Source organism: Manis javanica, chromosome 1 (assembly GCF_040802235.1).
Source record: "Manis javanica isolate MJ-LG chromosome 1, MJ_LKY, whole genome shotgun sequence".
Taxonomy (NCBI): domain Eukaryota; kingdom Metazoa; phylum Chordata; class Mammalia; order Pholidota; family Manidae; genus Manis; species Manis javanica.
In genome coordinates this window covers 116,026,740-116,309,566 of record NC_133156.1, presented here as the reverse complement: position 1 = coordinate 116,309,566, position 282,827 = coordinate 116,026,740, and the positions used below count along the sequence as shown (strand labels likewise).

Here is a 282,827-nt window from a genome sequence, read left to right as displayed (position 1 = left end):
TAGTCTTTCTGGGTGTTAAAATACATAAGTCTACTGTAAATCTAAAATAGTTTCGGTAGATACTAGGTACTGATGCATAAATCCAGGAGAGAGAATGCTTGTGTGAATTTAGTAGAGTTAGCATTTCACATCAGAGAAAACTAAGGGTTAACCATGTGGAAAAAGATAAATTCCTGATGTATTAAATATCCAAAGTAAAGAACTAAAATATAAAAGTATCCAAAGGAAATAAGGAAGATTTTTTTCTGGTAAGTTTTGGAGTTGGGAAGAACTTTCTAAGCATAGAACAAGAAACCAAAAAAGGAAAGAATGAAAAATTTGTCTATATAAAAAAGTGAAATTCACCATGGTAAAATAAAACTCAATAAAACACAAATGGCAAAAAATCATGTGTGGGCGGGAGGAGATTTGTAAGACAACAGCCTCAGACAAGGGTATTATAGAAAGAGATTTTCTATATCAATAAGGATGACTCAAAGGAAACATGGACTATAGTTATGAACAGGTGGTTCATAGAAACAAAAAAGCTTATGAACATTTTTAAATGCTCAACATGATTAAAATTACCGAAACACAAATAAAAGCAAAATAAAGCATGATGTGTTTGTCTGCTACCAGACTTTGTAGCAAAGATCAGCGTTTCATATTATGTGGCATTAGCAAGTATTTACTCACATGCAGTTAGCAGGAGTACAAATCAGTGCCAAGTCTTAGGATGTTAATTTGCTATTACCCATCAATATAAAATGAAGATATCCTTTGACTTAAGAGTTTCGCTCCTGGAATTTTTACTACAGGTGCCAATACATGTATGCAAAGATATAACAATCTCATTGTAGCACTGTTTTTAACAGCAAATTATTAAAAACCTGCATATCTATGGACAGGGTACTAGAAAGAAAATTATGGCACACTTACAATGGACTACAAGGCAACAGTAAAAAATAAATAATAATGGTTTTTAATATAAATTATTTGTTCTCTTTCTAAATAAAACCTATGACCATACCAAAAAATAAAAAAAATAAAAATAATAATAATAATAATGTGTTGTAAGGAAAGATCTCCGGTCTGTAAATAAAAAAACAAAACAAGGTGTAAAGCAATGGAAAAATACATAGTCCTGCATTCTTTCCTCTCTGTTTACTTTGCTGTACTTGATACCCAACCCATCACACATTTAATTAATTACAGAGTGCAAATCATGAAACTATAGCACTGAAAGAGTCCAAGCCTGGCTCTCCTAAAAGCACACACACACACACACACACACACACACACAGACACACACACTACCCTTGGTTCTTGTTCCAAGGAACGTATTTGTATATCCTTATGTCTGCATCCTTGTGTGTGTTGTGTGTATGAAATACATACACGTAATACAAGATGCATGTACGTGCTTACATGTGTTAGGAGATTTCTGGAGTGATGAAGCACAAATTCTTATTAGTGATTGACTTTGAGGATAATGGTCCAGGGTAGTAGAAAAATCTCCTTTTCATTGTATATACGTTTGTATGGTTTAAACTTTTACTAAGTATATTAGTTTTCTATTGCTGTATAACAAGCACAAACTAACTTACAATATCTACTTACTTATTAGTTCACAATTTCCATGGGTCAGGAGCCAAGTGTGCCTTAAGGGGCTTCTCTGCTCAGGATCTCTAAGGCCGGAATCAAAGTGTCAGCCAGGGCTGCAGTTTCCTCTGAGTTGCCAAGCTTGTGTAATAGTTGGCATTCATTTCCTCCAGTTGTTGAACTCATGGTGGCTGCTTCTTCAAGGGCAGCAGGAGAATGTCTGATGTCTACCTCCTTTTAAAAAGCTCACCTTACTAGGTCAAGTCCACCCAGGATAAGCCCCCCCTTTGATTCATAAAGTCAATTTTAGGGACTTTAATTTCATCTGCAAAATTCTTTCATCTCTGCCATGTTCTATTGGTTAGAAGCAAATCATGGATTCCACCTGCACCCAAGGAATGGGGATTATACAATGGCATGGAAACCAGGAAGCAGGAGTCACCAGGGTCTTAGAATTCTGCCTCCCACAACAATATAACCAACTATAAAACCATCATCACCACCATGTTAATATTTAATATTTATGTAGAGCTTATTTCATAGTAGGCACTGTTTCAAACAATGCATTTATTATGTCACTTAACGGTCAGAACAATCTCATGAGGTAGGAACTCTTATTACCTCCATTTTACAGATATGGAAATAGAGGCACGAATTTAAATAATTTGCTCAAGGTCATAGAGCTTGTAAGTGTTGGAGCCAGTCCTGGAACCCAGACAGTCTATGTTCAGAGTTCTATATCCCTTAATTACACTATGTATTCATTTTTCAAACAGTGGTTAAAAATTTTTTTTTATGTGTTCCAGTAACTGAGGCTATATAACACATATGCCAGCACTTGTGGCTTAAACAACCACAGCATTTATTTTGCTCATGTATCTGCACTTTATGCAGGGGATGGCTCACATCTAAATCAGCATCACCTGTAGTGGTTTGAAGGTTCGGAGAGGGAATCATGTGGAAAGGCTCCCTCACTCCCAGGCCGGGCAGTTGATGCAAGCTCTCAGCTGGGGACCCAGTTGCTCTTTACATGGGCCTCTCCATGTGACTAGTCTGTCTACCTCATAGAATGGTGTCTGGGTTCCTAGGCCAAATAGCCAGTGAGTGAGAGAGTGAGCCAGGTGGAAGCTACCTTGCTTTTTATGACCTGTCTTGGAGGCTCATTGCTACTGCATTTGATTAGTCAGGTTGAAGGAGAAGGGAAATCGATTTCATCTCTCAATGGAGAGTGGCAAGATTCTGGAGGAGCATGAGGACCTGAAATACTGCTGTCAATCTGCCACAAAAAGCTGATTCTTTCATTCCTTTATCTCAGAGCTAGGCTGTACCCAAACCACCCCAATAATTTAGCTCTTCTTTTCCTTAGAAGCATCAAAAAAAAGATCTTATAATGTTAAATAATGTCTATCTTTCTTTTTCCTGTTTTTGCACTCCCAGATCACCTTTCCCCTTACGTTTCCCTTGGTGTGGAGAACAAATGAAATTTTAAGCTCCCACAAGATCTTGCTGCTGGCTTTGAACCTGAATAATCATGTTTTCCTTTTTCTTGACTGACACTTCAGGAAAGAATCCTGAGGACTTATTAGGACTTGTTAGCCCTTATCTTCTAAGGAAACAGGGAAAGGTGAAATAAATAAATGAAAACATTTAGTTATTCAACAAAGATGTTTGAGTTCCCACTTTGCACTGAACACAGCCCTCGGGAGAGTAAAAGATGGAGACAATGTCTCTGCCCTCAAGGAACCCATGCTGGTCGGGGGAAAGAGAAAGAAAACAGAGGACTTCAATATTAATTCCTGTGGGGTGTCCCACCCTTTTCTGTGCCTCAGAGTGAGTCCTTGGTTACTCCCTGAAGTGGGGGAAATCAAGACAACCACCCTTACAGGTCTTCAGCTGGGTCTTTGTTTATCTGGGATTGATGCGTCCTAGCAGCCAAGTCCTCAAAAATAAGCCTGCCATTGCATTAAAAGTAGTAATGTTAAGTTCCCAAACTGTGTCTTGAGGCACCCTTGGGTGCTGAAATGAACTCTGAGGGGTGTTGAGGGATATTCTAAATTATTGAGGGAAACACAGGGACACCATACAACCACTACTACTAAGTCATTTGGATCCAACTAACAGAAACTATTTAGTATTTCTTTTGGCCTAGCAGTATGACGAAAAAATTACTAAAACATTAAGAACACCACCTGTAAACCAAGAAAGTTTGAGAACCTCTAGAATACTTCATCTATCAATGTTCCTGATACCTCTGAGATGAGACCGTGGGTGTAATCAGAGTAGGGTAAGGGACTCTAGAAAAAGACCCCTACCAAAACTCCATATTAAACAATTAAACAAAGACAGAGTCACATTAATTCTCTAAAGTAAAATATCCAACTAAGAATATAAGCATTCTTCAGTGAAGATTAGTTAAAACTAAAAAGCCAGGAGTCACTTAGCCTGGAATGCTTGAATATCTCCCAGATAGGAAAATACCTTAGCATAGCTCATGTCTTGTTTGTGTCAATTAAATGAGGCTATTGTAAAATTTACTTTAACCTGTTAAAAAGCCCAGTTTATCTTTAACTTTACCCAGATGCTGCTTTTCCTCCTACAGCCCCTAATCAAGTGATATATAACCTGGGCAATTAATACAACAGGCAGGCCCAGCCATAAGCAACATAGTGAAGGGCAGGAAGGATTCCATCTTAAAGATAAGAAGTTAAGAAGTAAAATTCTTAATTTACTATTTAACAAACAGACAATAACTCAGCTCACCCTGAAAGACAAGCAGCCTTGATTGATATGCTCCCAAACCAAGAAACTCCTATGCTGAAAGAATCAAAGCAGTAAATTTCTTATGCTAACTCTGCAAAATAGTCTGGAAAACTGATAAGAAACTTAGTGTCTCTTCAAAGATAAACATTTAGAGACCATCTGGTGGATCTGCATCCCTGTAGCTCTTTGTCTCTCAACCACCTGTAAATCCCCTAGACAACACACGCGCGGCTGCAGGCTCTCTTGTCCCCTCCTGGCTCACATCAGGAGCTCTGTCTGTCCTCTCACTGTATCTCTCAATAAAAGTCTTCTTGGCTCTCCTACCTTGACTGTTTGCTAAGTTCATTCTTCAACTCTGCAAACAAGAACCCTCGCATCACTTCCTTATATTCTTCTACAAAGTGAACACGCATTGAGCCATTTTTCTCCAGGGTAAGGTCTTATTGCCTGGGCCTCCCACAGGGACTTTTCCCTGGGTCTTCAGAGGGCATCCTCGGGTGGGCATCTGTCTTGCCAGTGGATTTCAGCCCTGGAAAGTTCACTATGGATTCCAAGAGATTGAAGAATGACAATGGAACATACTTGGGGTGAAAGAGTTTATACCCAACTTTATTCCCACGGTGGCAGGTCAATCACTAGAATACCGTCCACTCAGAGCGAGTCTGCATGCAGCAAGCCGGTCTCTGCCTCGGGGCCTCTCTGCCCCCACAGCCATCTCGGTCCCTGTCCTCGGTGCTGCCACCACTCCAGCCTCTGCTCTCCTGCAGCTGTGCAGCAGGCCAGAGCACTGGGCAGAGCTTATATAGAGCCAATAACATATTGTCCACACATGTGCAGTTAGCCAGCTGACCAGGGCCAGGTGAGAATCCTGGCCATAGGAACCTGCACTGTCTCCACAGCATCATTTGCAGTCTTCCCCCTTTTGGCCTCCTTTCTCTCAGCCATCTCGCCGTAGTGCTGTTTCAGTGATCCTCCACCCCAGGCTCTGGCAGCTACCCGGTGGGGATAATCTAGTCTCAGTCCTTACCAGTGCCTTCTGGTGACTTGCAGATTTTTTGCATTCCTGTCTTTTCCTCCTCTGCCCAGTTATTGCTGCTCCACAAAAGGTTAGAGTAGGGGAGAAACTGTGAAGGGCTATGGTTGGTTGAGTACCCCAAGATTAATTTCCATTTGAGCTCTAGTGAGATGAGAGAGTTCTAACCCTTTCATTAATCCTGGGGCTACTGTTCTAAAATGGCAAACCTTGATTGAGCATTCTGCATTAACTGATAATAAATGGCAAATCCCAATGGCATTTTAACTTCAAGGCTTCTCCCTTGGCCTTTGTGGGAGACAAAGGACAGACAGGAAAAATAGTTAGCCTTTTCCACCACATACATTGTCACCACAAAGCAGAAGGCTGCAGAAAACTGTACTGGAGTCCTAGCTTTGGATGCATACTTTGGATGCTGGACTGAGAGGTTTAAAATGATTTATGGGTCCACCCCACAGTTAAGGTGAGTCTTGAAGGGAGAGTAAGAGCCACCCAGACACAGAAACAGGGAAGGAAAGCCTCCCAGCTGGAAGGAAGAGCATGTGCACCAAGGTGCGCCTGAGCAGCTCCACTCAAGACACTGCAGCTATAGTCCAGTGCTCCGTGGAGAGGCCAGATTGACCCAAAAAGGCTACAGTAAAGGGGAGAGGGGCCACATCCCAGGTTTCTTAGGTGATTCCGCTTCGATACTAGGTCTAGTGTTTGATTTTTAGATTGTAAATAGTCCAAATTCCAAAGTAAGTGGCACTGAGTACATGGGCATTTTACTGCTGCTGTGCCTCTGACCTTCAGAGTTCTTGTGCTTAAATTAAAATGCAGGCACTCTCATATTCAGCTCCTAATTATAGACTCCAGGAAGAAATGCAAACCTGAACATGCCAACTTCAGACTTAAACTTTTCAATGCTTCCACACTGCCCTCCAGATAAATTCCCAAATCTTTAACAGGGAGACAAGGTGTTCCAGGCCCCTGTCAAGGTTGTAGTCAGCTGTGTAACTCCTGGGGGAAAATATGTTCCCAGCTCAAGGCAAATAACTTTTGAAGCCAAAATCAGCCAAAGGGAGATAAAGTAGGAGAAACCCATTTATTGCTTACAAGCAGCCGTCTACTTCTGCTCTCCCATGTCTCTTGCCGACCTAGCTACAAAAGGACCCCACCACACCTCTCCTGTCCCAGTGTGCACTCCCTCCCCACCCACCTTGTAATCACCTACTGATATAGAGATGGACTAAGGCCAGGCGAGAGATTCTGGAAAATAATGAAATTTTACCCACAAGCTGTCACGAGCTGTCACCCAGGACTTTTGTAAATGCAATTCCTCTGCCTTTGGGGATTGTCCCACTCTCTTCCCATTGTTTGTCACCCTCCCTGGAACCCTCATGCTTTTCTTTTAGTTTTTAGGAGACTCCCCTTTCTTCTCCACTGGGACTTCAGAGGTCTTGTGTTGCTTTTACTGCAGTACTTCCCATGCTGTCGGACATGTCCTGGCTCGTGTGTCTCACCTAGACGAGGGGTTCTTTTAAGATGGAGACTGTGTCTTTTTCACCATTAGAACATTAGTTCTTAATACATAGCCTGCTACACAGTAGGAACCCATTAAACATATGTTCAGTGACTGACTGAACCAATGGTACATGAGGGCAAGTATTTGTGTTCATTTTCACCCAAAGGAACTACAAGTGTTTAACTGGCCAAGACTTTTATGAATTTAAGCTTATTAAAAAAATTAAAAATAGAGAAAGTATTTGGAGAAAATAGAGGAGAAATACAGCATGTTAACAGCAAGGGACAAAAGAAGGGCATTATTATCCCATGAATAAACTTAATTCTGTCAAGGTAAGTTGGACATTATAAACCTCAGGGGTTTTTTGAAATAGTAAAAATACTGCAGAGGAGTGAGAAGAAAGTATGCAGGAGAGACAGGAGCCAGCGTGCTTGGCCTGCTTAGGGGCTCTTGGATGTGTGTGTAGAGAAAGTGAAGGCTCCTGTGGCCAGGATTCTCACCTGGCCAGTCAGCTAGCTCACTGCACACGTGTGGGCAATACATTGTTATTGACTCTATACAAAGAGCTCTGCCCAGTGCTCTGGGCGACATGATGGCACAGCTGCAAGGCTGCAGGATAGCAGAGGCTGGAGTGGTGGCAGCACTGAGGACAGAGACTGAGACAGCAGCGCAGGTAGAGAGGCCCAGAGACAGAGACCAGCTTGCTGCATGCAGACTTGGTCTGAGTGGATGGGATTCTAGTGACTGACCTGCCACCATGGGAATAAAGTTGAGTATAAACTCTTTCATCCCAAGAACATTCCATTGTCATTCTTTGTTCCCATTGAATCCACAGTGAACTTGTCCAGTGCTGAAACCCATTGGCAAGACAATTGGAAACAGTGGGCAGGATTCATTGTTGACCAAGGGAAAGAACAGGCTGCCTTTAAGGGGAGCTGCTTCAACGGGCTGCCCGTGGATGGGAGACATTCGAGTGTCCCCCAGTGGATATGTGGTCTGATGTGGCTTGCCTCCTAGAGGTCTGGGCCCCACCCCAAGACTGGGAAGGGGTGGAGACAACACCTGAGGCAGTAAAGTTGGCCTTCAGTGAAATAAGGAGTTCCTTAGAGAAACAGAGTACCCATGAGGCAGCGGGAACAGTGGGAAGTGTTTTTCTCACAGTATTGAGGAAAGCCATAGGGATAAAGACACCCTCCTTCAGGAAGCACAAGGAGAGGCAGCACAAGAATGTGAGCTGTGAGGTGCCATTCAGGTGGTAAAAATGTTGGTGACTGAAATGGCATCACTACAAGGTGCTGTGGAAATGGTAAAGGATGTCATGGTAGACCAAGAGAAAGCAGCCTGAGGAGAAGCAGCAGCGTGAGAGTGCAGACTACCAGGTGCTGGGGGGCAGGTGAAAACTGTAGTGGAGCCATCAGCCCCAGAAATGGATGAGGAACCGAGATCTGACAAGCAGGTTGTGGGGGAGGCCCTGCCGGTGCCAGAGACATCAGCCCCTCCTCAGCTGAAACCCCACCTGGTTGAAAGCTGGTGGAAAGCCTGAGGGACTTGGCAACTGCGGGTTCTTCCAGGAGAGATGCAGCCCCCTCCCCAGGTCGTGGAGCACTCCATGCTCTGCTTCTATCCTCAGGCTCAAGCAATGAAAGCACAGAAGGAAATATGGTCTGCTACTCGAAGAATTTAAAGGGCCCTATGAAGGTCATGAGGACCCAGATATAGGTTGATTTGATAAAGGCAGGTGCAGACAGAAATTGGATGGAAAGTCAAATAGAATCTTACTGGAGCTGTGGCAACAATTGAAATTGTAGCAGTGGTTCTGGCAGTTGAGGACGAAGCAAAAGCCAGAGACAAAGCAACAAGATAAGCAAGACTTTCTGCTGGAAACGCTGAAGAAGGTGGGTATTGTAAGGCCCACCCATGGTCCTTTCGGATAACTCACTTGAGTAGAACTGATTTGAACACAGCCAGGATGACCATTTGGTGACAATGGATCTCCTCAGGCTTGAGGGTTATTATAATTTGTCATAATTTTTGTTATTTATATATTGTATTAAATTATTATGGAATTTGGTTACAATGTTCCACCTTCCTCGAACAGGGATCATTACAGAAGACTGAGGAGTCAAGAATCCTGGAGGGGTGGAGTGTGGATAAAGTGAAGGTTCCTGTGGCCAGGATTCTCACCTGGCCCTGGTTGGCTAGCTCACCACACGTGTGGACAACATGTTATCGACTCTCTATGAAGAGCTCCGCCTAGTGCTCTGGGTGACACAGTGGCACAGCTGCAAGGCTGCACGACTGCAGGAAAGCAGAGGCTGGAGTGTGGTGGCAGCGCTGAAGACAGAGACTGTGACAGCTGCAGGGGTAGGGAGGCCCAAAGGCAGAGACTGGCTTGCTGCATGCAGACTCTCTCTGAGTGGACAGGATTCTAGTGACTGACCTGCCACTGTGGGAATAAAGTTGGGTATAAACTCTTCCACCCCAAGAACGTTCCATTGTCATTCTTTGGTCTCATTGAATCCACAGTGAACTTGCCCAGGGCTGAAACCCATTGGCAAGACTGTGTCCTCTGTTACTTTTGCTGCTGTAACAAAATACTGTAAATTCAGTGGTTTAAAACAAGACAATTGTATTATCATACAGTTGTATGTTAGAAACCCAACCCAGGTCTCCCTGGGGTAAAACTAAATTCTCCAGAATTTGAGGAGCCCCATTACTGGGAAAGGATTACAGGAGTTACAACAGGAAGGGAGTCTTGGCAAGCATCTGGCCTATTCCTCATTGGCTCAAAAAGGATGAATGACCTGTTCAAAGACACCAGGGCTAGATTCTGGCCCAATGCACAGAATTCAAGAGAGCAGTCTCAGGTATGTGAGGGGTGGCTAGCCAGCTCATATTAAAAAACAGATCTCCTCCAACAAAACAATAATTAAAAATATCTAAGGGTAAGCATTATAATGGCCCCCAAAGAGCTCTACATCCTAATCCCTGCAAGCTGTGAATGTTACCTTTGCAAACGCGATTAAGAACCTTGAGATGAGTTAATCCTGGATTATCCAGGTGGGCCCAATGTAATCACGGGGTCCTTAAATCAGAGAACCTTCCCTAGCTGCAGTGAATACTGAAAGAGGATCAGAAAGATGCAACATGCAACTGACCTGCCATTGTTAGCTTTGCAGATGGAGTGAGGGGGCCACTAGCCCAGGAGTGCAGGCAGCACCCAGAAGCTGACAGCAGCAGTGAACCAGCTTCTCTCCCAGAGCCTCCAGATGGATCACATCTCTGCTGAGGCCATGGTTCAACCCAAAGGGAGACCTGGGTTGCATTTCTGACATACAGAACTCTAAGATAATACAACTGTCTTGTTTTAACCCACTGAATTTATGGTATTTTGTTATAGCAGCAAAAGGAGAGTAACAGAGGCACACACACATCCAATAGCCCCTAGCAGGCCAAGCAGACAGGTTCCTCTCCTCCATACTTTCTTCTCAGTCTTCTGCAGTATTTTTCCTATTTCAAAGACCCCCTGAAGTGTATTTTAATCCCATCTTACTTGGATGGTGTCTTGCCAATGGATTTCAGCCCCGGGCAAGTTCACTATGGATTCAGTGTGACCAAAGAAGCGGCAGTAAAATGTTCTTGGGGTGAAAGAGTTATACACAACTTTATTTCCAGGTGGCAGGTCGATCACTAAATCCTGTCCACTCAGAGCAAGTCTGCATGCAGCAAGCCAGTCTCTGCCTCTGGGCCTCTCTACCCACACAGCCATCCTCTGGGCCTCTGTCCTTGGCACTGCCACAAGTCCAGCCTCTGCTCTGCTCCCCTGCAGCCTTGCAGCTGTGCCATCGTGTTACTCAGAGCACTGGGCAGGGCTCTTTATATAGAGTCAGATACAATGTATTGCTCACACATGTGTAGTGAGCTAGCCAACCAGGGCCAAGTGAGAATCCTGGCCACAGGAACCTTCATTTTATCCACAGATGGACATGTTGAGATGGAAGCAGGGGGCTTGCAGAGTGATTTGCTCTGTGTCTCACACCCTAGAAATGGCATAATGAGCTCTTTCTAGAAGGACTGGCCTGGGGCCCACACCACCCTTTGTGAGGTCAGATTGACCAACAGCAGCCCTGTGCCAATTCCATTTAGAATCTAGAGCAACATCAGTGTCTGACGGCCAAGGAACTAGGCCTAACACTGAGAGACTATTGTTCCACTCTGGGAAAAGAGCAGTGGAGGTCCAGGAAGAGGGAAGGGTTGTATTTACCCACAGTTCTCCAAGAAGAGCAGGGCCTCTGCAGCATACAATGAGGTCCTTACAGCAGGGTCTCTTATGAATACTTTGAAAAGCTCCAACCACTCCCTGTGATTGCATAAAATACCTAAGAGTAGTGAGATGTGACCACTGTCATTTAGCTATGTTACACTTGCACGCAGCATGTTATGCAATAATTAACTCACCATTTATATTTTATTTAGCATCACTTAGATATTTAGGCCAGTTTTCTCTCTGCCTTCCACTGTATGTGCATGGTATCAATATAGCTGACCTGAGAAACTGGGTGGTGCTCAAATGAAAATTGAATGAGAAAGGATGTGTGCATTTAAATGGTGCTTTCTTTGAAAGGTCACACAGATGTCTGAGGAGAACCAGTGTTAGAGCTCTAATCTGACATTCCCCTCCTGCTCATGTAATTATGGGGTGGATGGGATTGGAATGCTTCCCAGACCTTGAAACAACATTAATTAATGCTGCTGGGTATGTAAGCCATTATATGCCTTACAAGGTCAGTCAAAGGGTAAGGTGCTTTAGAAACCCTTTAATTATTATAATTATTCTTGGGAAAAAAAGAAATGCCTTGGATTTATGCAAAGTACAAGTAACTGTGGGGATTGGTCATAAACCGGAGTTGCTCAGATCAGCAGAATGCCATGAGCCTCCTGGCTTGGGGCTGGACCTCACAGGGGCAGACATTCTGAGGTTTAGCTTCTCTGGTACAATATATGGGAAAAAATTGTTCAGTAGTGAGCAAAGTGTTATTAAGTACCCAGTTGAAGTTAGACAGTATGAACTATAGTAGGCCAAGTTAGCAGGGTTCTATAACTACTTTATAGACATGTGGCTTAAAGTAGAACTGGGAAAGCAGACTATAAGTATTGTTCTGGATTGGCTATTTGGATAGTACACCAGAAATCAGGGCATTAGGGGTTGAAATAAACACTAACAGCACTGCATAGGTAGGGCAAGGATAGAGTTAAATATACTAGCAGAGGGCTGATGGACCTGATGACAAAGGAAGATTAGGAAAAATTAAAGATACTGATAAGGCAAAGAGGTGGCTCAGTGAAGAGAAGGGAGGGGAGGAAAGGGAAGTTAAAGAAACAGGGTGGGCCTAGAGCAGTGGTTCTTAACAGTGTGGCTCCTGAACAGCAGTAATAACAATTGGGTACTTGCTGGACCTATCGAGTCATAACTCTGGGACTTACGCAGTCCCTGTTTTAACAAACCTCACAGGCAATTCTGACATATGCTGGAATTTGAGAAGCACTGGTCTAGAAAAAGGAAACGAAGTCTGAGACCTCAGAGATAAGCAGTACCACTTAAAGAGGAGAAACAGAGGCCTGCTGTACAGGTAGGTGATGTGACGAGGAGGCCTGAGGGTCAGTGGTGTGGAAGAGGAGAACAGGAAAGTCCAGACTTCTGGCAGATGACTGAGGGTAACATCAAGGGTTGGAATAAAAGGACAAAGGGATGTAGGTGTTCACACCATCAAAGAAGGTGAAAGCCAGTCTTAGCAGTGTGTGAGGCTGCGTGGGGTGGCAAGTGAGTAATATTATGAGTCAAACGAAGGAAACAGTACTATGATGGGTATAAGGTTTAACTGTGACAGTGGTGAACAAGGACAAGAATAGTCCCTATTCTTCTCCTCTTCAGTTGGGAAAATGGGAAAAACAAAGTGATTATTTGACCAGCCAAAAGAAAAAGAAACCAAGAAGTATCTGCCTAATTTGGGGTGGCAGGGAGACCTGCCAGGAGTCTTCTGGAAACCATCTCTGAATGCATGTATTAAATTTATTATGTATAAGGCAAAGAAGATAAAAGTGTGAACAGGATATTCTTTGCATTAAAAATGAAATGAACATCTCCAGAACATGGAGGGAGGGGGCTGCCTAGGAGAAGAAAGGTCTAAGTTAGAGAAAGAAGCATAAATGGAGTTTTAACCCAAACACAACAGGGGTTCTTAGCCCACCACTAAAAAAAACCAGACTTGGGGATGAAATAGGCCAGTGGTGGAAGTTCTCCTGAGTAGTCAGCATAACTAACACGACCTGCAGAAAACAGTACATGAGGAGATCAAATCAGTGGAACAGCCAAGACAGAAACACTAAGTGAATGAAGGACACCTAGGGGATGGAGAAAACACACACATGCTAACAAGACCCAATCCAACTTTCAATATGTTGTAACGACAGACTTTTTCACTACAAAAAGGAACAAAATGGTGGCATGGGAAGCTGGTTGCTATATTTCTAGAAGTTATAACAACAGTTTTCAGAGGCCATTTAGAGGACAAGGAACATTTCTGATGGTAGAGGTAGGACCAAAGAAACCCACACTTGAAAGTCAGTAATTGTTTAAGCAAGGTGTCATGGTCAAAGTGAATTCCTGTTTGAACCAAGTTAGGACAACCCCAAAATGCCAACATGACATTCTTAAATAAATAAGGCCCTATATTTTAGTGAAACAGCAGTTTTATAATTTAATCAGAAAAATTATATAAGATATATGCTTTATTTCCATGGATTTCTGAAATCATTTGCTTTTTAAAAATCTTTACCTTAATTAAATTTACCCCCTTTACAATATTTACTGTTAAACCAACCAACCTGATACAATAATTGCTCTTGAAAGATAACAACAGATTAAGATATAATAGATTTTAAAATATAATAGATTACAGCCAATTTGTTAACAAAAAAAAGAAAAATTAAAGAGCTTGAACCTTTGTAACAATTTACAGAATTCTTTAACTTAATAAGTGAGAAAAATCTGCTTTGGATAAGGCATTGCTTCATCATTTCTCAGAGAATAAGGCACACAATCAGTAGCATTACAGATCACAAACACGTAAGAAAATCTGAAGACAGCAAATGGTAGGTATGTTATACAAAAATGCAGGTGCCTTTGGGACACTGACTTTTATATCAATGTAACATTAAATTGTGCAAATGTAAAATTTACTGCAACTAAATTTTCTTTTGCTAATAAAGGTTAATAATTTTTAACAGAGGGTAAACCTAAAGGAACAAAGGAAAAAGCAAATTTCCTAAAACTTCATTTTGAAAAAATATGTTTTATTTCTTAACATCAGGCAGATGTTAAGAAACAGTGACCTAGATCTAATGTTCATTATCATCTTTTTAAAATATTTTAATGGCTTCTCACATGGCACTGGGCAGGATTTGCCAGTATTCACAACTCACTAAACACTTGGCAAATTAAACTTCAGTCAAGATCAACATTTACAAACAAAGAAATGTTAGTGTTCACTACACATCTTATTCATGATCTCATTTATTTTGGCGGTTTCACTGTTTCTGTATCTCAGAAAAATGTGGATCCAAATATAATGCTAACTTACTATAAATTAGTCACCCAAAAATTTGAACTGTTTTTCATCAGGAAATGAACTAAGTTAATGGTATATTACCAGAAAACTTAATTGGATATTAATCTAATAAAGCTATTAGTAAAGTCAGATAAACAATGAAAATATATCATGAAATAAACAGAACTATAATATTGCACTTCGAGTGCTATAGAAAAGTCGAATTACAACAAAGTTTTTAAAAACTTGTACATGCTTCCTGAGCAAGAGGATTCAGAATTATAATTAGTGTACATACCTAATTAATACATTTTTAAAAATTCACTTTAATGTTGGCTACTTAATTGTCTGAACCATTTGCTTCTTTATGATTGTCATATGGCTACCTCAGACATCAATACGAATTCCATGTTTTGAAGACATCATTTGTCTGGTCCCTGTTAAATACATAATGAATGAACAGATGTGAGGTAAAGATGATGTGATTATTACATAAAGCCAGAATGGCAAAGGAGAAGTTTTTCCAAATGGGCATATCCACAAACCGTGACGAATTCCATCTCGGATATGGTGTGAGCTCCAGGATATAAATAACATCCAGGGAAGAAAGCACCAGGAATCTTTGAGCTTGAAGAGGTGCATAGTAAACCTCAGGGTCAGAACCACAACAGGTATCACAGTAGAACAGTGAAGGAAAGGTCTTCGGGGAAGAGTCAAAGCGGACTGTGGGGGGAAAGCAATAGCTAGTATCGTTCCTTTCCTGGCAAACAAAATTCTATAGATGCTTCTTAGTATTCTACAGTATTTTCCAGGATTCTGCTGGAAACCCATCTCTGAATGCATGTATTAAATCTATTATGTATAAGGCAAAGAAGATAAAAGTGTGAACAGGATATTCTTTGTATTAAAAATGAAATCGATATATCCAGAACATGGTGATTGTATTTTTTAAAGTTTCTTATTATCTGCTTACAAAAGTCACAATACAAATGTAATTTATATCCTAAATGTATGGTTTGTGTAAATCTGGAGTTTTAAAGAACTGGCTGGGGCCTCTAAGAGTGCTGAAAAAATCTCACAACTGAATAAAATTAATAAAGGCATAAAAGGTGAATATTTTTGTTGTAACCATTTTATAGGACATTGAGTACTTTCAGAACTTATTAACAACATTTACGAAAATTATCTCATTTTAAATAAGTATTCTAAAGTTGAGTTAAATAAGCTTCAGTAAAATTTCTAAACCATTGCAAAATATGTAACCAACATCTAAATAAATGAAAATTTCAGGCTTAATCCCTACTTGATCCATGAGTAAGGTTTTGCTCTCACTATAAAGACTAATTTGCAAGAAGATAATTTCTAATAAAAAGAAAGCTGAGGATAGTGTGAAGATTGCCTAAAGCCAACTCTCCCCACAAATCCTCAAAAACATTACAGAGCAAGGAAAATAAAACTATACCAAACCCCACTTTGCATAGATAAAAGTCAGAATGCCCAACTTCCTAAGTATTAAAATAAACATCAAATCAGTGAGCCTTATCTCGTACTCCCATCCAAAGCCAGGAAAAAGTAAGGGAAATCTAAGATTGATCTAAAATTAACTCTAGGAAGAGAAAGTTTAACCTAAGTGTGAAATGCTGAAAAGGGTCCTGGTCCATCAAAGCAATGACCAAAGAGAAAGGAATTAGTGTGCATGTCTCAAGGTTGTGAAAGGCATTGTTTCTGGGGAAGAAGATGGCAAAAAGGAAGGGAGAAAGGTACCTTTTGGAGACTAGACAGTAAAGAGCAAAAGAAGTAGGAAAGAAAAAAATTTAGTTATCTATAGTAAAAAATAAGGATACAACCTTCCCACCACAAAAAAAAAAGGCATCCATTAAAGAGACTCTACCTTGCCACACTGTCAAGTCACATCACCCTTACATGGGGAATCTTATAAACCGATTCCTTAAACCTATGTTCTTTAACTCCCCTACTGACTGAACACCAAAGAGTTTTTCTACATTTCTCTTCCCTCTTCCTTCTCCGCCACATTTTAGCTGTTTTATTTCTACTCTGTCAGAACACAAAACATTTCTGTATTACTATACCCCTTGTTTCTACCTTCGCTTTTAAGTTCTATACCCACACAATAATCCATGCTCTCAATATCACAGTGGCATCAGGGAGTCTACGGGAATCATTACTTGAAAGAAAGCAATACCCTGAAGCTGAGAGATGATTAGCAGTTTTGTGCTGGATATCTTTGCAGGGATATTTAACTCTTCACATTTTTATTTGTGAAGTTTGTTTACATTCATAGAACTAAAGAAGAAATAAGGAATTTCTGTTGGTTGGCTGATTCCTAAATCATCAGTGCATTATTTTTCATTCACAGAAAAATAGTGAATAATGAAGGTAGAAAAGGGCATTATAAAATTACAGACTAGATTGCTTAAAAGTAGAAGTAAAAATCGATACTTGAAAATAACTATCACAAATACTCAGTCTTGACATTTATTACTGATGATCACATACAATCTTATGGTGAATGTGAACAAATGTTAATACTTCATTCAAAAAAGAAGAATCAATACCAGCACTATGGTATACTTTATGTGCACTATCTCATTTGCTCCCAATAACAATCCTGAGTTAGGGATTATTTTACTGAGGAGGAAACTCGGACTTAGGGAGGCTAAGTAGCTCCCCATGTTGTGTGGTTACTAAGTGGCAGAGCTGAGATTTGATACTGGGTCTGTCTGACTCTGTGGCTCATATTCTTAACACTACTGTTTCTAAATGAATCAAAGAATAACTACAGTATAGGGCCTAAATGTTTTAAAAAATTACAACAGGAGAGTTAAGTTCTAGGTGAATGCATTCGTGACCCACACTTTCTATGTTTCAGAGCTTATCCCAGCCTCTACTAACATTTATTATTAACTATTTGCCAGGGTATGCCACTTAACATGCTCATTTAGTCCTCACAAGAACCTTATGGGGTATCGTTAAGAGTCCACATTTAACAGAAATTAAGCCTTAAAAAAGTTTAAAAGTGCTTTGCTAACACCACATACTAGGGTTCAAACCCAGGTCTTCTGATTTCAACTAATATCAATGTTATGCTGCTTCCACTTACAGCAAAAAAGTTAAAATTTGTCTTTAGCCAGGAACTACTGATTCCTTACTGATTAAGTTTCTAAATAAGTGAAACAACCTCTGAAAAATACTTGGTACAGTCCTTGACACATAATTGGAAAAAGAACTGATCATTTCTCCTTTCAACAAATACTACTGAACACACTACTACGTGAGCCAGGCAGTGTTCTAGGCCAGTGGTGATGCTAAGGCCTTGCTCTATGAGTTTGTATTACGTTCCTGAAATGTTTCAGACCAGAAACATGTAAAAAGTAGGCAAACCTTCTGACCCTTAGAAAATATTAACTGAATTGCCATTTTAGGATCAGCTCATTTGATAGGTAGCTGTATAGCTAAATCCCTAAAGCCTCAGTGAAATTCCTCCATTTCTCCACCAGGGACTATGTCCTAATCAGCCCATTGCAATGCATACTTTTGGCCTCAAGAGGGTCTCAGGGAATGAGGCCCATTAAGGACACATTCCCCAGGACTGGGAATCACCTTAAAGCTATTCAACTGTTAGGAGCTACATATTAAAAGGTAAAAAGTTAAGAATGAGGGGACAAATTTAAGTGTGGTCCTGAGGAAGGAACACTGATACAAAAAGAACTAGGAAAGCCCAAGGATGACCTCCTGTTGCTTTAAACCAGTTGTCTACCCTTTCCTTCAAGGCTTGGCTAAATACATCCTCGGTAAAGCCAATACAGAACTTCACAGGTACAATTAGTGAGACCTTGGCATTCTGTGATGCCAAATAACTTGATTAGCAACATGTCTGTGTGTACATTCAAGGAAGTACTCAATGCTCAAAAAAGTGGGATGAATGGGCTTTCTTATTTTAAAATAAGGCTAATCTTCTCAAACTAAAAGGATGCTGAAGATCAATATAACAGTGCTGAAGAAATTAAAGACCAGCAAAATTAAACATATATGCTTCTTACCTTTAAAGACAGGGATCCAGCTAGAAAAAAGTGGTCTACATCAATAACAGAGGCTAAAAATCCAGCTAAGATGATTTCTCCAAAGTCAGTCTTCTTTTTGATTCCAATGACTATTGCCCATGACCACATGCCGATTGCGCAATGTACAGCATTATCTGAGAGGGCTCGAAGCCAGTCATTTTGCTGAATTATGGAAAACTGAAGAATTCTGTCAGCTACTAGGGCAAATAGCCCCAGACCAAGGCTGGCAATAAGAGAGTCAGTGCTACAAGACTGGAGTAGAGCATGGGTCTTCTCAGTCTCAGATGCCATCACAGGCCATATGTCAGTGTATACTAAAAGCCATCAGAAAACAGCTTATTCTTGTTTATATTCCCAGTTACCCTAAAATAGAAAGAAGAGGAAAATATTAATGGAGATTATAAGCTGCCATATAATATTTAAACAAGACAATATCGGCAATAATTTCACAAATATAAAACAATTGTGAAAACTGGTATTTATTTTTAAGCTGTTGTCAATAATTTCATCTTATTTTTATTATTCCTGGCTTTACTGATATAACTGATATATAACACTGTGTAAATTTACAGTATATAATGTGATGACTTGGCATACATATATATTATGAAATTATTACTGCAATAAGGTTAGTTAAAACATTCATCACTTCACACAGTTACCTTTTTGTGTGTGTGGTAAGAACATTTAAGATCTTAGCAACTTACAAGTATTAAAAATGGTATATCTTACATGTTATATATAACATGCTATGTGGCCCAAAGAGAATAGATTAGCTTTGTAGGAATAACAGTTTAGATGGTAGTACATAGCAAGGGAAAGCCAAATATATATAATATATATATATATATTATATATTATACAATTGCAGATATTAAATATATTTTGTAATATAAACATTAAGAAAGTCCACTGACTGTAAGATATTACTTTGAGGTTATCAAATAGTTTAGTGGGCATCCATTGTGTCTGTGTACCTAGCAACTACTTTCTATACTTCTTTAACATCCTTTTCCTTTGGGAAAACTCATCACAATACCCAAACTTTGGAGCTAATCAATTAGAATTCTCTGTATCCCTTACTAGTAGTTATTAGTAATTACTAGTTAGTAATCATTTTCCAGTAGTGATTAGATTAGCAGTGATTAATCTAATGATGGTGACCTGGGCTTTAGCAATCAGACTCGTATCTAGAATTTTCCTAAGTGGAGCTGGTGGAGAAAGTTCCTTTTCTTCTTGCATACTAGAGGCTCCACTACATGGAACAGCTTAGGAGAAAGAATCATAAGGACATCAAGTCCTCTGATCCAATCTCTAATATTCTCAGGGCTGTGCTCATTTCTCCAGCTCATCCTTGTTCTATGAGCTACCCCAGCATTTTTCTAATAAATCCTTTTTTGCTTTCTCTTGTCTCCACCCAAAGAGCTTTTACTGATATAAAAAGGCAATCATAATTCTCTGTTGAGCACTTACCTGGCACAGAATATAAAATTCATTTACCCAACTAAAGGTATCAATAATGTGTGATACCTAAAGTTTTTGTTATGTGTTATTTCAAATCTGAGGCTAAAGAATAACTAAATGATTTATTGAGAATGACTCAACTTCCATTCTGTAATAAAAAGTATACATGGCTCATTATGTATATTCTAAAATTTACAGGGAAATGCAAGAGACCTAGATAGAACACACCTAGAAAAGTACTTTGAAAAAGAGGAAGTAAATTGAAGGACTTAAAGCATCTGATTTCAAGTCTTATTACAAAGCTACAGTAATCAAGACAGTGTGGTATCAGTACAAAGAAAGACAAAGAGCTCAATGGAACAAAATACAGTGGGTTCAGAAATACATCCACACACACAGTCAGATGATTTTTGACAATCATGCAAAAGCAAGTCAATAGAAAAAAGATATTCTTTTCAACAAATCATACTGAACAATTGGATATCCATGTGCAAAAATAATGAACATCAACCCACACCTTACTCCATACATAAAAACTCAAAATGGATGACAGACCTAAAAGTAAAACATAAAACAAAAATTTCTGGAGGAGAACATTTTGGTATCCTTGGATTATGCAAAAAAGTTCTCACATGCAACATCAAAAGCTGTTTTAGGAATCAATAAACTGAACTTCATCAAAATTAAGAACTCCTGCTTTTTGAAAGACAATGTTAAGAGAATGAAGACAAGCCACAGACTAGCAGAAAATGCTTGTACATGTCATATTTGATAAAGGACATGTATCCAGAACAAAGAATTTGCAAAACAGAATTAACAGAAAAACAATAAAGCAATATAAAAATGGGCACAAGACTTGAAAAAGGACTTTACAAAGATGATATACAGATGGTCAATTACCACATGAAATTACCCAATATTATTATTAGGGAATGCAAGTTAAAACCACAATGAGATACCAAACATATCTATTAGAATGATTAAAATTAAAGACTAACCATCCCAAGTGTTGACAAGATGTGGATCAACCAGAATGTTATATGCTGCTGGTGGGAATGTAAAACTGTACACTCACCTTAGTTTCTCAAAGTCAAACATATTCCTACCATATGTCTTAGTCACTACATTATTCCACTCCTAGGTATTTACCCAAGAGAAATTACAGCATACATCTGCACAATGATTTGTACATGAATATAACAGCAGCTTTATCTACATTTGCTCTAAACAGACAACCCAACTGGATAAACAAAATGTGGAATAAACAGAAATGAAAAAGCGATCCATACAAAAACATGGGTGAACCTCAACATAATACTAGGAAGTCAAATCATAAAAAAAGGTACACAGTCAAAACCCACAGAACTGTACAAATGTAAACTATAGACTTCAGTTAATAATAATGTATTAAAATTGGTTCATTAATTGTAATAAATGTAGCACACTAATGCAAAATATTAGTAATAGGAAGAAAAGTGTGCAGGAGAGGGAAATATGGGAATACCATACTATCTGCCAATTTTTCTGTAAACTCAGAGTGGCTATTAAAAAGTCTATTGACTCAGAAAAAGTAAATAAATGAAGCAATTACAGGAAACTGTTACAACTGTTAAATTTATGTAATGACTATACAATCTTGAAATTTCCAATATATTTGAAATTTCCATTTAGAAGTATGTTTTCAAAAAGAGTACACAGTATGATTCCCTATATGTAAAATTCCAGGAAATGCAAAGACAGTGATGGAAGCAGATATGGTTGCCTGGGGACAGAAGGGACAGGAAGAATTAAAAAGGAATGTAAGGAAATGTTGAGGGGACAGATATATTCATTATCTTGATGATGGCAATAGTTTCATGGTTCATAATTTCATACATACATCAAAATATATCAAATTGTACATTTTAAATATGTACAGTTTATTATATGTCAATTATACTCCAACAAAGATTTTAAAAAGCTAGCAAATACATTTTACTGTCAATAACAACAGCAGGCTTCCATGTAAAAGGAGTGTCTGAAAAAGCCTAATTCCTAAATTAAAAAATCAACAGAAGAAATGCATAGTAAATGAGGCTTCAAAAAAACACAATTGGTGAATAAGAACACTTTCCAAGACTTTCCCAAAGCTTGGATGGAAAAAAAGAACAAAAAGTTGTGCACTGAAAGGAAAAAATAAATTGAATATAATTTCCCAAGAATTTCCAAGTCAAAAAAGAAATGGTTTTTGCAAAAGAGAATGTGATTAAACCAACACCAAATGTCAAATATTGTGGGGCAACCTTTACAGAACTAAAAGATCATGATGGTAGAATTTGAAACATAACTAAATTATGATACCTGTATGACAATCGTGCATTTTAAGAGTTGTGCCTTAGATATTATAATACCTAATTATGATTTCTGGGAAAAAAGAATTAAGGATCAGAACTTATAACTCGAGGGGGTGGGGAGAGGAATAAAGAAAACTTAATCAACATAGCAAAACAGAAGAGGAAAAAAAGGAAAGAAGAAAACTTTACCCCCACCTACCTCCAAAAAGCAACAGGGACCAAACATATAAAACACAAATACTACAATAAACATATATGTACTTCATTTCTCTGTAAAGAGATAGACTGGGGCAAAAGTATATATCCCACCAAGTTATTGTTCATAAGAAAACATCTCAAAGGCTCAGCAATACAGAAATGAGAAGAGATGAGAAAACTTTAGAAAATACAAACAAAATAAAGTACCAGGGGTAATACTAACATCAAACAGAATTTACAACAAAAGATTTAGTGGGACCAAAAGGGGTAAAATATTCAAGTCACAGTAAAGTTATGTAAGAAGCTGCTGACACATCCAGCAGCAAAGCAGTAAAAGTTAAGTTAAATCAAGTAGCCAAAAAAGAAAAGTTATAATCTGAATAATATACTTATAAATTTGATTTCACATACAGTTCAAAAACTGTGTCTTATAACATACAATACACACTTTCCAAATGTGCATGGAACATCTGTAAAAGTTAACATTTACTCATCCACAAGAAAAACTTCAATACAATCTAAAAAGTAGAAATGTTCAGGCCAAAGGGGATTAAGGGGTATTACGGTTAGTGTACATAATACGGGTGGGGCACGGGGAAGGAAGTATAGCATAGAGAAGACAAGAAGTGACTCTATAGCATCTTACAACGCTGATGGACAGTGACTGTAATGGGTATGTGCTGGGGACTTGATAATAGTGGGGAATGTAGTAACCATAATGTTGCTCATGTGAAACCTGAGCAGAAGATTGTGTATCAATGATACCTTAATAAAGAAAAAAAATGTTCAGGCCAAATTCTGACCAGAAGGCAGTATGATTCATAACTTGGAAACCTGTTAAAAAGAAAAATGTAGTGGCCTAACTAGCTTAAAGAAACTAAACTTAAATGGTGGTGCAAATAATACCTTTAGAGCCAAAAGACTTGCCTATCTTTCAAGTGTTTATGTTCTGTAAACATTCAGGAAAGAAAACAAAAGCTCAGAGAGCACGGACTTTGTCTGCTTTGTTCACCACTGTACCTTTAGCACATGGTAGGGGCTCAGTTAAGTATTTGTTGAATGAATTAATGCATAGTCATCATACACTGTATCTGTTATCCACCAGGTACTACATATTAAATGAATAAAGATAAAATGTAACATCCATCCCTGGGAATCTGCATTTTAAGCAAGATTGACTACCAGGTAATTCTTATGTTCACTAAACATTGACAAACATCAGTTTAACAGAAACCAAAATGATGAAAACCAAGAAACATTACCTAGGAAGTCAGAAACAATACGGTTTTTGTAATTCTGTTCTGGCAGTTTAGTCAATGTAATGAGACAAGGAAGGTAAGGAGAGACAGAAAATGTATCATTACCTTAACCAGGAAGAAAAAGGTAATTATACTAGTTTGCAAGTGAAATAAGTGTGTATCAAAAGAGAGAGAATCAATTGAAAATATTTAGAATTTAAGTTGAAAAAGGTGGCTTCTTCAAGATAAACACTAATCTTTAATATATCAGCAATAATCATAAGAAAAAAGTTAGAGTATGATCATTCACAACAACAAAAATTCAACAGCAAGGAATAAAATTCAACAGCAAGGAATAAACTAAATAGGAAATGTGTATGAAGAAGCTATAAAACTCTACTAAAACTGTATTAGAGGATGCAAAAGATCAATCAGTTCTTTAGAGCTCTGGTGGCTTTGTACTATCTTAGCTGAGCTAAATCAGAAGTACCTTTTCCAGAACTCAATAGTTCTGGGTAGTGTTGGTTACAGGAGACATTGTACATGAGGCCTGGAAGGGAGACGTGGAGCAGCAGCTATAGTTTTTGCTCTCTGAAGGTCAGTGCCCACAGAGCTCACCTGTGTTGCTGCTGTTAGCCCACTTTGCTGACATGGGGAAGCAGCTGGGCCTACTGCTCCTTCAGCTCCCACCAGATCTTCCTGCAGCTTCTACAATTCCTGGGCCTGAATGCGTAACCCCAAGGTCGAGTGCAAGCCTCTCCTGTAGGTCATCCACAGCATCAAAAGTGGAGTTGAGGCCAACGCAGGTTCCGTTCTGTCCTAGCTCTCTCTCATACACATCCAGCTTCCCTGCCCAACTGTCAAGCCGACTTGCAGCAGCTGAAGGTTCAACAAGCTTCAGAGGCAGCAGCCTGCCCAGCCTGCTCTCCCAACCTCACAATTTTAATCCCTGTAATAAACGTCTTATTCTTTAGCATGTAAAGTAGTTTGGCTTCTTTGATGGAACTTAACTGGTACAAAGTCAGACCATTTTGAGTAAGAAAAAACTGATGGTGCTATTTTCCTTAATCTATTAATTTAATGTAATTCTAATCAAAATCATAAAGGTTTTTAGGAACTTTATAAAATGTTTCTAAATTTCATTTGAAAGAGTAGATGCCAGTAGGTTCCATTCTGTCCTATAGTAACTCAATTATTAACTCAAAATAAAAGCCAAACAAATTTATTGAAAAGATACTGGGAAACCAGACTTGCCAGGTTTCAAGAATCAGGCTTCAAAACTATGCTTCAAGCACCCAGTGAAAATGATCCCAGACAACTGGTCTGAAGACCTTCCTGCCACTAAGCCCAGTTTATAGTGCCCAGTCCATCACCAGGTATCACCACTGGCAGTGCGGCCAGTGCTGCTGTCTCTGCTGTCATACAGGATTCTTGGCAGTATTTCTTTGTTCTCAATACAAAATTTGGAGTGCGAAGGGTACATGTCTGATGGGCTGGGCCTAGATCGCACTCCCACACTGTACTGCAAGGGAAAAGATAGTATTTGGCCTTTTCAGCATATAATGTAGCAGGTGGGCTTTTTCATCCTTCTAGATGCAACAGAAGAGAAACCTCTTAAATACATACTATACTGAACAGGAAATGACCAGAACAAGAAATGACTAGTAATCAGTCTGGTGGAAAAGGCATTAATTGCTAGGTACTACTGCAGAGTCAATAATCAGATAAAACCTGAGATGGAAATCATCTGCTTTCTGTCTGTGCAACGCCATTTTATACAGTTAACCAGTTAACTTGTTAAAAAAAACTTTAGATTTTAAATCGTCACATAGACTAGGGTTTTGCAATATATAGAAAACATTTCTCTGGTTAAATTAAGAAAGGGAATCAGTTTCATTGACTAGCTGCCTGGAAAATTTCCATGGTTAAATAGCTTTTGTAATTAGTTTGGTGATCAAATTTGGGTTGTTTAAATGAATTTATAAACAGACTTCTTCATAATCCAGCTAGCTAGACTTTTACAGAAGAGCTCAAAATTATTTTTTAAACATTGGTAGGCATGACTACATAAAAATGTAAAACTTTGGCATGATAGAGATAAAGACAAATGGTGGAAATTTAGAACATTTATGGTGGAGAAAGATGAGAAGCCTTACTTTATTAAAGAATCTTAAAATTAGTAAGAAGAAATAAGTATCCCAATAATAAAGCAGGCAATGTCTATGAAAAGGCATTTTGGAAAAGGAAGAAATGCAAATGGTCAAAAATTATTAAAAGATTTCAACTTTATTAGTAATCAATTGAATTTAAATTAAAACAATGAGACTTCAATGTAAGATTGACAAAAGATTGCTAAAGCTTTGTTAGTAGTGGTGGGGAAATGATAATTCTTATGGCATATTAGTAGAAGTATAAATTGGTGTAATTTTTCTAGTGGACAGTTTGACAATATGTATAAAATCATTTAAAAAAATGAGCAAACTTTTGACTTGGCATTTCCAATTCTAGGTATTTATTCTAAAAAAGTAGTTAGATAAATACAAAGAGTTACACGTGGATGTGCAGTATGGCATTCTTCATAATAAGGAACAATTAGAAACTACATGTCCAAAATATGGGACTAGTGAATTACATTCCACACAATTATGCGGCCATTAAAGAAATACTTATTCCCATGTTTATTGACATGGAAAGATGTCCGATACTAAACTTTTAAAAGCAGCTTGTAAAATATGTGAAATATTTCAATTTTCTTAAAAATATGTACATACTCATTAAAAAATCTGGACAGCTGTTCATTTGGCTTGTCTCTCACTGGAGGACTTACATGTGATCATTACTTTTTTTTCCTTTCTTTGATTTCATAAAAATTTTCAGTGTCTTACTGTTATGCCCACAAAACCAAAGAAGGTATTTTCAAAGTTAACTCCGAAGTAATTAAACAACTCAGACTATGATGCTAGCTTTTTAAAAGTGTAATTTTAAAAAAGTAGAAATATTTGACATTATAAATATGTATTAATAAAAGTACTAGCATAAAACACACAATAAAATTTTATACAATTCTCATAAGTCACATTTATAGTGCAATATAAAATAATCTGTTCATATGTATATACTATTGGACCCATGAAAAGTCTGTACAGAAGATTTCTGTATCTCCATGTGAAATAAACTTGTTCTCTAAAACACTAAGATGTGGTCATAGTCTACAAATTCTTCCAGGATGAGGAAACAATGATTTCAAGGTACTTTCAAGCAAGAGACAAAAAATGTAGTATATGTAAAAAAACCTCCAAGGTCATGAGTCCTTTCTGTAAATCTCAGGATTTATACTTCACAAATCAAGAATCATTTATCTCTACTTTAAAAAATAAACATTTGACACTTGACTGGAAAAGGAAGTCAGTTTTTAAAGGTTCAAGGCATATCATTTTAAACTTCCTAACATCTCTGAACCAAAGATAAATGCCAGTATCCACTTGGCTGGATGGGAAGTGGGACCCAGAAAGCTTGAATTAATAACCAAGCCAGAGAGATGTGGTCGCTGCAGAAACCATGCTCTGCTTTGTTAAGCTGTGGGTGTATGTTAGCCTAACGGGGAAGAAGACCAGTCGGGTGGATGAGTGTGAGGAAAACGTAGGCTGGGTACACACTACACAGAGCCTGACAGAAAAGCTCTGTTGCCACTGAGACTATGCTTATGTATGCAGTTAATTACAAATTTACTTTCAAATCTTATCTGAGAAAGCAAAATTAAAAGATCATCATCCACTTAATTGCAAATTGCATGATGTCTGTTTAAAGCCGCAGCATTGCATCCATCTTCTTTTACTCATGAAATCAATTTTTATCATCAAAAAGGATATCTAAATGTTACTAACCTTATGTTTTACCTAAGTTCCGATTCTAAAAGGACTGGGCAGCTAATGAAGAGTCATGAGCAAAATGAAACATCAAAAGATCACTTCAAGCATTTAAATTACTATCCAATTTTACAGTGACCTGAAAAAGAAAACCTACTGTTTACATAAGTGTATTGTTGTTTATGAATAGGAACACAACCACATAAGGGGGCAGCACAATGCATTTTATGAATGGAAAGTATAAAATAGCTTGCTTAATTAGACGGGAGCAAAAAGCTCATGTGAATGAATTTGCAAGCAGATCCCTTAGCCCCAACAAGCCTTCAGATGCCTGCAGCCCTGCCAGCAATAGGACTGCAACTTCATGACACCCTGGGTCAGAATCACCCAACTAACCTAACCCTCTTCTAAATACCAGCTCGCAGACACAGTGACATAACAATTGTTCAGTTTTAAGCCTATAAATTCTGGGGTAGTATGTTATGCAGTAGTGGATAAAACAGTATGAAGACAGTACTGGTTCTATTTTTAAGAAAGGTAAAATTATGGTCCTTGAAACCCAGAATTCTGACATTTAATCTACTCTGTTGGTGCAGATACTTACCATCGCTGGCTTAGATTCAGAGTATGAGGAAGAGAGGCTTGGTAAGTATACTTCCTCTCATTTATTGTCTCTGACAAGGACATCCAAGTGTACCCATTTTTCTTACCTTTTTCTACCTTTTTCCACTTCCTGGCTCCTCCCCCAACAAACATAATAGCCTCTGGAACTCCCTAACCTTTATTCTACATACTCATTTTTGTTGGGCAGATTCCTTAAGAGTAGAAATTACACTTTTTTTAAACCTGTCATGCATAAAATCTCAACTGCTCATGATGCTTAGTATTTCATTATACTAATGCAAGGGGTAAACAGATAAGCAATCTTCAGCCTATGAACTAAAGATATTATTTAGGATGAGTTCTCTGCCACAATAGCCAGTTACCCAGGTCATATAGTTCTCTCTATGTCTCGAAGGAGCCACTTTCTACAATGGCCAAGCTCTACGGCACCCCATCCCCATTAGTGTACAACACCTTCAACTATGGAGTCTTCCAAGCATACATTTAAGTAGTCTTTTGCTTAACTCGACAAACACAGTTAGCCAGTTACTTTAATTATATATTAATGCGCATTATTAGTAATCTTTTAGACATTTCTGCCAAAACAAGAGCTAACAAATTCCCAATGCAAATATCATCTTCTGCTTCACCCCACCTTCCACTTCTCACAAATATTTACCAAATCCAGTTAACTGCCTTTAATATACTTTACAAGTTTTCTTCACTGAACTGTAGTTGCTGCCAAAGTTAATACATTTAATTTTTTAACGCTACAATACTTAAAGCAGGTGCCAAATCAAATGCAGCTGATTTCAAAGGAAACACAAATTCTGTTCACTTGCATGTTAACTTTCTACAGCCTCGTATGAAATGTTTAGTTCCTACGACCACAGCAAATAAAACATACAAATCAGAATTCCACCTGTTTCAACTTCTAGCAAAAACCCAAAGTCGTTCTTTCCTAAGGCTGGTATGATAAATAATTTTTAATATAGATTAAGAAAATAAAGAAGGAAGATTTGGATAGACAGGAACTAAACATTTTACATGCAGGGAAAGGATCATGGCCCACTTACAGCATTCACACCAACAGGGAGGCGGGGCAGGTAAAAGCTCTCAGCCCGAAAGGAGGGCAATGGGCAACTTCAGCAAGACCCCAGGCAGCCGGGCCAGGGAAACGCCGATGGCGCAGAGCCTAGGCGAGGGCTGGGTGCCTACGGGATCTAGAAAGCGCGACGAAGGCTGAGGAAGGCGCCGGGGCTTCGCGCTGACCCCCGGACCGTCCCACAGCGCCAGCCCGAGGGTCAAGCACACCCGCCTTGCTCTGAGGTCCCACGCGTCTGCCACCCATGCACGCCCTCCCCATCTTGAACCTGGAACTTCCAGATTTCGGACACTGGCGGACCCTGCCTCCTGCCCCCCACCTCAGGACGCAGTTTCGCGGCGTCCATTCTGTCCCCCTCCCGCCCGGTTCATCGCAGCAGCTCCGCAGAAACAACGACCAACTATCAAGGCCGGGGGCCGCAGTGCGAATGGCGGACCCGCCCCCACTCCTTCCGCCCAACGGCCAGCACCACAGAGAGGCCAGACGCTGGCCAGAGCGGCTCCAGCCCGCAAGGCCGGCCGAGAGGACGCCGGGATAGTGGATCCTGGCCCAGTTCTGAGCCGACCGGAAGCGGCGGTTGAGTGCTCTTCGGTGGAGCGGGTGGGTACGGAGAGTTCTCTCCGTTACCCCCAAAAAAGGCCTTTGAGATGACTTCGCTAGTTTCTGTCATACCTTAGGATTTGTTCTCGACGTAGGCGGTGCGGTGCCGTGGCTGTAACCACGGAAATACCCAGAACGCATCCAAGCTGCCGCCCGGAAGTTGGGGACGTGAAAGCGGCCACGGAATATCGGACCCACAGACGGCAGGGCTGGGAGCCACAGGCTGGCGTGGTTCCCGAGGTGTGGAGATAGTTCAGACTTTTACTGGATCCCTCAGGGTGGGCGTCAGTTTTTCTGCGATCTTTTAGACCCAAGACCTCCAAAGCGCTTCACCGCCCTCGAGGATTTCTTCATAAATTATTTTTGCTACCATGCGGGCAGACGTTCTGGAGGGGGTCTACTTTTTTTGAACAGCGGAGCAGGGCTAGAACAGTCACGACTTCTAAATGCTCAGGAGAAAAAGCAACTGCATAAAAGGGTAGCTTGCTCCTAATTGAGTGGATTCACAGATGTAGCTTGTTTACTGGCACTATGGCCAGGTCCCACCCTATCTCCTTGCCTCTTGAGTAGTGGTTCTTAGCACCTAGGAAAAAGTCTAGCTTGACGTTTGGCTCCAGAAAGCACTGGCCCAAGAAAAAACAGGCCCAAAGAGGGACATTTCTCCTTTTTACCTCCAGTTTCTCAAAGCAGGTGTCAGATGGAAAGTGGTGGGGTGGTATTATTTATTTTAAAGAGGACTATTAAATAGAAAATTGGGATCTCCAATCTCAAGCAAACTCCTGGGTTTTTCACAAAACCTTAAAGTATGGCTTCGTTTCTCAGTGACATACTCAGTTTCTCCACTACTGCATACATTTTAACCAGTACAGTTTAAAAGCTAATATCTGTCACCAAATATATTAACCACAATATTGGGTGCTTTTAGTCATGTAAAGGACAATTTTTTTCTGTCTGTATGTAGTAACAACCCTTACGGCAGCATGGTACACGTCTTTGCCTAGGCTTTCTAAAGCTATTGAGGAACATAGTTGGCTTTCTGCAACCAAAACAACACAGTTGTTCCTTTCTCTGTAGTCAGTGTACTGCCCTAAGGTGGTGATTCATTTATAAAACACATACTAAGTGCTCTCAACTAAGCTTGGTAACAAGGCTGTGCAATGACTTTATGGAGCTCCAGTTCTAGCGCAGGGTTACAGACAGCAAAATAACAAGTTGGATAAGTGTAATATGTGCTATAAAGGAAATAAATAGGGTGTTACAACAGCAAGTAATTGGGGGAGGCCCCTCTGAAAAAGTGGTATTTGCGAAGAGACCTGAAGGTGGCAAGGAGCCCAGTGTGAGAAGAGCTGGGAGAGAACGCTTTGACCTTCAAACCACTGACGTTATCATTGCTAATCTAATATGTTCTGCTTTATTCGCCCTTTTTCTCCTTGTTTCCTCTGTTGCTCCTTGCCTTTGATGTGAAGAAGCTGGTCTTTTTTTCCCCTAGAAATCAAAGTTATAACATTTCTGGCTATACTGGAGTAATCCTAAAGTCTTTTTAAAGTGTGATTTAGTTCTTTCCCAATAGACAAGGTTGTAATAAATAGCAGTTTTGGTGAGCTCTTTTCTGTTTCACACACTTTGTAGCATAAATCTTTTCAAATGTTCAAAAGTAGTGAAAATATCTGGTTCTTAAGACAGTTAAGATAAAATTTAGTCTTTGCTGAAGTGCTTGATTCTTAGCTTGAAGCAACACTGCCTAGATTAAATTTTTTTAAAGGTCTAATTCTTATAGGTATGTCAGTCCCTCCCTGCCTCTGACCAGCAGATAAGGGAGGAGACGCGATGAGTTATTGAAGATCTGAAAGAACCAGCCAGGGGACTCAAGGCATAACAGCGCAGGAGTAATGCCGAAAAGGCACTCATATTCATTGAGCAAATGAACCCAAACATCCAAAGAATTTTGAGTAGGGGGTTCAACATACAATCATTATCTGACCTTGAGTCTAGCCCTAGGACATGATGCTCAAGGACACTGAAACCCTGTGAGGGTGGTCACGAGTTGTAGGAACTGTTTTGTCTTCACTCATTTTGTTACTGATCAAGCATCAGCAGTTGTAGGAGAAACAATCAGGTCATATGTATTTGTACATTTGATTTCTATATTACTTGATTTATGTATTACTCCCACGTTTCCCCCTTTTAAGTAGTAGATAATAATATAGCAAGCAGATAGTTTCTAACAGAAGGCTTTTAACATAGTTTACTTCTCTAAATCCTGCAGTATGAAATAAAAGTCTTCTTAAATTTACATGATGTGAAATAAAGACAGAAAATAGATTTAGTGCAAATAGAAGGTAATTGCAGGTGATCAGGTCTATGCCTATAGATGGAGTTTTGACCTGAGCTGGGCAAGGGCAACAGGGAATGCCTCACACAAAAGGGGTACGAGGTCCTAAGCCTCGCCTCAGTTGGCCCCCTTCTCCTCGCCTGTTGGCCCCCTGTGACTGTGCCTGTCTCAGGTTGTTCCTCCCATGAGGAATCTTACCCGTCTCTGGCTAACCAGCCATCCTCCGGGACCATACAGGGAGATAACATGCAGCGAAGAGGCATTTGAAGTAGGTCAGTGCTTTTTCTCATACTCTTATGTCCAGCCATAATCATGAAAATCACAAAATACGCTGATTCACTGCACGGACTTTCATGGGGGGTAATGAAGACAGTGAACAATCACTTCTTATACATTACTTCTTAAAAGTCGTATTGGCTTCAATAAGCTAGCGGTCAAGTTACGTACCCACATTACCAGAACAGGAAGACAAATATATAATAGAAGTAAACCTACAAGTATTGGCCATATCCAATTAAATCAAGAGAATTTATAATCCCTCAGAAAATTCCAATAAGGAGAGATCATCTTAAAACTTTAAATGATTTTCAAAAGCTTCTAGGAGATATTAATTGGATCTGCCCATTATTACGTATTCCTACTTATAAATTACAACATCTTTTCAACACCTTAAAAGGACCCCCAGATCTTAATAGTCCTAGAGACTTAACCTCAAAAGCTGAGGAAGAACTCAAGTGGATAGAACAACATATTCACAAGCTCAATTATCAAAAATTGACTTACAGAAACCCTTATTGTTATTAATTTACTTTATCCCCATTCTCCCACAGGATTGCTCTGTCAATGTGACAGTTGGTTAGAATGGATATTTTTGCAGTATCAGACTAAACCCTTGTTGCAACCTTACATTGACAAAGTAGCTTCTATCATCCTTAAAGGACAACAGAGACTAAGATGATTGGCTAAGATCCCCACTCCATTATTCTTCCATCATCCAAACAAAATATTATGCAAGTATTTCAAGAAAATACTCATTGGCAAATTGCACTTTCTGATTGTTTAGGAAATATTGACTGTCATTACCCTAAGAATAAATTATTTTCCTTTTTTCTGCACCATCAATGGATCCTTCCTCAAAAAAACTCCTCCACTGTCTGAAACTAAATCTGATACCCAGGAATGAGAACTCTTGGATGATGTGGTAAAATCAAGTAAACATTCCTCATCTCCACATTCTTCTGACTTCATCATCTTCCTCTTCAGAAAGTGATGGTGAGAGTCCTGCCCGTCTCTCTCTCATCGTAAGAAATCCTCAGCCTCTGTCACTGCTGCATCTGCTTTCATGCCAGGAATATGCAAAGCCCAGAGAGAGGGTGATATAGACGCTTACTTGACACCCTTAGTGGCACCAGTTAACTCCTTTGGGCCAGGTGAGGATGCTGATTTTCCACAAGGTGGAGTCAGAGCACTTTATACACCTATTCCTTATAAAACATTATAAGACTTTAAACAAGCCATCTCTACTTATGGCACTAATTCGCCATATGTTGTGGGTCTCTTGAGGGGGTTGGCAGAACAAGAAAGGATGATTCCTCATGATTGGGATTTATTGGCTCATACCTGTTTGGACTCTTCTGAATTTTTACAATTCAAAACATGGTGGTATGAGGAAGCAAAAGCACAAGCCTTGAGGAATCAGCATGCCGATCTTCCAATTCTTATAACTGCTGAACAGCTGGCTGGACAAGGAGATTGGCTGCAGTTAGAAAGGCAAGCTAGGTTTGAGGACACAGCAGTAACAGATATGTCTGTGTTGCCTGAAAGCTTGGGAAAAAATACAAGTGGCTGGAAAGCCTGCTTACCATTCAGTAAACTTAAACAGGGACTCAATGAACCATATGTTCATTTTGTTGCGAGGCTGCAGGATAACAAGACGTACAGTAGCACATCCAGATTTAAGGGAAATGTTGTTGCAAATGCTAGCTTATGATAATGCAAACACGAAGTGCCAAAGAGTTCTTAGACCTTTAAAATCTGCAGGAGCTAGAATGGAAGATTATATCAAGGCTTGTGCCAATGTAGGTTCCTCTACACACCAAGCTAATTTACTAGCAACTGCTATGAAGGGAAAATCAAGGGGAAATTCAAAAAATTTGAAATGTTTTGGTTGTGGCAAACAAGGGCATATGAAAAAAGATTGCAGATCACAGAAGAGGACAGAAAAGCCAAATTTTAAAAATAAACTGCCATCTGTTTGCCCAAAATGTCAAAAAGGGAGACATCGGTCTAAGGTCTAATGAATGTTGTTCAAATGAGTCGGCCTTTAAACCTTCGACTGGGCCAGCCTCTGAGGCCCTAGAAAATAATACAGAGGCATCTTCTCCAGTTAAAAGAACATGGCATGACATAAGAAGAAAACAAATCCTACCATTTGCAACAACACGGATGGAGCTAGAGGGTATTACGCTCAATGAAATAAGCCAGGTGGAGAAAGACAAGTACCAAATGATTTCACTCATATGTGGAGTATAAGAACAAAGCAAAAACTGAAGGAACAAAACAGCAGCAGAATCACAGAACCCAAAAATGGACTAACAGTTACCAAAGGGAAAGGGACTGGGGAGGCTGGGTGGGAAGGGAGGGATAAGGGGGGGAGGGAATAAAGGGGCCATTAAGATTAGCATGTATAATGTGGGGGGGGCATAGAGAGGGATGTGCAACACAGAGAAGACAAGTAGTGATTCTACAGCATCTTACTATGCTGATGGACAGTGACTGTAATGGGGTTTGTGGGGGGGACTTGGTGAAAGGGGGAGTCTAGTAAACATAATGTTCCTCATGTAATTGTAGATCAATGGTACCAAAAAAAAAAAAAGAACATGGCATGATTTACAAGCAGCAACTAAAGGAAGTGCTGCTGTAGATCTTGCCTCTTCTCAACCTGTATATTTATACCCATCACAAGGAGTCCAATTACTTAGTACAGGAATTTTTGGCCCTTTACCAACTAATTTTGTAGGATTGCTTTTAGGCTGCAGTAGTTGGGCATTAAAAGGATTAATAGTAAGACCTGGAGTTATTGATCATGATTATATGGGTGAAATTAAAATAATGGTATCATCTGATAAAGAACTATATGTACCTCAAGGACACTGAAACCATGTGAGGGCGGTCATGAGTTGTAGGAACTGTTTTGTCTTCACTCATTTTGTTATTGACCAAGCATCAGGAGTTGTAGGATAAACAATCAGGTCATATGTATTTGTACATTTGATTTCTATATTACTTGATTTATGTATTAATCCCATTAATCCCACATAGGTATACTGAGAAATACTTGCTTGAGAGACTAAATAGCAAATGACCAAATGCACACAATTCTGCATATTAAAAGAAAAACCTTGAAAATAATGCAAGATAAAACGTCAACAGCTATAATCAGTTCTCATAAGTCTGAAATAAGAAATTGTTCAAAATAGTTCTCAATTAGTAAACTATATTATAAATGTTTTAATATTTATGTTAGTAAAACACCTCTACAGTTAAATGTCATTTCTCATATAATCATTGTACAGAAGTAATATATAGTTTCTTGGCTTACTAGTAATTTTATACCAATCACTTGAAACACCATCCTTAAGGTTTAATAATATACTGTAATACTTCCATTTTTCACTTTTTAGAGTTTGACAGAAGACAGTCAATATCCTGAAGAATTTCAGAGGTTTTTTTCAAAGCCACTGATACTCTCTTTTCATTAACTTCTTCCAACAAGATTTTTGAAGATTTTGGTTTATGATGATCAGAAGACTCTTTGTTTTTCTTGCTAGAAATCTGGTTTAGGATACCACTGTTCTCCAATAACACTAAGTTGATTAATTAAGGAACATTCCTCCACATTTTTCATTTTATGAATACTTTTAAATTCAGAAAGTTTAATACAGCTTTCATATTAAAATATGTCTCCACTGGAAGGAAGATCTCTTAGATTCATAATAGAATTGGGATTAAAGACCTTATCAAGTCCACTCCTTGTGATGAAGAAATCAGTTACATTGTAAAAGGAGGAAAGGAATGGGAGTATGTATATGTGTGTCTGGATGGAGGTTTGGTGAAAGAGGAAATCTCAGTAATATTTAAGTGAAGAAGTGATGTGGGAATAAAAGGGAACAAAAGTAGGGGTGACTGGAATATAAATAATATGTGTAATGTATTTCTTAATTTCAAAAAGATCTTAATGGAAAAAAATTTTCCCCGGTTGCAAAGCTACCTTGTTATTTGAACAGGATTACAGAAAAATCACAAGTAGATGAATGGGGTGGGAATGTACAGAACTAAAGGTTTCATAAGAAAAGTAAGAGTCCAGTCCAAGGTGGCAACATAGGAGGCTCCTGAGCTCACCTATAGAGCTCATACTGAATCCACAGGTACACATGAAACAATTCCCTCTGAAAGAAATCCAGGAACTATCTGAGTAACTCCTATACAACAGGAAATACCCACAATTAAATGGATAGAAGAGGCCAACATACACTACTGCCATAAACCCCACCCCTAGCTCAGCAACATACAATCAGAAGAGACTTTACAACTCCCAGCTTCTCCCTGAGGAGCAAAGGGTTTGAACCCAACATCTAACACTCCAACTTTTAAGGCTTCCACCTGCAAAATGGGCCCCCAAAACACCGAGCTCTGAAAGCCAACATTGCATCCAGGAGACCCAAAAGACTACAGTAAACAAAGAAACAGTTCCTAGTGGATTCACAAAGACTGCCTATGGCTACCCAACCAGGACTCAGAGCACAGGGAGCAGACAGAAGCACCCACCTCCCAGTCTTTCCCTGAAAGAGGCCTATTTGTATACTTTAGAAGCTACTGCCTGACGGTAAGGATTCTAATTTAGCACAGGAGTGTGATTCTCCTGGGAGACTAGGGAGGCTGGCAGGTGACATCTTGACATACTCCCTCTGATCTGCTCCAAGTTGCAGCTGTCTCCCTGGAAGGAGCCTGTGTACATAAAAAGACAATAGAAAAGATGATCAAAATGAACAGCTGGCTTTTAAAAAAGAAACAAAATAAACAAATCTTCAGGTAGACATAGCAAAAAACAAGGGAGAGGACTCAAAATCAGAAATGAAAGAGGGGATAATACAACTGATACCACACAATACAAATGATCATAAGCTACAACACTATGAACAATTATATGCCAGCAAATTGGACAATCTGTAAGAAATTACTGGAACATACAACCTACCAAGACTGAATCAAGAGGAAACAGAAAATGTGAACAGACTGATTACCAGTGAGATTTAATAAGCAAGCAAATACCTCCCAATCAATAAGATTTCAGGACCTGATGGTTTCACTGGTGAATTCTACCACACATTTAAAGAAGAATTAATACTTATCCTTTTCAAACTCTTCCAAAAAATGGGGGAGGAAGTTATCACTTCCAAACTTACTTTATGAGGCCTGCATTACCCTGACAACCAGAACTAGACAAGGACACTACAAGAAAATAAAACTGTAGGCCAATAACCCTGAAGAACACAGATGCAAAAATCCTCAACAAAGTATCAGCAAATGGAATTCAATGATACACTAATATGATCATACACCATGGTCAAGTGTAGTTTATTCCAAGGATGCAAAGGTGGTTCAACATCTGAATTAGTCAAACTGACACACGTTAATGAAATGAAGGATAAAAATCATATGATCATCTCGATACAGAAATATTCTCAACAAGTTGGATTATACAGGGAACATACCTCAACATAAAGGCCACATATGACTAGCCCAAAGCTAACATCGTACTGAAGAGTCAAAACTTAAGGCTTTTCTTCTAATATGAGGAACAAGACAAGAATGCTCACTCTTGACAGTTTTGTTCAACATAGTACTGGAAGTCCCAGCCAAAGCAATTAGGCAATAAAAAGAAAAGGTATCCAAATAAGAAAGGAAGAAGTAAAATGGTCTATATTTGCAGATAACATGATATATAGAAGACACCCAAAACACCAAAAAACTGTTAGAATAAACAAATTCGGTAAAGTTGCAAGATAGAAGATCAATACACAAAAATCAGCTGTGTTTCTGTACTCTAATAAAGCTATCAGAAAAATTGAGAAAATAATCCCATTTATAATTACATCAAAAAGAACACAAATACCTAGGAAAATTTAGGCAAGGAGGTGTAAAATCTCTACACTGAAAATTGTAAGACATTAATGAAAGACACTGAAGAAGTCACAAATAAATGGAAAGACATTCCATACTCATGGATTACAAAGATTAATAGTGTTAAGATGTCTATACCATCCAAAGCAATCTACAGATCCAATGCAATTTCTATCAAAATTCCATGATATTTTTCACAGAAATAGAACAATCCTAAAATATATATGGAATCCAAAGGCTCTTAGAGTCAAAATAATTTTGAGAAAGAACAAAGCTTGAGCTATCATACTTTCTGATCAAACTATGTTACAAACTATAGTACTCAAAACAGTATGGCATTGGCAGAAATAAACCCATGCATATGTGGTCAATTAATTTACATACAACAAAGGAGCCAAGAATATACAATGGGGAAAGGATAGTCTCTTTAATAAAGAGTGTTGGGAAGACTAGATAGCCACATGTTAAAAAAGAATGAAACTGGACCCCTACCTTGCACCATACACAAAAATCAACTCAAAATGGATTAAAAACTTGACTTTATGACCTGAAGTGATAAAAACTACTAGCATAAAACATAGGGAGGTAGGCTATTTGACACTGGTCTTGGAATGATTATTCGGATTTGTCACTGAAAGCAAAAATAAACAAGTGGTATACATTAAACTAAAAAGCTTCTGTACAACAAAGGTCACCATCAGCAAAATGAAATGGAAATCTATGGAATGGGCAAAAATATTTGCAAATCATATATCTGATAAGGGGTTATCCAAAATATATAAAGAACCTATATAAATCAGTAGTGAAAAAACAAACAACCTGATTAAAAAATGGGCAGAGGAACTGAAAGACATTATTCCAAAGACATACAAATGGCCAGCAGTACTCATATAAATGAGCCCATGAAAAAGTGCACAACATCACTAATCATTAGGAAAATGCACATCAAAACCACAAGGATGTATCACTTCCTACCCGTTAGAGTGGCTATCATCAAAAAGACAGATAACAAGTGTTAGTGAGTATGTGGACAAAAGATAACCCTTGTGTACTTTGGTGGAAATGTAAATTGGTACAGCCAGTATGGAAAACTTCACAGAGGTTCCTCAAAATATTAAAAATAGAACTACCATATGATCCAACAGTCCTAGTTCTAGGTATAAATCTAAAGGAAATGAAAACAGCCTATCAAAGAGGTACCTGCACTCACATGTTCACTGCAACATTATTCATAATAGCTAAGATATGTAAAACAACCTAAATGTCCATTAGTGGATAAATAGATTAAGAAGATGTGATATATATATATATATATACACATACATATATAAAATGAATACCATTCAACCCTAAGAAAAAAGGGAATCCTGCCATTTGCAACAACACAAGGATGGACCTTGAAGGTATTATGCTAAGTTAAATAAGCCAGCCAGATAAGACAAACACCACAAGGTGTCATTTATCTGTGAAATTTAAAAAAAAGTCTAACTCAGAGAAACAGTGCGTAAAGTGGTAGTTGCCAGGTACTGGGGGAAGGGGAAAACAGACAGGTCAGTAAGAGGGTACAAACATTCAACTACAAGATGCATAAGGTCTGAGGAACCAATTTATAGTATGGCAACTATTGTTTTGTATGGTTGAGGTTTGCTGGGAGCGTAGAACTCATGTTCTCACCAAAAAAAGAGGGTGATGATAGATATGTGAGGTGATGTATATGTTAGTTAACAAGACAGGGTAATCCTTACACAATGTATCTTATGATTTTGCTCATTAATTATACCTCAATAATGCTGAAATTTAAAAAAATTCTTTTTAATACTAAAAATTCTAATGAAAAAAAGAAAACAGGAAGTCAGAGATAGGTCTCAGTTGTAATTTAGAGTGAAAAAGTCTCTATAGGTACACAATGGAATACTATTCAGGCTTAAGAAAGAAACAAATCCTACCTTTTGCAACAACATGGATGGAGCTGGAGGGTATTATGCTCAGTGAAATAAGCCAGGCGGAGAAAGATAAGTACCAAATGATTTCCCTCATTTGTGGAGTATAACAATAAATCAAAACTGAAGGACCAAAACAGCAACAGACTCACAGACTCCAAGAAGGAACTAGCAGTTGCCAAAGGGAAGGGGTGGGAGAGGGTGGGTGGAAAGGGAGGGAGAAGTGGTTTGAGGGGTATTATGATTACTATGCATGATACGGGGGTGGGGGGGGCACAGGGAAGACAGTGTAGCACAGAGAAGACGAGTAGTGACTCTGTGGCATCTTACTACACTGACTTCAATGGGGCATGGGGGGGCTTGATAATATGGGTGACTGTAGTAACCACAATGTTTTTCATGTGAAACCTTCATAAGAGTGTGTATCAATGATACCTTAATTTAAAAAAAGTCGCTACAGGGGAACTTAATCCTAGTTCACTGTCCTTTGCCCAATTTAAACCCAATGAAAAGTACAAACATTAACATGACATACTTTCTATAGACAAGATACATCTTAAATTTTAATCTTAAATATTCAGTAACCCTCCACAATATATAAATATGGATTAATATATAGAACCATGAATTAAGCCTAGAGTGGAAAGGAAGCAATTATGTAGGACAATATATTGTTTAAAGGATACAATTAAACTTCTTTATCTTTTCAAGTTCAGAAGCCACAGACCTGTGTGCAAAAAAGAATTCATGCTTTTTTGTATTCACAATATTTCAAATAAGCATATTTGATTTTTTTCATAAATACAGATTTTTAGACAGAAGAACCTAGAAGTTAAGAATTCTCTTTATATTGGCTTTATATAACAACAAATCAGCTTGCCTCAACTGATAACTTATTGAGTGCTTGCTTTTAAAAAGTAAGGCAACTGTAGGCGGAGAAAGACAAGTGCCAAATGATTTCCCTCATTTATGGAGTATAACAACGAAGCAAAACTGAAGGAACAAAACAGCAGCAGATTCACAGACTCCAAGGGACTAGCAGTCCCCAAAGGGGAGGGGTGTGGAAGGGCAGGTCGGGAGGGAGGGAGATGGGGATTGAGGGGTATTATGTTTAGTACACATGGTGGGAGGAGTCACTGGGAAAAGTGTAGCACAGATAAGGCAAATAGTCAATCTGTGGCATCTTACTACACTGATGGACAGTGACTGCAATGGGGTACGGGTGGGGACTTGATAATATGGGGTAAATGTAGTAACCACATTGTTTTTTCATGTGAAATCTTCATAAGAGTGTATATCAGTAATTACCTTAATAAAAAATTTTTAAAAAAAAGGTAAGGCAACTAAATAAGTGTCCCCACCTCAAGGACTTTTGAATCAAGTATTGATATTGGATGGTAATGGGCATCCCTGCTACAACATTTGAGTACTAATGTGGTACACCCTCTATTTTCCTCCTTAAAGTTTACTCAAACTTTAAAAAACTACTAAAATCCAATCACTTATCTGATAGAACTTTCATTGAATTCCTATAACATTATGTTAATTAATCATACACTTAATTGTAATGTCTTTTTTTGAATTATTAATTTTATGATCTCATACCTAGATTGTCTCAGGAGAAAACAGTTTTCTTTTTCCTTTGTACTTTGCACATTTTGTAAGACCTCATTTACATGGAACTCAGGGAATGAATGGTTTTGGAATATATACACTTAATTTAGTTAATACATAATTTCTATACTAAGTTGGACAAAGGCCAAGTTTTTACACAGTTGAATTAGGTGTCACAAAATAACTATTTTCTATTACATTTCTGGAATAGATTATTTACTCATTTTATTGTTTTCTTATTAAAAGTATATTAAGCGTTTTCTTCTCCTTGACTCAGAGGGTTATTAACATGAACATTAGCTCTTACCATGTTCCACAGAAACTTGGGGCCACTGGTATGGGGTAAAGGGCTGAATATATGCAACTTCAGCAGAACTTTTTATGTGTGTGTTCTTTCTCATTTTCCTCATTATACTCAAATGAAACACAAGCAGTGATACACAACTAGAAAATAGTGTAAATGAACAGACTCTCTACAAAATTAATGAGGACTTTAATGTCTAAAACGTCTCTTTATTCAAGTCCCTAGAAAAGTCTCCACAGTTCAAAATAGGGTATGTGACTCGTCTGCTTTACTGGAATTTAGTACAATGGACCACATGCACCTTCTTGTCAGCTTGCACTCTTTGCTTGTATTCCAGCCTATGGATGGAGAATCAGAGATCTTTCATCATTTTAAGCATCTGTGGTAAAGACTTGGATATGACTTACTCTAAGCCTGATGATTCTTCATTATTGCAAAACACTTTTTTTTTTTTTTGACATGTTTTTTTTTGACATGTTTTTTGCAGGCGTTAGCAGCAATACAAACTACCTTTAATGCTCACTCATGATGAACCAACTTCTTATGAAATATCTTTTGTACTATATTTTGACCAGCATCCCTATTAAAAAGTTGAATCAGTAAGCTAATAATAGAAGGTAAGTTGAAAAAATAATACTGAACTACAATTTAGATAGGTGCTTATTGTGCCATCACTTCTCTTCCTTCAACTTACTCCTGACAAGAAAACAAATCACAATGCAGATGTCTAAGGCTTTGCAAGGGGAATGGAGCTATTATTTCAAGTGGCTGGATCTCCCCTCCCTACTCCTCCTCAATTTCTTTTTCTCTCTGCTGCTCCTCAATGCTTCCACCCACAGCTGCTTATCACCACTCTGCACTCCGATCTCTCCCTCATTTTTCAGTATATCTTGACAGTTATCCTCTTCAAAGCTTTCATATACTAGCATTTTACAAACTTTATCAGCTGAGCAATGATGAAGTGACCACTTTTATAGCCATGTACAATTTCCCCTTCTTCCCAACTATGTTTTTGCTAGCTACTTGGGCAACCTTTCTGCTCCAAACAGGCTGTAGCTGAAGAATAAGGGATCTGGGAAGCTGAATCATTAAGATACGTGAGATATTCCAATAACATCTACAGATTTGATTTGTATCTCATTTCTAGGTAACTTAGGAAAAGACAGTAAGAATCAGCTTAATGTTTATATCTTTACCATGCTATACTAAGACACCATACAACTGACTTTTAAGCTTCCTAAGTTGTTCCTGGTATCTTCTTTTCCAGTATATTCCAGTTATACTCTCAGTAACACTAACCTTCCAAATGACTTCTCTTGTATCATTTTTTCCACTTAGGAACTTGTAATTCCATCAAGTCTGAACTCCTCTGTTAATTACAAGATTTACTCCTATCAAAACTCAAACTACACCCTAATAGATAGTGTCTTCTTCATAAAAATTGTCTTCTGTCTCCACAGATGAAAATATCCTTTTTTTATCTCTGCCTTTGCTTCCTTCCTAAAATGTCTTAATTTCCATAAATATTTCTTAAAAGCCCAGTTTTAGTCCCTTGCACATTGACAGGCACACAAGAGGGACTAAAATGTTCACTTCATTTGTTGATTTGCCAATTAATTTTGGGAGGTAATTAATTTGATAGAAATTATTTCAAAATCAACTTTTTCTGCAAGTTATGTTAGTCAACATTTTATTTCCTTTAAAATTACTAAAATTAAAAAAGAGCCTCCTTTAAACTGTCCATAAACTTTTCAGGATGAAGTTATCATATTAAAAGTCACACACTTTGATATGAAGTTTTCAGATCTTCAAATGAAATATAATATGATGAAATCTATTAAGTTAGATATCAGATTAAAGATAAATTATTTTTAAGCTTAAGCTATCATGAACATTTTAGGAGTTAAATATACTTAACTAAGAAAAAGTTTTCTTGAGAGAAAGTCTTAGAATTTACCATTTGATCTCCTACACAGATTGAGTTTAAAAGAAAAATAAATACCAATTTTCTTCAAGAACAAAAGATGAAGGATGTGTGGGCGTCTCTCCCCAACAAGTATTGGTTAGTCTTCTACACCATGATATTACTGTTGTCACATATCTAAATTGAATACATTAAACAATATTTGAAAAATGAACTTTTATAATGTTTATAAAATATTCAAAAAATAGAAAAATTATTAAGACAATTTGGAAAAAAGGATAAAAAATCTACAGTGAGGCATTTGCTGGGTAATTTTCTTGATCTTTTTCATTAGAAACAGAAGAGCACGTCTTTCTCATTCATTAAGAATAAAATTATTTACTCACATTCATGATTAATAAAGATGAAACTTAAGAATCAGAACAAAGGTGATACTTGGATTTCATTCAAAGTTCAAACTCAAATGTCTAAATTTTTCTTATAGTTTTTCAAAGTAAAATGAGTTTCATCAAATTTTATCATGAAAATGTCTTTACACACAAGACTAAATGTATATCTACTCTCTAAAATTTAAACCAAAACACACCCATCAATACATATATACACATACATGTACATATATGTTGTGGGGTAAAAGGCAGAATTTCCAGTATCTCCCTCCTGGCCTTAGTCCAGTTATATATCAGCAGGTGTTTACTGCTGCAGCCTCCAGGGCAAACTCAATTCTCTCCTACCGTCTGTTCCTGGTATGTAATTGGTGTGGGTTTGCCAGTCACCAAAGACCTGCCCATGGAGTTCCTCCCAGAAGGGGTGGGCAGGAAGTAGAGAACGTGCCATGGCAGCAGAGCATCAGGAGATTGATGGTGCCAAGCCTGGCTAGAGGCTATAAGGAATAAAAGCCTTTCCCCCTACCTACCCTTTCCCTTGACTTATTTCGGTATCACACTTTTATAGGGTACTCACCCCAGACTGGGAGCACCCTTCCCCCTGGAGCTACATATATATAATGTAACTCACTGGATATACAAAACAAGGATCAAGTTCAATAAAATGGATGGACTGAAGTAACTAGCTGAAATAAACACTAAAGTTCGCTAAAAACACTATCCTTCTGTGGCAAATTATTCAACTTAGCAATGAATGGTTAGAGCATTTAGACCAAAACGTAATAAATCTCAACAGAAATAAAATTCAAGAGATAAAAAAGCAATTCTTAGGCGAACACTCTCAATTAAAATCACTGACATGTCAAGAACTCACAAGTAGAATGATTATAATAACAAATTAAATCAAAGAAAAAGCAAACTCATAAAAAGCTGACTTCAAGAATCTTCTCCACTTTAAGGATAATCATCAGCTAATGAATTTTTTCTATGTTATAGAAATAAGGTTACAAACCTTATTCAAACTGGTTAGGGAATTAGTTAATTGGTTCACACAGTTGACCACAGTCCTCTGCAAGCCAGTTTTATCATGTATGTATGTATACAGGTACATATACATTTATTTTGAAAAATCACTTGAATACAAATGAAAATAATTAAGGCTGATCAGGTCTATTTAGTTATGCCAGATCCAATATAACTGTAAACTTTGATAGCTGTTGAAATGACTTCATGCACATTATTCACATGTAAGCACTAAAAATATATACGGTAGACCCTTGAACAACATGGGTTTGAACCGCACAGGTCCACTTATATGTGGATTTTTAAAAATTGGTTGTAAGGCATCAGATTCCACAGGTGTTGTGGTTGATAGAAATGGAAAAGGAAATGTGTTATAAACGGTGGTTATTAGCACCATGCTCTAATCAACTGAGCTAATCTGCCATTATCTGACAAGCGAGAAACGCTGGGATCTGAGAGGAACACAGCTGAGGCCCAGACTGTGCAATTCAGAGGAAGGTAGGAAACCTTTGCCATCCAAGCAAAGTGCATCCCTCCAAGCACAGGCCTGATCTCCCAGCAGGTAGGTGTCAACTTGCTAATTCACCCTCTGCTTGCTCTTTTCTCTGTTGAATCCTACAACTTTCCCATTTCTTTTCTAGTTTTCTACTCTTTGTTGCACCCGAAGTTATTTGACCCATTTTATATACAGTAGGCTATTAGTAATTAAGCTCTGGGGGAGTCAAAAGTTATACCTGATTTTTGATTGTGTGGGGGAGTCAGATATATTTGCTCAAGAGTCAAATGTATTTAAATAGTATTTATATTCCCGTCATAAAAGTTATTCAGTAACATGAAAATAATTTTTAAAATTGTTTTTCAGTACCTTTCATATGGTCCAGCATGTTCAGTCTGAATTAACTGATCTTGCCCATCAGGAAAAGTTAACTTACACCAACCTAAGTTGAGACCTTGATTTACCTCAAGAAGCAAGGAGGAGGGGTAAGTTTTATCATTCTGAAACTGAAAAATCAAAAACAAAACCATCTTTTAATTTAATTACCAATTAAAAAAATAAGTAGATGAATCATCAAAACTTTATTTTTACTAATTTAAAAGTTATATTTTACATAGGATATACGTATTACTTTATCACCACTCATACAGACAATTATCAAAAGAACAATACTAGTCCCTATCTCTGTAATGAGTTACCTTTATAAAATGACTGTCACACCTTTCTGATTTTTGCTAGAAAATCCAATGAGATCAGTAAAGCCTCTTGACAGATTTTATACTTCAAAAAATTAAGATATATAGTACTTAATTTCCATAGATTTAAAAAAAATGGTTTCAGTTTGGAGTATACTCACCTGTAACTTTTCAATAAAGGAGCTGAAATTCCAATTTAGGGTCACAGTAATGCCATCCAAAAAGATAGCATGTACTTTGTTATCAGAGTATGCAAGAAATCTTCCCACGCTGGGTATGAGCGAGTCTCTCAAAAGCAAAGGCAGTATATTGCTATCATGTATCCTAGGTACCTAAAACCAAGTAAATAAAAATTGCAGGAAACAGAGTTGTCCATTAATAAGATTTAAAATATTAATGAACTCTGAGGCAACTTCATATACTCATTCAAAAGTCAAATACTGTAGAATCCTTATGCACATTTTAACTTTTCCAGAAGTGGATGCTTAAGAGAGTATTTCAAGCAGATTAAGTTCTATCATCTTTGGAAAGTCACCATTCTGCTTAGTTTTACATAGAATACAGACAAAAATTAGGAAGTACAATAACCTAGAGGTTTACAATCAAATTTATAAAGAAATCAAAGTCTGAGAATCACTCCAAGACAGTGTTGAAAAATTTACTGCAAGAGAGAACCAAGATGGTGGCGTGAGTAGAGCAGCGGAAATTTCCTCCCAAAACCAAATATATTTTTGAAAACACAACAAAGACAACTCTTCCTAAAAGAGAGACCAGAAGACACAGGACAACAGCCAGACTACATCCACACCTGAGAGAACCCAGTGCCTCATTAAGGGGGTAAGATACAAGCCGTGGCCCAGCAGGACCCGAGGCCCCTCACCCCAGCTCCCGGCGGGAGGAGAGGAGTCAGAGCGGGGAGGGAGAGGGAGCCCAGGACTGCTAAACACCCAGCCCTAGCCATCCGCCCCGGAGCGCAGACACAGTGCATGCATGGGGTCCTGGATACTAGGGAAACAGGACAGTAAGACCTGTGAGCGGGTCCCCACAGCCGGCGCCCTGGGGACAAAGAAAAGCAAGTGCTTTTTGGAAGTCTTAAAGGGACAGGGACCCCACAGCCGGACAGAAGCGTCCTGGGACACTTAGCCCAGCAGCTGCGAACCTCAGGGAGCTCTGGGTGCCCGAACCACCGCAGTGCAGCTCGGAGGCCCCTCACTGTGATAAACAGCCTCCCGCCTGTTCCCCCTCCAACGTGGCTCTGCCATATTGGAGAAGCAGCCTGAGGCAGGCCATGCCCACAGCAACTGCAGAGCTAAATAAACTCCATAGCAGCTGGGCAAGATCAGAAGCCCCATCTGCACGCAGCTGCCCAGCACAAGCCACTAGAGGCTGCTGTTCTCCCAGGAGAGGAAGGCCATAAACTGGCAAGAAGGGACTTTCTCTTACCCAACACACGCGCCAGCTCCCCACAAATATATCTATAACCATGAAAAGGCAGAAGAAACTAATACAGACCAAGATCACAGAGGTAAACCCTGAGAAGGAGACAGACCTAACCAGTCTTCCTGAAAAAGAATTAAAAATAAAGCTCATAACCATGTTGATGGAGATGCAGAGAAATATGCAAGAGCTAAGGGATGAAGTCCAGAGGGAGATTACAGATGTCTGGAGGGAGATTACAGAAATGAAACAATCTCTGGAAGGATTTATAAACAGAATGGATAAGATGCAAGAGGCCATTGATGGAATAGAAACCAGAGAACAAAAACGCATAGAAGCTGATGCAGTGAGCGATAAAAGGATCTCCAGGAATGAAACAATATTAAGAGAACTGTGTGACCAATCCAAAAGGAACAATATCTGCATTATAGGGGTACCAGAAGAAGAAGAGAGAGAGAAAGGGATAGAAAGTGTATTTGAAGAAATAATTGCTGAAAACTTCCCCAAACTGGGGGAGGAAATAATCGACCAGACCATGGAAGTGTACAGAACTCCCAACAGAAAGGATCCAAGGAGGACAACGCCAAGACACATAATAATTAAAATGGCAAAGATCAAGAACAAGGACAGAGTTTTAAAGGCAGCTAGGGAGAGGGAAAAGGTCACCTACAAAGGAAAACCCATCAGGCTATCATCAGACTTCTCAACAGAAACCTTACAGGCCAGAAGAGAATGGCATGATATATTTAATGCAATGAAACAGAAGGGCCTTGAACCAAGAATACTGTATCCAGCATGACTATCATTTAAATATGAAGGAGGGATTAAACAATTCCCAGACAAGCAAAAGTTGAGAGAATTTGCCTCCCACAAACCACCTCTACAGGGTATTTTAGAGGGACTGCTCTAGATGGGAGCACTTCTAAAACTCAATAGATGTCACCAGAGAAAATAAAATCACAGCAGAGAAAGCAGACCAACCAAATACTAACTAAAGGCAAAAAATAAAATCAACTACCCACAAAAGCAGTTAAAGGAAGCACAAAAGAGCACAGAATAAAACAACCAACATATAAAGAACGGAGGAGGAAGAATAAGAAGGGAGAAAAATAAAGAATGATCAGACAGTGTCTAAAATAGCTCAATAAGTGAGTTAAGTTAGGCAGTAAGATACTAAAGAAGCTAACCTTGAACCTTTGGCAACCATGAATCTAAAGCCTGCCATGGCAATACGTACATGTCTTTCAATAATCACCCTAAATGTAAATGGACTGAATGCACCAATCAAAAGACACAGAATAATAGAATGGATAAAAAAAGCAAGACCCATCTCTATGCTGCTTACAAGAGACTCACCTCAAACCCAAAGACTATAGGAACAAAGAATGACTGAAGGAACAAAACAGCAGCAGAATCATAGAACCTAAGAATGGACTAACAGTTACCAAAGGGAAAGGGACTGGGGAGAATGGGAGGGAAGGGAGGGATAAGGATGGGGAAAAAGAAAGGGGAACATTATGATTAGCATGTATAATGGGGGGGCATGGGGAGGGCTCTGCAACACAGGGAAGACAAGTAGTGATTCTATAGCATCTTACTACGCTGATGGACAGTACTGTAATGGGGTTTGTGGGGGGATTTGGTGAAGGGGGGAGTCTAGTAAACATAATATTCTTTATGTAATTGTAGATTAATGACAACAAAATAAATTAATTAATTAAAAAAAATTTACTGCAGTTATAGGAAATAGAGTAGAATACTGTAATATCAGGTTTTATAATAACTATGTTTTTACATATTGCAAATCCAATCAATTCCCCAGCTCTTCACCCTCCACTAAAAAAAAGAAAAACAAAATAAATATGTACAATGGAAATATAACATAAAAGCCTGAGTTTATAGGGTTTAAGTGGATATTTTTCTGAATAAACCAATTACTATCACAAATAATTTCTCACATGACTTAGATGAAAATAATTTGAACTTAGTGTTGTGTATACAAACAATAGAGCAATTAAAAAATATCTTGATTTTGAAATAATTTTAAGATACCATTTTCCAGCAGCATATCCAACAGTTATGGCTTAAAGAAAGCCTCATCTTGGCACAATGTTGCAGAATTCTGTTAACATGAAAAACAGTACTTAAAGATTTGCAAATAATGGCATTTTCCAGTTCTAGCAACCCATTCTCACTGCTATACATTTTAGGCAAGTACCTCATTTCCATTAAACTATGTCCAGAATTCTTTTCTTCCAGAAATTCTTAAGCCTCTAGAAGGAAACTTCTACTGTTTTTCCCTCTCTGCTAATCTTACACAGTTAAGGTCATTCCTCTGGTTTTTAGCAATGAAATGACTCTAAATGGAGAGAATTTTCAGGGCTCCTTTTTAAGAGGTGACAGATTGATAGTTCCTAAAAGGAAGAAACATGGGGATGTCAATCAACCACCCCCAGGAAACCAAATGACCAATTCTGCTCCTTCAAATCTACTTTGGCAGGTGCTTAGACATAAGTTTATAAAATAAATAACTTAATAATCCCCTTTCATTCTTCTGAGTGCCACAGATTTATTAATTAGGAGAATTTTTTAAGAACATATGAACCAAAGAACTAAACAGAGGAAAGTGAATTAAATCTCCGGGTTTAAAATTTAACACTAACATTAACTTGAAAATGAACTCAAGTAGCCCTAAAAACTTTATAACCACTAAGAGGTGGCAGTTTCTCTTTGTTCTCCCTATTTTCTGAGTCTCAGGGTCAGGGATAATGCAGAAAGCTGATTTTGCAGAGCCCAAGTCATCCTGTCCCAGAGTCCTGAGGAGGAATGCATAAGAGAAACAAAAAGCAATTGAATTGGTGCAAGCATGTCTGCTTAGATCCTTGCAAGTTGCTACTTTGCGTGTCTGTGAACACTACAGGATCTCGCTCCCAATTTCCTCTCTAAAAGCCCTAATTGCTTGTGCTCCAGGGGTACAGTGGCTCTTTAAGGCATTAACCTGCTACTCCTGCATCTGCTGGCAAATTAATAAACTATTCCTTTCCTTTCCTCAAAATCTTGTCATTGTGTTTTGTGATTTGACTTTGGGGACAAGAACCAGTTTTCAGTAACAAAACTATACTTCATCTACTGTACACTCTCAGAAATCACTATTAGTCTGAGGATAGTAAAGCAGTATAAAAATTTTCAATGTATCATCAAATCCTCAACTTGATTCCAAGGAACAATAATGATGCCCATGTACTCAGAGAAAAGGCCCTTTTTTCCAAGTAGCACTTGCTTGCCATATAGGGATGTTTCTCCATATTTAACTTTTGATTTCAATGTCAGAAGTACCCTTATAATGATAATAATTAACTTACTCTATAAATGATGAGATCAAAAAAGTTGGCACATTTTACCAAAGACATGCATTTCCACTACACCTACTAAATTATAAATCTTATTCTAGGAAATGTATCCAGGTTCTCAAACATGTAACACTTGATTCAGTTAAATGTGAAGAACTTACCTAGTTGCCTGTTCAAGTAGAGAACACACAGAAAATAGACTTCCTGGTCTATCTGGAGGAAGGTTATTTACTGAGTAAGTTTTCTCTTCTCTCTGAAAATAGGTTTAAAATGAAAAATCTCAGTAAAGAATTTTGGCCATTATTACTTGGCAATTTTTTTCTTGATATATGTATTTACATAGTGACAAGGCAAACAGTTATTTTAACTTAACCAAAAGCCCATAAAAGGTATGTTTTTAAAGATATTTTATGATGTTTTTCCTTTTTCCCATTTAAAAAAAATTTAGAATTCCTCTTATACATTCAAGTTAGATACTATATACTGTAACTTACTCTCCCAACTTAAATTTTAGCTATACTTAAATTAGCATGGTAGGAGGACATTATGCTCAGTGAAATAAGCCAGGTGGAGAAAGACAAATGCCAAATGATCTCCCTCATTAGTGGAGTATAACAATGAAGCAAAACTGAAGGAACAAAATGGCAGACTCAGAGACTCCAAGACTGAACTAGTGGTTACCAAAGGGGAGGGGTGTGGGAGGGTGGGTGGAGAGGGAGGGAGAAGGGGACTGAGGGGTATTATGTTTAGTACACATGGTGTGGGGGGTATCACGGGGAGAACAGTGTATCACAGAGAGAGCACATAGTGGATCTGTGGCATCTTGCTGCATTGATGGACACTGACTGCAATGGAGTATGGGTGGAGACTTGATAATCTGGGTGAATGTAGTAACCACATTGTATTTTCATGTGAAATATTCATAAGAGTGTATATCAATCATACCTTAATAAAAATTTAAAAAGAAATTAGCATGGTAACCAAACTAATTTTTCTACACATTACCAGGAAATTTAGTACATAAGTCCCCTTTCCCTTGAGACAAAAAAATTAAAAAGCCTATATAGAATCCTCCAACCTCCATCCCTCTTTTATATAGCTCTTCCTTTAGAATTACAGATCCTAGCTTAGCCAGGTCTTCCTTCAGAAGGCCTTTCTGGAGTCTCCAGAACTAGATCAGGTGCCCCTCTGTATGTGTCCCCAAAGCACTAAGTTCTTATCTCTAATGGAAGCACTTACATTGTGAGTCCTTTTCAATCTTTCCCATTTCAATGTTAAGGTACTCAAGAAATACTTTACTACATTTTTTGGGGGAAAAAAATTTAAAAAACATAAGACTTAAGTCCCTCCATACCCCTCCCTCCTCACAAATTCCCAGACTCTTCCTCCCCAAAAGTATCCACTTTGGTTCAGTTGTTGTATACTTAAATCTTTCCCTGTGCATTTACATGTGTATTATATACAGTAATATATTTGGATTTAGGGTTTGTTTTTTGTTCTTTACACAAAGATGTCATTGTACATGTTATTATACAACTTTCTTTTTTTCACTCAATAGTGTATTGGAGGTCCTTCAGTCTCTCCATCTCCATCTTTTGCATTCTTTTAAACTGCTGCTCAGCAGTCCCATAATCTGATCACTAGAGCTGTTTTTTGCTACTACAAATGTCACAACCCACATCCTAGACCATGCTTCTTTGTATCTATGTGCTGATGTGTTTCTAGTATCGATACCTAGAAGCAGACTTTTTGGCCAATTTTACTTGGTATTATCAAACTCTTTCCCCCACACCCTTGCTACCAGTAGATATTATCAACCTTTTAAGCATTTCACAATTTGATGAATGCAAAATGTTATGTCACTGTCACTGTAATTTCTATTTCTTTGATGCCAGCAGTAAAGTTGAACATGTTTTCAAATATTATGGGTCATTTATATTGCCTTTTCTATAGCTTGACCATTCTTATCCTTGTACTCATTTTTCTATTACTTTCTTTTTTTAGTCTTTGTATTACTGATTTATAGCATTGAACTTTTTTTTCCAGACCTTTGTGTTTTTTACTTGATCTGATAAAACTTAAATATTTAAAATTTAAGTATGAAAATTTCAAGCTTATCAAACTTTTATGGCTTCTGGTATTCTGTATTATACTTAAGGCCTCCCCTACCCCAAGATTATAAACATTGACTTTCTTTATTTTCTTTGAATAACTGTAAATTTTGATTTCTTACATTCAGCCCTTTAATCCATCTGGAATTTATGTTGGAGTATAAGTTAAAGTAAGGAGCAAACAATTTTATCCCAATAAGAGCCAATTGTTTCGACATCTTCTCACTCTAGACAGAATGTGTTGCACAGAGGTCTGACAGTGAAGCCCAAAGCAGTCCACCACAAAAAGCACAACTTGTTTCAAACTTTTGTGTTATATCCCAAAAGCTTATGTTCCCACTCCCTATATTTACCTCAGTGTAAAAATAATTGCCCCCTCCCCGACACCTGAGTAAAACTGAAGCTCCAGGAAGATGCACTATAAATACATACACCCACTCCAATTTGCCTGTGTTCTCTCTTACACCACACACACACACACACACACACACACACACACACACACACACACACACACACACGGGGTTGGGCTCGCTTTCATTTATTTGGTTGTTTGACTGACTGGTAGACTGTGAAACACACACACACACACACACACACACACACACACACACACACACACACACACACACACACACACACACACACACACACACACACACACACACACACACACACACACACACACACACACACACACACACACACACACACACACACACACACGAGGTTGGGCTCGCTTTCATTTATTTGCTTGTTTGTCCGACTGACTGGTAGACTGTGAACCCTCAAAGGAGGGCAGGAAACTCTTCATCTTTACCCAGTGCTTAACAGAGTGCCTGGCTAGCAGTTCAATTCATGTTTGTTAAATAAGTAAGTACCTTCCTACAAACAGACCCCAGGAGAGAATCTGCTCCAATATACATAAAAATATTTGTGAATGAAATTATATTTGGGATTTACATAAAAATAAATAGGGATCAATGATACCATAATTAAAAAATTAAATAAATAAATAAATAAATAAGGGAGTAGAGTGGGCAGTGGGAAGTATAGATGGAACAAGCTGGGTGATAGGTACATGAAGGTCTGTTACACCTGTCCTACTTACGTGTGTATTTGCAATTTTCTATAGTTAAGAAAAAAATTCACTCTATTTTTAACTCTTCTCCCTACCAACTCTGATAATCTTATCACTCAAATACTTTATTCTGTAACACAGAAAGAAAACATATTTATTACGTTCCATCCTGCAAAGCAGACATGTGATACTATGGTGATCCCTATAAAAGGGTGGTTGTCAAATGACAGATTGGAGACTAGCAAATTTAGACTAGTAACAAAGTATCCACATTACATTTTGGTCTAATACATTAAGTATATTATTTTATGTTTCACAAAGAACAGCGGTGTTCAACTTTATAGTTGCATATGAAGAATTAGAAGTTAGGAGATATTTTAAATATGTAAACAATTACATGGTGGGAGAAAAAAGAATGTGCTTTTAATCAAATGTTAATTCAGTGAAGTATATTCATTCAAAGTAATGTTGCTAGTTTCAGTGTTTCCTAGTCTATGACAGAAGAAATTTAACTTCTGATTCAAACACAAAATGCTGAGGCAGATGGATGACAGAATACAGGGTAAGAATACAATAAAAATAAAGTGGTTAATAATTACTGTGCCAATACCGGCAGTAAGGTTATACTGATTCTCCAGACTGGGGAATAGTAGCAAGCAACATTATATAAAAATCTAATTCCCTATATATTTATTTAGAAGTACTATATACCCAAAAGCTTCTTGAGCTGAGACCTGATTGTCAGCTTACCTCTTCTGACCCTTCTTGAATGGAGTAATATGTAAAATAGTTCCCCAAATACGCTCCTTCTGATTTGAAAACAGATCCATCTCCAGGATAAATCTCTATAGAGTTCACATTTTTATGGGCAAGTCTAAGGAAGAGAAATGATCATCAAAAATTTTTTTTTCTAATTGAGATAAAATATACCTGAAGGTAATCTTAAAAATAAAAAAAGCAAAGTTATATGGGGTTTTTTGCCTATGCAGCAAAACATAATTTTATACTCTGTATCCCAACCAGCTAAATTAATTTTTCTTCAAAAAATAAATAGCACACACAGAATCAGTTAATATATCTATTTTAATAACTGAGCTCAGCTTATGGAAGTCAGGCATCTATCTTCTTATCCTGGCATCCCCACTGCCAATCACAGTGGCTGGCACATGACAGTTACCAAAGAAATGCCAATTACATAGGAGTTAAATATGACAATTCCAGGACCTGAAAATAAGATTTTTCTTGAATTATGAAACTAGTAGAATCAATATCTGATGGATGAGATTAGCCATGTGTAAAAGAGTAATCCCTGAGAGAAGGTAGCTGATTGTACCTGAAGCACCATGTACAATCAAGGTACTGGTTGTGTAACATATAAAACCGCATGTGAAGTCAATTTTATTGAAACATATATGAGGAATGTATTGTCAGAAGGGGTGGGTTTTCATGCAGGAAAAGGAAAGCCCAAAGAACAAAAATTTTGCAGTACTCTTGCAACATTACAGAAGTAAGACTCTGAATCTAGGCAACATTAGTATTCCAGTCACTAGAGAGGTGTACTTGTGGTGGGATGGGGATCATTCAGTGGAATAGTGCAGACACAGAGAAGCTAGCCTGTGAATATTTGTGGCAAGAAGGAAGGCTGAAATCTCCTGGAGGCTCTCTCCTTTCTCCAATTCCATGCTTAGTGGACAACCTTCTGATGTGACTAATTCAGACAAGTAGTTGCCCTGATGCTTGGACGGGGTTTATCCTAAATACCTGCCATAGTATTTCATTCACTAGTCACATGAATCCCTCACTGGCTTTGGAGCTGTCACAAACATCCTGTGGATATGGTTAATGTGAATTAGTCACAAGACCATTCCATGCACTAATATAAAATGAAGGTTTAGGACTTGTAAAACTTAGGACCAAACACAGAACAATGGCTCCAGCAAACCCGTGTCCTCTCATGGGAGTCTGTCTGCAAGGCTAGTCCCATCCCTCCCGTGATATCACTAAACAGCTCTAACTCCAATGCGGGCACCTTACCTATATGTAATACCCTTGTACCAAACCACTTTCACTAGCTCACGATAGGAATATTCTTCATCAAACAGCCTCTGGGAAAGTGAATCACAAAAATCCCACCTGTGAAGGACAAAATACAAGCTATTAATTCTGGTTGCTCATCATAATTAACTTTAGAAGTCAACCAGAGAGTGCTACTGTAACAATAATGCATTTATTGCTTAACTTGTTGGATTAAAGAAAAGTAAAAATCAGTATGAAACTGCATCGGTAAAATTTAAAACTAATTATTTTCCATATTTTTCTTTTTCAGTATTTTCAATAATCTCATTACTGAATCTCAGCACAATCACATAAATTAACAGTTTTCCTAACCTTTAAAATTTAGGATTCAAACAACAAATATTTATTGAAATATCTATGGTGGGCAAGGCACTGTGCTATATATACTGGAAAATAAAACCCCAAAAAGCAGACATGGTCACTGCCCTCAGTGGAGATTCCTATCTAGTAGGATGTTAAATAATTAATATTGAGTATATGCAGCTCTATTTACAATAGCTAAGACATGGAAGCAACCTAAGTGTCCATCAGTAGATGAACAGATAAAGAAGATGTGGTACATATACATAATAGAATATTATTCAGCCATAAGAAGAAAACAATTCTACCATTTGCAACAATATGGATGGAGCTAGAGGGTATTATGCTCAGTGAAAAAAGCCAGGCAGAGAAAAACAAGTACCAAATGATTTCACTCATCTGTGGAGTAAAACAACAATGCAAAAACTGAAGGAACAAAAACAGCAGCAGACTCACAGAACCCAAGAATGGACTAGCGGTTACCGAAGGAAAACGGGTTGGGCGGGTGGGTGGGAAGGGAGGGAAAGGGGATTAAGGGGCATTATGATTAGCACACATAAAATAGGGTAGGCATGGGGAAGTACAGCACAGAGAAGACAAACTAGTGACTCTATAGCATCTTACTATGCTCATGGACAGTGACTGTAATGGGTATGTGGTGGGGACTTGATAATAGGGGGTAATGTAGTAACCACAATGTTGCTCATGTGAAACCTGAGTATAAGATTGTATCAATGATACCTTAATAAATAATTTTAAAAACCCAACCAAAATAAATAAATAAATAAATATTGATCATAAAGAAAAGAGAATTACTAGATGCTATGGGATTGTGTAAGAATCAAATCCCTCTAGGGACTTGGAGATAACCACCCTAAGGAAGAAAGGCTTATGTGCAAATCTGGAAATGAGCCTGTTTGCAAGCTGAGAAAGGAGTGTTTCCAGAAGAGGGAAGAACAAGTGCAGGGGCAAAAGAAAGCTTGAGAAGGCATTCTAGGAACTGCAAGATATCCAGTTTAGCAAGAGTTGAGAAAGCAAGATACAGGAAGGGACCAGAAAATGGAAGGCCTTTTGAGCCATATTTAAGGATAATGGACTTAACCTAAGGCTAGAGGCAAGTTAAAGAAAAACTGTTAAATTAGAAGCATAATCCTCTTTTGATGGATGATCATAATGCTTGAATTTCCAATTTTAACTAGATAATCATGACAAGCCTGAAAATCATTCCCATAGTTTGCCTGAAATAACCACAATGTACTCAGAGACTACCTGGAATCAAACCCTAATTCTACAAGTACTAGCTGTGCAACTTTGTTCAGGTTTTTTAACCTTTCTGTGTCTCAAGTTCCTCTACAAAATGGGACACTAATGGTACTTACCTCATGAGGTTGCTATGAGGATCAAATAGGTCAAATACAGCTGTACCTGGCACCTAGTTAAGTGCTTTGTATTAGCTATTATCATCATTACTGCACTACTTACATACAGTTTGTGCTACAAAGCTGTAACTATTAAGTCATTCATCTCTCACTGGAGGGAAAAGGTTTATACCCAGCCATCCAGAAGCCTCTCTGTGTTTACCCCTTTTGAAAATGGACATATTTAGAATTAGTTAACCAAAGACAGAGGTGGCCTCTGAGGTAAGGTATGGAGGAAAGAACCCATGATCATAAATTGTCAGATCCATGCTTCAGCGACCAACGTGATAGGCTCTGCAGAGCTGCAGCTGATGGTCCTCCATGCTGTCACAGAGCCCTGGGCCTTCACTTACCATACTTTAATAATCTTTTCAGCAAAATGGTCTTCATTAGACTCTAAGCTCCTGGAAAGCAGTGACTGTGTCCTAGTCATCAGTTATCTCTGCACTTAACAAAGTCTCTAGTGTATAGTCAGTCTTCATAAACAGTCAATGCATGGACACAGGGTAAGAAACATCAGCAACATATTTGCTAGAAAATTACTATCAGTTATTAGCAAACTTCTGAACCAACTGAATGAACATTCCTTATGCATTGTATCAGATGATTTAGAAGGAAAATTAGTCTTGTCAAATTTTTTGACTGGTTCAGACAAAAGCTTTATGACACGTCATTCTTGCATTACCTGTGCAGGTGTGGGACCGGACAGCTGAGCAACAGGGCCCTGGGAAGAACAGAGACCTCTTTTCCTCTTTCCTCTGACCCATGAGAAGTTAAAACTTCACTCTGGGTTATATCTGCATCAATTCCAGACATCCTGCTGATTTTATTACGAAAATGAAGTGCCAAGGACAAAGGGTATTTCCATTCCTCTGGACAGGAGGCCACAGACCAGCATTGCTGTACCCACGTGTATATACATGTGTGTTTTGTACCAGGAGGAGGCAGCCCCTCCCTGTCTTCAGTTACACAAATCTTTTCCTCTAAAGATTCTTTGGATTTCCCGATCTGAGAATAAAGTTCATTTTCTTTATTCTTCAGCCTTTGTCCTGATAAACTCCCATGAGTACAGGTCTTGCCTGCTGTCTCAACTGGTTTGCCGTTTTTGTCTTGACTATTCTTTTCTGACAATATGACGGATGAGTCTGGCTTCTGGCTTACTTTACACAAAAAATGTACTGAAAATTCGTGCTGAGATTTGGGCAGACAAAGATATGCATGACCATCTAAAGATGCTATCTTCACAGTGCCACTCTGCAGACATATCATGCCATCATCAGTATCACGACTGGGCCATCTCACTTCTGAGATGTCAGTGAAGATACGCTGAGTTGAGGGGAGAAAAAGAGATGGTTTGTATTTTTTGTTAACAGCCCAATTTTGCCATATATTTGATAGTTACGCATTATGTAAGAAAGCTCTTAAAGCTCTGTGTTTACTACCCAGAGAGAATGAAAAGTGGAGAGCCAGATGTCAGCTTAAATATGATTTTCCACAGAATTTTTGATATTGTTAAGATTCTCTCTTTTAGGAAAAAGAGATGTAAAACACACCCACACCCACACCCACACACAGACAAAAAAATGAGAGAAAAAGTAATCCTTATTATATTTAGTATTAGACAAATTTTTGTTTAAAATGTACAATGAATCAGAAATAGATTTTCAGCCTCTCCCAAAGTCCTACTCAGAGACAGAATATAAATAAGAGAAGCACTACAATGTACTATATTAAAAGCAATCATAACTTGGTGATATTGAACTATCATAAAAATAATTGACAGAACAACTCAGAGAATACAGAGTTGGACTCAACCATATCTTAAGATGTTAACTGTGATAACATAAGCTTTTCAAAGTAACGGTACTGGAATTACTGAATAACATTCAGGAAATGCTACTTCAAACAGTTATCAAATGGATTAAATAAAATAACATATATAAGGTACCTGGTCTATATAGCACCTGGCATATCACATACTAAAATAAATTCTAAGTGGCTTAATTAATAACATTTTTAGAGACTGAATTACTCAATAGTGAACTGATACTGACCAGTAGAGAACAGATTCATACCAGGTAACAGTGGGTGGAGCATGTTTTCAAGTAAGATAAAAACAAGGGGTGTTGCATAACAATCTCTTAATTAGTTAATCTTGCCAATATTAATTAATAATAGTAAACATTTCAACTTCCATTTATATAAAACCTTAAATTTACAAAAACTAGTGTCAGGAAGGCATATTTGCAGTGCTATTCATGCGTACAGATGTTACTATAGTATTCATTGATGGCAAAACTGGTTTGTAAGGATGGTTAAGGAAGTTCTATCTTCTAGAATTATATATCATTCCTAGACTATCTAATAATCCTACTGCAGCATCGGCAGCAAGCTATGCAATTTCAATGAATAAAGTTACTCAAAAGATATAGTGGAAAAATAGCCTTATAGACTAATTATAGCTTATAATTTTCCATGATTCCTTTGCCATGAAACAAACCATAATACAAAATTACTCAGTAGGCAGGCAAGCATCATGGTGGTAGCAGAAAGTGGTTAAAAGGCATAGACTGGGTTCAAATCCTGACTTTGCCACTTAAAAAATGTCCATGGACAAGTTAGGTAAACTCTCTGAGGTTTAGTTCCCTCACCTATAAAAAGAGGCTAATATCCAGCCAACATACCTGTTCTGACTAGTTGGACACCCATAATAATTAGCAGGTACACATGCCATACTGGTGTTATGAAATACTTTTAGTATCATTCCTAGTTATTGGCACATAGTAAATCCTCAATAAATGAAAGTTATTATTCCTAAAAGTTCAAAACAGAATATAAGCAAAAGAATAAAATTTGTATACCCATACGTAATTACACATTAACAAATAACCACACACAAGCAACTGAAAATTGCCACATAATTTTTTTGAGAGGGCATCTCTCATATTTATTGATCAAATGATTGTTAACAACAATGAAATTCTGTATAGGGGACTCAATGCACAATCATTCATCAACCCCAAGCCTAATTCTCAACAGTCTCCAATCTTCTGAAGCATAATGAACAAGTTCTTATATGGTGAACAAGTTCTTACATAGTGAATAATTTTCAGTGAACAGTGCCACATAATTTCTTAATTTTAACATTTATGAGAATCAAAAAGCCACCAATCTGAAAAATTCAGAGTATAACCCTTGGCTATGAGGAAAAAGGCAGGGAGATGTAACTGTATAACTTCTGTGTCTCAACCAATACACAAAATATAAAGTCTAGTGAAATATAGAAATATACATTCTACAGCATTTCCAAGTGTCATGAAGAAAAACATGAAACACTAAACTGTTTCTAATTACTTGTCCTTAAACATCACTTATGAAAAATGAGGTTTAAAATATTTACCTTTTTTCTTTCAGAAGGTATGAGGCTTTCAGATAAAAAAGGGCAAATAGCAGCAGAGTTTCGAAAATCGAGGGCTCGCTGCAGTTGCTTCTACAAAAAGAAATACACAATGTAACCTTAAAAAATGTAAAATAATTTGAAATCAATTTAGAGTGACCATAATCCAGAATAGTAATTATTTTCCATATTCTGTCTACCTCAACAATATTTTGGTATTAGAAAGAGTTGTTTTTCATCATCTTTACTTACTCGGTAAGTGCTAATAACAAAGTGTGTCCTTTGACGAATTCTTTCTGGCTGTTCTAAAGGATGTGCTGAAACAGGAGGAGCCTTTTCAAATAAAAATTCAGACCCACAGGGAGAAAGCTGTAGTCTGGAACCATCAACATAATGTACTTGCACTGAATCATCTTCATAAAGTACCATTTGCACTTCAGCCGCCATTACTTTGACTATGGATAAAATGTCCTTCCAAGGTGAAGACTAAAGGAAACAGGAAACAGAGTAGCACACACAGTTCCCTTAATGGACAAGTCTGTATTTTCTAAGAACACAAGGAAAACATTTTGTTATTGCATTTACTCTTGTTGCATGTAAAGTGATTACTTTAGTACAGGCATACCCTGGAGACGTCGCGGGTTAGGCTCCAGAACATCACAATAAAGCAAATATTGTGACAAAGTGAATACTAATACTACAATAAAGCAAGTCAAATGAATGTTTTGGTTTCCCAGTGCATATAAAAGTATGTTTACATTATACTGTAGTCTAGTAAGTGTGCAATTATGTCTAAAAAAAATACATACTGTAATTTAAAAATATTTCGTTGCTAAAAAATCCTAGCCATCATTTGAGTTTTCAGTGACTCATAATCACTGGTCACAGATCACCATAGGAAATATAAGAAAAGGTTTGAAACAGTGTGAGAATTACCAAAATGTGACATAGAGACATGAAGTGAGCAAATGCTGCTGGAAAAACAGTGCCAATAGATTGCTCCATGCAGGGTTGTCACAGACCTTTAATCTGTGAAGAATCCAGTTATCTGTTCCCTTTTAGGACATGATCTCCTTCTACTACTCAAGCAATCAAGTTTCACCTGACAGAAAAAAATAACTTTCCATAGATCCCACTTTTCCCAGTTTTACCCCTATTTCCTACCAATAGACTTTTCAAGTATAGTATCAACTTGTGGTCTCCTTTCTCTTCCATCAATCCTCAATTCATTGCATTCTAGCTTTCTCCTCCACCTCTCTACTGAAATTGTTTCACAATGGTCACCAGTATGTTCCTATACTCACTGAGTTCTGTCTTCACCCTACTACACTACTACTAGTCAGCCTTTGATGGCATTGTCTAATTTCCCCTGCACAAAACTCTTCCTCTGCCTTTTATTTTAAAACACAAGGGCTGCCATAGCTCCCCTCTACATCTATTTTTTGAATCATGTCTCTTCACTATTTTTTTAAATCAAGGCTTTTTCAAAACCTGATGTTAGTCCCCATTTCATCATCTCTCCTTACTATACACATTCATGTTGCTTTTATACCTGTCCTTGCTTTTTCTTTTATCTTACCCCCTTTCAAAGTCTGTAATCAGCTACATATGATTGACCTATAATCTTTTGTGGAATGTCAGGATATAAGTAAATATTAAACCATATGGCCTCTCTTGAGGACACTGACATAACTTTTAATTATTTCCTTTCTCTAGAGAACTTCCAAATCTATCCGACCTCTCTCCAGAGCTTCCAGTTGCCTGCTTCATGTCCCTGTCCCACCAGATAAATCAAACTCAACATGGCTAAGATGGAACTTAACCATGCCCTCCAAAAGCGGGCTTTTGTAATATCCTCTAATTTCATTTGCACTCTTGCTTTCCATGGTGTCCAGTCTACATATGGTAGTAGTAAGAGGGGCCTTTTAAAATAAAAATGATTTCTATCACTTACTGGTTCACAACCTACCGTTTGCACTTAGGATGATAAAATCCAAATTCCTAACCATGGCCTATAAAATGCAATCTTGGCTTCATCTACCTCTCCAAATGTTATCTCCTCTCACGTCCTTGTTCAGGCCACTTAAGATACACCTGCCTTTTTAAACAAGCTGTTTCCTGTCTCCATTGTTCTTTCTGCCTACCATGTCCTTTTCCTGGCCTATTTCATGGCTGGCTCTTTGTCACCAATAAGATCTTACCTCAAATATCATTTCCTAAAGGCACGACTTGATGATTTCGATTAAACTTGTTCCCAATCATCTCCTAATCACTTTTTATCCATTTCATCTTTTTCTGAATGGCATATCTCACTACCAAAGCTGATTTTATATATTGACTTGCTTTTTGTCTTTTCTCTACTAGGATATAAATTCAATCAGAAAAGAGACCTCTGTCTTATAACCGTGTCCCTGGCATGTAGGACGATACTTGGCAAATAATGAGTTCAACAAAGATTTTATTTAACGACTAAAAGGATAAGAGAATTAAAAAACCCTCGCTCCTCCTTAATTTGCAATTTGAATTAATGGCCTCTCAATCTTAGCAATATTTGACTTCCCACTGTTTCTCTCCACACCTCTGTAACAAGTCCTATTGGACTTTGTAAGTCTGTCTCCTAAACCTGACTCCTCTTTTTCTCATTCAGGCCATTAATTCTCCCCTCAATTCCTGCACTCTCTGGGGTCTATTTCCAGTTTCTTCCCTCTCCCGCCCATTTCCAGGGTTGCTGTTGTAGGTAACTTTCCACAACCCAGACCATACCAACCACTTTACGTCGCTTGTTTACACGTTAAATGGCAGTACTTAAACAATAAATGCATTTATATCCGGCATTTCATAAAAAGCTATAATCCGGCTCCAATCAAATTTTCAACCTCATCTCTACTGTCTTATCCCTGTTTTGTTTATTTTACCACCCAGTACATTACGTCACAGCATGCTGAACGATTAAAAAGCCACAATTCTGTTCTTAACATCAGTGGGAACATCATTTGTCAAAATGCACTTAGTTACAGAAAAAGCCTCATCAAAACAATGACCAACGTCTTGAACTCACAGTTCTGGGCTGAAAAGTCGTGGGAATGAGACCAACCAGTGGCCCTGTGCTAATTTAATTTGCCAAAATGTTCAAAGACGCAGCGTCTGCCCACAGCTGCTTCTCGAGGGATGGAGTATTTCTTCAATTTGACAAATTACCAATAAGTCATGTTTCTTGATGAAAAAAACAATCACAACCGCGGAGAAATAAGGCCACAGAAAGAGTGTTTTAGCCCAGACGTCCGTTAAATCAGAGCCGGGAAGCGCCAGCTAAGGAACGGCACACAACGCAGCAGTACCTAGGAGCGGTTCAAACCTTCCGCCTTCGGGAACTGGCTTTCCTCCCGGAAAAAGGAAGACCGGAAGTCCCGCCCCTCCTGCTCCCGCCGCTGCGACTGCTACGGCCCCAGCGCGCACCGCGGAAGGCGGGACCGGAAGTAGCGGAGGGAGAGATTCCTAGTCTATTCCTCTTCGAAGGTCCTTACTTTCGGTTCCTCCTGTGGAGCTGGGCGTACTTGGTTGTGATAAAGTCTGAAGAAGCCTAGCATTCTGATGAGTCAAACAATAACTAACCACACGGGTGGCTTTCAGGTGAGTGAGGCTTATGGAGGTATAATTATTTTACTTCAATAAAGATGTTAAAAAAAACTTGGCCAAAGATAGAAACCTCTCCCTAATTTGGTATGATAAGGAAAACATTCTGAGGTGTTCTAAAATTAAATGATATGAGGGCCGGAGAATGGGGGAAAGAGACAAGGGGAAGTAATCAAGTCATAGCCGAGGGCTGTAGTTAATGAGAAATTCCACCTACCCGGAGAAAGTCATTTTCTGCGTCATCTAGAACGTCCCCAGAACAACTGCATCCCTCCTGCTTGTGAACAGTCTTGACCATCACCACACCCAATCCGCGAGCCTTCTAAGGGCTAACTGTCTATCCCTGGCCTTTGCCCGCTAGGAGTTAGCCCATCTTCTTTATCTGTAGTCTTTCCTTGAGACCCCTTGTAAGTGTGCCCTATTTCTTGAGTCTGGCATGGCAGACAAGTTTCTGTAGCAGGACTTCCTGCTGGTGAAGCAGAAGCTTTGTCCCAGGGCACAGTCTCTTTCTTGCTAGCATCAGTAAAGGCTCAATAAGCCCTTTTATTTCAGAGATCTCTCAGTCTAGAGTTTTTGAATTGTCAGGTATCAGAAAAATAGATCTTTGAACTATGTATCTGCATCTTTTCTTTGAAATAACAATTAATTAGATGTGCCTGCTATATTTATTTATTGCCGTAAAGTATTTATGGAGAACCTACTATTTGCTAGACATGCTGGGGATAAAACGAAACTACACCCAGGGTCTAGGAGGGGGACTAGAGATTAACTGGAAAATTAAGGAGTAGATAATTTGATCACAGTTGGGGTAAGTGTTTGTAAAATAAAATACAGAGGTCTGTGATAGCATATAGTGGGGTGGGCCTAACCTAGGCTAAGAAAATATTTCCACTGAAATCCAAAGTGTAAGTAGGTGGGTAGGCAGGGTGAGGGCGTCCGGAAAAAGCAAAGCAGGATATTTGCAGTCAGAGCAATGTAACTACATGCAAGGAAACCCTCTACCAAAACTGTGTTAAATATTAAGCTCTAGGGTCATTCTTCAGTGAGATCAGTTAATATTCCCCAGATAAAGAAGAGTAGCACATGTTTTTATTATGCTAATTATTTGTAATTATATGTAAGGTTCACTTTAGCATGCTAAAAGGCTCAGACCTATGTGCTGTCTTTCCTCCTTCAGATCTGATAAGTGACCAAACTGGGCAATTAATTTGGCAGGTAAGCCCAGGCATAAACAACATAGTAAAAGGCAAGAAGGATTCCACCTTGAAGATAAGATGGCATTTTAATACTCAGGAAGTTAAGAAGTTAGAAATTCTTAACTTACACTCTTTAGCAAACAATACCTCAGCCCACCTTGGGGGCTGGGCAGACGGCCTTGTCTGATATGCTCCCAGACCAAGATGCTGGTATCTGGGAGAAATGATCAGAGCAGGAAGTTTCTTGTGTTAAGTTAATTCTAAATATTCAGGGACCACTTAATAAGTCCACATTCCTAAGCATTTTTCATGTTCCCCAAAATCCTCAACTGCCTATAAAACCTCTGGACAACTCACCATCCTGGGCTCTATTACAGCCAGGAGCTCTGTCCTTTCACTGTATCTCTAAATAAAAGCCTGTACCTTGCTCTCCTACCTTGAGTGTTTGTGAAGCTCATTCTTTGGCTTCATGAACAAGAACCCCGGCATCAGGAGGATGGTGGAGGGAGTGTTTCAAGCCAAAGTAAGAGCCTATGTTAAGGTCCTGAGGTCTAAAGGAAGCATCCTGACACTTAAAAGGACTGAAAGAAAGCCAGTTTGGTTTACGAATGATTAAAGAAGAGAGGGAGGCCTTTAAGGTAGAAGCCTAAATGGGTCAACAGTCACAGGGCAGGGGCCAGATTATCATGGATTTTTGAACTATGGACTTTATTTTAAAACCAGTGATAAATATTACAAGGGGTTTAAGCAAATGAGGCACCACCAGGGATGGGGAGAAATCTAACTCCTTAAATTCATATCCATTGTAAAAAGTCTGATGTGCAAATTGACCTTGGTCTTATGTAAAGTGTAATGAAGTCACCCTCAAACAACCATGTTTTCACTGATCTGTAACATGTTTGTATTACACAATGCTAACTTAGGTCCTCACTCCCACCTTTTTCCCCTCCTTCTGTCCAAAGTACCTTCTGTGTATAAATTCTGTCTTCTACAGAGGAGTTTTGTGATGCTATTTGTACTTTAGAAAGATTCCTAGAATTGCTGAGTGGAGAATGGATTGTAAGATGCCAGAGCAGATGTGGGGAGCCCAGTAGATGTCTTCTGAAGAAGATACAGGAGAGAGATGGCATTTCAGACTCAAAACTGACCAGTGAGGATGGAGAGCATAACTCCAAGAAATATTTAGGAGATCAACTCTATAGTCTTGGGGATGATTGCACAGTAGGAGTTAAAAATAGTTCCAGGGTTTCTGCTTGGGTCAAGTATATAGGTGGCAGTGCCATCAATGAGAGGGGGATGTAAGAAAAGCAAATTTAGGGAGTAGCATGACTTAAATTTTGTGAGTCCTCTTGGTGGAAATGACAAGTTAGCAAAGGTCCAGAATCAAGAGATTAGAAACAAATCTGGAGTCAGTAGTAATACCTGTTAACTGAAGCTTCAGGAGAGGATGACATAGTTGCAGGATATTGACATGAGAAAAGAATACTTAGGATTGAGCTTTGAAGAACACCAATGCTTACAGAATAGGTAAGGGAAGATAATGCCACAAGAACTTCTGAGGAACAGCACAAAGCTAGAAAGTAAGCTATTGTATTCTAGATGCCTTTCACTTTTGCTGTCACGTGACAGTGTTAGATACTGCCTAGCGAACAAGCTGTAAGAATGAATTGTCTACTGGATTTAGTGGCACAGATACCATTGATGACTTCAGTGAGGGCTGTTGTATCTAGTGTCAGCAGAAGCTACAGTGGGTTTGAAGAGCAAATAGGAGGTAAGAAACTGGAAAAAATGGGGCACTTGAGAAGTCTGACTAGGAAGCAGAGATAGGCTGTACTCAAGAAATGTGAGGGTCAGATTTCTTTTGATGAGAGGAATGGCATGTTCAGCTTATGCAAAGGGCCAGTGGAAAAAGAGAGAAAGAATACAGACAAAGTAATAATAGAGTTCATGGACAGTGAGAGGGCATGGGATTTGAGCACATGTGGAATAACTGGCCTTTGATAGGAGGAAGACTATTTCCTGCACAGGACGAGGAGGGATGAAGTGAACACAGATGCACTTGTGTACACATGATGCCAGGGTTCTTGTTTGCGGAGTCAAAGAATGAACTCAGCAAACAGTCAAGGTAGGAGAGCCAGGAAGAGGCTTTTTACTTAGAGATACAGTGAGAGAACAGAGCTTCTGGCTCACACCAGGAGGGGACAAGAGAGTCCGTCGTGGTGCATTGTCTAGGGGATTTATAGGCAGTTGAGAGACAAAGAGCTAGGGATGCAGATCCACCAAATGGTCTCTAAATGTTTGTTTTTAAAGAGACACTAAGTTTCTTATCAGTTTTCCCGACTATTTTGCAGAGTTAACATAAGAAATTTACTGCTTTGATTCTTTCTCAGAATAGCAGTTTCTTGGTTTGGTAACATATCAATCAAGACTGCTTGTCTTGTTTTCAAGGTGAGCTGAGTTATTGTCTATTAAATAGTAAGTTAATAATCTTACTTCTTAACTTCTTGGGTGTAAAAATGCAGTCTTATCTTTAAGATGGAATCCTTCCTGCCCTTCACTATGTTGCTTATGGCTGGGCCTGCCTGCTATATTAATTGCCCAGGTTATATATCACTTGATTAGGGGCTAGAGGAGGAAAAACAGCATCTGGGTAAAGTTAAAGATAAACTGGGCCTTTTAGCAGGCTAAAGTAAATTTTACAATAGCCTCATTTAATTGACGCAAACAAGACATGGGCTATGTTGAGGTGTTTTCTTATCTGGGAGATGTTCAAACATTCCAGGCTAAGTTACTCCTGGCTTTTTAGTTTTAACTAATCTTCACTGAAGAAGGCTTATATTCCTAGTCTGATATTTTACTTTAGAGAATTAGTGTGACTGTCTTTGCTTAATTGTTTAATATGGAGTTTTGGTAGGGGTCTTTTTCCAGAGGCCCTCACCCTACTCTGACTACACCCACAGTTCCTGTCTCACATATATCTGGTGGCTTTTTTTCTTGTGTGAAGTAACTCATCAGTAAGGGGATGAAGCAGCAGATAGCATGGAGAGGATTTGAAATAGTTAAACAAGGGAATGAAGAAACAGTAAGACTAGGCAGTGCTGATGGTCTAACTGAAGGTGGTGACTATGAATTTACTGTGGTACAAACCTACGAGAAACATGATCCCCAGTGGCCTGGATGACGCAGCAGTGTCAGATGCACCCAAGGTTGGTGTTTTGTCAGGCCCACACAATACAGCAGTAGCATAGATGGCCTTAAATTATTCACATCTGCTAAAGTCTAGTCAGCCAGAGGCCACCAGGCTCAAGCCTGCAATATGACTAAATCATATTTGTTGACTTGCGAGCTAGGGAGCATATTCCAGAGAAACCTTGGAAGGGTCTCTCTACAGGGGGAGGAAGGCTTTGGTAAGGTTGGGGTTCCTGCTGAAGGATTCCGAGGAAGTTCTAAGGAAGAGAGACCAGTTCTGAGTTGGAAACTGTTTCTGAATCAGGATTAGGAGGAACGGATTAAGTAGGGACTGGGTGCTGTCATGAGGCAAGGGTGGTTTAGCAACTGGGTTGCTAGTTACATGCATGGGTAGGGACAGCAAGGAATGTCCGGAGGTGTGTGGAGAAAGTGATGGTTCCTATGGCCAGGATTCTCACCTGGCCCAGGTCAGCTTGCTCACTACATATGAGTGGGCAGTATGTCGTTACTGACTCTATATAGAGAGTTAGTGGGCGGCTGCAGGGCCTCAGGGCTACAGAAGAGCAGACACTGGAATGGTGGCAGCACCAAGGACAGAGACTGAGATGGCTTTAGGGGCAGAGAGGCCCAGAGGCGTTGAGAGGGTTTGAAATAGTTAAACAAGGGAATGAAGAAACAACATTCATGCTGGCTTCATGCAGGGACCAGCTTGATGCATGAAGACTCACTCCGAGTGGACAGGATTCTAGTGATTGACCTGCCACTGTGGGAATAAAGTTGGGTATAAACGCTTTCACCCCAAGAACATTTCACTGTCATTTTTCTGTCTCATTGAGTCCATAGTGAACTTGTCTGGGACTGAAACCCATTGGCATGACAAGGTGTTACTGTTAACAAAGCATGGTCACATAAAGGGGTCATGATGGCATTTTATAGCTGCATGGCATTGGGAATAACAAGTTGTGGGGAAGTTGGGGTTCCTATGGCCAGAATCCTCACTGAACTTAAACCACTTGATGATGTAACTGGCCTGTTGCTAGGCTACTGCTTCCATACCTGTGGACAATAAGCTATTATTGCACTATATAGAGAGCTTGGCCCAGTGCTCTGGGTGGAGGCAGAGACTTTAGTGCTCAACATACCACCGGAGAACAATCTGAGTAATAAACCCTTTCACCCCAAGAATGTTCTACTGTCATTTCTTTGGTCACACTGAATCCATAGTGAACTTGCCCGGGGCTGAGACCCATTGGCAAGACACAAGTGTTTCCTGTTAAGTCTGCAGTTGACTTCATCTGTCTTCCTAGCTTGATTAATGGCAAGGTTGCTTTTTTTCTTTTCCAATTTAGCTGATGATTTTCAGTTCTTCAGTAATGGATAGGTTTTTACTCATACCAAGCAGTCCTCTCTTGCTGAATGTGTCTGTTTTTTAAAAAAAATAACTAAATTCCTCCATGCTTCCTATAGGTAAGATTTAATGAAATATCTGTTCTAAGACTTGCCCCTGCTTTCTGACAATCAATCTCTAGTGTAGACCTTGTAGAGAAAATGGAAGTTCCATGGCCAGGATTCACACCTGACCCAAGTGTCCTTGCCCACTGCGCACATGCAATGCTTGCAGGCGCAGGCTTGCACGCATGTAGACAATGAGTTATTACTGACTCTATAGAGCGCTGCCCACCCCACAGCAGAGAGACTTGTCCTGAGGGGGATAGGATTCTAGCGCTTGATCTGCCACCACGAGGATAAAGCTGGGTATAAACCCTTTTACCCCAAAGACGTTCCATTGTCATTTTTCAGTCTCACAGAATCCAGAGTGAACTTGCCCAGCGCTGAAACCCTCAGATAAAACAGACTCTCACCCAAATTATCCAACCAAAGCTCTAATCTTATTAACAAGCTCTAACACCCTTTTACTGACCCAGCCCACAGTCCCCATTGAACACATTCTGCCTTACTGCAACAAGTACTAAACGCAACATATTCAGGTGCAGGTGTGTTACCAGCAGTCTTTAGCTGGAAGGTCACTGACAACACAAAGAGGGTCTGAGTTGATGACACAACAGCCAGGTTCAGCCCAGTATTTGTATTTTGTTGTTAGAACATAAGACCATGACATTCACTACCACCTTTGTCTTCACTGTACTAATAATCCTTACAAAAGACTTACTGACCTATGTTTCTGTTGAAGATATAGCAATCCTAAAGGCCAATGACTGCAGCACAGGCCCAACTCTTCATGATGTAGTGTTTTGGTTTTGAAACACAACCACACATTCCTTGATGGCCTCCTATCTGATATGGCTTTAGGGACTCAGAACCAAAAGACTAGTGGAAGTAATGCTGCACGTAGCTTCAAACTACAGCATCTTCCAGGATCCTTCCCAACTCCCCCTCTCAAAATCCTGCTACCATGCCGTGAGAAGTCCAAGTGACATGTAGGTGGTTCTGACCGAGTGATGGCCTCAAGTCATCTCAGCCCAGCCATCAAGCCATCTGAGTGAAGAGGAGACTCCAGATAATTACAGCCCCCAGCTGTTAAGTCACCTCCTAGTCCTTGGTTTTCCCAACTGAAACTTCACAAGCTACATAATAGAGAAAAGCCTTCCCTACTGTACCCTGTCCAAATTCATGAACCACAGAATCCATGAGCACAATAAAATGCTTATTGTTTGAAGACACTAAGTTTGGCCGGTTAGTAGCACTAGCAACCAGAACACACACTGATCCTGTTGGTAGCTGTTTTGAGTTTAGCAGGAGCTGGTGGACAAAACTGGATTATTCACAGCAATTTCTAGACATATATTCACTTAGCATATACTTGGGCCCTGGTCTAATATAATGTCCCATCCCCAACCTCCCATTCCCCCATCCCTGAGGTTTATAGTAAGCGCAATCTTTAGAGCACTGCAGATTAACGTAATAGCTACATTATAGAATTCATTTTTTCAAAATAGCTATTACAGGTTCCAAAAATCCCAATTATATATATATACATATACGTATGCATATATGTATATGTGTGTATATCCCTTTTACAATAAGGAATCAAAGTTTTTAATGTTTTATATTTGCCAATTTTTCCAAGTAGCCTTGTTACTAAACTGAATTCTTATTTAACACACACTGAATTATCTCCTATCCTAGTGTACTTCCTCTCTTTATTTCAAACCTTAAATAATTTTATGATGTTCAACAGAATTTTTTAAAAATACCAGGATATCACTCCAAAAACTTAAGAGGAAACAAAACTATTTAAATTTTATTTCCAAAGTCTAATTTTAATCCAGACTGAACAAACAAGCAGGAAAGTGAGAAAGCTAACTATGAGCAGACACAGATGTACCAAATGACAGAGGGTTATTAACAGAACTATTTACATGCATATTCACAGGCAATCCTTCTGTACATAAGTTTTACTTTCAGTTAGTTGGAAAAATCTTTGACATTAGGTAAAAATATTTTTCAATAGGGCTGAGGTGGTACCACATTATAGTACAAGTATTAGAAAAGTGACCCTCAAGGTACATCAATTATAAAGCAGATGAAAAGAAGTGACAAAGATCTAGTAAAATTCTCTAGTAAAAAAGTCAGTGCAACTCATGCTACAAAATAAAGAGAGAAAGCCATTAAATAAAGCAAAATAATGTTCTAGGCTCTAGAGTATGAGTTAGGTGGAAAAAAAAATTCTAGAATTGCAGTAAATCCTCAGTGAAGAATTCTGGTTGTTTAAATGGGAGTTCTAAGTCTTTTTTTTTTTTTTTTAAGACATTTTAAAAGCCCTTGGTATCAAATAGCATCTGGATATGTAAATCAGTTGTTAATAAATTCTAAGACTTCAGTGCTAAAGATTTTCATGATTTGTGATTCATACTGGAAACCCAATTTATTGAGATATACTAAATGTGAAACTAAATATCTAAAAAAGGATGCTACATTTTTGCAATATGCATTTCTAGACTAAGAGTTTTTCCCTCAAGAAAATTAGGATTTAAAGGGTAACCTACCAACCAGCTAGTAAAATTTACTTTCAACATTTCATTTATTTCAAAATCGATTTTATTGCAGCCAAAACAGTGGAATTAACTGTACATAATAAACTATTATATATATATACACATTTTAAGTTATAGGGAATAAAGTTTATTTTGGCAGATAGTGTTAAACAAAATTAAAGTCATTAGTAACATAACTCAACATCCTTAATTTGGTATAAGTGTGACAAATTTTCTTGCTTTCCTGTGTTCTGCTAAATCACCATAACCTAAACTGCTAAAACCGCTATGCTGAAATTTAGCTTTACTGTTTTCGCTTACGCTCTGATTCCAAACAAAACTTTTCATAAGCTTCTTCTATCTCTGGGTCCATCTCATCATCAATATCATCCAAGTATCTGTGAAAGAAATAAAGATGACTCATTAATATTTTCAATTCAGAAATATCTTAAATTGCTAAGCCACACAAAAAAAGAATGTGACATAACTTTCCTAGACTGAATTATAAAAGAACACAAGCACTAACTGTTTAGAACTACATAAATGTCAGTCCTTGGACAACCAAATGCTTATTTTAATGAATTAAATTTTCTACTGGATTAAATCCCTTGTACATGAAATTCAAATAATGTTTACTTTTAGATAACACATGTTAAATTCTTAATCTCTTCTAAAAGTTAAATCAAAGGCTTGACATATAAACATAAGTGCTCAAGACGTATTCATTTCATAAATTTACATGAACAATTACACTATAATTAGAACATAATTTCAAATGTGCCATTCACCTCAAATGATACGTTGTATTTTATGCCTCTATCAAAAATGGTATTCCTGTAATGACAATTTAGTCACATTCCATCTATTTGTAATCACTGTTATAACAAGAAGCTACTTTTGAGATCATCTATTTCAGATTTTTTCCAACTACTAGGTGTTTGGATGTAGAACAATCCTTTCCATGCTTGCCATGGTTAAGGCAGGGGGGAAATTTAAAGTGTCCACTAAGGGCTTAATATACACATTCTTACTGCATCCCCATAGCCATCTTAAAAAGACAGGTACTAATATCATTTTCATTTAGAGATTAGGGGAAAAGACTCTGGGAGGTTAAATAAATAATGTAAATTTGGCTAAGTATGTGGCTGAGCCAGAATTTGAATCCAGATCTTTTTCCTTTTCTACACTTTCCTCTACAACAACACGCCCCTGTATGTGTTCCCATTTCCCAATAACCCTACCCATCTATATGTGTGACAAAACTATCTTGCCAATCCTACCAACTGCTGATAGGTCTTTTTGTCTTTGTTCCTCCCCCATTCCCAGTACAAGGCCATGTGTTGAAATGGCCACAAGTTCATTAGAGGAAAAGAATATAATGCTTACCAAGCTAAACTTTTTAGAGGATAACCTAAAATTCAGTGCCAAGAATCACCTGAATTTTCCGTGGCAAGCTCAGCAGGGCTGAACCTTCCCAACTCTGTGCTTGGGTCTTTGCATTCCTTTATTTTTTCCTATTAATCTAGTATATAAGAGTATGACAATATTACATTAGATGATCTCAAACTGATTTACACTTAAAATGTCACTAGAAAGGAGAAAGAATACAGGTGGTTTTTATTTTTAATCTACAACACACATGAGATGGGATGTAAAAAAATGTTTTAATCTTAACTTACCCTTTAACAGCTAAGATTCAGGCTTTTTACTATGTGCCAAAAAACTGTTACAAGTATTTATGTATTCTCATTTAGTTTAAAAAAAAAAAAAAAACTCAAGGAAGGTTACTACTATTCCTATTTTATAGATGGAAAAAACAGGCTCAGAACTTGCCCAAGGTCTTATGGTATTACAGTTATGTTTTAAAGTCTTCGGTATAACAGAATCTATTTTTATAGAAACTATGCTTGATTATGCTACATTTTAACTTTTTCTCCTCAATTATATATACATTTTCAGAATCACTTGTTTTCTAGTATGACTTTCTGAAAAATTTTGGAAAATAAATACTATGTATATACCACTACATCATCATTAAAATGCACAAGCTTTTATCATCTTTTTTCTAGTCTAAACTCCATCTGTAAACTGCACACAAAGAAATTTCACAAGGAAAGAAGCTAAAGAGAACTTACGGATCACCAGCCCCTGATAAATCTGTTCCATTTTCTTCATAATCTGGAAAAAAGTCTTCTCTTTCAAGTAACTCTTGATATTTCTCTTGGTAATCTATTAAAAAATACATATATATATGTGAAAAAACATATAAAATAGCCAATTCTCCCTAAAAAATTGTTTTTAATATTATGCTTTTAAGTAGATTTGATGTCTAACTAGCAGTAATTTTTTTTTTAAATCAAAGTTATACACAGGCATAGTCCAACTGTTTTACAAGCTCTGCTGTGAAAAATAATAGTTCCTATCCTCCCCTCCACATTTTCTCCCTTGTGGCAATCATTTTCACCTCTGATTATTCAGGTATTTAAATCTATGTCTCTAAATAATGTTCTAAACTTATATTGCTACCTGGTAATTTTGTTCATCTTTAACCACTGAATTTTAAACATTAATCTACTGAGGATTTCTCTGCTCCCTCCTTTCCCCATCTCCTCAGTGTGGTGTCACAATTTTGGTTAGATCGATGTTTGGGGTTAACATTAATCTATGTAAAAACCCTGTAGTAAAAACTATGATGATTTTTCTATTCCACACGTTTTGTTCCTCCTAGAGGAAAATTATCTTGCTTTTTGTTTGCATGGCTTTCTTTACACACACCTAATGCACTCAAAGGTTTGAACAATTGTCTGTCACAATCATCAGATACTGATTTAAGTTCATCTTCTGAGACCATCCTAAAGATTTCTGATGCCCTCTGATGTGGTCTGGAAGCCTCTGTATCTGCTGAACTGTCTATGAACTATAGCTGTCATCCTGGGCCCTTCCTCCACCAGCAAATCTCTTTCATGTTGATCTCCTGGGCCACCTTTCTTCCTAATTGATGGCCTTTTCCCCTGGTTTTGGGGAACTTGCATCCTCTAATAGCTTCTTGGGAGGAAGGAGATGGGAGGTAAATATTGTGAGACTTACCTCATCTGAAAATATTTTTTCCCCCTTCCCAACTGATTGGTACTTGAGATGTTTATGGAATTCTAGATTTGTAGTACTTTACCATTCAGAATTTTGAAGGCATTCACCATTCTCTTCAAGTTCCCCATAGTGCAATGGGAAAGTCCAAAGCCTTTCTGATTTTTGTCAACTTGGATTTTTTTTCATTGTAGACAACATTCTAAAATTTCATGTTTCATCCACCGTGCTGGGCACTTGGTACGTCATTTAAACCGGTCAACTTCAGTTTTGGGAGGTTTCCTTCTTTCTCCTCTTCCCTTCTCCTCCCTCGCTCCCTTCCCTCTTCCTCCCTTTTCTCTGTTGTTTTCTACTGGATCTTCTATTGTTTATATATTGCAACTCCTATTCCAGTCCTCTAATTTTTTTCTATCTTCCATCCTTCATTCTTTCCTTGCTTTCCTTAGCTTTACCTTCTATTTCTTCTATTAAATGTGTCTTTTCTACTATGACATAGTTTAATTCCCAAAAGCACTTTGTTTTCTGAATGTTCCTTTTTTTAATAACCTCTTCTTGTTCTGTGGATGCAGTACCATCTCATATCTCTGAGGGTATAAATCGAAGCATTTCTTGAGTTTTCTTCTACCTGAATCAATTTAGCTTCTTCTGAGTTGCTTTGTTCCATTTGTTCATCTTGGCCAGCAGTAAGCTTTCAATTACATATTTGAGAATATCTTTTATAAAACTTATATTCTAATTGTCTTGCTTTTGCTCCCCTCATGCTCAATATTCCTCTAAGTGGGATATCAAAGCCACTGTGAATGCACCAGAGAACCTTTCACAGCCAATGTGTATGCTGTTTACATTCTATACTGCTTCTTTCCATCAGACAAAATACTGGCTATATAATTTGTTGGGAAAGACCGTGTTCTTCCATACTCCTATTTTCCCTTCTATAAGAGGGACTTGTACTAAACATCCTGACTTCCAGCTCCCCCATTACTTATCCCAAAGAGATAAAGTGAGCTACCTGACTAGCAGGTGACAGCCACTGGTCCATGTTTCTCAATCAGATGAGACTAACCTAGCAAAAGTTCTGAGCATAGAAGGTTTTCTTTTTTTCCTTCTTAGCAACAGCTGGAAGGTAACTACCTGATAAATGTTTTAACTATCCCAACATTCCCTAGGTTGTGCTCCCCCCACGGCAATACAGGTAATATTATAGCTCTCCATCTGCCAACTGTCTTAGGCAGGGTTACTGAGTACCTTTTAAGATTAGCATGTCTGTATGGAGTACTTATCTCTAAATAATAAAATGGATCAGTATGTATCAAAACTAGCTACCTTAATATTAGTTTCTGTGAAAAACAGCTGCCTCAAATTTTGAGAGCAAGACTGGGTAAAGACCTTATTTCCCCAAGACTGTCAGTCTCTATAAAACTAATTCCAGCTTAAAGTGTTGGTGATATTCACATCCAATTTTGGCAATTTGGAGACAATTTTAACTATAAAACCTTCCTGCAACAAATTCTTAAGGTAATAGTAAGACAAACATTGTAAAAATGTATGGATGAGTCCACAAAAAAGAAAATCAAGTCACCACATGACAAAATCAAAAAGGGTACTGAAAACTGCACATAACCATCGCACCGGGGAGGCTCGCAGACCACGTGGCCTCGGATTTCAAAACCAGTGAAGGTCAGAAAGCAAGGTCTTGGACCCATGTGAAATGGAGATGGGATTCATGCCACATGCCCATCTCACCCTGCACAAACCCAGGGCCTTTAAAGGGCTGATATCTCAAGCAAAAGGTAGACTAAGAAAAAATAAATAAACAAAATGAAAAACCCCTAGGTGGAAAAGGAAGATGGCAAAAAAGCTTGGTTGTCTCAGCCTGGTTTGGAATGGGGACAGTACTCTGAAGAAAGGTGTTCCTGAATTTTTAACAATGGACCTCAAATTTCTACTATCCCCATAAACAACTCCTGGGACAATAAAATAAAGCCAGTTTTTAGTGTTAACCTGCAGCTCCTGGCAGGAGCAAATATAAAACCCACTTTGGATTAGATGTTCCTCTGATCCAAGCTACAGGGATTTTTTGTGAAAAAGAACTTAGAGCAGGTTAAAACACTGTAGTAGTCATAAAGGGCCATAATATATGTAACTTCAAATGGTGAGAAAAAAAGGAGTGAGGGTGGAGAGAACAAATGACAGAGCAAATAGAATAAACTGTTAACAAAAGGTACAGCTAAGGAAAGGGTAGGTGAATGTTGTTTGTACAGTTTTTCCTTTTGTAGCTTTCTGTAAAACTTTTTCCAAAAAAAAGTCCAAGAAAGACTGTTACATATGAGATTTCAGTAAAAGAGATCACACAATATAAAGAAAAAACTTTGTGTGTGATAATCAGAAATAACAGGAGGACTAGAAAGACTGACAGTAAAACAAAAACAATCATGCTTAGAATGATGAGAAAAAGGACTTAAACTGAGAAAATATCAAGATTCTCTTAACAAAATTCAATTAGAAAAGCCAAACTGAATTTCTATAAACAAAATAGTCTAGAAATAAACAATTTAAACAGATCAAAGATAAAGAACACAGAACCAAAATACATCAAGGTTACTTTGAAGAATAAGGGAAAAAGAAAAATTTTTCTTAACAACACAGCAAGACTTACAGTAAGAATAATGAAGAATGTGGTACTGGGGTTGAGACAAACAGAAGATCTACATAGATACAGGAGTTAAGACACAAGTTGATAGAAGAGTTCTACGGTACACAACAAAAGGACATTTTATCTGAGAGAGGAAGGATGACTTGAATACCTGTTTCTGAACAAGGGACCATGGAAGAAATACTTAATTCCTACTATATCCCACTTATGAAAATTAGGCAGATGGATTAAAGACCTAACATGAAAAGCAACAAAATTAATTTTTTAGAAGAAAATGGAATTTGATAGTCATAGCACAAATGAGACTGGAACACTTAGTTTACATTGTAACTCAAAGCTGCTATGTGACAAGGCACACAAAATGAAAAGACAGAACATCCTAGAAGTTGACAAAGGATCATTTCCTAGGCTAGTAAGGAATTACAAATCAGTAAGAGAAAACATCACATAGAATTATAAGCAAAGAACAAAAATAGGCAATTCTCAAAGGAAGAAATCCAAAGGTCAATAGAAACATGGAAAGCAATTCAGTATCACTAGTAGGGGAATAAAGTTTACAATTTCATACAATCAAACTGACAAAAATTAGGTTTGGTAACAGTAAGTGTTGCCGAGGATGATAAATAGGAACCCTCGCATGTTGCTTGTGGTTATATTTAAGTGGTAATCATGCTAGAAAGTAGTTTAGAAACATTCAGTGAAGTTGAAGACTTGCACATAGCCTATAACAATTCTATTTCACCCCAAAGAAACTCCTGCATGTGCACAGGGACTAAAGATGTTTGTACAACACTGCTGTAGTTACAAGGGTGAACCACAGAACGATTCACCAGACCATCAGTAAGTAGGGGATCTATAAACCATGGTTTACTTGAGTGGAATACTGTTTGGCATTTAAAATGAACTAAAGCTATATATATATACCAACATGGATAAATACTGAAAATAATACTGAATAAAAAATAAGTTGCAGAGAAAGTGCGTAGTAAGATAGCATTTAGGTTACTACTACTGAATGTGGTAATACCTTTTGTTTACAGACACATATGAAGTAAAAAAGCATTATAATGACACCAACCCTCAGGATAGTAAGTGCTTTTGGGAGGGAAGTGCTACAAGGAAGGGAGGGTGGGGGGAACCAATCACAGAACAGAGAATGGTTTTAATAGTATCTGTAGTGTTTTCTTTCTTTAAAAGGACCCACGGTATACATTAACACAGCAAAATGACATTGTTTAATCTTGACCGTGAATTAATATAGGTCAGTTTTTTTGCAGTGTTTGTTTTTGACAGTTTCATAATTTAAAATCAAAGGTTAATCAGTCCTTCTTTCTACCTCCTTTGTGCTGGAGACACAGGATGCTATCCAGAGGAAACAAACAAATGGGAAAATTTTGACAATAAGCTGGTTGTAGTTTTTATTAAAATGGGAAAAACTTCTCTCCCGCTCACAAGACAGTCCCATTTATCATGATTAAAGCAATCTTTGTATAAATGGGCCTTGTCTGGAAGGTGAAGTGTGCAGAGACTTGGATTTTAATTAACTTTGACCCTAGCATTAATGAAATCTGTAATTCTTCCTAACTGCAAGTATTAACCCATGTTAATGAAAGTTGCCGACTATGCAGTAAACTGGAATCATTTTTCTCTTTCATTCTAACCACCTGAAAGCTGAAAGTATAAAAACAAATATTAGTGGAAATACAAAATAAAAATGGTTGCATTTAATTGAAGAATTTTTCCAATCCTTCATTGTGAAGGTGACAAGATACTGAGTCAGACTTTCCATTAGAACTGGCTCCAAGTGGTCACTATTAAGAATATTGTGAGACAAAGGCCTAGCTTGGCTACTCGTAAAATGAACTAAGATACGATATGAGGAGGAGCTTCCGGCATCAGCACTCTCTGGAGGACTCGTGCCGGGGGATGATCATCAAAAAGCCTCCACAGGTATCCGGGCGATGCTGCGGTTGTGGCTGCGTCCATCCCACCGTTTCCTGGACTTGCCACTGGAATGAGGAGGGAGATGTCTAGGCTGGCATGTGCATACAGTGAGACAACGAATTTGACCGGATCTGTACTGTTGGAACTCAACCAGGAGTTCAGAGGTATGCAAGTTGTAGCGCTCCAAAATCTTACGACTATAGACTATCTATGGTTAAAAGAACATATGGGATGTGAACAGATCCCAGAAATGGGTTGCTTTAATTTGTCTGATTTCTCTCAGACTGTTCAAGTACAGTTGGACAATATCCATCATATCATAGACAAATTTTCACAAATGCCTAGGGTGCCTAACTGGTTTTCTTGGCTTCACTGGAGATGGATGGTAATTATAGATTTGCTTTGTTTATGTCACCGTATTCCTATTATGTTAATATGTGTCCGCAAGTTAGTTAGTAGTTTAAAACCTATACATGCTTAAGGTACTCTACAAGAAGATATGGCAAAGAAATAATCAATCCTCCCATGTTTTGTTCCATATGCTACCTCTATAGCTTTTCTTCTTCCTTCCTAATTACAACCCTTAAATAGAATTCGTGCCTCATATCGAATTTACCAAGCATCATAATTCCTCCAGATGGTAAAGATACCTTGAGACAAGTGCTGGGCATAGAAGCCACAGGGCATAAATCTGCAAAGAAGTAAAAAGCTAACCTTTTCAAACAATATGGCTTCTCTCTCACCAACTTTACATTTCCCTGTATGGCCCCGGAAGATGACTGGTTAGCCAGAGATGGGTAAGATTCCTCAAGGGAGGAACAACCTAAGACAGGCACAGTCACAGGGTGACATCAGGTGAGAAACTGGGGAACAACAATGGTGAAGCTTAGAACCTCCCCCCCCCCCCGTTTTGAGAGAAAGCCTCTGCATCCGTGGATGTTTTATTGCCCTTGTCTAGCTCGGATTAGCACATAGTCTACAGGCACACACATGATCATCTACAATTGCTCTCTTACAACACTAAACTATTTTCTACCTTTATCTTGCATCTACCTACCACTTCAGCATTTTATTAAAAATAAAAATAATAATAATAATAAAGGGAGAAATGTGGAATCCACATATAAATCAAGTATAAAAATCAAACGAATATTCATATTTGACCTGATTGTTTATAGTTCATAATGCGTGATCAAAACCGAAAGTTTCTGTGATGAATGCCCTTGTACTGTTCACCATGTAAGAACTTACTCACTATGTAAGAATTCGTTCACCATGTAAGAACTTGTTCATTATGCTTCAGAAGATTGGAGACTGATGAGAATTAGGCTTGAGATGGATTAATGATTGTGCATTGAGCATTGACCCCCCCTATACAGAATTTTATTGTTGTTAACAACCATTTGATCAATAAATATGAGAGATGCCCTCTCAAAAAAAAAAAAAAAAAAAAGAATATTGTGAGACAAACCTTTATTTTACCCCATATTTTAAAATGTTGTGAACTCTTGAAAAGCTAAAACTTGGTGATGAAGGTATGGTTTTCTGTAATTAACTACCTTACCAAAAACTGGACTGTGAAACAACATACCTGGATCAGCTGCAGTGAAAGGAACACCATCGGAGGTATAAAACGTTGGTTCATTCTAGGACGAATCAAAGTGATAAAAATATGTAATCATTTCAGAATTGATGTAAAGCACATTAATTAATGAAAAACGACTGATGCAAATTGTCTGTACCCGATAATAAAAAACTGATTTCCTGGCAGCCATTTTCATTTCACTGGGAAAGTCTATAGTTTTCAGATTTCTATTGCTTTCTCTCAAGTTCTGTGGTTCAAACCCTGCTGTCATCTATTGTCTGTTGCATTCATGGTGAACTATTGCGTTGTGCATTGGTGATTTAGTGTTGGCTCATTTTTAGTTGTAGTTCCTGTCATTTTTTAAAGAATTTCCAAGACTGGGGTCATAGGAGCATTTCTCCATAAATGTTTTATGTATGTCATGGCAGGAGCTTTAAGGCATCACTGGCCTCGTAACCTATTATTTTCTTAATTTACTACAATATACAAAGCAAAAGTTTGAGATGCAGGCCTTTGGTTGGTTATGAATTCGGTTATGAATTCTCTGGGAAAAAGTACTTTGTGCAATCCCTATGCTCAACAGAGTCCAAACCTCATTAATTTCATTAGCCACTGGGTGGAGCTTTCTCTTGTTTAACCTTCCTTTCACTGGAGGATTCCATGTTTCTTCTACTTATCTGTCCTGCTGGCTGCCATGTGACCTAAGCCAGTCAAAAGTGTCAGTAGGAATTAAATTCCGAGAACAGTTTCATGTAAGTCATCTAGAAATCACCAAAATTGAATTGTTCTCAAACAATAAGCTAAACTTAAAATTTGAACACTGGCATACCATAAAATAGTTAGGATCATTTTCAGGTGTTGCTTCTCTGTATGTTGAGGTTGCATGGACTCTACCCCAGTTACTTGATCGGAGTTCTACAAGCTTCAAGAGCATCTGTTTCACATCTCTGAGGACAAAAGCAAAAAATGAATTAAAGTATATTCATAATAAGTGTTGTTGGGCTCTAAACTACCACAGACTACTAAAATTTTGGTTCATAAATTTAACACATATATCCAATGCTTTGATAGTCTAGAAATTTCCCATACTAACATAAATTTAAAACCTTGAAAATTAATTCCATGTAACCATCATTATGTCATTTTTAAAGGCAGTGACTATCCTGCATTTTTATGCCCCTATATGGACTTATGATACTTTACACCCAATATTTATAGTACAACTTAAAGTCTGAGTCATTTTATTTTTCAATGCACTCATATCTTCTAACAGGAAAATCTTAACTTTTCCAGTTTATAAACACGATGGAATAAAAATGGCTAAATGAGAAGGTAAAATGTTATACTTTTACAGAAATTATTTCTGTAGATAAGATTTCAATAATTCTGGTGAAGTATAGATTAAAAAAACCATGCCCAGAGAAAAGGAATGAAATTGAGTTTTATTAGACTATATTCTTTCTTTTCCTACCTACTACAATTTGCATCAAGGACAACATTTTCAATTCTCTGAATAATTTCTTCCATATCAGTCTTTCCTTTTTCCTTCCAGGCATCTTCCAAAACTGACCCTGTCAACTAAAAAAGCAGGTATCAGTAAAATAAGGAATTCAATAAAGTACAGAAATTCCAAAAAGTAAGATATTAGTAGCAATTCAAGCATTCTTTAAACAAAATGAATTTCTCAAGTTAAATATTCCCAATTATTCTCTACTGTCTAATAAGGATCTCTAGAACCTCTATATTTTTCTTGACTGAGAGAAACTAAAGCAATGAACTACAGCAGAACTTTACAGCTACTGTGTGTTAATGACTGTATGGTATATTCCCTGTATAACTAAGATACACTGAATAATATTTTATAGCCCATCACTTTTTAAAAATATGCAACATGCAGTAAATATGGAAACTTTGAATTTAAAGAAAAGAAAAACTTCATCAGGGAACAAATTAATCAAGGATATAAACAAGTAATTCACAGAATCAAAAATGGCTAACATGAAGAAATGCTTAAATTCACTAGTTATCAGGAAAATGCAAATTCAAATGAAGGCTTTGTTTTACTTATCATGAACGACAACACAAAAACTAGGACTGATTATAATATCCATATACATCACTAATAAGGACACTGAAAAGAAATGCATACATTCAGTGTTGGTGGGAATACACTCTGGTTTAACATTTAGAGGGGAAATTTGGCATTTTGTATCAAATTAAAGCATACACACTCAAATCCATACTTAGGAATTTAACATACATATACGACTACAATATAAAGACATGAACGATTACTGACAGTGCTGCAATGGCTAAGCTGAAAATTATACAACTGTTCAATGACAGAATGGATAAACAATGTGCATGCATACCACAGAAGACGAGGAAGCTACTGAAGAAAGCAATAAATCTGTGTGTCATGCGAAAAGCTAAGATCTTTGTTAGATGGTAAAAAAGCAAGCCACAACCGGAACAAGATCTTATTTATGAGCACACACATGCAGACAGGGGAAAGCAAGAAAAGGAAATTTACAGAAGGTGGTCAAGTGAAGGACTTCCTGTCTTCCATTTCTAAATTTTGATTCTTACATCAAACAATATGCATATATTGCTTTTCTAATATTTAAATTTGAAAGCAACATAAAATGTCAATTATTTAACTTAAAGTAGTAATTTAATCTTGAATTCATTTGTGTACTATATATACTTTCCTTCCTCTAAATCATACACTAATGGGGAAAACAGTTACTTTTAAGGAAAAAAAGGTAAAACTTACCTTCAGTAATTTTACTGCACATATTAAGTTGTCATCCATAGGATTAGAAAAGAGGGCATTCAACAACTCCCGAAGCCCAACCTGAAGAATATCTGCTCTTGTAACCTGTCCATTTGTTCCCTTGATCTTTTGGAACAAAAGAAAATGAAAAGCAATTATGCTAAAATATAAGACAGATATATAAATGCTCTAATAATGTGTTGACAAAGTAAGTGTTTTAAGTTAAATGATACAAAAATCACAGAAACAGATTCTGGTATCTTCACAAAATTAGATTTACTTTACATGTAACTAAGACCATTAATAAAACTAATAAACTTTAGGTAAAATTTCTCATTTTCACACATAGCATATGGCCAGGATAACTGAAGCCTCCTTTAAAGTTAGTTTCACAAAGCATTCTCTAGTCTATTAAGCTAACACCTGAAACACAGCATTTTACTCTGCTCTTTATGCTGTTTAAAAATACCATTTTGCTTTAGAATTGTTTTTATGTATCTCAGCTCTCTGCTTAGAATAATTTTAGATTCAAAAGCCATGCCTTATCTTTATACTCCTCACAGACATAGCATCATTAATTCCATATAGAAAATGATCAACAAATTCTTAAAATGACTCTTTATTTAAGGCATACTTTAGATTGATGCTTATTTTGGCTCATATACAAGTTAAACTGAAAAAGATTAAGGCATGACATCTTTTTAAAAAGTTAAGTCCATCTGTGGTAAAAAGAGTTAAATTAGCCACTAGATTGAACACAGTCCTTTCAGATGCTCTGACTGAGACTGAGATGCACATCTGCCAGTGGATTCAAGAGACTTTTGAGTGGTGTTTATGAGACTAATTCCTCAAATTAGAGTTTACTAAGGTATAATTTTATCTGGGACTAACTAGTCAAAAAAAAAAAAATCAAATCATTCCAAAGTAATATTCAGCACTTAACGCTGCCTCCTAACAAGCATATACTCATATGTAACATCAATTTACAATCATGTTTAGCTGTAGACTTTGTACAAATGTTTTTTACATGGAAGAGCAATATATAAAATATGACCAAGAACTATTCTTGGTGAATTAGAATGGGGAATAAAAACCCCAGAAACTCTAGTCTCTCTCCTCTTCACTCAATGCTTTATATTCTGTAATTTGTTTTTGAGCCACCATCTGAAAGTAACATACTCAATATACTAATATTTATGATGCAACGATTCAAAAAGGGAAGACTGTTTATATTTCAAAAACTTAAACTCCCAAATAAACCAAGGCTTTTCAAAAGTACATCAAGACTTTAAAATGCCCAGGAACTACTTCCTAATGCCCTGCCCATGAATGGGAGAAACAAATGTTACAGACAGTTCATCTGAGTGCAGACACTACCATGAGCAGGTTCTGGGGCATCATTTCTTTCTCTCCCATTGCCCCTTTTCCATTTCACACTTAATGTTGTAAAAGTTTAACAGAGACAGAATCCTTATTACCAGTTTACATTCTTAGGCTTGGTCAATACTTAACAAAAAGAAAAATTTCTCCTCACCTCCAGGTTAAGATAAAGTTCTCCCAAAAAGAGAACAAATGCATGGAATCGTTTTCGAGTTACTTCATCCCCTTTTGCAGCTTGATCTTTAGCTTCATATTCAGTCCGACATCTAACAAAGATACACCTTTTATAATCTTGCATTGCTTTGTTTAATACAGTCAAACAAAACGACCATTTGCCAGTTTGGTTGTTCACAAGCATACAGAGGAAAGTACAATGCATCAACGCCCTTACTTTTACAATAAAGTGTTCCCAACTACTGAAGAAACCGGAATACACATCATCTTTCCATACTAATTGCTAGGATTATTTTCAACTATTCTAAACAGATCAAGTTTATAATATGTTTAAGCAACATAGGTTTCATGAGGTTTGTTGTATATTGGCACCAAAAAGAAAAAAAAAGCTCACCTTATTTGTATTACAGGCTTTTCATTAAGAAAGCACTGTTTTTATTTTTTTTATTTTGGTATCATTACTATACAATTACATGAAGAACATTATGTTTACTAGACTCACCCATCACCAAGTTCCCCCCACATTCCCCATTGCAGTCACTGTCCATCAGTGTAGTAAGATGCTGTAGAATCACTACTTGTCTTCTCTGTGTTGTACAGCCCTCTGTGCCCGCCCCCCAAATTATACATGCTAATCATAATGCCACCTAAGAAAGCACTGTTTTTATAAAATGCTCTTCTTTTTCTGAATACATGAACTTTGAAACAGATCTTTAAAAATATGTATAGATGGCCTCCAACTAAGCTGAAAGTGAGTTCTTACCAAACCCATTATCCTTGTAATTCCCATTATACAAATCAGAGAAAAGAGGAAAAAAGTCCTCAGTTGCAATCACATAAAAACACAGAAAGCAACTAAGTTGGTCTCTGTTTCCAATAAAAACCGAAGGTGTCAAAAAGTTTTTCTCTTGCTTTCTTTTCCTGATTTAGCCTATCTGCCTTCCATAAATAACATCTTCTTTTTGGATCTTAGGGACATAGTTCTTACAAGGCATCCAAAATAATCACAGTTTAAGCCTGTCACTGCCTATGTCAGTGAATTATGGCACCACTACTGCTACTAAAATGGATTTTTATAATAGACTTTAAATGTTTACCACTTTGTGTTAAATATTTTTTTTATCTCTATTGGTAAGGTGGTGAAAAAGTCATGTGTTTTATAAAACTGGTATTTGATAGTTCTTTTAAGGACACAGGGCTTATGGAGACTGAATGGCTTCCATACATGAGACCAGTTTAAAATTTTTTTAAGAAAAAGTCACTTCATGCCCAAGAATTTACATTGGGTCAATTAGTGAATCAACCATAAACTCAGGATAGTTTACTGTGCCTATGTGGTCGAAGTTTACAAGCTATATTAAATGAGCACCATCTTCTGTTTAAGTCAGATATACTAAGGTATTTGTTACCTTCTCATATATTAATTCCTCATCATAAAAACTTGGTATAATAATGGAAAGGATCAGTTAATTGATGCCAGTTCTGTTATCCAAGCACCTTGTTGGCTGCTCTCCTTTCTTTTATGACTTTGCAGGCAAGAGCTTGGATAAAATGACCTTTTTGTTTTATAAATACAACAACTGGCAAATTATACATTAAAGTATGTTACCGTAGTATGTGCAAATGTAAATTCCTACCCATATACATGGTTGATTATCTAGGTGAGAGGAAAGACCCTATAATCCATAAGCTAAACATTTTTAATTATAAAAGCAACATATGTTTATTTCAGAAAAACAAAGAACAAAGTCATTGCAACTACCAGAAGGTAACTTTTGTCTTTGTCAAAGTATGTATGTATTTTTCAGTTAGGTAACAGAATAATGCCTTGCTTTCACTTGTTACAGGATTAGCCTTTCTCCACCTTAACATCTTTGAGAGCATCATGGTACTATAAAGGACACACAAGGGTAAATAATCAACAGAGAATTTTAAGAATAGTTTACAAGCCTGACTGTACAGAAGAATCACGTTAGGAGCTCTCCAACTCCTTGCCCAGGCTCCACCTCAGTCCAACTACATCTGAATGTCCAAGAATGGGAAATTCTTGGAAATTTCAGCCTCTATGTAACTTTAAGGCACAGCCAGGGGAGAGCAGCAGAGGGGAATATAAGGTAGGATGGCAGAAAAGCTTGCTTAGAAGTGCCCACTGTCACATTTTTCTAGAAGCTATAATTTGCATTTCTTTAATTATCACTAAGATTAGATAGCTTTTCATAACTTTGTCATTTATATATTTTTAAATTATACCTATTTGATAGTTCTAAAATTCATATGGAAGCACAAAAGACCCTGAATAGCCAAAGCAATCCTGAGAAGGAAGAATAAAGCTGGGTGATTATGTTCCCCAACTTTAAGGTCTACTACGAAGCCACAATAATCAAGAGAATTTGGTACTGGCACAAGAACAGACCCAAAGATCAATGGAAAAGAATAGGAAGCCCAGATATAATAAACCCAAGTATATATGGTCAATTAGTGTATGATAAAGGAGCTATGAATATATAATGGAGAAATGGCAGCCTCTTCAACAACTGATGTTGGCAAAACTGGAGAGCTGCATATAAGAGAATGAAACTGGATTGCCTAACGCCATACACAAAAAGTAAACTCGAAATGGATCAAAGACCTGAATGTAAGTCATGAAACCATAAAACTCAGAAGAGAACATAGGCAAAAATCTCTTGAATATAAACATGAGCAACTTTTTCCTGAACATATCTCCTTGGGCAAGGGAAACAAAAGCAAAAATGAACAAGCAGGACTATATCAAACTAAAAAGCTTCTGTACAGCAAAGGACACCATGAGTAGAACAAAAAGGCGTCCTACAGTATGGGAGAATATATTTGTAAACAACATATCTGACAAGGGGTTAACATCCAAAATATATAAAGAACTCACACGCCTCAATACCCAAAAAACAAATAACCCGATTTAAAAAAGGGTAGAGGACCTTTATCTTGCATCTACCTACCACTTCAGCATTTTATTAAAAATAATAATAATAATAATAATGGAGAAATGTGGGATTCATATAAATCAAGTATAAAAATCAAACGAATAATCAGAATTGACCTGATTGTTTATAGTTCATGATGCATGATCAAAACTGAAAGTTTCTGTGATAACTGCCCTTGCACTGTTCACCATGTAAGAACTTATTCACTATGTAAGAACTTGTTCAACATGTAAAAACTTGTTCGTTATGCTTCAGAAGATTGAAGACTGTTGAGAATTAGGCTTGGGGTTGATTAATGATTGTGCATTGAGTCCCCTATACAGAATTTTATTGTTGTTAACAACCATATCAATAAATATGAGAGATGTCCTCTCAAAAAAAAAAGGGGTATCATATCGAATTTACCGAGTATCATAATTCCTCCAAGTGGTAAAGATACCTCAAGACAAATGTTGGGCATAGAAGCCACAGGGCATAAATCTGCAAAGAAGTAAAAAGCTAACCTTTTCAAACAATATGGCTTCTCTCTCACTTACCAACTTTACATCTCCCTGTATGGCCCCGGAAGATGACTGGTTAGCCAGAGACGGGTAAGATTCCTCAAGGGAGGAACAACCTAAGACAGGCACAGTCGCAGGGGGACCATCAGGTGAGAAAATGGGGATCAAGAGAGGTGAGGCTCAGAACCTCACCCCCCGCTTTGAGAGAAATCTTCTGTATCCGTGGATGTTTTAATGCCCTTGTCTAGCTTGGATTAACACATAGTCTACAGGCACACACCTGATCATCTACATTTGCTCTCTTACAACACTAAACTATGTTTTCTACCTTTATCTTGCATCTACCTACCACTTCAGCATTTTATTAAAAATAAAAATAATAAAGGGAGAAATGTGGGATCCACATATAAATCAAGTATAAAAATCAAACGAATATTCATAATTGACCTGATTGTTTATAGTTCATAATGCGTGATCAAAACCGACAGTTTCTGTGATGACTGCCCTTGCACTGTTCACCATGTAAGAACTTATTCACTATGTAAAAATTTGTTCACCATGTAAGAACTTGTTCGTTACGCTTCAGAAGTTTGGAGACTGTTGAGAATTAGGCTTGGGGTGGATTAATGATTGTGCATTGAGCATTGACTCCCCTATACAGAATTTTATTGTTGTTAACAATCATTTGATCAATAAATATGAGAGATGCCCTCTCAAAAAAAAAAAAGGGGTAGAGGATATGAACAGATAATTCTCCAAAGAAGAAATTCAGATGGCCAACAGGCACATGAAAAGATGCTCCACACTGCTAATCATCAGGCAAATGCAAATCAAAACCACAGTATCACCTCACACCAGTTAGGATGGCCAACATAGAAAAGACTAGGAACAAATGCTGGAGAGGATGCGGAGAAAGGGGAACCCTCCTACACTGCTGGTGGGAATGTAAATTAGTTCAACCATTGTGGGAAGCAGTATGGAGGTTCCTCAAAAAACTAAAAATTGAAATACCATTTGACCTCGGAATTCCACTCCTAGGAATTTACCCAAAGAAAACAAGTTCTCAGATTCAAAAAGACATATGCACCCCTATGTTTATTGCAGCACTATTTACAATAGCCAAGATATGGACGCAATCTAAGTGTCCATCAGTAAATGAATGGATAAAGAAGATGTGGTACATATACACAATGGGATACTATTCAGCCATAAGAAGTAAATACTACCATTTGCAACAACATGGATGGAGCTAGAGGGTATTATGCTCAGTGAAATAAGCCAGATGGAGAAAGACAAGTACCAAATGATTTCCCTCATTTGTGGAGCAAAACTGAAGGAACAAAACAGCAGCAGATTCACAGACTCCAAGCAGGGACTAGAGGTTACCAAAGGGGAGGGGTGGGGAAGGGTAGGTGGGGAGGGAGGGAGAAAGGGAAGGGGATTGAGGGGTTTTATGATTAGTACACATGGTATGGGGGTGTTATGGGGAAGACAGTGTAGCACAGAGAAGTAGTGACTCTGTGCCATCTTACTACATTGAGGGACGGTGACTTCAATGGGGTATGGGGTGGACTTGATGATATGGGTGAATGTAGTAACCACAATGTTTTTAATACAAAACCTTCATAAGAGTGTGTATCAATGATACCTTAATAAAAAAAATTGTACCAATTTGAGCCATACAACTATTTCTATTAAAATACTGGTCATTTTCTTACTCATTCCTAAGAGGCCTGCCTTTTTATATTAAACAAATGAGTTCAATGTCATGTGTTGTAAATTTCACTATTTCTGCTTTAACTTCATATGAATTTATGATCCCCCCACATTATAATACACACATAATTAAGTTTAATATCTTGTTTTAGGGCCTATGGGTATCATGTCTTGCTTAGAAAGGCTTTACCTACCTAAGATTTTTGCTTAATTGTCAACTTTCCCTCTAATATTCTAATATTTATTGTTTCACTTTTAGTTAAGTCTTTGATATATCTGAAATACATTTTGGTGTAAAGAGTGAGACAGGAACTCAACTGTTTTTTCCCTCCAAATGGCTAGCCAGGTGTGTCAGCAACACAATTTATCTTTTACATGGTATCTGAAGTATCACCTTCATCAGAAGTTTAATTTTCAAGTATCTCTTGAGTGTACTTTTGGAATCTTTATGCTGTTCTAGTGCAGTTTAGCCACACCATGGAGTACTTTGCAACCATTATAAATACTTTTTTAAAGTATCTAGTGGACCAATTACACTAAGCTTGAAGACAAACTTACCGAATAAAACAACTCAAATTATAAGAAAATTCATTTCCCTATCTTGGCTTATGACTTCAATGTCATATGAAAAATATCTAATAAATGGCCACAAGCTTTGTGTAATTTCAAATTCTGATTCTAAAGTTTATTGGAGAAAATAAGTATAAGCATGCAAAAATAGCAAAGAAGATTCTGGGAAAAAAATGGGAAACTAACCACTGGATATTTAAAAATTTGAGGTTTTTAATACTGTGGCAATAAAATGAGAATAGAACAAGTGATGAATGAAATAAAATGAAAGTTCAGAATCAAAACCCAAATATAAGGACATAGTGCAACAAAGCTAGCAGTTCAAATCAATAAGGAAATGGATCACTCAAAAAAGTGGTTTAGGAAAAACTGTTTAAACATGTGGCAATAAATAAAATTAGAATGTTAACACAAACCAAAAGCATCAAAGTACTAAAATATACATAAATGATCATTTTTAAGATCCAGGAAAAAGAAAGGCCTTTCTAAGCACAAGACCAAAGGCATAAACCATTGCAGAAAAAGAGATTGATATATATGACCATAAACTTAATACTATACAATTAAGAATTTCCCTTGAAAATTTCAGTAATATACAGTCTTTAGAAAAGAGGAATTGTCAAATTCTAGTACGTTTAGAAGTAATTCTCCTTTAATTTCATGTACTCACACACTGACCTTTGAAGTAACAACTGGCGGAAGTTGCCACTCTGTGGGCTAATTGTCAGATGATGGGACAGGTAATTACACAGGCGAGCTCCCATGTAAGAGAAATTTGGGATAGACGTGGCCTTGCAAAAAGAGGAAAAGTTTTGTATGACACAGATACATCAAGTTATTAATGCAAATACTTAATGGCAACATTGTAAAGAAGAAAAAAACATCTCTGTCCATATTGCCCAGACAAATGTACGAGTCTTATAATTGTTAGGCAAAGGAAATTAAATTAACTCTCCCTCCCAACTTTATTATCAAGAACCAGAACAAGTACAAAGGAAAATGTTTAAGGCAAGTTCTTCCCATCATTTACCTGAGGTTACCAGAAAGCAAATAAACAGTATCTTTTTACGCTAACCCATTTTGCAAAAAACATGTACATGTATCCAGTTGCATAATGCCAGTTATGAATAAGAATATTCATATTCTTATCTGTGTTTCTCCAGACAGGATGGCACAAACTTTGGCATCTAGCAGTCCAAAACAAGATTCCCAGGCCTGCTTTATGACCTTGGACATCATTAAACCTCCCTGGGCTACAGTTTCTTGATTCCTAAAGAGGTGATTAATGGTACTTGATGCAAAAGATTAACACTTAAAGAACACTCCAAAAAACACTTGGGTAAAGAAGAAATTGGAACAGCCTACTTAAAAAACTAAGACCACAAGAAAACACTACATATCAAATACTGTGAGATGCAGCCAAAGCAGTACTTAGGAAGTTTTAATTGCAGTTTTTAAAGAACAGTAGAAAGCGTATTTCATTATCTAATATAAGGCAAGAAGAACACACATTAAGAGGTTAAGAGACTTGGCCAAGGTCACAAAGTAGTAGTTAGCCATAGTCTAGATCTAACAAATGGCCTGATGCCCCTCTGACTCTATGTTAGGTCTACTTACTAGCTGTGGTGACCTCAGTCAAGTAACTTATTCCCATGTTATACATACTTTGACAGAGGGGTGAAGCATGATAGCCTGCAATCACTACATGTGGATGAAATAAAAACACGTCAAGTATTTAGCATCACCTGGCATGAAGTATATAATTTTAATTAATTAGATCTTTTCATTTTTAATAGTTTTCTTGTTCATGAGAAACACTGTACTATATACTTCTCATCAAGGAAGACCAGTTTCTCCTGATGTCACATATGTGTATCTGGTACCACATAAGCCTTGAATTCAGAAATTCTACTTTTCCTATTATTGTCATTGCCATTTTTCCTTTACTTTTAAAATTACCACCATGATTTAAAGACAAGAAGTTCTATAAGGCTTGTTATTAGTGTTTCCTACTTCCCTACTACACCTCAATTTTACTCCTATAGGCAACCACTTTCAATTCTTTCTGCTAAAAAGGTTTTAACTTCTGTGTCTCCATGCTCTGTGATTTTTCAGTTTAGACATTACTTCTTACTGCTTTCCCACAAAAGAAGAGCATTTCTTTTCCACTCTGCTTAACCCCACCACATTCCACTATTTCTCAAACTCTCCACCTGCCCATATGGTTATACCATGATTTTTATTTATTAGTTTTGTGTCTTTTAAAGTTGATTATAGTGAATTCTCCTTCTTGCCCAACATTAATTTTTTGTTCTTTGTATACTTCTCATCAATTTATCGCTAAACTCGCTTATAAATTTCTTCTTAGTATCTTCAAATATGGCAAGTATACTCATCTTGTAGGGAAATTTTTCTTGGAGCCTTTTGCCCTACGCCAGTAAGCCTGACTGCTCTAGGACCACTAGACTTGTGGCTAGGGATCGCCTTTCACCATCACCTGGATGATACACTTAGCCTCAACTGTAAAATTCCCTATGTATTAGTACCTTTTCTATTTTCAAGCAATCTTTTGTCTCTCTCATTCCATCCCTATCCTAGAGCCTGTTGGAGATTCTGCATTATAAATCAGGACAATTCTCAGCTTTCCCTACTGACTTGTAATTCAAAGTTTTTAGATCTACCACTTACACCCCTGCTTTCTAGTCTCTAAAACTAGTACTTTTCTCTCATTTCCCCATCTCAGTCCTGATGAACCGCTGGACTCTTAAAATCCCCTTAGTATTATTTCAGTGGTATTTGGAGAAGAATCACAGTTGAATATGTATGTTTAATCTGTCATTTTTATAACAGGTCTTCTTCCATTAGTTTTTATGAATAAATTTCCTTAATGAGACTTCAAAGCTGTTGGTAAATCTGTGTCTCACTGACTAGAGTGTTAAAACTTAAAATAATACTGAGTACATATTCAAAGAATTAGCTTTGAGACAATCGCAGAAATTGTAGTTTGTCAGGTACAACCCTTTCATCCAGCCCTGAGGAACTATAACGAAGCAGCCAATTGAAGAGCTGAAACTAAATAGAAGAGAAACCAGAAAAGCATAAGTATAATTCCTGTTTTCTTACCTCATATTCCTTTTCAATCCATTTAGAGGCTGAAAGTAGGTATCAAGATAAACAGAGCAGTCCTATCTTCCTAAAATCTCAAGCATTTCCAGAAACCTGTGAGTTGGCTAGGTAATACAGGGGGGTCTACTAACAATCAAGAATCAACTGGAAAAGCAATGAAATGAAACACTAGGGAGGATTTTTAAAAAAAAATCACTATCTGCTACCAGAATCACCCTTCCACATATCCCAATTCTGAGTTGCTCTTTCCGCAGTCACACTGAAGTTTATATTCCTGTTCATCTCCTACTCTGTTTTTGGCCAGTCTCACACCTTGATCTTAAATTTGTCTTCACAATCTAGTGTTGTCTATTTTCCCCCCTTAAAATAGCATTAATGAGTCATCGACCAATACGCTAGGGTCATAACTAGAAGAAACAATCTAGACATGAGACTTCCAAGGAGCTAAGATGTAAATCCTTGAAAACTGAAATCAAGACATGTAGCAATGTTACAGACTCAAGACAGGGTGTTTTGTGGTCTTTTTTTAGAGACTCATTTATGAGACGAGAGACAAAAATCTCATGATTTTTTTCCTCCCATACTCAAATAATGCTATATAATTCAAGGTTTAGGAGAAAAGACTACAAAATATTCAAAAATAGGTACAATACTTACAACCTTCCTCATAAATGCCCAACACTCCTTCAACTGCCCGTACAGAGCCTTGGCTACACAGGTGAATTTGCAGTTTGGTTCTAGTCCTGGATCCCCAACTACAGGAATTTTATACAGACACTTAAAAGTTCCCATGAACCATGAAAAGTTTATGAGTGTAGACGTTGGTGAACATTAACCTGGTCTCCCTCAAGAAGCAACCCAGCTACCATCCTCAGGCTTTAAGGAAGCTATCTAATGATCACCCTCTGCTATTTGCCAACCTACCTGTTGATAGATGAATTCCACAAGTTCTTGCAAAGCGTCATCTGTTGTAACCCAACCATTAAGGGTCTCTGCAAACTGTTCAATTTCAGTTTCAAAACTGCCAGGCTGCTCTGTAAGATGATTCAAAAAGTCCTGAACATATTCTGATAGAGTGGGATAATCCTCACAGCCATCCTCATAGGATTCCTGTAGATAAAAGTTAAAAAGAAATTGTAACCCATGCAACTGACTAAAATAAACATGAGGCAGCTTTGAGAGTCTCTAGCACAAATGATTTTAAGGGTCCTTCAACATGATGAAATTTGTTATTTTCTTCAATAAAATTAAGTCCACTGAGCTAGCCTTCTTCCTTGCCCAGTAGCCAGAATGCCATATATAACAGCAGGGCTCCATCTAACTATAGAGGGAATGTTCTTCTCATCCCTGGTAGATTTACAAGACAGCTAAGAGAGAAAGTTTAAACCAACATTTCAGTATACCAATATCAAAATTAATGTTTTGATCTATTTATGGATAAAGTAAGATTTAGGATTTGCTTCAAAATGGGAAGGGAGGGGCCAAGGATTTAGAAATAAGAATGGCCCCATGTAGCTAACTCTTGAGACCACAGGGATTCACTATACAATTCTCTATATTCCTGTAAATATTTGACAATTTTATATTGAAAAGAAAAAAGCTATTAAGAATTGTCACTTGTCAATCCCCAAGGGCAGGGAAATTACACACACACACACACACACACACAGTTAAGTAACTGAAATTTCTTAGTAGTACAGTGGTAGGAGACTCTGGCCAACCATGATTGCAGCAGTAGTTTCCAGCTAATGTCTCTACCACTATCACCTTTGGCAATTCCCAACCTTTTACTTACTGGGTGGGAGGCTGAGCAGGGTGAGTACAGCAAAGGTATCAGATCAGAGTAGCAATGCTTACACTCACGATGCCTGGAAGACACCCAAAGCATTCTCAAGTTTACTTAGCAGTTATGATCTAATAAATACACTGCTTGATGAAACCCTGCTCCAAAGAGAGTCAAATAAGAAAACACAATAAAGGGTTATGACTACAGTATAGAAGAATTTTATGAAGGGGTTGAGTGCTAAAGTCAGTGAATGCACTTAAAATATTCCCCTTTAGGAAAGCTCCATGTTGGAGATAGACATCCAATCTTAGTGGAAAGACCAACACAGCTAATTGTTCTTCCACTGTTTTTTTTTTCCAGCTGACCACTGTTTGGAGGCCATATTGTCTAATTTTTATGTATCTCTAGATACTAGCATGATATTTAACATGACAAGTTGCATGTATTATGAGAGGCAATCAAGTAATAAGACCAACTATAGGAATAGCAGATTCATGTGTCAGTCCATATTATGCTGCATTCACTGAGCAGAAGAGCAGGTAAATTCTCACACAGTAAATGTTTGTCTAATCACACAGTTGAATGCAAATTAAATGACTACTGTAAAATAAAGATACCAATGTTGAAATTCAAATTCATTAATCATAAATATTACAGCTGTGTGACTGAGGATTAAACAAGTAAATGATTTCTAGACTGGTGACTAGCACATAATATGATACTAAGTGTTGAACAAGTTTTTAAATTTCTAGGAAAACACTGAAACTTTCCAAATGCAACAGTCATGTTGTCATACTCAGGGCAACTAAAGTGTAAAAAGTATCTAAAGAGCAGAAAGATAAAAAGCTATACTTTTTGGTTCTAGAATGGTACTAATTAATTCACTAATAAGCTAATGGCCACAAGATGCATATACAGTATATGATAAACACACAGGGCTTTCTTTCCATGCTTAATCTTACTTGATCCTAAAAAATTCTGAGGTCAGTACTACTATTCCCCTTGCACAGATAAAGAGACAGGCACAGAGGAGTTAAGTCACTTTGGTTATTCATTCAAAACTGCTTGAGTGATGAGGGCATACTAAGTGCCAAACACTGTTCTAGGTACTGGGGTACTGCCATAGCATAAATAAAGGAGATGAGGTCTTCTCATGGAGCTTACCTTCCATCATGGACAACACTATTCAAAGACTGAAATATACTATGAAAAAAATGGTCAGGGAAGGATTCTGAAGAGTTAACAACTAAACTGAGACAGAAAGAAAATAGAAAATCCAGCTATACAAATATCTGAGGGAAGATTCTATAGAGTGGGCACCAGAAGCACATAGGCCCCAAGGAGACAGGTGCTTGCCTGATAACTTTGAGAAAGAAAGGCCAGAACACAAAACTGTGAATAGGGTGGTAGCTAATGAGATCAATTAGGTAGACAGGGAGATCATGTAGGGTCCTGGGGTCCACACTGAGACTGTTGAAAGCCAGTGGGAAAACCACGGTGGAGGGGATGGACAGACACACAGCAGTTAGGGTGGGTTTGAACAAAAAAAGACCACGTACCAACTTTATCTGCACACACAGCTACTTAGAAGAACTGAGCACAGAACAAAGCCTGTACGTGTAACTTCTACATCATACTTCAGTAACTAACAGAGGCTTAAAACCCAACTTTGACATACATACAAAGATAGTCATTGCCAAAAAGCCATCTAACAATTTATCAACAAGGATCTGGTTAAACATGCTACCTTAAATCCACATAATGGAATATCATATAACTGCTTAACAAGACATGTTTACAAGCAGCAATACAGAAGTTATCATCAATGTAGTATGTTAAATGAAGAGAGAATACAGAACTGTATTTCAGTATAATTTAGTTTTTTTGAAAAGAGATTTATAGGCAATGAAAATTTCTGGAAAGTACACGAGGGATAATAGTTGCCACTGCAGTGAAGAAATGTTCATATTATAAATACTGATCCTTTACTGTAAAATTGTGAAAGCAGTTAGGCATTATAAATGCATACATTAATACACTTAACATAAGCTACATATATATGTGAATTTTACAATGAACTAGCTTAAGTTTTAATATATAGTTTAGTTTTACATACTTAAGAGTAGCGTATTATAGTGATAATGAAAAGCAGGAAGTCTACAGGTTCCAACTGAAGGTACTAATTTCCTGTTTCTATCAAATGTCATTCATTCACTTGTAGCAAGAAATGTAGTTTAGAACACCGATTTCCAGGTTTTTTAAAAAAATAAGCACAATTCTCTTTTAAGAAAATTTGAAGTCTGAAAGTAAAAAAAGTAGAGCTACTCTGAGTGTAATGGGATTCAGAACATGTCATTTTAAGCAAAAGAGGAGGAAGAGTACTCTGAACAGATAAGCACTCCAATGTGTCTGAATCAAAGCCGGCATGAATTCTTTAGTACCAGACTTTTAAATTTCAAATTTCTTCAAGTCTTCAACGTAGGGTCAAATGGCTTTCAAGCTGAAGAATATTTACATTTTTATTCATTTTTCTTAAAGGATTCTGTGACAAGAGATTAGGAGGGACATTAATTAGAAAAATGAACCTTTCATGGTAGGTACTCTGAAAACATTGTCAAGAGATGAGAGTCTAGTCCAAAGCAGCAGGAATAAAAAGGAAATTGATCAGATGCTTAGATGGTGGAACAGTCAAAATTACTTTAGTTAACTGGATTGAAAGGGGCAAGTGGGAAAGAAAGGTGAGTTCATATACCACCAAGTTTTTAGCCTGAGCAGTTAGTTATAAAGAATATAAAAATGTAAGAAGATGTTTGCAGAAGATAAATTCCTTTTTTATACTTGAGTTTGAATGTGAGATCCTCATGAAGAAGTCAAAACTATAAACATGAGCCTTGGAGTTCTGAGGAGGAATTAGATTTCATAGTTAAGAATCAGACAGATCAGCAACGGTCAGATTCTAGAAGATAGGTTGGATCACCAATGTAATAGAATGGAAAAAAGACAGAACCTCAGGGGTATAGTCTGAGGGAAGAAGGAAACATCTGTAGGATGGAAGGATGAAGAAAAAGTTCTGCCACAGAAGCCAAAGGAAAAGGTAAATGAGGAGAAGTGCTCCTAGCATCAAAGACTACAGAATAATTTCTTCAGCTGAAATTAGAAAGAAAGATGATTACAAGTCTTGGAGTGAAGGACACCATGCACAGAGGGGGCCAAATTAAAATAAAAATTGAATCTTAAATATTTAGTCCTCATAAAAGAGGAACTTCAAATAGACTATGAAGGTTCCCGTGGCACCCAGCACAGGACCTGACATACCGGGGCTTAATAGAAAAGACCTACTGTGGTCAACAAACTCCACTAAGATGAGGGTTAAGACCATAAATTTTGAAATTGCAAGAGCATCAGTAGCTCTCGTATAAATAGTATCAGAACAATAAGGGGGCTCAGTCTACAGAGGTCTGAACAGTGAAAAGTAAAGTAGTAACAACAGTGAATAATTTTACATTTTGGAGAATGCCACTACTGAAAGAAGAGCTGGGCACTAATTTGAAGGGGGATATTCTTAAGAAAAAAAGAATTTCTGAGTATGGGGGTTGGAGGAAATTCTGTCTCTTAAAAAATGTTTCAGGAATTCCTATGTGTAATTTCTGATTCTCATAGTGAGCTGTGATTAAATATTCAAGATGAATGGTTTATCAGAGAAGAAGCAATGGCCAGGAATAGATTGATACAGCATCTCACTGGTAAGAAGTCCTGGAAAGCAGATAATTCTAGCAGGATTAGAGGAAGATAAAAGAGTGTAGAGTTTTAGAAGGGTTAAGAAAGCAGAGCAAAAGACTATTATTATAAAGGCTTTTAGAAAAAGCATGCATTCTCAAGAGATCCAGCTCAAAGATACCAACCAAAATTTTCATGTGTACAACAAAGGCAGACTCAAGGAATTCCTGGAAACCATCCCAGAAGACCACTAGAATAGAGGCTCTACAAAGGCTGGAATTTTTATCCATTTTGTTCCCTGTTGTATTCCCAGACTTATGATACATATTCAACTATAGGTTGAATGAGTGTGAATACAGCTAACTTTGGATTACAGTTACCATAAGGAAGTTTCCCTCACAACAAAAATCCTATCCTAAGAGTTAGAGGAAAAGGATACTGCTGTTATGTCACTAACTGGTTTGAGAAAAACTCTCACAGACGTTTGAAGGGTAAATGATTAAGGCTAGAGAATGTACCAGAGCAGGGGTAGCAAGCGTACAGAATCCAGGTGGATTACAAATAAATGAAGTAAGCCAATCAGCAAATTGGAACTCATGCCATCTATCTAAAGGGGCTACATCTACTCAGCTCCAGCCAATTTTTGCTCTATCGAATTAAAAAGTCGTTAAGAAAAACACTGAAGGCCAAAAGAAAACATACCTGCTGATCACATGTGAGTCACAGGTTTCTAATTTGCAATCTGTTCTGGCAAACTGAGTGCAGAAGGAGCTGATCTAATTAATAGAGGATATCAAGGAGTGCCTAAAGTAAGTGGACTAACATGACTCAATACACTATTCTATGTAGCCCAGGTGTCACTTGAACTATGTAAAGCTAGCTGGTAGACAACTTAAAAAAACTGCATCCCTACTATCAAAATAGCCCAAGTCAATGTGGAGACAAACAAATGGGGAACTGTCTGTGGCTATTAGAAGGTAAGTATCCTTAACAGTTTATTCAACTACTCACAGCTCTCCAATGATTCCTTTTCCTCTGAGCTAAATATAATTTTCCGGTAAGAATTTAAGCTGCCCTCCCATCTACTTTACATGACTGATGGTCCCTTGCACTCCAAATCAACTGCTCTTTCTGCTATGCCTATCCTTTCCCCTTTTCAGCCCTGAAGTTTTTTCCTTATACAGTCTAAAATGCATGGAGTTTCTAAAACATGGCATACAGCTTTTCCATATTTTTCTTAAAATATGGTAGAAAATATAAAATATGGGAGAAAAGCCAGAAAAAAAAAATAACGAAAAAGGTGTGCCATCATTAGTCATCAGGTAAATAAAAATTAAAACCGTAACTAGATACCACATACCCACCAGAATTGCTAAACTTAAAAAACAGAAAATACCAAGTGCTAACATGGAAGCAGAGCAACTAGAAATGACATACTACTCAGCAAACACTAGAAGAGTCTGTTTGGAAAACTGTTTGTTAGTCTCTACTAAGCTGGTTACCCTATGTTCCATCAACTCAATTTCTAGCTAGAAACAAAGGCATCTACGCATCAAGACGTGGATAAGAATAGTAGTCCTTCCTATTCAATAGCCCAAAAGTAGAAGCTACCCAGGTGTTCATCAACAGACAAATGGGGCTGCAGTATATTCACACCATGGACTACTATGATTGTCACCTCCAATTACATGCCACAACACGGATTAATTTTGATGTTGAAAGTGAGAAAACATATTCGGTATGACTCCATTTACATAAACACTGATAAAAGACAACTATTGTTAAGCCCAAGTAGTACTTAACCTAGGAGAACAGTAATGATTAGAAGGGGGTTGGGGGCTTTTAGGCGCTTTATCATATTGATAATGCTTCCTTTCTTGATTTGGATGCTGGCTGCCCATATGTTCACTTTGTGAAACTTTGAGGTAGTCTTTTGTACACTATTCTACATGTTACATGTCAATAAAACTAAGACAACAAGAAAGCTAGAACTTCTGCTAAAGTAATATTATTTCTTCAACTCAGAATGGTTCGTGTCCCACTGATCTACAATTACTACAACATTTACCTAGCACAACAAATACATTTCTGTATGTCCCAACTGTGCTTTGTTGTTTTCCACTTGAGTGATCAATTTCTAAAATTCTTATATTATTAACAAACATGAATCTTAAAATTTAAGTTTATACCTCTGTAAACACTTTATCAAAACCCTCTACAATATTTTTGCCTAACAATAGTTAAATCAGAACCAGAAGCACTTATTTTAACAGAGCCCACAGGTGTACGTCACAACAATCAAAAACCTACCTCAGTTAGAGTGCAGCAAAACCACTGCTTAATTTACTGAGAGCTACCAGTGACTATTCACCTTTCTTGCTAAAATCAAATTAAAAAATCACCTTTGCCAGACCACTATTCTATAGGTTGTCCATCCATAAAGTCTGGACACAGATTTCAGTTTTATGGATTGGAAGTGTCCTTGACTACATCAAGTTTATTAGATAAAAGTTTACTTACAAGTTTCTACTAGAGATACTCTATAGATGCTGGAAATACAGTGGTGAACAAAACAGACAAGAATGTCCACTCTCAATTTAAATCTGATGTCTTGAATGTAGTAACTACAAAATACACTGCTAAATCAGTTTTGTTTCCTTATGAGTTCAATGGGCTCATAATAAAATGTTTTTATGTGTAGTACACAAAGCACCAGAATACTCTGATTAATGAATAAACACATTATTCCAGTAAACTTAACCTAGAGTTGTAGTAAAAGGGTGTACTTACTGTATAATTAGAAGAATAACCTGATGGGTAAAATTCAGGGGCGTTCACAGACAGCTTAGACATCAATACAGGCGCTACAACCACCTGGGGTTTAGCCATTGCTGACTCCAAGTTCTGCTGTGGGATATTATCTTGTGAACTAGGTGGAGCTCTCAGAGGCCGCGTTTGTTCTGAGAAAGGAAACAAAAAAGGGGTTTAGATGTGTCCATTCCTTTGTATAACAGCTTATTATGCACTGAAAATCCATCCGAGAAAGGCTGATTTTTAATAAGAGACAAGAACCATCACGAAATTTAAACTTATTGCCAGGGTATGTACAGAAACCCTGCAAAAAAGGAACAAAAGACTTGCTTTAGCTCATTTGTGAACATAACTGCCTGTGAAATGCTTTTTCTCCCCCGTTGACTCTTTTGTAAGTAGTGTGTTAAACAGGGTGGCTGCTCCCTTCTGAGGGCTGGTGAGCGGAGGCAGTTTTTACTTCCTCCCGGGACAGCACAACTCGGAGACCGCGCACTGGGCCCCTCCCCCATGCAGGGCGCACAAAGGATTCCGGCAGCCACCTTCCAAACCCCGTTCCGGGCTCGTCCCCTCCCCGTAACAACCCGGCCCTTCGGAGAATGCTTTCGGAACCCGGAGGGGCGGACGAGGCAACAGCGCGCGGGCCGTGGAGAAGCGTTGGCCCAGGAGGACGGGGTTCCCGAGAGCGGCTCCGTACCTGGGAGCGCCCCAGGCCGGGGAGGCCGCTGGGGGCCGACGGGGACCTCGCACTGGGCCCCTGGCGGCGGGGCCGTCCTGGGCTGGCGCAGCGGCGGCGGCTGCAGGATACCCGGGGCTTTGGGTTGCGGCGACAGTGGCTGCCGCGGCCGCACGGCAGGCCCCGCTCCGCTCGGGAAACCGCCGCCCTCAGGCCCGCCCCCTCCGCGGCCCAGGCCCCGGCTCCGGCCCCGACCAGCACCTGGGGCCCGATCGAAACCGTCCGACATGCTCCTCCTCCTCCTCCTGGGGCCGCTACCGCTGCGCTGCGGAGAGGACGCGGGGGAGGCGCCGCGGATCGGCTGACGCCGCCGCGCTCACTCGGGCCTCATGGAGGAGGAGGGTGACGAGCCCCCGCTCGGTTCCTCGGCGCTTCCGGCGGCGCGGACGGCAGCCGGAGCACCGCCGCACTCGCCGCTCCCGAGCGCCCGCCCCCCGCAGCTGTCCTCCGCCTTCCGACTCTCCCCCCTCCGGCCCGGCGGGGGGAGGGGGCGGCTGCAGATCACAGCGGCGCCCCGCGGCCCGGAGGCCCGGGCGCGCCCGGTGCTGCTCCTTCCGGTCGCGGCGGGCGGGCGGGCAGGCGCGGCCCAGCGGGCCAACAGGCGAGTGGCGTCCCGGCCGCTGGACAGCCCTGCCCGCCGCGAGGCCGGAGGGGGCACCTCGGCTCCCGAGGCCTGCTTGGGGACAGAGAGGGGCGCTTACCCCAGGCGGGCCCGACCAACAAGATGGTTCTCAGGAGAGAAGTGCGCGTTGATGCCAGGAAAATAAAAATAAGAGGGGAGGGGGCGTGGAGCCAGCACCAGGGTTCGCGGACGCGCCCCTCCGTGGGCGCGCAGGTGTGTGCAATGACCCGGCGCCGGCCGAGACCGGAGGACGGTCGGGAGGGGAGCCCTGGAAGAAGCTCGGCCACCTGCTTCGTTACCGGCGGCGAGGGGAGGAAAAACAAAATACACCCCCTCCCTCCCCTTTTCGATCCACAGTAGGTATTTATCACAGTAGGTGAAACCTGCTGTGACCAGATTTCAATCTCTCCCCTTTTCTCTTTTGCTCCCCAGGAATTTTTTTAAATGCACTACCTTTCATAGAAACTCCCCTCTTTATCTCCCCTATCCGTTCTATCAAATACAGTGCGACCCACAAATGCCAAGCCACTGACGTAATGGTAAGTTTTCTAGAAGCCGCATTAAATGAATACAAAGAACAGGTGAAATTAATTGTATTAGTACATTTTACTTAACCCTATATATCCAAAGTGATATTATTTAAATATATAATTAATATAAAAATATGAGACACTTTTTGTACTAATCAAAATCCAATGTGTTTTTACACTTTTAGCCCTTTTGAGGTGGGTTTAGGTACATTTCAAGCGCTCAATAGCGTCGTGTGGCTTGTCACTACCTCATTGCACAGCATAGGCATTATTTATGTGTAAATTATTTTCTCAGGCCATAAAGTGTTAAAGGCAAATGAAGGATGAATATAAGCAATGAAAAGAAAAGGAGAAAAGGTTACTGTTAGATGGAAAGATCTTCACAAATTCTAATTGTAACCGTATTTTCAGCAGGGTCTAGTGGCTTTTGATCTTGTCATCTTGAGACTCACTTCAGTTAGGAGCAAAAACAACAATTTTCTCTTCTTGCTAATAAAATATTAACGTCTTCACCTAAATGAATGAGAAAAGTGACTTTAATGAGGGCAATCATGAATAAATGATTCATGCTGTTGATGGCAACATGATGAAGTCAGGGAAAGAAGCCAGCAACAAGTGTGGTTCCTTCCTCTAGAGAAAAATGTAGGACTCCAAGTAGGTAGAAACTTGGTTTGGAACCTGGCCTTGATCCCATAATGCCTTTGTGATCCTGGGTAAGTAAGCTTCTCTGAGCCTCAGTTTCCTCATCTATAAAATAATAAGTATGTTGTAGCAGCACTGAGCATATGTTACAAACACAAGCTTAGTTTAAAAATTAGGTGAGGTAATATAACTTTAAAATCCATTCTCTTTTGTAATTGTCAGTTGCTTCTTGTGCAGACTTTTCTGTTACGTAGGAAGCACAAGTAGCATGCTCAAAAACAGAGTTATGCTGTATGTTCTGCTGAAGTAGACGTCCCAGTCCTGTCCCAGGATTTTGTTTGCACCCATCACCCTTTGTTCCCCTACAACTTTTATGATGGCCAGCACTTTTTCTACACCTGAGACTTTCTTATCTGAGGATAAGGATATTTTTTCCATGGTGACATCAGGGTGTCTTTACAGCCTCTTTTTGATAGATAAGGTAGATAAGTGAGATGTTATCCTTTGCCTTCTTCCTATTTACTATTGTGTAACTTTAGTCCTATCCTTATGGTGTATAAAAGGTGGACTTTGGGATAACAATAGCTAATATTTTTTGAGTGTTTATTCTGTGCCAGCCACTGTTCTAAGAGCTTTACTTTTCTCATTTAATCCTCACATCCTATGAAGTAGATGTACCAATTATTCCCATTTACAGAAAACGTGCCAAGATATATTACAAGGGCCCAGATCCATCTGTGGTCTGTTATAGGGCTAACTGGCAGGTGCTAGGTCTTTCAAAAAGCCAAGAGGCATCTCACACACAGACACAAATATGTGCACCATATGGGACTCTGAAGAGAATTATCAAAAAACCTCCTCCTCCACATTTATGCCTTTGTTAATGATTTATCATGAAAGAGTAGGTGCACTAAATTCAGAGAGGTTGGAAAATATGTTGTAATGTAGGGAAAGGATGCACTGTATGGAAAAGATTTGTCAAGCTGGGTTTGAAAGACATTTTCCAGGAAGACTTCCACAAACTGCCTAATCTTAGGTTTCCTTTTTTGTGATAGTTGCACCTTGAGGAAACTGTCTTGGCACTTAGCATACTGGATAGTTAATATTTGGTTTATTTGACTGTTTCCTACACTCAAGTAGCTTTCTGCAGGAAGAGGGCATCTTTTAATCTTTATACCTTTAGATCTTGGCCCTGGGCTTGGTCCAAAATAGGCTTTAACAGCAATAGAACTCACCTGCAATACCCCTATTTTTTCCTTGGATCACTAGTATAGTGACAGTAAAGAAAACTCGTTTTCAGAAACAGCAGAATTTACGGACTTCAGGATCATCTCACTGGACCACGTGAGGGTAGACAGCAGAGGTTTTCAAGTCTAGCTAACAGGAGGAAGTTTTCATAAATATGGGAGAGAAAATATTTGCAAACCGTATACTAAAAAAGGCAATATATATGAAAAACTCTCAAAACTCAACTGTGAAAGAATAATCCAGTTAGAAAATGGGCAAAATACATAAGTAGACATTTCACTGAAAAGAATGTACAGATGGCATGTAAGTCTAAGAAAAAAAAAAGAGTTCAACATCATTAGCCATTAGGTAAATGGAAATTAAAATTCCTAGGAGAGTTCACTGCCTACTTATCAGAATGGCTAAAAGAGAAAAGGGTTACATCAAATGTTTGCAAGGATGTGGAGAAACTAGAAACTGAGTTACTCCTACATCACCGGTGGGATTGTAAAATGGTGTAGTTGTTCTAGAAACTAGTTTGGCCATTTCCTTAAAAATTATACATACAACTGCTATGCCACTTAGAAATTGCACTCCTGGCCATTTGTGATGGTTAATTTTATATGTCAATTTGACTGGTCCACAGGATGCTTAGATTCACTATGGATTCAATGAGACCAAAGAATGACAGTGCCAATAGGGAAGATTTACAAGGACAGCAACCTAGCCCAGGTGGCTCCCCTCTGTCTCCCTCCTTCTCAACACAAACAACACTACAAGGACAGTAATTTACAAGGACAGCAATCTAACCTGGGTGGCTCCCCTCTGTGGAGCCCCCCTCCTCAACCCAAACAAAAAAAAACACTCCCTTGGTTTCCTGCTCTGCTGTGCTGAACACCGGTTCCCAAGGTTCACTCCCTAAACTCCCTCCCCCTTGCCTGCTTGCTTTCTGTGCATGAAGGAATGTTATAGATACACGGAAGCAGAAAGATATATATTGCTCCCTTTGCCTTTGTTTGGGGCTCAGAGTTTTTGGGAGATTACTCCCCTCTGAGCCTGCCCATGTGAAATAAAGCCTCAACACTCCAAGACCTCCAAGTGCCACTTGGTTCTTCCATCAGTGATCCAGTTAAGGTTTTTTCAGTATTTCCTGTAACATTTATATAAAGTCAATAGCAATATATTGCCCATATGTGTGTAGTGAGCTAGCCACCCAGAGCAAGGTGAGAATCCTGGCCACAGGACTTTTATTTTATCCACACTCCACCCCTCCAGGATTCTCTCCTCTCGATCTATGTGCCCTCAATCCTCTGCAACGGTCCCTGTGCGAGAAAGCTGGAGCATTGTAACCAAATTCCATAATAACAACAGAGGCTATGATAATATACAAATAACAAAAGTACAACAAATTATAATAACCGTCAAACCTGAGGAGATCCATTGCATCCTGGCTGTATTCAAACCGGTTCTACTCAAAGGAGTTAAACAAAGGACCATGGGTGGGCCTCACAATACCCACCTTCTCCAGCCTCTCCAGCAGAAAGTCTTGCAGACACACAGGCTTATCTTGTTGCTTTGTCTCTGCCTCCTGCTTTGTCCTCAGCTTTAGTCATTCAATTTCCTTCTGTCTGCTCCTGCCTTTTCAAACCAACCCACGTCTGGGTCCTCATGACCCTCCGGGGGCCCTTTAAATTCCTCCTTGGAGAAGCAGACGGTATTTCCTTTTGTACTTCAGCCTGAGGATAAAAGCAGAGCATGGAGTGCTCCACAACCTGAGGAGGGGGCTGCACCTCTCCTGAAAGAACCTGCAGTTGCCAGTCCTTCTGGCTTTCCCACCAGCTTTCAACCAGGTGGGGTCTCAACAAAGGAGGGGCTGATGCCTCTGGCACTGCAGGGCCTCCACCCCCAACTGTTTGTCAAATCTCCGCTCCTCCGTTTCTGGGGCTGATGGCTCCACTGTATCCTTTTGCCCCATGGTACCTGGCAGCCTGTGTGCTGCTGCTTCTCGGGCCTCTTCCTTCACCTGCCCCATGGCTCCTAGCAGCCTGCATTTCCATACTGCTTCTTCTTGTGCCGCTCCTTCCTTCTAGTGCTGCTTCCTCTCGGGCCACAGCACTTCGTAGTGATGCCATTTCAGTCAGCTTTCTCTTGGGGTGGACCCCAGTCCTCCACCCATTCACAGTACCACATGTCCACAGGGGACACTTGAATGTTTCCCCATCCATAGGTGCAGCCTGTTGAAACCCTCCTTCCATAAGGGCAACCTGTTCTTTTTCCTTGGTCACCAAGTGAATCCTGCCAACTCTCACCAATTGTCTTCCCAATGGTTTTCAGCACCAGGCAAGTTCACTATGGATTCAATGTGACCAAAGAAATGACAGTAAAACGTTCTTGGAGTGAAAGGGTTATACCCAATTTTACTTCCACAGTGGCAGGTCAATCACTAAAATCACGTGGAATTGATTTTATTCACTTGGTTTGGCACTTGGCCTTGACCCCATAACCTATGTGATCCTGGATTAGTAAGCTTTTCTGAGCCTCAGTTCCTCATCTATAAAATAAGTATGTTGTAGCAGCACTCAGAGTGAGTCTGCAAGCAGCAAGCCACTCCCATACCGCCTCTGGGTCTCTCCACCTGCACAGCCATCATCTGGGCCTCTGTTCTCAGCGCTGCCACCACTCCAGCCTCTGCTCTGCTCTGCTCTCCTGCAGCCTTGCAGCCATGCCACCATGTAGCCCAGAGCACTGGGTGAAGCTCTTTATATAGAGTCAATAGCAACATATTGCCCACACTTGTGTAGTGAGCAACCCATTACCCAGTTCCAAAACCCCTTCCATATTTTTTAGATATTTGTTATAGCAGTACCCCACTTCTCAGTACAATTTTCTGTCTTAGGGCTCTCCAAACAAATTAATAAGGTATATATATACACATTTTTTATGAAGAATTGGCTTACATGATTCATAAGCCAGGTGTGATGCCATTTCAGTCAGCTTTCTCTTGGGGTTGACCCCAACCAGGGCCAGGTGAGAATCCTAGCCACGGGAACCTTCACTCTATCCACACGAGGTATCTGGTAAAACATTATTTCTGGGTGTGTCTGTGAGGGTGTTCCTGGAAGAGATTTGCATTTGAATTGGTAGACTGAGTAAAGCAGATGACCCTCCCCAATGTGGGTTGGCATCATCTAATCCATAAACAAAAATCCTGAAGAGAACCTAAAGGAGGAGGAAGGGAGAATTCCATCTCCCTACCTGATCGCTTGAGCTGGGACATTGGTCTTCTCCCGGCGTTGGACTGGGACTTGTACCCCTGTGCTCTGGTTCTCAGACCTTCATACTTGGACTGGAACTACACATCCAGCTGTCTTGGGTCTCCAGCTTGCAGACAACAAATCATGTAAGCCTGTCTCCATAATCATGTAAGCAAATTCTTCATAATAAATGTGTATATATATCTTATTAATTCTGTTTGGAGAACCCTAAGACAGAAAATTGTACTGAGAAGTGGGGTACTGCTATAACAAATATCTAAAAAATATGGAAGGGGTTTTGGAACTGGGTAATGGGTTCAGGCTGGCAATGTTTTTTAGGCGTGCTAGGAAAAGCCAACGTTGTCATGAAGGGACTGCCAAAGGTAGTGCTGGTGAGAGCTCAGAAGGGAAAGAGAAGAGCGGTAGAGCAAGGTTCCATTTGCTGAGAGAACACAAATAATCATGTACGGAATGCTGGTAGAAATATGGACAGTAAAGGCCATTCTGATGAGGTCTCAGGCGCAATTGAGGAACGTGCCATTGGACAATGGAGTAAAGGCTGTCAGACTTCTTAGACTGTTCAGCACAGGTTGACAAAGTCCATTAAAGCTATTTGACTGTTAAGTTGCACTATTCTTACAGAAAAGGGAAGAATGTCACCTGAAAACAAATCAGGGATCATCAGAGCCATTACCTTGGGTTCAACAGGCCAGATGACCTTCAGCCAAAGCCATGGGAGAAGTGCCTCTGAGGCTGTGGGCCTGTGATCCCCTGTCCAACAGTCTTAGACGTGCAACCCCCACAGACAGTCCCAACAAGATGTGGGATGGCCCCCTTTGGCATTCCAATGGGCCTGGAGGGCAGACCATAGATCTCAAGAGCATTATTTTTGAGTAATAAGATATCATGGAGTTTGCCTTGCTAGCTTTTGGATTGACTTGGGACCCATCACCCCTTCCTTCTTTGCTATTTTTCCATTTTGGAATAGAAATGTCTGTCCTATGTCTGTACACATTATATATATATATATATATATATTATTTTGGTATCATTAATCTACACTTACGTGACCAACATTATGTTTACCAGATGCCCCTCCATCAACAAGTCCCCCCCAAATACCCCATTACAGTCACTGTCCATCAGCATACTAAGATGCTATAGTCACTATTTGTCTTCTCTGTGTTGTACTGCCCTCCCCAAGCTCCCCCTACATATGTCTGCTAATAGTATTGCCCCTTTTATTGCCCTTATCCCTCCCTTCCCACCCATCCTCCACAGTCTCTTACCCTTTGGTAACTGTTAGTCCTTTCTTGGGTTCTGTGAGTCTACTGCTGTTTTGTTCCTTCAGTTTTTTTCTTTGTTCTTATATTCCAAAGATGAGTGAAATCATTTGATACCTGTCTTTTTCCACCTGGCTTATTTCACTGAGCATAATACCCTCTAGCTCCATCCAGGTTGTTGCAAATGGTAGGATTTGTTTTCTTCTTATGGCTGAATAATATTCCACTGTGTATATGTAGCACTTCTTCTTTATCCATTCATCTACTGATGGACACTTAGGTTGCTTCCATTTCTTGGCTATTGTAAATAGTGCTGCAATAAACATAGGGGTGCATCTGTCTTTTTCAAATTGGGCTGTTGGATTCTTAGGGTAAATTCCTAGAAGTGGGATTCTGGGGTCAAATGGTATTTCTATTTTGAGCTTTTTGAGGAACCTCCATACTGCTTTCCACAATGGTTGAACTAGCTTACATTCTGACCAACCGTATAGGAGGGTTTCCCTTTCTCCGCATCCTTGCCAGCACTTGTGGTTCTTAGTCTTTTCAATGCTGGGCATCCTTACTGGTGTGAGGTGATATCTCATTGTGGTTTTAATTTGCATTTCTTAGATGATTAGTGATGTGGAGCATCTTTTCATATGTCTGTTGGCCATCTGAATTTCTACTTTGGAGAAGTGTCTGTTCAGATCCTCAGCCTATTTTTTAATTGGATTGTTCGCTTTTTGTTTGTTGAGGTATGTGAGCTCTTTATATAATTCGGATGTCAACCCCTTATCGGATCTGTCATTTATGAATATATTCTCCCATACTGTAGGGTACCTTTTGTTCTATTGATGGTGTCCTTTGCTGTACAGAAACTTTTCAGCTTGATATAGTCCCTCTTGTTCATTTTTGCTTTTGTTTCCCTTGCCCAGGGAGATATGTTCATGAAGAAGTTGCTTCTGTTTATCTCCAAGAGATTTTTGCCTATGTTTTTTTCTAAGAGTTTTATGGTTTCATGGTTTACATTCAGGTCTTTGATGTATTTCTAATTTACTTTTATGTATGGGGTTAGACAAGAATCCAGTTTCATTCTCTTATATGTAGCTGTCCAGTTTTGCCAGAACCAGCTGTTGAAGAGGATCTCATTTCCCATTGTATGTTCATGGCTCCTTTATCATATATTAATTGACCGTATATGTTTGGGTTTATATCTGGGCTCTCTATTCTGTTCCACTGGTCTGTGGGTCTGTTCTTGTGCCAGTACCAAATTGTCTTGATTACTGTGGCTTTGTAGTAGAGCTTGAAGTTGGGAAGCGAGATCCCCCTGCTTTATTCTTCCTTCTCAAGATTGCTTTGCCTATTTGGGATCTTTGGTGGTTCCATATGAATTTTTTTTTTTTTTGAAGAACATTATGTTTACTAGGCTCCCAGCTTCACCAAGTCCCCCCCCCCACCCCTTCACAGTCACTGTTTATCAGCGTAGTAAGATGCTATAAAATCACTACTTGTCTTCTCTGTGTTTTACAGCCCTCCCCATGCAACCCACACACTATACATGCTAATCGTAATGCCCCCTTTCTTTTCCCCCACCCTTGTCCTTCCCTTCCCACCCATCCTCCCCAGTCCCTTTCCCTTTGGTAACTATTAGTCCATTCTTGGGTTCTGTGATTCTGCTACTGTTTTGTTCCTTCAGTTTTTCCTTTGTTCTTATACTCCACAGATGAGTGAAATCATTTGGTACTTGTCTTTCTCCACCTGGCTTATTTCACTGAGCATAATACCCTCTAGCTCCATCCATGTTGTTGCAAATGGTAGGATCTGTTTTTTTCTTATGGCTGAGTAATATTCCACTGTGTATATGTACCACATCTTCTTTATCCATTCATCTACTGATGGACACTTAGGTTGCTTCCAATTCTTGGCTATTGTAAATAGTGCTGCGATAAACATAGGGGTGCATCTGTCTTTTTCAAACTGGAGTGCTGCATTCTTAGGGTAAATTCCTAGGAGTGGAATTCCTGGGTCAAATGGTAAGTCTATTTTGAGCATTTTGAGGAACCTCCATACTGCTTTCCACAATGGTTGAACTAATTTACATTCCCACCAGCAGTGTAGGAGGGTTCCCCTTTCTCCACAACCTCGCCAGCACTTGTTGTTTTTTGTCTTTTCGATGACGGTGATCCTTACTGGTGTTAGGTGATATCTCATTGTGTTTTTAATTTGCATTTCTCTGATTACAAGCGATGTGGAACATCTTTTCATGTGTCTGTTGGCCATCTGAATTTCTTCTTTAGAGAACTGTCTGTTCAGCTCCTCTGCCCATTTTTTTATTGGATTATTTGCTTTTTGTTTGTTGAGGTGTGTGAGCTCTTTATATATTTTGGATGTCAAGCCTTTATCGGCTCTGTCATTTATGAATATATTCTCCCATACTGTAGGATACCTTTTTGTTCTGTTGATGGTGTCCTTTGCTGTACAGAAGCTTTTCAGCTTGATAAAGTCCCACTTGTTCATTTTTGCTTTTGTTTCCCTTGCCGGGGATATATGTTCATGAAGAAGTCACTCATTTTTATGTCCATGAGATTTTTGCCTATGTTTTTTTTCAAGAGTTTTATGGTTTCATGACTTACATTCAGGTCTTTGATCCATTTCAAATTTATTTTTGTGTACGGGGTTAGACAGTGATCCAGTTTCATTCTCTACATGTAGCTGTCCAGTTTTGCCAGCATGATCTGTTGAAGAGACTGTCATTTCCCCATTGTATGTCCATGGCTCCTTTATCGTATATTAATTGGCCATATATGTTTGGGTTAATGTTTGGAGTCTCTATTCTGTTCCACTGTTCTGTGGCTCTGTTCCTGTGCCAACAACATATTGTCTTGATTACTGTGGCTTTGTAGTAGAACTTGAAGTTGGGGAGTGAGATCCCCCCCACTTTATTCTTCCTTCTCAGGATTGCTTTGGCTATTCAGGGTCTTTGGTGGTTCCATATGAATTTTTGAACTATTTGTTTCAGTTTATTGAAGAACACTGTTGGTAATTTGATAGAGATTGCATCAAATCTGTATATTGCTTTGGGCAGGATGGCCATTTTGATTATATTAATTCTTCCTAACCAGGAGCATGGGATGAGTTTCCATTTGTTAGTGTCCTCTTTAATTTCTCTTAAGAGTGTCTTGTAGTTTTCAGGGTATAGGTCTTTCACTTTCTTGGTTAGGTTTATTCCTAGGTGTTTTATTCTTTTTGATGCTATTGTGAATGGAACTGTTTTCCTGATTTCTCTTTCAATTAGTTCATTGTTGGTATATAGGAAAGCCACAGATTTGTGTGTGTTAATTTTGTATCTGGCAACTTTGCTGAATTGTGATATTAGTTCTAGTAGTTTTGGAGTGGAGTCTTTAGGATTTTTTATGTACAAAATCATGTCATCTGCAAAGAGTGACAGTTTGACTTCTTTACCAATCTGAATGCCTTGTTTTTCTTTGTTTTGTCTGATTGCCATGGCTAGGACCTCCAGTACTATGTTGAGTAAAAGTGGGGAGAGTGGACATCCTTGTCTTGTTCCTGATCGCAGAGGAAAAGCTTTCAGCATCTCGCTGTTAAGTATGATGTTGGCTGCAGGTTTGTCATATAGGGCCTTTATTATGTTGGGGTACTTGCCCTGTATACCCATTTTGTTGAGAGTTTTTATCATGAATGGATGTTGAATTTTGTTGAATGCTTTTGCAACATCTATGGTGACGATCATGTAGTTTTTGTCCTTCTTTTTGTTGATGTAGTGGGTGATGTTGATGGATTTTTGAATGTTGTACCACCCTTGCGTCTGTGGGATGAATCCCACTTGATCATGATAAATGATCTTTTAGACATATTTTTTAATTCAGTTTGCTAATATTTTGTTGAGTATTTTTGCATCTACGTTCAGCAGGGATATCGGTCTGTAGTTTTCTTTTTTGTTGGGATCTTTGCCTGGTTTTGGTATTAGAGTGATGCTAGCTTCATAGAATGAGTTTGGAAGTATTCCCTCCTCTTCTACTTTTTGGAAAACTTTAAGGAGAATGGGTATTATATCTTCTCTATATGTCTGATAAAATTCAGCGGTGAATCCATCTGGCCTGGGAGTTTTGTTCTTGGTTAGTTTTTTGATTACTGATTTGATTTCATTGCTGGTAATAGGTCTGTTTAGATTTTGTGTTTCTTCCTTGGTCAGTCTTTGAAGGTTGTATTTTTCCAGGATGTTGTTCATTTTTCTAAGTTTTCCAGCTTGTTAGCATATAGATTTTTATAGTATTCTCTAATAATTCTTTGTATTTTTGTGTCCACATGATATTTTGAAAGCACGTAATTTAACTGGTTTCACAGGTTCACAACTGGTGAGGAACTTTGCTTCAGGATGAATTGTACCTTGAATCTCATCCATATCTGAGTTAGATGAGATTCTGGACTTTAGATAATAGAGTTGTTTAGATTTAAGACCCGCTGGGTCTGTTGTGATGCAATGAATGTATTTTACATATCAGGAAGGCATGAAATTTTGGGGGCCAGGACCAGAATTCTATGGAATGAACATTTGTGTCCCATTCAGATTCATATGTGAAAGCTTAACCCCAATAGCATGGTATTTGGAGTTGATATCTTTAGGAAGTAATTAGGCTTAGATGAATTCATGAGTATGGAACCCTGTGGGGAGTTGGGTTCCCTTGGCCAGGATCCTCACTGAACTTAAACCACCTGATGATGTAACTGACCTGTTGCTAGGCTTCTGCTTCCACACCTTTAGGCAATTAACTATTATTGCACTGTATAGAGAGCTGGGTCCAGTGCCCTGGGTAGAGGCAGAGATGCTTGTGCTCGACCTACTGCAGGGAGAATAAGCTGGATAATAAACCCTTTCACCCCAAAGAACGTTTTGCTGTCAATTTATTTGCTCACATAGAATCTATAGTGAACTTGCCCATGGCTGAAACCCATTGCCAAGAGAAGCACCATAGTGGGACTTGTCCTTTTATAAGAAGAGGAGACCAGAGCACACTTTCATTGCACTGTGAAAGGACACAGCAAAGAGATAACTATCTGCAAACCAGGAAGTGGGCTTTCACCAGAACCTGAACATCCTAACCTTGGACTTCCTAACCTCCAAAACTGTGAGGAATAAATTTGTCGTTTAAGCCACCCAGTCAATAGTATTTTGCTAAAGCATCCCAAACTAAGCATTTATCCTGAGAAATGAAGATTATGTTCATTCAAAAACCTGTACCCACATTTTTATAATAGCTTTTCATTATAAATGAACATAATGGGCCCAAACTGGAAACAACCTAGATGATCTTCAATGGATGAATTATTTAACTGTGGTACATAGACTACTACTAAGCAAGAAAAAGGAACAATTCCTGATACACACAACACCTTTGGTGACTCTTAAGGGAATTATGCTGAGTGAAAAGAGCCAATCTCAAAAGGTTACTGTATGATCCCATTTATGCAACCTTGAAATGACAAAATTATAAAGGTGGAGAATAGATTAGATTGCCAGGGATTAAGGAGGAACTGGAGGGAAATATGTATGCTTGTTAAAGGAATACACACTATAAGGATCCTTGTGATGGAATTACTGTTTTCTTGACTGGGGTGATGGTCATATGAATCTACACATGTGATAAAATTGTATAGAACTAGAGAGTCAAGATGGTGGCATGAGAGGTGAGACATAGAATTCTGCCCCAAACCACAGATAGTGTGAAAATATAGTTAATACAACTAATCCTAAAACAGCAACATGAAAGAAGGCTGAACCAGACTGCATACAGACCTTAAGAACAGAGCAGACCTAACGAAACAGGGTAATGTGCCAAAGCCTTGATCTGGTGGGATCCAAGCCCTTCCCCCACCCCCGCTCACCAGTGGGAGGAAGAAACAGAGCAGGAAGGTGGTGGAGGCCTAGAACTGCTGAACACCCAGCCCTGGAGATCTGCTTGGTAAGCAGAAACCTACATTGTGTGGTGACCTGGAGGATGGGGAGCTGGACAGGTGGAGTGCTTGAGAGACAGATTCTGGCCATTTGTGGAGGGCAGGATCCACACCTGGCCACTCTGGGACAAGGGAAAGGCAGGCAGTGTGAGAGGCTTTCTACCAGCGAGAGGGCTGCTGAAGGGGTAGGGTTTGCAAGGAGCTTGCTGTGCAGGAGAAGGGATAGGGGGACAAGGTTGTCTGGGCATGCTCTGCCCAGCAGATTCGGAACTTTGAGGAGCTTCAGGCGCTTCATCCCCATGGCTGGCTACTTGGCTCTGAGGCCCCCACTGTGACATGCAGCCTGCTGTGCCTTCCTCCTAGCCTGCTGGCACTGGCTCGCAAATTGGCAGTCACTGTGCTGGTGTCAGGTCAGCTGGAGGGAGGCCCCATCTACAACAGTTAGAGAAGCCTAGCACAGAGGCTTACATCTTTGTGCTTGGTCCACTGGTTCTGACACTGGAGACAGGCATGGCAGATGGGAATCAGGAAACAGATCTTTCCTCCCCTCCCATGCACCAGCTCCACTCCTCTACAACCCCAACCTCACTATAGGGGCTAAGCAGATCCAGAGACTGGAGCTTCTGGGCACTGGAAGGCACCACACAGAAATATGAAACATCAAAGGAGCATGGTTCAGACCAAAATCTCACAAACCCCAGAAAAAGGGCCAAATGAAACTGAACTCACCAATCTTCCTGATAGAGAGTTCAAAATAAAAATCATAAAGATGCTTATGGAGGTACAGAAAAATATTCAAGAACTCAGGAATGGATTTAAGATAGAGATTCAATCAGTAAAAAATTCTGTATCTGAAATTAAATACAATGGAGGGATTTAAAAGCAGATTAGATGTAGGAGAAGAGATGGTAAATGGAATAGAAGTTAGACTAGAGAAGTACAAAGAAGCTGAGGCACAGAGAGAAAAAAGAAGCTCTAAGAGTGAAAGAATATTGAGAGAACTCTGTGACCAATCAATCTGAACGGAGCAATATTTGCATTATAGGAGTACCAGAAGAAGAAGAAGAGAGAAAAAGGGTCATTGGGGAGGTAATTGCTGAGAACTTCCCCAATCTAGGGAAGGAGGTAGTCTCTCAGGCCATGGAGGTGCACAGATCTCCCAACACAAGGGACCCAAGGAAGACAATATCAAGAAATATAATAATTAAAATGGCAAAGATCAAGGATAAAGACAGACTTTTAAAAGCAGCTAGAGAGAGAAAAAAGATCACATATAAAGGAAAACCCATTAGGCTATCATCAGACTTCTGAACAGAAACCTTACAGGCCAGAAAGGAGTGGCACGATATATTTAATTCAATGAAGCAGAAGGGCCTTGAACCAAGAATACTCTATGCGGCAAGGTTATCATTTAAATTTGAAGGAGGGATTAAACAATTTCCAGATAAGCAAAAGCTGAGAGAATTTACCTCCCACAAACCACCTCTACAGTGCATTTTGGAGGGACTCCTAAAGATGGAAGTATTCCTAAGTCTAAATAGATGCCACTGAAGGGATAGAAAAAGAGTACAGAATATGATTCATAACATACAAAGAATGGAGGAGGAAGAAAAAGCAGGGGGTGGGAAGAACCTTTAGTTTGTGTTTGTAATAGCATATGAAGTGAGTTAAATTAGACTGTTAGATAGAAAGGGAATTACCCTTGAACCTTTGGTAACCACAGATCTAAAGTCGGCAATGGCAATAAGTACATACCTATCAATAATCACCCTAAATGTAAATGGTCTGAATGTGCCAATGAAAAGATGTAGAGTCACTGAAAGAATAAAAAAACAGGACCCATCTATATGCTGCCTACAAGAGACTCACTTTAAGTGCAAAGACATACACAGAGTGAAAGTAAAGGGATGGAAAAGGATATTTCATGCAACTAATAGGGAGAAAAAAGCAGGAGTTGCAGTACTTGTATCAGACAAAATAGACTTCAAAACAAAGAAAGTAGCAAGAGACAAGGAAGAACATTATGTAATGATAAAGGGGTCTGTCCAACAAGAGGATATAACTATTATACATATATATGCACCCAACACAGGATCACCTACATATGTGAAAGAAATACTAACAGAATTAAGGGGGGAAATAGAATGCAATGCATTCATTTTAGGAGACTTCAACACACCATTCACTCCAAAGGACAGATCCACCAGACAGAAAATAAGTAAGGACACAGAGGCACTGAACAATGTGTTAGAACAGATGGACCTAATGTATATCTACAGAACACTCCATCCAAAAGCAACAGGATACACATTCTTCTGAAGTGCACATGGAACATTTTCAAGAATAGATCATATACTAAGCCACAAAAAGAACCTCAGTAAATTCAAAACGATTGAAATTGTACCAACCAGCTTCTCAGATCACAAATGTATGAAATTAGAAATAAATTACACAAAGAAAATGAAACAGCCCACAAACACATGGAGGTTTAATAACATGCTCCTAAATAATCAATCAATCAGTGACCAAATAAAAACAGAGATCAAACAATATATGGAGACAAATGACAACAATAATTCAACATTGCAAAATCTGTGGGACACAGTGAAGGCCAGGCTAACAGGCAAATATATTGCAACACAGGCCTACCTTAGGAAAGAACAATCCCAAATGAACAGTCTAAACTCATAATTAATGAAACTAGGAAAGGAAGAACAAATGAGGCCCAACGTCAGTAGAAGGAGGGGCTTAATAAAGATTAGAGCATAAATAAATAAAATTGAGAAGAATAAAACAATAGGAAAAATCAATGAAAGTAGGAGCTGTTTCTTTGAGAAAATAAACAAAATAGATAAACCCCTAGCCAGACTTATGAAGAAAAAAAGAGAGTCTACACACATAAACAGAATCAGAATGAGAAAGGAAAAATCACTACAGACACCATGGAAATGCAAAGAATTATGAGAGAATACTATGAAAAATTATATGGTAACAAACTGGATAATGTAGAAGAAATAGACAACTTTCTAGAAAAATACAATCTTCCACGTCTGACCCAGGGAGAAAGAGAAAATCTGAATAGACCAATTACCAGCAAAGAAATTTAATTGGTAATCAAAAAGTACGTAAGAACAAAATGCCGGTACCAGATGGCTTCACTGCTGAATTTTATCAAACATTTAGTGATGACCTAATACCCATCCTCAAAAGTAGAAGAGGAGGGAATACTTCCAAATTCATTCTATGAGGCCATTGTCACTCTAAAACCCAAATCAGGCAAAGACACCACAAAAAAAGAAAATTACAGACCAATATCCCTGATGAACATAGATGCAAAAATATTCAACAAAATATTAGCAAACCAAATTCAAAAATACATCGAAAAGATCATTTATCATGATCAAGTGGGATTCATCCCATGGATGCAAGGGTGGTACAACATTCGAAAATCCATCAACATCATCCACTACATCAACAAAAAGAAGGACAAAAACCACACGATTGTCTCCATAGATGCTGAAAAAGCATTCAACAAAATTCAACATCCATCCATGATAAAACCTCTCAACAAAATGGGTATAGAGGGCAAGTACCTCAGCATAATAAAGGCCATACATGACAAACCCACAGCCAACATTATACTTAACAGTGAGAAGCTGAAAGCTTTTCCTTTGAGAATGGCACAAGACAAGGATGCCCACTCTCCCCACTTTTATTCAACATAGGTCTTGAGGTCCTATCCAGGACAATCAGACAACACAAAGAAATAAAAGGCATCCAGATTGTTAAGGAAGAAGTTAAACTGTCCCTGTGTGCAGATGACATGATATTGTACGTAAAAAACCCTAAAGAATCCACTCCAAAACTACTAGATCTAATATCTGAATTCAGTAAAGTTATGGGATACAAAATTAATACACAGAAATCTGTTGCTTTTCTATACACTAACGGTGAACTGGCAGAAAGAGAAATCAGGAAAACAATTCTATTCACAATTGCATCAAAAAGAATAAAATGCCTAGGAATAAATCTAACCAAGGAAGTGAAAGACTTATACTCTGAAAACTATAAGACACTCATGAGAGAAATTAAAGAAGAAAGCAATAAATTTAAGCACATCCCATGCTTATGGATAGGAAGAATTAATATTCTCAAAATGGCCATCCTGCTGAAAGCAATCTACAGATTCAATGCAATCCCTATCAAAATATCAACAGCATTCTTCAACAAATTAGAGAAAATAGTTCTAAAATTCATATGGAACCATGAAAGACCCTGAATAGCCAAAGCAATCCTGAAAAGGGAGAATAAAGAGGGGGGAATTATGCTCCCTGACTTCAAGCTCTACTACAAAGCCACAGTAATCAAGACAATTTGGTACTGGCACAAGAACAGAGCCATAGACCAGTGGAACAGAATAGAGAGTCCAAATATAAATCCAAGCATATATGATCAATTAATATATGATAAAGGAGCTATGGACATACAATGGGGAAATGACAGCCTCTTCAACACCTGGTGTTGGCAAAACTGGACTGCTACATGTAAGAGAATGAAACTGGATTATTTTCTAACCCCATACACAAAAGTAACTTCAAAATACATCAAAGACCTGAATATAAGTCATGAAACCATAAAACTGTTAGAAAAAAAGATAGGCAAAAATCTCTTGAACATAAACATGAGCAACTTCTTTATGAACATATCTCCCTGGGCAAGGGAAACAAAATCAAAAATGAACAAGGAGGACTGTATCAAACTAAAAAGCTTCTGTACAGCAAAGGGCACCATCAGTAGAGCAAGAAATCCTACAGTATGGGAGAATATATTCATAAATGACATATCCGATAAGGGGTTGACATCCAAATTATATAAAGAGCTCACATACCTCAACAAAAAAAAAGCAAACAATCCAATTAAAAAATGGGCTGAGGATCTGAACAGACACTTCTCCGAAGAAGAAATTCAGATGGCCAAAGGCACATGAAAAGATGCTCCACATCACTAATCATCAGAGAAATGCAAATTAAAACCACAATGAGATATCATCTCACACCAGTTAGGATGACCAACATCCAAAAGACAAACAACAACAAATGTGCGAGAGGATGTGGAGAAAGGGGAACCCTCCTACACTGCTGGTGGGAATGTAAGCTAGTTCAACCATTCTGGTAAACAGTATGGAGGTTCCTCAAATAACTAAAAATAGAAATACAATTTGACCCCAGAATCCCACTTCTAGGAATTTACCCTAAGAATGCAGGAGCCCAGTTTGGAAAAGACACATGTATGCCTGTGTTTATCGCAGCAGTGTTTACAATAGCCAAGAAATGGAAGCAACATAAGTGTCCATCAGTAGATGAATGGATAAAGAAGATGTGGTACATATATACAATGGAATATTATTTAGCCATAAGAAGAAGACAAATCCTACCATTTGCAACAATATGGATGGAGCTGGAGGATATCATGCTCAGTGAAATAAGCCAGGCAGAGATAGAGAAGCATCAGATGATTTCACTCATCTGTGGAATATAAGAACAAAGAAAAAACTGAAGGAACCAAACAGCGTCAGACTCACAGAACCCAAGAATAGACTAACAGTGACCAAAGGGAAAGGGACTGGGGAAGATGTGTGGGAAGGGAGGGATAAGGGGGAAAAAGGGTTATTATGATTAGGAGACATAATGTAGCAGGGTGGGGGACACGAGGAAGGCAGTATAACACAGAGATGACAAGTAATGATTCTATAGCTCTTACTACTCTCATGGAGAGTGACTGTAATGGCGTATGTGGTGGGGATTTGATAATAGGGGGAGTCTAGTAACCATAATGTTGCTTATGTAATGTTACATTAATAATACCAAAAAATGTATTGTATAGGACTAAATACATGTGCTCATGCACGCACACAAACACAAATGAGTGCATGTAAAAGGTAGTTGGAATGTATATTGTCAATTTCTTGAATGTGGTATTATATTACAGCTATTCATAGTTATGCAAGATATTACCATTGAGGTGAACTTGGTGAAGAGTAAATAATATCTCTATCTATTATTTCCTCTAACTGCATGGAAATCTACAATTATCTCTGTATAAAAAGTTTAAAAAACTGAGCATAGAAATCCACCTTGTTTCATCTTATTCTATCACTCCCAGCTCTTCCTAGTTAGTTCAGTTCACTCCTCCCCATCCAAATCATCATGGTAACTTACAAATCATTATAAATTACTGGGAACATCATTAAGGGAGAGAATTAGCTGATTTGTTTTTTCTTGGATCTATTTGTGTAAATTGTCATTCTCTTCTAGTCTCTTGGGCCTGTTAGGAAATGTAGCTCAAGCCAGTCAACACTTGACTCCCCATCTGGAGCAGGGCTCCAATCCGTCTTTGAGTCTTAGAGAGTCAGGAATGCCACTTGGGATCTCCCCTACATCTAGAGTGTTTACTTATTTAATGTTGAGTTATTAGCTGGAGTATAAACTCCAAAAGGATAGGAATTCATTCATTCACTGTTCATTTGGTAAATATTTATGGTATGTTTACGCTGTTGTGGACACTGTTCTAGGAGTCAAGGATATGCAGGGTGTGAAATTAGTAGGGGTGAAGTGTATGAGACTAGAAGCAGGAAGGCTGTCGCAGAAATTCCAGAGAGAAATGATGATGGCTTCTATGGTTGCAATAGTGGGATTAGAAAGAAGGGTCAAATTGAAGAGATGTTTATGAAAAAATGGACAAATGTATGTGAATGATAATTCCTAGGATTCTGACTTTAGTGCCTTAGTCCCTGAAAGTGGGAATACCAGAGGGGAGCAGGTTCAGGAAAAGAGGATATTCTCACTTAATTCCATTTTGGACATTTCAATTGGCACATGGAACATCCAAGTGGAATTGTTCCATTGGCAGTTAAGTTATGGAGTTGGAGTTCAGAGGAATGTTGCCTGGAATTAGAGATTTGATAGCTGAAGGCACAGGAAGAAATGAGTTACTTAGCAAAAGTGTATAGAAGCAGAGGAGGAAAGGAGAAGCACTAAATATAATGGCTGCCTTGATGAAGAAGAACTTTTTACTCTGTTTCCATAGGACTAAACCAAGGAGAAGCCAAAGGAGAATAAAAAGTTGAAGAAAGAGAGCCCACAAGTGTCTACTGTTGCAGAGAGAGCAAACGAAAGGATGGTCCTAAAGAATTCTGAACGTGTGCTGTTCCCAGATCTTGTACACTCTAGTCACCTTTGGGGTTGGGTGCAGCCTGAGGCCAGTAAACACCTGAAAGAACTACTGGCTCTAGGATCCAAGCCCTCCTTCATCAAAGGACCTTCTCATTATAATAGTCAAATTTGCATTTTTCAAGGAACAATAACAATGATAATAGCTAACTCATATTTAATTTAGCACTTACAATGATCAAGTAAACACTTTACAAGAGGTTCATTAACTTGCCTAAGATCACATGAATAGTAATTCAGTTCTGTTAAGTCTAGAGCACACAGACTGAAACAAAATGCTATGCTTCCTTTCCAGAGAAAGTGGATCACCCTGAGGCAAACATTCTATTCTATTTCTCACTACAAATTAAAAAATAGGCAATTGGACATAATATAGATTTGTGAGTGATTTTGGTATAAGCAATTAATTGTCAGTATTAGGAAGTTTAGACAGTGAAATAAATGGGAGAGAGATGGAAAGTTTGCAAGGCTAGTGTATTAAAGATGTTTTTGTTTTTACAGTTTTTTAAATGATGAGAGAAATCTACCTTTGTTAACTAAAGACAATGAGGGAAATGATCACATCAGGGTAAAGGGGGAAATCTGGAAAGGACCAGAGGAGATGGCAGGTCACAAATGCAGAGTACAAGCAACAGAAACAACTTTGGTTTGGAGAAAAGCTATTTCATTGAAAAATGGAAGCAGAGGCAGATAAATTGCAGGATAGGGCAGGTGGGGGCTGCAAACTTAAGATAGTCTCCATGTTCTCAGTAAAAAAGGAAGAAATGTCTTTGCTGTGAGGGTGGGAGACAAAAAAAGAGGAACCTTAGGGAAAACGGCACTGGTGAAGAAGCTGTCCTTCAAGAGGCAGCTGATTGGGAAGGGGGGGCATGTTCTTAAACCTGCTGGGTGGTACAGAAAGTTCAGCTGAGGTTAGAAACCAAGGCTTTTTCGGGACAACACTCTGAACAATGTTGTAATTTTTCTCTAGCAACTGTTGACAACCTGATGTAGGAACTGAGAAGCCTGTTAGTGGGAATGTAATTTCAGTTTTCAGTTAAGGCAGAAGAGTAAATACAGAAGGGGCAGAGAGGCTGTTCATGGTTTAAGCTAGATAGAGAAACGGTTGTACAAGAAAGATAAGTCATAGATTGGAAGGAAAAGGGGATCACGAGACAAAAATAAGGGAGCTGGAAATAAAGAAAGTGGTGGTCAGAATATGAGAAAGAAGAGTAGAAAAATTAAGAGGAATTTCTGGAGAGTAATTACAACATGCAATATTCTACTGAGTTTGCAATTCAACTAATTGAACTGAAGTACTTGCTAACCAACAGCAAGGTTATGTAATAGCTGAAAATGCTATTTGCAGAGTCCAAATTTTGCATTTACAAGACAATTAGGAACATCAAGTTTAATATATAAATGGGAAGTAAGAGGTCTTTTGCTACTTTTGTTTCCTTATCTCTCTGGCACAGTTCATTCACTGCCCTTTTGGTTGGCATGAGGTAAAAAACCAGTATCTTCTTTCGTTTCAACTCCTACAGGACACATTCAATGCTTTCCTTGCTTTTAACCAATATTTGTTAACTCCTAATAAAACCGTGCAGTCGTTAGGTGTTGATGAGATACAAATGAATAAGAGCAAATATTTATCCTCAGGAAGCTGAAGTGTGTCATTTAGATAGGCAATCATAGTACAGAATTATAAACCCTATAATTGTGTTAAAACTGGGGTCTTAATGGGTGGGGCACCTAATGCAACCCTGGGTAGTCAGAAAAGGCTTCTGTGAGAAGCCTCATCTCAAATGAAATAAAGAAGTAGGTATAATCCAGGCAAATGAATGAGGAGGGGGAAAATAAGAGGGACTCTTGATGTTAACAGAGGCATCTCTCTCTGAAGGGGCCTCTATTTTTTTCCTTGCTTCTCATGGTACCTTCATTCCTACAGGCCAGTCATCTTAGCATTCCCTACCTAAGGGACACTCTTCCCCACTAGGAATCACTATGCCAGAAGATCTACAGTTAAGTCTCAGCAATATCTCGTTGATGTGACTTTAGATGAGTAAACTAACCTCAAGCCAGTTTCTTCATCTTAAAACAGGAACAATACTTACTTCAGAGTTATTGAAATGACCAAGTGAAGTTACACATGTGAGAGTGCTGTGTAAACTGTAAAATATTACACAGATGTGAACTATTCTTAGTATCTTCAGGTGGCATGCCTTATGCTTTTGTACTCTTGAGTCCATTATGGAGACTAAGAAACAAAGAATCCTTAATCATCACTACGTTTTTATAGGTAATTTTCAGTTCTGCCAAATTTAAGCTCTGAGGTGAATTGTTCCCTGAAGTTGTTTAAAATGTTTGAGTTAATGTAAATTATTGTAATTGGTTCCCTACTCAAAAGCCACCACAGGAAAGGTGTAGCGGTTAAAGAATCACCCAGCAGTAGAGTGAGCAATGCAGTCTCTAAGATACATCGGCCATTCTGTGGATAAAAAGATCAGTAGACAGGAATTTGACAATCAGCAGGGCCTCTTGAACCACATTTTCTTCCTCTTGCACAGAGGCCCCACGAATGAAAAACCGCTACGTGGAACTGGTTTCCTGTTTGGTGCGCAGTCATTTGACAAATCTTTGGCAAAGAGGCACTTAGGAATGAGTTTGTATGCTTGAATCTATGTTACTAATGATTTGAATTTATGTTACTTTTAGCCTTTAGATAATGGGAGTAGGCAGACTTTATTTCAGTGTAATTACAATAGTTAATGTTACATTTTCTTTCCTAACTTTGTAAGAAAAACTTCAAAATTACAGCTAGTTTGAAAGAAGTTTATGTACTCACCTGTATACCTACCCTTTAGATTCCACTATCCATATTTTACTACACCTTCCAGGCTTACTTTTTGAATTAAATATTTTATTTTGAGATAATTGGTGATTCCCGGGCATTGTAAGAAGTAATAGAGAGAGAATATTTGTACTTCATCTGTTTTCCCCCAATGGCAGCAGCTTGCAAAACTATACTACGATGTCTCAATAAGGGTACTGACATGGATAAAGTCAACATATAGAACATTTCCATGATCCTGAGGCTCCCTCCTATTGCCCTTTTATAGTTCAACCTACCTTTCCTCCTCCTCAAACTCTAGAAGCTACTAATCTGTTCTCTATTTCCATAATTTTGTTTTTCCCAAAAGGTTACATGTTACATAAATGGAATCATACAGTATGTAACCTTTGGATATTAGCTTTCTTTTCTTTCAGCATAACTCTCTGGAGAGTCATCCAAATTGTTGTGTGTACTGGTGGTCCCTTCCTTTTCATTGCTGAGAAATATTCCATGGTGAGTATGTGTAACAGTTTGCTGAAACCATTCGCCTGCTGAAGGACATCTGGGTTGTTGCCAGTTTTTGGCTATTCGGCAAAAAGTTACTATTAACATTCCTGTACAGGTTTCTGTGTGAACATCATTTTCATTTCTCTGGGATAAATGCCCAGGAGTATAATTGCTGGGTCATATGGTAGTTGAATGTTGAGTTTTTTAAGAAACTACCAAAGTGTTTTCCAGAGTGACTAGTACCATTTTACATTCCCAGCAGCAACGTATGAGTGATCCAGCTTTTCCCCATCATTACCAGCATTTGGCATTGTCACTATTTTTTATTTGAGGCATTGTCATAGATGTTTAGTAATACCTCACTGTGGTTTTAATTTTCATTTCCTTAATGGTTAATGAAACTAAATATCTTTTAATGTGCTTATATCCCTTTTCAGTGAAATAATTTTTTTGCCCATTTTCTGTTTGGAATTTTTTAACCTTTGAGTTTTGAGAGTTCCTTATATATTTTAAATACAAGTCCTTTGTAGATATATGTTTTGCAAATATTATCTCCCAGTCTTTTTTTCTTTTTTTTTGGTATCATTAATCTACAATTACATGAGGAACATTATGTTTACTAGACTCCCCCTTCACAAAGTCCCCCCAACATACCTCATTAGTCACTGTCCATCAGCATAGTGAGATGCTGTAAAATCACTACTTGTCTTCTCTGTGTTGCACAGCCCTCCCCATGCCCCCCCTACATTATACATACTAATTGTAAGGCCCCCTTTCTTCTCCCCCTCCTTCTCCCTCCCTTTCCACCCATCCTCCCCAGTCCCTTTCCCTTTGGTAACTTTTAGTCCATTCTTGGGTTCTGTGAGTCTGCTGCTGTTTTGTTCCTTCAGTTTTTCCTTTGTTCTTATACTCCACAGATGAGTGAAATCATTTGGTACTTGTCTTTCTCTGCCTGGCTTATTCCACTGAGCATAATACCCTCTAGTTCCATCCATGTTGTTGCAAATGGTAGGATCTGTTTTTTTCTTATGGCTGAATAATATTCCATTGTGTATATGTACCACATCTTCTTTATCCATTCATCTACTGATGGACACTTAGGTTGCTTCCATTTCTTGGCTATTCTAAATAGTGCTGCGATAAACATAGGGGTGCATCTGTCTTTTTCAAATTGGGCTGTTGCATTCTTAGGGTAAATTCTTAGAAGTGGGATTCCTGGGTCAAATGGTATTTTTATTTTGAGTTTTTTGAGGAACCTCCATACTGCTTTCCACAGTGGTTGAACTAATTTACATTCCCACCAGCAGTGTAGGAGGGTTCCCCTTTCTCCACAACCTCACCAACATTTGCTGTTGTTTGTCTTTTGGATGGTGGCAATCCTTACTGGTGTGAGGTGATATCTCATGTTGGTTTTAATTTGCATTTCTCTGATGACTAGGGATGTGGAGCATCTTTTCATGTGTCCATTGACCATCTGAATTTCTTCTTTAGAGAACTATCTGTTCAGCTCCTCTGCCCATTTTTTAATTGGATTGTTTGCTTTTTGCTTGTTGAGGTGCGTGAGCTCTTTATATATTTTGGATGTCAAGCCTTTATCGGATCTGTCATTTATGAATATATTCTCCCATACTGTAGGATACCTTTTTGTTCTGTTGATGGTGTCCTTTGCTGTACAGAAGCTTTTCAGCTTGATAAAGTCCCACTTGTTCATTTTTGCTTTTGTTTCCCTTGCCCGGGGAGATATGTTCATGAAGAAATCGCTCATGTTTATGTCCAAGAGATTTTTGCTTATGCTTTTTTCTTCTCCCAGTCTTTTTATCGTCTTTCACAGAGCCAAAGGTTTTTATTTTGAGGAGGTTTAATTTATCAGTTTTTCCTTTTATAGATCATGTTATTAGTGTCAAACCTAGCACAAGGTCCTGAAGAATTTTCTCCTATTTTTTTTCTGAAAGTTTCATGGTTTTACATTTAAGTCTATATTTCATTCTGACTTAATTATTGTATAAACTGTGAGACTTAGTTTGAGGGTTTTTTATTTTTGTTTTTTTTTGCCTATGGATGTTCAATTATTTCAAGACCATTTGTTGAAATGTCTATATCTTTCCTCCATTGAGTTTCTTTTACATCTTTGCCAAAATTAAACTGGGCACACTTTTGAAAATCTATTATGTGCTAAACCCTGGATTGTCTTCTTTACTAAGTTTTTTTTCTCCTTTTCACAAAAACCTGCAAAATAGTTGTTTAGCATCTGTTCTGTGCTAAGCACTGTGCTAAGCTCAGGGAATTAAGAGATGAATAAGACTTTCTGGAAAGCTCCGCAGAAGAAAAGACAAAAGCTAGACCCCTGGGAAGGAGCACAAGTCTGCAAAGAATGGGAGATGGGGGCAGTGAGAACACTCCGGATAGAAGGAAAAGTATGTAAAAAGGAAGCAGCAAGTATTTTGTTTTGGCTAAAAGGAGGGGAGCATAAGGGAATTTTCTTGTGTTGAGTTAAAGATATCTATGGATATTTCAACGGAAATGACCACCAGACATTGGCTGCATGAGTCTGGAGTTCAGGAGAGAGATTTGGGCTGGACGATATTAAGCTTTGGGAATTGTCATAGCACATTGATATTAGCCAGGGAGAAATTTAAATTAGAGTTAAAAGGAAAGAGGGCCAAGGAAACGTTGGAAACATTTGAACATTTAAGTGGTAAAAGAACTGAGAATAAACAGTTAAAGTAGGAAGAGATAGGAGAGTGGTATGACAAAAACCAACAGAGATAAGAAATTCTGGCTTTTGCTTTTCTGTTACCGGTAACATTTAGCATAAAAAAATCTATAAAGATATGTGTTTCACAAAACTATTTTAAAAGAGTGTTTGGACTGTAATGGTGTATGTGCTGGGGACTTGATAATGGAGGGAGTTTAGTAACTATAATGTTGCTCATGTAATTGTACATTAATGATACCAAAAAAAAAAGTGAACTGGAGTTTTCATCAAATGCAGTATTTAAAAAGTTAAATATAAACATGTTAATTGCTATTATGGAGTTTGACAATCAAGTAGTTTGATAATGGTGATAATATATTGCTATAAACATTTAAAAAATTGAAGGAAAAATTCAAATAGGTTGAGTATTAAGAAAGCAAAAAAGTAGATAAGGAAATTCTTCTAGTTATTAATGCAAACCAACTTTCACCTGAACATCCTCGAAGTAATTTGGATTTCCACTTTAAACTCAGGAACTGGTGAATATACACATGTTAAAAAACAACAAAAACCCCTCATTTTTACATAGCGCCCTTAAACGCACAAAATGCCCCTATAATGGGTTGAACAGTGTTCCCCCCAAATTTGTGATCATCCTGTTTTGGAAATAAGTTAAGGATCTCGAGATGAAATTATCCTGGATTTAGGGTGGACCTTAAATCCACCAACTGGTCTTTATAAGAGAAAGGAGAGGAAGATTTGGACACAGAGAAGTGCATGGGCAGGTGGCAATGTGAAGAGGCCGGGATTGGAATGAAGTGACTACAAACCAAGGGACAAAAAGGACTGCTGACAACCAGAATCTTTTCTAGAAGCTGGGACAGAGGCATGGGATGGTCTCTTTTTCAAGCCCCCAGAGGAATAACCCTGCTGACACCTTGATGTCAGACCTCTGATGTCAGAGAATACATTTCTGTTGTTTTAAACCACCCAGTTTTGGTTTAAATTTGTTATAGCAGCCTGAGCACCTTAATACTGCCCTATCCCTCACCATCTTCCCAGGTTCCCAAAGGTATCATTAAATAAGTAATTTTTAAATATTTATAAACAATATCATAAATTTTTATCACTGGCACTTATTTTTTTGGAGAGGGCAATATCCACAAAGTCATGCTAAGAGTCAGTTTTTTTGGATACAGCAATTCTAAGTGCAAACTAGTTTTACTTAAAGAAATGGCCAATTATTTAATTTAGTGCTGGCTGCTTAATGTAATTTCTCCTCACTCCTCTTCCAATTAATATTGATTAGTGTATGTTCATTGAGTTGGTTTCCTAAAATCAAACTCAATATTGATTGGGAGAAAAAGGTTGAGATGGAGGTTAGTGATGGTTGCCTTAAAACCTGTCAAATGTCTGCATTATTAAAGATCCCTGGAGTCTGAGAAATACTATCTTATTGGTGTTGTTTATTTTCCTAATAATTACTTATGAAAGGGAAGTGTGAAAGCATAAACTGTTGGTAACTGTTTAACATAATAGCCACAATGAAAACATATTCAATTGACCTGTTCTCTGGCCTGGTTTTAGTTAGATGCAGGGTTTTCATAACATGTTGCCTTTGGACTTCAGTTTTTGATCACATATGTTTTCAGGCTCAGTCTACATTTTGAATTTTGGCTATTGGGCATCTCTATGGTTTGAGGCTTCAAAGATGACCCTAATGGTGGGATACTCTTCTAAAGATTTCATCTTTTTTTTGCTTTTGATAAATTAGAACTCTAAATATTATATACCATCTTTGAACATTTGTGGGAGCAAAGTCTCCGACTTCAGAGGGTTTACATTTTTATGGCATTCTAATTAAAAATATATTTATAATTATTTTAAATTAAGGCATCCAATTATAAAACAATTTGTAATGAAAAGTTCCATATATGTGAGAGGTACTTTTCTAAATGGGGATTAGAGTGGGAGAAAGGAAGAGGGAGTGTTATCAAAATGAGAGGGATGCTATCAAAATAAACAAGGCCCTTAGAACCTATTGGGGATATAAAGTCTTTGAAAAACTTTCAAATAAGACAGTGTCTAAGATTTAGAAGCAACTAACTTAAAAGCAAACTGTTGAACTTAATCCAATTTTCTTTGGGCACTCTTGTGAATGTATTGTAATTACTGTGTACAAACTGAAGGCCTAAAACAGGACCTTCCAAATGCCAAATGTTTTCATCTGGAGCAATGGCACCCAAATTATGTTGGACAAATGAGCAGAATGAGTTTTAGAAAATTTCCATGTAATTACTATTTAAAAGAAAAAGTCAAAAGCAGTATGACATCCTTGGATTTATTCTCATGTGATATAATCATAAATCAGCCAAATTAAATAATCCATTGAGCATTTATTTAAGCCAGGGTTTCTCAGTCTTAGGCCTACTGACGTTTGGGCCAGATAATTCTTTGTTGTAAGGGACTGCTCTGTGTAATGTAGGGTGTTTAGCAGCATCTCCGGCCTCTACCCATTACAGGCCTGCCCTTTCCAGATGTAACAACCAAAATGTCTCCAGACACCTGGGAGAAAATTGTCCCCAGATGGGAACCACTGATTTTGAAGTCTTGAAAGAGGAAAGAAAACCACACACACACACACACACACACACACACACACACACACACACACACACACACACGTTTTAAAACAAGAGCTTAGGTTTTTTTCTTCCAGTTTTATTGAGATACAATTGATGTATAGCACTCCAAATATTTAAGGTGTACAGCATAATGATTGGACTTTAAGACAATCTGTTGTGAAAGTTTACTTTTAATCCTTACCAATTACTCCTGCCTGTTGTACTTGTAGTACCTTGAATCTGTCTCTATGGTTGCACTTACCATGGTTCATCATTATTTTAAAACATGGGGCTTGTCTCCTTTTCTCTCTGTGAACTCTTCCAGGACAGGGCTCTACCTTATCTGGATGGCAGTGGGAGTCTATTAGTTGAATGACCTTTAGTGCTGGCTAAACACTAGAAATGTTCTTAAAGTAAGGGTTTCTCGGCAGTTCATTTCTTTTTAAGGATATGGAATATCTGTTTTGCCTTTTGCCTCTTGGATTCATAATTCTTCTCTACTCATTTTAAATATTTCAATTAAAGAACAGTGGCGACACTAACACTTCATGCTGATTCAACTTTGGGTAAGTGAACCAACCATTTTCGTACTCCGTATTTCATTCTTCCTTCTTTTAATCAGAAGACACCTGCAGACTAAGTAACAGAACTATGTGCAAAGAACAACTAGGTCATTACGTTTTGGAGTCCTTTAATGGTTTTGCCAAAATCAGCCTAGACCTGTTTTGGACACTTAACGTCCACCAAGGGCGCCCTCCAGTCGCTGGATAGCAACACTGAGAGATGCACGCAGCTTTTTCTGCGCCGGCGGTTGGAAGACAAGTACGTAGATATTGTTAATTTTCGAGGCTTGACTTAGTTTCCGAGGAATTTAACTCCACCTCTCCCGTCAGAAAGGAAAAGCAACGCCCCCAATCCCGCCCTTCACCACTCCCTGGCCTCTCCCACTTTCCTTCTGGTCTCCTTCTGTTACAGAAGTTCTGATTTTTTCCTGGAAAGCTAGAGGAAAGTCAGGTACCAGAAGGGGAATTATATTATCTTCTCATTTGTTCCGGTGGGACACGAGAGAGAAAATGACACTTTCTAACCGGCTCTCCGTGGGGAGAGGACATCTGTATGTAGCCGGGAAAGCCTAAGTGCCCACTTTCGGCTCCAGGTTTGATTGACAAGGTCGGGCGTCACCAAAGCGCGGAGGCGGGGCGCGGGGGCAGCGGGGGCCGCGGGTAGAGCTCGAGACAAAGAGGTTTTGGCTGCCACGGTGAGAGCGAAGGACTTTGGGGTAACTAGCCTTTGCGCTCCAAGAGGGCATTCTGTAGGGTCTCTTTCTCCGGGGTAGAGAACGCTGGCGGTGGCGCAGGGGGCCGGGCGGGGTGGGGGCGCGAGGTTGGGGGGTGGGGGTAGAGGCGGGGGGGGGGCCGCTGTGCTGCAGTCACGTGGCCGCTGGCGGCGGTGGATTGGGGCTGTTCTTCCGGGTTGGAGGCTCAGCGCCGGGGCCCCCTCCCGGGTCTGCCAGCGCGGCGTACCCCTGCGCGCCGTCCGCGGCTGCGGGCCTCCCCCCAAGGTGAGCGACGCGGCGCGGCCATTGCGGCGTGCTCCTGGGGCGCTGCCGGGAAGGGGACGCTGCTGGGGACGGACCCCCACAGGGAGCGACACCTGTCAAAGAGAAGGGGGCGGGGTCGGCAGTGACCTGACGCGGGGGTACCCGGGCGCGCGCTGGTCCCAGGTTGGGGCCGGGAAGCAGGAGAACCGTGCCTCGAGGCCCCCCTTTTTTTGTCTCCTGCTGGAGGCAGTGGGCGAGTGAATTCGGGAAGTGGGTCCTGGCAGAGTACAGGGAACGCCGAGGCAGCCGTGCTGGTGCAAGTTTTGGGGTTTGTGGAGTGGCGGGACTTGTACGAGGTCATTTTGGCCCGTAAGATGGGAGGAGGGAGGGAGGTCATAGAGGACTCTGGATGGCGGGGTAGTGCACCCAGAGAGGTGGCAGCTGGACGCCCCGAAATTGTGCTTGAATCTTGAGGAAATAATGGGTGGGTGTACGGCTGGAGACTTAGGAGCTGAGGAGCGAAAAGTTGTGAGTGTAGATCCGGGAGGGCTGCTGGTGACTGCGGCAAGCTTCGACCTGCGGATAATGGGGCGTCGGCTGGCGGCCGAGGAGAGAGCGGAGGGGGCAGAGCTGATTGGAACCCCTTAGGCGGAATTGGTATTCCGCAGCCTCGGCCAATAGCCTGCGGGGTAAGGTTATAAATAGCGGTCCCGGGCAGATGCTAGCGAGTTGGCATCTTAGTTGCCGAGGGAGGGGCGGTACCGGTGGGTTTGGGCGAGGTCACGCTGCCTGCCAGTCTAAGCTTCTGTAGGGTATTGTGTCCTTGATTGGTATGTCCGGCTTTAAAGCATGACTTGTTTACGGTTGCAAGCGTCCTTTATTCGCCCTGCAATGCAGGACAGTTTTTAAGGGATCTGTTTGTAAAGAGTCTTGTAGGACAGGCTCTAAACGTGTCCTTGGGGCTTGCTTGCTTACTTTTATTTAAAATGCTCCTCTTCACCGCACCCCTTTTATTTACAAATCTCGGCTGTTTTTTCTTTCTTTTTTTTTAATTGAATGGACAGTTTAGGATTACTTTCTTGACCAGCGAATGTGCTCAAGCTGCTCACCTTTGCTGATGGAATCACTTTTCCACAAGTCTACACACCATTTCATTTTCAAAGGGAATTTCCTGAAGGTCCTTGCAGAATGTGTTCCATAGATACGCAGGTTTCAGTTTACCCAGCCCTAGTTATTCATTCATTCAGTCAAACAGTACTGCTTGATTTCCTGTATTTTGTGCAAAGCACAGGAATAGCAATGTTGTGTCCTTTTAATCCTCACAACAACCCTGTAAGGCTGGTGCTATTATTATTTCTATTTTAATAATCAGGAAATCAGGTACAGAGAAGTGAAGTGACTGATTTGCCCAGCTAATTGTGGAGTGGGGTCTTCCAATCCACAGTTCAACCTGTTAGTTTCTCTGCTATTCTCTCTCAGGAACTTCCTCTCAAGGATTTTAATATCTGTTAGGGGAGTTTGTTACCCAAATAACATAAATTAAATGTCCATATTAAAATAAAGCGCCCCCCTCCCCAATTTTGAGATGTAAAGTTTCCCCTCCATTGCTTCAGAGCAATAGAGGCACAGTGATAACAAAACAGAGACCTTTAAAGTGAAAGGAGAAAATGGTACAAGTAAGACAATACTGTTTTTGGTGTAAACAAGTACTGGCCTGTGATAACATGGCTCAGATATTCTCTGAGTATCTTTCATGGTTGATTCTATTTGATTTTGATTTGGGCTTAGTGATAGGGATTGCTCTTGCCAATAAACTACCTCCTGATCACATCTTGTATGCTCATAGCTTGAATCAAGTGGAATTTGTAGGGGAAATTGGCCTCTGAAGGCTTGACTTTGTTGACATCTGTTGACAGGGATCTGTCCAACATCAGATGGCCATTTTTTGAGTAAATTGAGTAGGTAGAGTACATTTTCCAGATTCCAGGCCATGAACTAGGATGTTAGCTTTGAAGTATTGCAAAATCTCATCTCATTATAAACTTCTAGAGCCTAATGGGGCCCTCCAAACCACCTTTCCTATCCTCCTTTTATAGGTGAGCGGACTGAGGTGCATAGAGATTCAGGTCAAACAGCGAGTGAGTGCCAGGCTTAGACGGTATGTGGACTCTATTTTAGCTAGCTTTGTTCCTTTGCTGATGAAGTCTGGGTAAACCTATCAGCTCCATGAGAATGGTGGTGGTTAGGATGATGTGAGAAGAGAAACTAGGGTAAGTGTGGAGGTTGGGATAGGACTAGGTCATTGGTGATGGTAGGACAAAATCTCCCTCAAGACAAGAATTATCTTTTATGTGTCTTTGTAGTTCCCTTGGTTCAGTGAATGTTTCGAATGTGTGGCTGAATTTCGAACTTATTTGCTCTCCATTCTCAGCCATAAATAATGCTACAAGTGGCCCATGAATAAACGAGGAGAGTGTTTATGAGACTCAGGAATGCTTAGGACTGAAATGCAATGACATATATGGAAACACTTTGAAAATATAAAATGTCCTATTCAAATGCGAAGAATTATTCATACTCATTTTTGATTGCATGCCTGAACACATCTTGAACACTCCCTTAGCTTTTTTCATATTACTCTGTCCATCTCAAATGCCTTTCCTTTTCTGAGTCCTGTAGGAGGACATGTTCTCCTTTGATCCCTTGAAGAACTTTGGACTTGCCTTACTCTGCTTGGTAGTGTTATGACTTGTTGACTTTCCTTATCTCCAAGTGTGGGCTTATTCCAGTTTGATTCTGCAGATGCTCCCAACGGCTGGGCCTCTGAGACTCAGCCTCAGTACATATTTATTGAATTAAGGGGCATTTTAAGAATAAGCACCACCTGGATTGAGGATTACCATTCTCAGTGTTGCTTCCTGATATTTGCCAGAAGTTGCTTCAGGGAGTTGTGTCAGCAGTTCTGAATGAGTTAGGCCCTTCTTCCTCTGGAGGCTGGAAGATTATGGAGTCTGCTGAGAATAGGTGCTGGGCCCCCCAGAGGGCCTGTGATGGGGCAGAGCCTAAAGGCAGAATTGGTGGAGTTAGTTGAACTTGACTGATAGAGTGCCGGGTTTTGTCTGCTTCCCAATTTTTAAGGAAAGAAGGATCGGGGAACATTGGGAATCATGGGGATGGTGGGGTCACCTTCCATATCCCCTTAAGGATCTGCCACTGAGAGCAGTGGAGGTAGCCACTGAACTCTAGGTCAGTGACAGCAAAGGTGCTTTGCAAATGGTGCTTCGCTGAGCCTGGTTAGAGCTGGCAGAAAGTGGCCACTTCTGTGACACCACTGGCAGAGTTCCTGGTTACACCAAAGTCAGCAAGCCCAAACTTGTGAGGTAAAGATTTAAAGATAACCATGGAATTTTTCTGTTTTTTTTTAATTGGAGTCATATACCACACATATTTAACTTCTTGAAATGTGCACTTGGCTCACAGGCAAGTCAGTTTGCATTTTCATGCCATGTCGGTGTGGGGGTCTCACAGCAGGAGCATCTTGCTGCACCTGGTTGCAGTGGGTTGCAGTGTTCTGTAGCACATGGCAGCTAGGCAGGTTACTACTGTACTATATTTTAGAAAATCTCAGGGAAATTCAAGAATAACTTTGGTTATATGCAGTTTTTGCTGGACATGCAGACTTAGAAGATAACTTTCATGGAAGGTGTGACTGGATTTTATGCCATCTTTTTTGGAACTTCCCAGCTACATGAGGGATTGGTTAGACTTATATGATCTAGCCTTAGAATTGGATAGTGAGTTTATAATTACAATTTAAGTGGGAAAGTAGATGCCAACTTTTAAATACCTGAATTGGAAACAGACTTTTGAAGTAGCTTCTGTAAGTACAGGGCATTCAAATAAATTAGCTGTAAATGCTCACATATAAATGTTATCTTCCAAGCTCTTTGGATGAGTATTTTTCTGTTTTTGATGTTTAAAAGACAAAGTATGTTTTTCTCAGCACATAACCCTTTTCTTATCTTTTCTCTTAGTGACTTACTTTCAAGAAAGTTGGGCATTCAGCAAGTTGGGAGCTCACATGAAAACATGGCAAACCTACTGAAAACTGTGGTGACTGGCTGTTCATGTCCTTTACTTAGCAATTTAGGGTCCTGTAAGGTTCTACCTGCAAAGAAGGATTTTTTACGAACCCTTCATACCCATCAGGCGCTGTGGTGTAAAGCCCCCATAAAACCAGGTAAAGTCTTACTTCAATGTATCCAAATTAAACCTTGAAATCATAGGAGCTAATAGATGTCCTGATGATTGATAAAAGGAAAAGTTGAGCAGTCCTACAGCCTGGGGCTTGTGAATGGACATTTTGAATAAAAAAACCTGGTCAGTGCTTTCTTATACTTTCTTACATTTTCCATGTATAGATGTTCCTGATTATCAGTGCTAATAGAGAAGAAAAGCTAATAGAAAAAGAAAAATGATAAACCAGTTGGGTTATATCCAGGAAACTACTGCTCATGGTAACGAATGTTCGTAGCAGCTCTTCCTTGTTCCTCGTCAGTGTTGGGGACTTGTACCGTATATGGGCCATCTAGGCCCAAGAAATCAAGAAGCAGGAACTAAGTGTATTAATTAATCTGCAGTTATGCTGCTCAGTTTAGTAATTGGCAACTTCATGTCATTCAGTTGCTCAGGTCAGCAACTTGGGAGTCATCCTAGATCCTCTTTGTAGGTATAGGTCAGCTCTACCTTGTATGTAGAATCTGTCTTCTCACCTTCACCGTTGCTATCATCTTGGTCCAAGCCACCATAATCTGTCACCTGGACTATTACACTAGTCTTCTAAATGGTCTCTGTGCTTTTTGCCTCTGCCCCTCTGCAGTCTGTTCTGTACATGACAGCAGAATAATCTTTTTAAAATGGAAGGTCATGTCACAGTTCTACTAAAGATTTGCCACTAACTTCCTAGCTTATCCTGAGTAAGCATGTAAATCTTTCAGTGGCCTACAAGCCCTTCTCTGCTAGGACCCCCACTTGCTTTTGTCCTGGGGCTCAGACCAGAAGCTAAAAAGGCTCTTTTAAACTAAGGCAGATTCCTGTAAGCATCTTGCCTAAAGACCCTCCAACCATTCTGTTTACACCTCATTGGCCAGAACTCAGACAGTGGCCACATGTAGCTGGAAGGGAGACTCAGATACTCAGTCTTTCATTGCAGGTGGCAACATGCTCGACTAAAAATGGGAGGAACAGGGATGGGCATTTGGGGAACAACCAGAAGTCTTTGCCACTCAGAAGAATGCCCTTTTAATTTAAATTTGTAAGACTTTTTATGCATTAAGGGCTCCTTACTGCTAGGCTTACTGCTAGTTTTTTTTGATTTCTTATGTCTGCCTTAAGAAGATTTCACAGCCTTTTGTCCTCACATGACAAGTCACTCTTGGCAGGGCACCTGCCCCTGAGAGCCCTCAACTTTATCTTCAGATTGTTTTTAAGTGTTCTGGGAAACCAGATTATCTAGTGTGATAAAACTGTATAAAAGTAAGTAACTGCATTGAGGACATGAGAATTGTCCTTCTAAGTAAAGGCATGGACTTCAAGGTCTCTTTATTGACTAAGACTTTTTGTTTAATTTCTGATTCTTGATTGTTTCCTAGGTAATTGTTTTGTATCTCTAAATGATGAAGATTCTATTTTTCCTTACTATTACCATTGAAAAGCATGAAAAGTCAGTGTTCATATTTTCTTAATTTTTCTTTTCTTTTCTTTTTTATAATTGCCTTGCTCAAATAATGATCCAAACAGAGTCCATGTGTTGTATTTACTTGCTATGTCTCTTAGGTCTGTTTTGATTTGTGCATTTCTCTCATTTTTTTTTCTTTTAATATATTTGTTGAAGAGCTTAGTTGTTGCACTGTAATCTAAGAATTTCTTACATTTTGGTTAGGCTGACTGAGTTCCTTTGGTATTTAATCAGTTTCTCTGTCCCTTGTATTTTCTACAACATTTAGCAAGATCTAGAGACTTGATCAAAGTCACGTTTGCTTTTTTTGGCAGGGATACTTCAAAGGTTATGCTGTGTACTATCTGTTGCATTACATCAAGAAGTTTAATCAGTGAGTGTAGATATTAATTAGGTATTAGATTCATCCTTTATGAAGTTCCCATCAGTTTTTCACTCAAAGGCTATAGCAGCCATTTGATGATCATTAGTTAAGTCCATGATATTATCAGGGGTTTCAAAATGGTGATAGTCTATCATTCTGTCTTCATTTATTGGCCAGAATTTTTCTATAAAGAAAAACTTTTCCTGCATTATTTAATTACCTTGAGATTGTACTGGTAAGGTGGGGCGTAAGTTTGACTTTCCCATTATATACTGGTTTGGATAATAATCAGCTGATTCACTTCTGTATTAATTTTCTATTTCTGCTGTAATAAATGATCATAAACTTATTGATTTCATGCAACACAGATTTATTATACTTCTGAAGGCCAAGTCTGAAATGGTTCTCACTAGGCTTCCATCAAGGTGTGGGCAGGGCTGCATTTTAGGGGAGATTCTGTTTACTTAACCTTTTTCTAGTTTCTGGAGACCACCTACATTCCTTGGCTCATGGCCCCTTCCTCTGTCTTCAAAGCCAGAAGCATAGCATCTTCAAATTACTCTTTGACTCTTCTGCCCTGTTTGTCCATATTTAAGGACCCTGGTGATCACATTGGGCTCACCCAGATAATCCAGGATAATCTCTCTGTTTCAAGGTCAGTTGATTAGCAACCTTAATTCCATCTGCTACCTTAATTATTTTGCCGTATATTGTAATATATTCAATATGTTCTGAGGATTAGGACATGAATATCTTTGGGAGATTATTATTCTGTTTATCACCATTAATTCCTCCAAAGTCAACTGATGAAACTTAAAGAAAAATATTTACTTATTTTTTAAGTATCATTATGAACTCATGGATTTTAACATCCTTGGGTATGTTTTACTACATTGCAATTTATTCTTTTTGATCCTTGGATGTATTTTACTACATGGTAATTAATTATTATTTTTGGTGCTCAGATTGTCTCATATTTGGCCAGTGGAAGTGCTTTCAAGTTGGCTACACCAACTTGATGTGACATCATTTGTCTTTGGTAGCTTCCTTGACTTATGGTAGGTAGGGCCTGGGTGATTAGAGGCTGTCAGATAAGTGAACGCCAGCTAAGTTTACATGATTTTACTTTGAATATCAATCCAAAATATTTGCCAACTTTCTGTTTTCCTCTAGCTCCTTCAAGTAGAGAGTAATATTCAGCATATGTTTGCCTTTGGCTTTTACTGTGGGCTCTAAGACTGTGTTCAAATGCAGACATTTTTAGGTTGATTTAATCTTTTTAAGGTCTCAGTAAGTTACTCTGTAGAGATAATTTATTTTTTCATTATGTGTATCCAGAGTTCAGGTTATTAGATTGGATTTCCTAACCTTTAGTAAAACAGAGAAGCAGATGCTCTTTATTTAGAAAAATCTGTTTATGCGCACATGTTCTGTAAAACAACAGAAGAAACGAATGTTGTTTAGCTAAAGCTGGTCTGAACCTATATAAATATACAGGCTCTTTTGGGTTGCAAGGAACAGAATCACATCAGGCTATATTTTGTGATGACAGTTTATTGTATGGATTCTTGGGGAGTCTGGGAGCTCAGGAAACTCTTCATCTGCTTCTTGGAGTATGTTATTCTGAATTTCATAGCTGTGACTTCTCTTGGCATATCCATTACTGATGTTTCTACTACAGTTGCTGCTGACCTCCTTTTGATTACTTAATGGCTGTGCTTACAAATAGCTTCTGTACCATTCTATCCTCTGTCCTTTCTGTGGGTCTTCCCATTCAAACTTCCTGAGAGAGACCCTGGTGGGGTTGGGCCAATTTAGAGTGTCCTTGGGCAGAGTTCTTGTGTAAGTCATCTCATAGACTGCTGGTTTTCCCCATGTCTGGCCTGTAGACTATTATCTTTAACCCAACTGCTTATCCCTGATCTACTCAGTTTTGGTAAAAAATGTAGGGTCTCAAAATATAACACCTGGAAATCTCTGAGGCATTGCCTGTGGCCAAATTTCCAGGAAGGGAACTTTGGGTGTTGTAGGCCATCAAAGTGTCTAGTATAGGATTATTATTCAAAATAGCTAATTATTTCTGCCTTCCTTAAAGGTAAGGAAGGGGAGACTTAAATCCAACAGTTAGTTTGAAGAAGTGAGTTAGCATGTTGAGTGGTCTCACCACTCAACTTTTTCCTAAGAAGAAACTAAGCTGCCATGTGCCTTGAAGACAGCCATTTGGTTAAATAAAATATTCAGAATATTCAGGAGAGTAGTCATAAAATTTGCCATCATTTATCAAAAAAAAAGGGGGAATTAAGATTATGAATCAGGAACATAATTTTGAACAGCAACATATGTACAGTATATTTTGAATAGACTGCCTATTTCCATTTTCTGATTATGAAAACATTGATTTTTGGTGTTTTTTTTACTTTTTTTTGCCTTTGTAGGAATTCCATATAAGCAACTTACTGTTGGAGTCCCCAAGGAGATTTTCCAAAATGAGAAGCGAGTGGCATTGTCTCCTGCTGGGGTTCAGGCCTTGATCAAGCAGGGTTTTAGTGTTCTTGTGGAATCAGGTGCTGGTGAAGCTTCCAAATTCTCAGATGATCACTACAGAGCAGCAGGTGCCCAGATCCAAGGGGCGAAGGAAGTGCTGGCTTCTGATTTGGTGGTCAAAGTAATTATTCTTTTCCCCTCTTATTTATGGCATGCTGATTTTTTGAAATCTTTTCATAGAAAAATTAAATTACTGTCTGTTGTTATAGCTTTTCATAGTTTCAAATGATGTCTTTTGCTCAAAGAAATGGTTGCATGTTGTGAATATTCTTCATGTTCCTGTAGAACTTTTATCAGGAAGTGTGATCAGTGCTTAACAATGAGAATAGAAAATGTGATCTTCGTTTTTACATTTGCTATGTGGAAATTCCCTTTTATCTGACAAGGGAAAATTTGCACTACATGATTTATAAATATCCAGAATATGCACAGGTGAGTATTTAATTGCTGCTAGAATGGAAAGAAAGCATGGAACTCCTCCTGGGACTGAATGTACAGTGATCTGATACCTAAGAAGGAACAGTGAGTTAACTGAGATAAGTGCTGTTTCTAGAGGGGGCAGGACTATTCTGGAGAAGTCAGCATTGGGTTGAGTGGCGAGTAGCTTTACCTACCTTTTAATAAAAGGTCTTCATATGTAATAGAAATTTATGTGCTGAAAGATTTTAGAAATAAAATCTGAAGTAAAAATCATGTAGAGAAATGAAGAGAGACTGTATTAAGAGTGCAGTACAGGTGATTAATAAAGTTGAGCACTAAATTATATCCTAAGCCTTCTGCAACCTAGGCATACTGAGAAGTATGGATTATATAAGGATGATTATCAGGTTAAAATAAATGCTTCACTTTTAAGTGAAAGACTAGCTTTTTTTGGTATTAATTTCTTAGGGGGAAGCAATTACAGTTGTTTTTTTGTTTTTTGTTTGTACATGAAGTCCACAGAGTAACTCGATAGGGTCTTAAATAGTGGTTTTTGCAGAGGACATAAAACTGCTTTTTCCTTTAAAAAATTAATAGTAGAATTTATAGTATGGAGATAAATTATAATTCAGCTTTTAATCTTTAAGTTTTTTCTTGGTGATATAACTTGGCATAGGAAAAGACCTTAGGGAAAAGAGAGTAAGTATAGTTCATTCCAACGTATATTCTAGAGATCAGACCTTTTGAAATGTCCCACAATAAGGGGTCAGTAGGAAGCATGTACATTTTGGAAATTCTCTGTGTACCTTTTTGAGATTCATAATGTGTTAGGTTAAAGGCACAGAGAGATCTATAATACAGAAACTTATATAACCGTATCCTTGCATTAATAAACTACTTGACCTTGAGGCCTCTTTTTTGAGTCAAGCCAGTAAGTATCTTGAGGAATTAGTGATCTAAAAAGCACATTCAGGGAAACATTTTATTGGCCTATCTTGCTCAGATGCCAGCATCTCAGCTGAGCATTTGATAGGAGCCAGCAGAATTAATTCAAAGTTGTCCTCTAATTTTTATTAAATCTATAATATAGATTCTCACTGAGGAAAAACAGACCCTGTCAGAGAGTCTTAATTAAGTCCAGGACCTGAAGTCCCATGTATCACCAGATCAACAACTGAAATGGGAATAACAGATAAAGATTTCTCATAGGTAAATTGAGATGAAATGCTGTAAAATCAAAGTATTGATCCAGTGCTTGTGTTTCAGTTTCCTTTTAAAATATTGTAAGTCCCAACACCGTTTTTTTCCCATGCTTACTTGCCTAAAAGCACTACTGTGAACTGGGAGCTAATGAAACGATCTACTTTAATTGAAGACTGATTTTAAACTTGGATATAGAAAAAGTGGGCTTTTAAAAATTTGGCTTTAAAAAAGTGGACACTTGGAATTTTCATGTGGAGTGTGTGTTCATTGATTTGACACTAATTATCATAACAGAATATGTTGGAGTTTTTTGCTTAAACCTAATTCAGCAAGACTAGTAGTTTGCATCATGTTCATCTATAAATATTTATCTGAAATTTTAGGGTGGCATAAGTCAATATGTACTACTATGGAGATTTTCATGTACAACATTTTTAACGTCTCCCACTCCAAATGTTTGTGCTTGCCAGAATTAGCAAGAATTTGAGCACACAACAAAAACTTCCTGTCCATTTATTCTTATGTCTCTTAATCTTAGCAGAATAACAGATGTTGGGAGGACAGGTTTGTTGTTGAGCCAACATATTTTTCCATTGCTCTGCAGTTCATTGTCAAACCTGTTCCAACACTATTTCCAGGTGTGTGCTCTCTTTTCTCAGACCAATTCATAGGTCATGAGCCAGAGGAGGAATGGCATAGATCTTTGTGTACATTGCCTTGTTTACTAATTTAGTCAGAACTTTCTTGGTGAAAAACTACTTCTGGCTACTCTTTCGATCATGGCATATTATTTAAATTGTCCTACTTACTTAAAAATATGATAAAGGTATTTACATTTTTAATCTGTGACTTGACTTTTTTCTCAGGTGCGAGCCCCCATGGTTAATCCAACATTAGGTGTTCATGAAGCTGACCTTTTAAAGACATCAGGAACACTGATTAGTTTTATTTACCCAGCCCAAAATCCAGACTTGCTGAATAAACTTTCCAAAAGAAAAACTACAGTTCTGGCAATGGACCAGGTTCCAAGAGTCACAATTGCTCAGGGATATGACGCGCTAAGCTCCATGGCCAACATTGCTGGGTAGGTTTATTCTTTTCCATTTCATTTGCACAAAAGCACCGTGGTACTACAGAAACATGCTCAGTGTAGCTCTTCTCTCTCACAGTGATTTTACTTGTAATAATTTTTGGAGACTGCACCCTTTTGAGAGTGCACTTAAATTATTTTTAAGACTCACAGTCTTAAGATAGCAGATAGCTCTTCATATTGCACTGTGTTGTACACTCCTTTTTAACTCCTCTTAGATGGAAGTATTTCTTTCCACCAAAGGAAATGACTGTCACAATATACTGTAATTCATATTTGTGTGTGTGTGTGTACATATGTACATTGGTTGAAATTGCTGTTTTTTCCCCTATTTTACTGAGATATAATTGACATATGACATTGTATAAGTTTAGGGTGTACAGCATTATGATTTGACATTGGTATATACTGTGAACTGATTACCACAGCAAGTTTATAGGTCGGAAATAGTTGGATATTACCAGTTTCATGTGGTTCAATCTAATATAAATACATTAGCAGATTTATCATCTTAATTAGGTTTTGCTTAGGTAAGTTCATAAAATACTTAATGAATAGGGAAAATGTCTGTTGTTGAAGAAGTTTCATCTGGTGTCAAAACCCAAATTGATGACTGAGAGCTAACTATGTCCTCTTCCTTTTAAGGCCAAGATGGCAATAAACTTTCTTTGCCTGCCAGCACTAAGGCAGTCCCTGTTTATTGTCTGGCATGCTCTGTTAGAAGGATTCTCAGGCCCATTCTGCCCAGAAATGTGCCTGGGCCAAAGTAATCCTGTCTGCCCTGGAGTAGGGAGAGGAGCAGAGCTAGAGGAGTGCAGCGTGTTGCTGACTCTGCCTAGGCAGTGGGCAAAATCTGGAAATTGGATGATGCTTATGAAATCAGCTCATCCAAGAATTAGATTTAAGAAAAATTTTTAATTTAATTTTTAAAATTGACATATCATTGATAGACAATCTTACATTGGTTTCCAATATACAACACAGTGGTTCGGCAGTTACCGATATTATTAAATCCTCACCCCTACTAGTGCGGTTACTATCTGTCAACAAAGAAAGGTGTTACAGAATCACTGAATATACAAGAATTAATTAGATTTCAAGCATGAACTCTTAGTGGTGACAGTTTGCTAATATGAATGAGGCATCAACAAATGAACATGTTTAAAAAATAAAAGTGCGTTTACAAAAAAAGACTAGCCCGAGTAAAGCCTTTTACAGCCTGACACATGAGCTTGAAGTTTTCTTAGGTTTTATGTCTTAGGGATAGCAAATGAAATATGCCACAGATTTTACTTTGGGTTTCAGCTGTTCATTTTCAGTATAAATGAGATGTAATAAGCTAAAGTGACAAGTTAAAAACAAATGTTGTCTTCAACATAATTTGGCAAATGGTTGGTTTGAAGGTATTTTTTGTGGTGTAAATTATATACCAAGGAACAAAATAAATTTTGCCACATTTATTTAGTTTGTAGAAGTGTTATGTTATGCAGTGGGGACTTAACATTTTATATTAGAAAATGTACAATGTAACATTTTGAAAGGTCATCAAAACCAGTAGCTCTAGATCAGTGGTTTTTAGCTGCAGAGTCTTCAGAGCAAATGAAATATTATGAGTTAATATAAACAAATCCAATTAAGAGCAAAGTGGCCTTAGGTAAATTGAGGGAAGGAGGGGTGTCCAGAAATATGTCTGTTTTCTGTTCCTATCCACTGTGGCTCCAGAGCTGGCTGAAATTTGAACCTTTGGGGATCAGTGGGGACACAGTTCAAAGCATCACTGTCTTGTGTCCTGAGCTGATATATGCAGAGGTCATAGTTTGAGATGAATCTAGTACATGTTCACACAATGTGTGATAAATCGTTATAATTGCTGTAAAGGCATGCTCCTTCCACTTCATTGATGTTCATTCTGAGCTTTTTAAATCTCATCAAAGAAATAGCTGCTTCTATTACTTTTTTCCACTTTCAACATTTTCTCATACATTTTCTGTGTGTTCAGTCTTTTTATTTTTCTCAGTATGACAGTTGAAAGTTACAGTAGTCAACATGACATGCTTTTGCAGCAATTAAAGTATTGTCTCATAAAAATATGATCAGGGAAAGGTTTTATTGTCACCTAGCTGGTGGATATCATTAAATAGCTGCATTACAATATTAAGGTAGAGTGTGTGTTACCAAGTGAGAATGTGCGAAAGTGCCGTTTAAGTGGTAAAGTGATACGCAGATGAATTAGTGTAATATGTAAAAGTAGCCTGTTAAAGAAAACATGGTATATTTTACTAGTTTTTATTGTAAAGAGTGTTTCTTTAGCTAGAAACACCAATATTTACCAAGCACTTACTATGACAGGCTTTTACTTTAAACACTTCACCTGCATTATCTCATGTAGTCCTCATAACAACTCCAAGAGATAGATGTTTTCTCTGTACCTACTTTATAGATGAGGAAAGCAAGGATCAGAGAATTAAAGACACTTGCCCAACGTCACAGAACTAGTTACTGGTAGCACAAGGGCTCAAACTGAGGCCAGTGTGTCTCAGAATCCCATGCTTTCAGCCATTAGAGATCAAGGGAACTGTTTTTTATTCTGAGGTTGGAATTTTATTATGTACAAGCATATAGCTAATCTAATTTTTAAAATTTTAATGGTTTCCCGCTACTGTATAAAACACATAGTGATCAAAGAAAATTTGGATAGTATAATAAGGCAAAACAGAAAGTTTGAAGTATCTGTAGTCTCAATACACAGAGAAAACCATTGTTAGTTTTCTTGCCTCTCCTTCATTTCTTTTTTATCCCCACTGCTCTGTAGTTTTTGTTGTGAAGACACCAGGGAGCCGCATGGCTTAGAGTGTGCCTCGGTAGGCTCTGCCATTTAGTGCCTGAAGTCTCTTCATCTCCCAACAAAATGAAGAAAAAATTGTATCTATCCCCATGACATTGTGAGAGCTATCATAAGATTAAACATAAAGCACTTAGAACTTCTTTTGACTCATGGTAGGTTACTATATAAATGTTAGCTATCCTCATTCTTTGACTAATTGATGGCTTATGATGAAAGATGAGCCTGTGTTCTTTCACATTGTGGAATTATTTATCCCTTTATTTCTTTTTTAAGCTATAAGGCTGTTGTACTAGCTGCAAATCATTTTGGACGGTTTTTTACTGGTCAGATCACAGCTGCTGGAAAAGTTCCCCCTGCTAAGGTAGGTAACACTTGTCATGTGTCTTCCTGATATGAATTATTTAAAGGCAAGGGTAGGTATAGTATTCAAATACAGTTATTTAACAGTTTGTTAGGTGTTAACTTCACACTGATGATTTTTGTGGCATATGCAAATAAGTGGTGGAGCCTCAAAGCTGCTGAAGATTGCTCAATCAAAGAGAATTTTGACATTTCTGGAAGTGCTAGTTTCTATTTTTGACTTACTAATTTGAATTCTTAAAGGAATTTTGAATAACTTGTTCTGTGTAGCCTGTTTATTAGCCTGTGTAGCCAGATTTTTAAAGAAAGCTTTAAGATACCAGATACCATTCAGCAAATTCTTGATTTCCCAATCAGTTTGACATTTGATCCATAGAAAAGACTGTCTTGGTTTCCTCACTTTTTGTCGAATTTTGGGGCAAAAGGACAGAAAATAGGAAGTGGTGTAATCAGGGTATTTGGCAGGGAAAATGGCTATATTGTGACCCTTCAACACTGTGTACACTAAATGACAATATATGCACATTGGCAAGGTATAGGAAACAGGACTTTAAATGCTGTCATCTACCTGAAGAGGATACTCTGTAGGGCATGTTTACTTGGTTTCCTACTTTTGTTATATAAGCCCTGAGCTCTCACATAAAATAAATCTCCTAGAAAAAATGGAAAAAGAATACTAGCAGCTTTGAGAAACCCAGTTATATGTTGCTTTAAAAACAGGCCAGGTGAAGAAAATGGCAACTGGTTTAAGTGGAAGCCAGAATACTTAACAAGAAAGTGTGCCCAGACAACACAGAGATGTGGTATGTAAAATGATTTCATTGTGACTCTTTCTCAGGACCATAAGAAAAGGTCTGGCACTCATGGAGCCCAGAAGTTGAATGCTGTTCTTAGACTGGCTGATGTTTCAATGCTCAAATCCACTACTCAGTTTTGGTTAGAAATCTTTCTTGAAGTGCATGGAAGTTGAGAGGAAAGTAGTGAATATAAAGGATTAAAAAGTGAAACTGAAGATAGGAGGCTTACAGGAAGGATAATCAATCAGCTTTTAAAATGTGGAAAAGTGGCTATCTTCACCAAAAATTTAAATTGCAACCCAAGAGACTTTGGTTACATGTCAGAAATAGCTTTCTGATACTGAAGGATCAGGCACTAGATGGGCCCATCAACGTAGCTTGTAGAATATTTCATGTGGATTTCCTTTAAATTTTGTGGGTTCTTACTTGTTTAGAATGAGCTAAAATCAATCATTGGATGGCTTGTGATATGCCAGGCACTGTTTTTAGAGCTGGAGATACGTTATGAGTAAGGCAAACAAGGTCCTCGCCATGTGGAACACTCTAGTAGGGGTCATGGTAGGGAGACAAATAAACAATCAAATAAATATATGAGGTAATTTTAGGTATAAGAGAAATGAACAGGATGATGTGATAGTGAGTAATGAGAACAGGCATCTTTGTAAGGCTGATGGGAAAGGCTGAGCTCAGGCCTAAAGGATGGGAAGAAGGAAGCCAGGGCTTTGGGAATCCCGGCAGAGGGCTCAGTGCATACGAAGGCTCTGAGATGGAAGACAGTTCAGGGTGTTCTAGAAGAACAGAGAGACATCTGGTCCTGGAGGGTGGGGAGCAGGTGGAATGTGACCTGGGATGATGTTGGAATGGTAGGTCGTGGCTGAATGGTGAATGGCCTCTTACAGGTCTCGTTCTAGAGTTCAGGTTCTCTTGCAGATGAGGGAATACTGATTTAGGATTGTTTTGGAGGTGCTTCTTGTTTCTGTGTGTCTCCTCTACTTTCACAAAAAGTACACCACTTCTGATACTTCTGGTCGCCAAATGTGTGGGGATTTTCTCCACACCAAGCAATTCTCTGATACCAGCCAGGTATTGTACGACTCAGTTCTAACATTGTCTACCTGGAGGTTGTGTCAGATCCCACAGGTTAAGGACTTAGTGCCACATGACTGGCTCCACCCCTCTTCAGATGCCAGCTGTAAGTCCGGGTGGTTACCTGTGCTTCTGACAGGCTGGCTGTATATGGTTCAGAGGTTCCCACACTCCCTCCTTGGTATAGTTAATTTGGTTAGGAAAACACTTTATTTACTGTTGACTAATTTATTATAAAAAGATATGATAAAGGATATAGGTGAACATCCAGATGGAAGAGAAGCTTTGGGGCAAGGTATGTGGGAAGCTCCAGACCCTCTCTGGGCAGACCACTCTTCTGGTACTTCCATGTGTTCACCAACCTGGGAGCTCCTGAACCCATACATGTGGGATCTTTCTGGAGGCTTCGTCATGTACGTGTGATCAATCATTAATTCCATTTCCAGCTCCTCTCCCCTCTCTGGAGAATGGGAGGTGGGCTGAAAATTCCCAGCTTTTAAGCCATGGCTTGGTCTTCTGGGGACCAGCTCCTATCCAGGGGCCTGCTGAGAATCACCTCATTGACCAGAAAGCACTGCTGTCACCCAAGAGATTCCAAGGGATTAGGAGCTCCGTCAGGAACTGGGGTCAAAGACCAAGTATTAGAACAAAAGATGCTCCTAGTGCTTTTCTTAACTTAGGACATTAACAAGGGTTTTAGGAGCTCTGTGCCAAGAGTGTGGCAGAGATCAATGTATATATTTTCTATTAGCTCATGAGGATTAAAAAAATCATCTGGCTGTTCCATGGGAGATGGATAGCAAGGGGAAGAGTGAAGAGACCTGTTAGGAATTGATTGCAGAAGGTAGTAGCAATAGAGATGTGAATAAGGGGGTGGATTGGGAGCTCTTTGGGGGTAACACCAAGAGTACTTGCTGATGGATTGGAGGTGGAAATAAGTGCCAAGGGAGGATTTAAGATGACCTCCATATTTTGGCTTGAACAGTTGCAGCTAGTGCCCTTTACTGAGATGGGAAGCTGCAAAGAATAGGCTACATGACTGGAAATCCAGAACATTCCCAAAGGTTTTTCCTTTCTCTTACCCTTTTCCCTCCTTAGGAATTCTGTGTTAAAACTCCTGGGTTAAAGCAGTCAGGGTTTTCTATTCCATCATTTCATGGAATAATCTTCTGTGAAGGCGTTCTGACTGCTTTATTGCAGTTGCTAAGCAGCTTGCTCAAAGTCACCCAGAACTAGTTGGTAGCAGGCAGGATCTGACCTATGCTCTCTTTTACTGTCTTTTTCTCCACCCTGCTGCAGACAAAGATAAATTGCTTTTGTAAGATCCACATTGCTCTATTCTTGTGCAATTCCATCTTTCAAATTATAGGGTATTTTGTTGTTTCTAGATTCAGGATAACCTGGCCTAGTCCAGTGATATTTTACTCATTTCTATTTATTTATTTTTAGCAGTGGTTGGGCTGCAGTGTGTGGAGTGGGGTTGGTTCCTTGGAGCCTTGAGCCAGCTTGTTCACTCTGGTCCCTCTTTGTCCCCTTTCCTGCAGACCTCTTCCCTCAATACACCATCACTATCAAGATCATTTCACATAAACCTTGTGACACTGCCTAAGGGTCACTTGAGTGTAGTTTGACTAGCTTAGTCTTCTCAAAGATCCAGAAGGAGATGTGGGCATGATGGGTGGGTGGAAATTTATAAACTAACCTCTTTCAGTGGGTGGCTTTTTTTTGTTGTTTGTTTTCCTGCAGCAACAAGGAGTTGCCTTCAGTTGACTGGGAAGTACAATAGGGCTTTTCTCTGGGAGGCTCACTGCAGACTGGAGACAACATTGTTCTTATTATTTTGTCTTAGAAGGCAGGGGAGACTCTTGTTTCTGAGGAATTCTTTGATTTTTCTTGGCTCTGATCCTTCCACGGTTAGGGAGATAAATTGCATTGCTTTGGATTTCAGGTACAGTTCATTCAAAATGGTTCAAGTTAGGGGATGGGGCATCTGCTGTTCCTTAAGAAGCATTGGAGTTCAGGTGTTTCACCAAAGTTGTTATCCATCTTTGAAGATTATTCTGATATTTTATGAACTTAGAGAAACCTTAAAATCTGAGAGGGGAGAGGTAGCTAGAATGCTACACTGGGAATTTTAATAGAAGAGTCTTTTATACAGAAGGAAAGAACCTGTTAATCTTTAACATACATAGTGCTGGTTGTGCTGTATGGCGCTTTTACACTGAGTTGCTGATTGTTGGGCTGTTTTTAATGAAGGTCGTTGGCCTTTGCCAACCATTGTTCCTCTGATATGTTTTTACAAACAGTGGTGGTTCAGTTAAAGAGTAGCCTGTCCACTCAGTACATTCACTGATGATGATCAACATTTGCAGTTGCTAAGCAGCTTGTTCTTCATTTCAGAAGACACTAGATACTGCATTTTGTTAAATGAGGATGATCATCACCGCCACCACCACCACCTGGTGTCATACTGAATGCTAACTGTACACCAGCACTGGGAGTTGTTAGCTGATGATCTTTCTTAATCAGTTGATAATGAACTTTACTTAAAACCTACCGGTTCTGCCCTTCCTCCTAGATTCTGATAGTTGGTGGTGGCGTTGCTGGGCTTGCCTCTGCAGGTGCAGCCAAGTCGATGGGTGCAGTTGTTCGAGGCTTTGACACAAGGTGAGTGCTCTACTAGTGAGTGCTGTTAAGGTACATTTTGTTTCATGTGGATTTTATGCTTTCTTGAGAATTTGTAATTTGCAGTAGCACACTGAAAACTGCTCTGTAAAGCTCTTCCCATTTAAAAATGTTTCCACTTTTTCGAAGTGAACTTAAAGGGGAAAGATATTACCTAGTGGGAAGAAAATTTAAGGACCCAGACTCAGGACCACAGAAAAAAAAAACAACTGAAAACTAACAACTCATACTTTATTTTGTTTCTTCATGTGTATTAGCAATGGGACTATTGTTATCACTATCCTGAGTTTCTAACGTATCCTGTTGCTCTGTCTGTTGTGTCCTATTCCTGTTCAGAATGCATTTAGGTACTAGGTAGGACATGAACAGAGATGTTTGTGAGTGTGTCAAGAGGGATAGTATAGGTGACATTTTGGAGAACAGACTGGGGCCAGAGGGTGAGGGGTGTGTTCTGTGTTCCTGGATGGAAGCAGATAAAGCTGACTGGGCAACAGTAGAGCCTCTAAGAGAGAAAGTACTTATTTATGTTCATTGTGTATTCCTTTAAAGAGGACATGACAGTATTTTCCTAGAATTTCTTTAAAGAGAAATTTGATTAAACTTGTTCTTCATTTCAGAAGGCACTAGATACTGGATTTTGTTAAATACCTATTGAGTATTGCTATCATTTATGTATTGCAATATTTTTTTGAGGTTGAAACATGTAGTTATTTATATCAGTTGGGGTCAGTAGAGGAATAGTACTATTCTGCTATTTGTGAATATAGAATGATAAAAAAAATTTGCAACCAAAGTTGGAATGAATGTGACTTTGCAGAGTAAAGAATGTTCTGTGGAATGTGGCTGAGAGTGCTTACCTGGAGTTTAGAAAAGTGATGTGTCGATAAAAAGCTGACCCGCTGAAATGAGAAAAGGCCTTTTAGAAGTAATCAGGACACAAGCCAAGTATAGCTAGAGTTAAGCATGTCATTAGTCATACCTTCTCATTTTTAATGTTTGCTGATGTGAAGTCTTTGAAGACCTCCAAACTTGGAGAAAGAAATTGTTCAAGTTTTCGATGTAGTGGACAATAGTATTAGACTGGAAATGTATATATTTGGCTTAGAGATGATTTGCAACAATATTGGGTCAATGACTGTGAATTTATTAAAGTTATACTGGTATCATTGTTGTATATTGAGTAGACAGCTGGGATATGGCTGTTGCTAACTCCATTTTTATTTACAGTTTGTTAACATAAATAAAGTATACAATAAAGGAAAATGTGGCTTAACTGATACAATATTTTTCTAAGAATTATAACTAAGTAATCTAATCACTGTTTTGAGACTAGGGGTATCATAAATATGAAATCCAAATTTATTAGAAAACACACTTGATTATAAGTTCTTTTTGGAAAACTGAATGGTATATATTTCGGTTAAACATCCTAAAAACTTAAGGACAACTCATTGCCCAGTGATATTAAAAGGGTGTGATTTTGGAATTTTTTCAAATAATAGTTAGAAGATTCCCCTTTAAACAGTAGTACATGTCTTGCCTAATGCCTGAATTATTCCTATATTACAAAGTTTAGAAATATAAAACCTTTAGTTTCTTTTTTTATCTCTCTCTGTTTTCCAATAAAGCTGTATTTACAAAAAAAATTGGGAGGTCAAAAGCTATAGTGTTCAGACACCTATACTAAATGTATATTCTCTCCTAGGCATAATGCCTTTGTCTTATCAGTTTGTTACAGTAACTCTATGAAGAAGGAGTAATTAGCTCTATTTTATACACAGAAGGGGAAATAAAATCAATTTCATAGCTTACCCAGTTTATTTTTGGTCATAAAAATAATACATAGTATTTCTTGAATTCAGAAAATATAAAAAAGCACAAAAAGTAAAAATAAAATAACCTAAAATCCTTTTTCCTGGAGGTAACTATTAACATTTTAGTAAATGTCCTCTTTTCTATACATTAATTCAAATAAAATTTTACTAAATAATTTTACCAATAGTACTATTTAACTTAGTTTCTTTAACTTAACAATAGACCATGAAGATCTTTTCTTACCTACAAATATATTTAATGGTTATATAGGATTCTTTTGTATAGAGACACAGTGGCTTATTTAACTAGTCCTCTATAAATGGACATTTTTGCTATATAAAAATAATACTGTGTATATATATATATGTAAGAACATACATATTTGGAGATACCTCATTATTTCTTTAGGATAAATTCTTGGAAATGGAAAATTTGGGTTGGCAGATATTCACATCTTAAATTTTGATATATTGTAATAGGTTGAAATGATGGCATTATTTTGAAGGCAAATTCTGTTTTTACTTACACATACTCATTATTAAAAAATACAGAGAAGCATAAGGAAAAAAAATACCTTGTACAATTTTATCAGCCAAATATTATAATTGCTAATGATTTTTTGGTATACTTTCTTACAGATTTTTACATGGATACATTTTGAACAAAGTCCTGGTCATTTTACATATACTTATATACACACACACTCACACACAGACATAGAGACACACACACATATTTTGAATTCATCTTATTTTGAATTAAAAATAGGAGACATTTCTAAAACTTTTTAAAGAGCTGTATCCCTTTGGCTGTAAGGAATAGAAAACACTAGCTCAGATTGGCTTAAACTATAGGAAAGCATATTCTGTGCCCTGAGTGAGAGTTCGTGGGAAGGACTCCCTTTTCACAGGAGGGTCAGCAGCTGTGGACACGCTCCAGGGTTGGCTTCTTCCTCTCTCTCCTCTCTGCTGCCCTCAAATTTGGCTGATCCCTTTGTGGTCACAAGTTGACCTCCCTGGGCAGTCTGGGCTGCAAGCCTCCTTGCTCACGCCAGCAGACAGGGAGAAAACCTCTCGCTCAACGTTTGTGTCTGCCATTTCTGTCCTTCCCTCATGTCCTCTCCTTCCCTGACGTGACAGTTACTAAGGACTGATGGGCTCAGACTAGTTTCCCAAACCTGCTTGATGGCAAGAATTATCTGCAGCTCTTGCTGAAAATACAGCCTATTGCCTCTCTGCTGGAAGTTGTAATTCAGTGGGTTTGGGAAGGGGCCTAGGAATTTGGATTTTTAACAAATATCTGGAGTGATTGTCATTAGGGGAATTTGGGATTTACTGTAGTGGGATGAATGTTGGTAAGTTTAACACTCTGTCTACCACAGAGTTGAAATCTTTGTTGGCTCTAGTTTTCCAACCAGTATATAGTACTTGGCCAGCATTCATTTATTTTTTAAAACTAACTTTATTTTTACACAATTTAAATGCATTGGCTCTTCACATTTTACCATTTATACCATTTATCAGTTGCTTTTTTCTCCAAACATAATTTGATGAAGACAAGGACAAAAATCAATTTGTTAAAATATTTCTAAATAAAAGAGTCATTTATGTGAGAAAAGTCCTCATTAGTCAGAACATTTACAAAATGAAAACCAACTTGGGTGATTAGAATGAAATAAAATCTTCATGTAGATCAGATCTCACATCGTCATTAGCAGTGGGGCCATGAGAAACAGTTGGTTGCTGGAGTTGGCAGTGGTGAAATTCCTTTTGTCACTTAACTAAATAGAAGTTGGAGTTCCCTGTAATAGTTCTTTTTCCCCAGAAAAAAATTATTATTATACAAGTGTTACCTGCCTTTAGAAAAAAAAAATTGAGACAGTCCAGGTGGAGATATCAAAACAAAGTCTCTAGTTTGAATATATAGTTTGCTCTTTTGAAAAATGTGTGTGTAAATGATGCTATTGATTCCTTCCTGTATTAAGGGTGCAGAATAACCCTTTGTCTTCAATAATCTCCAGAGCTGCAGCTTTGGAGCAGTTCAAGTCTCTTGGTGCTGAGCCCTTAGAGGTGGACTTGAAGGAGTCTGGTGAGGGACAAGGGGGATATGCTAAAGAAATGTCCAAAGAGTTCATTGAAGCTGAAATGAAGCTCTTTGCTCAGCAGTGCAAGGAGGTGGATATCCTTATTAGCACAGCGCTTATTCCAGGTATGTTGCTAAGTCCATGGTTATCATAAAGTGCTTTTATGAACGGTATTTTAAAATGAGAGTGCAACTTGTTTCACATTTAAGTTTCTGTAAGTAAAGATTGGTTTACTTTTCAGAAAATGAGGAAGCACATGAAAGGCAATAAAGACAAAACTCACTGCAGCCCCTAGAGAAAAATGGTCACTAATAATCTGGTATATTTTCACCCAGTCTTTTTTTCCTGTCTATTTTTATGTAACTTCGTATATTATATTTGTAAGTGATTTCCTCTGTTCATACTTTTGATAATTGGTTTAAAATTTTTTTTCTGTTCTCTGTGTTAAAATACTACATTCTTGTTGGAAATTCAAACAGTACTGAAAAATATGAAGGAAGAAAGTACAGATATGAAGTTCACGAGCAATGACTCTTACTATATTTTGATGATCATTTTTCTATACGTGGTGGGGGGACACTTGGTGTGTGTATGTGTGTGTATTTATGGAATTTATGTGTATATTTTTCACTAAAGGATACAACACTTTGTCACTTTCTAATTATTGCCTTTGACATATTTTGTTTTTGCAACCAAATAATGAGCTTTTTGATGGCAGGAATTCTTTTCTAGTTTTTTGACAAAATCGTCTTTCTAAAGAATGTTTATCACTCAATACATGATTTATGTCAAACCAATAAGCACCTATTAATCAGCAAAGAGTAGCTTGATCCAGCAAGATTTGGGAGTGAAGAAACTCTCCACTGTTCATATTCTTACCTCTTTTCTTCTGTCCTTTCCTTTTGTTGTTGAATAATGAACACCATGTTGATTCTAATTTCTTCCTTTCTGAATGAAAGTGGGCCAAGATAGTGAGAACTTCCTGGGTTCATGGTTACTTGTAGTAGATCCGACTAAAGGAGACTTGCTTTCTCTAAGGGACTGTGGAATATTAGGAGTTGCTTGTCATGAAGTTATGGAGGTGAGAAGTTCCCCTGTGGCACTCCTGCCATAAAAAGAACCTGGCAGTACTATAAACCTGACAGTAGGAAGGTGCCTGGCATTATGACTGGCATTTTCAGAGGAAAAATGTGCCTCCCAAACCCTTCTTTCTGTCCTCCTCACCCAGGTCATACCTGATAAGTGAGCTGATCTCTCTGGACACCCCATCCCACGAGAGCCGGCCAGATTAAGCAGACAGGCCGGGGGGCGATATGCGCTCAGCCCATGGAGGAGTTTGTGAGTGCAGGAATGAGGCCGGGTTGGCTACCGGAGATGGTGGTGGATCAGGCAAGCCAGGGGTACGGGGTGGTGTTTGTGGAATCTGGTGACGGCAGGCCTTAAGCACAAGCAGTGGCAGGAGAGCACCCAATTCAGTATTCGCCCTTTCTTTTTGTGGCAGTGGCTCCTGGCTCAGTGGTTATTTGGGTGGCTTTGGAGAAGGAATGGGGTGGCCTTTGCTGTAGCCACCGATCTGTCCGACCCTTGAAAGGTAGCTGCATGCTGGGGAGAGGAGTTAAGAGTAGGTATTACAAATAACCAGGAGAGGGTGCTAGAACATTTACTCATGGAGTAAATAAGGGCGTGAAGCTGGTTTTAGTCAGGTCATACTCTTAATAAAGAATTGGACATAGTATATAGAATTATTATTGATTATAATGCTCAGAGTGATAGAACTCAATACTTATTATATATAAAACACATACTGACTTTTAGGGCCTATTTCCTATATATGTTATTTTTTTTCATAAGTAGTGTAAGGTAAGTGTACGTTAGTAAAAAGTCAAATTGTGTAATAAAGAAGACTTGTTGAAGAAGTTTCATTTATCTGTTCCATTGAGCCTTGCCTGTTTTGTGTCTTTTCTGAAATCCTGGTCTGCTCACAACATGTTAAACTTACACAAAGTCCTTAAGCAGTGGATTGTGCAGAGCTTGCACTTACACAGCTGGTCTGAAAAGGACCTTTCGTTCCTTTTTTTTTTTTTGAAAACCAGAGAAGTTAATTAGAATATTTTAAGGAAGAAGATGATCTTTCTAAAAATCATATCCATGGGGGACTGGAACCTGAAAACATGAGCATTTGAAGGAAAACATGAAAAAGATTATATAAAGGTACAATTGCCTTTTGAAAAACAGTGTCCTGGCATTGCACCTTTATTGGTTTATGTCCTGAGCCTTTGCATGGGTCACCTGATGGTGTGTCTAGCTCGTAAATGACTCTTGGAGCAGTTGTTCTAAAGTTTTCCTGAAGTGGATCCAAATGGGATTAAGTCAAATGTCAGAAGTCTCCAAGCTGAGATATTCAGAAGCTGCACTGAAGATCTGACATGCATGAGGATGTTGAGAGGAACACGGGCAATTAGCTAGTTGCATGTAGCAGTCTTAGCGAGTTGGTAAATTTTCATTCCTCCTGGATACACACAGTCAGTAGTCTTGAAAAAACAATTACACTTGCATTGATTGTGTGTGGAATGACTATTTCTGTAGCAGGCTAGATCTTGCTGCCTGAGCTCTTGTACTGCATACTTGTACGGTCATCTAGACCCCTAGATTGGGCTGGGTGATGGATGAAAGGCTAGAATTTTACTTAATGTAGATAACTTGAGGATAGCCCTACTTGTGTTGTGCACACAAGAGACATCTCCCAACCTTCCTGCCCAGCTCTTTAACCTTCGGGGTTACCATTACAAAGGAAGGCTGCCCCTCTGTCTCTTCAGGCTGTGCTCAATCTTTTCTGCTAAACCGTTAAAGGCAGCAGATTTTTTAGGATCCTTATTGCTCTGGAATCTTTCTGGGGAAACTTCTTATAGACATGGTATGTTTAATTAGGAAGAGATGGACTCAGTTTGAAAATCTGACCCATAAGTTAGGGAGGAGGAATCATAGCGGTTTAGCACTGTCTGTGTGTGAGTCAGATGTCACCTAGATTCCAGTGAGCATGACGGAGGAGCACTGTGGCGCACAGCTCATCTACCTGACAGAGTAACCCTTCTCTATTTAAAGCCTTTCCTGATGACTACCTAATTAAAAGTCATGAGCATCCTGGGGCATCTAGCTTTCCTGCGCCCCCCTTCCGCACCTCGGGTCTTGTCCTGATTTTATGATTGTACCATAGCTACTGGAAAGCCTGGGGTTTTGTGTAGGGGTGACTCCTGTAATGAGGCCCACTCAGGTTTCTGTCATCATTAGATTAAGACACTTAACGTGTCAAGACTGGATCGTGTCCCCTCCCTGCCCTACCTCCACTGCCTCCCCTGTGCTGGAAAGTTTGTGCTTGTTGGTAAGGTATTCATTGCCTTTCAGTCACTAGTCCTGATTTAGCTTTTGGGCCTCGTGTTAAGCTAATTTTTCACCCTCTGGGCCTGATTTCAGTTATGCTGGCTGCAGTTATCTCCTCAAATAGGCCAAGGACTTCAGGGCTTTGCACATCTTGTCCCTGCTTTCTGTAATGCTATCTCTGTCCTTCCCTGTCTTTTGAAATCCCATTCAACTCAGTTACCACTTCCTCCAGAGTTTCTGCCGTCTCCACTTCAGTGGTAGATACTTTTTTCTGCGTTCATAACACTGTGCCCTGTGCCTGAGCTCACTGGTTCTCCATCTCGCTGCCCCTTCACTGCCCAGGCTCCCTGGGCCTGCCACAGGGTCCAGCTTCTCTTGGTCATAGCTGCTGCTTGCTGCAGGGCCTGCCACACAGCAGTTTCTCACAAATGTTGCTGAGCTAATAATTCTGGGCACCTGCCTTAGGTTTCAGTTGGTAGAATCCCTTTTATATTTCCAGTGCTAGCCAAGGAATGAGAGAGAGAACACTCTGTTGGCTCACATTTAGGTAGGAGTGCCGCAGAGGCTAATATGAGACTGGGAACCAGGCTTTCTTAAATTGTCAAAACTAGGACACTTGCCACATTTGCAATTTGAGGTGGCTAGCTAGACCACTCAGGGGACAGAGTCAGGAAGTAGTGGAAGGCCTGTTCAAGAGTTAGAAAGTATCCTATCAGCCAGGAAGGAAGATATTCATTGCTTGATTATAAATTATAATCTTTTAGGCCATATATATGTAGACTTCCTTTTAGGCACAATCCGGATTAGGTTAACAATACTTTTTGTTTTTATCCATACCAGGTAGGGTCAGTAGAATACACCCCTCAGAGGACAGTTGTAATTTACATGACTTTGACAAATTGGGAGGGGTATTTTCTCCTGACATGCAAGGGCTTTACACATGAGACCAAACCTAAGCAATCTCACTCTCTCCCAGAGTCAACATTGGTTCTCCAATTGGTGCTTCCTGCCTCTATAAGTCCATCTTTCTTAGGGAGTGGAAATGTAGCACAAAAGAATAACTTTCCACTGTAATTTTCAAACTTGTTCTTTGAGGCAAGAGAATAATTGATATGGTGATATACTCTTGACTTGTGAAATTCCACAAACATAACATTGTTTTGATGACTACACAAAGTTTTTGCTTAAAGTAAAGATTTATTTTTCAGACCGTGCTTTCCCTTCTGTAAACATTATGATCTTACAGGGCAAAACTATGTAGATCAGTAATTTCCAACTTTTTTTGAACTATTTAACTTTTTTTTTACTGACTAATGTGACTTAACTGCCATACTCCCCTTCCTTAAATGTATTGTATGATTGTATGGAATTTTGTAATATTACTTCTGCAAAGTTCCATTTGTGTTGAGGATCTTGAAAGGCCAGAAATGCTTAATTTTGCAACATCAAGGGTTGTTAACCACAAGTTGTCTACATACCTCTTGGTAGCTTTCAACATAGGCAGGGCAACTTGTCATCAAGAGGAAGATATCCAAATTGCAGAGTTTTTCATTGCCATTTATCAGTCTTGATTTCTTATAACATATTTGAGCACACTTAGTAACTGGGCCAAATTTAAACAAATGTTCTGTTCGGAAAGCTTAAGGAACAGAATTGTGTTCTGGTTTGGTCTGTGATTTCTCCAAAAGTGTGTTGCAAGATGGGGTAGCTTGTATTTCGCTGCCTGGCAGTCCTTGTGTGGAAAGGATGAGGAGGCTGAGGCTGTCTCTGGTGAAGCAGCACCCAACAGAGTTACTGTTAACAACTAAGTACTTCCCTCCATATGCATTTCTATTTTTCCTTCTTTCCACTTTGCTTATACTTTCTTGTATTAGTTAGGGTACTAGTTGTTACAGCAGATAACCCACAAGCTCACATTTATACAAATTGACTTCCTGATCAGCTAACAGTAGTGGGTGTGAGACACCCTGCTGGGCAGCTAGCTCTCCCTCACATGATCATTTGGGGATTCAGGCATGGACAGTGTGGCCACCATTATGAGGAGGCTGAGAAGGTCACTCTGGGCACCGTCTGTTTCTGTTACGGCTGTGCAGTGAGCCAGCAGGGGGAGGGACATGGAGAAGTGTGCATGGGATCCTGGAAGTGGCTCTTTTTTTTTTTGTCTGAGACTTAGTCATATGGCCAAACCTAACTGTGAAGGAAGCTGGGAATTGTTGCCTAGCCGTGGGCCCAGGAATAAAAGACATTTCATTAGTTTGCTAGGGCTGCTATGGCAGAACCCCACAGAATCCCACAGACTGGGTGGCTTCAACAACAGAAATTTTTTTTCTCACAGTCTGCAGGCTAGAAGTCCAAAGTCAAGGTGTTGGCAGGTTTGGTTCCTTCTGAGGCCTCTCTCCTTGGCTTGTAGATAGTCCTCTTCTTGCCGCGACCTCACATGCTCTTGGTTTTCCTTTTTGTGTCCACATTTCCTCTTGTTTTAAGGATACTGGTCAGATTAGATTAGGGCCCACCCTACTGGCCTCATTTTAAGTTAACCTCCTCTTGGTTTTAATGCCCTTGTCTAGCTCGGATTAGCACATAGTCTACAGGCACACACCTGATCATCTACATTTGCTCTCTTACAACACTAAACTATGTTTTCTACCTTTATCTTGCATCTATCTACCACTTCAGCATTTTATTAAAAATAATAATAATAAAGAGAGAAATGTGGTATCCACATATAAATCAGGTATAGAAATCAAACAAATATCCATATTTGAACTGATTGTTTATAGTTCATAATGCGTGATCAAAACCGAAAGTTTCTGTGATGACTGCCCTTGTACTGTTCACCATGTAACTTATTCACTATGTAAGAATTTGTTCTCCATGTAAGAACTTGTTCGTTATGCTTCAGAAGATTGGAGACTGACGAAAATTAGGCTTGGGGTGGATTAATGATTGTGCATTGAGCATTGACTCCCCTATACAGAATTTTATTGTTGTTAACAACCATTTAATCAATAAATATGAGAGATGCCCTCTCAAAACAAAAAAAAAGTACAGACTTCCAATTGTAAAATAAATAAGTAACTGGGATGTAATGTATAGCATAAGGAATATAGTCAAAATATTGTAACAACTTTGTATGGTGATAGCTGCTAGCTAGAATTATCATGTATATAAATGTTGAATCACTGTGTTGTACACCCGAAACTAATGTAATACTGTGTGTCAACTAGCCTTCAATAAAAAATAATTATCTACAAAAAAAAAAAAATTGAAATACAATCTTTTTTTTTTTTTGAGAGGGCATCTCTCATATTTATTGATCAAATGGTTGTTAACAACAATAAAATTCAGTATAGGGGGGTCAACGCTCAATGTACAATCATTAATCCATCTCAAGCCTAATTCTCGTCAGTCTCCAATCTTCTGAAGCATAACGAACAAGTTCTTACATGGTGAACGAATTCTTACATAGTGAATAAATTCTTACATGGTGAAGAGTACAAGGGCATTCATCACAGAAACTTTCGGTTTTGATCATGCAATTGACCTATAAACAATCAGGTCAAATATGAATATTCGTTTGATTTTTGTACTTGATTTATATGTTGATCCCACATTTCTCCTATTATTATTATTATTTTTATTTTTAATAAAATGCTGAACTGGTAGGTAGATGCAAGATAAAGGTAGAAAACATAGTTTAGTGCTGTAAGAAGGCAAATGTAGATGATCAGATGATCAGGTGTGTGCCTATGGACTAAGTATTAATCCAGGCTAGACAAGGGCAGCAAGACATCCACGGATGCAGAAGATTTCTCTCAAAGCAGGGGGGATGAGGTTCTGAGCCTCACCTCTGTTGATCCCCAATTTCTCACCTGATGGCCCCCCTGCGACTGTGCCTGTCTTAGGTTGTTCCTCCCTTGAGGAATCTTACCCGTCTCTGGCTAACCAGTCATCTTCCGGGGCCATACAGGGAAATGTAAAGTTGGTAAGTGAGAGAGAAGCCATATTGTTTGCAAAGGTTAGCTTTTTACTTCTTTGCAGATTTATGCCCTGTGGCTTCTATGCCCAGCACTTGTCTCGAGGTATCTTTACCACCTGGAGGAATTATGATACTCGGTAAATTCGATATGAGGCACGAATTCTATTTAAGGGTTGTAATTAGGAAGGAAGAAGAAAAGCTATAGATGTAGCATATGAAGGAAACATGGGAGGATTGATTATTTCTTTGACATATCTTCTTGTATAGTACCTTAAGTATGTATAGGTTTTAAACTACTAACTAATTTGCACACACATATTAACATAATAGGAATACGGTGACATAAACAAAGCAAATCTATAATTACCATCCATCTCCAGTGAAGCCAAGAAAACCATTTAGGCACCCTAGGCATTTGTGAAAATTTATCTATGATATGATGGATATTGTCCAACTGTACTTGAACCATCAGACAAATTAAAGCAGCCCATTTCTGGAATCTGTTCACATCCCATATGTTCTTTTAACCGTAGATAGTCTATAGTCATAAGATTTTGGAGTGCTACAACTTGCACCCCTCCCAACTCCTGGTTGAGTTCCAACAGTACAGATCCGGTCAAATTCGTTGTCTCACTGTATGCACATGCCAGCCTAGACATCTCCCTCCTCATTCCAATGGCAAGTCCAGGAGACGGTGGGCTGGATGCAGCCACAACTGCAGCATTGTCCGGATCCCTGTGGAGGCTTTTTGATGATCATCCCCCGGCACAAGTCCTCCAGAGAGTGCTGATGCCGGGAGCTCCTCCTCATATCGTATCTTAGTTCATTTTCTGGGTATCCAAGCTAGGCCTTGATCTTCTGCGTAGAAACAAACAGACCCTTTGCCCACACTTTGACATGCCCTCTATACCACTGTGCAGAACTCATTGGAGGTCAGCACACAGTAACTGCTTTTTTTTTTTTTTTTAATTAAGAGAAAGGAATATTATCAGAAAAGAGTACCTCCATAGCTGATCATCTGACACCCTTTAAGTGATCAACATTAAGGATATTTAAAGCATGTGTTGATCTTTGATTTACCAATAGTTTTATCCTGTTAAGGAGTAATCCCCCTTTTCTTTCTTTCTTTCTTTTTTTTTTTTTTTAAATTTTTAATCTACGCTTACATGAAGAATACTATGTTTACTATGCTCTCCCCTATATCAGGTCCTCCCTAACAACCACATTACGGTTACTGTCCATCAGCTTAGCAAAATGTTGTAGAGTTACTACTTGTCCTCTCTGTGTTGTGCAGCCCACCCTCCCCTTTCTCCCTCCCCCCCATGCATGCTAATCTTAATACCCCCCTTCTTCTCCCCCCTCCTTATCCCTCCCTGCCCACCCATCCTCCCCAGTTCCTTTCTCTTTGGTACCTGTTAGTCCATTTTTGGGTTCTGTAATCCTGCTGCTGTTTTGTTCCTTCAGTTTTTCCTTTGTTCTTATACTCCTCAGATGAGTGAAATCATTTGTTATTTCTCTTTCTCCGCTTGGCTTATTTCACTGAGCATAATACTCTCCAGTTCCATCCATGTTGCTGCAAATGGTTGGATTTTTCCACTTCTTATGGCTGAGTAGTATTCCATTGTGTATATGTACCACATCTTCTTTATCCATTCATCTACCGATGGACATTTAGGTTGCTTCCAATTCTTGGCTATTGTAAATAGTGCTGCGATAAACATAGGAGTGCATCTGTCTTTCTCAAACTTGATTGCTGCGTTCTTAGGGTAAATTCCTAGGAGTGGAATTCCTGGGTCAAATGGTAGGTCTGTTTTGAGCATTTTGATGAACCTCCATACTGCTTTCCACAATGGTTGGACTAATTTACATTCCCACCAGCAGTTTAGGAGGGTTCCCCTTTCTCCACAGCCTCGCCAACATTTGTTGTTGTTTGTCTTTTGGATGGCAGCTATCCTTACTGGTGTGAGGTGATACCTCATTGTAGTTTTAATTTGCATTTCTCTGATAATTAGCGATGTGGAGCATCTTTTCATGTGTCTGTTGGCCATCTGTATTTATTTTTTGGAGAACTGTCTGTTCAGTTCCTCTGCCCATTTTTTAATTGGGTTATTTGTTTTTTGTTTGTTGAGGCGTGTGAGCTCTTTATATATTCTGGACGTTAAGCCTTTATCGGATCTGTCATTTTCAAATATATTCTCCCATACTGGAGGGTTCCTTTTTGTTCTATTGATGGTGTCTTTCGCTGTACAGAAGCTTTTCAGCTTAATGTAGTCCCACTTGCTCATTTTTGCTGTTGTTTTCCTTGCCCGGGGAGATATGTTCAAGAAGAGATCACTCATGTTTATGTCTAAGAGGTTTTTGCCTATGTTTTTTTCTAAGAGTTTAATGGTTTCATGACTTACATTCAGGTCTTTGATCCATTTTGAGTTTACCTTTGTATATGGGGTTAGACAATGGCCAGTTTCATTCTCCTACATGTAGCTGTCCAGTTTTGCCAGCACCATCTGTTGAAGAGACTGTCATTTTGCCATTGTATGTCCATTGCTCCTTTATCAAATATTAATTGACCATATATGTTTGGGTTAATGTCTGGGGTCTCTAATCTGTTCCACTGGGCTGTGGCTCTGTTCTTGTGCCAGTACCAAATTGTCTTGACTACTATGGCTTTGTAGTAGAGCTTGAAGTTGGGGAGTGAGATCCCCCCTACTTTATTCTTCTTTTTCAGGATTGCTTTGGCTATTCGGGGTCTTTGGTGTTTCCATATGAATTTTTGAATTATTTGTTCCAATTCATTGAAGAATGTTGCTGGTAATTTGATAGGCATTGCATCAAATCTGTATATTGCTTTGGGCAGGATGGCCATTTTGACGATATTAATTCTTCCTAGCCATGAGCATGGGATGAGTTTCCATTTATTAGTGTCCCCTTTAATTTCTCTTAAGAGTGACTTGTAGTTTTCAGAGTATAAGTCTTTCACTTCTTTGGTTAGGTTTATTCCTAGGTATTTTATTCTTTTTGATGCAATGGTGAATGGAATTGTTTTCCTGATTTCTCTTTCTATTGATTCGTTGTTATTGTATAGGAAAGCTACAGATTTCTGTGTGTTAATTTTGTATCCTGCAACTTTGCTGTATTCCGATATCAGTTCTAGTAGTTTTGGAGTGGAGTCTTTAGGGTTTTTTATGTACAGTATCATATCATCTGCAAATAGTGACAGTTTAACTTCTTCTTTACCAATCTGGATTCCTTGTATTTCTTTGTTTTGTCTGATTGCCATGGCTAGGACCTCCAGTACTATGTTAAATAACAGTGGGGAGAGTGGGCATCCCTGTCTAGTTCCCGATCTCAGTGGAAATGCTTTCAGCTTCTCGCTGTTCAGTATAATGCTGGCTGTGGGTTTATCATATATGGCCTTTATTATGTTGAGGTACTTGCCCTCTATTCCCATTTTGCTGAGAGTTTTTATCATGAATGGATGTTGAATTTTGTCCAATGCTTTTTCCTCATCTATGGAGATGATCATGTGGTTTTTGTCTTTCTTTTTGTTGATGTGGTGGATGATGTTGATGGATTTTCGAATGTTGTACCATCCTTGCATCCCTGGGATGAACCCCACTTGGTCATGGTGTATGATCCTTTTGATATACTGTTGAATTCTGTTTGCTAATATTTTATTAAGTATTTTTGCATCTACATTCATCAGGGATATTGGTCTGTAATTTTCTTTTTTGGTGGGGTCTTTGCCTGGTTTTGGTATTAGGGTGATGTTGGCCTCATAGAATGAGTTTGGGAGTATTCCCTCTTCTTCTATTTTGTGGAACACTTTAAGAAGAATGGGTATTATGTCTTCTCTGCGTGTCTGATAAAATTCCGAGGTAAATCCGTCCGGCCCCGGGGTTTTGTTCTTGGGTAGTTTTTTGATTACTGTTTCAATTTCTTTGCTTGTAATTGGTTTGTTTAACTTTTGTGTTTCTTCCTTGGTCACTCTTGGAGGTTGTATTTTTCTCGGAAGTTGTCCATTTCTTCTAGGTTTTCCAGCTTGTTGGCATATAGGTTTTCATAGTAGTCTTTAATAATTCTTTGTATTTCTGTGGAGTCTGTCGTGATTTTTCCATTCTCATTTCTGATTATGTTGATTTGTGTTGACTCTCTTTTTCTCTCAATAAGTTTGGCTAGAGGCTTATCTATTTTGTTTATTTTCTCAAAGAACCAGCTCTTGGTTTCGTTGATTTTTGCTATTGTTTTATTCTTCTCAATTTTGTTTATTTCTTCTCTGATCTTTATTATGTCCCTCCTTCTGCTGACTTTAGGCCTCATTTGTTCTTCTTTTTCCAGTTTTAATAATTGTAATGTTAGACTATTCATTTGGGATTGTTCTTCCTTCTTCAAGTGTGCCTGGATTGCTATATACTTTCCTCTTAAGACTGCTTTCGCTGTGTCCCACAGAAGTTGGGGCTTAGTGTTGTTGTTGTCATTTGTTTCTATATATTCCTTGATCTCTATTTTGATTTGTTCATTGATCCATTGATTATTTAGTAGCATGTTGTTAAGCCTCCATGTGTTTGTGAGCCTTTTTGTTTTCTTTGTAGAATTTATTTCTACTTTCATACCTTTGTGGTCTGAAAAATTGGTTGGTAGAATTTCAATATCTTGGAATTTACTGAGGCTCTTTTTGTGAGCTAGTATGTGGTCTATTCTGGAGAATGTTCCATGTGCACTTGAGAAGAATGTATATCCTGTTGCTTTTGGATGTAGAGTTCTATAGATGTCTATTAGGTCCATCTGTTCTAGTGTGTTGTTCAGTGCCTGTGTGTCTTTACTTATTTTCTGCCCGGTGGATCTATCCTTTGGGGTGAGTGGTGTGTTGAAGTCTCCTACAATGAATGCATTGCAGTCTATTTCCCTCTTTAGTTCCGTTAGTATTTGCTTCAGATATGCTGGTGCTCCTGTACTGGGTGCATATATATTTAGAATGGTTATATCCTCTTGTTGGACTGAGCCCTTTATCATTATGTAGTGGCCTTCTTTATCTCTTGTTACTTTCTTTGTTTTGAAGTCTATTTTGTCTGATATTAGTACTGCAACCCCTGCTTTCTTCTCACTGTTGTTTGCCTGAAATATGTTTTTCCATCCCTTGACTTTTAGTCTATGCTTATCTTTGGGTTTAAGGTGAGTTTCTTGTAAGCAGCATATAGATGGGTCTTGCTTTTTTATCCATTCTATTACTCTATGTCTTTTGATTGGTGCATTAAGTCCATTTACATTTAGGGTGACTATTGAGAGATATGTACTTATTGCCATTTCAGGCTTTAGATTCGTGGTTACCATAGGTTCAAGGTTAGCTTCTTTAGTATCTTACTGCCTAACTTAGCTCGCTTATTGAGCTGTTATATACACTGTCTGGAGATTCTTTTCTTCTCTCCCTTCTTATTCTTCCTCCTCCATTCTTCATATGTTGTGTGTTTTGTTCTGTGCTCTTTTTAGGGGTACTCCCATCTAGAGCAGCCCCTGTAGGATGCCCTGTAGAGGTGGTTTGTGGGAAGCAAATTCCCTCAGCTTTTGGTTGTCTGGGAATTGTTTAATCCCACCATCATATTTCAATGATAGTCGTGCTGGATACAGTATCCTTGGTTCAAGGCCCTTCTGTTTCATTGCATTAAGTATATCATGCCATTCTCTTCTGGCCTGTAGGGTTTCTGTCGAGAAGTCTGATGTTAGCCTGATGGGTTTTCCTTTATAGGTGACCTTTTTCTCTCTAGCTGCCTTTAAAACTCTTTCCTTGTCCTTGATCCTTGCCATTTTAATTACTATGTGTCTTGGTGTTGTCCTCCTTGGATCCTTTCTGTTGGGGGTTCTGTGTAATTCCATGGTCTGTTCGATTATTTCCTCCCCCAGTTTGGGGAAGTTTTCAGCAATTATTTCTTCAAAGACACTTTCTATCCCTTTTCCTCTTTCTTCTTCTTCTGGTACTCCTATAATACGAATGTTATTCCTTTTGTATTGGTCACATATTTCTCTTAGTGTTGTTTCATTCCTGGAGATCCTTTTATCTCTCTCTATGTCAGCTTCTATACGTTCCTGTTCTCTGGCTTCTATTCCTTCAATGGCCTCTTGCATCTTATCCATTCTGCTTATAAATCCTTCCAGGGATTGTTTCACTTCTGTGATCTCTTTCCTGTCATCTGTGATCTCCTTCCGGACTTCATCCCACTGCTCTTGCATTTTTCTCTGCATCTCATCCCACTGCTCTTGCATTTTTCTCTGCATCTCATCCCATTGCTCTTGCATTTTTCTCTGCATCTCTGTCAGCATGTTCATGATTTTTATTTTGAATTCTTTTTCAGGAGGACTAGTTAGGTATGTCTCCTTCTCAGGTGTTGTCTCTGTGATCTTTGTCTGCCTGTAGTTTTGCCTTTTCATGGTGATAGAGATAGTTTGCAGAGCTGGTACAAGTGACCGCTGGAAGAGCTTCCCTTCTTGTTGGTTTGTAGCCTTTTCCTGGGAGAATAGCGACCTCTAGTTGCTTGTGCTGGGCATCTGTGCGCAGACAGGGCTTCTGCTTCCTGCCCAGTTGCTTTGGGGTTTATCCCCGCTATTGCTGTGTGCTTGGCCTGGCTGGGGCTGTTCCTCCAAAATGGTGGAGCCCCGTTGGAGGGGGAGCAGCCAGGAGGCTATTTATCTCCGTAAGGGGCCTCTGTGCTCCTTGCTGCCCAGGGGGTTAGAGTGCCCAGAGATCCTCAGATTCCCTGCCTCTGGTCTCCGTGACCTGTCCTGCCCCTTTAAGACTTCCAAAAAGCACTCTCCAAACCAAAACAACAACAGCAACAATGAGAGAGGGAACAGAAAGAAAAAAAAAAGGAAAAAACAGGTGATTTGTTTTTTTTTTTTTTGTCCTCAGGTGCCGGTCCCAGGCACCCGCTCACTGGTCCTGCTGCCCTGTCTCCCTAGCACCAGGGTCCCTGTCCTTTCAAGGCTTCCAAAAAGCACCCACCCACTGGTCCCGCAGGGAAGGAACGCTCGATATTCTTTGTCCTCAGGCATTGGTCCCAGGCACCCGCTCACCAGTCCCGCCGCCCTGCCTCCCTAGCACCGGGGTCCCTGTACCTTTAAGGCTTCCAAAAAGCACTCGCCAAAAAGAGAGAAAAAAAGGGGAAAAAACGCGCGATTTCTTCCTTCCTCAGGTGCCGGTCTCAGGCACCCACCCACCGGTCCCACAGGAAAAAACGCGGGATATTCTTTGTCCTCAGGTGCCGGTCCCAGGCACCCGCTCACCAGTCCCGCCGCCCTGCCTCCCTAGCACCGGGGTCCCTGTCCCTTTTAGGCTTCCAAAAAGCACTCGCAGAAAAGAGAAAAAAAAAAGGGGAAAAACGCGCGATTTCCTCCGTCCTCAGGCACCGGTCTCAGGCACCCGCCCGCCGGTCCCGTAGGGAGAAACGTGGGATATTCTTTGTCCTCAGGCGCCGGTCCCAGGCACCTGCTCACCGGTCCCGCCACCCTGCCTCCCTAGCAACGGGGGCCCGTCCCTTTAAGGCTTCCAAAAAGCACTCGCCAAAAAAAAAAACCGCTCTGGTTTCTTTCCACCCGCCGGGAGCCGGGGGGAGGGGCGCTCGGGTCCCACCGGGCCGGGGCTTGTATCTTACCCCCTTCGCAAGGTGCTGGGTTCTTGCAGGTGTGGATGTGGTCTGGATGTTGTCCTGTGTCCTGTGGTCTCTATTTTAGGAAGATTTTTCTTTGTTATATTTTCATAGCTCTATGTGTTTTTGGGAGGAGATTTCCACTGCTCTACTCACGCCGCCATCCTGGCTCCGCCCTGTTGAAATACAATCTTAAAAAAAAAATAAGTTAACCTCCTCTTTAAAGTCCTTATCTCCAAATAGAGTCACATTCTGAAGTAATGTGGGTTAGGGGTTCAATATATGAATTTTCTGGGGACATAGTTGAGTTCATAACAAATGTGGATTTTGGTGAACAGCTGACAGCCTCTTTCCTCTTCCCCACTTAAAAATTTTTAGCTCCTTAATGTTTAACCTGTTCATTGGGGGTTAGACCATGGATTTAGAGCCAGATAGATTCAAATTCCAGTTATACTGCTGAACAGCTAGTGTGTCTCTCTGAACCTCAGATTCATCTTCTCTGAAAAAGGGGTAGAAATCTGCATTTTGCAGGGCTGTTTTGAGGACTGGATGAAGAAGCCCAGTGTTGGGCCTGACGTGTACAGCGCTGGTACTCTTCCCCTTTCTTCCATTGGTGTACCTGTCTTGCAGATGGGACTCAGGACTGAAATGCTTAGTGGCTTTTGCAATAGAAAGTCCAGACATTCTCAGGGATTATGTGGAATGTCAAAGATGGTCCCTGAGGTCATCAGACTTACGGACATACTCTTGAAGTTACAAAATCAGGATCCTGTAGATGGCGGTCTGGCCTGGATTTCCTTGTGGAGAAACATGGCTTACATACTTGTTTTTTATCTGCGTTTTCTGAAGCCATCTATTTCATTAAAGCTTTCTGTCAGTTAATTCTCATTCTGACCCAGGTTGAATGACATGGAAAATGAAAATAAACAGTGTAATTTCTACTAAAAAATAACTTCTAATTTATTTTGTAAAACAGTAAAATCAGAATATGTAATAATATTAATTGCTTCAAATAAAAGAAATGGGTTTTGGTAGCTAATGTGCATCTAAACATGTATTGTAATACAAAGAATGTTATAATTTACATAAGAATATTACATATTCCTTATTAGTGCTACCTTAAATTTGGTAGATTGTTTTCCTTTTTTGAGAATTCCCATGGCTTACAAAGCCATGGTAAAATCTTGACTAGTTTTGATTTTTATCTATTCAGAAATTTGCAACTATGTGAGGTAAGTTATTATGATAATCCTTAAAAATTAAAAAAAAAGTTCTTTAATTGTTAGGTAAAAGGTTGATTTTAGGTTTCTTGTTTAAATAGATCTTTAGGGATTTCTCCAATCTGCTAAAACATGTCTTTGACTAATTATATTTCATAAATATTACATTTATATGCATCCAATTTATAAAAGTCAAGTTTTTGCCAGTCTGATTTTCTCTCTGGTTCCTTCTACAAATAACTATGCAGGGAAAATTTTCCTCTAGTCCTGGGCTAGAACTTACATGCAAAGTGCACTGCTTAACTCTTTAAGCTTGGGTGGGATACTCTTCATGAACACAGCTGCTTGTAGGCTCTTATGGTAATAGAGATGGAAGTCACTTCATGTTGCCCTGTGCAGCACTGGGCTGGCCAAATCTGACTCATTAGGTAAGGGGTCAGTGGATCAGATGTCCAGCAGTTTCTTGCCACATCCTATTACATAATCAAATATCTCTTTTCACATGTATAAATATGTCTGTGTGTGTGTATGACCTATTTTCTTCATCTGTAACATTGCATAGCTTAAGACCCAGTACTTGACCCTCATTTGTGATTTTTAAAATTCCAAAAGAGCCTTTGGTGTATATCAGGTACCATATTTTCGGCCACCAGAAGCAGAAATTCCAGCACAATCTGCTGTAAAGAAGAAAGGAGGTTTCTTGGGTCATGTAACTGAAAGAGTCCAGTTGTAACTGTGGATAAGTGTGCTGATGTCAGATGCACTCCAGTTGTGCTCCTTTGTAATCTGAGGTTTCATCCTCAGTGGTAGAAGACAGCTTCAGTTTCAGGCCTCCGGTCTGCACAATGCAATATTCAGGACCAGGCAGGCTGGTTCTGATGGCTCCCTCTTGAAGAGCAAGGAAACTTCTTTTTCAGAAGCCCTTAGTAAACTTTCCTTCATTCTTATTGGCCTTAACTGGGTTATGTGACCATTCCTGAACCAATCCCTGTAGGCAGGGCAATGAAATGCTCCGCAGTGATGTCTGGATTTCTGAGCTGGTGATTGATAAGGAGATGAGATTACACTCTGACCAGCCAAGCCCACCTCTGGAGCAGTTTCTGAGGTCATTTCTCCTGAAGCTCATAGACTATGTGGAGAAAATGGAAATCAAAGTAGTGACAAGGGGGAAATGGAAGCTGGGAAAACACCAACAATGCTGTGTGCAAAGTTGTGTTCGTATACTGACATTTCTTAATGTGTAAATACTGTAGTTCAGAATGTCTTTTCATGCTCTATTTTGCATTTAGTCAATGTGTAGTATTGCATTACATTAAAATTTATCCTTGTCTTCCTAGTACTTATTCATGAAAAATCTATTTTGGATTGGATATTCTATAATGTGTTATTAATCTCTTTGCTACTCTATTGTTAAATATGCCATTTCTTGTTAATGCAGTTAAGTTTCTCTTGAACTTGTTTAATTTGATTCTTTATAGGCCCAGATGTCAGGAATTTCCCTGTCTGATTACATGCATTGAATAATTCCAGTAAATAATGCTAAACGTTCTTTGAAATCATTATAAAAATTTTATGGTCAATCCATTTCATCTTGGTGTCTTGTCATTCTTAATATTTTTAATGGTTCTTCTAGTTTCTTTCTTTTTCTTTCTTTTTTTGTGGTATGATTAAAGTTGTTTGTGAAGGCTTGACTTTTTCCCCAGTGAGATAGTATCTGAGAATTTATTGATTTCAGATGATCATGTTAGGCCTGATTCATTCAGAAGAGAATATATTGCAAAAGTTTGGTAAACTAGCTATTGGTATTGAGTTTAAGCTAAATCACTGTTTTTGAATTTAATGGTGCAGAGAGGCCAATGATATGTTCTTTTGCTATGTAGTGATAGTTGATAAAGCTGTTTTTAGAAATGAGTAATTTTTTTCAATAAGTTTCTAACTTTAATACTTTTAAACTGCATCTTAGTATTTGTTAATGGGGAAATACATGAATATGAAAAGGTGCTATAAATTCAGTCATTTAAGAGTGAATTTGTATGAATCGCAGGCATATGTGCACACTTTAGAAACAATGCACATGTGTGAAGCTTTTTTTCACTCTACAGTCAATTCTTGATGCACACAGAGATTCAGAGATATTTTACAGTAATCTATGGTACCCTTACTCATCTCAAATAATGGCCAACTAATTGAGAAATTAAAATTAAAATTTTTAGATGACTGCCTTAAATATTCAGCTATTTTGGTTATAAAACTGCACTAACCTTTGAACTCACTGTCATTCTGAAGGTATCAGACCTCAGAGCTCTAAGTAAAATGTTCCTTCCCCACCTAGCCTGCCCATGATAGGCACTATAAGTATTAGGTGGGTCAATGAATAAATAAATATTTGAATGATGGCCGTGAGTACATGATGTCCTATCACTGTCTTGGCAAAAGCAAGGAAATAAACTCTCAATTGGGAGGGAATAGATTGATCTTACCAGGGAGCTTAATGTCCAAGAACCAGAAGGAACCAAGAAATATTTCATGAAATTGGACATGCCAAATCTTTTTGTGCCAGGAAATATATTTTGTAAAATTGTCTCTCTTTGGTAATTTTTTCTATCATAAGAGATTTTTTAAAGGGAGGTGGTTTGAGGAAATGTCACAATCTTGGTCCTTTTGTGTATCTCATCTTTTGAAGATAAATGGTAAAATTAACAAATTTGAGTAGTCAAAAGGGGAAAGCCTTTCAGTTGTGCTTCTAAAAAAAAAATACCTCTTTTCTGCAGCCTTTTATTAACTCTTCTTTCTCTACAGTTATGTCTTTAAACACCTGATAGGCTCATTTGATCTTTTATCCTTGTATCTACGATCTGTACCAGGCTGTCTCTGGGGTATGTGGGACATCTCTTTATGTTTGAAGGATTTGCATTAAACATTGGATGTATTCTTAGTTCTAACTTATATGTTGTAAAAAGTCTGTGCACATTTTCCTGTTGTTATCCATCCATAGTTACATTTCTGTCTCCCTGTATAAGTGTTTTGTTGTACTACTTGAAAGTCTGCCTTGACTGTATAGCTTCATTTGCTGTAGCAGAGAAGGCAGAAAACTTTGAGGGGAGCCTTTTCAATTGGTAAGTAAACAGATTGGTGTAATGGTATTTCTAAGTTACTTCAGTTTTCTAGTACAACTATGACGTTTTCTAGTAATCTGTGTCTCCAACTTAAAGGAGAAACTAGTGAACATGCAGGAGTACTTTATTACTATTTTTTAAATACAAATAGTATATATTGTGACTTTTGTTGGAAATGTAGGAAAGTACAAAGTAGAAAATAAAGATCATCCCTGATCTCTCGACTTAGTGAAAAATACTAACATTTTACCTTTTCCTTTCAGCCTTTTTAACATGTTAGATCAAGACACAATATCTTTCTTACTTTCCCCATTTAGTATTATATCATAAGTTTTCCCCCTTAATATAATATGATGTGTCACTGAAAACTCTTTGTAAATGCACTTTTTAATGGTTTTGTAGAATTTTCTTATTTGGATGTACTGTATTTTATTTAACTGCTCCCCCTAAGTTGGCCTGTTTGTTTACTGACAGTTTTTGTTAGTTAAAAATAATGCTCTAACATTTTTTCTGCCTTATTCCTGTACCTGTATTTTCATTTGTTTCCCCAGGATTAATTGAATCTTAGAAGTATGGATATCAACATTTTTGGCCAGTTTGATATTGTGCTAAATAAACTATGTTTTCTTGAAAGATTGTGCAGTTCATAATCTCATCAGTAAACGTCAGTTAAATTGTTTCATTTCAACATTATTATGATTTTTTGACTCTTTCAGTTTGAGAGGCAAAAAATATCTCACTTTTTGTACTCATATGTCTTTGATTTCTCCCGAGTGTGAACTTTACTTTTGGTTGTTAACCATTTCTCTTTGAACTGACCATTTGTATTTGTTGTTCATTTATCTGTTGGGATCTTGGTTTTATGTTCTTATTTGAATTTTTGTGAGCTGTTTTTATATTTTCTGTTATGTTTATGTTTTTTGATACTTGTAATATACGTTTTTCATTTTTAAGTCTATTGGAATTTTCCCCATTGTTTTAAGTTTAGGAAGTGCTTTTTAATCCAAAGACTAGGGACAGATTCACCAAAGTTTTCTTTTTTCTCTTCCCTTTTTCTTTATGGGTTGATGCTCTTCTTTTATAATTAATTCTGATCTAGGATTTTAAAGTGTGGTATTAGGTTTGGGCAGCTTTTTCCCCCAATACCTAACTAACCATCTTACTCCTTTTTCATTTTGCGATGCCACATTTATCATACCTGACATTTTTTCTTTGCACCCATTAGGGTAAGATTGCATTTGAAACTGCCTTCTCAATCTTTCCCTCTCTTGACCTATTTTTTTGAGGATTTGCTCATTTGGAACTTTTATGTATTACCCTCTTCCTCTTTTGGCTCTATTTTTTTCCCTTCTGTTTTCAATTTTCATTTCTGCACTTTTCAGAATTTTCAAAAAACTTAATCCACATGTGAATGCTTGAAGATAGCTGCACTGTCATATTCATCATTGTATTCCCTGTAGCCCTTATTGAAATTTTTAAATTACTAAATTAAAACAAGCTCTTATAGAAAATTTGAGAGATAAGGGAAAGTACAAGGAAGAAAATAAATTATTCTTAGTCTCACTGCTCAAAAGTTGTTCTGGTATTGTTAAATGTTATACTATATAGAATTTACTAGAAATTTTGTGATACATAAAATATTTTATGTATATGTAGAAATATGTATGTATATGAAACATTGATATATGTATATAAAATTTTTTTTTACTGCATGGTGGGAGCACTTTGTATGTACATTTTGTTGCATGCTTTTTACTTATAATAGTTCCATGTCTTTTGAATATTCCTCTGATTTAAATAAAATTTTTGACTTACCCTCCAGTCATTTGACTGTATACTAAATTAATTATGCTACGTGAAAGAATATGCTGTCCTTTAAAAGTGATTGAATTCCAGAGTGATAAAATGGACAGAACACCTGTTTTCTTTGTTAAAATGCAAGCGTTTGTATGTGTATGTGTGCACTCGTATTTGAAGTTGTGTTTAAATGAAAGATTTAGACAATCACTGCATGATTAGTGAAGGTTGAAAGTAAAATCAATGACAGATACATGGTACGCATGGGGTTTTCTAGAGAGCCTAAATGGTTTTAGCCATTTGATATCTCATAAAGTGAGTAGCATTACAGTTCAGAGACTGATCCTTAGTTACAGATGTCCCAGAAGAAAGAAGAAATCCGTACTTTCTAGGGCAGGATAAATTAGTTAGATGCTAAATGAGATTTGTGAAGTTGATGGTCATGAGGTTGGTTCAGTTAGAAGTCAGAGAGTTGGACCCGGGTCCAAGTGGATATAGCAAAAGAATAGTTGAAGGGCATATCGACCTAAGACTAGAGGGTACAAGTAAGGTGAGAGGAAAAGCTGTAACGAGAGTCTGGTTTATAGAGAAGAGGCTGTGGGCCAGAGAGGGTGGGGTGATGACAGTAATGACGTTGGTGACAGTGATGACAGTAAATACTGGGAAGATACAGGTTAGCACTTTAAATTTCCTCTTCATGCGGATGCTACCAATATGATCCATAGCTTTACGTCACTGCAGAGCTGAGCAGCATGACCTTTCTTTTGGGAAGAGTCCTCAGATGTATATGATTTGCATCCCCAAATACTCATGCTTGAGGAAAGTTCAGTTAAATATTCAAGATACTTTTGTTGGACTAAAGTGTGAAAACTACTAGGATGTTGTCTTTGGGGTAGATATCTCCTCATTCTTTCTCTTTCATGGAGACACAGAAAAGAGAACCAGAGGTCATCTAAGAAACCACATGGCGACTAGCCCAGTGTGGCTGGAGCAGAAGAGCCAGTGGGGCAGGAATGGGAGGAAATTAACTTAGAAACAGTGCTTCTGTGAAGGGAGGAAGGCCTTCAGTACTGGAAGGCTTAGAATTTAAACTTTGTCTTGGAAGTATAAAATTTGCATCTGGAAAGAGGTACTGTTTAAACACCCACTTGTATCTTTACGACTTTTTTTTTCATTTGATACAAATAAAAGTTATTTTTCTTTTTTGAATAATATGAATTCCGATCAAGTAAATTAGAAAACAGATTATTACATGCAAGTTTTATATTTAATTGATTGCTATTTATAGAATTGACAGTGTTTTTACTAAAATTCTATAAACACAGAGTTGGAAACTTTCAAAAGAAGAGGTAGGGATAATCTGGCTGTAACTTTCTGCTTTCTTACTACCAATCTCACAAGTTTATTTATTTTTTCTTTGGCTTAGGTATTTACATTGTTTTATCAAACTTGAACATGATAATGTATTGATAGTGTGGTCCCCCAGTGAGCATATTAATGTATATTGGCTTGAAAAATCTTTATGTTTGGTGCTTTGTCTTCTATGTACGAATTAGTGAATGAGTTTGAAGTGTGAAATATCTCATGAAGACATTGGTCCATGAGAACAGGGGGATCTTTTATGTTTATCCACCCATATATTCCTAGCATCAGGTATAGGGCTTGATTCACTAGCGGCTCAGAGTCAATAGTTGCTGACTGGGAATAAAAGTGTATGAATGAGTCCTTAGCCTTTTGGAGTTGTGCTATACTATGTTTTCATTTCATGGCACTTCCCTGTCTTCCCTCCAAGTTATCCTGTGTAAATTAGAGTAGATGAATATATCATGTAGGAAAATCTGGTGATCATTATTAAGATGATTGGAAATACTCAATTTTGTAATTCATAAGTTACTATTGAATATTCCCTTGATATTTGTGATCTTTATGAACTGCCCAATTTAGGTGCACATAGCTTTCTTATAGCTTATTATTATGCATTTTCAAAAAAAGCAGGCAAAATGTTTATCTCTTTATGAGCGGTACTGGATGTAAACCATTTGGGAAAAGCAGTGCTAGCTGAAATTTCCATGCTGAGCAAATGGCAAGACTTGCTCAGTGAACAGCTCCCTCCTGCACACTGGCTTTGCAACTCACACTCATATTTCTTCCTTAGGAGAATGAACAATCTCACCAGTGTTATGGACTTTAGAGGTTTCTCTAAAGAGTTACAATTTCAGGTGGTATATTCCTGTGTACACAGAGACTGTTATAATTTGAATACTGAGTTTAAAAAAATTATAATTTATACTGTTTTCCTTTGATTTTTATTAGGTAAAAAAGCTCCGGTTTTATTTAGTAAAGAAATGATTGAGTCAATGAAGGAAGGTTCAGTTGTTGTGGATTTAGCTGCTGAGGCCGGCGGAAACTTTGAAACCACTAAGCCAGGAGAACTTTATGTTTATAAGGTATGGCAGAAAGCTTCTGTCTGTGAACTAATTCCCACATCTTTAGTGATTTGTGAGAGGGTGCTGATTCCTTTAAATATCTAGAGAAAATGATTGACATTTTAAAAAATAAAAAGTGGGTACATTTGAAACTCCTTTTGAAATATATACTTGTTTGTATGTGTGTATATTTATAAAGATACAATTTTAAAACTTAGTCTTGACTGTGACTGAGCACTGTCCTAGAAAGACTGTAAACATATGGTAATAGACCTTTCTGACTATATTTTTGTTCATTTAGGGAGTTACTCACATCGGCTATACAGACCTTCCCAGCCGGATGGCCACTCAGGCCAGCACCCTGTATTCCAACAATATCACCAAGCTCCTGAAGGCCATCAGTCCTGACAAAGATAATTTTTATTTTGAAGTGAAAGATGACTTTGACTTTGGTACAATGAGTCATGTCATTAGAGGAACTGTTGTGATGAATGTAAGTAAAGAGGTCTGTTCCTCTCTGTGGCTTCATTATATATTTGTTTTAGCTTTTATGTTTGTGGAAGAGTGCTATTTTGGAATTGAGATATGTCTTTTTTATTTTTTTATTTTTTTATTTTTTATTTTATTTTATTTTATTTTATTTTTTTTTTGAGAGGGCATCTCTCATATTTATTGATCAAATGGTTGTTAACAACAATAAAATTCTGTATGGGGGGGTCAATGCTCAATGCACAATCATTAATCCATCTCAAGCCTAATTATCATCAGTCTCCAATCTTCTGAAGCATAATGAACAAGTTCTTACATGGTGCACGAATTCTTACATAGTGAATAAATTCTTACATGGTGAACAGTACAAGGGCATTCATCACAGAAACTTTTGGTTTTGATCATGCATTATGAACTATAAACAATCAGGTCAAATATGAATATTCGTTTGATTTTTATACTTGATTTATATGTGGATCCCACATTTCTCCCTTTATTATTATTATTATTTTTATTTTTAATAAAATGCTGAAGTGGTAGGTAGATGGAAGATAAAGGTAGAAAACATAATTTAGTGCTGTAAGAGGGCAAATGTAGATGATCAGGTGTGTGCCTATGGACTAAGTATTAATCCAAGCTAGACAAGGGCAGCAAAACATCCACGGATGCAGAAGATTTCTCTCAAAGCAGGGGGGGGTGAGGTTCTGAGCCTCACCTCTGTTGATCCCCAATTTCTCACCTGATGGCCCCCCTGCGACTGTGCCTGTCTTAAGTTGTTCCTCCCTTGAGGAATCTTACCCATCTCTGGCTAACCAGTCATCTTCCGGGGCCATACAGGGAAATGTAAAGTTGGTAAGTGAGAGAGAAGCCATATTGTTTGAAAAGGTTAGCTTTTTACTTCTTTGCAGATTTATGCCCAGTGGCTTCTATGCCCAGCACTTGTCTCGAGGTATCTTCACCACCTGGAGGAATTATGATACTCGGTAACTTCGATATGAGGCACGAATTCTATTTAAGGGTTGTAATTAGGAAGAAAGAAGAAAAGCTATAGAGGTAGCATATGGAAGAAAACATGGGAGGATCGATTATTTCTTTGACATATCTTCTTGTAGAGTACCTTAAACATGTATAGGTTTTAAACTACTAACTAACTTGCGCTCACATATTAACATAATAGGAATACGGTGACATAAACAAAGCAAATCTATAATTACCATCCATCTCCAGTGAAGCCAAGAAAACCAGTTAGGCACCCTAGGCATTTGTGAAAATTTGTCTATGATATGATGGATATTGTCCAACTGTACTTGAACAGTCTGAGAGAAATCAGACAAATTAAAGCAACCCATTTCTGGGATCTGTTCACATCCCATATGTTCTTTTAACCGTAGATAGTCTATAGTCATAAGATTTTGGAGTGCTATAACTTGCACCCCTCCCAACTCCTGGTTGAGTTCCAACAGTACAGATCTGGTCAAATTCGTTGTCTCACTGTATGCACATGCCAGCCTAGACATCTCCCTCCTCATTCCAATGGCAAGTCCAGGAAACGGTGGGGTGGACGCAGCCACAACTGCAGCATCGCCCGGATCCCTGTGGAGGCTTTTTGATGATCATCCCCCGGCACACGTCCTCCAGAGAGTGCTGATGCCGGAAGCTCCTCCTCATATCGTATCTTAGTTCATTCTCTGGGTATCCAAGCTAGGCCTTGATCTTCTGCATAGAAACAAACAGACCCTTTGCCCACACTTTGACATGCCCTCTATACCACTGTGCAGAACTCATTGGAGGTCAGCACACAGGAACTGATTTTTTTTATTTCTTATTTTTTTATTAAGAGAAAAGAATATTATCAGGAAAGAGTACCTCCATAGCTGATCATCTGACACCCTTTAAGTATTCAACATTAAGGATATTTAAAGGATGCGTTAATCTTTGATTTACCAATTGTTTTATCCTATCAAGGAGTAACCCCCCTTTTCTTTTCTTTCTTTCTTTCCTTTCTTTTTTTTTTTTTAATCTTTAATCTATACTTACATGAAGAATACTATGTTTACTATGCTCTCCCCTATATCAGGTCCCCCCTGAAAACCACATTACGGTCACTGTCCATCAGCATAGCAAAACGTAGACTCACTACTTGTCCTCTCTGTGTTGTGCAGCCCACCCTCCCCTTTCTCCCTCCCCCCATGCATGCTAATCTTAATACCCCCTTCATCCCTCCACTTATCCCTCCCTGCCCACCCATCCTCCCCAGTTCCTTTCCCTTTGGTACCTGTTAGTCCATTTTTGGGTTCTGTAATTCCGCTGCTGTTTTGTTCCTTCAGTTTTTCCTTTGTTCTTACACTCCTCAGATGAGTGAAATCGTTTGGTATTTCTCTTTCTCCGCTCGACTTATTTCACTGAGCATAATACTCTCCAGCTCCATCCATGTTGCTGCAAATGGTTGGATTTTTCCACTTCTTATGGCTGAGTAGTATTCCATTCTGTATATGTACCACATCTTCTTTATCCATTCATCTACCGATGGACATTTAGGTTGCTTCCAATTCTTGGCTATTGTAAATAGTGCTGCGATAAACATAGGGGTGCATCTGTCTTTCTCAAACTTGATTGCTGCGTTCTTAGGGTAAATTCCTAGGAGTGGAATTCGTGGGTCAAATGGTAGGTCTGTTTTGAGCATTTTGATGAACCTCCATACTGCTTTCCACAATGGTTGAACTAATTTACATTCCCACCAGCAGTGTAGGAGGGTTCCCCTTTCTCCACAACCTCGCCAAAATTTGTTGTTTTTTGTCTTTTGGATGGCAGCCATCCTTACTGTTGTGAGGTGATACCTCATTGTAGTTTTAATTTGCATTTCTCTGATAATTAGCGATGTGGAGCATCTTTTCATGTGTCTGTTGGCCATCTGTATTTATTTTTTTAGAGAACTGTCTGTTCAGTTCCTCTGCCCATTTTTTAATTGGGTTATTTGTTTTTTGTTTGTTGAGGCATGTGAGCTCTTTATATATTCTTGACGTCAAGCCTTTATCGGATCTGTCATTTTCAAATATATTCTCCCATACTGTAGGGTTCCTTTTTGTTCTATTGATGGTGTCTTTCGCTGTACAAAAGCTTTTCAGCTTAATGTAGTCCCACTTGCTCATTTTTGCTGTTGTTTTCCTTGCCCGGGGAGATATGTTCAAGAAGACGTCACTCATGTTTATGTCTAAGAGTTTTTTGCCTATGTTTTTTTCCAAGAGTTTAATGGTTTCATGACTTACATTCAGGTCTTTGATCCATTTTGAGTTTACCTTTGTATATGGGGTTAGACAAAAGTCCAGTTTCATTCTCCTACATGTAGCTGTCCAGTTTTGCCAGCACGATCTGTAGAAGAGACTGTCATTTTGCCATTGTATGTCCATGGCTCCTTTATCAAATATTAATTGACCATATAAGTTTGGGTTAAATTCTGGAATCTCTAATCTGTTCCACTGGGCTGTGGCTCTGTTCTTGTGCCAGTACCAAATTGTCTTGATTACTATGGCTTTGTAGTAGAGCTTGAAGTTGGGGAGTGAGATCCCCCCTACTTTATTCTTCTTTCTCAGGATTGCTTTGGCTATTCGGGGTCTTTGGTGTTTCCATATGAATTTTTGAATTATTTGTTCCAATTCATTGAAGAATGTTGCTGGTAATTTGATAGGCATTGCATCAAATCTGTATATTGCTTTGGGCAGGATGGCCATTTTGACGATATTAATTCTTCCTAGCCATGAGCATGGGATGAGTTTCCATTTATTAGTGTCCCCTTTAATTTCTCTTAAGAGTGACTTGTAGTTTTCAGAGTATAAGTCTTTCACTTCTTTGGTTAGGTTTATTCCTAGGTATTTTATTCTTTTTGATGCAATGGTGAATGGAATTGTTTTCCTGATTTCTCTTTCTATTGGTTCATTGTTAGTGTATAGGAAAGCTACAGATTTCTGTGTGTTAATTTTGTATCCTGCAACTTTGCTGTATTCTGATATCAGTTCTAGTAGTTTTGGAGTAGTTCTAGTAGTTTAGGGTTTTTTATGTACAGTATCTGCAAATAGTGACAGTTTAACTTCTTCTTTACCAATCTGGATTCCTTGTATTTCTTTGTTTTGTCTGATTGCCATGGCTAGGACCTCCAGTACTATGTTAAATAACAGTGGGGAGAGTGGGCATCCCTGTCTGGTTCCCGATCTCTGAGGAAATGCTTTCAGCTTCTCGCTGTTCAGTATAATGCTGGCTGTGGGTTTATCATATATGGCCTTTATTATGTTGAGGTATTTGCCCTCTATTCCCATTTTGCTGAGAGTTTTTATCATGAATGGATGTTGAATTTTGTCAAATGCTTTTACAGCATCTGTGGAGATGATCATGTGGTTTTTGTCTTTCTTTTTGTTGATGTGGTGGATGATGTTGATGGATTTTCGAACGTTGTACCATCCTTGCATCCCTGAGATGAATCCCACTTGGTCATGGTGTATGATCCTTTTGATATACTGTTGAATTCTGTTTGCTAATATTTTATTGAGTATTTTTGCATCTACATTCATCAGGGATATTGGTCTGTAATTTTCTTTTTTGGTGGGGTCTTTGCCAGGTTTTGGAATTAGGGTGATGTTGGCTTCATAGAATGAGTTTGGGAGTATTCCCTTTTCTTCTATTTTTTGGAACACTTTAAGGAGAATGGGTATTATGTCTTCTCTGTGTGTCTGATAAAATTCCGAGGTAAATCCGTCCGGCCCCGGGGTTTTGTTCTTGGGTAGTTTTTTGATTACCATTTAAATTTCTTTGCTCGTAATTGGTTTGTTTAACTTTTGTGTTTCTTCCTTGGTCAGTCTTGGGAGGTTGTATTTTTCTAGGAAGTTGTCCATTTCTTCTACGTTTTCCAGCTTGTTGGCATATAGGTTTTCATAGTAGTCTTTAATAATTCTTTGTATTTCTGTGGAGTCTGTCATGATTTTTCTGTTCTCATTTCTGATTATGTTGATTTGTGTTGATTCTCTTTTTCTCTTAGTAAGTTTGGCTAGAGGCTTATCTATTTTGTTTATTTTCTCAAAGAACCAGCTCTTAGTTTCGTTGATTTTTGCTATTGTTTTATTCTTCTCAATTTTGTTTATTTCTTCTCTGATCTTTATTATGTCCCTCCTTCTGCTGACTTTAGGCCTCATTTATTCTCTTTCCAGTTTCGATAATTGTGATGTTAGACTATTCATTTGGGATTGTTCTTCCTTCTTCAAGTGTGCCTGGATTGCTATATACTTACCTCTTAAGACTGCTCTCGCTGTGTCCCACAGAAGTTGGGGCTTTGGGTTGTTGTTGTCATTTGTTTCTATATATTCCTTGATCTCTATTTTGATTTGTTCATTGATCCATTGATTATTTAGTAGCATGTTGTTAAGCCTCCATGTGTTTGTGAGCCTTTTTGTTTTCTTTGTAGAATTTATTTCTAGTTTTATACCTTTGTGGTCTGAAAAATTGGTTGGTAGAATTTCAATATTTTGGAATTTACTGAGGCTCTTTTTGTGAGCTAGTATGTGGTCTATTCTGGAGAATGTTCCGTGTGCACTTGAGAAGAATGTATATCCTGTTGCTTTTGGATGTAGAGTTCTATAGATGTCTATTAGGTCCATCTGTTCTAGTGTGTTGTTCAGTGCCTGTGTGTCCTTACTTATTTTCTGCCCGGTCGATCTGTCCTTTGGGGTGAGTGGTGTGTTGAAGTCTCCTAAAATGAATGCATTGCAGTCTATTTCCCTCTTTAGTTCTGTAAGTATTTGTTTCACATATGCTGGTGCTCCTGTATTGGGTGCATATATATTTAGAATGGTTATATCCTCTTGTTGGACTGAGCCCTTTATCATTATGTAGTGTCCTTCTTTATCTCTTGTTACTTTCTTTGTTTTGAAGTCTATTTTGTCTGATATTAATACTGTAACCCCTGCTTTCTTCTCACTGTTGTCTGCCTGAAATATGTTTTTCCATTCCTTGACTTTTAGTCTGTGCTTGTCTTTTGGTTTAAGGTGATTTTTTGTAAGCAGCATATAGATGGGTCTTGCTTTTTTATCCATTCTATTACTCTGTGTCTTTTGATTGGTGCATTAAGTCCATTTACATTTAGGGTGACTATTGAGAGATATGTACTTATTGCCATTGCAGGCTTTAGATTCGTGGTTACCAAAGTTTCAAGGTTAGCTTCTTTAGTATCTTACTGCCTAACTTAGCTCGCTTATTGAGCTGTTATATACACTGTCTGGAGATTCTTTTCTTCTCTCCCTTCTTATTCCTCCTCCTCCATTCTTCATATGCTGTGTGTTTTTTTCTGTGCTCTTCTTTAGGAGTGCTCCCATCTAGAGCAGCCCCTGTAGGATGCCCTGTAGAGGTGGTTTGTGGGAAGCAAATTCTCTCAGCTTTTGCTTGTCTGGGAATTGTTTAATCCCGCCATCATATTTAAGTGATAGTCATGCTAAATACAGTATCCTTGGTTCAAGGCCCTTCTGTTTTATTGCATTAAATATATCATGCCATTCTCTTCTGGCCTGTAGGGTTTCTGTCGAGAAGTCTGATGTTAGCCTGATGGGTTTTCCTTTATAGGTGACCTTTTTCTCTCTAGCTGCCTTTAAAACTCTTCCCTTGTCCTTGATCCTTGCCATTTTAATTATTATGTGTCTTGGTGTTGTCCTCCTTGGATCCTTTCTGTTGGGGGTTCTGTGTAATTCCGTGGTGTGTTTGATTATTTCCTCCCCCAGTTTGGGGAAGTTTTCAGCAATTATTTCTTCAAAGAGAGTTTCTATCCCTTTTCCTCTTTCTTCTTCTGGTACCCCTATAATACGAATATTATTCCTTTTGGATTGGTCACATAGTTCTCTTAGTGTTGTTTCATTCCTGGAGATCCTTTTATCTCTCTCTGTGTCAGCTTCTATTTGTTCCTGTTCTCTGGTTTTCTATTCCTTCAATGGCCTCTTGCATCTTATCCATTCTGCTTATAAATCCTTCCAGGGATTGTTTCACTTCTGTGATCTCCTTCCTGACATCTGTGATCTCCCTCCGGACTTCATCCCATTTCTCTTGCATTTTTCTCTGCATCTCATCCCATTGCTCTTGCATTTTTCTCTGCATCTGTCAGTATGTTCATGATTTTTATTTTGAATTCTTTTTCAGGAGGACTGGTTAGGTCTGTCTCCTTCTCAGGTGTTGACTCTGTGATCTTTGCCTGTAGTTTTTCCTTTTCATGGTGATAGAGATAGTTTGCAGAGCTGGCACGAGTGACAGCTGGAAGAGCTTTCCTTCTTGTTGGTTTGTGGCCTTCCTCTCCTGGGAGAATAGCGACCTCTAGTGGCTTTTGCTTGGCAGCTGTGCACCGACAGGGCTTCTGCTTCTTGCCCAGTTGCTATGGAGTTTATATCTGCTGTTGCTATGGGCGTCGCCTGGCTCTGGCTTCTCCTCCAAAATGGTGGAGCCCCGTTGGAGGGGGATCATGGCCGGGAGGCTGTTTATCTCCATAATGGGCCTCTGTGCTTCCTGTTGCCCCGGGTGTTTGAGTGCCCAGAGATCCCCAGTTCCCTGCTTCTGGGATAAGTGTCCTGTCCTGCCCCTTTAAGAGTTCCAAAAAGCACTCTCCAAACCAAAACAACAACAGCAACAACGAAAGAGGAAAGAGAAAAAAAAAAAAAAGAAGAAAGGAAAAAATGCGCAATTTTCTTTGTCCTTAGCCGCCGGTCCCAGGCACCCGCTCACCGGTCCTGCTGCCCTGCCTCCCTAGCACCAGGGTCCCTGTCCCTTCAAGGCTTCCAACAAGCGCCCGCCAAAAAAAAAAAGGGAAAAACGTGCGATATTGTTTGTCCTCAGGCGCTGGTTCCAGACACCCGCCCACCGGTCCTGCTGCCTTGCCTCCCTAGCACTGGGGTCCCCGTCCCTCCAAGGCCTCCAAGAAGCACTTGCCGAAAACAAAGGGAAAAATGCGCGACCCTCTCCGTCCCCAGGCGCCGGTTCCAGGCACCCGCTCATTGGCCCTGCCGCCCTGCCGCCCTGCCTGCCTGACCCTGGGGTCCCTGTCCCCCTAAGGCCTCCAAAAAGCACTCGCCAAAAAGAAAAAAAAAAGGGACAAACACGCGATTTTCTTTGTCCTTAGGAGCCGGTCCCAGGCACCAGCCCACCAGTCTTGCTGCCCTGCCTCCCTGGTATTGGGGTCCCTGTCCCTCCAATGCTTCCATAAAGTATTTGCCAAAAAAAAAGGGGAAAAACGCGCGGTTTTCTTTGTCCTCAGGCGCCTGCCCCAGGCCCCCGCCCACCGGTCCCGACGACCTGCCTCCCTAGTATTGGGAAAAACGCGCAATTTCCTTTGTCCCCGGGCGCCGGTGTCAGGCACCCACTCACCAGTCTTGCTGCCCTTTTTCGCTGGTATTGGGGTCCCTGTCCCTTTAAGGCTTACAAAAAGCACTCGCCAACAAAAAAATCCGCTCCGGTTTCTTTCCACCCACCGGGAGCTGGGGGGAGGGGCGCTCGGGTCCCGCTGGGCCGGGGCTTGTATCTTACCCCCTTTGCAAGGCGCTGGGTTCTTGCAGGTGTAGATGTGGTCTGGATGTTGTCCTGTGTCCTCTGGTCTCTATTTTAGGAAAAGTTTTCTTTGTTATATTTTCATAGATCTATGTGTTTTTGGGAGGAGATTTCTTCCACTGCTCTACTCACGCCGCCATCTTGGGTCTGCCCCCTAAGGATCGAGATATGTTTTAATAAAGTATTGATGTACTGGGTTTATGTCAATAAGAATTTTAAAATGCAGAACGATTTAAAGAGAAGTGTTTCAAAGACTTACATGTACATGCGACTCTCTACATACACTTTATATCTTTATATACACTTATGTTACAGATTTCTATAAACTGGTAAGTTATAAATGATATTTAAAATTAATTTTAAAAGAACAGTTTCTTTCCCCAGTATTATAGCTATCTTCCATATATTTTGAGATGCTGATTGACTTAAAAAATGCTGTTTTTCTAATTCTGTTAGGATGGTAAAGTGATTTTCCCTGCTCCCACACCAAAAAGCATTCCTCAAGGTGCCCCAGTAAAACAGAAGACAGTGGCTGAGTTAGAAGCTGAAAAAGCAGCTACCGTTACACCTTTCAGGAAGACGATGACAACGGCTTCTGCATATACAGCAGGTGAACATCTCATTTACTAGGATTTAGTCCTGATGATTTGAATTTTTTAAGTGATGTTTTAATTGTCAAAATTAGCAAGTGAAATACTGTTGTCCCTCTTTGGATTCCATAAGGAACTGGGCCTCTTAGAAGCGGTTTTTCATAGGCATGTTACTTCTCTCATCTCTGTAGAATGGGAGACTGCACTGATTGCAAACCCTAAGAGAGGCAGGCGCTATGCAAAGTATTGGAGTGAATGCATGTGAAGTAATAACACATGCTGCTGCTAATAACTGCTATAGGAAACACTTTAAATATAGTCTTTCATATTTTTATCTACATCAAATATATTGAGTAATGATGTATGTCATATTGTGTTGGTGTAAGTTGCATATAAATGTGGCTATTTATTTTTTGTGGTCTATAAAACATAAGTTATGGTTATCTGCACAGTTGGGTAAGACTGGGGAATCAATTTTTGCATTGAATTGACACTACAATCCAGGCATAGCCCTTGAACATTCAACTGACATTCCAAGTTATTCAATTTTTGTAAAATTCACTTTTTAAATTGTTATCTTTCTCTTTATACTTTGACATAAATACTTTGGACTTTGGTTTTTAATTCATGCTCATGAAAACATGAAGAAATTACTGTAAAATAGTGATAAATATTCATTCTGGCTATGAATTGTTAGAGTCTAAAATATGGATATTTGATTTTAAGTTAGTTTCTCTCTCACAGAATGAATTAAAAATATTTAGATTTGCTTAGAGCCAAAACACAAAACAAAAGCAAACTATAAAGAATTAAGGACCAGCACCAGGCACACAGAATTCTTGTAGCCTCAGCATTCTTCAAATTCCCATGTGAGTCCAGATGTTTTAAAGCTAAATATATAACTCTCCTTGAATACTCCTTGAATAAAGAGCAAGTCTCAGCAAAATGACTGAAAAAAATCTTTAGTTGTGAACATTCTGAATACATGGGGCAGTGTCCCTACTTGCACTTACTTGTTAAAAAAAAAAGAAAGTAGGTTATTGTATTGTCCATTAAGAATGTTATCAGAAGGATTATAGATTTCCATTTCTCTTCGAGAATCATAAGGAAATAAAGCAAAGCATGTATGATGGTTTATTTTTCTAGGTTTCTCAAAGTCCAGGTTTATTGCATTTTAATAGCTATGACAATGGCATTAGGTAGTGAATAAAAAGATAGCCTTACATATATATATATATATATTTTAACCTTAAACCTCCATCTATATAATAAAAGTAAGTATTTTTCTTGTGTGTATGTTATGAGTCTATCTGAATAGCATTCTTCAAAGAATGTGATTTCGTTTTTCCTTTTTCTTTCTCTGCCTTTGCCTTCTTTTTCCTGTTAGGCAGATTATAGAAGTGTAGCACATTTGACTTCATTAAATGTATTATAGGAAAGATATTAGTTTATTAAATGGTTGGTAGGAAAACTTTCAGATGAATGATTTCTATCTCAGATAGCCAACACCATGGGCTGCAGATTATTGTAATTTAGTGCTTCTTGACTAATGTAGATGTTTAATGAGCGCTGGGCATTGTGCTAAACACATACTTTAGCTCCTTTATCCTTTAGAAGACCTCAGTGAGGTAGGCATGTTATTACTTTCTTTTTCAGGTGAGGACAGAAAGGATCAATGATTTTACAAATAAGGCTACTCTAGCATGGAGAGGTTAAGTAACTTGCCTGAGATCACACAGCGAGCAAGCATTAGTGCCAGGACTTGAGTCAGTCTGGCTTAAGAAAACATATTCTTAACCACAACTCTGTACAGCTTCTCTGATGTTTAACTGGAACACAAAACAATATTCTATCTAATGTTCTCTCCAGATGGTTGACAGGCCATGCATTGGAACCCTGAAAATCTCAAACTTGGGTAGGAAAACATAAATTAAAACTGCAGTCTTATTGAAGGCCACACCTGCCATTAAAGTAAAATGAATATCAAATCCTAGATGTTCCAGCTGTGCCACTTAAAAAAAAAAGTAGTTCATATCAAGGAAAAAAAGTACCTTATTCAGGAAAGCTAAATTCCAGCTCCCTGGTCACCCATTATCATTCTGTTTTTACTGACCATTAGGTAACCCTTTCTTCTGTTGCAGAACAGCCATCCACATGTTTGCTATTAGGAAGAGCCAGTAATTAAAGATGTATGTTCAGAGCTGACTGTATTCTGCACATTCTTAAATTAATTTGTTTTTTTTTTTTCTTCCTTTTCTTTGTAAAACCCTGTTTGCTGACTTGGTGTTGAGGCTGGAGCTGACTGCCCTGGCCAGCAGTCCAGTCCAGATTCAGGAGCAATTGCAAAACTTCTGTCCCGGGTGGGTGGAAGCCATATGTTTTGGGGAGGTACTGGAGTGAATGAAATCCTTCCTACTCTTAAAACCCTCTTCCTCAGCCAAATCTGAAAGTGACATGAACTTGGCCTCACAGAAGTCCTGTCTTAGAAAGGTTGTGTCTTGCCCAAGTAGAAAATGCTTTGGTAGAGCTTCTAAAGCCTAAAATTCTGGAATGAAAACACTTGTGTAAACACATTGGCATTGTCAGTGAAAGTTAAAACAGAGAAGAGGATAAGCTACACCAAGGAAAATGGGCAAATTGTTATGAAGGTAACTCATAAATTTTACTAGATCTTTAACGATTTATTCTCCAGGGTGGTGGTCAGGAAGTTGGGTTTTGTTCACGATACCTTTAACAACCCCCACCTGCAAGCTCCCAGTCACAGAATGTCAGCAGTATCTCCCTGGCAAGGAGAAGCATTGACTATTCCACATGTCTGTGTGTGTGTGTGTGTGTGCTTTTGATCTTCCCGAGATGATTGTTTCCGGCTCACAGTCTTGCCTCTCTTTCTCTAGGTCTCACGGGGGTGTTGGGTCTTGGCATCGCAGCCCCCAATTTGGCCTTTTCCCAGATGGTGACCACTTTCGGTTTGGCTGGCATTGTGGGCTACCACACCGTCTGGGGAGTGACCCCCGCCCTCCACTCACCACTGATGTCTGTGACTAATGCGATCTCAGGTTCGTTCCTCTCTTGTTTTCCTTCATCTTAGGTTTTCGTGGGCTTATTCAACTCTAGGGGTGCTTTTAATGTGGTTTATCAAGTCCTTGTTTTCAAATTGTATGGTTTGGCATCTGAGGTTGTGGTGTGGGCACTCGGGCTCACAGGGGGTCCAGGGGTGAGGCTGCGAGTAAGAGGCCGATGGAGTGTGTCAGGCCTCTGGGCTGTTCCCATCACAAGCTGTGCAGAGCCACTGTTTGTTCTCTCAGTTGTGATTACCTTTAAAGAAAGGATTCCTCTGATAAAATTTGGAAACCAGCGTTTTCACAGAATCATAGTTGTGACATCCTTTATGGACTTGCTTAGATTCAACTGAACATTCAGCCTAGCAAGTCTACAGTAGGCCACACCTGCCGTCAGGTTCACTGTGAGGTATGCTGAGCAGTAAGCACAGCTAGCCAGCAGGGTAGTAGCTGGTTTTTTTTTTTTTTTTGGTATGAATCCACACAGCAGTCCATGCAGCTGTCCACATGGCTGCCCAGAAGCTGTTCTCTTTTGCTTGCAGCAATGGTTCACATCTGAGGAATGAGATCCACCAGGTGTGGGAGCTAACATGGCTTGGAAACCTCATGGCCCCAGTGGGCATCTCTTATAACAATGCCATTGGCATAGCTTCCAGAATCTCTGCAGGGAACATGGTCAGTTCCAAGAGGTACTATACTCAGGAAAACTCAGAGCTATGGCTTCAGCATCGTAGGGTTATCATTCATGTGTAGTTCCTTCCAGTTCAGATGCAAATTCTCCACCAGAGGTCCCTTTTTACCCTAAGCAGTGTTGTCTAATAACATTATTGATTATATCATTATCAGGGGGACAGAGTTAGAAAATTAAAGGAAGACCAGGTTCTTACGCAGTTCTTTGCCCATGATAGTACTTGTGTGAGAATGGTGTATAAGAACTTTCTCCTTTGTGACTGCGCATGTGAGGTCCTTCAGCCATGACATTTGATCTGGCAGTGTCCCAGTGACGATTCACCATGTTGATGCTTTCTTCATAGGGCTGACTGCAGTTGGCGGGCTGGCACTGATGGGAGGACATCTGTATCCTGCCACAGTCTCTCAGGGCCTGGCCACTCTTGCTACGTTCATATCCTCAGTCAACATTGCAGGTGCGTCGATGGTAGAAGAGCCCAGAGTGCTATGTTGAGTGGAGACAAGACGAGCAAGCACAGATCAATGGGAAATAGACATTCTGGTTTTAAGAATTGAATTCTGCCTTAAAAAAATGTTTCGCTCAGACCACAGATGCTCTCTGTGAAGGAAAATGAGTTATTTTGCCCATCTGTAATTTGTAGAAACTATTTGACAAAAGAATACTGCCTTCCCCAGTGTCCCAAAACAAACAAACAAAATGATGTCTTGCTACAAGCTGACTGGAAAGTTATTGAATGCATAGTTTTGAATTAAGTTGACTTAGAGCTATCACCATGACATCTCTAAGTGGGAATACTTTTAGATAAAATGTTAGCCTTTTGCCTTATCCCAGCCCGTGTTCCTGAAAACTGAAAGCCTAGCACATCACTTGTGTCCGAAACTCATTAGATGCTGTTTTGATGCTGAAAATTCTTTAATGGTTCCAGGACACTTGGTGCTTGCTGATATGGTGTTTTTTCTTTTATCCTTTGGTATAGGGTTTAACAAACAGAATAACCTATTAGAAAAAAAATACTGGCCTTTGATCTTTTGCATTCCCAAGCTGTTTGAATGGCTCTTTACTCTTAGTCATGCAGAAATAGTTGGTTCTGCACTCTGATTAGCAAGGTTTCTTCCAGAGTGTATTTAGGGTTTCCTCCCCTTTCAGTGGAACTGGCTGGAATAGAATAGCTTTTCATTTGGGGGTTCTAATATGTTTCTTAAAATGACATTTATCCCTAGATGGTAAATATATGCTTAAAATAGAGAAATTGTAGAACTTTAAAGGATCGTGTTGCTCAGTGAGATATTGCTTTCTGTTTTACGTTTACTTTGATAAGGTGGCTTTCTGGTGACACAGAGAATGCTGGACATGTTCAAGCGTCCCACTGACCCCCCGGAATACAATTACCTGTATCTGCTCCCTGCTGGTACCTTTGTTGGGGGATATTTAGCTGCTCTCTACAGTGGTTATAACATTGAACAAGTAAGAGGCTTTTTTGCAAATTTTTATTTTTGCCATTGCATTTTCTTCCTGATTTGATTTAATATTATCATTACCAAAATGTAAACTCTTGTCAGGCAAATACAATGATAGCTTTAGAAATGCCTTGGTCAAATAGAGCATTCCCATTCTCTGAAGATCAGGACCCTGAATTTCTAGACAGATTTTGCCTGCTAACTGAAGGTGCAAACTTGGGTTTACCTGTTTGTCCTGAAGTTTTGCCACATGTAAAAAGAGTCGAGAAGATTCTTAGTATCTTCTTTATGTACCTGGCTGGGTTGTTGTAAGCATACAATGAAATTATCAGTAAGAAATTTGCATAGTTTCTTTTGTTAAATACTATTCAGTCTTTTTCCTACTTACTTTCTTACCCTACAAATCTAGTGTATTATTTCTTGTTGTCAGGAAATGTTGTATCAATTCGTTTAAAAAAGATAGTTTAAAAATGAATGCTCTATAGAAAAACAGAACTAATCAAGTTGAATTTTGGAAGTTTCATGTCTAAATATAATTATAATAAGAGACTTAACTATGTTGGGAACTCAGTATTTTCCTTTTATCTTCTATGACTATCATTAGATTGCAGCCTGACAGCAGAAAAAGCATGTCTTTCTTGATGTCTGCTTTTTCCAACATGTAATATTCGTTGAATGAACAAAATATTTTTTGAGAAGAGTTGAAGCAGTGAGTCAGAGAGACCAATATCTGAATCCATATTTACTATTTGCTGATCATTTGACTTTAGGAAAATTATGTAACCTCTTTAAGCTCTGGTTTTCTCTTCTGTTAAAATGAGAATTATGATTCTTTCCTCCTGTGAATCTCATGGGACTGACTTGCAACATAAGTGAATCATATGGCATGGTCCTTACAACATCAGGGCTTGGCTTGTTCATAGCATTTGGTTAGCTCTGGATCCCATAGTAATTCCTTTTGCACTTAGGTTCTTTTATATACCTTTTTTCATGCTCTCAGACTATTTGAAATGCTACAAATCTGAGTATCATGTGTTACTGTTTTTTTTTTGATTGTCCAGACTTAAGAAAATGATGGAGAATGTTAGTGATGCACTTTAAATTTTAGTGTGTTGTGTCTGTAAGCATTACATTTTGAATGTCAACAAAAATCAAGCACATATTCTTCCACTACTTGAAAACTATTATCAGTTTACATTAATGGTACAACTTAAGGTATTTAATATATTAATTCCTAATGATAGGAAAGTAATACTGAAATATTAAAAGCTGATATTGGTTCCTCTATTGTCTGAATTTAAAATTATCTTCAGAGAATTGTTTTTCCTCAAGAGAGATCCTCCATAAGCTGATAGGTGGAAGATTTTGACAGTGTCTCTCTCTTTCTCCCCCACTCCTTTCTCTGAAAAGCTCATGTACTTGGGCTCAGGTCTGTGCTGTGTGAGTGCCTTGGCTGGCCTTTCCACCCAGGGAACCGCTCGACTTGGCAATGCTTTGGGTATGATTGGAGTGGCCGGAGGCCTGGCAGCTACCCTTGGAGGCCTAAAACCATGCCCGGAATTGTTAGCTCAGATGTCTGGAGCAATGGCTTTGGGTGGTACCATTGGTAAGCACTTGTGAGATTTTGCCTTTATGTGAACCCATGCCCATTTTTTAGGCTACTCTTTTGACTCAGTTGATGTTCTTAGTCATTGAATGCTTGCACTTGACTGAAGATTATACCAATTGTGATGACTTTTCACCAAGGTAAAATATATTAGAAACAAGGTATTTATAACTTTATGCTACTGAGGCTATCCATATTTATTGTATCTGCATGGGAGAAGTGCCATGTCATGGTGGGCTGTTATACCTCTTTTCCAAACTCTGTATTTAGTGACATCAATTTTGCTACCTTGAAATTGGCCATGGTATTGCATTTATACCATGGAAATCAACAAATGCTACAAATCTGAGCATCATGTATTGCTGTTTTTTTTTGATTGTCCAGACTTAAGAAAATGATGAAGAATGTTAGTGATGCAGTTTAAATTTAAGTGTGTTGTGTCTGTGATTAACCATTACATTTTGAATGTCAACAAAAATTAAGTGCATATTCTTCCACTATTTGAAAATGATTATCATATTCATGAAGTTGTCATTCACATGGCTGACATGGTTTCTGTAATGTAGTAATTATCACATTTGCCTGACACATGGTTGACAATGAATGAGTGAAGTTCTCTGATAATCTTGTTTCACTTTGTCTTTCTTGTGGATGTAAACAAAAATACCCACCAGTATTCACATGGGAACTATACTCATCCATCACTTGCAAACACCAGGTAGGCTACAGATACATGATTTTGGCAAAAATCAACAAAAGCATTGTGTGAAAGTCAATTGGCTTTATGGAATTTATGGTCAAGAGTATTGTATAGTTTGTTATTATTTGAAATTGGGTGCTATACACCTTTTTATCAGTAAAGGCTCATGTCTGTATTTATATATACACGTTTTTATCCTGAGGAGCTAGTGGTGAAATATTTACCAGCACATTAGCTTTAGGTCTCCCTTTATGTCTTCCTGGAAAAGCATTGTGTCCTTTCTTGACAGTCCCTAGAAAGGAAAATGCTTGTGCTGTCCAGGGCAGGGAAGTCTTTAGACATGACCTTAGCAAATATTCTGAGCTGTATTCTCCTATCACCAGCCTGGAGCCATGCAGCTCCTTCAGAGTCTCCTAATTTGGACATTTATTATACAGGTATTTGCATTTCTTTACCTTAGGACGTGGGTCCCACCCACCCACTTAAAAACCTAGGCTTTCTTATTCTAGCTGTTTCTTGTGTGCTTAGGAGCAAGTACTGGCTTACGGAGAAGGCAGTATGGGTTATTTGCACAAGGGTGAGAATTTAAGGGATTTAGTTGAAACTTCTTAATAATCTGAGGAAGTGTTGGGAAGTGTTTAAATGTGAAGGGAAGAGGCATATATTGATGCTCTGTGTTTGGGTTCTTTGGAATTGGTCCTTGGTTAGGTGTGTTGAGAAAGTCTGCCATTTGAAAGGGTGTTTATCACCAGTGTCTTTGTCTTCTGTATAGTCCCTATAAGAGAATATTTAACCCACACTAGGAAACAGATAAGTATTTGTTATGGAAATCCTTAAGTGCAGTCTTTTTTATTTTATTGAGGCATGACATATAACAATATATTAGTTTCAGATGTACAACATAATGATTCTGTATTTGTGTACACTGTGAAGTGATCACCACAGTGTCTACTTAACATCTGTCACCGTACATAGTTACAAAATCATTTTTTCTTGCAATGAGAACATTGAAGATTATTCTTTGAGCAATTCTCAAACATGCACTGTGGTCTTGTTAACTATAATCACCCTGCTGTATATTATATCCCCATGACTGATTTATTTTACAGCTGGAAGTATGTACTTTTGACCCCCCTTCACCAGTTTGTGCATGTCCCCTGCCCCCCACTGCCTCCCACTCCCAACCCCAGCCTCTGGCAGCCTCCAGTCTGTTCTTTGTATCTGAGTTTGGTTGTTTTGTTTTTCTTGTTTTTAGATTTCACAAGTAAACCAGATCATAATGGTATTTGCTTTTGACTTGTTTGACTAATGCCATCAAGGTCCATCTGTGTTGTCACAAATGGCAAGATTTCCTTCTTTTATATACTTGAATAATATTCAGGTGTAGCCTTTACTGTGGCAACTTCTCAAAGGTCTGTCAAGTTTTAATTTCTTTTTGACCTTCATTTCCCCACAGGATTGACAATTGCCAAACGCATCCAGATTTCGGATTTACCTCAGTTAGTTGCTGCTTTCCACAGTTTAGTGGGCTTGGCGGCGGTGCTAACTTGCATAGCTGAGTACATCATAGAATATCCACATTTTGCTACAGATGCAGCAGCAAATCTCACTAAGATTGTGGCCTACCTCGGTACTTACATCGGTGGTGTCACGTTTAGTGGGTCTCTTGTTGCCTATGGAAAACTACAGGGTAAGCGATTCAACATTGTGCTGAGGTAAATATGTATTGGTAAGGGGGTTTAGAGGTTCATGTCAATTTCAAAACTAGCTTAACAGTAGAACATGTTAGATGAAGAGTCTGTTGCACTCAGAAATATGTAAAAGCCTCCCCCTGCAAAGACAAAAGATTGCTTTCTTTTATTGATCCTTAACAGGTCTCAAAGCTTTGAAGCTGTTTTTCTGCAGACAGCTTGTGGAGGAAACAGAAGTTTTTGCAGAGAGACTAGTTGATCTTTAAACATAATAACATTTCATATGTCATATAACATACACATGAACAAAATAACATCTTCAGCATCCTTTGGTGAGAGATGCCTGTGTAGAGTTCACAGAAATAAACTTGAATATATATTTTCCAGAATAAAGAGAAGCTTACTGAATAAGTTTGGTGATTAGTATGTAGTACTTATTTTGAAAACATACATATTTTAGGGCTCTACCATGACCCTTTTGCAATGGCTAAAACCAATCATGAAAATGGAAGTGGAGGAAAAAACAAACCAACCCACATAGACTGTTCCCAGTGTTTTCATGTAAAAGGGAATCTTTAGAGAAACTGGTTTGTGATTTACGTATCTGTACTTGCCTCTTAGTAATCAAATCATTAAAATTAAGGAGAGAACTTCCATGAAACATAAAAATGACAAAAGAACTTTGAGCCTAAACGTTCTTGTTTTATGCTCTTTGTCTTAGAAACAACTAGCAAACCAGGACTCTTCTCCCTTGGGCTTAGTTGATAGAATCAAAATATGCTAATGTGCTAGGACTGTTTTGAAGTTTTAAATAAATAAAACCACACTTAACAACTTCTGTGTTGGTCATATGGGGAAAAAAGTCATTTTTCAAGATTCCATGACAAAGAATAAAGAAAGTTTGAGTGATCAAAAGAAAGAACAGTTAAGTTGAGCCCTATTTTTCCTACTTCCCTTAATATTTGTTATGTGTAAGAACTCTAATTTGCTTTTATGTTTCAGTATCATGTTTTCATTCTGATACTAAATTTTGTTAGTTCAGGATTAAATGACACATACTGACGAGTGTGTGTGTGTGAGTGTTTCTTATGACACATTCTGGGTTCTGACTGCTTTGTGCTTGGTCCTAGGTATCCTGAAATCTGCCCCTCTTCTGCTGCCTGGAAGGCACTTACTCAATGCAGGCCTGCTGGCTGCTAGTGTGGGTGGAATAATCCCATTCATGATGGACCCCAGCTTTACCACCGGCATTACCTGTCTGGGCTCCGTGTCGGCTCTCTCCACTATCATGGTAAGAAGTCAGAGATGGAAAGCACATACTTAGCAAGGAACTGGGAGTATTGTGTAAGATTGCAGTCTAGTCAACTTTCTCTTTCTTTAAAATCTCTGATGGAATTAAATGTTTAAAAATGACATTACCCCTTTAGAATCTGGAAAATATGGGAAAGTGTAAGAAGAAAAAATGGTCTTTCTTTTCACTTAATTTATTCCTTTCACAGTTGTCACATGTGACATCTTTGCTGCTCTGGAGTCTTTTCAACGGGATCAGTGTGTCGGTGAACAGGAATTTCAAAAAGCCAAGTGTTTCAGTTGCATTCATTAGGTGTCTACTGTGTAGCAAGGCCCACAGAATAGAGCTTCGGTGTTTATGCAGTAAGTGTGAGGTAGTCCCTGCCTGTTAGTTGCTCTCACATTCATTGGAAGCTATGACACCGAGTCAGATGTTTATATATAAAATGAAATGCTGTTATGATGGTGTCTCCAGGGAGAGAGTTTGGCGAAGACTTTCATGATAGGTTTCGTCCTCTTCCTCCTTCCCAATTTTTCCACTTAGTATATTGATACAAATTCTCTAGTTATCTATGTGCTACAGTATAGTATTATATCAGCATATGATGCTTTTGCACACAGCTCTTGTATTATTCACTGGTTGCTTTATGTCTGTCTAGTCTCACGCCTTTTTGCAGACAGGGTTTATGTTTTAAGTTTTTTAAATAATTGCAGTGCTCAGCACAAAGTTAGACATATAGTAATTGCTTATCAAACACATACTGGCTGCTTGAGTCAGAAGCACAAGATTTACAGTGTTAAAATGATACTTATTTTTATGTAATCCTTAGAGTTAGGCCATGATTTCAACACAGAAACTTAAGAAGTTAGCAAAATAACTTTTTATGACTGCTGATGATCCTTTTTTTTTTCTATCAGATAAAGCACTGATATTTGTTTATTTTAAACAAAAGAAAAGTGGTTTTGATATTTTTACCTAATAAAGCAGAAGAGGTAAAATCTCGAAACCTATAGCATAGAAATGTAAAGCTTTAAGATTGTGATCTTTGAGAAGAGGTAATTTTGATATTTAAAAGGTACTTAATGGTTATATAAGAATGGGTATAAAATATTTTGTGAGTTTATATTAATTGATTTTGATTTAAGTAATATATCTCATAACAAACTCAAAATGTGCAGGAACATGTGGAATAAAAAGCAAAAATCTTTCTCCCCACCATCCTTTTTCTTTTCCTGTGTTGAGTGATTTTGGGTTACATTGTGAACATTGTGAATGATGAATTATAGAGACTGAATTCTGTTGTATTCCTCCAAAGATCATTGATTATCATTTTTTACTTATTTGTTTCTGTAGGCAATTAATTTGGCTGGTTTCATATGCCAAATTCTGGCTCCCTGTGGTCAGAGGGCGGGGGCACTGAGCTCTGTTGTTATTTTATCTTTAACAGGATTGCTTGGGTTGTGCCACAAATGCATAATTCAGGAGTCAGCCCGAGACTTGAACAGAGCTTATACATGGAATTTGGGGTTCCTCTCTCTAGCCTCCTCCTTTTTAGAATTTCCTTTTTCATTTTCCAGCTGTCTTAGTCACTCTAAATGCTGTGTTTGGGTCTTCAAACTAGTAAGACTGTGGGCTTATATTTCAATTTTAGCCATTTCTCTTGGCACCAACAGGTCATGTTAACCTAAGCCATCTTGGTTAACTCCATAAAAGCTGGGAAATTTACTCAGTGATGTTACTTTTTTCCAAGTGTAGACCCCTTTCCAGTTTTTGCTTGCTTTTCTTCACTGCCTTTTAGAGATTTTTTTTTAGGGGAATGTGATTTAGTGTTTACACTGTTACATCAGTGGGAGGATTGGTCAGATAGAAGATACTTGTCACCACCAGAAGTGGAATTTATATGTAAATATATTAATTAGAAAACGGGAATGATTAAGAACCAGGATGTTCAATGTCAGAGTTTAATTTGTTCAATGTTTAATTCGTTGATGGTGAGTCCTTGTTCGGTTTCATCTAGGGTGTGACTTTGACGGCTGCCATCGGGGGTGCTGACATGCCCGTGGTCATCACTGTGCTGAACAGCTACTCAGGCTGGGCCCTGTGTGCAGAGGGCTTCCTGCTCAACAACAACCTGCTGACCATTGTGGGTGCGCTCATTGGCTCCTCGGGTGCAATCCTGTCCTACATCATGTGTGTGGTAAGAAACACTGAAATTAAAGGAAATGGCATTCTGAAAATAAGGATGTGTTTGTTATTTCTTTTATCTGCAGTAAAAATGACCATTAATTCTTACTCTCTTCAGCAGAAATGTCAGAATTTTTGGTTTGAATAAATTTGCAAGACTGTGTTTAAAGGTACTCAAGTGCAGATAATTAGGGAAATTAAATATAAAGATGAAAATCTTCTGACTCTCTCTGGTTATAAACACTCAAGATTTTGGTCTGTTTCCTTCTTTTTTTTGTGTATTACACATCTGTGCATTTACTTGTCTGATCATATTGTGTACTGTTTTGCACTTAATTTTTTTAATCTTACAAACTGTATTCTTGCTTTTTTTCTTAATAAAAATGCATTAAAAATTATTTTAAGGGACTTCATACTAAACCATCATATGGATGTACAAAATTGATGTAGTTTTTCCCTAATGCTGTACATTATTGGTTGTTTGATTTTTTTATTCCCTTTTATATATAAACATTTCTTTGGCATTTGTGATTTTTGTCTTAGGATTGATTCCCAGAAGTGAAAGGATAGTCTCTTTTTTATGCTCTTCCTACTCATTGCTGTGTTGTTTCCAGAAAGCCTGCTCCAATTTACACTCCTCCTGGTCGTCTGTGAGAGTGTGCCTGTCTTAAAGTTTTGTGGTTGCCACGATTTAAAAAAAAAAAAAAAAATTAACAGACAAATAGCTTTCTCGCTTCCTTTTCATTTCTAATTCTCCTCTTGATGGCAAAAAAGATATCCTGGAAAATAATTAGAGGTTTAAGTAGGAAACCTTTTCAAATTATAGATATTATTTTCTAAATAATAGTTTTGAATGACTGTGCAAGGTTAATAATCATGAGACTGAGTGAAATTAGAATGTGACTTTATACTGATTATATCCTGTAGACAAGGACAGTTATTCTACCTTCGTTTTATTACAACAGTAAACAAAAAACATTTGTTTTACAACTCAGAATTTCTCTAATGTTTTACTTGAAAAATCTCATTGTCGGTTTAATGCTGAAGTTATATTTTCTAATAAAAAGTTAGTTTTCTTTGGCCATATTGTAAAACAAAGGATTTGATAGCCCAAGCTCAAAATAAAGTAAGAGGTTTTAAAATTAAATCCCCAGGTTGTTTAGGGAATTTGGAAAGGTGGAAGTTGTGTCTTCTATTTGAGAAGTGTCAGGCTTTGGGTTTTTTAAAAACAGATGTTTATGAAGAAGAAAAAATTGATCCATATGTGTTAGAAATAATTTTCTCCAAGAACAAACTTTTTGTCCCTTAGTTTGACTCAGCTTCATTTGGTGAATTTAATGACCAGCAGGGGGCAGCAGACTTTTATTACTACTGTTTTTAAAACGAATACTGATTTTAAATACTGTCTTTTATTTTGGTAACTGAATATTTTTAAAGCTTCAGCTCTCCTGGTCCAAATACTGATTTTAAAATGAAATGGGAAGATTTAAGTTTTAATAAAGCCAGTGGCATCCTGATATGGGCAGAGGAATGGAGGGCTTGTAGCTAGTTCTTCGAGTGTCATCATGGGGACCTTTTTGCCTTTATCCTTTTTTACTTAAAAAGGTTTTCTTTGGATTCTTAAACATATCAACAGTATTTCCCAAATTTCTGTTTGTGTCTGTTTTATTTCCTCTCCTTTCTAGTCTTCATTTTAGTTTCTTCATTATTACTGGTCATAGTTGTAGGTCATATACCACATAACCAAACTTTTACAGTGGGAGTTCTGTAACAGAACTAGAATGCGATGGTACTTGTTGAAAATACTCTTTTCTATATGTACTTCTGTAATTGTATTACATTCTCTTAATTTTTTTCTATCCTTTCATATTTCTTGATCTGTTTTCTCTAGTTGATGTTTTTTTTTTCCTTTCTATTAACACTGCCTCGGGCATGCCGTGTACTGTCAGCATCCCACAGATTTTTTTATTTCTCTACTGTATATAAGGCTAACAAGATACTGTTATAGTTGCCTGCCACTGTAGTATCACACTAGGTCAGATTGCTACTCTGTCTGTAATAGCAAATTGCATTAATTTGCATTCAAGGAGAGTTGAAGCTTTAAAAATATTCAGTTACCAAAATAAAAGACATTTAATGTGGGAAATTTGGAAGAAGATAGAAAAAGGTAAATAAATTTATAATGCATTGATTACCATGTAACTGGTAACATTTAATATTCTAATTCTAGTCTTTTTTCACATGCATATGCCTAAATGCATTTTATGTTTTATCACTAATAATTTCTGTGTTCAAACTAAGAATTTTTAGTGCCTACTTGCTATTATTCCACATAAGTATGTCATAATTTATACATGTCCATGTTACTAGTTGTTTTTAACTTTCTTTTTCTTCAGTATTATTTTCTGTGTATCATTGATTATTTCCTTAGTTTCAGTTTTTATAAATGCGATTAGTGGTACAAAGGGAGTAAGATCTTTCTGTTGGTTGCTGATAGTGATAAAATGATCTCCCCAAAGGATTGATTCTCTGATCAGAGCTCTCATCTGTGCTGTGTGGAGTACTTGTTTTGATGCACACTCTCTATTTTGTCTCATTACGGAACAACCAAGATAGTAAGAAAAATAAGCCTTATGTATTTTTCAATTTTGAAGATAGAAATTTTCTTTCCTCCTAAATTTTCCTGATGTCTGAGTTTTCATATTAATCTTCATTTTTTCTTAGCTTATGCTTATTTATTATAAGAAATTGATTCTTTATGGTTGGAATAATAAAAATGAAATAGCTGCCTGTAATTGGGCATAGCTCAATACTGTGGGCATTATTTTAGGTGCTTTACAAATACTAGCTCATTTAATTCCCACACAACTTCTGGAGGTAGTAAATATTCTCATTTTACAAGGAAATGATTTAAAGATGCTGTTTATTACTTACTGTTGTGTGTATGGAGCCTGACCTTAGGACCTAGTATATTCAAATGAATATACTTATTAAATGAATAATAGATGAATATTTTATCTGTTACCTCATTTCATATTTCAGAATCCTCTCTGGATAGGTTATGGTAGCAGATATATTGCCATATATCAATATCTGTTAATACCACTAATATGTTTATTTTCATTATTTTATTATTTATTGAAGGAAGCATGCAAGTCTAAGCCAGAACAGAGTGGATTTATTATGTGAGAGGGAATGGAATGCATCCCAAGTGGCTAATCAGCAATCCCTAAATTTGAGTTTCTGTTCTGTAAAGAATTATTTTGGGTGTCTTCTGAGTCTAATACTGTGGTTACACAACACCCAGTATTATAAAAACTGAAATGTCAACAGGGTCCAAACAACTACCTCAAATAAATGACTTGCTTTATATCCAGATGTCATATAGACATTAACCTCTTTATGATTTTACAGACCATTTACTTGAGAAAATGTCCAGATTGCCTGGGAAATAGAGAGCTTGCAAAAATGAAATAGCATTTTCAGGCCAAAATCAGACGAAATTTTCTGATTTTTGCACTTTGCCGCCTGGTTCCAAATGAAAATAGAACAGAATGAGGTGGTTGAAAGCCAAACCAAAAGTAATTTTTTGCCTTGCAATCAGTTAATTAGCACCTACAAAGCATTTAAGGGAGAGATGCTAGTAAATGGTATATATGTTCTTATTGCTTGCTTATGTCTATTCTCTGACTTTCCTTTGTTTTCAGATTTATTTCTTAGAGTTTGCTTGAAATTATGTGAACTAAGTGTTTCTTTAATGTAGCATACAATTATAAGGCTTAACTTAAAAGAAACAGTCGTGGACAGTGTTGTAAATACTTTGTCTTGGAAGCTCAGAACTCTTCAATCTGCAGATTAGTGGTCACAGTTCTCATTAATCACTTAAGCAAGCAAAGAAAAAGAACCAACCAAACAAAAAAACCTAACCAAAGTCCTAAACCCTAAACATTTGTTGAAAATATAATGTTGCAATGGTAAATTCAGAGATGAAAAATAATTTAGTTTTTAAGAGACCACATGGAATTAGCTTAATGGTGATAGGGTTGTGGAGATGTGTTTAACAAGTTGACTTTGATTGTTAAACTACTATGTTCCCACTTTTTCTCCCTAAGGTGCCCTCAGAAGTGGGTATATATTAATTAAATGTCCTCAGAAAATTCTTTCCTTCTCTCCCATTCATTTATATAGGAAAAAAGGAATGTTCCTTTTAAGCCAAGTTAGAATAAAATGGTTATATTTTCTACATCTGACTCTCTACAGGTTGTGTGGTACAGGTGATGCAACCTCTTGTATGTTTGACTTTTGTTTTTAAAAGTTACCTATGACCATCTCAATGTCTGAAATAGTCCTTTAAATCAATCTTTAAGGGCAAAAATTTGGTAGAACATATTTCTGGTTATTTAAGTTCAGAGTTCTGTAACTCAAAACCTTCATCAAAATCAGCATGTGTTGAATGTTCTGGAAGTCTCAGGTGTATGGCTGTTTGGATTTTCATTAAACCTTGGATTTAAGCATAGAAGATTGTGTTGAGAATTTAAAACTCCATGTCAGATTGGGACTATAAACTTAATTTAAAAGCATTACTTTAATTTTTCTCTGACCCTCTTATCCATCAATAAATATACATAAAGATATCCCAGGCTGTATTTTATTTGTAATAGTCTCAGCAAGTATACCAGACTGGGCTCTGTAAAATGTGAATGTTTTGTCAGGTAAATGATTTTAGGTCAAAAAGAACAATTAAAAAATTCCTGACAACATTTCTATCAGTCTGTCCATTCAAAACTTGTTATTGACGTGCTGCCTTGGTCAGGTGTGGCCCTCTGCTCATCTTCTCTGCTCCTCTTCCTGCCGCCTTCCCCTCTCTTCCCCAAGTGGTAGCAGGCAGGGCTGTCTTTGGAAAGGCGGTCATGGTTTTTTTTCCCTCTTGTGTTACTACTGAAAATCTCTAGGTGCTCTCTAATAATATAGTATTGTCTTTTTCAAAAAAAGTAATAAATTGACACATACAGCTTTTAAATGGTTTAAACAATGGATCAATGATATGTTTATTACAACTCTTTAAATAGGGTTTAATAATTTTTTTGGAACCTTTTCTGAAGTGATAAATTCAGTTTTGACCATGTAGAATGACCACTTTGATCATGTACAGTGATTTGAAGTCTTACAATGCTTTTGCTTATTCAGAGCATATAGCTGCTTGTCTTTTCTTTAGTCACTACACCTCCAGAGGTCTACAAAGTGTTTTCAAAACCAGATCAGTTACAGTCCCATATTTTAGTTGTGACGTTTGTATGAGAGACATTGTGGGATGACTGCAAATGAGCATGTAGTGAGAAGTGCCTTCTTTTTTTTCCAAATTATTTTTCTAGTTAAAAAGTTGGGTGTAAATTGTAATGAAGCAGTGTGCATATAAACTGACTCATCTACATTTTTGGAAGTGAAATATTTTAGGACCCTACTAATGAATCCAGTTATTTCTATTATAGCTTCTTGGAGCTGTAGTTGACTTGGAAAGTAAGACAATATCAACATTTCTTTTTTTCTTGACAAGAGGGCAGCAGACTTCTAAATAATGTGGATCCCTATCCTTTGATTCTTTCCTGGTGCCTCTTGATAGCTTGTTCTGGTAGCAGAATTCACTTGAGAGAATAGTAGAGTCATCTTGTAAAATTTCTTACAGTTCTCATTTTCTTTTCCTCTGGTGAAATACATGTAAATATGGAGGTATAAATTTCTCAGTTAATATGCAGACACTAATAACTAGATCTGAATTTTTCATTGATTTCTTAATGTCACTGGTAATTTTTCATTAAATTCTTTTTAAAATTTATTTTTACTAAAACATCAGTGTTCATTTGATCTTATATATGTGATCTAAGTCAATTTCTTAGATGATCAAATAAAAATCTTTAGATGATTCTGAATGTTATATACACAGGATTCATACAATTTTTAAAAAAGTTACGTAGATTAAACTCACAGCTGATAATTTTCCTCTCTAGGCAATGAATCGCTCCCTGGCTAATGTGATTCTTGGAGGCTATGGTACTACTTCAACAGCTGGGGGAAAACCCATGGAAATTTCTGGCACACATACAGAAATCAACCTTGACAATGCAATTGACATGATTCGAGAAGCTAATAACATCATTATTACTCCAGGTAAAAAAACAAAAACCAAAAAGCAAACTTAATATGATAGCTGTTGCACTGATTAAAACAATAGGGGAAAAATTGAACTGAAACTTCTTTCATTTTTGAAAACATAATGGAAACTTAGAAGCAACCCTGTGATTACTAAGTGAAAAATACTGAGAATTCTCAGCTTAGGTTAATATTTTGGGGATCCTGTAGACATTCTATAAATTGATGTAGTAGGTTCTATCCATGTCTTTCTGTGATTCTGTACAGATGTATCAATCATCTTTGAGTCTTGTTATTTTTCTTGTCATCCATAATTCCTGGTCCTATTGTCAGGGTTAAATTAGATATAGTATGTGAAAGTGTCAGCTCACTCATTAGACTTGCTTTTAGTAAATGTTAATCTCTTTCCTTTCAAAAGTAAATATTTAAAAAATAATGTTGTTCCTAACAAGATGAGGTAACATGGCCTAGTAGAAAGAATTTGGTCTGGGGAGGTCACAAAACCTCACTTTTATTCTTAATTTTGCTTCTAACAATTGACAGGACGTTGACCAACTCATTTAATCTCTTCAGGCCTCAATTTCCTACTCTACTGAGGTTTATTCCAGTTCTTTACTCTTATCACAGAATGCTGCGGTATTAGAGACAGTACGTTGTTCTTAGATTAAGATTCTCTGTTATGCTCTCATAGGAGGTTTCTATAAAAAACGTCTATTATTGATTTGACATATGGGTACTTTGCTATTTGGTTATATACTCAGATGTGAATAACAAACAGCAGAATTGAGTGTTCAGGTGCAAGCCTTCTCAGTTGGGAGCAGTGTCCTTTTCTAGAGGCATTTGAAACATGTGGGTTGGGGTTTTTGGTTGTCTTAAAGATGGGGCTGCTACTGTCAGCTAATGTGTGGGAGTAGATGATCCCAATATGCTCTAATGCCTGGGACATTCCTGCATCATGAATTGTCCCAGCCAAAGTGGCAGTGGCATTACCGGTTGAGAAGCACCGTGCTGGAGGGTAAAGGCGGGAAGATGTAAAGGACACATTGTTTTTCTCTTGGAGATTTTCCATCTAGTGAAGAAATCAGATCAATAAATAATACAAGGTGGTTTATGATAAAGGCTTAATTGGACTGTGTGGACAGTTTTTCTGTAATGGGGGATCGAGGAAGGATTGTTGGGAGGGGTGGGTTTGTTTTGCATCTTAGAGGATGGATGGTGTTGGTGGCAGAGGGAATAGCTTGAGCAGAGACTTGGTATTTGGAAAAATGCAAGTAGAAAAGTGGGGACAGATGGGATTCATTATACAAGGGAGAATGGACAGAATGTAGGGGTAAGAGAATAAGGAAGAGGACTGAAGTTTTTGGTTATACCTAACATCAGAAATTTGGAACATTTTTTTTTTCTTTTGGGCAGTAGGGGAGATTTTTAAGTTCTTTTTTGAAGATAATAAGTTTGAGGTGGAGATGGGTCAGTGGACATGCTGTATGGAGCTCAAATGACAGGTGGAGCCCAGAGACAGATTGGGAGGCATCAGACAGTTGTTAAAACCATGCAGTGGGCTGAGATTTTCCAAGGGGAGTGTGTGGGACAAAGTGAGAGCTTTGTCATTTAAGGGGGAGAGCTAAAGGAGAACATCTATTTAAGGAAATTGAGGAAGAACAGTGACAAAGTAAGGAGGGTTACCAGGGGATTGATGTTAACAAAGCCAAGAATGAAGACAGTCTGAAAACATTTCGTGAGGCAGAGTTGGAGAGAGAGAGCACAAGTGCGTGTGTGGTGTGGTCTGTGGGGACGAGGGGGGTGCCTTGCGGTATCGGACACTGCAGAAGATTGAACAGGGACCGATAGATTTTGAATCCGAACTTAACACCAGTAGTTTCAAAAGTCTACATTATAATTTGCTTTCATTTCTAGTCCTGTTACCTGATTGCCTTTTTTGGTGTAAAAATATGTTTTGATCAAGACAGAAATTGTAGTTCATAAAATTTCAAATTGAAACCACCTTCTTCTGTGTTCTTAATGTTCTTTGTAGGCTATGGTCTCTGTGCTGCCAAAGCACAGTACCCCATTGCTGACTTGGTAAAGATGCTCTCCGAACAGGGCAAAAAAGTCAGGTAAGTACTTGCAGTGAAAGCTTGTAGTGTGTGAGTGAAATAAAAGGAAAATAGACAACTATTTTTTAAAGTGGAGTTTTACATACATAGTCACTAGTTGTCAGTTGTAAAAAACACTGTTCTAGCCTTAGTCTTACTACCTAGTCTTCATTATCTCTGTCTGATATCATCAAACCAAAGTAAGTGTTCATTTTAGAAAGAGAAATTTTATCATAATAAATTCCGGGATGTTTATTAATGGGGAAAAACAGAGGTCCTGTTTCTTTGTGGTTTGGTTTGGGGAAGGAGGTCAAGCAAAGCATTTGTGTCTTTTTGGTTTCTGTTGTTCACACTAAAGAAAAACACCTCAAATGAGAGGTGTTTGAAGAGTGAGACCCCATGGTGAACCTGTGTGGTCTGGTCAGTGTTTGACTGGTGGAGCTCTTACACTCTCAGGGTGGGAAGGACTGCTGAACATTTTCTTTTCCTAAAGCTACACATTTTTGAAATAGGAATTAGAGCAGCAGCTGGTTCTGCCACTTGCCATTTGGGCACTGGACTCTGCCTGGGAGGATGTTAAGCAGAATGGTAAAGTTGAGGACTCTGCATTTCTAGATTATTTCCCATGACCCTGGATAAAGGTTTGAGGAATGGAAAAATGGGGTCTGTGGGTGATTAACCCTTGGAGAACTTGGCGTCTGTCCCTCGCACTTTGGATCCCTGTTCTGGAACTGCTGTTAGGAGTCACTGAAGGGACCTTCAGGGCTTAGGCCTGGAGGGTAACTGCTGCTTGCTTTGTGGGGAAGCTGGATTGTCGCGACCCTTCAGGGACTGAAGCAACACGCCCAAGGTCTTGATTCTTCTCTAGGCTTTATTGTCTAACCTCTTGCGGCGGTTACAGCAGTTGTCGGGAAGCTCTCCTCCCTCCCGGCGGGCTCCCTTATATTCAGTCACCCAACCAATCCGGGACAGTATCATGCGTGACCTTTAAGCGGATAGGTGTCACGCGCCACTCTAAGCGGGCAGCACGAGCTGTGCACGGGTATGAAAGTCTGCTGGGCCAATCCCCAACAGGGAAGAGGGGAAAGGGTGGTGAGCAGGAAGCAGGCGCCATCTTTAGGGCGTTGTCCAGCTAGAGTGGGGCTCAGCCTTGGCCGTAGGCCGGGCCCCCACACTGGATCACGAGTGGTTTCCTTGCAATGATCCGGTAGGTCAGAGACAAGATAACTCTATTATTAAATAAAACATTTGTTCACCAGGATGTTAATGTATGTTGACAATACTGTTACTGTCTCTCGATAAAAAATTCCTTTTTCATGCCAGTCTTACACTTCTGTCTGGGGACAGATGATAAGAAAATAAACCAAACCATGTGGCTTGGCCTAATCAGAGTATCTACGCCAGATTAGATGCAGAATCCTAGTCGTCAGCTTGAGGGTCCCAGCTACTCATAGTGGTAACAGAGACTGAGATAATGAAACTAGAGGTTATCTAAAATGTTTTAACATCAGCTGCATTTTCTTTCTTCCCATCCTTTCTTTCTTATTCCTTCTTCTGCTCTGCCTACCTGCCATCTATTGTTTGTGTTTTTTAAATACACAGAGTCAAAATGTTACATTGTGGTAGGACCAGCTTTTCTGTGATGTAAATGGTTTCTATGTTACTGTGATCCTAGATGAACTGAAGATAGAAGGTGAGAAAAGCCAATGACTTTGCTTTATAAATCTTCGCATGGGAAGTCTCACTTGAGCAACTTACTCCTATTTTCATGTAGGGTTTAAACAGTGCTTCCCTTTTAGTCATAGTCTTGCCACCTAAAGTATTTGCAGACTTACAAGTGGAAAGGATGTGTTAAAAAATATTTTATGATTTTTCTAAAATGAAATTGTTTTTCATTATTTAATCCATATGTGAAAAAGTCTCATGTATTATTAATGCCTTCTGTCACCACATAAATGTTTAGGAGATGAGTGGCAATCATAATCAAATAGAGAAAGAGGGCTGTCATGTCTTAGTTTTCCTTAGGGAAGTGAATGATTAATTCGCCATACCTCTCTACTACTCACTAATTGTCCTAGGATGACCGGACATCTTGGAAAATCAGTTTAGTGGCAAGGTCGGACAGCATCTTAAAATTGTTCACCAGCTTGATGGAAGGCAGGATGTGAAAGGAAAGGAATGAGTGATAGAAAAAGTGATCTGAAAAGAAAAGGGTTAAATCAGATGGAATTTTAGTTTCTGACCAGATTAAAATTAGAAGTTTATCCACAAGAACATACTACTGTTTAGGATGATTTCTGTCATACTGCTTGGGGAAAGTAATTTCTTGACTTAAGATTTATGGGAGGTATTTAATTAAACATTTGTGAATAGTTTCTCAGTTATTTGTTTTTTATTGAAGTAATTTTGTGAATAGCACATCAGACTTTTCATGAGAGAGCTTCTCATCATTTCACATAATTGTCAGAGTTCATTTGAATAATTTATTAGTAATAAATTTATTGATAATTATGTAGGATTAAAATAAAATTATTGTTCAGTCTGATTTCTCAGTTAGGAAAAGTTAGCCATATATACTGATCTATTTCATATGAAAAATGAAGTTATGTATTAATACATTATTTTTTTTTACTATAGTATGTTAAATTCTCAACATGAGCTTTCTATCAAGTATGTAAATCTCACATTTGAATTAACTGGAGGAGAACTATTCTTGCCAACACGATGACAGTAGATTATCATATTTTTCCTTTCTAGCTTCTGTCTGGAGATTTTTTTTTTAATTTAAAGGGCATCATAGAAACTTTGTTGAGTTTGCTCTGTGTGCCATCATCTCATAGGACAAATGCAAATTTTCTTTCTGAAGTTAGGAATATATATATAGATGCTGGCCTTTTTAAAACAGAGACAGTGTTTGTTTGAATAAGAGATGGCTGCGGCAGTTACCTCGTGCTTTAATGGAATAAATCTGTATTTACAGTTCATGGTAATTTAGCCCTTTCATCACTCTGCGGAGCTCCCACGGTGCTCATTGAGCTCAGCTGCTGGGCCTCTGGTTTTAGCAGATCTTTGTGCCTCAGGACCCCAGCATGCCTACCATCCAGATGTGACATATTCGCACACATCCCCTGTGGAAATGTGCCAGCGTGGACATGCGATTGTCATCAATTAGTTACGCCCAAGTGGTGCCAAGAAAAATTGCATCTGTCATACAGTCTGCTGGCTTCATGGCCCATGATTGATTTAGAGACACTCCTGTTTTCCTTTACTTTGGCTATAGTCATAACATGCTCAGAGAGATTATATAATGAAGCATATGACATTTCATGATGAGCTCATATTAGGACATCATGGAAGTTCACTGACTTAGACTTTTCTTAGTGGCCAGGATATTATCGCTACTTAGTTGCCCAGATGCCTCTGTAACTTACCTCACTTGTGCTTGATCTCCAAAGGCATTGAGTTTTGGAAGTCTTACGATACAAGAGTAGAGACATTTTTCTCTTTATTTCCCAATTGGATTGATGTGATAGGCTTTTCATTATAAAGCAGTGCTCTCAATGAATAATTCTTAGAAAGGGTGTAATCTTTCTCTTTTCTCAATTAATCACTGCTTGATTTTCTTTTTCTAAAGTACTAGTGCTTCAATTATCACTGAAGTCTTGAATTTATGAAAACATGTTTCAACTTCTTGGATTGATTATGTTGCTTTCATGTTAATGTTCAACTGTACCCTTCTACTAATAATTTATTGATAAAAATTATTAATTACTAGGTACTGAGAATGGAAGGAAGCCTAAGCCCATTTCCAACTCTCAAAATATTACAGTTTAAAATGAAAACAAATTTACAAATAAATGAATCAGTGAGTGAATTCCATTTAATGTGATTGTATGCTGAGAAAAGTAGAGTAGAAGTAGGAAAGCAATTCAAAGGAGAGGAGCAGTTAGCTGTCGGGGACATCTTAAACTCTATACTGTTCAGACTATGAAATTTTTTGCAAGTTTAAAAAAAAATAATTCTTTCATCCTTCATCTAAGCACATCTAGCTACCAGTGTTATTTGCAGTTTAATAGTGTTTCACAGTGTTCTGTGACATGGCTATAGGTTGAAATACATGTTATTTTTGCTAAGAATTCCATTCTTTGAAGATACTTGAAGATGAAATATTTTGTCACTCTAACTGCATTTTCCTGTTGTTCATGGATTACATGTAATTTAAATAAACAGAGTTCAGCCTTCTTGGGGTTGTTCTGGAGTGCAGGAAGAGCTGGGATGTGCAAATTTGTGAAGTAATAAAGGTACCTGCTTCTGAAGAGAATAGAAATTAGGCTAGATATAAGATCTAGTACAGTATTTGAGGAAAGAAATAGACATTATTTAGCAGTTTCATGCCCACCTTGCAATACTTTCTTTTTAGACATGACTCTTCATGTCAATGCAGTGACCATTTGCTGAACAAATGATTATACAGTATTTTGTGCCAGGCACTGTTCTAGGTCCTGAGAATATATCAATGAATACCCAGATAAAAATTCCTGGCCCTGTGGAGTTGACATTTACTGAGAGTTTAGTTAATAGGCATTAAGACAGTCTAAACTGAAGATACTTACAGCCCCAGTGTGTCTCCAGTTCACATGCTGGTTGAAATGAAGCTGATAGCTTTAGAATGGTTATTGTAAGTGAGTTTCAGAGTTACAGCTGGTACTGTTTGGTGATGAGCTAGTCAGTGCTTCTGGTTTTGTGAAAGATATTGTGTGTTTACACTTTGCACTGCGTCTGCTTTCTTGAAAAACATAGTGCGTCTGATGGACATTATTTGTGTAATTGGTCAAATGAGTGAAATTTTTGTTGAAGAAAGGAAAAGCAAGGGAAGTCCGTGCACTCACAACTACGTTCTGTCTAGTGTAGACTTGCCAGTAATCCCTCAGATCAGAGGTGCCTTTTGTTCTCCTAGAAAGTGGCCATCTTCCTCCCAGATTTTGATTGTTGCCCAGGTCACCTTTGACTTTGTACTGTCCACAGCATATTGATGTGCAGAGAACAGAAAACTATATTAAAAGCCTGTGATTTAGGTGCTTTGTAAAGCTTGTGCTAGCCATAGCATTCTAGGACTCTTTCCTTGGAAACTCATGCCACATGCATTTCAGTGGTCTGAGGAAGAAACTCTCACTGTTGATGAAACTAGTGCCTCTGACCATTGAGGTGATTTTTGACTTCTGGTTCTAGTGTTAGTCATAATACTCTTTGAGCTTATTTTCTTCAGTGAGGTTGATGTAAACATGGCAGAGTATAAATAAAGGCACTCTTCTCATTTCATGTTCAAATTTTTCAGTATCTTATTTATAATTTCCGTCTTGCAGTGCTCACTTGTGATTGCATCCCAACAGCCATTCAACAACATCATTAAAGTAATTCAGACAGGAAGGTGAAATTATGTCTAATTTGTACATTTGTACTAATGCAGTTTTCCAGAGTATAATACTCTAGAACATTAGTGGCAAATATATATTCTAGAATATTAGTTTTTTCTCTCATATCATTCTTCATAGTTTTTTTTGCTGGATTATTTTCAAATAAGTGTGTCAGTTTCTATTCTGGGCTTGGTAGCTGGGTTTGGCTCAGCGACGGAAAAGCCAGGTTTGGGCACCATCTATAATAATTTCCTTGGAGTGGAAAAGGTAGTTTTGTGACATGGTTCTGTAGAGGACTGTGTCAGTGTTGTCACTGGATCATCTGACCTAATCCTCTTTCGATGACATCTTGTTCTGAGGGTGGTCACATGTGCGGATGAAAGTGAGTCTTCCATCAGACATTTTCTCATTTACAGTCACAGGACAGGTACTATTATTCTGTATAGGAAAAATTGTGTCCCTGAGACATTTTTGTAAGCCCCTTAACGTTCATAATTTTTTTGCTGAGGAAGGGAAGGCCATGATGAACACACCAGATTTCAGATCAGGGTAGCAGTGCAGCCCTTATTTGTCATAAAAAAAAGGAAAGAAAGGCACATAATGTTCTCTAATTCTGGGTGTTGGAAAGTTCTAGGAAATTAAATGAACATTTCTTTTCACTTTGAATTGTATGCATGAGTTCGTCTGAACCACTGCTTCTGAGAAGGACTTTCACAATTTTAGAAAGCTGGTGTCTATCCTTTTGCTCAAGAAGCCTTACCAGTACGTTAATTCCACAACCTTTCTCATTAATCAGTTTTTGTGGACAGCAACTGCCTTGTCAGGAAGATTCTTCTCCTACTTCATTACCATGCTTCTCTGCAGATGGATAGGCTGATCCCACCCAGCTCGGCTCAGCCTTTTCACCAGCAAGGTTAATTTGTGTGTCATTTACCCTGTTTCATGTCTTATAAAGTTCTATTCTATACTGCATTTACTAAAATTATTTTTTCTAAAAGATAACTTTTCCTTGTGGTTACAATAAGTGACATGTATTTGTCAATCAGAAGTTCTGATCAGAATGTGATAAACTGAAGATACCTGCCTTTTCAGATCCTATATTATTTTTCGCAGGTGAAATGCATAATTAAAAAACAAATATTGAATGCAGTAACAGATCTTTTTTATTACCTCCACTGGCCTTTCTCGGAATGGAGCATCGCCACATACAAACATAGAATACTAAAGTCCTTAGAGGCCCAAACCAGTGCCTCTTTACTGCATCTGCAGTGAATGCCCAGCCTGTTCTGTGATAAAACACTGCATACATATTCGGTGTTCTAATAAATGAGTTCTAAGTAAAGGAATCCTGCCTTAGGGAGCAGTTGGGTTGGAGAATCTTTAAGGCTTACTTTAAAGGTTTTATTGATTCATAAATACTTAGGGGTAAAAACAGGAAGAATAAGTAGGCTTTTAACAAATAAACCCTCTTTTTATTTTCCTTTGGTATATCTTTTTCCTAGTTAACTTGTTAACTTCCAAGGAACCTAGGGTAATGTATTTAGGAAAATTGTGGGATGATGGTATCCGGAAGGCAGAATTCCAAAATGCTATTAATGTATTTTATCCTGTATACAGTTTGATTTTAAAATATAAAACACAGTAAAAAGAAAGGAAATTAAGCCTTTTAACATCTCGAGTATGAAAATAGATTTTGCACAGTGACTCCTTAGACATATAGCCAAATAGTTGGAGGTTGTAAAGAGATTTTTTAAAAAAATGGAGATCCTTTTTCCTATTCATAATAGTCAAAGAGTGCAAAATGAAGAAAGTTCTTTAAATATTTTAGAGTGGGGGCCAGCTGTCCCTTAAGTTTCTTTGTTTTATTTTTGTTGAATTGGGATACTTATTTCTTCTTCATGTTTTATTGCTGAGCTAAATTTATATATTTTCATAATGCATGAAAGAAAACAGTTTGTTTGCACAGTTGTGTGGGATGTTTTTTACTTGTGACTAGTCCCACAGGTCCCAAGAAGAACTGTTGGTCAGGACCTATTGTCTTCATGGCCCATGATCATGGGACTTCACATTGTTGTGTCCCCTTTAGAGCATGTGGTGTCTGAAGTCTAACGTGAAGTTGTGAAAAAGTGTAATAATGGGGTTTATATCTTCACGCATTATAAAAGAGAGTCAAAAAAATATGTTGTCACAGAGAAGACAAGTAGTGACTCTATAGCATCTTACTACGCTGATGGACAGAGACTGTAGTGGGTTATTTGGGGGGACTTGGTGCTGGGAGGAAGTCTAGTAAGCATAACGTTCCTCATGTAATTGTAGATAAATGATACCAAAAAAAAAACAACCCACAGGGAAAAAAAAAATCACATTTGTTTCATGTTACCACAGATCCCAATAGAAAAGTGTGTCAGTACTGAGAAGCTGTCAGACTTACTGGTGGGACACAAGTTTTGCAAAATCCTGATTTTTCTTTTCAGTTTCCTTTTTATCAAGGCAACAAGTACTGTCAATTATCATCTGTCAGTTGATTTTCTTGAAGGGACAGGCCAATGTTCATTTTCAAGGAAGTGTCTGCTAAATATCCAAGTCTTAATAATTGTAGTTTCTGTGTTGTTCCTTTCTTCAAATAAATGGTATCCCATTAAAAAAGAACAAAAAAAATATGTTGTGTTTTGAATTGCTCCTTTTCCCAAAGCTTACCCAACTCACTGTGATAATTTTGCCTTTATTCTCTGTTGATTAATTTAAGAGACTCTGAAGATCAGGTTGTTCTATTTGAGTAGATTATTGTACTTTTTTTGAACTGTGCCTGGGTCTGTTTTTAATTGGTGCCTCTGACCTTTTATTATATAGTGTTCCATGGAAGACTATACCATTTCATATTTGAGAGAGAAAATTGCAAGAAGTGTTGACATTTTTCTTGGTTCAAGATAATTGAAGTGGTTACCCTGATTTGATGTTGATGTTGTATCTGTCTGGAGGAAACAATACTTTTTTGCCTAACATATCCGTAGAAGGATTAAATGTGACCTTTTGAAATTTGATTCTATCAAAGTAAATGTGTATTTGAATATTAGGCTAAGTTCAAAATGAGTCCAGTGCTCACAGTTATTGGTCACTGTCAAGACTACATAATTTCTCTAGGCTTTTTAAAATGTAGTTCCAAGTACAAAAAATTTCTGGCTTTTTTAGGACTATATTGATATTTACTGGGATTTTAAGGTAAATATTAGGAAACCAATTCAGGAAAATGTTGACATCAGGCCAACATTTGTTTTAATGTAAAAATGAAAGTTTCTTTTTATATAACTGATCATTAAAAATGTGCACTTATTTGAAAAATGCAGATGAGTATTTATATTACAAAAATGTATTTGAATAGAATATTATAATTGCAGGTTACATTTATTCAAGGCTTATGTGTTCTACGTATCATTCTGAAGTGCTTCATATAAATAAGGCTTTTAACATGAATTATCTCACTTAATCTCACAATATGCTCTGGAGAGGTTTTGTTATTGATTCCATTGTACACATGAGGAAAACTGAGGCACACAAAAGTAAATTGTCCAAATGTTTGGAACCCAGGCAGTGACACTTTAGAGCTCTTTTTTTTTCTTTGAGAGGGCATCTCTCATATTTATTGATCAAATGGTTGTTAACAACAATAAAATTCTGTATAGGGGGGTCCATGCTCAATGCACATGGTGAATGAATTCTTACATAGTGAATAAGTTCTTACATGGTGAACAGTACAAGGGCAGTCATCACAGAAACATTCGGTTTTGATCACGCACGATGAACTATAAACAATCAGGTCAAATATGAATATTCGTTTGATTTTTATACTTGATTTGTATGTGGATCCCACATTTCTCCCTTTATTATTATTATTATTTTTATTTTTAATAAACTGCTGAAGTGGTAGGTAGATGCAAGATAAAGGTAGAAAACATAGTTTAGTGTTGTAAGAGAGCAATTATAGATGATCATGTGTGTGCCTGTAGACTATGTGCTAATCCGAGCTAGACAAGGGCAATAAAACATCCATGGATGCAGAAGCTTTCTCTCAACACAGGGGGGAGGGTGAGGTTCTAAGCTTCACCACTGTTGTTCCCCAGTTTCTCACCTGATGGCCCCTCTGTGACTGTGCCTGTCTTAGGTTGTTCCTCCCTTGAGGAATCTTACCCGTCTCTGGCTAACCAGTCATCTTCCGGAGCCATACAGGGAAATGTAAAGTCGGTAAGTGAGAGAGAAGCCATATTGTTTGAAAAGGTTAGCTTTTTACTTCTTTGCAGATTTATGCCCTGTGGCTTCTATGCCCAGCACTTGTCTCGAGGTATCTTTATCACCTGGAGGAATTATGCTCAGTAAATTCGATATGAGGCACGAATTCTATTTAAGGGTTGTAATTAGGAAGGAAGAAGAAAAGCTATAGAGGTAGCATATGGAAGAAAACATGGGAGGATTGATTATTTCTTTGACATATCTTCTTGTAGAGTACCTTAAGTATGTATAGGTTTTAAACTACTAACTAACTTGCGCACACCTATTAACATAATAGGAATACGGTGACATAAACAAAGCAAATCTATAATTACCAGCCATCTCCAGTGAAGCCAAGAAAACCATTTAGGCACCCTAAGCATTTGTGAAAATTAGTCTATGATATGATGGATATTGTCCAACTGTACTTCAACAGTCTGAGAGAAATCAGACAAATTAAAGCAACCCATTTCTGGGATCTGTTCACATCCCGTATGTTCTTTTAACCGTAGATAGTCTATCGTCGTAAGATTTTGGAGCGCTACAACTTGCACCCCTCCCAACTCCTGATTGAGTTCCAACAGTACAGATCTGGTCAAATTTGTTGTCTCACTGTATGCACATGCCAGCCTAGACATCTCCCTCCTCATTCCAATGGCAAGTCCAGGAAACGGTGGGGTGGACGCAGCCACAACCGCAGCATCATCCGGATCCCTGTGGAGGCTTTTTGATGATCATCCCCTGGCACGAGTCCTCCAGAGAGTGCTGATGCCGGAAGCTCCTCCTCATATCGTATCTTAGTTCATTTTCTGGGTATCCAAGCTAGGCCTTGATCTTCTGCATAGAAACAAACAGACCCTTTGCCCACACTTTGACATGCCCTCTATACCACTGTGCAGAACTCATTGGAGGTCAGCACACAGGGACTGATTTTTTTTTTTTTAATTAAGAGAAAGGAATATTATCAGAAAAGATTACCTCCATAGCTGATCATCTGACACCCTTTAAGTGTTCAACATTAAGGATATTTAAAGCATGCGTTAATCTTTGATTTACCAATTGTTTTATCCTATCAAGGATTAATCCCCCTTTTCTTTCATTCTTTTTTTTTCTTAATCTTTAATCTACACTTACATGAAGAATACTCTGTTTACTATGCTCTCCCCTATATCAGGTCCCCCCTAAAAACCACATTACGGTCACTGTCCATCAGCATAGCAAAATGTAGACTCACTACTTGTCCTCTCTGTGTTGTACAGCCCTCCCTCCCCTTTCTCCCTCCCCCCCATGCATGCTAAACTTAATACCCCCCTTCTTCTTCCCCCACCTTATCCTGCCCACCCATCCTCCCCACGTCCTTTCCCTTTGGTACCTGTTAGTCCATTTTTGGGGTTCTGTAATTCTGCTGCTGTTTTGTTCCTTCAGTTTTTCCTTTGTTCTTATACTCCTCAGATGAGTGAAATCATTTGGTATTTCTCTTTCTCCGCTTGGCTTATTTCACTGAGCATTATACTCTCCAGCTCCATCCATGTTGCTGCAAATGGTAGGATTTTTCCTCTTCTTATGGTGAGTAGTATTCCATTGTGTATATGTACCACATCTTCTTTATCCATTCATCTACCGATGGACATTTAGGTTGCTTCCAATTCTTGGCTATTGTAAATAGTGCTGCGATAAACATAGGGGTGCATCTGTCTTTCTCAAACTTGTTTGCTGCGTTCTTAGGGTAAATTCCTAGGAGTGGAATTCCTGGGTCAAATGGTAGGTCTGTTTTGAGCATTTTGATGAACCTCCATACTGCTTTCCACAATGGTTGGACTAATTTACATTCCCACCAGCAGTGTAGGAGGGTTCCCCGTTCTCCACAGCCTTGCCAACATTTGTTGTTGTTTGTCTTTTGGATGGCAGCTATCCTTACTGGTGTGAAGTGATACCTCATTGTAGTTTTAATTTGCATTTCTCTGATAATTAGCGATGTGGAGCATCTTTTCATGTGTCTGTTGGCCATCTGTATTTCTTTTTTAGAGAACTGTCTGTTCAGTTCCTCTGCCCATTTTTTAATTGGGTTGTTTGTTTTTTGTTTGTTGAGGCGTGTGAGCTCTTTATATATTCTGGACGTCAAGCCTTTATTGGAACTGTCATTTTCAAATATATTCTCCCATACTGTAGGGTTCCTTTTTGTTCTACTGATGGTGTCTTTTGCTGTACAGAAACTTTTCAGCTTAATTGTTGCTCATTTTTGCTGTTGTTTTCCTTGCCTGGGGAGATATGTTCAAGAAGACGTCACTCATGTTTATGTCTAAGAGTTTTTTGCCTATGTTTTTTTCCAAGAGTTTAATGGTTTCATGACTTACATTCAGGTCTTTGATCCATTTTGAGTTTACCTTTGTATATGGGGTAGACAAAGGTCCAGTTTCATTCTCCTACATGTAGCTGTCCAGTTTTGCCAGCACTTTCTGTTGAAGAGACTGTCATTTTGCCATTGTATGTCCATGGCTCCTTTATCAAATATTAATTGACCATATATGTTTGGGTTAATTTCTGGAGTCTCTAATGTGTTCCACTGGTCTGTGGCTCTGTTCTTGTGCCAGTACCAAATTGTCTTGATTACTATGGCTTTGTAGTAGAGCTTGAAGTTGGGGAGTGAGATCCCCCCTACTTTATTCTTCTTTCTCAGGATTGCTTTGGCCATTTGGGGTCTTTGGTGTTTCCATATGAATTTTTTTTTTCTTGGGTTTTTTTCAGTTTTATGGAGATATAGTGGACAATAACACCTTTTTATTATTTATGTTAGTTGATTCTTTTTTTGTTTCTATTAGTATTCACTGAGTGTCAGACACGGTTTTAGGAATATAGCAGTGAATGTAACAAAGTCTCTACACTTGTGGAGTGTTTCTTCCAGTGGATGGGAGGAGGGGAAAAGGATAGTAATGAGTGCTGTGGAAAACATAAAGTCAAATAGTAACAATAATGATAGTAATAATAGTAATAAAGCAAAGGAAATTTAAATCTGTGAACAATTATTTTAAACACTGATAGCTCTTTTCAGTCAATATTTGCAACCTCTGCCTCATCAAATATTCCGTACAGCAGAGCGGGAGGACAAAGAATCAAGTACAAGTTAAAAGAGCTGAGTCCTCCTCCTGGTTCCATAACTGATTAGCTCTGTAGACGTGGGCAGGCACCTCACCTTTCTGAGCCTCTCTCTCCCCCACAGTAGGACAGGGATCACGCCTGTCTCACAGTGGCTGGTGAGGCTCTTAGTGGTCTGGGCACACTTTATCATTAATTGTAAGCCTCTGTCTACAAATAATCTTTTAGGCAAATCCTGTAATTTGAAATTGAAATTCTTTTTCTCTTTTATCTGCCTCCCCACCCCCATTTTTGGCTCAAGATTTTAGTGATTGCCATTAAAAGACAAATATGTTGGCTCATATGAGAAGATACTGTCACCTAGCAGCGAACTTTTTAAAAGTTAATTACTGCAGTTAGTCCTAGCAGATAGCAGAACCCTAATGCCTCAGAGCACAGCGAGGGTTTGGATGTCCTGGGAAGGACTTCAGGAACAACCTGGTTCTGGCTCTTGGTGCTTTTTTAGACCTGTACAGAAGGGTGAGTGGAAAAACCCTCAAGACAAAGCCTGCCTGTCCTTGCAGTTTTTTTTTTTTTTTTGAGAGGGCATCTCTCATATTTATTGATCAAATGGTTGTTAACAACAATAAAATTCAGTATAGGGGGGTCAATGCTCAATGTACAATCATTAATCCATCTCAAGTCTAATTCTCGTCAGTCTCCAATCTTCTGAAGCATAATGAGCAAGTTCTTACATGGTGAACGAATTCTTACATAGTGAATAAATTCTTACATGGTGAACAGTACAAGGGCATTCATCACAGAAACTTTTGGTTTTGATCACTCATTATAAACTATAAACAATCAGGTCAAATATGAATATTCGTTTGATTTTTATACTTGATTTATATGTGAATCCCACATTTCTCCCTTTATTATTATTATTATTTTTATTTTTAATAAAATGCTGAAGTGGTAGGTAGATGCAAGATAAAGGTAGAAAACAGTTTAGTGCTGTAAGGGGGCAAATGTAGATGATCAGATGATCAGGTGTGTGCCTATGGACTAAGTATTAATCCAGGCTAGACAAGGGCAGCAAAACATCCACGGATGCAGAAGATTTCTCTCAAAGCAGGGGGGGTGAGGTTCTGAGCCTCACCTCTGTTGATCCCCAAATTCTCACCTGATGGCCCCCCTGCGACTGTGCCTGTCTTAGGTTGTTCCTCCCTTGAGGAATCTTACCCGTCTCTGGCTAACCAGTCCTCTTCCGGGGCCATACAGGGAAATGTAAAGTTGGTAAGTTAGAGAGAAGCCATATTGTTTGAAAAGGTTAGCTTTTTACTTCTTTGCAGATTTATGCCCTGTGGCTTCTATGCCCAGCACTTGTCTCGAGGTATCTTTACCACCTGGAGGAATTATGATACCCGGTAAATTCGATATGAGGCACGAATTCTATTTAAGGGTTGTAATTAGGAAGAAAGAAGAAAAGCTACAGATGTAGCATATGGAAGGAAACATGGGAGGATTGATTATTTCTTTGACATATCTTCTTGTAGAGTACCTTAAGTATGTATAGGTTTTAAACTACTAACTAATTTGCACACACATATTAACATAATAGGAATACGGTGACATAAACAAAGCAAATCTATAATTACCATCCATCTCCAGTGAAGCCAAGAAAACCATTTAGGCACCCTAGGCATTTGTGAAAATTTGTCTATGATATGATGGATATTGTCCAACTGTACTTCAACAGTCTGAGAGAAATCAGACAAATTAAAGCAGCCCATTTCTGGGATCTGTTCACATCCCATATGTTCTTTTAACCGTAGATAGTCTATAGTCATAAGACTTTGGAGTGCTACAACTTGCACCCCTCCCAACTCCTGGTTGAGTTCCAACAGTACAGATCCGGTCAAATTCGTTGTCTCACTGTATGCACATGCCAGCCTAGACATCTCCCTCCTCATTCCTATGGCAAGTCCAGGAGACGGTGGGCTGGATGCAGCCACAACCGCAGCATCGTCCGGATCCCTGTGGAGGCTTTTTGATGATCATCCCCCGGCACAAGTCCTCCAGAGAGTGCTGATGCCGGAAGCTCCTCCTCATATCGTATCTTAGTTCATTTTCTGGGTATCCAAGCTAGGCCTTGATCTTCTGCATAGAAACAAACAGACCCTTTGCCCACACTTTGACATGCCCTCTATACCACTGTGCAGAACTCATTGGAGGTCAGCACACAGTAACTGCTTTTTTTTTTTTTTTTTTTTTTTTATAGAGAAATGAATATTATCAGAAAAGAGTACCTCCATAGCTGATCATCTGACACCCTTTAAGTGATCAACATTAAGGATATTTAAAGCATGCGTTGATCTTTGATTTACCAATAGTTTTATCCTATCAAGGAGTAATCCCCTTTTTCTTTCTTTTTTTTTTTTTTTAATTTTTAATCTATACCTACATGAAGAATACTATGTTTACTATGCTCTCCCCTATATCAGGTACCCCCTAACAACCACATTACGATTACTGTCCATCAGCTTAGCAAAATGTTGTAGAGTCGCTACTTGTCCTCTCTGTGTTGTGCAGCCCACCCTCCCCTTTCTCCCTCCCCCCCATGCATGCTAATATTAATACCCCCCTTCTTCTTCTCCCCCCCTTATCCCTCCCTGCCCACCCATCCTCCCCAGTTCCTTTCCCTTTGGTACCTGTTAGTCCATTTTTGGGTTCTGTAATTCTGCTGCTGTTTTGTTCCTTCAGTTTTTCCTTTGTTCCTGTACTCCTCAGATGAGTGAAATCATTTGGTATTTCTCTTTCTCCACTTGGCTTATTTCACTGAGCATAATACTCTCCAGCTCCATCCATGTTGCTGCAAATGGTTGGATTTTTCCACTTCTTATGGCTGAGTAGTATTCCATTGTGTATATGTACCACATCTTCTTTATCCATTCATCTACCGATGGACATTTAGGTTGCTTCCAATTCTTGGCTATTGTAAATAGTGCTGCGATAAACATAGGGGTGCATCTGTCTTTCTCAAACTTGATTGCTGCGTTCTTAGGGTAAATTCCTAGGAGTGGAATTCGTGGGTCAAATGGTAGGTCTGTTTTGAGCATTTTGATGAACCTCCATACTGCTTTCCACAATGGTTGGACTAATTTACATTCCCACCAGCAGTTTAGGAGGGTTCCCCTTTCTCCACAGCCTCGCCAACATTTGTTGTTGTTTGTCTTTTGGATGGCAGCTATCCTTACTGGTGTGAGGTGATACCTCATTGTAGTTTTAATTTGCATTTCTCTGATAATTAGCGATGTGGAGCATCTTTTCATGTGTCTGTTGGCCATCTGTATTTCTCTTTTAGAGAACTGTCTGTTCAGTTCCTCTGCCCATTTTTTAATTGGGTTATTTGTTTTTTGTTTGTTGAGGCGTGTGAGCTCTTTATATATTCTAGACGTCAAGCCTTTATCGGATGTGTCATTTTCAAATATATTCTCCCATACTGTAGGGTTCCTTTTTGTTCTGTTGATGGTGTCTTTTGCTGTACAGAAGCTTTTCAGCTTAATGTAGTCCCACTTGCTCATTTTTGCTGTTGTTTTCCTTGCCTGGGGAGATATGTTCAAGAAGAGGTCACTCATGTTTATGTCTAAGAGGTTTTTGCCTATGTTTTTTTCCAAGAGTTTAATGGTTTCATGACTTACATTCAGGTCTTTGATCCATTTTGAGTTTACCTTCGTATATGGGGTTAGACAATGGTCCAGTTTCATTCTTCTACATGTAGCTGTCCAGTTTTGCCAGCACTTTCTGTTGTATGTCCATGTATTTGCCATTGTATGTCCATGGCTCCTTTATCAAATATTAATTGACCATATATGTTTGGGTTAATTTCTGGAGTCTCTAATCTGTTCCACTGGTCTGTGGCTCTGTTCTTGTGCCAGTACCAAATTGTCTTGATTACCATGGCTTTGTAGTAGAGCTTGAAGTTGGGGAGTGAGATCCCCCCTACTTTATTCTTCTTTTTCAGGATTGCTTTGGCTATTCGGGGTCTTTGGTATTTCCATATGAATTTTTGAATTATTTGTTCCAATTCATTGAAGAATGTTGCTGGTAATTTGATAGGCATTGCATCAAATCTGTATATTGCTTTGGGCAGGATGGCTATTTTGACGATATTAATTCTTCCTAGCCATGAGCATGGGATGAGTTTCCATTTATTAGTGTCCCCTTTAATTTCTCTTAAGAATGACTTGTAGTTTTCAGAGTATAAGTCTTTCACTTCTTTGGTTAGGTTTATTCCTAGGTATTTTATTCTATTTGATGCAATGGTGAATGGAATTGTTTTCCTGATTTCTCTTTCTATTGATTCATTGTTAGTGTATAGGAAAGCTACAGATTTCTGTGTGTTATTTTTGTATCCTGCAACTTTGCTGTATTCCGATATCAGTTCTAGTAGTTTTGGAGTGGAGTCTTTAGGGTTTTTTATGTACAGTATCATATCATCTGCAAATAGTGACAGTTTAACTTCTTCTTTACCAATCTGGATTCCTTGTATTTCTTTGTTTTGTCTGATTGCCGTGACTAGGACCTCCAGTACTATGTTAAATAACAGTGGGGAGAGTGGGCATCCCTGTCTGGTTCCCGATCTCAAAGGAAATGCTTTCAGCTTCTCGCTGTTCAGTATAATGCTGGCTGTGGGTTTATCATATATGGCCTTTATTATGTTGAGGTACTTGCCCTCTATTCCCATTTTGCTGAGAGTTTTTATCATGAATGGATGTTGAATTTTGTCCAATGCTTTTTCCTCATCTATGGAGATGATCATGTGGTTTTTGTCTTTCTTTTTGTTGATGTGGTGGATGATGTTTATGGATTTTCGAATGTTGTACCATCCTTGCATCCCTGGGATGAATCCCACTTGGTCATGGTGTATGATCCGTTTGATATACTGTTGAATTCTGTTTGCTAATATTTTATTAAGTATTTTTGCATCTACATTCATCAGGGATACTGGTCTGTAATTTTCTTTTTTGGTGCGGTCTTTGCCTGGTTTTGGTATTAGGGTGATGTTGGCTTCATAGAATGAGTTTGGGAGTATTCCCTTTTCTTCTATTTTGTGGAACACTTTAAGGAGAATGGGTATTATGTCTTCTCTGTGTGTCTGATAAAATTCCGAGGTAAATCCGTCCGGCCCCGGGGTTTTGTTCTTGGGTAGATTTTTGATTACCATTTAAATTTCTTTGCTCGTAATTGGTTTGTTTAACTTTTGTGTTTCTTCCTTGGTCAGTCTTGGGAGGTTGTATTTTTCTAGGAAGTTGTCCATTTCTTCTAGGTTTTCCAGCTTGTTGGCATATAGGTTTTCATAGTAGTCTTTAATAATTCTTTGTATTTCTGTGGAGTCTGTCGTGATTTTTCCATTCTCATTTCTGATTATGTTGATTTGTGTTGATTCTCTTTTTCTCTCAATAAGTTTGGCTAGAGGCTTATCTATTTTGTTTATTTTCTCAAAGAACCAGCTCTTGGTTTTGTTGATTTTTGCTATTGTTTTATTCTTCTCAATTTTGTTTATTTCTTCTCTGATCTTTATTATGTCCCTCCTTCTGCTGACTTTAGGCCTCATTTGTTCTTCTTTTTCCAGTTTCGATAATTGTGATGTTAGGCTATTCATTTGGGATTGTTCTTCCCTCTTCAAGTGTGCCTGGATTGCTATATACTTTCCTCTTAAGACTGCTTTCACTGCGTCCCACAGAAGTTGGGGCTTAGTGTTGTTGTCATTTGTTTCTATATATTCCTTGATCTCTATTTTGATTTGTTCATTGATCCATTGATTATTTAGTAGCATGTTGTTAAGCCTCCATGTGTCTGTGAGCCTTTTTGTTTTCTTTGTAGAATTTATTTCTACTTTTATACCTTTGTGGTCTGAAAAATTGGTTGGTAGAATTTCAATATTTTGGAGTTTACTGAGGCTCTTTTTGTGAGCTAGTATGTGGTCTATTCTTGAGAATGTTCCATGTGCACTTGAGAAGAATGTATATCCTGTTGCTTTTGGATGTAGAGTTCTATAGATGTCTATTAGGTCCATCTGTTCTAGGGTGTTGTTCAGTGCCTCTGTGTCCTTACTTATTTTCTGCCCGGTGGATCTATCCTTCGGGGTGAGTGGTGTGTTGAAGTCTCCTAAAATGAATGCATTGCAGTCTATTTCCCTCTTTAGTTCTGTTAGTATTTGCTTCAGATATGCTGGTGCTCCTGTATTGGGTGCATATATATTTAGAATGGTTATATCCTCTTGTTGGACTGAGCCCTTTATCATTATGTAGTGTCCTTCTTTATCTCTTGTTACTTTCTTTGTTTTGAAGTCTATTTTGTCTGATATTAGTACTGCAACCCCTGCTTTCTTCTCACTGTTGTTTGCCTGAAATATGTTTTTCCATCCCTTGACTTTTAGTCTATGCTTATCTTTGGGTTAAGGTGTGTTTCTTGTAAGCAGCATATAGATGGGTCTTGCTTTTTTTATCCATTCTATTACTCTGTGTCTTTTGATTGGTGCATTAAGTCTATTTACATTTAGGGTGACTATTGAGAGATATGTACTTCTTGCCATTGCAGGCTTTAGATTCGTGGTTACCAAAGGTTCAAGGTTAGCTTCTTTAGTACCTTACTGCCTAACTTAGCTCGCTTATTGAGCTGTTATATACACTGTCTGGAGATTCTTTTCTTCTCTCCCTTCTTATTCCTCCTCCTCCATTCTTCATATGTTATGTGTTTTGTTCTGTGCTCTTTTTAGGGTTGCTCCCATTAGAGCAGTCCCTGTAAGATGCCCTGTAGAGGTGGTTTGTGGGAATTAAATTCCCTCAGCTTTTGCATGTCTGGGATTTGTTTAATCCCGCCATCATATTCAAATGATAGTCATGCTGGATACAGTATCCTTGGTTCAAGGCCCTTCTGTTTCATTGCATTAAATATATCATGCCATTCTCTTCTGGCCTGTAGGGTTTCTGTCGAGAAGTCTGATGTTAGCCTGATGGGTTTTCCTTTATAGGTGACCTTTTTCTCTCTAGCTGCCTTTAAAACTCTTTCCTTGTCCTTGATCCTTGCCATTTTAATTATTATTTGTCTTGGTGTTGTCCTCCTTCGATCCTTTCTGTTGGGGGTTCTGTGTATTTCCGTGGTGTGTTTGATTATTTCCTCCCCCCAGTTTGGGGAAGTTTTCAGCAATTATTTCTTCAAAGATACTTTCTATCCCTTTTCCTCTTCTTCTTCTGGCACCCCTATAATATGAATTTTATTCCTTTTGGATTGGTCACATAGTTCTCTTAGTGTTGTTTCATTTCTGGAGATCCTTTTATCTCTCTCTATGTCAGCTTCTATACGTTCCTGTTCTCTGGTTTCTATTCCTTCAATGGCCTCTTGCATCTTATCCATTCTGCTTATAAATCCTTCCAGGGATTGTTTCACTTCTGTGATCTCCTTCCTGACATTGGTGATCTGCCTCCGGACTTCATCCCATTGGTCTTGCATTTTTCTCTGCATCTCATCCAATTGCTCTTGCATTTTTCTCTGCATCTGTCAGTATGTTCATGATTTTTATTTTGAATTCTTTTTCAGGAGGACTGGTTAGGTCTGTCTCCTTCTCAGGTGTTGTCTCTGTGATCTTTGTCTGCCTGTAGTTTTGCCTTTTCATGGTGATAGAGATAGTTTGCAGAGCTGGTACGAGTGACTGCTGGAAGAGCTTTCCTTCTTGTTGGTTTGTGGCCTTCCTCTCCTGGTAGAATAGTGACCTCTAGTGGCTTGTGCTGAGCAGCTGTGTGCAGACAGGGCTTTTGCTTCTTGCCCAGTTGCTATGGAGTTTATCTCTGCTGTTGCTATGGGCGTGGCCTGGCTGGGGCTGCTCCTCCAAAATGGTGGAGCCCCGTTGGAGGGGGAGCGGCTGGGAGGCTATTTATCTCTTTAATTTGCCTCTGTGCTCCCTGTTGCCCAGGGGGTTATAGTGCCCAGAAATCCCCAGATTCCCTGCCTCTGGGCTAAGTGTCCTGTCCTGCCCCTTTAAGACTTCCAAAAAGCACTCTCCAAACCAAAAGAACAACAGCAACAACGAAAGAGGAAAAAAAACAAAAAAAGAAAAAAAAACAAAAGGAAAGAACATGCGATTTTCTTTGTCCTCAGGCACCGGTCTCAGGCACCCTCTGACCGGTCTTGCTGCGTTGTTTCCCTAGTATTGGGGTCCCTGTCCCTCCAAGGCCTCCAAAAAGCACCCGCCAAAAAAAGAAGGGAAAAACTCACGATTTTCTTTGTCCTAAGGTGCCGGTCTCAGGCACCCGCTCACCGGTCTTACTGCTGTGTTTCTCTGATATTGGGGTCCCTGTCCCTTTAAGGCCTCCAAAAAGCATTCACCAAAAAAAAGAAAAAAACCGCTCTGGTTTCTTTCCACCCGCCGGGAGCCGGGGGGAGGGGTGCTCGGGTTCTGCCGGGCCGGGGCTTGTATCTTACTCCCTTCGCGAGGCGCTGGGTTCTTGCAGGTGTGGATGTGGTCTGGATGTTGTCTTGTGTCCTCTGGTCTCTATTTTAGGAAGAGTTGTCTTTGTTATATTTTCATAATTCTGTGTGGTTTTGGGAGGAGAGTTCCGCTGCTCTACTCACGCCGCCATCCTCACTTTAGAGCTTTTAACTGTTATTCTTCACTGCTTTCCTAAATTCTTTTTCTGATACAGAAAGTTTGTGAGTCAGTACCTTATTGGGCAGGCTGTGTTACTGAAAAATCCTTTCCTTCCTGCCTTCCCTCCCTTTACTTCCCTGTAATAGAGTGCCAGGGACTGGGACCTGAAAAGTCAGACATGAGTCTTGTACTCAAATTGCTCCTATTTTGGGGACATAGTCATGTCAACCAATTATTAAAATGCTTTCACAGGGATGGTGCATAAAGAAAGAAGAGTTCTGGGAGCATATAAAATCTTCTGTGATCTCCTTTTAGTGGTTTCTTTCCCTTCCATAGAATCTTGTTGTAGACAGGGAGAGCTGATTGTATTTTGTTAAGCTGATTGTATCTCTTCAAGGGGAAGAACTAAAAGGCTGGTAGGCTTTGCATATTGAAATTCTGGATATTCTTTATGTGATGATGGAACATTGATGAGCTTTGGCCACCAGTTCGTGGAAATTGCTGGTCATGGCCAAACCAATGCCTGATATAATTAACTTTAATACATACTTTGGAGATTAGCCAGTTTCATGGGCCAGAATTATTATAAACTCAGATTGGCTCATCAACGTGCACATTTATATGTCTGCAAATTTAGTGTGTTCTGTTATTTCTCTCAGTATTGGCATTCTCTTGTAATGGCCTTGCATGTGTTTTTCTCCAATCTTAGAGTCTTAAAGTTCAGTATAATAAATTATTATGCAAGCAGATAAAAAGTGATCTGTCCTTTGGGATATTCCGCATAACATGTTGGTTAGCTTTGTGACCATTTACCCTTTACAACTAGCTCATCAGAAACATTGTCTTTATGCAGTCTGCAGCTAATCAAATATTACAATAATAACTAATACATTTAGAGGTCTTTGGTTTCTAATTTGGTCCAAGAACCTCAGTTAAAGCATAAAGATGATAGCCAGATAGATTAATTTAAAGATAAGCAAAGGCAGTATTAAAACAATAATGAATTAAAACTTAAAAATTACTGGAATCAAGGAGGGATGCAAAAATGAAATCCAAAAGAAATCAATCACATAGTGTATATTGATTTATTCAGTTAAAATGGAAGCCCTAGTTCATGGAATTTTAGGACTGGAAAGGGAGTCTGTAGGGTGTTGAATAATCACCACCAAGATTTCCACCAAACCTGTGAATATGTTATTTTACACAGCAGAAGGGACTTTGTGGATTTATAGCAGAAGGGTTTTGAGATGGGGAGATTATCCCATCCTGGATTATTTGGGTGGGCCCTTGTAATCACCAGCGTTCTTACAAAAGAGAGGAAGGAGGGCCAGAGTCAGAGAAGGAAGTGTGAGAGTGGGAGAAGTCGGAGTGATGAGCCACAAGTCAAGGAGTGCGGGCAGCCTCCAAAAGCTGGAAAAGGCGAGGCACAGGTTTTCCCTTGGAGCCTCTGGAATGAATGTAGGCTGGCCAACACCTTGATTTTAGCGCTGGGAAACTGACTTTGGACTTCCAACCTCCAGAACTTTCAGAGAATCAATTTGATGTTTTAAGTTACTAAATTTATGGTGATTTGTTACAGCAGCAATAGGAAACTAACACAGACCTTAAGTGTCATGTATGCTACAGTGACTTAGTCTTCTCACCAGGCAGGTTTTGGGAAGAGAAAGGGACCTGGGGGAAGCAAGAAACACTTATTGGTGATCATAAAGATTAGGGGATTACGATAAATTTTTGGTGTCCAAGATTTACTATTAACATGTCAAAAGAGCACAGGTGAGTAAGCCACGGCAGCTAGGACAGTGGGATTGAGGTAGAGCAGTGTCTTGCAGTTCTGGAGATCCTGAGCGCCACCTAAGCGTCTCTTACTAGTGGGTGAGACCATTGCTTTGATTCCTCCCCCTCCTCCCATAAATGAAGAGTCAGCTGCTGTAATTGTCTTGACTCTGTCCACTGCCAGCCAACCATCCTTAGCATTAAATGTGAAATACTCTTGAATCCACTTTGTACTGAACTGGTGGTTAGTATGTTAGCTCAGATTAATGAGCCTCTTCCTGATCCACAGAAAAGAAACCTGAAACTTCCTGATTGGGACATTTGTTTTAAATTGTTAACAGAAAGTCTTTAAACATTTTTTGTATTTAATTCCAGTTCTTTCTTTTGTACTTGAAGACCATTTTCTTGTCTCCTGTTTAGCGAAAATAAGGACTGTTTGGTCAACTTCTGTTTTATTTGCTTGAAAACAAGTCTGCTTAAAAATCAAGTTTTGCGTTTTTTCTAGCCAGTTGATTTTTTTTCACTTAGAGTGTGCTGTTTTCCAAGTCACTGGGTGTTTTGTGTTTCTCTTGAATCTTATCCACATACTCTGTGATCCTTTTAAGCTGTAACTCCCAGAAGTAAACCTAGTTACTCAGTTTTTTCATTAGGTCTAGTCAATGATAAAGGTAAGAATACCTTTTTGTGAATGTGGGGTAACATCCTTACTATTGATACATAATGGTGACTGGAAATAGACACAGTTGAAATACAAATTAGCATGAACTTTGAAAATCAGCTGATTAATACCACAGTTTGATATGTTAGATATGTTACTAAGCACCTCTGTAATGTGAAATGACTTTTTCAAACTAAAATTTTTTATTTTAAGGTAAGTTCTTTTGGAAATTATTTTGTTCCATTATTATTCCAAAATAATGACACATCAAGACCCTAAAATTTAACTGTAGGATCTCTGCCTTTGTTGGGGCACATTCTGTGTGTCCTTGGTTCCCTGACACATACTATTTAGAAGAATGTTGAGTTAAAATATTCTGTCAGTATCCATATATACCAAACAGTGCATTAAATACACAATAAGTTATAGTTTCAATGTAAGTTATTCTTGGTAGAGATTTGGTTTGCTAATCTTGGTAATCCATTTTGTTTGGTATTTACAAGGAACTAAATGCTGAGGAGAAAGAGAATATGGATTCTGTTCATGTGAACAAATGCCCGTTGAGCAAAGTGTACAGACAGTTAACTGGTTGTAATAACTACTCATTCTTATTATTAATCAGTTTCAATAAAGTAGCTCTCAGAGAAGGCCCTGAAGGTCTTTAACAGGTACTGATCGTTTTCATCTGAGCCAATCTTTATCATGTTGGATGCACAAGGCACCCATTTGTGCATCTGCTTTGTTTTGTGCTCTGCCCTCTTTCTCACAAAGTCTTTCGTATTTTCAGGGATTATACAAATTCAGTCTTTCTCCTTTTGAAATTTGAAATTGAATTATTATACTTAAGTGAGCTTTACTTTCTCTGAATCTGTTATTATCTTTTTCTTACTGCTTCTGTTATTACCCATGAACGTAAGGTATCCTGGTAGTAGAAGAAAAGGTTAAAAGTCCTGAACTGAAGACTGTTGCCTGTTCACAAAATCACATACCTTTGAAACTTCCCATTCATTATGTTTCTTCTTTTCCTAAATTCATGCAATCAGCAGGCTTAGGACTATATTTTGGTTACTTCAGTATAAGGCATTTTCTTTCTGTGTTTATTTTTTAATACCCATGCTTAAAATATTATATTGTTGTCAAAATATTAAAATTATATTTATGTTTAGATTTGAGGTTTAGGAATAATTCCCATTTAATGAGTGTATACTTGGGTGCCTGGAGAAATGTTTTCAAATATTTCATCTTGTTGCCACCATACAAGTATTAAATTTTAAAAGTTGATATCTCAACCAAAGATTTTGTGTGACATTTTGGAAATGCTTTCTCTGAGGCAGTTTAAAAACAGCCACAGTAGTGCCGAATACAGATTGTATTACTACATGAACAGTGTGAACATAAATTGTTGGCATTTTGCCTCATTTCTTTTGTTTTCAGGAGTGATGGAAAACTGGTTTGGTACAGGCGTTGACATTAGAGTATCAATGTCTAATAAAAAAGTCATCTTGCTTTTAGAGAACATGTACAAATTTTTACTCAAGTTGAACTGCTACATTCCCAAAAATGGTAGGAGAATTTGTGGTTGAAGAATTTAAAACCTTATGAGATGGTGAGGACGGGCATTAGACTGCCCTTAATTTTATTCTCACTACAATAAAACTACAGGTAGCCCACTGAGGGAGAGGTGATGAATTCCTTTTAAGAGACTCTTAGATTATTAATAATTTATCCTATACAGTTCATTTCTATCTCACACCCTTCATAATTTTTCAAAATATACTCTCCCAGCATTTAAGAGGTGCTGGTCAGTGTTCAATAGGTTATTTCTCAAAACCTCTTGTATACAGAGCTTTATATAGCCCTTGGCATGATGTGGACTGTTAGTACTGGTTACTACTGTTTGGTTACTACTCTGTGGGAAAACTGTGATGGAGAGTCGTTAAGTAACTTGACCAGCATCACACAACTAGTTAACCTGAGCTGTTTACTGACAAAAATACCTCTTAAATTGCTCAACTGTACTGACTATACTCTATAGTAGTTGAAAGTTAAGACCCATGAGGCAGAAAGACCTGAGTCTGAATCCCAGCTTAAGTATTTACTAAAGTTGTGCAAGTTGCATAGCACATTTTACAGTCAGTATTAGCCATTATGCCTAAATATATGCTAGCAGCCTCTCTTACCTACATTCTTGCTTCTTTTTTTGTTAGATAATAGCAATGCAGCTCTAAAACCAGTTTTACTTAACTAAGTATTGAATTTGAATCAGCTGCTCTAAATTCTAATTCTTGATGGAGATTGCTAAAGATGAAATAATATATGAGAAACCATTTGTAAATTGTATCACAATATGAAAGCATGAAGTCGTTATTTTAAGGGAAGTTATTTTTTCTACTGTTGAAAACTATGTTTTCATAGAAAATTTGGAAAACAAAAAGAAAGAACTAAAATGATTATATGTTGTATAGCTACCTAGACATAGCTGTTTTGTTTCCTTTTAGCCCTCAGTTTATGTTGTTTAGGAACATTTCAGTGATCCCAGAAGAGAGAGTATGTAAAGGGGAATTTGGTAAAAGTGAGTATCTGTCACTTGATGTCTTTTTTTCCCTCCAATTACAAACCCCTCAAGAATTCAGGCTCTTTATTATCAGCCTTAAAGATGTAGAAAACCATTTATCAGTTATTGAGGTAGTATAAATGGCCGTTTTGTAGCTCCTCTTAGGTCTGCTTTTTGGAAGGGTCAGTTCCTATGCTTCTTTTATCTGTTCCTAACAGGGCCTGTGTTAAGAGTGGGGAGGCCTGCCTGGGTGGCAGTTCCTGTGAAAATTAACAGGACATTTTAAATGATCATATGTTTTATATGAACCACCAATGTGTTGTGGTGGCTGGAAATGCTAATGCAGTCTTAGCGCTTCATCAGTAAAAGATCTGAGGATGTGATTTGCAAGCAGGGCAGCAATGGGTCAGGAAGTCCTGTCAGTCATCGAATAGTTGAAAGAATTGAGATTGTTTAGCAGGCATCCTAGGGTAGCTCAGTGGAATCCGCATGTGAAAGGGAGAGTGGAATCATAGTGGTTGCAGAGGCAAAACTGCAGACCTTGGAAAGCAATGAGATGGAGAGTCTCTTTGGCTTAATATAGTGAATGTCGGTGTGTGTGTATGTGTGTGATAGTGGGATTGTCTAGTAATGAGATAGACCTTAGAAAAGATTAATACGTTTCTGGTCACTGAAGGCATTTAAAGTGAGTTTGGATATATCCCTACCAAAAGGTCCTCTAAAAATACCTTTCTTCACTGAATTCATTCATTCACTCACTCACTTTTTATTGAGCTCTTCCTATGTGTCAGGTACTGTGCCCTGTGCCAAGGAGACAGAGATCAATTCTGTGGGCAAGAGGCTGGATTGAATTACTCCAAAGATCACATTATGGGGAAGTTGATGCTTCAGTTTCTTTCCCCTTAATAAAAGTGCAGAGCTCTGATTTGTGTATTACTGTGCCTTTTAAACACTCCATTGTGTTACTGGCACATTTCTTTTGTGATGTGGAGTAATACTTAATATCACTCTTTGAAAGATTGTAAGCCTTTAACTAATGTACATGACAATATTTTATTTCTCTCCCTTTGAACATAGAGGTTTAAGTTGAATGTGGAGTCAGCTTTTGATGGAATAATGTTGGTTTTTCATGGCAAACCTTCAATTCCAGGCTGACTTAATGTAAGTTTTTTAAGATTCCAGAGTTAACCAGAAAATATGATGAGAGAACACAGTGCTTACTAAATGTAAGATGATATTGTTTTTTTAATATTGTTGGAAGTTCATTGTATTTAAAACATATATGGAAGAGTTGGGTTCTCAAGTTACACTTATTTTCTGAGAGGAGTTGCAGTGTATGTATACTAAGATATGGCATCTCCAGTTCAGTATTTGTAGATTGACCATGTATCTGGACTAATTCTGTTCCTGCCTGTATAGATCAGATAGTAGAAGCAGAAGCAGACGTGCCAAGAACAAAGTGTACAGATTTGGAGGTGATACTGGGGTCTCTGTACACTTTGGCCCATCAAGTAAGGCCAGCTGTTCATTTGTTTCATGTCTAGGTTTGGAATTCACCCAGTTGCAGGCCGGATGCCTGGTCAGCTTAATGTGCTGCTGGCTGAGGCTGGGGTGCCATATGATATTGTGTTGGAAATGGATGAGATCAACCATGATTTCCCAGGTAAGTGATGGGGTCAGTGCTCAAGTTCAAATATTCCTAGTGTGAGTGAAGCAATGCCAGTCATAGGAAACGAATTGTGGGATTATAAAGACATACTAGTCACTGGAGGAGTAACCTGCTCCTTGTAGGTGTGCATTGAAATTAAATAGATGAAAGACAGTGAGGTGCAACAGATTTGTAAGCAGCATAGGTAAGTTTTTTCCTATGAGATCTGAGGGATGGTGAAAATCTTGGGAGGCCTTACAGTGTGCTACACTCCAGAGGACTCTGAACGAACCTGGCCTTGAAGTCCAGGTTCTGACTCTCACTTGCTTCTGACCTTGAACTAGGTACTCAACCTCAATTACAAAATTACTTCTAATTCTTGCCTGTGTCTGAGATCTTATTGGTTTCCAGTGGTACCAATTCATGATCAATAAAGTAGTTTTCTGTTTTCTTTAAAGTACCAGGACTTCCCTAGATAAGGTGCTATGCCTTATGGCTGGCTTTGGGTAGATGCTGAGTGCTAAGGACATTTGGCCCAAGATCATGTTTGTTAAAATTAAACCAGTTCCATTCAGCCATAAGAAGAAAACAAATCCTACCATTCACAACGACATGGATGGAGCTAGAGGGTATTATGCTCAGTGAACTAAGCCAGGCGGAGAAAGACAAGTACCAAATGATTTCACTCATCTGTGGAGTGTAAGAACACAGAAAAACTGAAGGAACAAAACAGCAGCAGAATCACAGAACCCAAGAATGGACCAACAGTTACCAAAGGGAAAGGAACTGGGGATGATGGGTGGGAAGGGAGGGATAAGGGTGGGGAAAAAGAAAGGGAGCATTACAATTAGCATGTATACTGTGGTAGCGGGGAGGGTACGGGGTGGGCTCTACAACACAGAGAAGACAAGTAGTGATTTTACAGCATCTTACTACGCTGATGGACAGTGACTGTGAAGGGGTATGTGGGGGTACTTGGTGAAGGGGAGAGCCTAGTAAACATAATGTTCTTCATGTAATTGTATATTAATGATACCAAAAAAAAAAAAGAAACAACACTGAAGGAACAAAACAGCAGCAGAATCACAGAACCCAAGAATGGACTAATAGTTACCAAAGGGAAAGGGACTGGGGAGGATGGGTGGGATGGGAGGGAGAAGGGCAGGGAAAAAGAAAGGGGCATTACAATTAGCATGTATAATGTGGGGGTGGGCATGGGGAGGGCTGTGCAACACAGTGAAGACAAGTACTGATTCTAAAGCATCTCACTACACTGATGGACAGTGACTGTAATGGGGTTTGTGGGGGGGGACTTGGTGATGGGGGGAGCCTAGTAAACATAATGTTCCTCATGTAATTGTAGATTAATGATACAAAAAAAATTAAACCAGTTCCCTCTGGTAAGTATCCATTGTAAACTTAAAAAATTATGTTTACTTGAGAAAAAAATGGAATTGTGTATATTTCTAGATTCTCATGGCATTTTTGGCAAAGTTCTAAGGTAGTTTATACTATAATCCTTAGAGAATTTAGACCATTTTAATTTTATGCCCCCTTTAAATTTCACTGTTGCTAAATAATATGTGAAACCTGCCAGTTCCAGTAGTTATGGACTTAGATCATTTTCTTGTAGGCATCAACTTGCATCTTGAGTGGTCATTTGAAAACTTGAAAATGGAATACATATCTTATAAAATAATGTATCTGGCAAGATCATTGGGATAATAAAAGAACTGTAAAATCAGATTTGGGGAGGAAGCCTAATAATGTAGAAAAGAAAGAAGTAGCATCTTAATGAAGCTCCAGTTAATGTGCTCAAATTCAGACACAGGACCTGTTGTTTTTCAGCTGTGTGGCACTGGCCAAGTTACCAAACCTCTCTGATAAAGCTCTTTGTACAGTACCTGGCACAAGTATGCGTCCTAGCTTCCGTTATTGGTATAAAGTCAGATCACTGTAATTTGCCTAAAAAGAAGTGAAACTGACCCCTTTGAGTTTACTCTTCTCTTTTTTCTTTTATTACATAGACACCGATTTGGTCCTTGTAATTGGAGCTAATGACACTGTTAATTCAGCAGCTCAAGAAGACCCCAACTCTATTATTGCAGGCATGCCAGTTCTAGAGGTCTGGAAATCAAAGCAGGTAAAATTTAAGACTTGAGTGTTATTCCAGTAACCAAATGTCTCTCAAAATATGCACACAGAACCCTCCTCAGTCATGTGAAGAGAAATGACGTTGTCTTTAGGAGGCCCAGGAGTTAAGAGTAGGATTAGGGCTCAGCAGTCTATTCAGCTTCCGTCTGTTCTGTTGTAACCAGAGGACCTAAGTGAACACTCTGATCGTGATTAGAACTAGATGAGATTATGTGGATAGTTTAACAAAATCTGTAACCACAGCTGAAAAAAAGAGCTGTGAGCTGTTGGAATGAGTCTGGCTGAATTCCAGGTTGAGTTCGATGGAACAGATGGCTTCCCTCTGGGACAGTGAGTTAGCATCATCACCTTCATATATGAAGACGAGCACATTTTTTCATTTAATTTTTTTGAAAGATAATTTACATGTTATTATGGAGTGTTTAGAAGAAAGGTGATTTAGAAATCCAAACAATAACATGGCATTAAGAAGCAAGCCCTGCTCACACCCAGTGCTTTGAAAAAGCGAACTTCTACATTTTCGAGAGCTCAAGGCATGTGAATTTTCCTCTGCCTCAGCAGTGGGCATGTCCTTTAATCACTCTCAAGTCATATAGACTTTTTAAGAATCATAATGACATAATGTACATTTTCCCTTAATTTTGTTTCTCTTTATTGTAAATTGACTTTGAAATAGTACTTGTGATAAATGAGTAGATGGGTCATGCGCTTGTTCATAGATATATGGAAAATTGTAGGTCATCAATATTCAAGTTTGCAGAGTACATTTATATACTAATGCTATATGAAGCATGAACAGATTTTCACTACTTCCATTTTTTGCTAGATTGCATGTCCTAAAAGACCACAGAAAGGCTTTTCATTTCATTAAAAACTGACTTGATATTCAATAGGAGAGCAACACCCACAATTTGTGTTACTTTAAATATTTATAACATTCATATTAGAGATAGACTTACCTCTTGCATTTGCTTTGCAGGAGTATAATACTAGTTACTAGCTCTGTCCTTGTGACAAGCTAGATTGCTCTATGGGCTTTTGTCTTAGAACATTCTGATAAGCTTTAAACTGATGGAGTTGGAGTCATACCATTTTCCCACTCAACTACATTGACCTTAGGATTTGTTACTGGAAGTTTGTGCACTAAGAGGTCATTCTTTTTGGCCCATACAGAGAAAAAAAGCTTATTATTATGACTAGAAAATGCTACACATAGGCTTTATACAGAAAAGCATTGAGAAGAAAATCACTTGTAATCTTATCACTTGGAGATAAACTATTGTTAATGTGACTTTTCTCTCATGGGTGGAAGAGTGTTTTTCTCTCATGGGTGGAATAATGTTAATACAATGTAGACATGTACTTTAAAAATACTCTGTGTACTTGCAAAGTCTCTGCACTAAAGAATTAGAAGCAGTACATACTTTGTTCAAGGCCAGGGCAGGGCAGTGTTGTGTGCCTAAAACATCATAGCCAGGTGCGCTGAACACTCTCTGACTTCATCTTTGGTTTGCAGGTCATTGTTATGAAGAGGTCCTTGGGTGTTGGCTATGCTGCAGTGGACAATCCAATCTTCTACAAACCTAACACGGCCATGCTTCTAGGCGATGCCAAGAAGACATGTGACGCACTGCAGGCGAAAGTTAGAGAATCCTACCAGAAGTAAATTTAAAGATCAAGCTGTTGTCTGACAAAGGCACCTCCTCCGTTGTGGGAACAGGCAAATAAAGTATCAGGATAGACAGCTGATGTACATCTTAGCAAAGTTCTTGGAAGACAAGGAAGACTCTGAAGAAAGCAAAGCAAATATAGGGAGATTTTTCCAAGAGCAGCGATCCCTTACTTTTAAAAAAGGACTGAAAATTCTAAGTGTCTTTCTGTGCATTTACTTGTTAGAAATTCCAAAAGTATTTTATAAAAGATGAAAGAATAGCCTCATTTTGGATGCAATCCATTTGGAATTTTTAAATTCCTCAGCAGTAGGCAGTGTTTTAAGAAATCAAGTCTTAAGGATTTTAGGACTTAGATTACACTTAAATTTGAAAAATCTGACACCACGCAATATCACGGGCACCTGCATTTATGTTTTTTCAACAAATGTGACTAATTTGAAACTTTGATCAATTCCTGACCTGTCCTCATACCATTTAACCATAATCTGAATTAACCATACCAAATTGATTTTAGTTTTCAAACTGTACTTCTGGTCCCAGATTTCAGGGATGTATTTTCTCACTTCTGTTTTAATAATGAAAGGAGTAGATAATCTTTCAGAGATGCTGGAAATAAACCATTTTGCAATACTTGTTTCATACACCAATGAAACATGTTATTTGAAATCAGTATTAGTTGTATTTTTTAAAATCCCATTTCCAGAGATCTCTTTAATTTCAATTTATAATGTGTAGTACTGTATTAAGTGCACTTGAATGAACAACTATTTGACTAATAAAATGAGTTCATCTTGTTTGTATAGAGAGCAATGGTCTCTTTTGACAAAAAGCTAAAATTTTGCCTGTTACTAACATCTGGGGAAGACTTGCTACTATGAAACAGATAATCAAGAATGTTTTTTTCCCCTCAAATCAGAGTGTTTTCAGTCTATGTAATTGATTACATTTGAGAGAAAAGGTGGCATCTTTTTTAGCTACCTCTTTGTGTAAGCACCAGTAAACATCATGCCTTTTTTGCAGTAGAAGTGTAGATTTTCTTTGTGACTTTGCTACTGTGCCAAAAATTCTGTATAGGTTGACTGTGTGATGAATACCGGAGTACTTATCTCTCTGTATACTTTATTTGGTACTAAGTTTCCTGAAACAATTACAAGCACATGACTATCTTTAAACCAGAGAAAAAAATAACAGGTGTGAAATTTTACTGTAATGCTTATGTTGACTGAGTTTGTAACTCACAGTATCTGTTGACTGGGTAGTCAATTTCTGTTTGACAGGCCTGAGATTTGTGTGTGTGTGTGTGTGTGTGTGTGTGTGTTTTAAAGCAGGAAAGACTCCTTTTTAAGTTTTAATTGATAAATGCAACTTGGTGATGGATCTCATGTCATTAGTAACTTTGAGATTTAACTTTATCATGAAAGTATAGTATCTTTATTCATGCCCTTTTCTTTTTCTCAAAGTAATGGTTGGTATATCTGGAAAGCAGCAACTTAGATTTTTAAAAAGATAATCCCTGCATTCAGTTTAAACTGAAAGTAATTATACTTGGGCTTATTAATTTATTTTCATTATTTATAGTAAATATTTTTCTATATTTATAAGTTAGGATGATCTCATTTTTTGATACTCTTGGATATTCTTTGATTATCTTTTGTCATTCAGTTGTGTTAAATGAATTGAAAATTCATGCTCCAGTTGGTTTTATTTTACTTTATTGTTTAGGATATTCATATAATTTTTGGATACATAATTTCTTAAATTAACACTTTAAAGGTTGGTGGTCTTGGATTACTAATTGTGGCAAAGTCTAAAATTCACAAAAATAATTTTTATCCATGCTATTATTATTCCTTTTCTGGTAAGTTATATATACAACTGGTACATATGACTTATTTTTATTCTTGTATTGTTTGCAATATCTTTTTGATATTCAACTAGAAATATTTTTTAAAAATCCACACTATCTTATAGTTGTTACCAAAAAAAAAATTACACTTAAGTCATGAAATGCTGATGTTGATATGTCTTTTAGGCCTTATTAGCCATCCTTTATTATCTGTTGTTTATCTTAAATTTGGAGTTTGTGTTTTAAGCTACTCATCTAAGTAAAGAATGCATATAAATAAGTGTATAAGTTCACATTTTCTATCTATCTATCTATCTATCTATCTATCTATCTATCTATCTATCTATCTATCTATCATCTAACTTTGGCCAGTTTTCTGGTATATAAATCTTTTTATCATTCTATATATATTTTTTTTCTAGGGGTTGGAATGGACATTCTAATCTCTTTGTGTGGTAGGTTCTCAGGTCTTTAGTGAGTCAGAATATCAGTTAAGCATTTGGTAATGAAGCTGGAAAGTGGGTCTTGATTTTCTGATCCGTCCAAGTCATGGCCCTAACTTTTAGATTTTGCTGTTTTCTCATCCAGCACAAATATGGGATATATAATGTATCACTCAGCTTTAGGGTTTAGTTCAATTTATCTGAACCCAAAGACTAATTCTGTATAGTTAATAACTCCTAACCCAAGTGTTCATCAACACTTGGCAAATTTTCTAGCCCCTTAGAACATAAGTCTTCCAAATTAAAGCATTTAGTACTGGAAAATTGAACAACTATTTTGTATAGCTAAGGGAGAATAGTTCAGATATCTAACTTACTGTTCTTGCAAGTTTTTGAGAGTCTTTGCCAACAAATATTACTGGTTCATAATGTTAAGAAAAAAAAACACCCCAAATTTTTCACTCCAGTGACAGCAGCTTGCATAATCCAGGTGCTCTTTAGATTTTCAAAAGAAAGAAGCATTAAGTTAATTAACAAGGAAAAAAACACCAACTTCTCTAAAGCTTTTAAGATGTTTATTTAGTAAGGCAGTAGAAATGGTAACATTTGAATTTCTAAGCACTATTCTTGACTGTATATCTTAGAAGTTACATATTAGGCTAATGAACTGAACTTTTTTTCAATATTTAAGTGCTTGTAGACATTTAACATGGTGTATACTGTAATTCTGGATGGAAGTCTTGGCTGCTGGGTAAAATAATGATGTAGGTGATGAGACAGTAATTAGAATGATGAATACTTGAAACTCTTACATGAAATGATTAGGATATTGGTAGGAAAAAATAGATCATAGTAAATAATTTATTTGGGGGAAGAGTGGAAAATCATATTGGATAGGTAGAGAAAGCTCAGTTTATGATTATGGAGAACTTCAAAAGCTTAAACTCTAAGTAATGGAGAGGTATTACATCTCTGCCATGTTGATTGTCAAAGCATATGACTGCCTCATTGTGTATAAAAATTTGTACTTTATATTCTTGCCAAACATTACAACTTTGAACTCTGCTTTCCTGTTCTTTCCAAAAGCCTATTTGTGAATAATAATACTAAGGCTATGGAGTCCATTTACCCTGGATATTTCAAATGTTGCCCATAGACCAAACCAGATCTTCAGAGAGCTGGGTACTTGGACTGCATTGATTGGGTCATTGTGAATAACAAAGACGAGACATGAAGGCCCTGGGACTTAGTGGGTAAGCATCGTCCAGCTCAAGACCAAGTTCAGGGGCTGTACACCAGACAGCAAGAGGATGGTGGGAGCAGAGGGGGTTGTCACAGACTTTGGGAACATTTGAGGAGGGGTTGTGGATTTGGGGTGTGCAGGTGACACATGGGATAATGGTGGCTGGTTCTTTCCCCCACTGGGGAGAGAAGTGAAAAGGGAAGTATGAACTCAGAGGGGGGTTCATGGGTGCTCCTACTTCCTCTGTTGGAAAGAGGGAGCAGGAAGATCTAATGCTACTTTTCACCCTCTTTCTGTTGCCTTTGAGAAGATGAAAAATGCAGCAGGAATATGATTTGATGTAAGGGATAATAAAAACCTTTGGAAATGGTCCATTTAGAAATTGAAATAAAGCCTTTATTTTTTTTCTATCCCCCTACTTTGTTTTTGGTTTACTGTAGGAAAAGCAGAACTTGGAAGCTTCTACACTGAAATGCAGAACTAGATTTAGCCAGTGAACTTTTATCTAAACCAGTCCTTTTCTGGAACTGATTTTCCAAAGGCTGTTGAGTTGCTATCAGTCAGCCTTGTCTTTTTTCCCCCCTCCCTTTCTTCTCCCAGTTAGGGAGTCCACATTCCTCAAGAGTACAGAGCTTAAACTAATACCGCAGGGTCTTGTGCCTGGGTAATTCTACTCAGACCTTGTGATTCTTGTCCTCTGCTCCACACCCAGGCAGCTGCGTCCCTGGGTTAGAACTGAAAGGTCACATCTGTACCTCTCAGAGAAATGGGAGAAAGTGTGACTAACCCCTCTGTAGTGTATCAGCAGGGAGATGATTTCTTCCTCAGAAGGACATAACAGAAAGTTATGGCTTTATCTTTAGAGAGTTTTGTCATTACTTTCTGAGTTCACTGGAACACTGTGCTTTAGAAATCACTCCTAGAAAAGGCCTTTTAAAGCTTTCAGAGCTTTACTGATTCATGGAAAATTTTGTTCTTGCAAATTATAGCTAGCTCTGTGGTTTTGTACCATTGGGATATATATGGACATGGAATCTTAGACATAATTCAGGTCCACACCCTTGTGCCTGATTGGGGTAACTGCTTCATTAGTGCTGGGTATAATTACAGTAACTTGGAAACATGGTCTTAATAAAGATTAGAATCACCATTGTAAATGAGACCAATAGAACCCTCAAAGTCTGTAACACAATCTTACGGTGATACTGTACACATAAGAATTTCAGAGTACATCTGCTGCCTTTGGTCCTTGTAATGCATCTCGTTCAGAATACTGTCTATGTAAGCAGTACCAAAGGGTGGATTTTAGTCATGAACCCAGGATGAGTAGTTGTATAATGGCATCACTGTGAAAGGTGCTACTGTTTTCTACATAATGAATCACATTTGGTCATGCTTATATTTCTAAACTGTATCTCTTTTGATAAATTAACCGCAAAGACATTTGGTAAGTATATTACCATGCAGGGCAGAGAAAGGGAGAGAGTGCATTTTTCTGTGTTCAGGACTCATCTGGAAATTCATCTTAGTCTTTTTTTGTTTTTAATTTGAGAAAGATTTTGTCACCTCATTCATTTTAGTAGGTCAATGAGTGGGTAATAGTAACAGTAGGTACTAGTTACCGAGTACTCATTTTGTGCTAGACCACATCCTATCAACATTCTGTGGGTTTTCAGTGCATCCTGCAATAGAAAATGGCAGAGTGGGATTTAACTCAGCTCTGGCTGACAGCAGGGTCCACTTAACCACTCTGTTGATGTTTATTAGCAAAAAGAGCTGAAGGAAAGGACAGCACTCATGAAAGGAAAGAACCATATCATACTATTTAAATACCTTTTAAAAAACCCAGTTGAAATTTCAGCAAGAAGATACCAACCACTTACAAAATGACAGAAAGAAATGTGAATTTCATAGATGGAACAAGTTTTGATAGAACAAGCCCATTCTTTCCACATAATACTACAGAAGTTGCTGGTTCTCCAGCCATGATTTATCCTTCTACCCATTGTCTCTTTAAGCAGCCGCTGCCATTTTTGCTGCATACACAAAAGCCTGAACCCTGAGGATGCTTCTTAGAAGCAGAATAAAGGAACCTTTGGAGTGGATCCTCTACCTTTCTGGGTTTTGGAATTCCAGGACCATACTTGTTGCACCTCTTTGCCTGCATTGACCTCTGATATCTTCCCATCTGACAGCCAGTCAGACCACATCTTTTTGCTGTGAATTTTCATCTTCCAGGCCACAAATGCAAAGGTGCCAAAATATGACTTTATTTCTATACAGCTGAACTGGAATGCCGTCTCATTTTCCGTGGTGATGGAAACTTGACCTTAATTCAGGGTGTTTCTCTCCTCCTCCTGGGGCACAACTTCATACAGAGGCACAGTGGGTGAAGAACAAGGTGAATTACATGACAGTTTGAGGGCAGTGGGTTGGGTCCTGGTTCACCTGTCCGGTCTGGCATCTTCTGAGATGAATAGTGTTTTTCCTAGTCTTGCTTACTAATTTCTTTGCACACTGACATCCACTGATTTCCTCTTTGGTTTAAATGAAATAAAATATAGGATTGTTTAGAGCAATTTGGAGCGGAAAGGAAGAAATATACAAGGTCTAGGATATGATAATCTCAGCATATTCTGGAACATTTGTCCTATTCCTACAATTTATGTTTGTAGGAAAGCAGAATATTAATGTTATTTCCACAAAGAAAGTAGTAGGTGCTCTATTATTTAAAATAATTTGCAATGAAATTCATCCAAATGCTTCAAGCAAAGACATTTAAAGGACAAGCCATTTAGTTGTTTTGAGACTAACTGAATTGCGCTAGGGATCTATATTTTTAAGGGTGTAGTGAGACACTGAGTTGTTTTGGAGAAGATTTTCCCTGCCCCCTGTCCTACAAGCAATGTAAAGTGTTCTACCATCTAATTAATTTATCAGCAATGCTTTGGTATTAAATCTATAGCCAAAAAGTTAAAAAAGTCATTTCATTCATAGTTGGAGCACATCAGAAGCAAAGGCATAAAGGTAAAAAAGCTGGTCTTTGGAAAATGTCTTTTTAAGAACACAAATTAGCATCTCTAGCCCATCTAATTTTTTTTGTACTGATGAAATGTTTTTTTAAAAATAGTGATTTCTGTGTATGTTATTAATTGTAATTTTCACTGGAGAAATTGGAGCACAGAACATCACCATCTCCCTGTAACTACCCTGTTGCAGGTGGAACAAGAACCATATCTTCTGCCAATTACTATATGATTTTCTTACATTACATGTTGGTCATTTTAATAAATGTCATGTTTTCTATCTTAGGTATAAGATTTTTTCCAGTGGAGTTGCCATTCCCACTAGAAGAAGCCATGCAAAGAGCTAATGGGAGCAGTGATGACATTGTCTAGATTGTAAAGTTGATAGAAGAAATTGCTTATGCTTGAAATGTTTTGAATTCTGGTCCCTCCACCATTGACTTGGTTGGATCTCCTATGTATGAAATACATGATTAGTGGCAGTGACAAGCTGACTGTGTATTATTGGTCATGTGCCTGTGCTGTGCCAGGTCACAGTCACAGGTGGCATGGTCACGTGCACAGAAGTACAGGATGCATGGAAGAATATAATTTGGTGGAAGTGCAAAAATTAAATGATTTGCAAGTTATGGAGGTAGCTCATAGAATGATTATTGGTGCCTGGGTAATAGTAGGAAGTTCTGGGGAGCTTTTGCAGAGGAGGGTTATGGAAGATGAATAAGATGTTTGGGCACACAAGGAAGGAATGGGCATTTTAAATGGAGGAGAAAGCATGTGGAAATTCACAGAATGAAGAAATTTTAAATAAACTAATTCTCTTTAAATGTATAACCTGATACAGATTTTTAATTTTAGTTATTAATGTTTTAAATAAAATGGTAGGGGATCACCATTTCTCGGTTACCATGAGGAGCAGGCTTGGGATCAGGACTCTTGGAATAGTCACTTGGTTTTTTTTAACTGCCTTTCAATAATCATTTGTTACTTTGGTATAGACTAATCTCCCTCTCATTAGGCTGCTCTCAAGCAACAGTAAAATGAAAAATAACATTCCTAGTAGTTTTCACAATGTGTTCCTTACCTCATCTTTGTCAGAGCATGAGTGAAGGAGAAAATGTGTTCTGTGTGTTAGCAGGAGGCTCAAATTACCGAGAAAATATTGAGTCAATTGAAATCGTGCAGCAGTAACTAGTAGTGCTAGTTTCTCTACCGTTTTTCTGAGGTCTGGGGTTCTCTTTGCCTCCTGGGTTGGTCTCAGAAGATCAGGCGATCAGGCAAGACACAGCCCTGTTTTGGATGGGTGGTGAGCATAGTTCTTGTAATTTTGTGTCATCTTACCTAAGCTGGAAATATACTTCCTAGAATTTCCTCCCTTGTCTGATTCTAGGTTATCTTCCAGAGAAATTGTGTGAGATTTGGAAGATGAGGTGGAGCCACAGCTGTTTAACGCTGGAGGCTTGTTCAGAGCCCCGGGTGCTGCCGCAGCCCCATACACACTGTGATGGAGCCCAGGGTCCACTTGTTGACCTTGCATGCCAGCTGAGATCCCAGCACCTGTTGCTCCTGTTGGATTTCTTCCTTCAGCTCCTCAACACTTTGGGCAAGGCACGTGTGCAGCACCGCAGTGAAGGGCACCAGCGTGCAGGGCACCTGCATCACTGAGTATTAGAGACAGACGAGGCCTTCAGTTTGTCCTTGCTCTCCCTGACTTCATGTCTTCTGCCCACGCTGCTCACCACCAGTCACTTCAGGCCCACCACCTGGATGGACCCAATAGCTTTCATAGGCTTTCCCTTCACCACCAACATCCACAATGGTGTAGAGTCGAACTCCTAGTAAACCTCTTCTTTTCTATCACAGTGGTTCTGCTTTCCTGATTGAACCTTAACTGCTACAGTTCCCTTAGAAAAAATCATGAATGCTGTTGTACTTGGTTTGTGTTTCTGAGTGGTAATGAAGAATTGGGATGGCATCTCATGGAAATTATAGGCAATCGAACATCTCATTTAATAATTTCAACCATTTCTCTTAACAAATATCAAAATTAGGTGACTCACATTATAACACTGTTTACAAATGGATTGAATGATGAATTCATTATTGATTTTTCCCATATAAATGATTGCTTTTTCCAAAGAACACAATTGAAAGCATTTGTAACAATCTGTCTTTGTGACATAGAGCAGGGGTGTGAGGGGAGAATGCAGACAGGATAAAAGGCTGAAGCCAGGTAGTTTTAATGGTTTTGGTGATAGCATATGCAACACATTAAAGGACTGACGCTGTGTTTACAGCTTCCAAGAGCCCTTGTTCTTGCATATGTGAATCAGTCTTTCTTTGATGCTGGGCTTGACCACGTGACTTGCTTTGGTCAGTGGGGCATTAGCAAGTGACATGCTAACAGAGGCTTGGTAAGTACACTGGGGCTTGGATTTTGGAAAATTCCCTCTTGGAAGCCTGTTGCCATGCAGTAAAGAAGCTTGGGCTGAATCCTGAGAGGCAACCTGGAGAGACTCTTGGAGGATTAGGCCTTGTCTTGGGCTTAGCAGCTGAAGGCAGCTGCGTGAGCAGCGTCCATAGAGTGAGAGAACCATCAGCTGAACAGTGCCAAAATTCTAACAACTCTAAAGTAACAAATGGTTGGTTGGGGGTGGTTGGCTGCACAGCAGTCTGAGGAGTGAAACAAGCTATGACAAAGCATTAATAACAAACCTTTTTTTCCTTCTTTTAAAAAAAATCTATGCATTAACTTAGTTTTGACTGTTTCCCTTTCTACTGCTTCCATAGATTCCTTACTTCTTTCCACTGTCTCTGTGTCCCCTTTTCTTTTGGAAGCATGGATGGGCATTCTCTTAGGCAGCATGAGTTGGGAGACACTTGGAAACCCTGCTCACCCAGGATATCTTATCAACCTGTCCTGGTACTGGAAACTTGAACATTATTAAATAATGCATTTTTTCCCCCTCAGCTAAGAATTTCCCTCTCCAAGGATGAGCATACAGCTATATCCCTGGACACATAACATTGTTTGTCATTCGCCATCAATGTAGGACTAGTTTGTTAGTTTGCTTTTCTAGGAAACAGCTGAGAGGGACTGTATATGTCATTTCTTGTCAGAAGGCTGTGCCCACATTTGCTTCTGCCTGCTAGGCTCTCCTCTACTTTGTCATTCAGTTAAATATTGTTTTTCCTTAAGCTCTTGACTCCATTAGTGCTATTCTAGGGAAGCGTCCTTGAACTCCCTGATTAAGTGGATTTTCCTATTCTAGGTGCTCATGGAACTAAATATCTCTTCTTCAGAGCTATTTCAATTCAGCCTCTTTTATATGCAATTATACTTGCACCTCCTGGGACTAGAAACTCTAAGGGGATAGTGATCGTCTCTATTTTTGCCCACTGTAATATTCTCAAAACTTAGCATATACTCTGACACATGGAATGTACTCAATATATATTTGTTAAGTGAATGAGTGAATGAACTGAGATTCTGAACAATTAAATTCTCTCTTTGTTTAGAAATGTTTGTGCCTTGACTGAGTGTTTTATTACTATTGTGGGCAAGAAAATAGGCCCCTGGCATTCTAAAAGTTCTATGAGATGTTTCAAGAGGGGAGATTGAAGCCAAGAGTGCTGTGCTGAAATTAGACTTACAGTGATGTGGGCTCCCTTACAATGCCTCATCCATTTAAATTCTCACCCATGGATAAAAAACATTCCCAGAAGCAAGGAAACTGTTAATAGCTAACATTAGTACTAGCATGAATTGTACAAAACATTGCTGGGCTGCCATAAATACTACTCCTGTTTTCCATGCAATAATAGTGAAAAGCTTTATTTCTTTTATAATTAAACAATTTTGGACTTATTGAGGGAGAATTACAATGCTTTTTAAAAATTGAGGCATAATTGACATAAAATATTATGTGCGTTTCAGTATATAATGTAATGGTTTGATGTTTGTATATACTGTGAAATGGCCACCACAGTAAGTCAGAACTATAATGCTTTAATACACTTTGTAGTTCTCAGGTTTATCTTCATTAAGCTTTGTAATAATTAAACAGAAAATTTACTTATTGTGGGTTGACTAATGTGAGCAGGAAAAAGAAGTGTTGGAAGTGTTATATTTTACCTTAATATTGTTATTCTGACTTTGGGTTGAGCAAGAAGAGCAATCATGGTTTAACCAGTACTCAACTTATGAGTAGCAGTTATGATTCTCTGAAGGTTGTGAGTCAAAAGCCTCCACTTTTATTTCCTTAGGGACAACTGCTGTTTGTTCTTCAATTTAGAATATCTAGGAAGTAACCAACCTGGAGAAACTTTCCCAAAATGTGATGCTAGGGCAGGTAAGAGAAACATGGATTCAATGGTTACAGAGGTTTAGGAAGTACTGGGGTAAATGAACTTCAACAGTATTTTTCTCTTTTTCATCACAGGACTGATAATATGCACAGCAAATCTCAAAAAAAAAAAGATAAAAGGATATAGTGTACAGTATTTCCCATTGTCATCTGATCACTGAATTTTCAAATTTAGTTAAGCATTTTCATTAATTTATTTATTTTTACTTAGCATGTTCTTTGGGATTTAAATGTATTCTGCTAAACATTTTAGGAGATGTAACCTAGAGAGAGGGTTCCTCTTACGCATATGGAGAGTATAGACATTACCAAATCTCTGGTGATGTATTTCTCTCCTGTCGTTTCCAATAACCACCTTCCTATGAGCCTCCTGTTCCAGGAACTACTTACTATGTTCCTGTTCTCTTAGCATGCTAATTATAGTAACTCATTATGTGGCAGGCGTGATTCTAGAGACTTTCAATATAATAACTCATTAATCACAACAGAGCAATCCTTTGAGTAGGTACCCCATTTTACAGATGTGGAAGCTGAGAGTCCAATTAATTAAATAGGTGGCAGAGTCAGGATTTGAACCTGGATGGTCAGGCTCCACTCTGAACCACAATACTATGCTGTCAAAGAACTGATTTGCCAATGAACTTTTAGAAAACAACTTGGTAAGTTGAGAACTACTTGTAATTTGTGACCTCTTCGGGATGCTAAACAAAGAAGCAAAGAAGTACAGTTTATAATACCAATTTGACATCTGCTTAACTTCATGCATGTGTTTGGCACAGCTAATTTTTCCAAAAGATTTCTTCACCTTTTAGAAACACAGAATTTGTCATTTTGGTGTGGTGCCATGAGAAGGATTGTGTGCTTATTTCCTAGGATATGAGCTACTTGTTTTTAAGTGCAGACTGCTCTTGAATTTTCCTTCCCTTTCTTCTTTCCATTTTTTAATGGTGTAGCTATAGACCTTACTATGTATTAAGCATATGTATCCAGACAACAAGCTTCAAAAAATTCAGCTATAAAAATCACATCATGTTCTGGTGTTAACTATCACCCCTTCCTTATTAGAAAGTTATGAAACCTGTAATCTAGTCTGGTTTGGGCAGTATCTCTCTCCTGCCTCTATTTCTTGTTCTCTTCTTTGTTATTATCCGGGTTCTTTATCATTTCTGACCCTCTGCTTTGTCCCCTGCTGGTCCATGTGCCCTACAAAGGTTGCTTCTTCACAGTAGAGCTAATTGAGTTGCAGAAAATTGTCTTCCGTTCTGCAATTGCTCACAGTTGAAACTCCTCTCTTCTATTTACTAGCCTAAGAATTCTGCTAAACCATCTACTAGTTCCTCTATATTAACCCAAAGTTGGTCTTTCTGATATACTTATTTATATAATAAATGTAAAACTAAACTAAAATAAAAATGTATTGATTATTAGAGGCAGAGCTCAGCTGAAGCTGTATAATAACCTAAGGGCACAAGGCATATCGCTCTTAGTTTTAATTATGGTTTTGGTTTTTTGGACTAAATTGCATAAAATTATCAAAGATTTCTAAAACAAGAGATCTTAACATTAATCCAGTATTAGTTTATCTTCTCTACTTAAAAGCTGTTTTCTTTCCTTTACTGATCAAAGCTTTCAGATGGGCAGTTCATTTTTGCTGACGCTCTCTTGACTTTTCAGAAACCTTTGTTGTTGGCTCCTACCCTAATGTGTAGCTGAAATTACTCTTGAAAGTCAGTGATGACTTCGTTATCATCAAATAGAAGTCTCAGAACTCATATTCTTGGACATTTCTGTAACATTTGACATCATTGACCAGCCACTATGGAAAATGTCCTTCCTCTAGGGCGCTGCTATTGAAATTAATACAGTCTACGAGCACATTACCTCTTTGACATTTCTTTTTCTGATACTGAACTTAACTAAAATCCTGAACTATTTCTCCACACATGCTCCTGATTATTAATTCATCTCCCATTTACACTCTGTAGTTGTTTTTGTTTTGTTTGTTTTGTTTCTGTTTTTTTAAATAAATGACCCATTTGGGTCCATTTTCTATCCTTGGCAGATCCTGAGTCTGCTAACCAGTGGGTTGACTGTTCCTTCTAACTTCGTGTCACCTGCCAAGTATCAATTTTCTCACTGAATTCCTGGAGTTAAAAATGTTTTCTCATTTTGTAGGTCTTAGGACAAAACTTCAACACAGGCTATAGACTTCTCCACAGTGACTTTGATTTGTTAATCAGGACAACTGAGGCACTAATGGCAATTAATGTATTGAACTCACATTGTGTAACTTTTTGTCAACAGGGTATCTTTAAAAGCTTTGTCAAATGTCTTCTAAAAATGCACAGAAATAGGAAACTGACAAAAACAGAAATGAGTTAATTCTGGAAGAACTTGTTTCCTTGAATTAATCATGATTCACACTCAACATTGTTCCATTTAAAAATGCTCCTAGTCTGAGATTTTAATAATTTGTTCTAGAATTTAGTTGAGGGTGGTCAGCTTTATTTCTCCTCTGTCATTTGCAATATCTACTTCTTGCCATTTTTGGAAGGTCAGGAATATATTTGCTCACTATCTATCTTGTAGCATTTCTCCTATTTGTCTTGATTCCTCAAAAATGTCTGACAACAGATCTCAAGGCATATTCTGTAATTATACTTGGAAATAGCATGTACAAGTCTCATTTGGGCACATTTTAGATGAGTTAGGAGGTTCTTTATAAGGTTCCTCTCTTCTACCTTTTCCACCTGAATTTTACTCTACAAACAAAAAAGTAAGGACTTGAGGAAATTATTGTTTGCTCTGCTTCTTGTTATTATGGCATCATTTACCATAGTCCAAAGATTTGCTCATCTCATGCCTTCATTTTTCTCTAAATACAACTTAAAAAGTCCAGTTTGTTGTTCTTTTTTTCCTCTTTCCCTTTTATTTCTCATTTTTCCAAAATGAGTCTTGAGCTCATTTTGTACTTTTGCTTTCTTTGGCCCTATTCTTATACCCTCTTTGTCATTAAAAAAATATTATTCTTGGTAATGAATCCTTTTATTATCTTTTGTTCACTTCCTTTTAAAGTTTGGGATCCTAGGAATGCTGTACATTGTCTTGTATAAAACATACCCACCAGCATCAACTAAGATTCCTAGGTTTTTTAAAAAATGAGAGCAATAATCTAAAAACATCTGTAAACCAACTTGAATGCAGAATCCTAGATATGATTTCTCTCCAATCTTCTATATTTGTCTCACTTCCAGTCAGTTTTTGAACTTGTATTCCATTGATTGATGTAGTATATACTGGATTGTATAATTAGTATTGTGTAATTAAACTAAAACTGGCATAAATATACTTGGGAACAAAATCCAGTTAACCTCTTTGTGAGCGTTCAACTCAGCTGGTAGGAGCAAAAGTTCATGAGTATTTTAGAGGGGCCTACTAACTGTAAGCATCAGTATGTAGTGCATGTGAGTCAATATAATTTATAGACAAGATGGAGAACTTCAGTTAACGTGGGGAGTTGGTTAAATGGAGGTTAACTAAAGGAGCTCTTGTAGAATAAGATGTGCTCCTTGCCATCTGATATAATTGCAAAATAGTAGCCAATTCTATCTGACCTTTCTGACTAGAATTGATTTATTCCACTCTACACTATACTCTATCATAACACCTATAATACTTTATTTCCCTGAAGTATGAATATACTGGACTGTGAGCTTCTTGAGGGTGGATTGTCCTTGATAAATGGTTAGGTGAATATGTTTTTAAAAAAACGAACCCATTTTAGTGTGATAAATGAAAAGGAGGAGGAAGAAGCAGAGGAGGGGCTGATATAGAAAACCACATTTCAGAAATCACCCTGGCATGTCGGTACAGTGAGATGTGCCACTTAAAATACTGAGGACACCATGGTCGTAGTGGTAGAATGGCCAATGGAAGTTAGAAAGCAGGCTAATTCTCAATTTCTGAACATTCAAAACAATAACAAAATTTGAAATACATACTATTTTCAACATTAGCCATAATGTTTGCATTTAACAAATCTCATTCTTTAGAACAATGGTAAAATGGTCCTCATTAGGCTATTTGAGTACAGATTAAATTGTGATCACCTGTAGGTACTCTTCTGTAATTATTCTGTTTCTTCACTAGATGGTGCCTGTGAGCCAACTAAGAAAAGGATGGAGTTTATGGTTTACTCACTTCAGGGGAAACAAGGGCAATTTGTGAATTAATTCGAATAAGGCAATGAAAAATTAGAAAAATTTAAGACAGCCCTTCAGAGTTGTTATACTACTTGGAGAAAATCTCATCTTCCTTTTTGGTAAGAATGTTACTCTCTTGGAAGAAAAAAAAATACCCATTAAGACTATAATGATCCCCAGATTCTTAATGTTTCGTGGGCTAACTGTCCAAGCGTAGTAAATTAAAAAATTCTCTTTACTCTCCTCAAAATACAACATTAATCTTTGGGTGGGAGCAGAACCATTTAAATGATTATATGATGATATTTCATTCATAATGTTATTTTGTGAAATGTGTTGTCTAGATTTTAAAACGTGTCTGACAGTGTCTAAAATACTCCTTTATTTTCACTCAGAGGCATTAAAGTAGAAGTGAAAAGGGAAGGCTGTGGATTCGTACTGCTTGAGTTTAAACTCGAGATCTGCTGATTACTAGCTGTGCACTCTTGGTAACTTACCTCTGACTTTCCTTTCCCTCATCTTTAAAAAAAAAAAAGGGCTTCATGGTTTCTACCTCATAAGATTGTTGTAACAATATATGTTAAAGACTTAGAGCAATGCCTGACACATAGTAAATCTCAAAAAATGTTACCTTTCAAAGCATTTCTCATCATGCTTCATTTACTAATGATGGCCGGTACATCCCCAGTCACATTAAACTGGGAAATACCAATTTAATTCAGTTCACACTTCTTTCCTTTCTTTTTCTCATTCTAATATTCTAACCTATTACTGCTCTGCCTCTTTATGAAACTAACTTATATTAAATTGACCACATATTTCTTTAGCAAGCAACCTGTCCCTTAAATTTCAGTAGAGGCATTTATATTCTAATTTGTGGTGTTTGGGATATCTTAGCTTCTTCTGAGTTTCAGGAAAAGATGGTTTTGTCTTCTTATTACAGCTCCTGAGATTGAATGATTGCAGTAACTGACAGCAAACTGATAGTTTCTAGCCAAGAAAGAAAAGTGTCTGAGGAAGGAATTAGACAAAAGAAGTATTTTTTTCTTCTCAAAATGGTGGCAATGTGGATGTGAAAGAGAACACAGAAGGAGAAGCATTCACATAGACATATCAAAACTGAAGAGAGGCTATGTCCACATCTGGGAGGAATCATAAACAAATCCAAGTTGTTATTTACAGACTATTTTTAGTGTGCATGGAGCCCTGGGCCCCAGGTCACAGTTATCAGCATATGATATGATTGACAGGACCTGTGTCCTTTGCTCTCAAATACAGGCAATGATATGTGAAAATAAGGTAAGTGATTTCTTTGATGGATACCAAGGGCCACAGGGCCACAGGGCCACAGGTATTTACCAAGAAGTTACTTTGTGCTGGTACGGTGGAAGGAATTCTACCTGAAGGATCCCATTTAATCCTCAACACAACTCCACAAAGTAACCATTAGTATCATCCTTAGGCTGGCATTGAGGAAACTGGTGTTTGGAGAAGTTAAATAGTTTTTCTTAGGTTACATAGTCAGTGGAGAGCGGTGCTGGTATTTGAGCCCAGTTCCGTCTGACTCTAGAGCCTCAGCATTTATCTGTTACCCCAAGATGTTGGTTCAAACAGAGATACTGAGCTGATTCTGCAAGTATAGGCAGCATCCTAAATGGCACATTTCCTAACTGGTCTTCCCTGCTGAGACATTAACTTCTCAGCATAGGGCAGTGTCCTTTAGTTCCCTGCATGCCTGGGTAGTTATGGAGTCAAACTGTTCTTCATGATTGGACGGTGGTACCACCGCATGTAAGGCTGTGGCTGAGAAAAACCAATGTCTGACAAGCAGCTCTTTCCACATCATATATACACGCAGATTGCTCTTTGGTTTGTGGCTCAAGCCTCTGCTGGCAGAGCCTTGCTTCTGTATTTGTTTTGCCAAAGTGTGGTTAGCTGAAGCTTAGTTTGAAAAAGGCTTCACTCTCGCTGTGGCCCTGTACTCATCAGGGCATCCTCTGCTTTTGTTTTGGGCCATTCTTAACTCTGTCACACCATCCTTTGGATTGAAGGATCATGAGAAGCCTTGTGGCCTCCCAGGCTTTACAGGCAAGACTTGTTTAGGTAGTGTGTTATGGTCCCTTTTGAATAAATGGGGCCCAAGGCCTGAGTTGTGATGATTGGCTATTTAAAGGCTGGTGGACAGAATCAACTGCCACCCTTGGTTACTGGGTCTTGCCGAGGTTCATTCTCAGGCCTGAGGTACTTGGTTCATAGGAGAAGAGGTGGTGGCTGTGAGTTAGTTACAGGGAGGTTTCACTCCCTGTTTTATAAAACTTCACTGTGACCAGGTGCTTGACTCGTCTTACCGGGCCCACTAGTCTATAATTCTCGTCTCCTTATTTTATGACTAATTGTCCATGTAGAAAGAGCTGGTGGCTGGGATTAGGGGGTGCACTTGATGACAGCAGGTCATGATGACTTGGCATTCACCATAACGGAAAGCAGCTGCAGCGAACTCATCTTTTTACAGCCCCTCCCTCCTCTTCCTTACTCCTCCTCTTTCTGCATGATGTTTACTGACCACATACTGTAAGCTAGGCATTAGGCTAAGTCAGGGTTTCTGAATCTCAGCACCTTTAACGTTTTGGTCCGAATAAGCCTTTGCCTTGGGGGCCGTCCTGTGCATTGTAGGGGACTAAGCAGCATCCCTGATCTTTACCTACTAAATGCCAGGAGCAGCCTCTCCAGTAGCGACATTCAGAAATACCTCCAGACATTATTAAATGTCCCTAAGGTGTCAAAACTAACCCCAATTGAGAACCACTGGTCAAAAGATGTCATCTAATTTAATCCTTTTAATAAATCTATGAAATCAGTAAAATTATTTATTATTTCCCAATTTATATGTGGGGAAATGGAGGCTTATGATTTAATATGTCCAGGATCATATAAAGAGTAATTTTTGAAGCTGAGATAGTAGCACAGATCTGACTCCAAGTCCTGATGTCTTTTACCTCTATGCTGTATTAATCACTACTATACAAATTTTGGGTTCTCTTATTCACATGGAAATTATGTTCTCTGATAATCCACTGTTTAAATTGGAATCACTTCCCAGACCATATTTAACTACTTTCAATCCCTGAATATATTTTATTTTTTCATTATTCTATGCCTTTGCACATACTGTTCCTTCTGCCTAGATTAACTGCTTCCTCTCTCCATCTAGAGAAAGACAATTAATCTTTATAGCCTGAACTCAAATGTCACCTCTTCTATGACATTTAATCTGGGCACTGCTCATATCCCTGCTCATACCCACTCTAAGTTGCCAGAGTATTTTGTATTTATAGGTAGAACACAGATGTAACAGTAAGTGACCTTAGAAAAATATTCAAAGGAAAGAAAGAAGACTGTAGAGAATTAAAATGTGTAGTAACCACACATTGTATCAGATTGGAGATTTACAAAGTTACTTTAAAGAGACCAAATCATTCCCTAGTTTAAAAGATTTGACTATTTGATAAAATGATTACCATATTCAAAGAAAAAGAAATCGTCCATTAGAATAGGACTTGGAATCATAGAAGCAACCAGTAATGATGTCCACCCCAGCACTGTCAAGGGAGGAGTACAGTGGGCCCAATCAGGTCAGCAGAAGCACCCAGTCAGTCTGCTGATCATATCTGCCTTGGGGATTGGGACATCAGAGCAGTAGAGCCCAATTGTGTTGGGCGTCTGACCCCTCATGGGTTCCCAAAGGTTGGAGCACTAACAAGAGGATTCAAACAAGATGATGTAGGTGATACATGCATGTCCTTAAATAATGTAGACTCATATGGTGAGAATGTTATCCATTTAATTTTTTAACAGGGGTCTGATACAGCAAGGAGAAAGTTTTCATTTTAGGGTCAGTAAGTCTTTAATGCCTAAAATTTGCTGTTCTCCCTTCTCAGCATAGAGAGAAAATGCCTCAGGCTCAGGTGCCTTCACAGGTAATAGTTTCTAGTTAGATTCATTGTCATTGCTTAGTTTCCATTTACCTTTATTTCTGTTTTCTTGAATCTCTCAAAGGTGAGTTATGCTAGTTTTCCATTTAAGGTAGTGATTTAAAGTTCCTTTTAAAAGTAAAAAATAACAAAGTGAACCAATTTCAAGAAAAAATTTTAATGAAAAACCATATAGGTGTGATAAGCAGATATGGCAGTCAAGTAGGATTAGGGTGACCAACTTATCCTGACTGGAAAACATAAAAGTCCCAACTCCCACCTCAGTCTGGACAAACTGGGATGGTTGAGCACCCTAGGTAGACTAGGAAAAGGCTTCCTGTTTCAGAAACATTGTATTCAAACGACAGGAAATGCAGTTCAGCCCCGATCATTGTAATGAAGAGACTCACAGAGGGGTGGGCAGGTTGGGGGAACTAACTGTGGATACTCAGGTGGTCCACACAGACGAGCAACAACCGGAAACTATTCCCTGCCCTGGAGGCTGAGGAGGCAAAGGACAGGAAGTGGCAGTTTCCAGGCTCTGAGCCCAGCCGGAGTTACTGGAGCATGAATGATGAGACTTCCAGTGGCAGTTAAGGAATGAGGTTCCTCTCAGAGAAGTGGAACCAAGCAAAGAGAGAGCAAGGAAGAACCATCCCAGCATCTGTCTTTTCCCACCCTCTAATTTCCTGCTGGTGCCTTGCAATAGCTAAACTCAAAGAAGCTTCTGACAAGGAAGGTAGGGGCACGTGTGCAGGCCACTGGGGCCAGCCTCTCTGGACATAGTGCAAGGCAAGGAAGGGCAGAAAATGCATCTGCGGCGAGGCAAAGCAGCAGAGAAAAGCCACATAAATTCCAGGTTCATTAGATCTTTTGCTATGGCTTCTAATGTAGGTACAGGGAAAGAACAGGCTGGTCAGCCTGACCCCTAAGTACTTTTTTTCTCATTAAATAGTGAATCAGCATGTTGGTTTTATAAACTAGGCTTTTGTGAGCTTTGTCAGAGTAATATTCTCTCACTCTGATCAGCTCTGAGATACTATTGGGATAGAGTTTCTGAGAAACAAAAAGATTCTGGATATGGTGAATTGACCAAGCAAATGCCACCTCATGCTGGACTGCACGAGCAGTCACCTGGCCTCCCTCAGGCGGGATGTATACCCAGCCTCACAGCTGAACTTTTATGAAGGTTTTACAGTTTTTATCTCAATTTTAGTACTCTTTGGGTTGCCCAGTTGTCACAGTGAACTTCTCACCCATGACCTGTCTTGCTCGTGAGCTAGTTTGCTCCTCTTAGCACCTAACCCATCATGATGGTTAAATCTAAAATCCTTAGTGTGTCAGATAAAGTTGTTCAAAGTATCAAAGTGAAGTGACAGATGGACTGACGGATATTTCATGGGTAGTAGCAGGAAATAGAGAGCTGAAATTTCCACTATTTTCTTCAACCAAGGTATTTTCAGTATTGTAATTTTGGCTTTTGTGAGAAGAGTTAAATATCTGTTCCCACCACATCAAAGGAGACACACATGTAATCAACATTGATAAATTTTGATCCATAAGATGTTCATGTTTTGTTATATATCTGAAATAATCTTTTTTCTAGTTTTGTAGCAAAGTAGTTTTAGAGCCTCCCATCTTAAATGGCTAGAACATTTAATCCAACTCAGCTAAATATAAAAGCTACTATTTATCTAGTCATCATTATGTGTTTTGCTAGGTACTTTGTGTGTGTGTGTGTGTGTGTGTGTGTGTGTGTGTGTGTGTGTGTGTAAAACTCTCTTTAATCCTTACGATAGTCTTACAACTAGATAAGTATTTTCATATCCACTTGGCAAATGAAGAAAGTGATGCTTAGAGAAGTTTAAGCAGCCACACACCTGGGTAAGTGATGCAGGCAGGAGTTGAATTCAGGTTTACCTGATATCAAAATCTGTGTGCTTTCTTTGACTCAGAAGTATTTTTCAGAAGTTTACTTTTTATCATTCAAACTAGTGTAACAGTGGTCTTATAGCTGATCTCTGTGTCACAATTTTCTTTTTTTCAATAGCACCAAATATTTCATAAAGGGAAAGAGATGTTTGGGATTTTTTGATAGCGGTGGTGTTAGCCCCCTAGCCCCAAAGCATCAGAGGATTGCAAGGTCATCACATACCCTGTCTGTGTATTATATTTTTAATCAGATCCTTCTGTGATGTGGTCCACAGAGAAAGCAGTGGTGCCAGAAAGGGATCATAAACCCAGTTTAAGAATCTTGGGAATGTCTCATTTTTCATTCAGCTTTGATATCTGAGTACTGTCATTGTTCTGGAACATTCAAATTAAGGGTCCTGACAAACACTCATTTCATCTGATACAAGTAAACCCAGTATTACCTTAAACCAGGCTGGTCTTCAATCAAATGCTTTTATGATGTCACTAGTTTGTGGAACCATTGTCTATTATTTTTTCAAAATCTATTCAATCCTTTATTTCTTTTGTCCGGCGGCTGTGTAGATTGGGATGCTCACGGAGTAAGGGGAATGGAAGAAGAACAGAGGAGCATGTGAGGTGTCCGGTATATGAGACAGATGCTGCTTAGACATATCAGGGAGCATCAGGTAGACAGGTTCTGGGTAAAGCTGTTGATGACTGACAGTGTCACACCTGAACTTGACCAAGAGTCTGAAACTTTTTATTATGAAACGTCTGACTTGTTTCCTTTCCCACCAATGACTGGGCACAGATCCCAGACTTTATATCATTTTATCAATAAATACTTCAGAGGTATTACTGACAAACAAGGGATTAAAAATATAATCGCAGTGCTACTGTTATACCTAACAAAAATAACACCAATTCTTTAATATCAAATCTAAGCCATTTAAAAATTTCCAGATTTTCTCATAAATATCTTTTTTCAGTTGTCTTATTAGAAGCAAGATTTAAATAAGGCCTACATTTATATTTACTTGATACATCTCTTAAATTTTCTTCAATCTAAAACAGTTTCTCCGCCCCTCTTTCCCCTTTTTCCTTAATGCTATTACTTTGTTGAAGAAACCCATCCCTTGTTCTATTGAGCGTCCCTTACTCTGGATTTAGCTGATAGCATCTTCAAGGCATCATTTAGTTCGTTCCTTTATCTCACACTTCCTGTAAATTCGTTGTTAAATTTAGAGATAATTGTATTCAAATTAAATTTTTTTGAGATGACATCACTGGAGATGCTGTGTATTTATTGCTTCACGTTAGGAGGCGTGTATGTCAGGTTGTCTCACTCTTAATGATGCTAACACTGATCAGAGGCTTCAGGGGTTTTCAGCCTGATCTCTTGTTTTAAATGTTGCCAACCATCTTTCCCTAATGGCTTGAACAGCCATTAATGATGACTGCACTATTACCCCTTCTGCTTGAGAAGTTGGAATTCTTCCCCTCATATCAATTTGGTTGTCCTCAAGTAGAGTTTGTACAGAGAAGGCTATTAATTATTTAATTATTAATAGTTACTTATTTGCTTTTATTATCAGTTTATTATTTCAGAATAATGAGTTGGTGTTCCAGAAATTCAATGGCAACATAAGAGGTGATTGTTTTAGTTTTTTTTTCTTTCAGTATTGCTAAACTCATGAATTTTTATATATTTATTATCATTATTTGGATGATAAAAATTTCTTCTGTGAGAGCCCTCTTCAGCCAGTGGGTACATTCAAGTTAGTTTCTATTTCCTTATGGCATGACCCTGATATTGTGTGACAACTTTCTTGATTTCTGGCATGACAAGTTTCCAGGCTTGTATATTATTTGGTCAGCTAGAAAGTGGTGTTTAAGGTGCTTCTGGGTATGAGGTGTGCTCATTACTCCTGAGTTGTCATTGTTCGTAGGCCCATTCATTGATCAGAGCTACTTTGTTTGTTTTTTCAGAATGAGAAAAGTAAACCATGAATTCATTATGATATTTTATATTCTCATGGGTGGGGCCAGAGGTGCTGCACGTCCTGTAACATATAGGCAGCAAAGGATTATCTGGCTGAAAATGTCAATAGTGCCAAGGCTAAAAAACCCTATTGTGAGCATGTCTATTAATCATTTCTAATATAGACTTTATTTCTTATTTTTCTCCCATTACTGGAAATTCTTTGTGGAGTTTGTTATCATGGTCCACAAAGACTGATACGCGCCCCTGTAGAAATGACCATCTCCATGAGACTAGCTTTGGCCAATAAAATGGTAACTGTAGTGCCTTCTCAACAGATGCTTAAAGAACCAGCTCCTGTTGGGGCAAGCCCTTCTGTCTGCCTCTGCCACTGTGGAAGCATGTACTGAGATGAGGCCTATGTCAGTGTGGGTCTCTGAGGCATTATAATTATAGAACACCTTGTTGGCCAGCAATGGTAATGTAGTGTGAGTGAGAAATAATGCTGTTTTGCGCCCTTGAAAATTTTCATGTTGTTTCAATATTACAGCAAAACCTAACCTATCTTGATGGGTAAAATATTTTTATATAATCTTTTTGTGATATAAGTTGCAAATGTTCTTTCCAGTTTGTCATTTGTGTTTTTACTTTGCTTATGGGATTTTTGCCTTGCAAAAAAAAAAATGTTTTTTTGAATTTGTAAAAAATGTAATCAAATATGTCAGTCTTTTCCTTTATTGCTTCTGGGTTTTGAGTCATGGTTAGGTAAGTTTTCCTTACTCCCAAATTATTCCAAAATTTAGTCATGCTTTTGTCTAGTACTTTTATGGCTTTTTACGTTTACATCTCTAATTCATGTGGTGTAGGAGCTAGATTTTTTTTCCCCTCTCTATGACTCTCCGGTTCTCTCCAAACCACTTATTAAGAACTCATTCCCCCCAATTATTTGTGATACTGTGTTTATTTTATATATTAAATTTCTGTATGTACTTCATTCTGTTTCTGGATTTTCTATTTCATTAATCTGTTCATTCATGAGCGAATGTCATACTATTTTAATTATAGGGGCTTTAAAATATATTTGCTGTCCATAAGACCATTCCTGACTGCTCTTAATTTAAGATCGTTGTTTACTGTTAGCGCTTGTCTTCTTCCGAACTGTATAACCAACTTGATAGTTTTGGAAAACATTTTGAGAGCTATTTTTAGTTGGATTTCATTAAATTATAAATAAGTGTAGGGTAGGGAGAAATGGCATCTCTATGATATGGAGTTCAAGAACATGGAATGTCTTTCCATTTGTTTTACTTTTGTGAGTTTCAGAGAATTTTATGATTTTTCTCATACAGGCTTTGGGCATTTCTTCTAACCTGCTTTAAAAGTATGATTTGGATTATTGCTGTTTTGATAAGGCAGGAAATATTTCTTATTGATTTTTAGATTATGGAAAATCTGAGTCGTTACTCTCCTATGGATTGGCTGTAACACCCCAGCCTATTCACCAATTAATCTGTAACCAAATTTTCCCTTTTGGAATAAATAGAGCAGATTTTATTGAGATTTTGGATTATGGGATGAGAGGAATTATAAACTGCAAACTAGTGGGATGATATTCTTCAACTCTCATTGCTAGTTTATATATTTTATAAACAGTTTCTCCTTAACATTTTCCCTTCTCAAAACACGTAATCTCTTTTTCACGTTATCTCATATTACATTTCATGAGACAGATTCCTCACAGTACAGAACATTCTGAAAAATTGCTATAAAATGATATTAGATGTAATAGGAAAACTGAGCTTATATATTCTTAATTACATGAAAATGTATATACAACACAAACCTAGCCTAATTTTGTTTGTACAAATTGGGATAAATGAAATCTTATAGGAATTAACCACAGATTACAAGGCTTTTAAGTGGGTGTTCCTGTGAAACAGAACCACTTTCTGGAACATGTTTTTAAATCATCAATGCAGGGGAAATTATAGATGGCAAATAGTTGTGGTGTAACCTAAACCCAGGACAGTAAGCACCAATATTATACCCATTTTTTCTTCAAATACAAAGTTTACTCTTCAACCTGGACTTTGCTGAAGTGGTAGATAGGCTTTCAAGCAGAAAATAGTGGTTGCTTCTTACTGATATTCCATTTTTTTAATTGACAATTTTTACAAACAGCTTTTTTAATAAAAGGAAAAAATAGTAAGATTTTACTCTCCCCGTACTGTTAGAGGCAAGTAGTATATGGGGCAACATAGTTGCGTTTCTAAGTGTGGACAGTGGAGTCACCCTGCTAGGGTCACATCCTGAGTCTGCTGGTCTCTGGCTGTGTGACTTGGACATATCAATAAACAAATTAAGCATAGCTTTCACCTAATAAGGTTGACATGAAGATTAAATGAGATAACGTTTTAAATGCTTAGAGCAATGTCTGACAAATAGTAAGCCATGTAACTCTGATAAACGAAAAAGGCAAAGTATATACTCCACTATTCTGTCTTTATCAGCATCTTGGTTCAGATGAAGTTAAGTCAAAATTGACATCAAAGATGCCTTTAGGTAGGGGTAAGGGTGAAGGCAGAAAGCCCAAGCTGGGAAAGGCTGTCTACTACTCTAGCTGTAGTACAGCAGGAGGATTCACAGGCTGATTGTTCTCATATGAATCTCAAATCTACTATCTGGTGAACTACCTCCTTCCTTGCTGAGATATTTCTCTGAGTGGCCCAGTATAAGAAATAGGGTCCCACAAAACTTGCAGTGGAGGCAATCAGATCAAGTTGCTGCCACTGAAGGAAAGCCTTAGGAGCAGAAACAACAGTAAAATCATGGCAAGTCAGCAGATGGACTTTCATTAAAAATAGTGAGCCCTGTCTACTCATATTTTGCTTAATGGGAATCCTCAACCACTTCCCATGTCATAGAATGCTTTTGTTCCATAATTGCTTAGGTAGCTCTTTTACACTGAAGTTCAAATCCATATGCACACTATGAGTATTTGTAAATAGGAGATAATGGGAGTGTTTTGTCTTTTGAATTACATTGGACTCAAAGGAAAATGAGGAACAATACAACTCAGCATCCATTTTCCATTATTCCTTTTCATACAACTCCCAAAAGTAAACAGAACACCCTTCACATGCAGGTGTATTTTTCTCTCCAGTATTGTCTCCACTAGTAACTGCAGTTTGTGCTCATGGAGACCACAAAGAGTGAAATCTTGTGGAAACTCAGGCAACTGTATGCAATAGTACAAATGTCATAATGAATCCTTAGGGCCATTACACAATTGTTTACTTTCATAGGAAATTTTAACTGTCTATGCTTGTGGAGAAGATTTAGTGATATAAATTACTAGTACAAGATGAAGTACATGCTGGAGCCAATCCAGGCAAAATGTCTCTGCTCCAGCTCTCCTAAAAGACTCAAAGTCTACATGTATCTGTTTCACAGAGCTGTTTTTGGCCCTTTTCATTCATTCGTTGGTTTCATTCATTCAACATTCAAATATTTATTTAGCACCTACTACATGCTATACACTGTTCTAGGGGCTGGGAATATTGTGAAGGACAAAGCATGGAGCTTATATTCTAACAGAGAAAGAGGCATAATTATATGATTATGTAATGTAGTGTTAGGTAGTGATCAGGGATTCAAACACACATATAGCAAGGTAAGTGGCTTTTTAAAAATATGACAGTTAGGGAAAGTTTCTCTGAGAGGACATTTAAGCAGAGGTTTGAATAAAATGAAGGAGAGAGCTAAGGAATTCTGGAGAAGAAGGTTCGGACATAAAGAACACCAGGTACAAAGGTCACTAGTTGGCAGGTTCTTGGTGCAGTCAACCAGACCTGGAATTTGGTTAGTGGGGTTTGTGTGGGGAGAGTCCAGTGATGAGGTTGAAGTGGTGGCCAAGTACTAGATCATGTAAAACTTCATTGGCTGTGGACTTCATTCTTTGTGGGAATAGAAGCTGTTGAAGTTTCTGAGCCAGGGAATGAAATGAGATGATTTATTATTTTCACAATTCACTGTGTGAAGGATGGGATGTAGGAGAGCATGAGTAGAAGTAGAGAGACCACTTGGGGACTACTGCACAGTCTGTGTGGTGATAAGGGATCTGGGAAGGGACAAAAGAGTTGACTGTGTAGGTATAATCCCTCTTTGGTGTTCTATCTGGAGGAGCTTCATGCACCCTTAGCTATACAGATTAAGCTTTTACTTACATCTCCATTGTGCTTTACTTCTAAGTGGACATTACTGTTTTAAGTGGGAAAAGATAGAAAATGAAATGAATCCCCATCAACAGAGAAATAGTTGATTAAGTTCTGGAAAAAATTTATTATTACCTATTAAACAACCATTAAAAAAGATGAGTTAAATTAATACCAGGAGGGATTTTCATAATAAACCCTTTTTAAAAATTTTGGTATCATTAATATACAATCACATGAGCAACATTGTGCTTACTAGATTCCCCCAATTATCAAATCCCCACCACATACTCCATTACAGTCACTGTCCATCAGCATAGTAAGATGCTATAGAATCACTACTTGTCTTCTCTGTGCTATACTGCCTTCCCCGTGCCCCACCTCCACTACTTTATGTGTGCTAATTATAATGACCCCTTTTTCCCCTTATCCTTCCCTTCCCACCCATCCTCCCCAGTCCCTTTCCCTTTGGTAACTGTTAGTCCATTCTTGGGTTCTGTGATTCTGCTGCTGTTTTGTTCCTTCAGTTTTTTCTTTGTTGTATACTCCACAGATGAGTGAAATCATTTTATACTTGTCTTTCTCCACCTGGCTTATTTCACTGAGCATAATACCCTCTGGCTCCATTCATGTTGTTGCAAATGGTAGGATTTGTTTTCTTCTTATGGCTGAATAATATTCCATTGTGTATATGCACCACATCTGCTTTGTCCATTCATCTACTGATGGATACTTAGGTTGCTTCCATTTCTTGGCTATTGTAAATAGTGCTGCGATAAACATAGGGATGCATATGTCTTTTCCAAACTGGGCTCCTGCATTCTAAGGGTAAATTCCTAGAAGTGGAATTCCTGAGTCAAATGGTATTTCTATTTTTAGCATTTTGAGGAACCTCTATACTGCTTTCCTCAAAGGTTAAACTAATTTACATTCCCACCAGCAGTGTAGGAGGGTTCCCCTTTCTTCACATCCTATCCAACATTTGTTGTTGTTTGTCTTTTGGATGTTGGCCATCCTAACTGGTGTGAGGTGATATCTCATTGTGGTTTTAATTTGTGTTTCTCTGATGATTAGCGATGTGGAGCATCTTTTCATGTGCCTGTTAGCCATCTGAATTTCTTCTTTGGAGAAGTGACTGTTCATACCCTCTGCCCTTTTTTTAACTGGATTATTTGTATTTTGTTTGTTGAGGTGTGTGAGCTGTTTATATATTTTGGATGTCAGCCCCTTATCGGATACGTCATTTATGAATATATTCTCCCATACTGTAGGATACCTTTTTGTTCTGCTAATGGTGTCCTTTGCTGTACAGAAGCCTTTTAGTTTGATATAGTCCCACTTGTTCATTTGCTTTTGTTTCCTTTGCCTGTGGAGATACATTCATGAAGAAGTTGCTCATGTTTATATTTAAGAAAGTTTTGCCTAGGTTTTCTTCTAAGAGTTTTATGGTTTCATGACTTAGATTCAGGTCTTTGATCCATTTTGAGTTTACTTTTGTATATGGAGTTAGATAGTAATCCAGTTTCATTCTCTTACATGTAGCTGTCCAGTTTTGCCAACACCAGCTGTTGAAGAGGCTGTCATTTCCCCATTGTATATCCATGGCTCCTTTATCATATATAAATTGACCATATATGCTTGGGTTTATATCCATAATACACTCTTAAATGAGAAAACATTATGTGTGTATATAGCATCATTCTTGAAAAATCTAAGAAAGTTTCTAACACCTATATTAGTATCATACCAAATTATGTATCTACACCTACATATATATTATATTTCTGTTTATATATGATATATGAACATGCAGAATGGTATAAAAATATACACACTGGTTGTAACAGATTGTGAACATTGGCTATTGGCTGAGAGCAGATAGATTTTAAGTATTTTGTAACATCCATGAACTTTGATGGTGGAAACTCTGAAATAGGGATACATCCCAGTACGAACCAGTAGAATAGGCCTAGTGTGGGATACAAAGAAGAGGATTTAGAAGTGTACAAGAATTAGTCCCTTAGTCACAGTAATTAGCAGTGACTACCAGTTCCTTAGGGAGGAGGAATTGGAGTTGGATTGCAAAATCCATTGTATATCTTTATGCATAGTTTTATACAATTATATATGGTAAAATGTACAAAGTTCTCATGTAAAAATGTTTGGACATACACTGATCTAATAAAAGGATTCACAGTTCTTTACATCTTTAAAACATGCATGATGTAAATGTACTTATGAAAATGTCAAAGAATGAAATGATTCAGGCAATGACTCTAAAATGGTGTGTATGTGTGTGTCCCACAATTTTGAATGACTGAGTAGAAAAAAGTATGTACCAGTTGCCAAAGACAGACTTCATCCATTTGGTCTGAGTTTTGCTTAGGAGAAATGTGCGACCATACTAGCCTGAGATTCCGTAAGCCAACATCATATGCCTTATCTCTGGGAAAATTTTCTCTTATATTTTCGACTTCATTCAACACTTTTCCAGTGAAACCTGTGTTCAAGCAAGAACATTTGGTTTCTGTAGTAACATTTGGTAATTAAAGCAATTATTGTATTTGAACCTTCGTCATTGTGACGATGACTACTCTTCAGAGGAATTCTGGGAAGAGGAGTGATTTCTTCACCTTCTGAACTCTAGTATGTGACCACCATCGAGAGACTTCTCATTCTGGCTAGTATGGCTTGACCTATGTAGTTCACTGAGTTGAATATTTGGCAGTTTATCTTACTAGTGACCAAATGGTCTTTTTAACAAGCGCTCATGATCATTGAGCTGTATTTCTTCATCTGCTTTGACTTTAAAAGTGATTATTATGTGAATAGTATCTCATGGGGGTTTGAAGAAAAGGAAGAAGTTTTTTACCTTTTGGAAAGGCTGTTCATTCAGTTTTTAAAAAGTTTCCAGAAAACCATTGTTTACAAATTTTTCCATTGTGTTCTGTTTATTTGCCAAGAAAAATCTTGCACCATACCAACTTGTTTTAGTAAAACAAATGGCTCCTTTCACAATACAGCTCAGCATATTTGTATATTTACATGAGTTTTCCAGCACTGCTTTGGGAGGAAAATTCAGCTACATTTGCCCATGTTTTGTTTTTCCTTGTGTGTAAGCTTTGACCTCCCAAACTAGCTCCCAACGAACCCATAGGCCATGGATTAGTTGTAGGCATTTTGCTAAGCCTTCAGTTGGATAGAGTTTTGCTGGATTCCTTGCAACAAATAGGGTGTTTTCAGGGAGCTTGAGCTAGTTTGCATATCTGGGTGAATTCTGAGTGAACAAATGACTATGGAGTATGCCCTGTAGGCCCCAACTTCCTGGAAAGACCTGAAGCTTACTGACACTTAGTTGGCTATTATTTTATTTGTGTAGACTAACAAATAGCAACTAGCAACAGGCCCACAAACATTGTGTCAGGCTATTCAGCGTGTTTGGACTGGAGAAAGATGTACTGTCCATGTGGCCTTGAATGCTTCATTGATTATATTGTCTAATGATTTAATCATTGGTCTACAAGTAGAGTGGGAAAATTTTTTCAGAGGTGTCTAGTAATTTTTACTTTATACGGTGTATTTCTCCAAGTAGCTGAAAGAAATTTTTAATAACCTCACACTTTGTTTTAAAATTAAAGCATTGTTGATATACAATCTTATGTCGGTTTCAAATATACAACACAGTGGTTCATCAGTCACCTTTCTAGTGTGGTGACTACATATCAATGTAGTAAGATGTTACACAATCATTGACTATATTCTCCATGCTGTACTACTATCCCTGTGACCAATTTATATTGTGATTGTGAATTATTGTGCCCTTTAATCCTCCTCACCCTCCCCCCAACCACCAGTCACAAACCCTCTCCCTTGGTAACCACTAGTTCCTTCCCTGTGTCTGTGAGTCTACTTCCACTTTGTTCCTTCTGTTTTCCTTTGTTTTTATACTCTACATATAAGTGACATCATACAGTACTTCTCTTTCTCTGCCTGGCTTATTTTACTGAGCATAATACCCTCTAGATTCATCCATTGTTGCAAATGAGAGGATTTCTTTTCTTTTTTGTGGCTGAATAATATTCCATTGTGTATACATACCACATCTTCTTTATCCTTTCATCTACTGATGGACACTTAGGTTGGCTATTGCAAATAGCACAGTGATAAACATAGGGGTGTGTAGCTCTGGGGGAAAGGAGGTTCCTCTCCTGCAGCAAATTCCCCTATGAATCCAGTGAAACCAAAGCAGTTTGGGAGAAATTGTTTTTATTGCTTACAGCTTGCTCGAATTTGCTGTCCAGGCTCGGCCCTGTCTGTCTCCTCTGGCTGCCTGCCCTTTCCAGTAGGAACTCCATGGGTGGGTCCTTGGTGACTGGAATACACCAGACCAATTACGTACCAGGAATGGAGGACAGAAGAGAATGGCTATTTTCTCTTCACCCCCTGCCCCAAATCAGTGGGAGAGACTCTGCAGTGGTAAAGATCTATTGATATGTAAATGAACTAAGGCTAGGCAGGAGATTCTGGAAATTCTGCCATTTACCCCACAGGGTGCATATGTCTTTTTGAATCAGGAATCTTGTTTTCTTTGGGTAAATTCCTAGGAGTGGAATTACTGGGCCAAATGGTATTTCTATTTTTAGTTTTTTGAGGAACCTCCATATTGCTTTCCACAGCAGTCGCACCAATTTACATTCCCATGAAAAGTGGAGGGTTCCCATTTCTCTGCATCCTCACCAGCATTATATAACCTCACACTTTCTAAACTTAAGCAGTTGCTAGTTGGGTGCTCTTGGACAGATTACTTTGGTTTTGCCCAAGGGTTTCAGCCTTAGGCAAGTTGACTATGGATTCAATGAGACCAAAGAATGACAATGGAATGTTCTGGGGGTGAAAGGATTATACCCAACTTTATTCCCATGGTGGCAGGTCAATCACTAGAATCCATCCACTCAGAGCGAGTCTGCATGCAGCAAGCCTGTCTCTGCCTTTGGGCCTCTCTGCCCCTGCAGCCATCTCAGTCTCTGTCCTTGGAGCTGCCACCATTCCAGTCTGTGCCCTCCTAAAGCCATGCATCCTTGTGGCCATGCCACCATGTCACCCAGAGCACTGGGTGGAGCTCTTTATATAGAGTCAATAACAGCGTATTGCCCACACATATGTAGTGAGCAATCCGACCAGGGCCAGGTGAGAATTCTGGCCATAAGAACCTTCACTTTATCCACAACTTCATTTTCTCATTTTTAGTTTCCTCCTCTGTAAAATGATGGTAATAAAGTCACTTTCATAAACCTATTGTGAAGGCCAAATGAAATGACATTATAAACATCTAGTATAGTGCCAGGCACATAAATAGGCTCTTTGTCAATAAGAACTGCTGTTATTTTTACTGGTGTATGATTAGCTTAGATCGGGTTGATATAGGTTATTTCTATTTTTATGGATACGAGGAATAGTTGACCAGATAAGAGTGAAAGACACATAGGTTGTTATTCTAGTTCTTGAAACACGAAGGAGGCCTCTGGAAACAGAAGCAAGGGCTTCTGGAGGTATGTTTCAATAGTTCCTAATGTCCCAATAACCAGAGTATTTAATTCATAGCAAGGAGAAATTGGCCATTCCATTGGGCTCGGACCGATCTTTAAGAAGTTTTGGAAATCTCAGTTCTACACTGTGAAATAAAACATTGTGTTTCCAAGAACACCACTCAGCATGTTGGTGTTCACTGGAGCATGACCACACTCTGCCACACTGGTGCCAAGAAAAAGGCCAGAACAAACCTCCTTGAGATGGAAACTTTACCTAAAGTGTTGCCAGTTTCTGGCTGGTGTAGAAAGGTTTGTGATGTCACTGAAGGACAAAGTAATGTAAAAGACACCAAGAGGCATATTGAACCAGTTGAATTTCTCTCTATATCTAGTTTCTGCATGTCCAGTTTGGAATACAGAAAGCAGCAATGGGGGAAGAGACAGTGCAATTCTCAACTCTGTCACTCGGGGGAAAAGCAAAAGACAGCCACTAGTGATTTTGAAAAATCACCCTGCCATGTCAGATTGAGTCATGCACAGGATTCTTGAATTGAGTACTTCCGCGAATAGTGAATCAGTTTTCTAGATGCCAACTTCACGGTGCAGAGTATTAAATCATTCAAAACCATTGAGGAGTATTGACTGTTCTTTTTGGCATAGGTAGCAATTTTCCCTCAATCCTTAATCTAATTGTGTATTTTCTTCCATAGGTGTGCAAGAAACTGCTCTCCATTCAACAGAGAACTGGGTGCAAATTACAAGTGTTATTTGATGGTGTCACTGTTCATCTGTCACTGTCATGAAATAATAAGATATCAAGTTTTCAAGATGCAAACCGTTAGGACTTCTCTGTGTGGGAAATTTGTCATGCCAAAACTCACAATAAAGGTATTTGTTCAGGTTAGCTTTAATATTTAGGAACCTGGGGACCAAAACTGCAGCACAGCATCATCATTGCACATGTGTGTTTGCCTCTGCTATAAAATCAGTCCGTCTGTTAGTGACACCAGTGGCGGTCCTACAATGAACTCTACAGTCTTCATTTCAAGAACAACTTTCAGAGCTCTTCAATCCTATATCTTTGTTCTACAAACAGTTTGGTTGCTTTGTGGATTTATTGATTTAACTTCATTAATAATAATAGAACAATCTATGACATACCTTTAGTAAGACAAAGGATGTAACATGAGTTTTATTTAATGAATTTCTTCCTCTCATTTTTCATCCCCTTGGTTTTTCTTTTTTTTATATGAGTTTTAAAATTATTTTATCTTGCTGTATTATATGTTTCTTTTGAAGCTACTTCAAATCCTTTCTGGAATAAGTCACTCAACCAACAAACAATAAAAAATATTCATTTGTAATAATTGGACCACCCAGTTGAAATATGCTGGTGGTTTTCTCTTTGAAAGGGTAGTAACATTGTTACCATTTCATCATTTTCTCTTCCTTTCTTTGAAACCATTATCCTGTGACTTTAAAAATTCCCATGGAGGAACAAATAGTCCATTTGTTTCTAGAATTGCCAATAAGCTCATAGGGAAATTGTATCGGAGGTAACTTGTGTCTAAGGAACTTTTTCTGGCCTTCCTCAAGCCTACAGGCGGAGGCCTCAGCCATGTCTTACACGGTATCACAGCCGCCAGGGAACTGACTGTTGGGCAAGTTTTTCGTCCTTCCTTGAAGGACGCCGCAGCTCATCATGTCAGACTGGGAGTTGGCCCTTGTCAGAATGTGGAATGGGATGCAAAATGATGAAAACAATACACCAACTTGGCAGATCTCAGCAAATGGCAGAAATTACAATGTGTCTCACTTTATTAACTATTTTAGCATTCACTTAAATTCAAGAAGAGGAAGGGAAAAAATGATTTAAGCACCAGACAGTGGGGTTGTAGAATGGCAATGGAAATTGCAGAGGCTTCTCTCTTAGTTCATCTGCCAAACACCTGTAGAATTGCCTTTTAATTATGTGTCTGGGTCAGGTAAGAACTGGCTGGGTTCTGACAATGGTCTTTTGGATAGGACATCACTGAGGAGGTGAGATGAACAAGAGGCTAATGTTCATTTCCTATGAAAGGAACTGAGTATGTCAGAGTAATTGCAAAGGATAGAATCTGGGCAGGCATCTGGGGCTCTGGCTTACACTTTAGAAAAATTCTGTGTTTAGTGATTGCTCACAATTACAAAAAGCAAAGAAAAGGGGCCCCACTTGACAATTGAATTTCAATAAATTTTGCTATTGAACCAACATCAGGAGATGGGTTTTCTTTAAAAAAGTTCTCAATAAAAGTCAAGTCTTACAGAATTCATTATTCTACAGACATCTGCATTTGAAAAATACTTAAAATTCTTCTCATATCAATGGATTTAAATGTTATTCACTCGTAATTCTTTGGGTCTTTGAAGCTTTCAGCTAAAGTTTTGGTTTATGACTCAGTGTTACTCTATGTTATTGACTATCTGTTGCCATCTTTGATGTCAGAAAGTACTTCATCTACTGAAACTATTTGTTAAAATATGCCATGCATTCCTCTCAAAAGAAAAATTACCTTATTGTGCCTTGTTTCAACTAAGTTTGTTCATTTGTGTCCATTTTTGCATCTTTATTTGAATCACTGTAAAAGGGGGGTAATATATGTAGTATTAATGATCAAACTAAGTGAAATATTGAGGTATACATATATTTTGATTTTTTATATATTTCTCCAAATGAAATCTACTCTTACGCATAATGATAAATGTTACAAGAATTTTTGAAACAGAATACATGTGTTAGCCTTAGAAATTGGCCTGGTATAAGGAAATACTTTATTCTTTCTGGATTTGGGGGATTATTTTTGAAAAAAATTTAAAGTAAGAATCTTAAATTATTCTCTAGTCTCTGAGGTAAGTCACACATTTACTTAGCAATTTTTCAGGTTACCACTGAAATATTTTTTCCTTTTGGAGCACTCACTCCCTAGACCCAAATGTAAACTGCATACTGTTTAAATACTAGAAAAGTTAGACTGCAGGTAAATCAAAACAGGGAGTCCTTTTTATCAGTGAGACTAGTGATTAATAATACATATTACTTTTATATATCATTCATGTGTTATATTAACTCACCTGTGTGTGAAGTTAGTATAGCAAATTAATCTTGGTACTAGTTTCATTCTACCTAGAGAAGTTTCTTAGTCTTGTTGCCTTAATGATGTATGTAATCTGGTGTTGCTGGCACCAACACCTATTCTTTTCATCACCCTGACTTTCTCAGTGGGAATGGAGGAAGGATTTTACAAATGGAAGTATGTTATAGAACAGATCTTTTCCCTTTAGAATGATCCATATGTTCACTAGCACGTCCCCTAAAAGTTGCAAAGCAACGATGCTTGAAAGGAAACTTAAAGAAAAAAGAAAAGGGCTGTGTCTCTTGTCATATTTTGCTTTTGTATCATCCATCTCAGAGCATTTTTTTGGGTCTGTTTAAATCTCAGGTTGTGGAAACATTGAAATCTCTACAAGTTCTGTAGAAGATGGAAGTATTTAAATTAAACTGTTGTAATTTGGGGTATGATATTTATACCACTCTATGAATATTGCTTTTACTGTGTATTTAAACAATGTACTAAGGATGAGTGAACTGACCTACAGAGTGTCAGCTTGATACAAACCAGAGGCAGGGAGAATGAGGGGCCCAAGTGTTATGTCTTCCACTGGAATACTGTAACATTTGCAAAAACACTGCATATTTCACTATTCACACAGTAAATGACCAGTGGTGAACCCTGAGGCAGAAATGATTTAGAGATGTTGTACAGAGGTATTACTAAAACTTTATGTAAAGACCCAAGTCTTACACATTTAGGAATTTCACTTTTGATGTTAAGATTGGAATGAAGAAAACTGCAGAGAATGTGACAAGATTTGAAAACTGTCTTAAATTATCCATGAGAGTGAAATGTCTGATGGTTATGTAATGCTAACTCCCTCTAAAAGAATTAACATTTTTGTTTTTATGAAAGCAATACTTTATAATGCAACAGCAATTAAAACCTGACTCTAACAAGTGTATATACATGTGATGCAACTTGTGGTTATGATGCCCTCCTTGAATCATTAAAAAAACAAACCACAAAAACCAACTTTACAAACTGGTGGGATTGTTTGCCAAAAAGTATTGTTCTCAGTCAATTCTCTCCTCAGATCACTTCAACTATAACTCTTGTTTGGAATGATCAGCCGAGTTCCTTTTCTCTGCTTGATGTGGAAATTGATGGAAGCTATTTCTAGACCTCCCATCATTTCCCCATTAAGTTGAAGGGCTGGCTGAAGACTTCCATGGTGTCTTTTAAGTCAGCATCTGGACTTAGCGGCAAGCTGCCAACAGTGTCAGGTCAGGAGGCAGAGGGGCCAGAAGAAGGCAGTGACTAATGAAACTTTAGGGATCAAGTGGAAGTTAGAGCCTCAGAGGTTAGAGTAAGCTGGTCTCTTTCAGATTTTGAGAAGATAGTTGTGGTAGTCATTCAGAGGTTCAAATTAAGTGGTGGTTATAGGTAAATCCATGGGTGGAGGGTACAGAAATCAGTGCCCACAGCTGCCAGCTGGAGTGGAGAAAGTAGGATTTAT

The 282,827-nt window shown here is 38.3% G+C and overlaps 4 protein-coding genes across 24 annotated transcripts; 1 reads left to right on the top strand and 3 right to left on the bottom strand.

Moving 5' to 3' along the window:
* Positions 1–13,610: 13,610 nt before the first annotated feature.
* On the bottom strand, positions 13,611–30,363 carry TMEM267 (transmembrane protein 267). 7 transcript variants are annotated; one of them, XM_017653759.3, is made up of 4 exons: positions 29,694–29,834; positions 29,346–29,492; positions 18,547–18,930; positions 13,611–15,208 (listed from the first exon to the last, which is right to left on the bottom strand). In XM_017653759.3, exons 3-4 carry the CDS (start codon positions 18,856–18,858, stop codon positions 14,873–14,875), a joined length of 648 nt encoding a protein of 215 aa, XP_017509248.1. In that variant the 5' UTR covers positions 18,859–18,930; positions 29,346–29,492; positions 29,694–29,834; the 3' UTR covers positions 13,611–14,872. The 7 variants fall into 7 exon arrangements, with proteins under 7 accessions (XP_017509248.1, XP_017509251.1, XP_036879467.1 ...); XM_017653762.3 differs by lacking the exon at positions 29,346–29,492 and adding an exon at positions 27,685–27,805; XM_037023572.2 differs by lacking the exon at positions 29,694–29,834 and adding an exon at positions 27,685–27,805 and having other exon boundaries at positions 29,346–29,686.
* A 5,429-nt stretch (positions 30,364–35,792) lies between these two features.
* C1H5orf34 (chromosome 1 C5orf34 homolog) lies at positions 35,793–65,463 on the bottom strand. 7 transcript variants are annotated; one of them, XM_017653755.3, is made up of 13 exons: positions 65,380–65,463; positions 62,294–62,527; positions 62,045–62,134; positions 59,330–59,970; positions 56,885–56,983; positions 55,601–55,724; positions 51,820–51,911; positions 50,361–50,430; positions 47,033–47,203; positions 46,546–46,682; positions 44,350–44,448; positions 41,116–41,156; positions 35,793–36,172 (listed from the first exon to the last, which is right to left on the bottom strand). In XM_017653755.3, the coding sequence occupies exons 2-13, from the start codon at positions 62,486–62,488 to the stop codon at positions 35,979–35,981; spliced, it is 1,953 nt and encodes a 650-aa protein (XP_017509244.3). In that variant the 5' UTR covers positions 62,489–62,527; positions 65,380–65,463; the 3' UTR covers positions 35,793–35,978. The 7 variants fall into 7 exon arrangements, with proteins under 7 accessions (XP_017509244.3, XP_036879500.2, XP_017509243.3 ...); XM_037023605.2 differs by having other exon boundaries at positions 62,294–62,588; positions 65,100–65,439; XM_017653754.3 differs by having other exon boundaries at positions 65,100–65,439.
* Positions 65,464–74,095: 8,632 nt separating this feature from the next.
* Positions 74,096–106,417, bottom strand: PAIP1 (poly(A) binding protein interacting protein 1). Of its 4 annotated transcripts, none has more exons than XM_037023575.2 (11): positions 106,271–106,417; positions 104,816–104,985; positions 97,447–97,632; positions 94,075–94,187; positions 87,631–87,742; positions 86,097–86,222; positions 84,792–84,898; positions 84,150–84,267; positions 83,327–83,381; positions 76,190–76,283; positions 74,096–74,452 (listed from the first exon to the last, which is right to left on the bottom strand). In XM_037023575.2, exons 2-11 carry the CDS (start codon positions 104,912–104,914, stop codon positions 74,359–74,361), a joined length of 1,104 nt encoding a protein of 367 aa, XP_036879470.1. In that variant the 5' UTR covers positions 104,915–104,985; positions 106,271–106,417; the 3' UTR covers positions 74,096–74,358. The 4 variants fall into 4 exon arrangements, with proteins under 4 accessions (XP_036879470.1, XP_017509242.2, XP_036879469.1 ...); XM_017653753.3 differs by lacking the exon at positions 106,271–106,417 and adding an exon at positions 105,531–106,045; XM_037023574.2 differs by lacking the exon at positions 106,271–106,417 and adding an exon at positions 105,771–106,041.
* Positions 106,418–135,849: 29,432 nt separating this feature from the next.
* NNT (nicotinamide nucleotide transhydrogenase) lies at positions 135,850–246,288 on the top strand. Of its 6 annotated transcripts, none has more exons than XM_073236435.1 (22): positions 135,850–135,960; positions 140,521–140,726; positions 145,023–145,252; positions 147,621–147,838; positions 150,963–151,050; positions 155,511–155,599; positions 159,453–159,640; positions 182,953–183,086; positions 183,367–183,558; positions 192,573–192,726; positions 195,601–195,762; positions 196,800–196,910; positions 197,775–197,920; positions 199,324–199,519; positions 201,676–201,909; positions 203,041–203,201; positions 205,219–205,398; positions 211,391–211,550; positions 213,565–213,646; positions 241,554–241,672; positions 243,685–243,800; positions 245,328–246,288. In XM_073236435.1, the coding sequence occupies exons 2-22, from the start codon at positions 140,576–140,578 to the stop codon at positions 245,475–245,477; spliced, it is 3,261 nt and encodes a 1,086-aa protein (XP_073092536.1). In that variant the 5' UTR covers positions 135,850–135,960; positions 140,521–140,575; the 3' UTR covers positions 245,478–246,288. The 6 variants fall into 6 exon arrangements, with proteins under 6 accessions (XP_073092536.1, XP_073092558.1, XP_073092543.1 ...); XM_073236457.1 differs by lacking the exon at positions 135,850–135,960 and adding an exon at positions 135,967–136,102; XM_073236442.1 differs by lacking the exon at positions 135,850–135,960 and adding an exon at positions 135,974–136,116.
* Positions 246,289–282,827: the final 36,539 nt, after the last annotated feature.

Excerpts from the sequence above, each read along its gene's own strand:
- TMEM267 (XM_073236542.1), bottom strand. The coding sequence starts at position 18,858 with ATGGCATCTGAGACTGAGAAGACCCATGCTCTACTCCAGTCTTGTAGC. Across the intron at positions 15,209-18,546 it reads CTGGATCCCTGTCTTTAAAG|TCCGCTTTGACTCTTCCCCG; the intron begins GTAAGAAGCATA and ends TTCCCCCCACAG.
- C1H5orf34 (XM_017653755.3), bottom strand. The coding sequence starts at position 62,488 with ATGGCGGCTGAAGTGCAAATGGTACTTTATGAAGATGATTCAGTGCAA. Across the intron at positions 50,431-51,819 it reads CTACTTGAACAGGCAACTAG|AATTCTGCAACATTGTGCCA; the intron begins GTAAGTTCTTCA and ends TCATGTTAACAG. Across the intron at positions 41,157-44,349 it reads TTTGTTCTTGAAGAAAATTG|GTCTGTGGCTTCTGAACTTG; the intron begins GTATTTATTTTT and ends TTTTGCACACAG.
- PAIP1 (XM_017653753.3), bottom strand. The coding sequence starts at position 105,798 with ATGTCGGACGGTTTCGATCGGGCCCCAGGTGCTGGTCGGGGCCGGAGC. Across the intron at positions 87,743-94,074 it reads CGCCAGTTGTTACTTCAAAG|ATGTCGGACTGAATATGAAG; the intron begins GTCAGTGTGTGA and ends TATCTTTGTTAG. Across the intron at positions 83,382-84,149 it reads ATGATCCTAACTATTTTATG|AATGAACCAACGTTTTATAC; the intron begins GTATGCCAGTGT and ends GATTCGTCCTAG.
- NNT (XM_073236435.1), top strand. The coding sequence starts at position 140,576 with ATGGCAAACCTACTGAAAACTGTGGTGACTGGCTGTTCATGTCCTTTA. Across the intron at positions 159,641-182,952 it reads TAGCACAGCGCTTATTCCAG|GTAAAAAAGCTCCGGTTTTA; the intron begins GTATGTTGCTAA and ends GATTTTTATTAG. Across the intron at positions 243,801-245,327 it reads AGGTCTGGAAATCAAAGCAG|GTCATTGTTATGAAGAGGTC; the intron begins GTAAAATTTAAG and ends TTTGGTTTGCAG.